The sequence below is a fragment of the Anabrus simplex genome, chromosome 6, assembly GCF_040414725.1.
Source record: "Anabrus simplex isolate iqAnaSimp1 chromosome 6, ASM4041472v1, whole genome shotgun sequence".
NCBI classification, from domain to species: Eukaryota; Metazoa; Arthropoda; class Insecta; order Orthoptera; family Tettigoniidae; genus Anabrus; species Anabrus simplex.
The window spans coordinates 342,661,530-342,918,239 of record NC_090270.1 but is presented as its reverse complement, the minus strand read 5'-3'; the positions used below and the strand labels follow the sequence as shown (position 1 = coordinate 342,918,239).

The following is a 256,710-nucleotide window of genomic DNA, read 5'->3' as shown; positions in this document are numbered from 1 at the left end:
GTCGAACAAATTATCTTACAGTCTGCTAGATTATTAATATATGCGGATGATTTTGTTTTATATTTCTCTCATCACAGTATAGAGGCGTGTAAAAACCATTTATCTATTGTCATGAGTAATGTTTTCACTTGGCTCAACGTACTACACCCTTCCGGGCCTCGAATGGATGACCCACGCATAAGAATGCCTCCACGTAACGGGGTAAACACCTGCGGATGAGATTGGATTGAAGAGCGGGTCGAATTGCTTAACGAGCTTCGATCCGCTCCCCTTTCTACTTTCTGTGCTGGCCCGGCAGCATGAGCACTTGGGGAGTGGTACGTTCGAAAGAAAGAAAAAAAGAGAAACAACTACTTAAGATCGAGCCTTATGTATATAATATGAAAGTAGGATCTCTGGGTTCAAATGCCTACTGGATACTGCTTAGCCCTGCTACAAATGACAAGAATCATAAAATAAGGGTTGCGAATACTAATTTATTCAAATATGACATATTAAAAAATTGATACAACTCTATACAATGAACTCTCCGCATATGGGAGGAAAAGAAAATAATTGTCACTTTAAAATATGAATCACCCATGGGCGTCGTCTGCATAACGGTATAATTGAGGTTTTGCGATTTCTATCGTTCATCTTTCCTCATTAGTTCATACCGTTCATGACATTTTTATATTATTCTGTCGATCACACCGTGAGATGATCTTATGTCCCTACTCACATATTACTTCCTGTTCTTAGCACGAAAATAACCGGGGCCTACGCTACATAATTACCATATTAAAAGAAACATTTGCATAATACACAGACAAACACACATACCATTTAGCTAAACCCCGGACTTCCTCATCTATCACCAAGACCACACAACGTTGTACAAAGGTTCTGTTTGAACTCAAAATATATGCACAGATATATATATATATATATATATATATATATATATATATATATATATATATACACACTTCATGCATAAAGGAGAGCCATTCCTAGAAAGAAACAGCATGGTTATCACTGCCTCCGGCCCAAGGCGCAAGCTTGAGGCAGCTCGCTCAAGGGCGCCATCCTGATCCTGGGTCGAACTGGCCGACTCCCGACCGAGAGGTACTGTGGATTCCAGAAAATCCCTAGACTAGCTACAGTCCCATATTACCGGATATCTGGGGGAGATCCCTACTCGTTTATTAATTACCTTCTAAATCAGCGTGATATTATCATTGCCGGCCGTGTTTTAGTTGAACCAGTTAAGCAACAGTAACTTACGGGGGAGGCCCATAGCCTCAAACCTTAACTATAATAGCACAGCGGGACCAGCTCTGTCGTGAGGGGCGAGGAGCAGACACTCACAAAAAAGGGAAGGTCATTCGCTACTCCAGCCATCACTCATTCATTAGCCACGGATTCTTGACCCCTCTCAATTACCTTTGCCAGCCGGAGCACATATCCCTGGCCCATTTCATTTGTTTATATCATCTTACCGCTGAGTTCCCAAGAAATACACTTTTATTCTCTCCCTTCTCATTATTACCGCTGAACGCCGACTGTGGGCACGATCACTTCTAACTCATCTCATCGTAAATTCCTCGGGCATTCGGCCCTCTCATTACGTCTTATATCGCGTATCTTCTTTCCTTGGGCATAGGGCTCATATGACTACTCAGTCAAACTTTTCCATACTCCTCGCTCCTCGCACAGGAAATATACATATATTTAAATCTTCTGACCAAAGATTAGGGACTCCTGCCTCTGTGTCTCACCCCGGCTATAGATTAAATAAAGAAAAAAACACATCAGACAATTCTGGCCAATTAATCAAAAATCAAGGGAAACTCGCACATGGTCCCTCACAACTACCTAAATAACACAGCATATACCTCTCCCGGTCGGGATTTCTTCTCTCTTGCTGTACATGCACTGATTATATGTGTAAGCTAGGCATGCATTGTCTGACTGACCTATAAGTTTCCCCGGCATATACGATAGGCACGTGGGACAGTAACTAACAACATTTTGACATGGTTTTCCCTGCTCGCCAGCATTATTGTTCCAGCCACCCCTAAGGGGAACTCAAATATTCTCCTAACCTTGTTCCCTTATTTGCTAGGACATTCTACATATTACTAAAAATATAACCCTCACGATAAGCTAATCATTAAGAAAAAAATGGGTCGTCCGGGAATTCAGCTCCCTTGAATTTACTTCAACATTATAAAGATCAATAAAATTTCCATATTAGGACATGCATTATCATACAACATTTTGATATTTACAAAGAAAGCTAATTCTATCCCCGGTTACATTATCATGCTTAAGAAATTAGGTTTGGACATCACTCATCTGTTTGGTGGCCGTTGTTTTTCCTTCCACTGGAGAACCATGGTGGAGTTTAGTGCTGCATGACCCCGGGGCTGGAAGCGGGCGTGCAGTCCTTCATCCCTGGTCCATACAAGTCCGACATCCTGGGGAACTCGTTCACAGCTGAAATCTTACAGTAATCCAAAATGGGTAACACTTCACCACTCGTCACACGGACCCTGTTTCCAGAGTTTACACCACGAATAAGCAGGTCTTTCAAATCACGGCGGTCGCGTTCACAGCAGGGATCGGGTGGCTCACGAGACTCGAGCACCCTGATTCGGAGTAACACTTTGGGTGATACCGGTTAATTAACATCACTGACTCATTTAAGCCGGCACTGTCCCAGCCGACTTCCGCTACTCGTTTGTGAATTATGCTCGCGGATTAACTACTTTGACACGCGGCACAGAGACAATTCACCTAGGCTGGTTTGGCCTCCCGTTTACACTTCACAAAGGCTTTGTACTTCACGGCCGCGTGGACACAATAACACTCTTAGTAAGCGGTCAGTGGGTTCGGACTGTAAAACTGGAGCACCACGGGACACACTGTCCCTTCTCAACGACCCGCAAAGAACTGTGTTCTGCGATGGCCAGCCCGGCCTATATTATTTTCCCCGCCGGAAGCCTGGGGGCGTAAACTTTCACGGTTCATTAAGGACAAGAGCTCCTTTCATGCCAAGAATTGAAGACATTTAAATAGTGCATCTTGTGGCCCTCTATCTCCTCTTTCATTTGAGCAAGGCGTGCTGGACCTACGATCGGCAGTTTTTATGCAATTTGCTTCCCGCTTTTGATTAATTCATTAGCGTCTCTTGGGGGTATAGTCATCTTTTGAGCGCGACTCTTAGCTTGGGTGACGCTGTCGTATTCACATGTGTTGGCAATATGTTAAATCTGGACAGCTGGTGACCTCATTCCTTCCCCTGAATAAATTATTACATATTTTTAGTCTGGGAAACGCAGAAAATTCAGTTCTATTCATTGGTGTGTCTCACATAATTTTCCTATGTCTGCATCAAAATATCATCCCATTTTTACGCGCCAAAATCCGACGTTGGCACCCGTAACACGTGCATAAAAAACCGGAAGTACCTTACGTTAGTTTGGAACTCTGGGAAGCTAAGCCACACCTCGGGGCGTATCTGACTACTCCAACATCGCGTCCTCTTCTAGCTCTCTCTGCAAGTTGAGAGGGTATTTTCGCGGGGGCTTGGCTCCTGCTCTGTCTTCCCTTTGTTTTCCAGGCGCTCTTTCGCGGGTTCCATTCTGGCCGGACGCCCCTCGATCCCCATCGCCCATACTACTACCAATGACGCGACCTTTAGCGGTGATTTTAATGAAGTAGAACGGCACCTATACTTCCAATGAGCTGTACAGGACACTGTACCGTTTCACTCTCCCCCTGCTTCATCAAAGAAAAATCACGAACTCGTGATTTTTCTTTCCTTTTCAACTGTCTCGGAAATTAGTCACTGGTGATGTTCGCGTAACTTGTAGACCTTCTCGGTCAACTCTGTGTTCTCCAGTTGTTTCTGATAGCATAGACTAATTAAAGCGTTGCTAAGACCGGTCCTCTCAGAGCATTCTGGACAATCTTCACAGGCTGATGCCTCGGAATCGCTCCCTTCTTCCAAAATTATGTGATTCACGGCATTCTCTTCTTCATCGGCTTCCATTTCTTCCATTGGATCCGGGTTGTCCTCGTCATCCTCGGCTTCTCCTGGTTTTTCTTCCTCCGGGCCTTCTTCAGGCTGTTGTCCTGGGGCATGGTAAAATTTGGTTATCCACAGCGTTGTAAGTGGTCTCTGTTCTGCCGTCCATTGACTGTACTTCGTAAGTGTTATTCTCCAGGTTCCGATGAAGGTTTCTGTAAACTATGGTAATAATTCCTCGCTATCATACTCTTCTCGGCTTATGCCTGGACATCTTGCACCGTTGTCTTCACACAAGTTCAGTTTTACTCTTTCTGGGCTCCCGCTGATTCCAACTTGGTCTCATCTGATGCATAATTAATAATATATTCGCGACCCCTTGAAATTATGTGGCAAAAAGTATTTGCTTACAATTATGGTGAAATTTATTTACATAATATACAGTTCCTCGTGCGACCACAATTCGCTATCACTCCTGTAGATCCTCTCTTCGCCCTCCGGGATCGTAATCTGAGACGTGGGGGTCTACTTGGATGCCCCTGCCTCTGCATTCCTTAGGATGAGGTTCACAACTCTTCCCTTCTTTCTTCTTTCCTGTGCTAACGTTCCCGTAGCTACACCGGTCCCCCTTCTTCCGAGCACTGTTATTACGTAAGGTGCGCTGCACGGGTCGCGATCTCATGGTTCTTCCGTAGCGTTGCTCCTCTCTTCCCAACTGCAATTTCCTCCGTCTAGTGAACCATCCGTACTTGTAGCGGTATCGTCTTTTACGTCGACCTAATACATTCTTCTTCCTTCTTCTGGGCTGAGATACCCAGTTCGATTCTCTAGCTGGTTGAGACTGTTTGTTCTCCATCACCTGTTCACTTAGCTACGTACGAGAATTAGCGCTCGTACTTACGTCTCCCATTACATTTACATTAGCGGCCTTTCTTTCATTATAAGCTAGGGATACGCCTGTCGCCTCTTGTCCACTCACAATGGCCTGGGTACTTAAAGATAGCTCGCCCCCTTCTTTCAGCTCTGCTCCCAGATGACCCAATGCCTTCCTTTCTTCCTTGGAGTTCACTACATGCTCCCAGCAGTTTGTGTCCCTCTGTTCCACGGCTACTGCTATGTCCATTAACGAGTCACACTCCCTGGCTCCAATCCTTGACCTTTCCATCTCGAACTTCTTTTCGAAATCTGGGTTCGCATCTCTTTCCACTAAGTCTTCTGGTTTGAGTTCGATATCTGCCTGATGTGCACGTGACTCCCTATCTTCTAGTCCTGAGTTCGACTCCCCAGTACCTCCAACTGTCGCTTCTATGTCCTTAGCCGTTCTCGCTGTTCCTGCTCTTACCAATTCAGTTTCTACTTCTTCTCTCGACTCCAGATGGCTTATCACGACGTCATCTATTATCTCAATTATCTCTTCCACTCTTGAGTACACTCCGCCAGACATGTCACTCATCTCCGAGCCTGGTGGTCGCCGTATGTCAATTTCATCTATCTCGACGTCACCCTGGGTTTCGGATGCGTCTATTTCGGTATCCCTTTTAGTGGCCACCTTCTCTACTCCGTTATTCCTATCTCCTTTCACTATATGTTCTGCAGAAACTTTACAGATCCGTCCGACTCCCATTTCTTCGGTCATCTCCTTCCGTAGCTTCTCGAACTCATCGTACATCTGCGTCTGGACCTCCTTGAATTTGGTTGTCGCAGTATCCTGCACTTGGGCTATGCTGTCACTGAGTTCATTCGCCACTTTGTTAAGGGACTCCATCGTCTGCGTCCTTAGTTCTTGGACTTCCGCCTTGGTATCCTGCACGTCTCTTGCAACACCCTCTACGCGGGTTCTCACCTTCTCCATCCCTTCCTCGCACGCGCTTACCCTGGTGTCCGTCAAGTCGATCCTATTTGTCACCCTAATCTCCACTTGCTTTAATTGTTGTATGACGTCCTCTAACTTCCCCTCTAACGCCTCGGTCATATTTGCCTCCAGCCTCGCGGCGTTCTCGTCACTACGTTCACGACCTAATCTCATATCCTCTGCGAGCTCGTCTAACGAAGCCTTATTCGTAGCCGCCTGAGCCTGGCGAAGCTCTGACTGCCTGTCAAACTGCGCCCTAAAGCCTGCTGCCTGCTTGTCTAGATGCGCTTTAACGTCTGTTGCCTGTCGGTCTATTATTTCCTTTAAAAGTTCTCCCTGCTTCTCGAACTCCGCTTTAACATCCGCTGCCTGCTGATTTGCACGTTCCGTCATTCTCTCTAACTGTTCATTTAAACCTTCCTTGTGTTCTGCCAATAATTGGCACATCATTTCCCTCATGACCTGCACGTCCATATTAGAATCTATCTTGGAGAAAGCGGATCTCCCATGGGCAGAAAATTGACCACCGGTGATCGACAGAAAGCATAGATTCATTCATTTCTTTACAATATAAATTTCGGCGTGACCTATCTTTACTCGAAATTCCAACAAATCAATCCAAACTGAGCCTACAAACGGCTTATGTCACGCCCCCTACCATATTAAGGTCACAATTCATTGTATAGGAAATTTCATCATATCACTCGACGATAATAATAACAATAATAATAATTCTACGTTAGCCGTTAACCTGGAATAAGTTTTCCAGTCTCGCGCGCGGCCTATCGTGGGCTCGATTTTACGTATGCCGGAAACATGGCATACCCCAGTCACAAATGGATGTTATCACCTTGAGATTGATAAGATAACGTTAGCAGACAATTACCCGTCTCAAACTGGCAACATCGCATCCGTCACTGCGCAAAAATTAGAGCATGGGTTGAGGTACCTTGCTCTCATCCGCGGCGTCTAAAGCCCTCTCGAAAAAATATTTATATCTGCCAAATGTTGTTACCTCAGCGCACACTCTTTGGCTGATACCCGTAGCTGGCGAAATTTGAAGAATGTTGCCTACCGTTTTAACCTCACACTGAGAGAACCATAACATTGTCTCCCAAAGAAATGACAACTTCATAGTCTGTCCCGGGTACCAATTTTATTTTATGAGCGACACTCATGCGGATTTTAACTTAAACTGGACACATGATTTTCCTGTTCTTGTCATTTTCCTATCCTATTGATTATTCACGTCGCTCCCTTTCATGGCTGATCTTGTGTGAGTTATCATCACGAGTTGTGACTTACGCACACCCGTACGATGACCATGACAGTCCTGCTGAGTATCACACAATCTGAACAACCCTTGCAGTATCCAATCTATAATTATGAATCTTAGCACTTCGGACATGTGCTTAACGTCTCCATCCGTTCGGTTACGTGGCGGGTACTCCATTTCAAATAACTGCCAAACCGTTCGATACCAAATGTAATCAGATTGTGGCACGAACCTGGCAATTTGACTCCATCATAGCACACTATCCTCCCTGTGGGCGGCCTATCTCTTAATAAAAATGCTCCAGCGTAAACTATAAACAATGGCCTGCCACGGAGGGCGCCAAGTATACACCCTTCCGGGCCTCGAATGGATGACCCACGCATAAGAATGCCTCCACGTAACGGGGTAAACACCTGCGGATGAGATTGGATTGAAGAGCGGGTCGAATTGCTTAACGAGCTTCGATCCGCTCCCCTTTCTACTTTCTGTGCTGGCCCGGCAGCATGAGCACTTGGGGAGTGGTACGTTCGAAAGAAAGAAAAAAAGAGAAACAACTACTTAAGATCGAGCCTTATGTATATAATATGAAAGTAGGATCTCTGGGTTCAAATGCCTACTGGATACTGCTTAGCCCTGCTACAAATGACAAGAATCATAAAATAAGGGTTGCGAATACTAATTTATTCAAATATGACATATTAAAAATTTGATACAACTCTATACAATGAACTCTCCGCATATGGGAGGAAAAGAAAATAATTGTCACTTTAAAATATGAATCACCCATGGGCGTCGTCTGCATAACGGTATAATTGAGGTTTTGCGATTTCTATCGTTCATCTTTCCTCATTAGTTCATACCGTTCATGACATTTTTATATTATTCTGTCGATCACACCGTGAGATGATCTTATGTCCCTACTCACATATTACTTCCTGTTCTTAGCACGAAAATAACCGGGGCCTACGCTACATAATTACCATATTAAAAGAAACATTTGCATAATACACAGACAAACACACATACCATTTAGCTAAACTCCGGACTTCCTCATCTATCACCAAGACCACACAACGTTGTACAAAGGTTCTGTTTGAACTCAAAATATATGCACAGATATATATATATATATACACTTCATGCATAAAGGAGAGCCATTCCTAGAAAGAAACAGCATGGTTATCACTGTCTCCGGCCCAAGGCGCAAGCTTGGGGCAGCTCGCTCAAGGGCGCCATCCTGATCCTGGGTCGAACTGGCCGACTCCCGACCGAGAGGTACTGTGGATTCCAGAAAATCCCTAGACTAGCTACAGTCCCATATTACCGGATATCTGGGGGAGATCCCTACTCGTTTAAGTACTATTCGCGTGGATTCCTGGCCATTCTGGAATACAAGGCAACATCACAGCAGATACCGGTACCCTAGCCAACGAGGCAGCACAAGGTACCGGATTAGAATACTACATCGCAGTTCCACACACAGACTTATGGGGAAAAATGTCGTCACTTCATCCGAGATCAGTGGAGTGCAGAATGGCGCCGAACATCGCAGACTAAATGTAAGCACTTATTCACGCTTATGCCTGACATTCCTAATAAACCGTAGTTCGCTTTTGGTAACTACACTCGGCGTCATATTACTAAAATCATACGGCTACGTTTAAATCATATATGTACGCCCGCACATCTCTCTTGCCTTAATCTTATCGAAAGTAACTTATGTCCATGTGGACATGCACACGGTACTGTAAATCACATCTTTTTTCAGTGTCAGACATATGAATATCTACTTCGCGAATTCATAGCTAAGCTTCTTAACGCGGGTTACCAACTGCCATTAAAAGTATAGGAGATATTATAAGTAGAATTTTGTAAACAATATAAATTTATTAAGGATGATCTGTTTGTTTAATAGAAAAAATTGTTAGCATAAATTGTATATGATTGTATTCTAGAAAAAAATTCTTCTCTTGCTAATTTAGAAATTTAGTGTTTGACAATAATGTATTTTAGTGTACGATTTGCCACCGAGGTATACACCTCATTTTCAAATGAAGAGATTTTGATTTGATTTGATTTGATGTTTCGTGTTTATTGTACCACCGACTTTTCGCGTTGTAGACTTAATACTCAATTTTTTAGTTACCTGTCACATCCAGTTGTAACATTTCCTTTTCTCTAGGTACGTACTTTCACATCCCAACCCTTATTTGTGGTCCGGGCTAGTTTGTTTGTAGTAAGACGTTGTGACAGACCACACAGACCTGAAGAATTAGAACCTTGTGTCCCAGTGTTTTTGTGTTATGCCCTCAATCAATCAATCAATCAATCAATCAATCAATCAATCAATCAATCAATCAATCAATCAATCAATCAATCAATACTGATCTGCATTTAGGGCAGTCGCCCAGGTGGCATATTTCCTATCTGTTGCTTTCCTAGCCTTTTCCGAAATGATTTCAAAGAAATTGGAAATTTATTGAACATCTCCCTTGGTAAGTTATTCCAATCCCTAACTCCCCTTCCTATAAATGAATATTTGCCCCAGTTTGTCCTCTTGATAAGTTCGTCTAAATAATATTTGTATTTTCCTAAGTTTCATCATTACCTGCCGTGATTAGCTTCCTTAAATAGCTAACCCTACTCTTTTGTAGTGTATTAAGTTCTTCTATTTGGCGCCTCTCCTAGACAATCATTAAACCCACAAACCAGTGACTGGACGTAGCTTCTTGCGACGATGTCCAACAACTAACCAAGAAGAATAAGAAGAGGAAGAAGAATTTGGTTAGATTTCTATGCAAGGGATGCTATGACAACGCGGGAATGGATGGAAGCGAACTACGAATGAAGACATATTGTAATTAGATTGGCTGTTCATGGTTTTCACTTTAAGCTTTGTAAAACCAAAGCATTTCATGAACCTGAATTCGGATACATGTGTAAATTGTGCGATCGTGAATGTGAAAGATACCACGTCTTAACATGTCCTAATAGAGGGAAATCGTTGATTAAGTTCTCTTCAGAAGAATGAGACCTATGTGGCTTGGAAATGTTAAAATTAATGTACTTACTTACATGACCATTTGGCTGTAATAAAACTGTAATATACTATTATTATTATTATTATCATCGTTGCCTACGCTATAATACAAGGCCTTGAAATGCACTCGTGCCCCCTTCTATTCGCATGGCCGTATATGTCAATAAGTAAAGTATATCCAAAATAAAAAGAACTGAATATTTTTGCGAGTATTGACAGTACTTTTTTTATTGAGCGGTGCTGCATTGGCTTGGATATGTCATTGGAATTTCGAAACTTTCCTTCTGAGGGACTTCTTATCAAGTTTCAAAACTTTCTCTCTTCTACTTGAGTGGCTCAAGCAATGTTGTCTAACAGAGGTCTCAGAAATTTTCATACGAGAAAAAGAGGTGGGGTGTCGCCTTTACACTTTCCACACTTAATTTCACTGTTGAACAAGTCTTTCAAAAGAATAAACGTACACCTTTTAGTAACTCTCTGCGGGACAAGTACTGCGTAGTGGATGTGACAAATTCCCTCGTTCGCTGCAGAAGTGCCACAGATGATGATTTTCGGTATCTGAGGGCTCCTCGATCTTGAAAACGAATAAGACACATTGTTGAACTTCGAGTAGTTGGAGAACAGATATGTTCTAAACAGCGTTTACAGTCTGTTTTTTCTTTTGCCACACGAACCATAATGTCATTGTATTGCGCTTGGCGTCTTAGGTAGCCGAAGAAGAGCTCGATGTCATAGCTCGTTAGGTTCCTCGTCAATGCATAATGCAAATGTATACTTACGAGGTATTTTACGCAGACCACAGTGGACTGGGTAGTCAGGATCTATTCCTGATACATTTCTCTCATGATTCTTTTTTACTTTCTCTGAATGCATTTTAAGTTTCTTAATATATGACAGGAAATCATTAATTAACCAACTGAGGAGTTCATCTTCAGTACAAAATTTTTTTGCTAGTGGCTTTACATTACACAGACACAGATAGGTATTATGGCGACGATGGGATAAGAAAAGCCTAGGAGTTGGAAGGGAGCGGCCGTGGCCTTAATTAAGGTACAGCCCCAGCATTTGCCTGGTGTCAAAATGGGAAACCACGGAAAACCATCTTCAGGGCTGCCGACAGTGGGATTCGAACCCACTATCTCCCGGATGCAAGCTCATAGCCGCGCGCCCCTAACCGTACGAACAACTCTCCCGGTTAAAAGATGCTCGTTTGTTTTCGTTCCTGAATATGTCCCATGTAAGGTGTTGCAGATGTTATGTGCATTGAACAATTTTATAAAATGCTCCATAAAACAAATGGTTTAATTTAAACTGTATTTTATGCTCTCGGGACAAAACCACCTCCATACTTTTCAAACCAGAGATTTTTTCAGGGGAAAATACAATATTTTTAGCTCTTGCTACATTCATTTTCGTGAAATTTGTTGGGCAAATTGTTTTCCTCGTTGGTTTCCTAATTTTATATTTCTGAGTTTGAAGATGCCTCTCAAATGATTGCCGGTCACGGTAGCATAGTTTAAAAAGTCCAGTGACAAATTTTGGGATCGCCCGATTCTTATGACGTAACTCGGATCAAAACTTAGGGACAGAGGCCTACTTCGATCAGCTTGAATTCGTATCTCATGCGTAATACTTCCTCTGTATAATGTTTCGAACATTGAACATTCACTGGAAATTGTGAAACGAAATTCCACCACCTTTAATTTCTCGTGAATAGACCATGACTGGAACTGCGAATGCTTAAACTCAGACGAATACATTCACAACCAACTCAGTTAATGAACACGTTTAAAGGCGCGAGCCTGGTAGACAGGGGGCAAGAAAGCGATCCTAGCGGCCCGGCATTGAACTTCAGTGCAACCACTTCCATAGCGTTTTACGGGCTCTATTTCCAGGCCTTGTATTATAACGTAGGCAACGATTATAATCATGCAATGGGGACGATTTTTTTTATGATACTAGCTGATGTACCCGTGCTTCGCTACGGGATTCTACATTGTATACAGAATTCTAGGTTGGGTAGTGTACATGTTGTGAGCAAGATTATCTTAAATTTTATAGCTCTTAACGCTACCCTAGAAACTCGACGGGAGGTCACCAAACATCTTTTCTTAAATGAAGACTGAGGGAATTTTCACTGTAATGGTAGACCCAATTTCATACCATCAGTCACAATCAGCTTGGGATATTTTCATTATAATGCCTTTTTACATCCTCAGAAAAACTGTCTTAGTGGTTTTCCGAACTGACGTCAATAGGAATGGCGCGATTAAAAGCAATGCTTTCATATTATGAAATACTCGTTCAAACGAAACACCACACATTTTCTCACTTTTAACGAACAGGACTACACTGCCTATCTAACAGTCCAAAGTTCCAGACCTGGAATGACCAAACCGCAGACAGCCGCGATCCGCGAACACTCTTCGGGTTTCATCGGCGGAGAGAGAGTCGAATGGTGGAGACTCTCAGGACAAAAACTATGCCCATTTAATATTCCGTTTCCTAGGAGTACCCGATGAGTCGGAAAATATTAATTTACTACACTGGCGGCGGAAATATCTATCGACTTGAAGGCAAATTTTTCCTCCAAGCCAGAAGAGAAACGCCCTCTTCACTGCTAGTTTGGAATAAAATGAATGTAGAATTTAATTAAAGTGAAGAGAAAGAAGCTTCTTTTAAGAAAAAGGCTCTTTCCAGTGTTGAATTTTGAGTTATTTAGTGAATATTGTGATGCTATAATTTGGAAAAGGCCTAAATTGTTATTCTAGACCAGGCCATACTACTACTACTACCACCACCACTAAGTGGGGCTCTGCCTTAAGTATGCACACTGCTCATTCAAAACAACGCGTCAGAGTAGGGATCGAATATCTGAAATACTATGATGATCCAGCGTGTTACGTATCAGCTGTATCAGAAAATGTATGAACCAGAGGAATGACTTGCTAAAGAAGAAAGTTTTCTAACTCCCCGGCTATTTCCCGCCAATATTCAGTCAGGCTGTTATACTCGGTACGCAGCAGTAATCCCATCTATCGGAGTTAAGAGGCAGCATAAGAGACAAAGAACATCACAATAAACAATTGTCAATGTCAAGGATCATATAAGAGAAATAGATCCGTCACTCCTGTATAATAAAGGTGGCTGAGAAAACAGGTCATGGAAGCTACAGTGGCCACTTTCTCTCTGCCAGCATAAGGAAATAAATCCCACGATAGTACCTCGTACTAAACACGATGATGATAGTTGTTACTTTGTTAAAATTTTAATTGTGATAGAGATAGTGATTGTATTTCGGTAGGAAAGTTGTATCTAAAGCTTCTCTCGTGTCTTTTACTTGAAAAGTAAATTGCAATTACCGTATTTGTATGTTGGCAATACTGTTATAACGCTAGCTTTTATCCTTGTTTCACCGTTCGCATTTTAATGTAAATTTACATCTATTAAGTGATAAATGCAACATTGATTACTGAAAATGTTAATGCAATTCATATAAAACCCCAAAACCCCCATACTTGCCTAAATCACGATCTAACATAACCTAATTATTTCGTTCGTTCGTGAACACTTCCCACGACTTTTATGTATGGGAATGGAAAACACGAGAAGGAAAGGATGAAAGTAAAACACAGCATAATGCACACAGTTTATATTTTGAATTTATTTATTCCAAACAGCAGGTAAGAAGCACAGTCACACAGACGTTTACTCGCAACAGCTATAAAAAAAAGAGCATCCATAGTTAAGAAAAGACTACAGGCCTTATGGGCTTGCTGTCTTCCACTGTTGCCATATTCGCTCACTCACCGCGGCTCGGTCACTGCTTGTGATGTACAGCAATGACATAAAATTATACATCGCTTGATTCAGCTGTTTCAAGACTGTGTAGTAGATATAATAATAATAATAATAATAATAATAATAATAATAATAATAATAATAATAATAATAATAATAATAATAATGCCCTATTATCTCAATCTCCATTATCTCTGTTAATGAAATTACAGTTATGAAATTTCGTTTTGCCATAACGTTTCTAAGGATATCAACCCACTGACTGTATCATTCGAAATAGAGTAAAAGTTTGAACATGTAGGAATGCGAACTAAATAATAAAAGAAGCAAAGTCATCTCCGTACAGGCCGTGAAGGCCCTTGGAGGGCTGGAAGGTAAAGGCTTCCACTATCCGCAACCTCGGCACCTGATGGGGTAGAGTGGTTAGCTCTACGCCCGGCCGCCTTTGCCCCCAGGAATTAACCTGGTACTCAATTTTGGTATAGGCTGAGTGAACCTCAGGGCCATGTGCACCTCCGGAAGAGGAAATCTCGTTTCTTAAATTTTTACGACTTCCTGACGGGGATTCGAACCCACATCCTTCCGGCCGAGCCGAGCACGCCTTTACCGCCTCGGCCAGATTAAATAATATTACCGGTAACATAAATAATAACATGCGTGTCCAGAACCGGAAAATTATTATCTTGCTTCTTATATCTGAGAAAGTTTCATGATCGTTGTTTTGCTTCAAGGGAGCGCAGTGCTGAGTTTATTAGCCCCAGAATCATTTCACTGTTAAAGGCAAATACTGTGTGGTTACAACACAGGAAGCTCCGTTGAGGATTGATGACAGCGAGATATCTCTATCTTGGTGATGTATCCTACAGCTCATTTCAGATAAATTTATCCGTAACTGACAACAGATGCAAAGGCTTCGTCTTTATCACAAAATACGATAACTTAAATATTCTTCTGCAACATACAACACAGAATGCCGAATGACCTATTCATATGAGAACGCGAAAACACACAAGCACAGACAGAAAAATACAGTAAAATAAAAATATAATTTTAAAATAAATCCATCTACTGTTCTTACCTTGTCAGCAATGTACAGGTTTCAGGGCGGAGGTGGAATGTTCATCTCTTCCATTTACGTACTGCTTGAGGAATCTTCGTCTGAAGAGTCACCGAGGTGGACGATAATGGGTTCGATGTCGTCCTGAATTTCATCAGCCTTCCACATATCGTCTTCAGTTTTCTTAACGTGATTCACATAATTCCTCCAGTTATCAGGTGTGACACACGCTAAACCTTCCTCAATTAATCTTTGCATTTCTTTCACTTTGAAGTCCGTATTATGTAAGCTCACATAATGTTTCACCTGAGCCCATACGAGCTCAATGGGGTTTAATTCGCAGTGGTAGGGGGGCAGCCGAAGTACTGTGTGTCCTCTTTCTAAAGCAAATTCATCTATCTTATATTTATCGTATTTTCCCTTTTCCAAAGCAATAATGTCCATTAAGTCTTTTTTCAACATTTCATCTTCGTACTGAATACAATGTTCCCTCATCCATTCTTGCATAGCGCATTTTTTCCAGCTTCTTGTCGGTATAGGCTCCTTCTTTCTGCTGTGATAAGAAGCATTATCAATAACAATAACCGAATTTGGAAGCAAGTTTGGCAAGAGCTTTTCTAAAAAGTATGTTTCGTAACACACTCCGTCCATCTCATCGTGTGCGTTGGCAGTATTTTTTTACACAAAAAGATATATTCAGCGTTAGGCACGAACCCGTTTTCGTTACCTGCGTGAACGATAGCAAATCGCGGCCCACGAGCGGTAGGACTTCTCAACCCAATTGAAAGCCCTGCAAGAAAAGCTTGTCTTGGCGTTGTAATTGTTTTATCTTTCCACTCTTTAGCAACAGTTATTCCAGTGTTAGCCCAACTTTCGTCTGTATAAACAATGTTCCGGCCTTCTTCTCTGTACTTTTTAATTTGTCGGAGGTACTTATGACGCCAAGACACAATATCTTCCCTTTCTATTAACATTGCTCTATTTCCCCTTCTCTCGTACACAAAGTTCATTTCCCTGAGAATAACATGCAACGTAGATTTCTTAAATTTTGGTAGTTCGGGGTTAACGTTTACGGAAGTGAGGATTGTGTTCAGAGTTGGCGGCTCATTTCTAAAATAGAATTCGTGAACAGTGCGCCGTATTCCGCTTCTGACAAAATCGTCGTATTTAATGAGTCTGGAATTACTGCGAATTAACTTTTTCTTTTGCCGCTTCTTGCTGGGACTCTGGAGTGGCCCTTCGCTGGCTTCCTTCCTTATTTTGAAGACGGAAGACCTCGAAATTCCTAAAGCCTTTGCGGCTTCATCTACTACCCAGCTTACACTTTGTCCTGGATGCTTTATTTTCAAATATGAAAATGTATTAAGCACCATTTGCCGCTCCTTTCTCCTGAGAACTTCACCACTTCTCCTTTTCACATGTTCAGCCATAATTTAAAAAAATATTACTGGCTAATTGATTATATAAAATACTAAACAGACACAAACAATACACGACATACACAACCAAAAGCAATGCAATACACCAAAAACGAAACACAATATATTTAGGGCCTATAACGAAACACTATGCACTATGCACCCTGAAAGACGATCACTTCAATCTCAATCTGCCGAATATCTCCCTTACATAAGCAATTACTGTAATGAGTGACACACGCAAAATGAGAAACATGCCGCGTTGACCTCACCAATGATGATTCGCAGTAGTTAAGCTGAGTTATTACACGTGTTGACTACTGTACACAATACACACTACACGCTGAAATGTGGCGCGCGATAAGACAAGCATGGCCGGCTATTCCGAGTAATGAACTGCATATATAATATTTAAAACGATAAACTCAAAGATATCAGATTGATTTTATGGCTTCTTCAGAATTGTATGGCACAACCAATGTTTGTTTCATAAGAAAAATTATACATTTTGATAGGAATTCATTATAATTATTATATATATTTAGAACTAAAGTGGGTAACACCAATAGAAGTAAAAGCCCATAAGACCTGTAGTCTTTTCTTAACCCTGGATGCTCTATAGGTAGTTCAATGTGAAGTACGTTCATGATCATCATCATAATACTATATCTTCACAATAAGAACGCGCATAATTATAATTTCACACCATACTCTCTAAAAACTGGATCAAAAGTCTCGTTCAGTGCGAAAGAATCTTTACAAATTTTCGTCTAACAAGCACTATTACATACCGTACGACCAAGGTCCCTTCGCGCGCAACGATAACGGTGTTGTGTTTTGAATTTGCTGTACCAGGCAACTGAATGTGTAATGCCAACCTCTGCCTTCTAAATTAGCCCTCTAAAAGAGAATTTTAGTTTTCATTAGTTGGCGGAGTTCGATTGGCCCATCTCAGAACTGCTTCGGACGCTCCCTATGAAGTGTCACCCCCCTGTTCAATGTAATGTTATTGTTGATCAATATTATTCGCTTTCGATATTATAGGCCTTCACATTTCGTTTTCTTCTGACTCTGAAATACCACTCTTATCATAGTCGGTACGGCAAAACTGAATAAAAGATAAGTGATCGGAAATTGTATCTATAACTTTTTAATATAGTACTTTTCGATAGGACCAATAATATTGGTATTTAAAAATTACATTTTAGGCACCTTCCCCTAAACTACAATTTCATCCAGGATGAATAAAATTGTTTATAGCTTAGACTGTAGTTTCTTATTCCACGACTCTATATACTGATTTTCATTAAATTCTGTTAACCCATTTTCTCGTGGCTGGACGTTGATATGGACATAACAACAAAAATGCAAATTCATGAATATCTGTGTTATCATAGCCGGTACGGTAAAAATGTATGACATAAATGGTCTGAAATGTAATTCGCTGTAACTTTGGTTATGTAGTATTTTTCGATACGACAACTAATAATATAAATATTTGAGGATTACATTTAGGCCATCCCCTAAACTACCATTTCACTCAGTGTAAATAAAATTACTTATATCTTAAATTGTAGTGGCTCATTCTCCGACGTTGTATACCAATTTTCAATGAAATATGACCACTAATAACGTAAATATTTAAAAATTAAATTTTAGGCCTTCCCCTAAACTACCATTTCACTCAGCGTGAATAACATTATTCTTAAGCTAAATTGTAGCGACGTATTCCTCGACTTTGCATACCAATTTTTACGAATATAGGACTACTAAAAACATAAATACTTGAAAATTAAATTTTAGGCCCTCCCCTGTAAAAAAAATCGTGTCCTCATCCTGAGGTGGTGCAGCTCTTTTCAGGCACACCCCCATTGGAGGTGAGCTGCATGTACCATTTCAGACATATACCAGCCCTCCTGTCATTCTTAAATTCCTGGCAGTACCGGGAATCGAACCCGGGCCCCCGAGGACGGCAGCTAATAGCACTAACCGTTACGCTACGGAGGCGAACAGGCCCTCCCCTAAACTACCATTTCTATTAGCGTGAAAAAAATTATTTATAGCCTAGATTGTAGCGACTTATTCCCCGACCTTGCATACCGATTTTTATTAAATTCTCTCTGGCCGTTTTCTAGTGATTCGTGTACATACATACATACATACATACAGACAGACAGACAGACAGACAGACAGACAGACAGACAGAAGTTATGGAGGAGTAAAAAATGCATTTCCTGGTTACTGTGGACATGACCGAAACAGAAATACCATTATTTTCAAATTCTGAGCAATGTACAGACTAAACCCTTATTATATATATAGATTCCTTGGTACAGCATACGCCACTTATTCTCTCTGGCATACGCCAGGTACCGTCATGGTTCTTAGCCTACAATGAATACAAAGCCTGCCCAATAGCCACTCATAGCTGTCCGCCCTGTGGATGCTATATTTGCCGCTAGAGGCGCTGCAATTCAACCTCACATGAACACCTCGGTCGGCGGTATTTCTACACGTTGTATGCTTACTGGTGACGTTTACTACGAAAGTTGAATGTTAATACCGATAGAAATAATGAAACTCAATAATGATTTTGTTTAGTTCGAATCATTGGCTGAATGGTCAGCGTTGAGGCCTTCGGTTCACGTCTAGTTAATTCTTCTGGCTCGGGGACTGGTGTTTGTGCTTGTTCCAACACTTCTCTTTTCATATTCAGACAACACACTACACTTCCAACCAGCACAGGAACTTGATATAGTGATTACTAGACCTCGGACATTTAGGTGCTAAAATGTTATTTTAGCTGCCTAAAACAGACTTTCAAACAGGCTCTACAATAATTTTACGCAGCTGAAATTTTACGTACCTTAATATGCATTATTTAAAATACCATGCTGATTTTTCTAAATTGATTATAATTCGTTACGGGGAAATATAAAACAAGTTTCCCTCTCCTCTTTGCTGCAAACGTCACAGAATATAATTTTACCATCCAATGTGAAATGGGGAAACTCTTGTAAATTGAGGACGACTTGGAACCTGACACTTTTGGCTTAATTCACACACTGACCAAACGGGAAAAGTGTATTGTTAAAATACGTCAATTACATTACAATGGTGTACTGCTGCGTACCGTTTTTTAAACAAGGCTCTAGAAATAAAGTTTTCCATGAATTCCCTTGCCAAGAGCCAACTAGGGAATTGTGGATTAAAGCAATAAACAGACAGTGTATGGTACAGAAAATACGCAGACCCTGTGACGGCAAAAATTAGGTTACTTATTATTATTGCTCCTGTTCTGATAATAATAATGTCCTTATTCTGTTGTGTAGGTGGTACCAATTACCAAGGATAAGTTATGGAACACTAGTGACCGCTCCGTCGAGTGCTGCAATGGTATATATTGGAGGGTACTTGGTAAGAGTTGTCGAAGACCACATGCCATGTCAAGAGTGTGTTGATAAAATTAGTAGTATCCAGAATCCATCTCCACTAACGTCATTAATAAAAAATCAAAGACAGAGGTGGTCTCACGTCTCAGGAATCCAAAGCCAAGTTTTGTTTCACTGCTGATGAAACTGAGGCAAATAAGGGACGAAATGTTACCGGTAACGCTGGACAGTCCAAAAATAGCACAAACATTAACCGAAATACTGTTGCCACGTGTTGCTAAAAATCCTATTCTACGGTGTGGGAAAAGTGATCATCCTGAAGAACTAAGTAGAATAATACTGCAGAAGTATCTACGCCCCTCTGTCACTAACTACGCTAATGGCATCACAGATGAGTATCGCCGAGAATACTTCTTGAGAAGAAAAACGATTTATGAGGAGAAAATATCAAGGAAAATGGTTAGTCGTTCATTTTCACTGAAAATCTACGGTGCGGTAGTAAAAATATCTAGTGTAGACCTTATGTCCTTTTAAATGCCAGACACAAATTTCGACAGTTATGTGTGTTATCTGAAATGAAAATCCACAACTAGGGGTAAAGGTGAACATTTATTATTTTCTACTTCATTCTGCTCAGTAACGTATATAATATACAGGAAGTGTAGTGTAGAGGTAAATTTGTGCTAGTTTCAACTCCCGTTATCAATGCTAGTGAGTGCTGATGTGAGGTGGTATACTAGCGCTGCAGTGGTCAAGACACGCATTGCCAGGCGGACACTGTTTCTGAAGAGTGCACTGCGAATGAGCAGGCTTTGTATTCCTTGTAGGCTAAGCATGGTTCAACATCGGCGCACGGAGTAAATAGTAGCATAACCTATCACAAAATGGAGTTATTGAAAGGATGAAACTTGACTGACGTTTGGACACCGAATGAGCAAAATGTTGTTCACATAGTTTAGATCCCAATGTTTTGATTCATTAGTCAATCATGGACGTCATTTAATGTGATGTACTTTTTCAGTTTTAGTTGTAATGATCGAGGTGATGAATCTAACGGGTAGAGAAAAGTGGGCGTTGTCTACAAAATCTGAACTGGGAACACCTGTATTTGAATTGTTTCTCTCCAGTGAGTTTGTTTACTGAAAGCTTCGGTAGTAAATATAGACACATGATGGATGACGAAGAACAGGAAGATCTGTTAGTTCGTGCAAGCAGTGACAATGAAGACTTCACAGATAACGAGGACGGATTCGATATTTGCAGGAAAAATATCCTGAACAGTGAAAAGACATCGGATTCCTGCTATGAGAGATTACAGTTTATTTTCACCGGTGTAGTGCTAATAATATCGTCCACAGTTCTGCTGATTTTATTGCCCCTCTATTTGGAAACCGTAAATGCAAAAAGCGATGCTTATACAGCTCTCTTATTTACATGCCTTGGCACTACCACAGTTTTATTTGTCATCGGGTGTGTGACTGGGAGATTTTTGAATGGAATGAAACCTACCTTATCTATGCCATTTTCCCTCTCAAAAGTTTATCGCAGTGGGACTTTGTGTGGCATAAGTGGCTTTCTGATTGTGTACGCACTGGACCGAAAGAGAGTGATGTGTCACATTCAAGATCCCATTAAAGGGATTGTTCTAGTCTTTTCTTTGGTGTATTACTTCTTTTTCTGTCGAAAGAGTAAGTATACCTTTTAGCAATATGTAAATAAATGTCTGGTATTATTTTCTTTCGAATAATGTATTTTACTTTGTTCGAACATTGCTATCTGTTATATTTATAGTGCTTAGGCCCTACTCACTTCAACCAATTGAATTTTACATTTAACCCTTAAATGGTGTGTTGTTCTCCTTCTCCATGCCTGACATCAATATTACTTGGCATTGTCCACAGTGGATCCTAACTGTGTAACTAAGCCTTAACGTATGTCTTATTGGCTATAACATATGAGAGAATTTTAAAGGACTGCTTGGTCTTATTTTAGAGTATTTATTTTCTGTTTAAACAGGGAAAACACAGTCAAATAAAGTTGAAAAAAATATAAAGGGAAAACCTGGGGAAATGACTTGTCACATCAAAATTAAGCTTCCGATCTAAGACTGGACCCGAACAGAATGATCGAACAAGACTGATAATCAGATGCTTCATGAGCCATACGCAGCGCGTAGTACTTTGAGAGAAAAATAGAGACAGATAAAGTGAGCACACGTGGTAGTGAAGGAGAGTGAATGAGGAAGATTGACATACTTGCACTAACCACTGAACGGTGGCTGTACACATTGTGGCAGCATATCTATGATATATATTTCAATTATATTGCATTAGTTTGTGTGTGGTATAGCTTACAGTTCACTGTTAATAACATAATTCCAGGTCTTTACTTTGACAGTAAAATTAAATTTTCATAGATAGTAACTCTCAATCCCCCCCCAATTTGTAATTGCTTAGTTCTCATTAAACCAAAGTTTAAATTATAATAATACACACCTTAAAAAACGTTTTGCACCACCTGGAGTTCCAGGTTTCTAGGTTTCTGATGACTGCAGTGAATGTAGCCTATGGGATGCAAACACACACTTTATGTCAAGCATAACACGATTGATGTAAAGAAAAAGCAATGACAGGCACAACATATACACTATTCTTGAGCAACATACATCTGTGTATTGAACATGGGACTCTGATTCTGCCTCCCAGTATGATGTTGGTCCACCCCGTACAATGAAGCAGGATCGAACCCATCATGGCATGCTGTCCACAAGGCAGTTGAGGCTGTCCTGGTCAATCCTGTCCCACTCCTTGACAGCAGCCCTCTGGGTGGTTGAGAGTTGGATTTTTGCTGCACTGCCTGTTTCAGCATATCCCATGCATGTTCAATGGGATTCATTTCGGAAACACCGTAGAGGCCAGTCCGTCCAATGGAGGTGGACTTCCGTGAGGAAGAGTTTCAAAAGATTGGAGTGGTGCAGGCATGCGTTGTCATCTTTGCAGATCGAATCTGTCAGCGAAATGATGTCAGTATGGTTGAACAATGGGGCCAAGGATTCTGTTCTGGTATTGTATACCAGTCACATTGCCCTCTACGACATTGAGTGGCATCTTACGTCCATGCATAATGCCACCCCAAAACAAGATGGATCTGCCTCCCTGATAGGCATCTTGGATGACGTACAGGACTCAACTGGCATTACCTCGCTTTCTCCAAACCCTCCTCCAACAGTTAGGCCTATCCAGTCTCAGACACATTTGGCACTCATCCGTGAAGAGGACATGTTACAATTCTTTCATAGTCCAGTCCAAGTGCTCTCTCTCTCTCTCTTGCCCATCTGTACCCGGAGCCACAGTGTTGTGGTGTACGTGCAGGTGTTCGCCAAGGAACTCTCGATTATAGGTGGTCGCTATGGAGACTATTTCTCATTATCTCCATAGGCACTGCCGTACCAGTTGCCTGCCATAAGGCATTACCCAGTTCTGTTGCAGCTCTCCTTGCCTCCCTATCCTGTGCTAACCTCTTCACTTGTACATAACTACTACATCCTATATCTGCTCTAATCTACTTGTCATATTCATACCTTGGTCTACCTCTGCCTTTCTTACCACCTACATTTTCCTTAAAACCAACTGAGCAAGTTCTGAGTGTCCTAACGTGTGTAAACCGAGTAAGTGGCCATGTGGTTAGGGTCGCAAAGCTGTGAGCTTGCCATTTGCTAGACAGTGGGTTAAAATCCTACTGCCGGCAGCCGTGAAGATGGCTGTCCATTGTTTCCCATCTTCACACCACAGCCGCTTCCTTCTCACTCCTAGCCCTTTCCTATCCCATGGTTCCCATAAGACCTATCTGTACTGAGCTCGATAGCTGCAGTTGCTTAAGTGCGGCTAGAATCCAGTATTCTGGAGATAGTGGGTTCGAACTCCACTGTCGGCAGCCCTGAAGATGGTTTTTCGTGGTTTCCCATTTTCAAGCCAGGCAAATGCTGGGGCTGTGCCTTAATTAAGGCCACAGCTGCTTCCTTCCCACCCCTAGCCCTTTCCTGTCCCATCGTCACCGTAGGACCTGTCTGTGTCTGTGCAAATTAAAGCAAATTGTAAAATAAATAAATATTAAGATGTGTCCTATCATTCTTTATCATCTTCTCAACAAATTTAGCCAAATCAATCTCCTCTCACTGATTTGCTTCAGTATCTCTTCATTCGTGACTCGATGTATCCATTTCATATTCAGTATTCTTCTGTAACACCGCATTTCAAAAGCTTCTACTCTTTTTTCTAAGCTACTTATCGTCCATATTACACTTCCATACCATGGCATGCTCCATACGAAATTCTTCAAAGACATCTTTCTAATTCCTCTACCAATGTTCGAAGTGAGCAAATTTCCTCTCGTTGCTTGGGTTAGTCTGCATTTTATGTCCTCCTTTCCTTTGCAACCGTTAGCTATTTTACTACCCAAATAACAACATTGCCGGGCTGAGTGGCTCAGATGGTTGAGGTGCTGGCCTTTGACACCAACTTGGAAGGTTCGATCTTGGCTCAGTCCAGTGGTATTTGAAGGTGCTCAGATACGTCAGCCTCGTGTCGGTAGATTTACTGGCATGTAAAAGAACTCCTGCGGGACTAAATTCCTGCACCTCGGCATCTCCAAAAACCGAAGAAGTACTTAGTGGCACATAAAGCCAATAACATTATTATTATTATTATTATTATTATTATTATTATTATTATTATTATTATTAAATAACAATATTCATCTACCTATACTTCGTTTAAGACTTCATTTCCTAATCTAATATTTCCTGCATCACCTGACTTTGTTTGACTGTGCTCCATTATGTTTGTTTTAGACTTATTTATTTTTACCTTGTGCTCCTTACCCAAGACTCTGTCCATACCATTCAGCAGTTTCTCCGTCCGGCTCCATGGTTAAATGGTTAGCGTGCTGGCCTTTGGTCACAGGGGTCCCGGGTTCGAGTCCTGGCAAGGTCGGCAATTTTAACCATAATTGGTTAATTTCGCTGGCACGAGGACTGGGTGTATGTGTCGTCTTCATCATCATTTCATCCTCATCACGACGCGCAGGTCGCCTACGGGAGTCAAATCAAAAGACCCGCACCTGGCAAGCCGAACATGTCCTCGGACACTCCCGGCACTAAAAGCCATACGCCATTTCATTTCAGCAGTTTCTCCAGATCTTTTGCAGTGTCATGTAAAATAATAATGTCATCGGCAAATCTCAGGGTTTTGATATCCTCTCCTTGGATTGTGATTCCCTTTCCAAATTCCTCTTTGATTTCCTTTACCACCTGTTCTACATATATATTGAAAAGGAGACAGGACAAACTGCAGCCTTGCCTCCCTACCTTCTGGATTGCTGCTGCTTTATCAAAGTCATTGATTCTTATCACTGCAGATTGATTTTAAAACAGATTGTAGATAATTCTTCGTTTTCAGTATCTGATCCCAATCGCCTTCAGAATCTGAAATAGTTTGGTCCAATCAACATTATTGAATGCCTTTTCTAGATCTAAGAATGCCCTGTACATGGGCTTGTTCTTATTAATTCGGGTAAATCAAACATAAAGTCAGGCTTGCATCATGTGTTCCTGAAGCCAAATTTATCTTCTCAAATCTCTGTTTTAAATTTTCCTTCCATTCTTCTGTATATAATGTGTTAAAAGTTTGTAAGCAGGATATACTAAACTAATCATAGGTTTTGAATTTCATTGTGGTCCGTATTGACAATTGATCATTATGAAAGGGTAGAGAAGGGTCCACCTATTCAATACCATTAACATGTATAGTGTCTTATATAATTGGGACTAGTTTTGACCCCATATACACTGGGTCATCTTCAGGCACGATCCAATTAGAAAAACATATGTCCACATACAATACATAATAAATTAAACAATCTGGTATGTTTCAATTTACATTCCAAATTCTAAAACATAGATGAAGTCTGTGCAACACATCCAAAATTGAAATCAAATGACACTTCAAAACTGCTGCTGTTGGTGCCGAACTATGTTGTTGCTCCTACAGCAGCTAAACGTTCCTGAGTTGATATGGGAGTTGGCATTCCCCATCTGCAACGTGGAATGTCCGCAGCTTGTTTCAAAGTGGAAAGACTCATAACGCTATCGGAGAGATGGAGAGACTCAAGATCAACGTTCTTGTCATTAGCGAATTGCGTTGGCCTCATTCAGGAAAGAGTGTGGTCAGTGGTTATCACGTATACTATTCTGGTAATGACGATTCTTGCCATCTTAATGGCATGGGTTTCATTGTACATCAAGATATCAGTAACTCTGTGAAAAATTTTATACCAGTATCAGATAGGGTATGTTTATTACAGCTTAATGCACGACCAATTTTAGTGAATATCATCCAAGTATATGCTCCAACATGTGATGTGTCAGACGTTGATGTCGAAGATTTTGACACGAAAATCGAAGCAGCTCTGTCATACACCAAACCATCTGAGAGAAATATTGTAATGGGCGATTTCAATGCTAAAGTCGGCCATGGGCGACGGGCTGATGTAGTCAGTGACTACAGATTAGGAGCAAGCAATATTCAAGGTGATCGACTGGTCCAGATGTGCCAGGAGGAGGGCCTTATTATAGCAAACACGTATTTCCAGCTACCTCCACGTCGCCTCTATACGTGGACATCTAATGCTGACAGCAGTATTAGGAACCAGATTGATTACATCACAATTAACAAGCGGTTCAAAAATTCTATCAAATGTGTGAAAACATACCCTGGTGCTGATATCAACTCAGACCATAGCCTACTATTTGCTTCCATGAATCTCAGGGTGAAGAAATGCCATTTAAAGGAGAGTTTTAGTTGGATTGAGATTCAGAAGCTTCAAGATCAAGCACTGAAGGATGAAGTTCAGTCAGCCCTACATGTAAAACTTGCGGAAGTTCAAAACAGCATTAATATAAATGATGTTGAAGGCACTTGGAATCACATCAAATGTGCAATTAACGACATAAGTCAAGTAAAATTAATGGATGCTGGAAGAAGGAAAAACGAGCCATGGATGACAGAAGAAATCCTGAAGCTGATGGACCAGGGAAGGTCTTTTAAAAACAAAGATCCTGTAAAGTACAAAAGTTTGCAGAATTGACAAAGAATAGGGAATTCAAAAGAACAACAACTGAACAATGCAACGAAATGGAATTAATGAATTGAAAACATGATTTTTTTCAACATGCACAAGAAAGTGAAACGAGTAACTGGTGCATATTACAAGAAGGGTAGTTGAGTCCTCCTTAATAAGAATGGTGACATCTTAGCGAGCACAGAAGAGAAACTGAAGGAATGGATGAAAAACGTTCAAAATCTCTTCTTGGATCGCAGAAATGTGGTGCATGGTGCTTGAGCAGATGATGGTGTGGATATCACACGTTCAGAAGTAGAATATGCCATAAAAACAGCGAAGAATGGGAAGGCTCCAGGCCCTGATGAGATGTATGCTGAGATACTGAAACTGCTTGAGAAAGAAAAATCCCTTTCATTATTAGTTGACCTATTCAATAGTATTCACCGCATGGAACCATTCCTCGAGACTGGCTCAAATCTACTTTCGTAATATTGCCTAAGAGAGCCAATGCAAAATTCTGCAATGAATATAGAACAATTAGTTTGATAAGCCACGTTCTGAAAGTATTCCTAAAAGTCTTGCATGTGAAAATTTATCATAAATGTGAGGAGAAAATCGGAACCTCGCAGTTTGGCTTCAGACATGGTTTTGGTACTAGAGAAGCATTATTCAGTCTGCAGGTATTAGTCCAACGGTGTTGAGATGTCAATGTCGATGTGTTTGCTTATGATTAAGAAAAAGCCTTCGATACAGTTCGCCATGATGAACTTATGAACATTCTTCGAGAATTAGGACTTGATGGATGGGACATTCGTATTATTGGTAATCTCTACTGGAACCAGTGTGCTGGCATACGAGTTGATGGTCTTGTCTCGGAAGAAGTCTCAATTATGAAAGGAGTTCACCAAGGCTGTATTCTTTCCCCCATGCTTTTCAACATCTGTTCAGAAAAGATTTTTCGAGATGCTCCTTACGGAAAGACTCAAGGAATTGTGGTTAATGGTTTCATCATCAATAACATCAGGTATGCCGATGACACTGTGCTAGTTGCAACCAATCTCCAGGATCTACAGGAACTACTTAATGCTGTCACTGAAGCCAGCAGCGCAATGGGCTTGAAGCTTAATGTACAGAAGACCAAGTGGATTGTTATAAGTAGGAAAGAAGATGGCATTCGCGGTAATCTCACAATAGCAAAGGAACAGATCGCAAGAGTGGCAACATTTAAATACCTGGGATGTCACATCAATGATGACTGGGACCTTACTCACGAGATCCAATGCAGAATAGAGCAGGCCAGAACTTCTTTTCAGAGACTTAGAAAACTTTTGACAAGCCGTGACCTTTCCATTTCACTACGGACACGACTACTCCGGTGCTACGTTTTCAGCATTCTGTTATACGGCGTTGAGGCATGGACACTGAGACCATGTGCAAGAAGTTGCAAGCATTTGAAATGTGGACGTACCGAAGGATGCTGAAGATACCTTGGACAACTAAAATGACCAATATAGACGTTTTTCACCGTATGAACAAAGAACCAGAAATTCTCACTACCATCAAGAGAAGGAAGCTAGAATACTTTGGTCATATGTTGTGGAACTATAAATACCACCTTCTGTAAGTAATACTCCAAGGAAAAATTAATGGAAAACGTGGTCCGGGGAGAAATAGGACATCATGGCTCGGCAACTTGAGCCAGTGGTTTGGGGTGACAAAGCTTACTCTGTTCCATCAAGCTACTGATCGCCAACATTCTGCGAGGACATGGCACATGAAGAAGAAGAAGATCTGCATAAACGAGCCACTTGGTTTATAAATTATGTTTTGTACAATAGTAATGTGGGCAATGGTTTGTTGAAGGGGAACATTCATAACTTGAAAGATATGTCTTTTCATCAGATGTAGTGATCTATTGTTTAATTTGGTTTGAAGTGAATGTCTGTATGTTCCTCGTAAATTGTGTGCATTTAGTATGGGCACCAACACCGGATTGACTGTTGAGAGGGAGCAGCGTCGCAGGATAGCTTATGATACCAACTCCTGCATTTCCCCTGTTTGATTTTGTGTTGATCATTCTGAAGTCACTTCACCATAAATCCTGTTCTTCCTGCCATTGTATTTCACTTATACCAACAACATCTAACTTTAGTCTATCCATCACCCTTTTTAGATTCTCTAACCTACCATAACAAGGCAAACTTTTAAAATTCCACCCTCTGACTCATTCTTATGATTGCCTCCTCTTGTGTAGTCCCCACCTGTAGCTATGAATGGGGTACTATTTTACCTCCAGAATATTTTACCCAGGAGTAAGCCATCATCGATACATCATTCATACAGAGAGAGCTGCATGTCCTTGGGAGTTAGTTACGGCTGTAGTTTCCCGTTGCTTTTAGCCATATAGCATAATCAACACAGCTAAGTCATGTTAAGTATTATTACAAGGGCATATCAGTCAATCATCTAGATTGCCGTCCTTGCAACTTTTTGATGAACCAGTCGTTAGTCTTGTCTCTCGACAGATACCCATCCAATATGATTGCACCTGAATCTCAGCTACCTGATTCACTGTTGTACAAGCCTCCCCTCCATGGCTACGTCATGTGGTTTGCTGGGGAGGTTAAGAAACATAAGAGGATTGAATGTCAAGTTGGAAATACAAAGCTGGAACAGGTAGATAATTTCAAGTATTTAGGATGTATATTCTGTCAGGTTGGTATTATAGTGGGATTTAGACATTGAATCAAGGTGCAGCAAAGCTAATAGAGTTAGCTTATAGTTGCCATCAACAATATTCTGTAAGAAAGAAGTCAGCTCGTGGACGAAACTATCTTTACACTTGTCTGTTTTCAGACCAGCTTTCCCTTTTGGGAGTGAAAGATTGGTGGACTCAGGATCTCTTAGTTATAAGTTAGAAGTAACATGCATGAAAGCAGGAAATGATTACAGTTTCAAACATGTGGGAACAATGGCAGGAGGGTACACAGAATGAGGAGATAAAGGCTACATTAGGAATGAACTCATTTGATGAAGCTATACACATAAACCGGCTTCAGTGGTGAGGCAATTTGAGGAGGATAGTGGACTCGGCCATGGAAGGTAAGAGAAGTATAGGGAGACCAGGATGGCAATGGTTAGCCTCAGTTGAGAAGAGGTGTGGAACTAAACAAGACCACAGAGCTGGTTAAAAATAGAAGATTATGGAGGTGTTTAGTAAAGTTACAGAGGCCTGCCAACTAGGCTGCAATTTTACATTATAAGTTGTTTCATTGGTTATTTTTCTGTATCCATGTTTGTAACTTAGCAGGAATAATTTTTAGTGAAATTAATTTCGAATAGATACTCATTTAATGAGTTTCAGGCAATACAATATTCAGAAAATTTGTATTCATTGAACTGGACACAGGAAATATCGATTTACGGAAAAATGTCCATTTGGAAAATTTTATTTGGAAAGTTGACCTGCAACCAGTCAGTGCAACTTTATAAAGATAAAGAATAAATTGTACTACAAATGGCTCTGAACAAGAAATGATATAGATAAGGAATTGTTCTTAGGCAGAAGAAGAAATATAAATTAATAAATAAATCGGCCCTATATTAATTAATTGAATAGGGTCCAAGATGAAATCATGGAAATGGCATGGAAAGACTATGTGAAGCGACTAAAGACCCTAAAGAATTAATGTTAGATGGCAATAATATTTTTGAAAATCGTATAAATGTGAAAAATCTTTTTGCTGAAGTCATTTCATTGTAACGAAAACAATGATGGTTATTAATTTACATTCAAGAAAGTGGGGAGGAGGACAAATATACCACAGTGTCAGAGCAGTAAGAATTGGTGAAATTTGGCATCTAATGGTGAAATATTGTGGAAATGCAGGGGTGAAATGGCTTCTTAAGTAACATGATTAGCATTGAATATGTACCATCTGATTAGACAAAGGCAGCTAATTGTATCTATTTGTTAGTAAGGGAACATGATGAATAGCAACAACTATCAAAGCATTTCTTAGATCAGTATACCAGGTAAGTTGCTCACAGGCATTTTAGAAAAGAGTGTGTGATCTACAGTGGAGATAAGTGCTCACAGACATTTTAGAAAAGAGTGTGTGATCTACAGTGGAGAATGAATTGAGTGAAAGCCAGTGGGGTCTAAGACTAAAGAGGGGCTGTATGCATCAAGTAATTGTTGGCTGTGATGTTAGGAGCACGCAGCTGTGAGCTCGCACCCGGTAGATTGTGGGTTTGAACTCCACTGTTGGCAGCCCAGAAGATGGTTTTCCATGGTTTCCCATTTCCACACCTGTACATTAATTAAGGCCATGGCCGCTTCCTTCCCATTCCTAGGCCTTTCCTGTCTCATTGTCGCCATAAGACCTATCTGTGTCGGTGCGACGTAAAGCAACCAGCAAAAAAAATAGCATCAAGTAATTGAAAAATGGTATAACTGGAAGAGTGACCAAAACTGAATGCATTAACACAGTGATGCCAATTTACAGTAATCACAAGACATAAACTGGAAAAAGTCATCAGAGTTCAATAAATTTTGATTCGTTCATGACATTGAGTTTAGCTACGATGTGCATGGTGACATTCACTGCTCATATCGGTACAGACTTCAACAAAAATTAATCTTTTTAATTGTTAGGCTGTACATGTAAGACAGCCATGGGTTTTACAAGTACATTATGGCCAATATGGTAAATATCCTTTGGTTTGTGGACCTTCTTCTAACTAATTCTAACAACAAATCATAAATTCCCAAATTAAACTATTGAATACATGTTACTTTTAAACCGTAATCTATTTTCTACCTAGCCGTGTGCAATGAAGTATTGCTTATGGACAGCTTGAAGTTCAGCTGTAGTCACAAGCCATCAGTATGACTCATATTGATGAAGTTGTTGTAACCTTCGGGTGCAAATCTAAACGGTATGTGATATCATAATTTACAAATGCTATAAGGAACAACTGAAGTGAGTTTCAGTAATGATGATCATTATTATGATTGTAGTGATTATTATTTGACAGGAAAGTTCCAAAGTACCTGTCAAATAAGAAAAAATAGAAAGAAAGTATAACAGGACTTGCTTAATATCCCTATATTTGCCACAGATGAATATGAAAAATCTCAGAGAGAGATCTCACTCAGAATAGATTGTAAAATATTCCATGACCTGGGATTAAACTTGTTAACTCTGACTCTGCAGTCCTGTCTGTCAGCATCTTGGTACCGGGCGAGTTGGCTGTGCGGTTAGGGGTGCACAACTGTGAGCTCGCATCCAGGAGATAGTGGGTTCGAACCCCACTGTCAGCAGCCCTGAAGATGGTTTTCCATGGTTTCCCAGTTTTACACCAGGCAAATGCTGGGGATGTCCCTTAATTAAGGCCATGGCCGCTTCCTTCCCATTCCTAGGCCTTTCCTATCCCACCGTTGCCATAAGACCTACCTGTGTCGGTGCGACATAAAGCAAAAAAGAAAAAAAGCATCTTGGTATCATGAATACATCATGATATTTTCTTCCACAGAATTTTGCATTGCATTACCTTTATTGGGAGAGAGACAATATGGTTTTAGGCCTGGAAGAACAATTACTGACCTTGTCTTTGCTGTCAGGATGGTAATGGAAAAGCACTGGGAAAAAGGGAAACTACTTTTTCTGCTATTCCTAGACATCGAAAAGGCTTACGATGGAGTACGAAGGGAGTTCATCCGGGAATGCCTAAAAGTGCTGCGAGTTCGTGACAGTCTTATTGCAAAAGTGAAGATGCTCTATGATAAAACCACAAGTTGTGTACAAGTGGGTTGCGGGCTGTCCAAATGGTTTGAAACGAAGAGAGGAGTATGGCAAGGCAGGCCTTTGTCACCCCTCCTATTTATCACTGAGATGGCTGCCATAATGAAGGCACTACAAAGGAAGGAGCAGCAGGACTTGCAAGCTTACATCTTTGTTGACGATGTGGTGATCTGGGGTGAAACCGAAAATGATATGGAGGAAAAGCTGCAGAAATGGAGTCGAGAGTTTAAGAGATATGGTTTAAATATCAACAAGGCTAAGATGGTGGTTACAGAGGGAAGATGACAAACCACACATCAGAATAAATGACACCAAACTGGACATTGTCCCAACACTTAAGTAGAATCAAAAGACAACCTTGCAAAATATGAGGTGGACAGTCAAATTAGCAAGGCAACTTAATTTTACCATCAAGTAAGACAACTTCTGTGGGATAAACAAGTACCAGTGAAAGCTAAGATGGCATTATATAAATAATATTATATAACCATCCTCATGTATAGCTTGGAAACTACCACGTTAACGAGACAAGACAACTCAAAACTCCAAGCTGCAGAATTCCTATGCACCATGATACAGAACACCAGGAAGGAGAAGTTAAGGAATTAAAAACTCTGAGAGGAGGTGGGAATAGGAGACTCCCTACTACAGAGGATGCAGAAAGCAAGATTGAAGTGGTGTGGCCATGTAAGAAGGATGAATGCAAGCAGGACTGCAAGAAGAGAATATGAAAGAGAAGTAAAACGAAAAAGACCAGTGCCAAACCCAGAGGAAAATGGACTGATCTGGTGAAGAAAGATATCGAGGAGAGAGGACAAGATTGGGAGAAGATTTTGAGAGAACAGTGGTTCGTGGACAGACAAAGATGGAGGGAGCCCGTACACCACACCCAGGCAACTGGAGATGGTCGCTATTTTTTTTTGCTAGTGGCTTTACGTTGCACCGACACAGATAGGTCTTATGGCGATGATGGGATAGGAAAGGCCTAAGAGTTGGAAGGAAGCGGCCCTGGCCTTAATTAAGGTACAGCCCCAGCATTTGTCTGGTGTGAAAATGGGAAACCATCTTCAGGGCTGCCGACAGTGGGATTCGAACCCACTATCTCCCGGATGCAAGCTCACAGCCGCGCGCCTCTAACCGCACGGCCAACTCGCCTGGTGGAGATGGTCGACGACGACGATGGTGGTGATGGTGATGATGAATACCTACTTGATTTCTTACATTTATTAATTTATTTTATGCCTTTGTATGTGGCAAAGTTAGGGCTCACGGCCCTCTCTTACACTTAACCACAACATACAGTACATAGTCACATAACTTGGAAAAGTAACATTAACAGTCTTGGAAACTACCTAAATTAATGGATTAATATTATAACATAATTGTTATTTTCAATGATTAATACTATCTAGCCTATCTACATCACCTAACAATAGCTCTAAATCATATTTGCACTCATAAAACTAACATTCGTACAAGCTGATAAAGTATTTAAGAGGAAATCTCGACAAGACTGTTTAAATGAGACTATTGAAGTGCTATTACGTATTCTGAGAGGGAGTGTGTTCCATAGCCTTGCCCCAAACACTAGGAATGAGTGCCTGTATAACAGATGAGTGATTAACCGGTATCATAAGGGTAGAAGTTGATCTGGTATTATGTCCATGGATACATTAGAAAAATTTTAAATGTGAGGATAGGTATGGTTATAACTGATGTGTGTCCAACTCTCATTCTCTTTCTCTATGGGGTTGGATATGAAGTGGGATGAATCATTGTAGCAAGTATTTTACAACCAAATGGTCTTTCAGACGTAAACCTCATCAGAAGGAGATGAAATGAATGGTGTGATATATGATAGTAGAAAGGGAAAAACCGAGCTCGTTAGCTGCAGTCGCTTAAGTGCGGCCAGTATCTGGTAATCGAGAGATAGTGGGTTCGAGCCCCACTGTCGGCAGCCCTGAAGATGGTTTTCCGTGGTTTCCCATTTTCACACCAGGCAAGGACGTCCCCATCTAATGGAAGAATCGCCGTTAAAAGTGTCATATGCCCTCACTCCATATGAAAACTGCAGAGAAGTTTGGAATTGAATCCAGGCATTCTGGAAATTATATACCACCACTTCTCCTACCCTGCCAACCACAGTATCAGACCATATCATCCCTACTCTGGCAAACTAACAAATCTGCGAATTGTCAAAAGGTTAGGAGAGCTGAAAGAAGTTGTGATTACTCATATCAAGTCAATTTTTATATTTAATGATTGGTTTTATGTGTTAGCCATATAGATCGAGCTGCAGATGTGAGACTTTGTCAGAGGGTAGACATTATATAAATAATACAATATAGACCAAAACTTGAGGACTACAGATTCCCGAGTTTGTCACTTTGGCTAGTTTGCCAGAGTGGGGACGATATAGACTTTTTTTTTTTTGCTATTTGTTTTACGTCGCACCGACACAGATATGTCTTATGGCGACGATGGGATGGGAAAGGCCTAGGAAGTGGAAGGAAGCGGCCGTGGCCTTAATTAAGGTACAGCCCCGGCATTTGCCTGGTGTGAAAATGGGAAACCACGGAAAACCATCTTCAACGATATAGACTTAACACTTTAATGCTCATGGTCACCGGGTGGGCTTGGATAGTTATGATTGATAATCTGAATATATTAATGATGTATATTTTGGGTTTATGCCGTGTAATGAACTATATAAACACTCTCAACACGTTTCAAAAAGAACCTTGCTTCTTTTCATCAGGAGAAAACAGAAAAAATAAAGGAACACGATGCATCAAAGGTTGCTAATAAAAGCAACAAAGAACTTAAAATGGTGCCCTAAGATGTAATAGAGATGCCATATTAGCCCCATGCTAGGGACAACTAATGGCAACAGTAAATCATCATTTTCTAATGATTCTGGTAATAGGTAGCCATGATTCACTAAGGTTGTAGCTTGTATTGTGGTTGAAATTATCTAGGTGTTTACGTATTTCAACCCCCTGCCTGTTGATTCTGGGGTGACATTGTTTCATACGGGCAAGAACATCCACTCCTTGGAACATATCATGACCAGGTGTTAAAGCATGATCAGCAACAGCTGATTTATCAGGTTGGTTGAATCTGATACACCTATTATGTTCCTTAATGCGAGTACATACTGTTCTCGAAGTCTGCTCAATATAAACCTTGCCGCAAGTTCAGGGAACTCAGTGATACCAGGTTGTTGCAGTTTAGGCAAACTGTCCATAGTTGGTCTCAGAAGTTGCCTAATCTTAATTGAAGTTCCAAATACAATTTGTACATTGTACGTATGTAACGTAGGTAAGCAGTTCCTATTACATCTTTTTTCTCAACAGACGTCCAATTATGCATCGGTTTCAAAACTGTAGAGATCAAAGCTTTGCTGCAACCGTTGCTCTAAAAGGTGGACACAGAAGGGAATATGAAAGCGTTTATCGTATGCCTACACACACCAGTAGATATCTCCATGCAGATTCTCACCATCAGCCTGACCAGAAACATGGTATCCTTACAACTCTTAACTACCAGGGCTAGGTGGATTTGTGAAGTGTCTGCTCTACAGGAGGAAATTCGTCGTCATCGGCAGTTACTCGTTTCTGAGTTTACAGATTTCCTGGCTAATAGCTCACTTCAATTCACAGCAGTTTGTGTTTAAACTTCTGGTGACTGTACAGGCCAATTCTTGCATAGACAATATGTCCACACATCGCGCAGCTGAGGGACGGGCGAGATCTCGTCTGGGTTTGGCGAAGTTTGCATTCCTGTCGCTTAATTTCTTCATGTCTGCAGCATTCTTGTTCGAAGTGTTGAACTAAGGCACAGACACTTTGCCGCCAAAGTAAATGGTCCTTGGCAAGTGTTTCCCAGGTTTGTACGTTTATTTATGCTATCTTTAGGGTTTGTTTCAGTTGGTCTTTGAAACGTCTCAGGGGGCACCCGGTGGTCTTGAAGTGGAGCTAAGTTCACCATAGAGGATCTGGCGCGGTAGTCTGGTGTCATTCATACGACGCACACATCCTGCCCACCTGCGGCGATGGCCAAGGACCAATGCTTCTACACTCTTAGCACTTCAACATTAGAGACGTAGTTTTCCCACTGGATGTTCATGATGGAGCGTAGTTCTTGCTGGTGAAAGCGCTCCAGTTTTTTGATGTTACTGCGGTATAAGGTCCACGTTTCTCAGCAGTAGAGGAAATTAACACCTTGAGAACCACCTTATAAAACAATATCGCCCCTGGATCATCAGGGAGGCAGTTGAAATACGTAAACACCCAGATAATTGCAACCATAATACAAGCTACAACCCCCGTGAATTATGGCTACCTATTATCAGAATCATCAGAAAATGATGCTTTACTGTTGCCATTCGTTGTCTCTAGCAGGGGGCTAAAATGGCAACTCTATTACATCTTAGGGCTCCATTTTAAGTTCTTTGTTGCTTTCTATTAGCAACCTTTGATGCATCGTGTTCCTTTATTTTTTCTGTTTTCTCCTGATGAAAAGAAGCAAGGTTCTTTTTGAAACGTGTTGAGAGTGTTTATATAGTTCATTACACGGCATAAACCCAAAATATGCATCATGAATAGTTACACGGGCCATGAAAGTCTAAACGATAATCCGAATATATGTTATATTCATCATTGTCATCATCATTATTGATCAACTCCTGTCACCCGGGTGTCATATACGAGCGCCCTCTGTCTTTGTCTACCGAAGGACCGCTCTCTTCTTTTAACCTCCCAATCTTGTCATCTCTCCTCGACATCTTTCTTTACTAGAACTACCCCTTGTGGGTGGGGATGCAGACGAAGAATACACCCATGGTATCCCCTGCCTGTCATAAGAGGTGACTAAAAGGGGCGACCAAGGGATGATTGTATTAGAACCATGAAACTACTTGAGATTAGTACCATCATGCAGGAAACACCATGGGTCGCCTTTACTTGCGAGTAGTACCACTATGTTAAGTACACAATAGGTTTGTGATTAGTACCATTGTGAGAAATACCACGGGTCTGGGTGTTGCCTGTGATTAGTTCCACTATATGAGTGACACCGTAGTTCTGCGTTGCCTGTGATTAGTACCCGCTATATGAGGAACACAGTTAAAATTGATACTTTTCAATACGGAACAATGAAATTTTAATCTTTAAATATATGAGGAACATTGCGGAAATACAGCGCCCGCGATTAGTACATCTAGATGAGGAACACCATGGATTTTGCATTGCCTATGAGTGGAGCCATTATGTGAGAAACACCATAGGTCTGCGTTACCTGTGCGATATACAATACTTGTGAGTAGTACCATAATGTGTGGAACACCGTGAGTCTACGCTCCGAATCCATTTCTGCAGCCTTTCCTCCACATTTTTTCTGCTTTCACCCCAGATCACCACGTCATCTTGCAAGTCCTGCTGCCCCTTCCTTTTTAGTGCCTTGATTATGGCATCCATCATAGTGATAAATAGGAGGGGTGACAAAGCACTGCCTTGCTGTACTCCTCTCTTTGTTTCAAACCATTTCGACAGCCTTGATTAGGAGGATACTTTCATTTTTTCGCCATTGTAAAGTGAAAGCCGTCAATACGGAATGATTCTAATATCTTGTAATAATAAGCCTTCAGGCTACTTACACACAACTTCTGGTTTTTCCACAGAGCATTTTCACTTTTGCAATAAGACTTTTGTGAACCGTCAGCTCTTTTAGACATTCCCAGATATGCTTCCTTGGTATGCTATCACAAGCCTTGTCAATGTCTAGGATAGTTTTCCCAGTGCTTTTCCATTAATAATCTGACAGCAAAGATAAAGTCTGTAGTTGTTCTTCTGGGCCTAAAACTATATTTTTCCTCTCCCAATAAGGGTTCTACTCTCCATTTTTTTTTTTCCAGAAGTTTTAGGGCATGAGGGAGAGCAGCATAATGCCATGGTAGTTGGAGCATTTCAGGCATTTCCCCATCTTGAAAGAGAAATAGTTATGCCCTTCTTCCAGTCTCCTGCGATAACGTTTTCCTGCCATACTGTGTTGAGTCTATATAACCACTGGACTGCTGGAGTTTCTGTTACTCGCAACATATCTACACAACTTGTCCACTCCAACTGTTTTCCCTTTCCTCATACTTTACAGGAACTTTTCTGTCTCCAGCCATGTAATTGATGGTTCTGTGCTTTTACTTGATTCGTTATTACTACATGGCTCGTCACTGCCTGATGTAGTGCTTGTCACTCCTTTTAAGAGCTTATCGATAAAGGTCATAAATTCACTCCTGATTTCATCCTCTTCTTGCACTAACGTTCCGTTGTCCTATTCTTTTGCCTTTATATCCCCTTGCTCACTCCTATATTTCACTATCCTGTATAGTAATTTCTTTTCCTTAACTGTCCACTTCCATTGAACTGATTCCATGTTTTCTCTTTTCTCTTACTACTATGAGTTCCTTTTTTTCTGTGAAGTTCCTGTAGTCTATTCAATTATTATATTATCAGTCAGTCAGTCAGTCAGTCAGTTCTAAAGGCTAATGCCTTGTCGATGCAACCACTCTTTTCTTTCATTGGCTGTTCATTTCAGTTCCATGTGATTGACACAACCTAACCTCCTCTTGATGTCCTCCAAATACTTCATCCTAGGTCTTCCTCTCCCTTTCTTTCCCAGCACTTTCCCTTCAAGTATGTTAGTGAAGAAAGTATTGTGTCTGATGACATGTCCAATAAATTTTAATTTCCTGTTTTCCATTTCGTTTAAAAATCTTCTCTCTTCTTTAACTTCCTTTAAGACTTCCAGGTTGGTTTTTCTTTCCGTCCAGCTCATTCTGGTCATATTCCGCCATATCCACATTTCAGCAGCTTCAAGTCGATTCCTTTCTAATTTACCCAGAGACCAACCCTCACTTCCATACTGAAGTGTACTCCATACAAATGATTTTGCAAAGGATTTTCAGACATCTATATTCATGTGTGTGCTGGTTAAAATGTTTTTCTTGCTCATAAATGCCTGTTTTGCCAATGCTATTCTTCTCTTTACTTCCAGGAAGCATCTATTATCCTCTGTTATCATACTACCAAGATAACAGAATTGCTTCACCTGATCGATTCTGACATCATCAATTGTTATATTGGTTTTAATTTCTTCCATTTTTTTCTGTACTACCATTACTTTTGTTTTCTGCTTGTTTACTTTTAATTTCCATAGTTTAAGAGTGCCTGAAAGGACTTTCAGCATTCTATTCATTTCTTTTTCTGTGTCTGCAATTAATACGATGTCATCTGCAAATCTGATACAATGTATCCTTTCACCATTGACTTTTATTCCCTTTGTCTTCTCCTTCATGATCTGAATAGCTTCCTCAATGAAGATATTAAATAAATACAGTGATAGGGGACAACCTTGTCTAACTCCTTTCCTAATCCTGGCCTTTTCTTCTACCTGATTGATGATATTTTTGTGCTTTTGTTCAGATACAGTTGATTAATCATTCTTTTATCCTTCCAGTCCAGTCCTATTTTCCTCATAGTTCTAAACAGTAGTTCCCAGTTCACATCGTCAAAAGCTTTTTCTAAGTCAATGAAGGTAAGATAAGTCATTCTATTCATGTCCATCCTTCTCTCCAATAACATGCCTAAGGCCAGAATTGCTTCTCTTGTTCCTCTGCCTTCTCTGAATCCAAATTGGTCTTCTCCAACATACTTATCTACTTTTCCTTTTATTCTGATCGTAACTATGTTAAGGAGTATCTTGGAGGCATGTGTTAATATTGATAGTGTTCTATAATTGGTGCAGTCAGCTGCCCTTCCTATTTTAGGTATGGTAATGGTTCTGCATTGTGTGAAGTCTTCTGGCATGATTCCTCTTTCGTAGCATTCATTTATTACTCTGAATGACTGGTCTTTCATGTTGATACCTACATTTTTCAGTAATTCTGCTGGGATGTCATCTACACCGGTTGCTTTTCCTTCTTTCAGACTCTGAAGGGCATGTTCAAATTCATGGCTCATGATTGGAGGACTTTGAATTTCTCTTCCACACTCATTGGTGTCTTCAATTAGCTTATTGTCATTCTTGAAGTCCTTATCATCGTACAGTTCTTCAGTGTATTCTTTCCATCGAGCACATATCTTATTGTTGTCTATCAGTAACATTCCTTCTTTGTTTTTTACTAGTGCATATTTGGTTCTATTTTTGTACTGAAGGGCACTGATTTTCTTATAAACTTGATCCTGTTTTCCCTTTTCTATATCTTCTTCTATCTCTTCAGCAATGTTTTTGGTCCATTTCTCATTTTCTTCTCTGCATTTGGTTGTGATCTGATTTTTAATCCTTTCATAGTCATCTACATTGTTTTCCTTCCTGAGCTTATTCCTTTCTTGAATTAGGTTTGGTATTTCTTCTGTCATCCAAGGTTTTCTGGGCTCCCAATTTCCTTTTTCCTAAAAGGTCATTTGTTGCTTCAATTATTTTAATCTTGATGTTATTCCACTGCATTGGCTCATCACTTCCATTATCTACTTTATTGGTTCGTTCTTCAAAAGCCGCCTTTGTTGCTACTTCTTTCAGTCCTTCTTCACTTCTTTTTGCTAGATCTTTTGGTTCTTTTAAATGTAATGTTGTACTTGGCTAACACAAGTGTATGGTCACTATATCAGGACCTGGGTAGCTGTGGCATGATTTTATCTGATTCCTGTATCTTTGCTTCATTAGTATATAATCTAACTGAAATCGTCTTTTGTCTGGTGCCTCCCACATGTACCTTCTTCTAAGAGGAACTTCAAATAATGTGTTTGTAATAACCATATCATTTTGACTGCAGAAATCTACCAAAGTTTCACCTCTTTCATTTGTTTCCCCCAGACCAAAATTTCCTACTGTCTTATTGCCTGTAGGGGATCCCACTGTTGCATTAAAATCGCCCATTATTGCAACATTATCTTTTTCTTTAGTTAGTTTTAATAGTTCTTCAATATCTTCATACATAGCCTACCGAGCTCGATAGCTGCAGTCGCTTAAGTGCGGTCAGTATCCAGTAATCGGGAGATAGTGGGTTCGAGCCCCACTGTCGGCAGCCCTGAAGATGGTTTTCCGTGGTTTCCCATTTTCACACCAGGCAAATGCCGGGACTGTACCTTAATTAAGGCCACGGCCGCTTCCTTCCACTTCCTAGGTCTTTCCTATTCCGTCGTCGCCATAAGACATATCTGTGTCAGTGCGACGTAAAACAAATAGCAAAAAAAAAAAAATAGCATACATAGTCTCCACTTCTTCCAAGTCATGAGCCGATGTTGGGAAATATGTCTGAATTATTACTAAGTCCACAGGTGCACTATTAATTTTCACCATCATTAACCGGTTGCTGACATGGTAGGTAGTGCAAACATTATTTGACCATTTTCCTCTTATTATAATTGCCACTCCATGCTTTCCTCTTTTCTCTCCACCACTGTAAATTACTCTAAACTCATCATCTTAGAAGTCTCCATTTCCTTACCATCTTGTCTCACACATACCTAATATATCTATCTCATTCTTCCTCATCTGGTCTTTCACTTCATCCAGTTTTCCCGCTTTCAATAGCGTTCGTACATTCCATGTTCCCATCTTCATGGCGGTTTTAGAGGGATTTCGCTTGCTAATGACCTTAGAAGCCCTCTTACCTCTCCTGCCTGACCTTGGGTTCCGAAATCTATGATCAGTAATTAATGTTTCCTCATTAATGTTAGCTTCCATGGTTGCATTCTACTTGGGATATCCTTAGGATCTTTAATGGTGTGGTTTCCCGTTGCCTTCTCCGTTCTGTGCCGTTGACCAGTATGTATAGGTTCATCCGCCTTTAGGGGCAATTTCTCACCCCAAGGACAAGAGAGTGCCCTGACCTCAATTTGTTCATCCACCCTTGGAGGAGGCTGTTGATGACATTGAGGGGGATCACTTATACCGGTGGCCACTCGGTCCCCTGTAAGTTATCTTTTACGACAGGCAACGGTTACCGTGGGTGAATTCTAACCCACAGCCCACACCTTCCAAAAATGAACTGTAGAGTAGACATGATCAATAAAAAATTCTACAATATGCATTTTTGGTTAGTAGTATCACTTTATGTGAGATGACAATTAAAATTCCTTGAATTTATGTTTAATACTGATTACAAGAGATGGAGCTTTATAATGTAGGGATTTATCCGGGACTCAAAGAGCAGTAGACCTCTCCAGCAGTCCTCAGTATTATCTTAAATGAAACGCTCTATTAGGTGACACAAATTTTCGGCGACGAAATACCAAGCACATCTGGGAATATGGCGTAACATATGTATATTATTCTTACACGAAGCCAGTTCTTCATAAAAAGAATTCCTTGATGTCGTTGTTGTACCATCTCCTTTAACCTCTTAACATACCAATTATTTACAGAATTGTGATCTTTTATTTTACCTAATTTTTTAATTGTTAAAATGGGCTATTTATTGAAAACTAATGACAGTGGTAACAATAAAAATACATTTTTCGAACTTAACAATGAAATATAAGCCACCGAAAGTTCCTGCTTTAAAATCCCGAGTATACTCGTGATATTTTTTACGGATTCTAAACTAAATAACACAGCACTAAACAGTTGGCAAGTAATACAACATGACACTCAATACTGTTCAAATGTTTGTGGCTGTGTGAAATGCCCTAAAACAAGGATCAACACACAATGCTACATTGCTGGAAAGCTGCGAAAACGAACTGCCTGAGTCACCGATATCCACTACGGTTGAGTCAGAGACATCTGTTGGCCAAAATAGGACCCTAAATTAATAATTTCATAAACATCTGGCAGAAATATTGAGAAACAACAAGAAACAAGTATATTCGGGCCTTTAAATTAGGTACCGACCAATGAGCGACATTCCTGAGTATACTCGGGATTTTATTTTATATAAATATATAGAACCTCGAGTATACTCGGGCTTTCATGTTAAGAGGTTAACAGGCTTATCGGGATGATTTTGGGACTAGTGAATACGAAGACCTCTCGTACCTTTATAAATTTGTGAATTTATTAGTAATTCGTATGATGGACACAGCCACAAGTCAGCAGTACTAGTAATAACCTGAACTTCCACATCCGAGATACCAGCACAAATTCTGTGAATCCTCGAATGACGTATCTCACAGAGAAGTAATACGTTGAATCTCGTGTCACCTGATTTCCTACATAGACGACAAGCAGTTGTTCGTTATCTTTTATCTGACACACACAATAACAGAGAATAACTAAACGTTGAATATCATACTGGAAATACACGACGCTTGAATACTAACAAGATATGGCTATCGTTCCTTAATTAGTGTAAAGGACACCTAGGTGGTGTTAACTAATATAATATACCTTTCGAAAAGGTCAAGGATAAATTTTACAATCAATGACGAACAAGAAACTATAACAAGATGGCTGTCATCTTATTCACAGATAAACTTAAGAATTTAGTGGAAACATTTTAATTTTAAAAAGAAAAAACCTGAGCCACGGAAGACAACACAATCACATATGTAAAACACACTAACAAACTTCGCCGTCAGTCGGTGAACCCCAAAAACAAGCACAGTTTGGTTGATTTCAATACAGACATTGCTTGACTGAAATCAGTGGTCAAATCCACAGCCTTCCATTATAATAATGAATTTTATTGCCTTCAGAGTAGACATTAAAATTTTAAAAATTATGATTTTCAAGTAAATTAGAAATGTATTTTGATCATTTCAGTGATGGGTCTTCAGCAGATCTTTTGTTCTACAACAATTGTCGTTGGGCTTTTCGTCAGTGTGGATTATGGCTTATGTGATGAATTCCGTTGTCGTGGCAATGAACGAGAACATCGCAGTGAGGATGCTGGTTATTGGAGTTGGAAAATTCATTCTTCATGGACAGTTATTTATATAATTGGTCTTGCTTTGTGGAGTTTACATCACACGCTACTGGAAGGTCTCCTAGTCACTCATGGGGTCAGTATAAATGTTATTGAAGCTTTATTTATATTTACATTGTTAATTAAAAACTTTAATTGGCTGTTCAGCACTGGTGCTACTAAATCTCCCTCTGTTCCTTATAGGGAATACTGTATTTCAGTTATGTGAATTTCTGCTACCAAAGATGCATTGGTAAGTGATAAGCAAGTTGTCCTCCAAGTTAGTTTTTGTTAGTTATGTTTTCATAGTCAAAGAAAGCCATCACGGAAGTAAACAAATGGACAGTAGAAATCTGTTCTCATGATGTACCATAGGTGAACAAATCAGACTCCATTGAAAGTCTTATGAACTTTGGTTGCAGCCGTCAGTTTTCCAAAGCTTTGGAAATGTATAAGGTAAATGTCTTGTGGATTATAATGGAGTTCATAGTCCTAATGCTATCTGCTACAGAAATACTTCAAATTCAAGTAGCATTTGTGTACATCACTATTTTAGAAACCTTTCTTCTATCTGGTGATGAAGAGTTTAATACTTGTTTCTGGAAATGGCCTGGAGAACTATATTTGACAATCCATTTTAAAAAAATTTTTTTTAAGAGAGATCCAATATGGAGAAATTTGAAATCACATTGACAAGTATAAGCAAAGAAAGCCATATAATTATCTGGAAAATAGCTCATCATACAAGAAATGCCTCACTAAAAAATAGAGCACAACTTACAAGGTAAAATATCTCAAATGAGGTCATGTGTAAAAGAATATATTTCTCAACCAGAGGTGTCTGGCAACACTTGTGGTTTGACCACATGGGTGTAATGTATAAATGAAGATTGGCCAATTCACCATCGTGTAGTTATGGAGAAACCAGATAGATAGAATAGAATAGAATAATTTTTATTGTTGTTAGGCTACTGGCAGTTGCAATGGACAGAGTCATATGTGCATAGTTACAGAATATTACAAGTATCGCATTAAGCACAGAAAATAAATACAACTATATACACAAAAGTTAAAATAAACATAACACTCTTCGTCCAAGAGAGTGATAAATAACTACTAATTTACCAACGTGTTAGAATGACATTGGCTTTTATTACCCCCCTTTGAAACAGTGTTATTTTTTCTTCAAATTCAGATACTGAGTAGAAGCTATTGGATGTCAACCAAGTTTTAAGGGTTTTTTTGAAGTTACTTAGGGGCATATCCTTTACTTGGGCAGGTAGTTTGTTGAATAATTTAATGCCATTATACCTATAGTTTTCTTGTATTTTTCTCAACCTAACATGTGGTAAATCTAAATTGTTCCTATATCTGGTGCCATATGAGTGTACATTGCTGCGAGTTGTTAGGTCGATGAGATTTTCTTTAGTATTGAGTATACTATGATAATAAATGTATAATGAGGGAAGTCATAAATGCAAGGTCTTGGAACATAGGTCCACAATACTCCCTTGTGGCCTTACTTTTAATACATCTTATTATCTTCTTTTGCCACTTGAACACATCTTGAGCTCCTGTTGAGCATGGTATCATATGATAAATGTGAATGAAAGAAGGCATAGTATGCACTCATCATCTGACTACTACTAACTGATCCTTTAAGTCTGCGAAGCAAAAATATCACTCTAGCCAGTTTTGTACATAACGTTTGCGTGTGTGTGTTCCAGGTTAATTTATAATCCCAATAATTTGACAGAATTTTGATCATTATTATCCAGACCTGAATTAATTAAATGGAAGTATATCACTTCTGTCTTGTTATTATTTAGGGTAAGTTTATTTGCCTGCAACCAAGAGGATGATTTGTGTAGCATTTCTGTCCTTTCCTCCTTAACATATTTTAAGTCTCTATTGCTTGTTATGATAGTAATATCATCTGCATAGAGCACTGGCCTACAGGGTAAATTACTAACAATATCAATTATATACACAAGAAGAGGAAGGTTCCTATAACTGAACCCTGAACCACCCCTGTTTTTACTTTGAGAGCCCCAGATCATTGATTTTCTACCAGTACAATTTGATACCTGTCATTGAGGTAGGATGTAATTAATAATAACACTAAATCTTTCACGTCATAGTAGCTAAGCTTACTTATTAGTATATTGTGCGGTACTGTATCAAGAGCTTTGCTGAGGTCTAACAGTGTAGCACTTGTAATGTGGTGAGACTCAAAGCCTTGAATTACTTCAGTCACAACAGCTTCTAAGGCTTTAATGGTGGATTTATTTGTACTGAACTCAAACTGTGCGGCATTTAGTAAATTATACTTTTCAAAATATACAGATAGCTGTTCCTTTATACAATGTTCTATTATCTTAGATATGATTGGAACAATTGAAATGGGTCGATAACTGCCTGGATCCATAACATCTCCATTCTTAAACACAGGAATTGTAACTGTAATTTTTAGACAGTCTGGGAAAGTCCCCTCAGCCAGTATCCAATTGATAAGGTGAGTTAGAGAAATTATTATTATGTCAATAATTTGTTTTAGAATAAAACTACTTATGCCATAGTAGTCTTCACAGTTTGAAGAATTTAGTTCTGAAACTATTTTGCAGACTTTCTTAGGGTTTATAACTTGCCATTTTAAAGGGGGTCTGTTATTTTCAGGAGTTACACTATTCTTTAGTAGATTGTTGTATGCAGTTTCATTGTCTCCAGAGGTGTTACTGATATTTGTGGGTTTGGCATTGTTTATAAAGTATTCATTAAGTACATTCGGTTCTATTGGCACAGAATTCTCCCTCTTTGCCCTTCCAATTTCATTGTTTATGATTATTTTTAGAGTTATTAATAAAATAATCATTAGCTTGTTGTTTTGCCAGTTGAATTTTCTTACGGTAGATTTTTTAAATGAGGATATAATTTTCTTTATCTGTTTGTTTTCCTTGCTTTGCTTTATTGTAATTTTTATTTACACAGAAAAGCGCACAATGTGCAGGGGTATAAACTTAATCACTACAAAGTTTTGTCAGAGAACACGGTTTCTTCGGGCACTCCAGTGCGTGGTAACGACCACAGAACTTCTCACACCATTGACATACAGAGTCATGGTTCGGATCATGAAATCTAGGTACAACACATGCCTTGTGATGGAAGCCATGGACAGCTGCATGGGTCACTGTATGTCTGAGGTCGAAGCAACTCTGACACCAATTGATTGTTGTCATTGCATCCGTTATATAGAAATCACTCCAGATTTTTGTCTTCTTTAATTTTAATTCATGTAAGAGCTCTTGATATGCCTTTGTTGATTGTAGAGTCATTGTATGTCGCAAGTCCTCAATGAAGAAAGGTTCTCGGGTCAGTTCGTACACAAGTCTAGAGGGTGTGTATTTAGATACACATAGGGCTCTTTTAAGGAAAATTGCTTTCACCCTTTCTATCTCTTTTAGATCTTTCTTTTTCAGGAAGGTCCAAATTGTTTCAATGCCGTAAGTGACAGTTGGAGTAACTTTGAGGCGGAAGAGTTTCAAGGCCGTTTTGATTGACAGTTGACTAAGGTGATCTATGTCATTTATTGCTATGATTGCAGCCAGAGTCCTTTCTTTTATGTGAGCTGTAAATGTGGTTCCAGTTGTCTTATTGTAATAGATCATCATTAAATTCCTGATAGTTGCGAGGCGAGAAGTGTACCATTTCCCTTTATGCTTCCCCTTGAGTTTACCTGATCTGTTAATTACATGTGTAGTTCTAGGACAGCACTCTTCCACACAGTAACCTAGAAACTGTATAAAATTTTCAGTTGCTTTTGAGGCATTATTAGAGTTTTGTATAATGTTTTCAAAACTGATGTGAATTAATTCATTTCTCAGCTTTAAAACATTATTTTCTCCCAACCTCCTGAAATGTTTAAATTGCCTATTGTCATGTTGCTTTTCCAAATCAGTTTTTAATTTTAGCCAGAGACCACTGTGGTCAGACAATATATGTTCTGTAACACCACATGTGAAGTCACTGTTTTGACCTTTAGTGATTATGTTGTCCAGTCAAGAATTTTTCCTGGTGGGTTGATCAATGGCAAGATAGAAATCATGAGACCTGAGAATATCACAATCTTGTTTTTTGATGGATGATTCAGCTAAAATATTAATATCACCTAAGCAATAGATTTTGTACTAAGTACTCTGAAAAATGATCCCACATGTTCAAAAAAGGCATGACTATCAGAATCTAGTGTTCGGTACAGGGAAATAATTATCAGTTTAGTATTTGTAAATTCACCCCTGCCGCTTCAAATAACTTTTTTATACAGTACTACTCTAAATCTAAAACAGTGTACTGTATTTCATATTAGAGTTTATTTTGCCATATATTGCAACTCCCCCATTTGAAGTCCTTTTCTACAAAAATATGTAACTATCTCATATCCTGCTGGGATGTAAAAACCAATCTCATCCTTCACAAGCCAATGTTCATTAATACATAAAATATCAACTGAAAATGAATTCAAGAATATTTCAGGTTCACCTAGCTTATTTCTAATGGATTGAAGATAGATATGAAAAACAATAAGGTCTGAATTTACATAATGTTCTCTTGAAACCTTGATTGCTGGCATAGGTTGGTCCACTGAAAGATGTTGCCTGGTATTAATATTCATACTATTTCCTAGTGTTACATTTGACTCATGAGTTTAGAGTTTCCCTGGAACCCAGATCCTTGTACACAGATCTTAATTTAAGGATCTGGGTTTTCTGGCAAGTTTCCCTGTATGTGACAGTTTATTGGTATAGGTGCAAATTAGTTTGCAAATCTCTGTTGATAATTGTAGCAATTTGTCTACAGAGAGTTGCTTTTCCATTACCATTCAGATGTTACCCATGCCTCGTGAATATTTGTCTGCCAAGACCTAAAGTATCTACTACATAGATATTTCTAAAACTTTTACATAATCTTTTGATTTTTGTAACCGGTGCTTCAGCGACTACACGAGACACAGTAAAGGGAGGAAAGTAAGTGCAATTACACAGTACCTAAGACACTACACACACAATAAAACATCTGATGAACTACCTGGAACTCTGCCGATAACAACACTGGTAAATATCAGTAGGGGCAATTTTATGATAATAAACCAGGAACGTGGAAAGGTGACTGGGAAACCTTACGAAGGGCATGGATATGGCTTAGGTTGCAGTTTTCAGAAAAATCTACAGTGATCCTTGATTTTCAAAAATATTATTTACAAATGGACTTTTTTTTTTTTTGCTAGGGGCTTTACGTCGCACTGACACAGATAGGTCTTATGGCGACGATGGAATAGGAAAGGCCTAGGAGTTGGAAGGAAGCGGCCGTGGCCTTAATTAAGGTACAGCCCCAGCATTTGCCTGGTGTGAAAATGGGAAACCACGGAAAACCATCTTCAGGGCTGCCGATAGTGGGATTCGAACCTACTATCTCCCGGATGCAAGCTCACAGCCGCGTGCCTCTACGCGCACGGCCAACTCACTCGGTCAAATTGACTTTACAGATGAATTCCGAACAAATTCAGCCATGCGGAAAGTACCGATACACAGTTTGTAAAATACATATTACATGTTCTTTGAGACACACAAATTAGATGTTCCTTGACAATAGCTTCCTATAAGTTCAAAGAGTCAAGCAGACACCATACATCTAATTACAAATATTTCAAAATATCTGAACAACATAATTGAAACAGGGTAAGATCAGAAATATCTAAACTTGGCGCAGAGGCCAGTTCAACTTGGTCCCACACCAAAAACACTTCTGATGCGAAGCATTGGAAAAAATAGCATGCATCAAGTGACACGGAACTACTAGAGGAAAAACCCCAAGGGAAATACGTAAAACTACAAATTACATGTTTAGCAAAACAAGGAAAGGGGAATGCCTCGAAAAGAAACAGGCAAGCCCAACCGAAAAGCTAAGGCCTCTGAAATAATTGAGTGGTGAGTCTGGGTGGGGTTAGGGCAAACTCCTAAATGAAAAAGCAAGCAAACATTAAATGTAATTTAAGGTAGAACAGAAATCAAGAGTGCTTACCCCGAGGTGGCCCATCCTGGTAGCGAGGCGTTGTTGACATCAAAACTTCGGATAGTCAAGAAATGGAAGACAGGCCACGAAATGCTGCCTCGCTCTCTTTAAAAAGGAAACCCTGGCCTTGGAGTAGCCAATCAGAACGCAGAAGCCTGCCTATCGCCACTCAGGTTCACCATTCACAACTCTTACTTCAGTCGCGATGTTTAAATAACTTTCTCAAATACACACAATCGCGAATCTTCCATTTCCAGAACAGTCAGAACATACTTTCTAGAATACATAACTGACAAAGGCCAACACACCCTGTTCAAAAATTCATATCACAACTTTCTGGACAGTTCCCTTAAATATAGAAATGAAATCTACTAGTTACAACCGACATATGTTAGAAAAATATTTTTTACACTGTACAGGTTAGGTAGCTGAATGGAATACAAATAAAATATTTTAGCACAATGCTCCAGATCATACGGTAAGTACTACTTAACAAGGTTTACAAATAAAATCTTCTATAAACACCTTCCACTTCCAATATATTCTACACGTGTCAGTTTTTATATTTACATCATGTACAACTTTGTTCACACACGAGTTCTCTGAAAGGTCATACCTAAGTGGAACATTAACTACAATTACTTTTGAGTCAGGTAGTTTGGAAATCTTACCTCTGAGGGTTGTAATTAATTCCTCACCTTCATTTTCAGCAATGTTATTTGTACCATTCACAATCACCACATAATTGTCCTTCTCTAACACTGGATCACAACTTGAAAGGACGTCTCCTGTTTTGGCACCTGGTTTTACTAGTCCTAAAACCTCAGTTTCTGGATTCTGCAGCTCATCCTTGATGCCTTCTGCCATACCCTGTCCTTGACTGTCTGCGTAGAGATGAATATTTGGCGATCTTGACTTTCCGTTGGTTATCTCCACTGGATTTAAGATTATTCGGAAACCTTGATGTGTCTTCTTCTGGGACTTGTTGCAAAGACTGAAATGTATTTTGGCACTGCAAAGAGTTTTTTCCGGGTTTTAAGTGGTACGTAGTTTCTCCCATATGTTTAACTTTAGGCCTAAAGTGGCTACGCGTCACTTCCGTCCACGGCGATATTTCTTCTCCAATTTCTTCTTTATCTTCCAGTTTCTTTATTCTGTCCTTTAAGCTTTCATTTTCAAATTTCAGAGCACATAAGTCTTCTTGTAGCACGCCTAAAATCTTAAGTATAGTTTCGTAAGTCTCTCTTTCTTGTTGTTCTGCCTCACTATCAGTTTGTTTACACTCGGGACATAGCCACACACTTTCTTCGATATCAGTCCTATTTACAATATTTGCACAACGAAAATGGTACCGTTCATCACACTTTCAATACAGAATCCCATTTTTTACTACTCTTCTGCATTTGCCACATTTTTCACTGCATCTTACACCGTTATCCACTACGGATATCACAGACTCATGCATAGTAGCCGCCATGTTTTCACTGCAGGTAGATCTAGAAGACAAAACAAAAACGTCTCCCCCTGGAAAAGAAAGTTCCGTAATAAGGTACCAAACCTAAATTACTGTAACATAAACCTTACAAGCTGCAAACAAAAAATCAATTAAAAACTGAAGAAAGGCTTAACAAAAATACAGATAGGTCTTATGGCGACGATGGGGATGGGGTAGGAAAGGCCTAGGAATGGGAAGGAAGCGGCCGTGGCCTTAATTAAGGTACAGCCCCGGCATTTACCTGGTGTGAAAATGGGAAACCATGGAAAACCATCTTCAGGGCTGCCGACAGTGGGGCTCGAACCCACTATCTCCCGATTACTGGATACTGGCCGCACTTAAGCGACTGCAGCTATCGAGCTCGGTAAACAAAAATACTAATGAGGAGACAAAATAGATAAAGAATCCTTCAGAATCATAAGTAATAGATGTTGTAGATCCTTGAATGTGAATCCCTGCTTCTAGAGGAAGGAGCTTAATTCCTTTCAGGAGGTTCCTCTGGCTCCAAAATGAAGTCGCTTCACTTCCCACGCGTGTCCAATGGTATGGTACTTCTCACTTAAGAGAGGGACACATAGGTAATAATTAATAAATCGTAAAGAAATTAAGGGAGCACCAGCAGTACATATTATCATGGGTAAAGCATTTTTTGTTGGATAAATTATCTACATAAATGTTGTTGTTTGAGTTGTGCTAAACTTTTCATTTCTATATAACTACTACATCCTACATCTGCTCTAATCTGTTTGTCATATTCGTATCTTGGTCTACCCCTACTGTTCTTACCACCTACACTTCCCTCAAAAACCAACTGTACAAGTCCTGGGTGACTTAAGATGTGCTCTGTCATTCTATCTCTTCTTCTGGTCAACTTTAACCAAATTGATCTTCTCTCATCAATTCGATTCAGTATCTCCTCATTCGTGATTCCATCTACCCATCTTGCCTTCAGCATTCTTCTGTAACATCACATTTCAAAAGCCACCCTATCTATTCTCTTTCTTTCTGAGCTAGTTATCATCCAGTTTCACTTCCATACAGTGCCACACTCCAGACAAAAGTCTTCAAAAACATCTTTTTAATTTCTATATCAATGTTCAAGATGAACAAATTTCTTTTCTTAAGAAAGGCCTTCCTTGATTGTACTAGTCTGCATTTTATGTCCTCATTACATCTACCATCATTAGTTATTTTACTACCAAAGTAACAATATTCATCTACTTCCTTTAAGACTTCATTTCCTAATCTAATATTTCCTACATCACGACTTTGTTCAACGGCACCCCATTACTTTTGTTTTGGACTTATTTATTTTCATCTTGTATTCCTTCTCCAAGTTTCTGGCGTTTGAAACCACAGTGCCTGATATTGAATGTGTCACGCTGATCACCGGGAGCTGGCAAGTTGCTTCATTGGATCTACTCGTCTTAAACTCCTGCACGATTATGGATCTTCGTATATGTTCGATTGTGATGTGACTTTGTGCCTGACAGTGTTTAAAACCTGGCTCATTTAACCATTCTCCGCTATTCGTAAACATTGTGGGACTTTGCCTAGCGCTGCGTGTGCCATGCTGCCGCTCAGAGAATTGCGCACTGTTTTCTTTTGAGTGACTTGCATTTTACTTCTTCTGAGTTTTACAGTGTCTACCCGCATTAATTTATATCGCCTCTTCTACTGATCCGGAGTGTACTTAATCTTTTCCTTTTCCTATGCATTGTTTTTCATGTTTTAATCGGCGGACGATGACCTGGACTAGGGTCGAAACCGGTACCATTTCTACTTATTATTAAATGGAAATGTAATTTACTACATTTCTTATTCTTTTGTATTGAATAGGTTGAATCTGTTTATCAATTATTTCAATTTTAACTAATATTCTTCAATACGGAACAATGAAATTTTTAACTTTAAATAGTACTTCGGTGTCGATCCAACAGTCCAAAGTTCCAGAGCTGGAATGACCAGGCTGGAGACAGCCGTGAACACTTCTCTGCCATTATTCCGTTAAATATGCACACTTCTCATTCCAATCAGTGCCTCAGAGTAGGGATTGAATAGCTTGAATACTATGATGAACCAGTGTGTTACATACCAGTAGTATGGGAAAATTTATGAAACAGAGGAATGGCATGCTAAAGAAGAAAGTTACCTAACTCCCCAGCTACTTCCTGCCAGTATTTAGGCAGACTGTTACACTCGTACGATTGGGCGAGTTGGCCGTGTGGTTAGGGGCACGCAGCTGTGAGCTTGCATCTGGGAGATAGTCGATTCGAGCCCCACTGTCAGCAGCCTTGAAGATGTTATTCCATGGATTCCTATTTTCACACCAAGCAAATGCTGGGGCTATACCTTAATTAAGGCCAAGGCCGCTTCCTTCACACTCATTAGCCCTTTCCTTCACACTCATAGCCCTTTCCTATCCCATCGTTGCCATAAGACCTAACTGTGTCGGTACGACGTATGGCAAATTAAAAAAAAAACTCGGTACATAGCAGTAATCCTATCTATCGGAGATGAGTGGCAACAGAAGACAAAGCACATCACAACAAACAATGGTCAATGTAATGTTATTGTTGATCAATTTTGTAAGCTTTCTATATTGTAGGCTTTCACATTTAGTTTTCTTTCGACTCTGTGATCTAGGGCATCTTATAAAATCATTCATAGTGTAGACTGTAGTTCCTTATTCTCTGACTTTACATAACGATTTTCATTAATTCCTGTCTACCCTTTTTCTCGTGTCTCGGCGCTGATATGGACTTAGTAACAAAAATCCAAATTCATGAATATCTCTGATCATAGCCGGTATGGTAACAGTATTGTAACAATGTATAAGACATAAGTGATCAGAAATAAAATACTATATAACTTTAGTTATGTAGTATTTATCGATACGACCACTAATAACATAATTATTTGGGAATTAAATTTTAGGCCTTCCCCATAACTAACATTTCACTCAGCGTGAGTAAAATTATTTATGACCTAGATTATAGCGACTTATTTCCCAACTTTGTATACCGATTTTCATTAAATTCTCTTCAGCCTTTTTCTTGTGATATGACAGACAGACAGACAGACAGACAGACAGACAGACAGACAGACAGACAGACAGACAGACAGACAGACAGACAGACAGACATTACAGAAATGTAAAAAGCGCATTTCCTTGTTACTGTGGGCACGACTGATACAGAAATACCATCCTTTTTTAAATTCTGAGCAATGTACAGACAAGACTCTGTACAGAATAACATCATCTGCAAAAATCTTTAATCTCTTGATTCCCTTCTTTACACATATCCTTGATAAATATGAGAAAACATAAATGTCCAGTAAAACCGCATTGAGGAATTCCCCTCTTAATTATTACAGGGTCAAATAAAGCTTTGTTTACTCTAATTCTCTGAGATCTATTTTCTAGAAATATAGCCACCCATTCAGTCACTTTTTTGTCAAGTCCAATTGCACTCATTTTTGCCAGTAGTCTCCCATGATCTACCCTATCAAATGCCTTGGATAGATCAATTGTGATACAGTCCATTTGACCTCCTGAATCCAGAATATCTGCTATATCTTGCTGGAATCCTCTAAGTTGAGCTTCAGTGGAATAACCTTTCCTAAACCCATACTGCCTTCTATCAAAATCAAATCAGTCAATACTGATGTGCATTTAGGGCAGTCACCCATGGCAGATTCCCTATCTGTTGCTTTCCTAGCCTTTTCCTAAATGATTTCAAAGAAATTGGAAATTTATTGAACATCTCCCTTGGTAATTTATTCCAATCCCTAACTCCCCTTCCTATAAATTAATATTTGCCCCAGTTTGTCCTCTTGAATTCCAACTTCATCTTCATATTGTGATCTTTCCTACTTTTATAAACGCCATTCAAACTTATTCGTCTACTAATGTCATTCCACGCCATCTCTCCGCTGACGGCTCGGAACATACCACTTATTACAAGTGATGAAAATCATTTTTCGTCCGTATTGAAAGTTTCATAAACTGTATATAGGATAATATCTTTTGTTTATTTCCACCTATTCAATACATTACAAGAAGTTGGCATTTACTTTAAAACATTAGTCAGATGAGACATGTTTCGCCTCTCACTGTGAGGCATCTTCAGTCATTATCAAAAACCTTATTATTTTACCAGGCATCTGGTTAAAGATATTCAAAAATGTGTTAATGATTATAAGAGAGGTAAGATTTACGTTAGTTATAAACATGTTCATGAAGTAACTAAAAATCTAATATATTGATAAAAACATAAGTAGTTCTTTGTTGAATAGGACTTGTTTGATTGTACTATATAGTAAAAGAAGGTGGTTTGAAGCCGTAGTCATTAATAGATGTCTAATACATAGTGGAAGGCATAAAATATCAGTTCTATGAGAATATATATTACATTCAAATGATACTAAAAACTAGTGGATTCAAAGGTAGTACATATAAAATGTTCAATGAAATAACTATAGATCTAATAAAATGATAAACACATATGTAGTTCTTTGTTAATTAGGACGTCGTAAGATTGTACGGCTTAAAGCCGTAGTCATTAATAGATGTCTAATACATAGTGGAAGGCATATGAAATCAGTTCAATGAGAATATATAATACAAACAATTGGTATATAAAAACTGGTAGATTCATAAGAGGTACATTTAAAAATGAAGGCGTCATGTGACTATAAAAGACAGTTGATGGCTTAAAGCCGTAGTCAAAGTTTGAAATGTAGGTCAAATAACTGCTAAATATATGGTAAAAAGATATAATTCAAAATATACAGCTTAGTATAAAAAATATGAAGGAAAAACATTCCAATTGCTTGACAAAAGTTACTTGACGTTGGCATGCGTTTGTCCGTGATATTTATTGGTCAACATTTCGTAGGTTATTTTAGATTTATTCGGCAAGATTGCGTTGACAAGAAGTTCACCAGATGTTTATAGTTGGCCTAATTTGTAAAAAGAAAGTTGCAGAGATGATGATGGGTGGAAATTCTCAACGTTGGTATGGTTTTCTGACGTGAAGGTTGGAGAGCTGTTGTGTTCTTCTTCGATGACAATATATTTATAAAACGTTGATTGTAAATAATTTATACTATTGAAGAGTATTATGGAAGTTTGATGAAGCTGTTGAATTATTGTTGTTATAGAATGGTTCTGAAATGAAGAAAAAACTGTAGTTAATTTTGACGAGAATGAAAGAAAACATGGGAAGGTTTTGTTTAAGTGTTGTTAGTGAGAAAATGTTGGTGCTTACCTATGGCGTTGTAGGCCCATTTAACAAGCTGTGTGAGGCGCTATTAGGATACTAATGGTCACTAACGGTTTTTACTCCTTGTGTTGTACGTATGTCGTCTGGCTAGAGGGGTGTGGGTAGGAGGGGGCGGAGTTGTAGGCTTGTGATTCGTGAACGGGAGGGAGTTGTGAATGGTAGGGGAAGCGGAGGGGCGTGTATCTTTTATTGGTTTCAGAATGGCGCGTGGAGGGGAATTACGTAAGATGGGAGGGGGAGGAGGGTATGATGTATTTGTTGACGTAGGGGTGTTTGTTGATACTGTTTTGAAAATATTAAAAAACTTTTTGTCCTGAAGGTTTACATTATTGAATAATGTTACTATTTGGTCATATAAAGGGCTTCTATTGTCTATTGGATCATTTAAATTCTTATTAGCATTGAATTTTTGGTGTACAGAGCTCTAAAAATTCCCCTTTCAGCGACCAATTTTAAAAAAGAAATAAATACAATAAAAGAAATAGCCACTTTTAATGGATATAATCCCTCTATCGTAGACAAACTAATTAATAAAGTTAAATTAAAACTATCCACAAACCTCTCCCCAATAAAAAATGAAAAATCAAAGTTCGCAACCTTTACATACACCAACCCAATCATACACCAAGTAACCAACATCTTAAAAAAATCAAGAGATCAAAATAGCTTTCAAAACTCAAAATTCAAACCAAAAAATGTTCTTCAACCATAATACAATAAATTCAGAAAATAATAAATACTCAGGCTCCGGTATCTATAGATTAAAATGTAATGTGTGCCTCAGCTCATACATCGGACAAACAGGAATAAGCTTCATAACTAGGTACACAGAACATTCCAATGCTCAGAAACATAATAAACACTCAGCAATGAGCAATCACATGAAAGAAACGGGGCACAACTTTACCACAATTGAACAGGACCTTCAAATTTTAAAAACAATAAAAAAAGGTAGACTTATGACCGAATTCGAAAATTTATACATATTTTTGGACCAAAAATTCAATGCTAATAAGAATTTAAATGATCCAATAGACAATAGAAGCCCTTTATATGACCAAATAGTAACATTATTCAATAATGTAAACCTTCAGGACAAAAAGTTTTTTAATATTTTCAAAACAGTATCAACAAACAACCCTACGTCAACAAATACATCATACCCCCCTCCCCCTCCCATCTTACGTAATTCCCCTCCACGCGCCATTCTGAAACCAATAAAAGATACACGCCCCTCCTCTTCCCCTACCATTCACAACTCCCTCCCGTTCACGAATCACAAGCCTACAACTCCGCCCCCTCCTACCCACACCCCTCTAGCCAGACGACATACGTACAACACAAGGAGTAAAAACCGTTGGTGACCATTAGTATCCTAATAGCGCCTCACACAGCTTGTTAAATGGGCCTACAACGCCATAGGTAAGCACCAACATTTTCTCACTAACAACACTTAAACAAAACCTTCCCATGTTTTCTTTCATTCTCGTCAAAATTAACTACAGTTTTTTCTTCATTTCAGAACCATTCTATAACAACAATAATTCAACAGCTTCATCAAACTTCCATAATACTCTTCAATAGTATAAATTATTTACAATCAACGTTTTATAAATATATTGTCATCGAAGAAGAACACAACAGCTCTCCAACCTTCACGTCAGAAAACCATACCAACGTTGAGAATTTCCACCCATCATCATCTCTGCAACTTTCTTTTTACAAATTAGGCCAACTATAAACATCTGGTGAACTTCTTGTCAACGCAATCTTGCCGAATAAATCTAAAATAACCTACGAAATGTTGACCAATAAATATCACGGACAAACGCATGCCAACGTCAAGTAACTTTTGTCAAGCAATTGGAATGTTTTTCCTTCATATTTTTTATACTAAGCTGTATATTTTGAATTATATCTTTTTACCATATATTTAGCAGTTATTTGACCTACATTTCAAACTTTGACTACGGCTTTAAGCCATCAACTGTCTTTTATAGTCACATAACGCCTTCATTTTTAAATGTACCTCTTATGAATCTACCAGTTTTTATGTACCAATTGTTTGTATTATATATTCTCATTGAACTGATTTCATATGCCTTCCACTATGTATTAGACATCTATTAATGACTACTGCTTTAAGCCGTACAATCTTACGACGTCCTAATTAACAAAGAACTACATATGTGTTTATCATTTTATTAGATCTATAGTTATTTCATTGAACATTTTATATGTACTACCTTTGAATCCACTAGTTTTTAGTATCGTTTGAATGTAATATATATTCTCATAGAACTGATATTTTATGCCTTCCACTATGTATTAGACATCTATTAATGACTACGGCTTCAAACCACCTTCTTTTACTATATAGTACAATCAAACAAGTCCTATTCAACAAAGAACTACTTATGTTTTTATCAATATATTAGATTTTTAGTTACTTCATGAACATGTTTATAACTAACGTAAATCTTACCTCTCTTATAATCATTAACACATTTTTGAATATCTTTAACCAGATGCCTGGTAAAATAATAAGGTTTTTGATAATGACTGAAGATGCCTCACAGTGAGAGGCGAAACACATCTCATCTGAATAATGTTTTAAAGTAAATGCCAACTTCTTGTAATGTATTGAATAGGTGGAAATAAACAAAAGATATTATCCTATATACAGTTTACATACCACTTAGTCGAGCAGCTCTTCTTCTTTCTCTCAATTCTTCCCAACCCAAACATTGCAACATTTTTGTAACGCTACTCTTTTGTCGGAAATCACCCAGAACAAATCGAGCTGCTTTTCTTTGGATTTTTTCCAGTTCTTGAATCAGGTAATCCTGGTGAGGGTCCCATACACTGGAACCATACTCTAGTTGGGGTCTTACCAGAGACTTATATGCCCTCTCCTTTACTTCCTTACTACAACCCCTAACACCCTCATAACCATGTGCAGAGATCTGTACCCTTTATTTACAATCCCATTTATGTGATTACCCCAATGAAGATCTTTCCTTATATTAACACCCAGATACTTACAGTGATCGCCAAAAGGAACTTTCACCCCATCAACACAGTAATTAAAACTGAGAGGACTTTTCCTATTTGTGAAACTCACAACCTGACTTTGAACCTCGTCTATCAACATACCATTGCCTGCTGTCCTTCTCACAACAATTTCGAGGTCACGCTGCAGTTGCTCAGAAGCTTGTAATTTATTTATCACTCTATACAGAATAACATCATCTGCAAAAAGCCTTACCTCTGATTCCACTTCTTTACTCATATCATTTATATTATAGGCTATAAGAAAACATAACGGTCCGATAATACTGCCTTGAGGAATTCCCCTCTTAATTATTACAGGGTCAGATAAAGCTTCACCTACTCTATTTCTCTGAGATCTATTTTCTAGAAATATAGCAACCCATTCAGTCACTCTTTCGTCTAGTCCAATTGCATTCACTTTTGCCAGTAGTCTCCCATGATCCACCCTATCAAATGTTTTAGACAGGTCAATCGCGATACAGTCCATTTGACCTCCAGAATCCAAGATATCTGCTATATCTTGCTGGAATCCTACAAGTTGAGCTTCAGAGGAATAACCTTTCCTAAAACCGAATTGCCTTCTATCGAACCAGTTATTAATTTCACAAACATGTCTAATATAATCAGAAAGAATGCCTTCCCAAAGCTTACATACAATGCATGTCAAACTTACTGGCCTGTTATCAAACCAGTTATTAATTTCACAAACATGTCTAATATAATCAGAAAGAATGCTTTCCCGAAGCTTACATGCAGAGCATGTCAAACTGACTGGCCTGTAATTTTCAGCTTTATGTCTATCACCCTTTCCTTTATACACAGGGGCTACTATAGCAACTCTCCATTCATTTGGTATAACTTCTTCATCCAGACAGTAATCAGATAAGTACTTCAGATATGGTGCTATATCCCAACCCATTGTCTTTAGTATATCCCCCAAAACCTTATCAATTCCAGCTGCTTTTCTAGTTTTCAACTTTTGTATCTTACTGTAAATATCGTTGTTGTCATAGGTAAATTTTAATACTACTTTAATATTATTCACCTCCTCTATCTGGACATAACGTATGTTTTTGAATGTGTATCTGAATAATGTTTCGGAATCTTCTAAGAGCTGAAGATGTCCCAAAGACCAGGACAAAACATGTACTAATTAGAAAATTGTATTTGTTAAAGAAAAACCACCACCATCATCATCATCATCATCATCATCATCATCATCATCATCATCATCATCATCATCATCATCATCATCATCATCATACAGATGTCATTTCATATATTTAGTACATAACTGTTATTTTTTTATGCTTCATTTAAGGTGCTTGGGACAGTCAACAGGTGTGTGTTGTGACTTTCCTACGTTGCTGACTAACTTTTGAAACATATAAATCTGCATTTAATTAGAAAATCTGAATATCTGCATTTAAAATGGAAATTATGAAAATTAATATTCATTATATAAAATACACACTCGTCGAACCTTGTACTCACACTTACTTGTTACCTGCTTACTTACACATACGTTATTTGAAGGGCGCCAGCTGTCACTCAGTACAGCAATAATAGAATGAGACTCTTGACTATCTCTAGGGTGTGGGGTAATAAGCTTACTTTTGACAACATACCATATAAGTTCTGGGAAAAGGAGATTGGCGTTCGGTTTCCCCATTAATTTTGAGGTTAAGATATTTTACTGTCAATCAAATGAAACTATGAATTCGTTTGATAGAACAAAATATATTCTTTAAATAATATATAAAAAATAGTGAGTCTTGTTGCGATAAAACAGATGAGAATGTGAAATTATGACATTGCAACTGAAAGAAACTAGGCATGAATTTGAATTCTTCTTGACCGGACATTTAACAATTTATACGAAATATTTCCCTCACTTATTCACTTGACTGTACCTTCAACACTTTTAGTGTAATTACGACATATTCCTTTGATCTGGTGTTTACTGTAGATGTGTCACGCCTAACTTGGTGATACATCCTTGTGACTGCTTCTTCTCCATCTCATCTGACTTCTTTGTAAGTCAATATGGTATTACTTCTTGGTAGGTCCTGGGTTGCCCTCTCTGACTTCATGGTAAGCCCTTGCGTCCGTGTCTTCCACTAAGTGACGGACCAACCATTTGGTCTCACTCTCTCAGTGACCAATAATGGCTCAATGAGTCTTCACCATCTCTCGTTCACACTGGTTGACTGACCAACTAAGGCCTCTTGATCTAGTAGACTACTTCACTGTACTGCATCCGTATAACTAATGACTGACGCTACAATGTGCATCCACCTTATATAGACGTTGGTTGACACAACTACGTAATCTCCAGAAATAACAATGACATACTCCCACCTACGCGACAGATATTACATCCAGTGGTGAAATAGCCCGGAGGCGGCTAACTCCGTGAGCGCATATCTAAATAAATACAATGCCGTAGCCATGAAGTGGCGATGACTTGGCAGAATCGCCACTAATCTTGCACAATGTCCCAACGTCACACCCAATCTCTGATATATACAACAATTCTCACTGTACAGGTATTGAGTGTTATTCTACACATACGTATATATGCATACATCTAAGTACAATCTTGCAAGCAACAGGCAATTGCAAAATCGAATTGAATAAAACTGATAATTACAATAATAGTAACAATATCACAGATAACATAATAATAATACGGACATAATAATAATAATAATAATAATAATAATAATAATAATAATAATAATACAGATAAAATAATAAAAATACAGATATCATCTTGTAACGGGATTTGAACCGTTACAATTCGCCTCCCTGATAAATAAATCGAAGAACAAAGAATCGATTGATTTATGAACAAAATTATATATATATATATATATATATAACACTGACACATATAAACACTTTAAATGAGTATACAACAATAATTTTCTTTTTCAGCATCCATACATTTTATAATACATCACATATATGAGAATTTTTCTCGCACATTGTCATCGCAGATAACTGTCCAGTGTCCCATTCTCATACAATTCACAAGAGCATAGCCCTTAATTTAACACACACAAATAATTTTAAATGATTACACTACATTCTTCTTTTTTTTTAACATTTTGTGAAAATTCACTTATATGAGAACTTTTCTCGCATATTGTTATCGCAGATAACTGTCCAATGTCCTGTTCTCCGTTTTGTCACACAGAACATGACAATATAGCACTTATTCTTCCAATACACCAATACGACACTTGGTTCACACGCATATCGCAGATGTTAGTTTTATTTTGCCAGTTTCTCACAAAATTTAATCATCTTACTCTTATTTCAACAAATCTCACGTGAAATACTTCTTTAAGTTCTTAATGTTGTAAGTACCAACAATCTTCCCTTCCTGATCTTTTAAGGAATATGCACACTTCCCGATACGGCTCACAATAGTGAAATACCCCTGATACAAAAGAAAGAATTTAGACATATTTCCTGCCTCTGCAGATGATGGGAATGGAACTCTGAGTAGCACCTTGTCACCCAAACTGAATTCGTCCAATTTTGCCCTTTTCTGCTGGCGAATACGTTTATTGCCTGCTTTGATTAAATTTCCCCTAGCCAGCTGGATATAATAATCCTTAGATTTTCCCTCTCCCAAGTCTAAGCCTAGCATACTTGCAATATGATCGGTTGGCTTCCTACCAAAATGAATTTCATACGGCGTACATCCCGTAGACTCGTGTAACATAGTGTTACACCATCGTTCTACATCACCCAGTCGTGAAAACCACGAACTGTGCTTATCATGTACGTATGCTCTGAATATTCTCCCGATCTCTCTCATGACCCGCTCGACCATATTACCTTGTGGGTATCGAATAGACGAATATATGGCCTTAACACCCAGTTCATTCAACTTGGTAGTCCATATCTTTGAACTGAACTGACTGCCGTGATCTGATAATATTCTGAGTGGACATCCAAACTCAGGAATATATCTGTCAATAACCTGCTTTAGGCAACCCCTTCCCGTAGCTTTTCTCAGGGGATACATTTTGACATATTTGCTGAAGGCATCAATCAAAACGAACACATACCGGTATCCATACCGAGATTTTACTAGTTGCCCGAACAGATCTACGCATATAAGTTGGCCTGGCTTGTCTACAATGACTGCTTGCCGTGGACCCTCTAACGTCCTGTTAGGATGCTTACTACGTTGACATAGATCACAGGTCGCAAGTAATTTCCTAATACTCCTTCCCATATTCTTCCACACAAAATTCCCTTGAATAGCATAAAGAACCTTGTTTGCCCCAAAATGACCGAGTTCTTTGTGATAATACCAAATCATGTCTTCCTGTAATGCCTTTGGTACACAAACTTTAAATTCCCCAGAATGACACTTCCTTGACAGGAAACCACTACTTAGTTTATATTCATGTTTACCTTTCTTCACAGGAACATCTGCCTCCTTATCTCTTAACCAGGTCAGGATAACATTCATCTCATCGTCCCTCTCCTGTTCCACCATGAGATGACGTAATCGATCTCGTTCTGTCATGTTGTCCGTCACATTACCCACACATACCAGTATTCCTTCTTGTATATCTACATACCTTGACTCGGTATTGCCTGATAAATTCCTACTGAGGAAATCGGCTAAGACATTATCTTTACCTTTAATATGTCTAATAGTGAAGTCATATTCACTGATAGCTAAAATCCACCTTGTCATTCTATTACTTGTTAACTTACATGTTTTAATAAATACTAATGCCTGATGATCTGTCCATATCTCAAACTTATTCCCTAATACATACATCCTAAATTTGCTTAATGAATAGATAATAGCCAAGAACTCAATTTCCGTGATGGTATACATTTTTTCAGTCAAGCTGAGTCCCCGACTCGCCAAAGAAACAATACCCAAATTTCCTTCGTCATCCCTCTGACACAAACATCCGGAAATGCCCTTTTCTGACGCATCGGTCATGAGTACAAACTCGCGATTAGGTATAGGGTATTTTAACATAACGGTATCATTAAAACCTTCCTTCAGCCTAAGAAATGCCTCATCATGTTCAACTGTCCACTTCCATTTAGCTCCACCTTTCAATAAGCCTCTGAATGGCTCTAACAATGCTGCATATTGGATGACAAAACGTCTAAAATAATTACAAACCCCTAAAAATGATTTTAACTGTTTACTATTACGTGGAGTGCTCGTGTTGTTAATCTTCTCTAATCTTGTTTGTTCTGGTTTTACCCCCTGTGCAGATACAGTGTGCCCCAAAAATGTAATCTGTTGTGTGCAAAATGTTGACTTATCCAGTTTTAATGTGAAGCCTCCCTCTCTGACTTTCTGTAAAACTATGTTCAAATGTTCCATATGTTCTTCAAAAGTGTGAGATGCTATTACTACGTCATCAATGTACATTGTAACAAAATCCCCTGTATCCCGACCTAAAACTCGAGACATAGCACGAATCAACGCTGCGGAAGAGGTTTTCGTACCAAAAGGGACTCTAGCAAATTGATACAAACAATTCTTATATGCGAAAGCTGTGAGAGGTCTGTCCTCTCTTCTGAGGGGAATTTGCCAAAATGAAGAAGACAAATCCATGATGGAAAACCATGTTTTTCCTTCAAAACGCTGAATGAGTTCTTCCACTGTTTCAGGCCTCTGTTGGTCTGCCTCAATCCTCTGATTCATAAGCCTGGCGTCAATACACAGCCTGACTGACCCGTCCTTCTTGGCAAGGATAATTAAAGGATTAATACTATGGCTACAAGATGGTTCAATTATTCCGTAATCCAGCATAATGGTTTATCTGTTCTTCGACAGCACTAGCATATTTGAGTGGAATGGGGTACTTAGGTCCCACAAATGATGAATGGTCATGTACAACAAATTTGTGTTCATATACATGTGTTCTTCCTGGCTTATCACTAAATACATCTCGATGCTCACCTAACATCGAACACAACTGCTCCTCCTGTAATTCACTCAAATTACTTCTCGCCACTGTCTCATACAGACTATCCCTTGGATCCTGCCTTATGCACAAGTGACACACGTCAAAACATCTCCTCTCACTAGGAACACCTTCACTCACCTCCCTAATACCTTTACCAGAACACACGTTATCAACACTTACCTCAGACCCTTCATAATTCACACATACTTGTTTGCTAGTTTTCCCCCAGGACAAACACACACTACCCGAATCAAAGTCTAATCTAGCTCCATGGTTTGTAAGCCAGTCAGCTACTAAAATAACTGAATACACCAGATTTGGCACAACAAGGCATGGTTGAAAGTTACATTCATTTTCAATCGTAATTGGTACCGCTATCATTTTATTTACTTTCTGTGACTTGCTACCCACCGCTGTTATAATGAAGGTTTGCCTCACAGGAATCTCTGTTATATTCTGACTTTCTTTCAGAATTTCCTCGTAAAGCTTGGAGCTAATACATGACCTTTCACTACCAGAGTCTAATAATACCTTCACTTTTCTTCTCCATATAATAATTTCTATCGTCGGAGTCACTACCTCACTACTTATATCCTCAGTATTATAACTACTTACATCGCTTAACAAATCACTCCTTATATCTAAATTAATACTACTATTTCTTACTTTATTACCTATGACTACGTCATCACTTAAAACATTTGACTTATCACTACTTAGGTCACAATCACGTTGTTCTCTTAAATCTACTTTTAATACACAATTATCTACACTACCTACCTGTTTTTGACAACTTTTACCTTCGGACTGTTCACGTGACCTGTTTATGCAGTCCGCTGAGAGTTTAAATTGCGCTGGCTCAATGATGGATCCTGAATAACACTCGTGTTAGGCCTATTTTCATCTCTATGACTCAAATCCCCACGCCTCCCATTGTCGGATTGTCTCGGGTAACTCTGCTGACCTCTATCACTATTAAAATTCCTATTAGCCCTCGTCTGATCATAATTGTTTACTCTCCTCTGATAATTATCTGCCCTGTTTCCCGCTCCCTCTACATTTCTACTTTGTGGTCGATTGCCACCTATGCTACTATTCAGAGCCTCAAAACTATCTAGCAATACCTCCATTTCTTTGATAGTACTGACTTTCTGCATACACGCAGCTTCCCTAATCCTATCAGAATAATGTTTTAACATAATCCTTACGATATCGACTTCTGAACCAATACTATTAAGATTTTTCCAGATAAGCACGTGTGCCAGAAAGTATTCTGTCATAGACACCCCCTCCTGTTGTCTATATTTACCAAACATAATCCGTTCTCTTTCACGACCCTGGACATTCTCATCCCAAAACTTATTAATAAACTACTCTTTAAATTCTTCCAAATTAGACATATTATTACGGTACACTTGAAACCAGGTTTTACTTTCACCAATGAAGGAATTCGACAAGATCTCTAATACGTATTCCCATTCGATAATATTATCCCTCAACTTATTTGCAAATCTTTTCTCAACTAATGTTAGAAATTCCATAGGATTAAATTGTTTTCCAGTAAACTTAGGCAAATCTTGGTCCCTATTGTATAAACCACTCGTTACTACTATTTCTCTTGTAATCTGACCTTCTCTCATTTCTTGCCGTAGTACCCTCTGGCAATTCAAAACTTTTTCTTCCGCCACTTTCTCCGCATTCTCTTTCATTATTCTCAATTCTTCCTGTAATTTTTCCTCTTTTTCTGTAACCTTCTGTGACAAAGTTTCTTGTTTATTCTTTAGTTCTCTGACCTGCCCAAGCTCTTTTTCAAACGTTTCTACCTTACTGACACATTCCTTCATATCTTTCCCCACTGCATTATGAATCTTGTCTAGTCTTTTGTCTAATGTCTCGTGAATTTCTTCCTGATTACTAGAAATCTTATTACTTAACTCTTTGATATTCTCTGTACAAGTTCCTTTGACATGCTCAATTTGAGTATGAAGATCGCTCCGACTCGACTCCATTTCTTCTCTAAGGTCAACACACGCTTTATTTACCTTATCTTCTAACTTAGATATTTGACTAGTTACGTCTACTATCTTAGTATCTATTTTAGAATTAAGTGATTCACTTAGCCCATCTATTTTATCATTAATCGCACTGTTACCATTAATCAATTCTTCGATTTTACTACTTAAAGAGTTAATCTGTTTATTACAATTTTCATTACTATTGTCAATTAATACTTTCATCTCTTTCTTATTATTTTCATTACTAATACTAATCATTTCTTCCATTTTATTACTTATCTCTTTCTTACTATTTTCGTTACTACTAATTATTTGTTCCATTTTACTACTTAGAGAGTTAATCTGTTTATTACAATTTTCATTATTAGTTTCAATCAGTTTTTTACAGTTTTCATTACTAGTTTCAAACAGTTTTTTACAGTTTTCATTATTATTACTAATTAATTCTTTCATCTCTTTATTATTTTCCTCCATACATTTCTGACTATTTTCACTGAGCTTCTTATTTTCATTACTGAACTCGGTAAATCTGGCCATCAGCAAATTAAAAATATCTCGGTTCAGTCCCCCCGCGATTTCTTTTTGAGTTTCAGTATGCTTCTCAATTTCTGCACTTTCCTGTATTATCTCAGAACCTTCCATCGTGCTCACCTGCTCCGTCTTTTCAATCTCATCTTGGATGTCCGCAGAAGCAATGACCTCGTCGTCACATGACTTGTTATTGTCTTCCTTGTCCATCTTTGGTTCACTAGTGATAGTACGCGATCTCAAATTAATTTCCCTCTTCAAATCCCTTGACATATCCCCAAAATACAAATATATATCACAAAGTTACACTCCTAACATTTACCGGTAATAATTCCGTTGGCTTAAATTTGCATACTCCTCCCAAAATGAACCTATGATATGCTGTCATTCAGAACAAATTCTGAATTTCTTCGTGCACCACGTTGCGGGGCCAATTTGTGACTTTCCTACGTTGCTGACTAACTTTTGAAACATATAAATCTGCATTTAACTAGAAAATCTGAATATCTGCATTTAAAATGGAAATAATGAAAATTAATATTCATTATATAAAATACACACTCGTCGAACCTTGTACTCACACTTGTTACCTGCTTACTTACACATACGTTATTTGAAGGGCGCCAGCTGTCACTCAGTACAGCAATAATAGAATGAGACTCTTGACTATCTCTAGGGTGTGGGGTAATAAGCTTACTTTTGACAACATACCATATAAGTTCTGGGAAAAGGAGATTGGCGTTCGGTTTCCCCATTAATTTTGAGGTTAAGATATTTTACTGTCAATCAAATGAAACTATGAATTCGTTTGATAGAACAAAATATATTCTTTAAATAATATATAAAAAATAGTGAGTCTTGTTGCGATAAAACAGATGAGAATGTGAAATTATGACATTGCAACTGAAAGAATAATGGCTCACTGAGTCTTCACCATCTCTCGTTTACACTGGTTGACTGACCAACTAAGGCCTCTTGATCTAGTAGACTACTTCACTGTACTGCATCCGTATAACTAATGACTGACGCTACAATGTGCATCCACCTTATATAGACGTTGGTTGACACCGCTATGTAATCTCCAGAAATAACAATGACATACTCCCACCTACGCGACAGATATTACATCCAGTGGTGAAATAGCCCGGAGGCGGCTAACTCCGTGAGCGCATATCTAAATAAATACAATGCCGTAGCCATGAAGTGGCGATAACTTGGCAGAATCGCCACTAATCTTGCACAATGTCCCAACGTCACACCCAATCTCTGATATATACAACAATTCTCACTGTACAGGTATTGAGTGTTATTCTACACATACGTATATATGCATACATCTAAGTACAATCTTGCAAGCAACAGGCAATTGCAAAATCGAATTGAATAAAACTGATAATTACAATAATAGTAACAATATCACAGATAACATAATAATAATAATACGGACATAATAATAATAATAATAATAATAATAATAATAATAATAATAATAATAATAATAATAATAATAATAATAATAATAATAATTGTTACCGTGTTTTGGTGGTAGTTATGCATGAAAGAAGGTGCGGGGTGGTGAACGGGTCTCAAGCTACTAAAGTGAAATTAATTTTAAAATTTAACAAGGTTATATTTTCTTTTCAAAATTAGGTAACAACAAATAGAACAGGTACTTAGTAGCCGAAACACGATTGACAAATACATTTACATAGGTACCCCATTTGGGGCTTCAAAAGTCAGAAACATAATTCTTGAGCAATGAGCCCAACCTTACAATGAACACCATACAACAAAGGGGCCGAAAACCCCCAAACATGCCAGAAACATCTGCTTCCAATTACATCCAAAAGCCTCCTTGAGGCAGAAACACAATTTTCAAAAAGGGCAACTTCCCCCTAAAATACAAGCCTATCATAGGCCACTCCGAACTCCACCTTTAAGCCGTCCTCAAAGGACATATACACAGGGGCAAAATACCCAACCTACTGAGGTCTGTTAAATAACAAGAAGATTAATACATGACCTCTAAAATAAAATTTGAGAGGAGGCGAACTTGCCCTCCTAATACACTTTGCTTAAGACCTACTTGGCACTAGGCCGTTAATACAAGGGCTAATCCCATACTACAGAGGTGACTTAATAGCAATTTACATTACATTACGGAAGAATTGGTTGAGAAAAATAAGTTCACCTCAGGACGATGTGAGTGGGAGCTCGAGAGGGTTAAGCACTCTCTATCCCGATATGTCGTTTTAAAAGAGAATATCTGAAAGGAGTAGTTACATTTTAGGAAAAGGTTACATGGTTGAACGCTTAGAACCCACCCCGAAAGTTAAACTGCTGAGCTAGCAAAGAAAGAAGATATTAATCGGCCATTACCTTGTGTTGAACGGCTGGAGAAGAAAGAGGCGCTTCCCACCCCCTGCTATGTACTTAACACACTGAAAGATGGAACAGAAGTGGCCCGGAGACCCGAAAATCAGCAGTTTATATCCTCTCGCGGAAGGTTCTAGGCGTTAGGGGAAAGAAAACACCCTCCCACAAACTCTTTATTGGGTAGGACCCCGCAACAGATTCAAGTTGGGGGAAGATACACCAGATTGGTCAGAAATTAATAGAAGAAATTCGGGATTGGATACATTCATAACAAGGGGAAGAAAGGGGTAAATATTGCCAACTTAAACAATGACAGAAAGAAATTTAACAAAGAACAAACTCTTGAAATTAAATTTTCTCCAAAAAAATAGTTCTTTGACTCTGCACTAGGTTGCACTATTGTAGATCTTCAGTAGTGTCCTCTAGAAGAGAAAGTTCACACTTCTTACTTCAAGCGAAACAAAAACACATCAAAAGTGACACAGTTCTAAAACTCCAAAATTTACAGGTAGTGACATCTTCTGAGAAGGTAGAAAATTAATACCGTCAATAAAGTTCAGACTTCCTCCAGCAGAGGAGTTTTAACTGGCGCGCATTTAAATTAGCGGCGTGGAGGTGTACCACCCGGTACAATAATAATAATAATAATAATAATAATAATAATAATAATAATAATAATAATACAGATAAAATAATAAAAATACAGATATCATCTTGTAACGGGATTTGAACCGTTACAGTGTACTTAGCATGTGTTAAAGAGTGTATATTGATCTGTGTTGCTGTGATATCCTTCCTAGTGTAAATTTTTGTATCAGATTAGGCCTTGGAGTTAGCCAAATATACTGTTGCAATAAAAGCTGATTGATTGCGAATATCATACATTCCATTTAATTTGGAACTAGCTAATGTGATCTACAGTCCCATTTGCTTTAATTGGAACTAGGTTTCTTTTATATAATTTTCTCAGTGGTTGGCATCGCTGTGCTAAATTGCTTATTCTTGTAGCCATGCTTTCTGTACATTGTTTGTTCATTAATTGAATAGTAGTAGTTCTTGTGATGATTGCTTTGGGTGAAAAGTGCATTTATTTGCACAGTTTGTGCTTTTGAGGAATTTTGAGGTTATCTTGTGAGATCTGCAGTATCTGTCTTCAATGGATAGGACTCCAAGGAAGCATAGTGGGATTTGCAGCATTATCGCAAAATACTTCTATGACACAAAAACAGATACCGTAGCTAGTGTAAAAGAAATTATTCAGTGGCACAAACAGACTGCATCTAAGAAAAACTGTGGCCAGGAAAAGAAATCTATGCTAACTGATGACTGCATCTTCTTTAAAAGCAGCAAATTAAACTTCAGGCTAACTGCTGTGGGTTTGGCTTGTGAATTGAGTGATTATGGGAGAAAATCTGCACATGACTAACGTTTATTGTAGAATTCTAGCAGGTGTAAGGAAAGCCTGCTTACTACCAAAGAAACACATTCCGTCTGGAGAAATGTGCAGGAAACGGCTCTTGAGGGCATGTTGTCATCAAGATTGGACATCAGGAGAAGCTAAAAGTCACTTTAGAAGCAGGGATTTCAGTACATTTTGGGGTGTTTCTGGCTTGAAGGTCAGGGACCAGTATGTTGAAGTACTGGAAAGGAGAGTTCTTCGTAAACTGCAGATGCTGATGGAACTTTTGAGCAAGACTTAGCTCCTTGCCACACTTCAAAGAAAGAGAAGAATGTCTTCAGTGTACTAGAGCTGCATGGGAACTCCCCTAACATTAATCCCAGAGAAAACATGTGTAAAACTTGCAAAAGGAAACTCTCAAAACTTGGTTGTTCCATAAAAATACTTTTTATATATAATTTCACCAGACAAGGAGTCACCCTAGTCCACATGCACAGATGAATCATTAAGCCTGTACAGATGGCGCAGCAAACCAATCCCGTGCTCAAGTGCATGTGAACTGCATCTATGTGACCATAAGGCAGTAGCGATCAGTGAGACATTAATATTTCAAACTACAGTGTACATCAATTTGGGTAGATATAAGGATGTGACAAAGTGGCAAAAAGAGGCAATCTTGTTTGGTAGTGCCCATGGCCATATGGTGCATGAAGTTGCTGGATTTATTGGTGTTTCGCAGTGGACTGTTTGATGTGTCTACAAGCAGTGGTGTACTACAATGTTCATGACATGCTTCATGATTTGTTTCCTATTGTTGTAGGAATTCTACATGTCAGATCAGATATAAAACAGCCCGTGTGGTGGCTGTGATCATTAAGACATGAAGTCTGTGGTCTGACACCATGGTTAGTTGGTTCGAGTCCCGTTGGTTGAAAAATTTTCACCATCAGAATGTTGGCTGGCAGGGTAGGAGACGTGTAGTATACAATTTCTAATCTAACTTCTCCACAGTGTTCATATAGTGTGAAGGCATATGCCGCTATTGATGGTGATTCGTCTATCGGATGGGACGTTAAGCCTTGATCATACCCCTTGGTACTACTCGACAGGAGTGGGCTATGTGCCAGCACCGGGTTCTATCCTCTCCCTTTCTCCTATCATAAATCATGTCATTCATTTCATCTCATTAACTCCTTTGATGAGGTAGAGGTCAAGAAGGGCATCCAGCCATAAAACTTGCTACAAAGATTCATACTCAACCCCGTAGAGAAACTGGACATGGGTTGGACACAGATCAGATCGTTGTCGGTCGATACTCGTTTCTGAGAATGTTTTTCTCCTGCAGTTCTTCTCAAGTTTGTTGGCTCTGTGGAGATGCCACTGATGACTGATCAAGCTAATCTTCACTTTTCATGGGTTTCAATTTCTCGTCTGTGATGTGCCTGATCAAACAGTGAGACACCTTCTGCAGTAGCTTTGTGCCAAAGAACACGGTTTTGTACAGTTGTTGCCCAGGTGTTAGCATTTATGTTGGTGTTATTCATAGTCTTCTTAAGCTGTACGTTATAACGTTTCAAAGGAGCACCCTGAGGCCTTTCGCCATGACCAGTCTCACTGTAGAGAAGTTGTTTAGGCAGTCTGCTGTCATTCATACTACACCCGCCCCCTACCCGTATGGCCTCCGGTGTAAACCATCAGGGTCGCAAAATGGGTTATAATCAAGTGGGCATCAAATATATAAAATAACTTGGCGGCATAAAGGGTAGGAGAAGACAGGTGTCATAACTACACTAGAATGAGAACAAGATTTTTAAAGTTTAAAAAACAAATCAAAGGGGTTTATTGAATCCTGATGATCATGAAAAATGATACACATATACAAGGTGAGTACAAGAATTGCTTTTTACATCATTGAGGATTGTTAAAAGAAATATGTTTGTGGGATAAGACAGAGTAATACCAAATTATATCGGACTATGTCATGACTTGACTTGTACAGAAACATTTAACATAAATTACTGAAGCTATTCCTAAATTACTGGGCAACAAAACTAAAACACTGTATGTAAACAAAATCTGAGTGACACCTATCCTATCACAAATTGATTTTCCCAGTGGAATAAATTGACATGTTATGATACAAACAATACAAACATCATAGGTCTTGGGTTCGGGTTGAACCTTCACCTATATACACACATTCACTGCACCAATGGGGGCACCATTGTCGATGATGAATAACATCACAAACGAGACACAAAAACAAAAACACACATGAGAAACACAAATTTATATACACACAGCATGCGAGACGTATCTCATTTGTCCCAACAGCGTGAGATTGCTGTTCACAAGCCCAGAACCGAACATGAGTCGACGATATCTCCAGGGATCCTGAAAACCCTAGTCTTTTAATATGCAAGAAAACAATAATAAAGAAAATAATTAAAAAATACCAGGTCGCTTATTTCTGAAGTTTATCTAAGTCAGCTGAGGCAATAAATCAGTTGGCTTGTCCCGCAAGAACAAAGTGTCAACCAGGCTACAAGTTCACGGTGAGGTCAAAGCACACACGAAAAAAAATACTCCACAAATACAGTTTCCCTGCTCAGCCACCCTTGCGGCTGCAGGGTGTGGCAGGACGACATCCTACTGCTTGTCAAAGGGAGAACAAATATCGTCCCTTTTTAAAAAAATCACTTCCACATCAAACTGTAACATTAAATAACTCCCTCATCACAGTGAGGTGATTCCTAATTCGTCTCTTGATCACAAACATCCGCATTTGTGTGAACACAATCTGACATCAATATCTCACACCGTGAGTCCTACCTTCGAATCCTCCAAACTTCGTCGCCTGACGCAAATGTCAGGAAACATAATCCACATCTCTCAATCTTACACTCAGTTGATTCGATGGTAATCAAACACACACATTTGAATATTAAAACACCAGATTTTTATTATTATTATTATTATTATTATTATTATTATTATTATTATTATTATTATTATTATTATTATTATTATCATTATTATTATTATTATTATTATTATTATTATTATTATTATTATTCATTGCCCCAGAGGAGTGCAACAGGCTTCGGTAGCCGGCACAATTCCTATCCTCGCCGTTAGATGGGGCTTCATTAATTCCATTCCTGACCACATCAAATGACTAGAAACAGGCTGTGGATTTTCATTATTATTTTTATTATTATTATTATTATTATTATTATTATTATTATTATTATTATTATTATTATTATTATTATTATTATTCATTGCCCCAGAGGAGTGCAACAGGCTTCGGTAGCCGGCACAATTCCTATCCTCGCCGTTAGATGGGGCTTCATTAATTCCATTCCTGACCACATCAAATGACTAGAAACAGGCTGTGGATTTTCATTATTATTATTATTATTATTATTATTATTATTATTATTATTATTATTATTATTATTATCATGGATCCTTTAAAATGGGCCTACTCTATACCTGATGTGCATAATCATTAATCCGTCACATCATAACACACACACATGTTAAATGAAAACAACAATGATAATTACAATGGTTCAAAGTGCACTGAGCCCTACAGTTACCAAAATACACGTTAAATGAACACAATAAAAATTAAAATAGTCTCTAGCTAAATATCTCATTTCGAGGTCATGGTCCGGTTCTCTGGGTGATTCTCACAGTTGCATTTCTTTTTTCACACCACTTATTCTATGCTAATACTACTCAGCATGCATAATAGCTCTGCTGGTTAAATACCAGCTCCCCCTAGATCATCTTTCCCAGAATCTACCAAAACTACTCATCATATTAAAACAATAAGAGGAACATAAAACCCCAAATAAAATGAAAAGTAGAACACATTTCCCCACAAATAAATTTACCCATATTTACAATTTAAGCCACTCAGACTTGTTACAAAAGAAAAACTCTGTGCTCTGCATAGGCACATTTACATTTAAATAAACTGAATTCCCTGTCATTTAATAGCTGCAGCTTTAAAGAATTATCCATACGCTTATGTCATGCATAAAAGAAATGGTATTACTCAGCCTTATTATGCCTGGATAACACCTCGATCAGCTCGGGTGGCCCATCTTGTAGATTTATCGTCAGCTCATGTCCGTTGTTATGATCGCTGATTCCACATGCTGACTGCAGTGGTTAATCTCTATCGTCTTTGGCAATGGAAAATCTTCAGTAATCTAGGCACAGATATGCACAAAGTTAATACCCGTTCCGCACGTCTGCATCAACACGCACAAACCGATGCGATCTTTGACTGCTAAGACCCCGGATCAAACAATACTGATACAACATATTACAATACAACCCATACAAATTATTCACTACTCAATTCTGAGTTAACCCTGTATCTGAAACCATAATAGTGAATTTATTATTACACATCCCCTATGTTATCCTGGGTAAGCGTTGGAGTAATAATAATAACAAGATTACGAATTTAAATAATATGTTCAAAATCAGACAGGGGAAATGCAGGAGTTGGTTTAATAATGAATAAGAAAATAGGGCAGCGGGTAAGCTACTATGACCAGCATAGTGAAAGAATTATTGTCGTCAAGATAGACACCAAACCAATGCCCACCACAATAGTGCAGGTCTATATGCCTACTAGTTCAGCAGATGATGAAGAAATCGAAAGAATATTCAAGGAGATAGAAGATTTAATACAATATGTAAAAGGTGACGAGAATCTAATTGTGATGGGAGACTGGAATGCAGTTGTAGGCCAAGGAAGAGAAGGTAGTACAGTAGGAGAATTTGGATTGGGACAAAGGAACGAAAGAGGAAGTCGGCTGGTTGAATTCTGCACTGATCATAATTTAGTCCTTGCCAATACTTCGTTCAAACACCACAAACGACGGCTGTATACATGGACAAGACCTGCAGACACTGGAAGGTATCAAATAGAGATTCAGAAACCAGGTGTTGGATTGCAAAACTTTCCCAGGAGCAGACGTGAACTCTGACCACAACTTGTTGGTCATGAAATGCATCTGAAGTTGAAGAAATTGAAGAAAGGAAAGAATGCAAAAAGGTGGGATCTAGACAAGTTGAAAGAAAAGAGTGTGAGGGATTGTTTCAAGGAACATATTGCCCAAGGAGTAAATGGAAAGGCTACAGGAAACACTATAGAGGAAGAGTGGAGAGTCATGAAGAATGAAGTCAGTAGGGCTGCTGAAGAAATGTTAGGAAGGAAGAAAAGATCAACTAAGAATCAGTGGATAACTGAGGAGATACTAGACCTGAATGATGAACGACAAAAATACAAGAATGCTAGAAATGAACAGGGCAGAAAGGAATACAGGCGATTAAAGAATCAAGTGGATAGAAAGTGCAAGGTAGCTAAGGAAGAATGGCTGAAGGAGAAGTGCAAGGATGTCGAAGGCTGTATGGTCCTGGGAAAGGTAGATGCTGCATACAGGAAAATCAAGGAAACCTTTGGAGAAAGGAAATCTAGGTGTATGAATATTAAGAGCTCAGATGGAAAGCCACTTCTAGGGAAAGATGGCAGGAGCATATCCAACAGTTGTATCAAGGTAAAGATGTAGATAATTTGGTTCTGGAACATGAAGAGGCTGTTGATGCTGATGAAATGGGAGACCCAATTTTGAGGTCAGAGTTTGACAGAGCTGTGAGTGACCTCAATAGGAACAAGGCACCTGGAATTGATGACATTCCCTCTGAATTACTGACTGCCTTAGGAGAAACCAGCATGGCAAGGTTATCTCATTTAGTGTGCAAGATGTATGGGACAGGAGAAGGCCCATCCGATTTTTGGAAGAATGTTGTTATACCTATTCCCAAGAAAGCCGGTGCTGACAGGTGTGAAAACTACCGCACCATTAGTTTAGTATCTCATGCCTGCAAAATTTTAACACGTATTATTTACAGAAAAATGGAAAAACAAGTAGAAGATGAGTTGGGAGTAGATCAATTTGGCTTCAGAAGAAATGTAGGAACACGTGAAGCAATCCTGACTTTACGTCTGATCTTAGAGGATCGAATCAAGAAGGACAAGCCCACGTACATGGCATTCGTAGATCTAGAAAAGGCATTCGATAATGTTGATTGGGCCAAGCTATTTATGATTCTGAAGATGATAGGGATCAGATACCGAGAATGAAGAATTATATACAATCTGTATAAAAATCATTCTGCATTGGTAAGAATCGAGGGCTTTGAAAAAGAAGCAGCATCCAGAAAGGAGTGAGGCAAGGCTGCAGTTTGTCCCCTCTCTTTTTCAATGTTTACATAGAACAGGCAGTAAAGGAAATCAAAGAGAAACTTGGAAAGGTAATCACAGTCCAAGGAGAGAAAATCAAAACCTTGAGAGTTGCCGATGATATTGTTATTTTATCTGAGACTGCAGAATATCTCGAAGTTGCTGAATGGTATGGATGAACTCTTGGGTAAGGAGTACAAGATGAAATTAAATAAGTCCAAAACAAAAGTAATGGAGTGCAGTCAAACGAAGGCAGGTGATGTAGGAAATAATAGATTAGGAAATGAAGTCTTAAAGGAAGTAGATGAATATTGTTACTTGGCTAGTAAAATAACTAACGATGGCAGAAGTAAGGAGAACATAAAATGCAGACTAGCACAAGCAAGGAAGAGCTTTCTTAAGAAAAGAAATTTGCTCACTTCAAACATTGATATCGGAATTAGAAAGATGTTTTTGAAGACTTTTGTGTGGAGCGTGGCATTGTATGGAAGTGAAACATGGACGATAACTAGCTCAGAAAGAAAGAGAATAGAAGCTTTTGAAATGTGGTGTTACAGAAGAATGCTGAAGGTGAGATGGATAGATCGAATCACGAATGAAGAGATACTGAATCGAATTGGTGAGAGGAGATCGATTTGGCTAAGTTTGACGAGAAGAAGAGATAGAATGATAGGACACATCTTAAGACACCCAGGACTTGTTCAGTTGGTTTTTGAAGGAAGTGTAGGTGGTAAGAACTGTATGGGTAGACCAAGGTATGAATATGACAAGCAGATTAGAGCAGATGTAGTATGCAATAGTTACGTAGAAATGAAAAGGTTAGCACAGGATAGGGTGGCATCAAACCAGTCTATGGACTGATGACTCAAACACACATGTTCAAAACTTGTCACAGTTTAATCACGCACTTCATTAGATCTCATGTATTAATTTAGCACACATTTCACTTGAATCAAGCAATGTTAATAGTTCTCTGAATTAACAGTTCACAGGACAAAGAAAAACTTGGAGCTCATTTGGACGTAGGCCCATCCCTGACGCTTCTACATCCTTATAACGACTATGAGACTTTCCCCTCTCAAATTTTGTGTACTGCCTGTTCCGGGCGTATCAGAGGCAAAATAGTGCAACCATCAGGTGACTAGTAATCTTCTAATGTAAATGAGACATCTCCATGAGAAATCCGATTGTGGGGGATCTCTAGTAATCAATATCCCCACCGCTCATGAGAATCCCCTTATCAATGGAGTGTGAAGAGATAAACCACATGGCCCCAGTAACCAACTATTCCTTCTTGTAGCAGTAGATTATTACTAAAAACGACATCACACACTCTAAATAAATTCTTCAATTACGACCAGCTCTTTTATATCAAATTGCCAATGCAGTAATATAAATTTCATTAATTCTTTCATCATAGAGGATCAAGTAGGTCATGGTGATTTAAAATTGGCTCCCATATTTCGATGCGAAAAAGTTTACCTCTCCTACTCGGCAACAACATGAGGTGGGGGTATTTTCTCCTAATATTCAGCTTGGTGATTCCCTGGCTTGGCCATACCCGAGGTGTTCCAAGCTTCGAGTTCCCGCGCGCTCCCTGCCACACAAAGAAATGCTTGCCCAACTTCATCATTATAAAGAAAGATTTTGGAATAAAATATATATGACTATTTTATTTCTTGCCAGGATGTTGAGAGTTCTTTATTTTAAGTTTGTGTTCCTAAATAGCAGTACCTCTTTGACTTAGATGATAAAACTTGACTATTAGTCCTCGGTTCATGTCCGTGTTGGGTTCAATACGCTGGATGTGACCAACCTATCTAAGCCGATGAGTAATGATGAAGACTTCTATGATGTTCATTTGCACCTTGTCAAGAACGGCCACATTGCTTATGTAGTCATCCAATTTGATGTTCATGGTGGATCTAAGTTTCTGTTGATGGAAGTGTTCTAGTTTCTTTATGACACGACGGTAAAGTGTCCAGGTTTTACATCCATATAATAATGTTACGACCAGATCGGTACACCATTAGTTTGGTATATAATATGAGATCCTTATTCAAGAAAACTCGGTGGGAAAAGCGGCCATAAGATGCATGGGCAGAGCGTAATCTATTTTCCACATCCATTTCTGAGTTGCAGCGTGTAGTTAGAATACTATCACGGTAGGTGAATTGGTCTACCTGTTCAAGACGTGTTCCTGGTATGATGACATTTGGTTCAGGGACAGTACCACCTGCTGCCGGCTGTGCAAGTACTTTAGTCTTATGCGTGTTGATTGTCAGACCATATCGTTCATAAGCTGCCTTAAAACAGTTGTTGGATGTTTGAAGCTCCTCAGGTGTTGCATTGTCATCAGGATATCGAAGCTCCATTACCTGAGTATTATGAGTGAATCTCTGATATCAAACACCTAATTAAATAATAGAAAATTATGAATATCCTCTGTAGCTGTTGGCCAGAATCTCCTGGATTATTGAATCAATAACACTACAGAAAAGAATGATCAAGACATTTTGAAAATATTCACAAAAACCTTCAGAAGCTTGTTTTCAACGTGCTGGAGAATATAAGCTACAAGTATATAAACATTTCTTGATGAAAAGGGAAAAGTTATTATTGATGATGATATTTTATTTAGCATATGTCTACATCACTAAAAATTAATAGTTACAGTCATCTCATAATAAAATGACAAACTAATATCCAGGCCATGAATGTAGTCTGTTGATTCCTCTGTCATAACCAGGAACTCTGTGGGATCACCAGGGAAAGCTCTCAGAGGACATTCTTGAACTGCTTGGTGAACAGCGCCACAAGCACAACTTGGAGAAGTTATTTTTTTCACTTGTGCAGAAAATAGGCACACCTACCAATGTTGGTTCTTATTCGGTTAAAAACCAACCAGATCTTGCGTGGCAATTCAAAGCCAGGTGGCTTGGTCGATATGCAGCATCTTAAATTGTTCTGTGGTAGTTGATGATGATAATTATAATATTATACAAATTTAAGCAATAAATTTCTTGATGAACATTGTTTTAAATGGTTCTCAGTTATGTAATACAAAAGTTTAAAAAGAGAAAAATAATTCTTCACATTGTAAACCATAAGGTGACCTAGGGAAGTGTAGGTCATATTGTTTATATTTGTCAAGAACTGAGGGAGTTCTTCAAGAAATTACATAATCTAATTAAATAAAATTAGATTGCCCTTGATCAAGTAATTTCAGGGTGTTTGATAATGAAGAATTTGGGATGGTAAAAATGCGATTGTTCTTTTGTAAAGGGCAAAACAAGAGCATTAATAGTCTCCCAAAGATTTGTTACTAAGATAGCTAGGATAGGTTCTGAGACAGTTGTTCCACTCATGACTGAGTATTGTGACCCAAGGACTTCATTGTTTCTTTTATAAGCTGATGCCATTCTGTACGAACTTGCATTTTCCGGACAGTAATTCTCCATGGTAAGTCCATGATCTCTCTTACTTGATCAACCCATCTTTTTGGGACCCATCCTTGTGTCCTTGTGCCAGAAACTTTTCCTTGGATAATTAATTTTTCCAGGTTGTCATCCTCTCTTTTCATAACGTAACCAAAGAATTGCAGGATTCTTTGGTATACAACTTGGCATGGACTTTCTTGTATTCCAATTTCTCGGATGACAGAATCATTTGTTCACCTGGCTGTCCACAGTATTCACAACATCCTTCTCCAACACCACATTTCAAAGGCGTTGATTCGGTTCCTGTCATTAGATTTTATGGTTCAAGTTTTATATCCGTACAGGAAGATCAAGGTTACAAACGAATGGACTAATCTTTTCTTTGTATTCATAGATATTGCTCTATCTTGCCAGATCATCTTTAATTTTGCCATAGCTGTATGTCCTAGAATGATGCAACGTTTGATTTCTTTTTCGCAGCTACTTGTATCCTCAATTATTGAACCAAGATAAGGAAACTGACAGACTCTTTGGAGATTGTTCAGGTGCTGTGGCAGCTGAATCCCTGCACAATCATTAGTTTTGTCTTGCTCCAATTAATTTCCGTGGCAAGATTGTGACTTTCCTGTCACGATCCGTTATCTCGACAAGCTCCTGTACACTGCTGGTTACAAGTGTGGTGTCGTCTGCAAAACGGAGGTTATTAATTCTCTTCCCACCAATCAAAAATCCTCCTTCCTAACTGTCGAGGGCATGCCTCATGATATATTCACCATAGATGTTAAACAATTGAGGTAATAAGATGCATCCTTGTCTCACACCTTTGGAGACTTTGAAACCTGATGATAGGTCACCATCAACTCTGACTTTGGCCAAGTTGTTATCATATAAGCCTTTTATAAGTGAAATTAAATGAGATGGAATTCCCATTTAAAGATAAAGAGGTTGAATTGCGATTAATATTGTTGTAAAGTAGCCTAAAATGAATAAACTCCTAGATTAAATAAGTCGTGATTTGTTAAATGGATATGAATCACAAGAAGCAAATTTTTGGGGAGGAAAAAAAGTTTGATTCTGCAATTGGCTACTATTGTTTTAATAATTATAATGGTATTTATTCTGTAGCACTAGTTTGACTATATGGAATGATAAAATGAATGACTTGATATTGTATTACCTTTCTAACTATTAGGATAAATGAATGAATGAATGAATGAATGAATAAATGAATAAATAAATAAATCAATCAATAAATCAATAAATAAATAAATAATGCAGCCTGATGTGTGTAGGCTGATGTTTTGACAAAGTACATCTGTAAGGTTATGTACAAGTTCTGATAACATAATTTTTTTAGAAACACACTCAATCATTGGTAATTTTTTGAACTGTTACCTTGCAACTAAGTGAACTAAAACAGTTGTATGTAATAATACTCAGAACAGTTGTAGAAGTAGCGAAAATTTCTAGCAGTCTTAATTGTCTTCTCATGTTTTATCATCTGGTGGCCACTGCAGAATGCTGTTGTAGAACTAGGTGTGATTTCTGGGCACATGTACCTCAAGCTTCACAATATATCTACCGGGCGAGTTGGCCGTGCGCGTAGAGGCGTGCGGCTGTGAGCTTGCATCCGGGAGATAGTAGGTTCGAATCCCACTATCGGCAGCCCTGAAGATGGTTTTCCGTGGTTTCCCATTTTCACACCAGGCAAATGCTGGGGCTGTACCTTAATTAAGGCCACGGCCGATTCCTTCCAACTCCTAGGCCTTTCCTATCCCATTGTCGCCATAAGACCTATCTGTGTCGGTGCGACGTAAAGCCCCTAGCAAAAAAAAAAAAAAAAAAACAATATATCTGGGAACTTTATCACTGGGGTATGCTCTCCTTCCTGTCTGGTAATGGAACAGGTCTTTATCACTGGGGTATGCTCTCCTTCCTGTCTGGTAATGGAACAGGTCTTTTTTGAAGGCCTTTGAAAAATGTATATGATCCAAGGACGTTAATATGCATGTAATATGTATCCTCACGTATCACATTAGTTACTATGTTTTTGTTGTTCTTCTCCCACCACTCTTTGAAGTTCAGTGTCTCAGAAGCTTTACTTTCTTGACGTCTAACTTTTCTGGTTCACCACTTTTTTAATACACCGAACAAGTTGTCCCCGTGGTTTGGGTTGTATAGCTGTGAGCTTGCATTCGAGGATAGGTTTGAACCCCACTGTCGGCAGCCCTGGTGGCTTGGCTTTTCTGTAGTTTCTCATCTTCACACCATCCAAATGCTGTGGTTGTATCTTATTTAAAACCACATTCGCTTCCTTCCCAATCCTATCCCATCATCACCATATGACCTGTCTGTAGCTATTAAAAACTATTTAAAATATTATGTGTTAGGTCCACCTTGTCGACACACTTTTTATAATTGAAAATTATTTATTCATACAAGTTTCAGGAACATAGTACATTCCCTTCATCAGTGAAGTTCTTAAATTTATTTTGGTATTCTCATTCAGCATAATAAAATATTAAAATTTTATGTAATGATAATTTTCATAACATTTCACTAATGTTTGTTTATTCATTGATATGGTGAATTATGATATAATACTTCTTTAAATTTTGGTATAAACGAAAGATAGTGTTATATTGTTTTTATTCTCTGATTGACTCACTGATGAAAGGAATGTACTATGTTCCTGAAACATGTACGAATAAATAATTTTCATTTATAAAAAGCCTGTTATGGTTAAGTTGTGTTGTGTTGGTGCAACATAAAACAAATAACAAAAACTTTTTAATACTTGTTCATTGACTTCTTCAATACTGAATGAAATGTCACTGATTGATGGTTGAAAAAAGGCCCAATATTCTCTCCCTTGTCACAGGCCTTTGATTGGAGAGATTGACTTCTTGTGAGTGAAAAATAATGGCTCTACTGACATAACTCTGAAAATTCTCAAAAAGTGAAAATGGCCAAAATAGTGACTGATGAATTTTAACAAATCACAATTCAAATGTGCTCTGCTACTTTCTGCTCTTTCTGCTGAATCATGTTATGGTTATATTTTGAGAAACCTGGTCTGAACCTCATTTTGTGTTGTCTGAAACATTACAGTAGATAGAACATAAATGTACAAAATGTATTAGTCATGATTCTTCATGTATTTTGCTTTACTTGATGCACATTGTTTAGTCTGTGGTATAAAGGTGTTAAGTTTTGTCTATTCATGTGTTTTATTCTTCAGGGACTACTGTGTGATTTTATCTCAAATACACCAGAGTGCGTATCAGAAAATGTGGCTGGGTTCGGTTAATTTCAGTTTTTCAGTAACACTGTGTATTGGATATTCTATCTTTCTCTAGTTGCTATCATTTTGTTCCTCTAACTTCTTCCTGGTAGTATTTCAATTCTGGAAATTTAAACATTGTGTATGTGTGTGTGTAGTAGCAGGAAGTATTTCTATTGTTGAATTTGCATGTTGCGAATGCTGGCACATATTTTATTATTAGATTTAGACTTCTGAAAACTGAACGTTGTGACTTTGAAGCTGTTGATGTATATGTATGATGATAATTGCTATGTGATTCATTATGATATAAACTTACTTTCTTAGGTATAAAATGACAGAGTTATTACATGTTGAGCTTTCACTTGAATAATTAAGAATGCTTTGGGAATTCTTTGGATAAACATGTGATGTCTTAGAAATGCACAGAACAGTTTAGACTGTCTCACTTGTCATATCTGTGGCACAGTCCCTTAGCCTCTATCATTATAAATTTTGTGTCTTGTTACAGTGCTTATCTTTTCTACTTAAATAGTTATCTGTGAAGCTTAATATTGTCTTTCTTGAATGTCCTACTTAGCAACTTCCTTTCTCTTTGCTTATAATATTTATATAGCTTGGTCTTCTAAGATACAGTATGATAGACTGCAACCTCTCAAAAACAATTTGGTGCGGGTAGGGTGTGAATGAGTCCTTATGGTAGCCAAACAGCCCATTTATTCAGCAGTCACACTAGTGTTTAAGAGAATTAGATAACACTAGAGTATTAAAATAGTCGAGCGGAGTGGCTGAGATGGTTGAGGCGCTGGCCTTCTGACCCCAACTTGGCTGGTCTGATCCTGGCTCAGTCTGGTGGTTTTCGAAGGTGCTCAAATAAGTTAGCCTCATGTTGGTAGATTTACTGGAACGTAAAAGAACTCCTGCAGGAAAAAATTCTGGCACCTCAACGTGTCTAAAAACTGTCAAAAGTAGTTAGTGGGACGTAAAACCAATAACATATTATTAAAATATTGAATACCGAGCAAGTTGACCATGCGGTTGGGGACGCACAGCTGTTGAGCTTGCATTCGAAGATAGTAGGTTCGAACCCCACTGTCGGCAGTCCTGAAGATTGTTTTCCATGGTTTCCCATTTTCATACCAGGCAAATGCTGGGGGTCTATGTTAATTAAGGCCATGGACACTTCTTTTCCAACCCTAGCCCTTTTCTATCCCATTTTGCCATAAGATCTGTCTGTGTCAGTGCGACGTAAATCAGATTGTATAATAATAATAATAATAATAATAATAATAATAATAATAATAATAATAATAATAATAATAATAATAATAATAATATTTAGTTTGGTAAACATTATTATTTGCACTGACCTGTAGAAAGATGTTTTCTGTTTAAAGCTCCATTTCTCTATCTTATGTTGAATTAATAGAAAATGAAGCATGTCAAAACAGTTTAGGGATTTTTGGGTCAGAAGAAAGGAAAAGCTGTTATTTGCAACACTATTGAAATTCTAGCATATCTGGGCGTCCTTTTTCATATTTCCCTGTTCAATAGCCCGAGCAGCATTTACCTTCCTTAGTTGGATACATCGCAAAAGCTTCTCACTAATCTCTTCATCCTTATATAGTGCCAGGCCTCCTTACTCATTTCTCTAGGATATTCTGTACAGCATTATGTCAGTGGTTAGATCTTTTCTGATAGTTGTCCTCCATGTTATTCGGGGCATCCACGTCTCATGATTTCTTGTGTGGGTAGGAAAGCTCCTGCCGCATAACATTTCTATACCACTGAAGTCTGTTTTCTTGAAGATTTTCTGGATTTGCCTTACTTTAAAAATCCTGTGCACATGGTGATCTTTCCTATCGACACCTCCAGCCCAGCATGTCATCTTTATAGCTGCAAGATGTAGCCTTCATGCTTGCCATTTATTTAGTGACCAGCATTCCGAGCTGTAGGTTCATGGCGAGTTTAATTGCAGTCCTGTATAATTTTTCTTCAATCTTGATGGGAATTTTGCTATCACACAACACTCTTGTTAGTGTCTTCCAGTTTAGCCACCCAGTCTTTATAGATTTTGTTATATCTGCATCGATTACGCCTGTATGTTTCTGATCATGATGATGATGATGATGATGATGTGTGTTTAATATTCTGCCTAATACCATAACTATCAAGTGAATTGGCCATGCGGTTAGGGGTGTGCAGCTGTGAGCTTGCATTCAGGAGACAGTGGGTTCGAACCCCACTGTTGGCAGCCCTGAAAATGGTTTTCCGTCGTTTCCCATTTTCACACCAGACAAAAGCTAGGGCTGTATCTTAATTAAGCCCATGGCCACTTCCTTCCCACTCCTAGCTCTGCCCTATCCCATCGTTGCCATAATACCTATCTGTGCCAGTGTGATGAAAAGCAAATTAAAAAAAGAATTGAAAATTAATACCATAACTTTTAGGAGAAACTATGGAATTGTGCTCTGAATAGGGGCTCTTTAAAATGCCAGTATATCTATGTTGGGTCTCTTGGATTTAAGTGCTCCTAAATGCTGGCTGACTGTACCAAGGTAATATCCTACAACTGAGCACCCTCTTCTCCTCAGAATAAGTTTCTGGATATCAGAGGTATGCTAGTTAAACCTATCATGAAAATGTTATGAATCAATAAACTTTATTATCTCAAAATAATTGTCCAATATTCATTACTTTTGAATTAAATATAGGTTATCACTGTTAACTTACTGTATTCATAAATTGGTCATACTTGTATTCACTTCCATTCTGAAGGACTTGTTAAACAATATATATTTATGTAATTTGAGAAAGTCTAGGTATAGAGTTCTAAAACTGTGTTGTACATAAAATATCCAATATCCAAAAATATGCCACCATAAATTTGTAGCTAAACTGTGCCAAGAGCGTATAAATATTGAAAATTTCATGAACATTAGTGAAAGATAGTGTGTTAGACAGGTTAATAAAATAAAGTGTGATAATGTTTGATACTTCTTTAAATGAAATGTTGTTAGTTGTCAGACATCTAGCTTGAATATTACACTGCGTACAAATATGGGATAAACATTTCCATGTGTCTGGAGGAAATGTTCACTACAGCACAAAGTTGACCCTGGAAGAGTAACAAAGTGTAGTCTGATCTTTTTATTGGCAAAACAGAAAATTCCAACTGAAATTCAAACTATACATACATAAATTCAATTTACTCAGACTGTTGGTTAAAATAGTAGTTTAATGATCATGTACTACACTAGCCTTGGACAAATCTATCATGTGATGACTTCTCTCAGGGTCAGGAAGAGTACTGCAAATAGACACTACAGATGTATCAAAAACATAAAACTTTTTTTCTACGCTGTTGGTGATAGAAAAATGTTTACAAACGTAGCTTCTTTAGCATGGTTCTGTCTCTTATTATCAGTCTAATCAAGGTAACATGGTTGTTTCACACAAGCATACACTGCAGTCCTGCTTCCACCTTTTGCAGTGTGTTGGAGGGTGACCTGCCTGTTGTAGCGGGCAGGGTTACTAGGAATAGCACATTCTCTTCCTTTTTCAGTGATAACGTGTATGACTCAAGTGCCTTTGCAAGTTAACAAAGGTCAAATTGTTGGTATATGAGAGTCATATTCCTCCAGAACAAATGGCACATGCAGACTGTTTGGAGATGGATACCATGCATTGTTTCATTTTCCTTCACAGTGATTTAAATTGTACTGTTTATTGTTTAAAGTCTTCTACACACTAAATGCATCATTTAAAATTCAATGTTCTGTGGTTGAAAATATGGTATTTAGGTTGTGAAATGTTTGAGATAAAATTCAAATTTATTTTAAAGATGTTATGTGGTTAATTTCTTTTCATTTAAGGTTTTTTTAGGTCCTAAAATATTTTACTTTCATACAACTGGTGGAATATAAAATTCAGCTAAATCTAAAAAACTCTTGTAAATGTGAACCTCTAAATAATCTTATTTAATTTATTTTCCGGGTTGAACCGTGTTGTACTTGTACGCATATCACGTACAGTTTGCCGACGTTTCGAATACATTGCAGTATTCTTTGTCAAGGCAACTGAAATACCCCTACTCGATCCGAGGTAATCAGTCTCCCAGGCAGAATTACACTACTAGAGTGGCCTTGATCTTGCCTTTTATATCCTAGCCTATCTGGCTGACGAAAGTCCTGGCTGTCTCGCGAGGCTTCTGGAAAGTTTATGTCACAGCCAGGTAGTGGGGGCTTGCCCGCGCTGTTATGTAATGGGGTTGCGGCCCGTGTGTTTATGTTGTGGTCTGTATGTCTTAAACTATGAATGATGGGCATCCAAGAATTACTGATTTTGTATCCTTCTTCTAAATTTATGTTATTCGGATGTTTCTTGATTTCGATAGCCTCACGGATTTTTCTTTCCAGATTCCAAGGGATAGCTGCTAGGATCTTGGTCTTGTCAAATGATATTCCGTGCCTAGTTTCGTAGGAATGCTTGGCTACTGCTGAAATATCTGTGTTTTGGTTCTTGGTGTGACGGATATGTTCTTTTAGGCGGGTGGAGATCAGACGTTTTGTCTCACCTACATAGCAAGCTCCGCAGCTACATTCAATTTGATACACTCCAGGGGCCTGTAACTCTATTGTGTCTTTTACTGGTGGTAGATAACGGGCTATTTTACGGTGAGGTTTATAGATAGTTTTTATGTTGTATTTGTCCAGTATCTTCCCGATCCTGTCTGTAGTGTTTTTAATGTATGGCAATATCGCTGTTTTCTGGCGGGTCAGTTCTTCTTTCCCGTTGTTTTCTCCTGCGGCGGTCTTTTCTTTCTTCTCTTCTGATTTTTTAAGGACTCGTCGGATGTTATTGAGCGAGTAGCAATTTTTCCTAAGGGTTTCCGTGAGGTGTTCTTTTTCTTCCTCGAGGAGCTCTGCGTCAGATATCGCTATGGCCCTGTTTACTAGTGATGTTAGGACAGCCTGCTTTTGTGATGGGTGATGATGAGACGAGGCGTGTAGGTACCTGTCTGTGTGAGTGGGTTTCCTGTATACTGCGCGACTCAGCGTCCCATTGGGGTTACGTATTACTAGCACATCCAGGAACGGTAGTTTTCCGTCTACTTCTAATTCCATGGTGAACTGAATATTTACGTGTATGGAGTTGAGATGGTCGAGAAATAACTGTAGGTTATTGCTCCCGTGAGGCCAGATTACAAAAGTGTCGTCTACAAAACGGAGAAAACATTTCGGTTTCAGGGCAGATGTAGCTAAGGCTTTCTGTTCGAAGTGTTCCATATACATGTTTGCTATTATTGGAGAGAGTGGCGACCCCATCGCGGCCCCTTCTGTCTGTTCGTAGAACTCCCCGTTGAAATAGAAATAAGTGGCGCTAAGGCATTCTTTAGCTAGTGTTGACAGGTCTTCTGGAAGTTTCTGATCTAATAGCGGAAATACATCTGTTAGCGGCACCTTGGTGAAAAGTGACGTGACGTCAAAGCTTACTAATAGGTCCGTACTTTCAATTGATTGGTCCTTAAGAAGCTGGATGAAATGTCGGGAGTCCTTCACGTATGTTTCAGTGTTTCCTGTATGTGGCTGAAGTAGTCCAGCTAGGTAACGGGCGATCTCGTGCGTGGGAGAGCCTATAGCGCTCACGATAGGTCGCAGAGGTATGCCTTCTTTGTGGATTTTAGGCAGGCCATACAATTTTGGAGGTATCGGGTCCGAGGATATCAGTTTCTTCTGTATTTCGGCTGGGATACTGGAATTTTTTACTAGTGTGTGGAGATTGTTCTTAATGCGGTTGGTAGGGTTCCTAATTTTCCTGTATGTAGAATCGGTGAGTAATTGTTCTATTTTCCGAGTGTAGTCTGTGCGTGTCATTATCACCGTAGCGTTGCCTTTATCTGCGGGTAGGATAATTGTTTCCGTATCTTGACGTAGTGTTTTTAGGGCATGAATTTCTTCTTTAGTCAAATTGGATCTCAGTAGACATGATACATCCTGTCTGATCTCCTCTGCAGATTCGGTAGGAAGGTGCCGGATTGCAATTTCTACTTTGCTAATTATTTCTTCTACCGGTATACTATTCGGAGCTACTGCGTAGTTGAGTCCTTTTCTCAAGACCGAGGTAGTGGGTTCACTGAGTGGCTTATCTGTGAGGTTTACTATTACATTCTTCTTCAGTGGAGCAGGTGGTTTCGGTTTCTGTTTTTGTAAGAGGCGGTTGAATTTCTTGTTTTGCTTGGCAGTGGCTAGTTCCCGTGTACGCTGGGATTGTGTGTTGCTAATGCTGTCTAACGTGGTCCAATCATTGAGCGACAGAGTGCTGGCAAGTTGCAGGTGGAGATGAAATAATTTATTGTTGAGGTAGTCCAGAGTCTGTCTTGTGTCACTGATCCGTTCTCTGAGGAGTTTTATGCTGGTTTCGTGAAGAATACGGTCAGTCCATCGGTTCTTGGTGTGATATTTCAGTCTCACACATGCTGGTATAATGCTGTTGTCCCTGCAGCGTTTCAGAAAGGCGAGTCGAGCCAGGTAGTTACTCATTTTCTTCCGAAGGTTGTCGAACTGCCTAGTAGCTTTGAGAATATCCTTCCCGTAAAGGTTTCGTATCTTAGAAGTGAAGCTTCCACGGTGTGAAGAAATTATTTAATTTATTTTCCGGGTTGAACCGTGTTGTACTTGTACGCATATCACGTACAGTTTGCCGACGTTTCGAATACATTGCAGTATTCTTTGTCAAGGCGACTGAAATACCCCTACTCGATCCGAGGTAATCAGTCTCCCAGGCAGAATTACACTACTAGAGTGGCCTTGATCTTGCCTTTTATATCCTAGCCTATCTGGCTGACGAAAGTCCTGGCTGGCTCGCGAGGCTTCTGGAAAGTTTATATCACAGCCAGGTAGTGGGGCCTTGCCCGCGCTGTTATGTAATGGGGTTGCGGCCCGTGTGTTTATGTTGTGGTCTGTATGTCTTAAACTACGAATGATGGGCATCCAAGAATTACTGATTTTGTATCCTTCTTCTAAATTTATGTTATTCGGATGTTTCTTGATTTCGATAGCCTCGCGGATTTTTCTTTCCAGATTCCAAGGGATAGCTGCTAGGATCTTGGTCTTGTCAAATGATATTCCGTGCCTAGTTTCGTAGGAATGCTTGGCTACTGCTGAAATATCTGTGTTTTGGTTCTTGGTGTGACGGATATGTTCTTTTAGGCGGGTGGAGATCAGACGTTTTGTCTCACCTACATAGCAAGCTCCGCAGCTACATTCAATGTGATACACTCCAGGGGCCTGTAACTCTATTGTGTCTTTTACTGGTGGTAGATAACGGGCTATTTTACGGTGAGGTTTATAGATAGTTTTTATGTTGTATTTGTCCAGTATCTTGCCGATCCTGTCTGTAGTGTTTTTAATGTATGGCAATATCGCTGTTTTCTGGCGGGTCAGTTCTTCTTTCCCGTTGTTTTCTCCTGCGGCGGTCTTTTCTTTCTTCTCTTCTGATTTTTTAAGGACTCGTCGGATGTTATTGAGCGAGTAGCAATTTTTCCTAAGGGTTTCCGTGAGGTGTTCTTTTTCTTCCTCGAGGTGCTCTGCGTCAGATATCGCTATGGCCCTGTTTACTAGTGATGTTAGGACAGCCTGCTTTTGTGATGGGTGATGATGAGACGAGGCGTGTAGGTACCTGTCTGTGTGAGTGGGTTTCCTGTATACTGCGCGACTCAGCGTCCCATTGGGGTTACGTATTACTAGCACATCCAGGAACGGTAGTTTTCCGTCTACTTCTAATTCCATGGTGAACTGAATATTTACATGTATGGAGTTGAGATGGTCGAGAAATAACTGTAGGTTATTGCTCCCGTGAGGCCAGATTACAAAAGTGTCGTCTACAAAACGGAGAAAACATTTCGGTTTCAGGGCAGATGTAGCTAAGGCTTTCTGTTCGAAGTGTTCCATATACATGTTTGCTATTATTGGAGAGAGTGGCGACCCCATCGCGGCCCCTTCTGTCTGTTCGTAGAACTCCCCGTTGAAATAGAAATAAGTGGCGCTAAGGCATTCTTTAGCTAGTGTTGACAGGTCTTCTGGAAGTTTCTGATCTAATAGCGGAAATACATCTGTTAGCGGCACCTTGGTGAAAAGTGACGTGACGTCAAAGCTTACTAATAGGTCCGTACTTTCATTTGATTGGTCCTTAAGAAGCTGGATGAAATGTCGGGAGTCCTTCACGTATGTTTCAGTGTTTCCTGTATGTGGCTGAAGTAGTCCAGCTAGGTAACGGGCGATCTCGTGCGTGGGAGAGCCTATAGCGCTCACGATAGGTCGCAGAGGTATGCCTTCTTTGTGGATTTTAGGCAGGCCATACAATTTTGGAGGTATCGGGTCGTAGGATATCAGTTTCTTCTGTATTTCGGCTGGGATACTGGAATTTTTTACTAGTGTGTGGAGTTTGTTCTTAATGCGGTTGGTAGAGTTCCTAATTTTCCTGTATGTAGAATCGGTGAGTAATTGTTCTATTTTCCGAGTGTAGTCTGTGCGTGTCATTATCACCGTAGCGTTGCCTTTATCTGCGGGTAGGATAATTGTTTCCGTATCTTGACGTAGTGTTTTTAGGGCATGAATTTCTTCTTTAGTCAAATTGGATCTCAGTAGACATGATACATCCTGTCTGATCTCCTCTGCAGATTCGGTAGGAAGGTGCCGGATTGCAATTTCTACTTTGCTAATTATTTCTTCTACCGGTATACTATTCGGAGCTACTGCGTAGTTGAGTCCTTTTCTCAAGACCGAGGTAGTGGGTTCACTGAGTGGCTTATCTGTGAGGTTTACTATTACATTCTTCTTCAGTGGAGCAGGTGGTTTCGGTTTCTGTTTTTGTAAGAGGCGGTTGAATTTCTTGTTTTGCTTGGCAGTGGCTAGTTCCCGTGTACGCTGGGATTGTGTGTTGCTAATGCTGTCTAACGTGGTCCAATCATTGAGCGACAGAGTGCTGGCAAGTTGCTGGTGGAGATGAAATAATTTATTGTTGAGGTAGTCCAGAGTCTGTCTTGTGTCACTGATCCGTTCTCTGAGGAGTTTTATGCTGGTTTCGTGAAGAATACGGTCAGTCCGTCGGTTCTTGGTGTGATATTTCAGTCTCACACATGCTGGTATAATGCTGTTGTCCCTGCAGCGTTCCAGAAAGGCGAGTCAAGCCAGGTAGTTACTCATTTTCTTCCGAAGGTTGTCGAACTGCCTAGTAGCTTTGAGAATATCCTTCCCGTAAAGGTTTCGTATCTTAGAAGTGAAGCTTCCACGGTGTGAAGAAATTATTTAATTTATTTTCCGGGTTGAACCGTGTTGTACTTGTACGCATATCACGTACAGTTTGCCGACGTTTCGAATACATTGCAGTATTCTTTGTCAAGGCGACTGAAATACCCCTACTCGATCCGAGGTAATCAGTCTCCCAGGCAGAATTACACTACTAGAGTGGCCTTGATCTTGCCTTTTATATCCTAGCCTATCTGGCTGACGAAAGTCCTGGCTGTCTCGCGAGGCTTCTGGAAAGTTTATGTCACAGCCAGGTAGTGGGGGCTTGCCCGCGCTGTTATGTAATGGGGTTGCGGCCCGTGTGTTTATGTTGTGGTCTGTATGTCTTAAACTACGAATGATGGGCATCCAAGAATTACTGATTTTGTATCCTTCTTCTAAATTTATGTTATTCGGATGTTTCTTGATTTCGATAGCCTCGCGGATTTTTCTTTCCAGATTCCAAGGGATAGCTGCTAGGATCTTGGTCTTGTCAAATGATACTCCGTGCCTAGTTTCGTAGGAATGCTTGGCTACTGCTGAAATATCTGTGTTTTGGTTCTTGGTGTGACGGATATGTTCTTTTAGGCGGGTGGAGATCAGACGTTTTGTCTCACCTACATAGCAAGCTCCGCAGCTACATTCAATGTGATACACTCCAGGGGCCTGTAACTCTATTGTGTCTTTTACTGGTGGTAGATAACGGGCTATTTTACGGTGAGGTTTATAGATAGTTTTTATGTTGTATTTGTCCAGTATCTTGCCGATCCTGTCTGTAGTGTTTTTAATGTATGGCAATATCGCTGTTTTCTGGCGGGTCAGTTCTTCTTTCCCGTTGTTTTCTCCTGCGGCGGTCTTTTCTTTCTTCTCTTCTGATTTTTTAAGGACTCGTCGGATGTTATTGAGCGAGTAGCCATTTTTCCTAAGGGTTTCCGTGAGGTGTTCTTTTTCTTCCTCGAGGTGCTCTGCGTCAGATATCGCTATGGCCCTGTTTACTAGTGATGTTAGGACAGCCTGCTTTTGTGATGGGTGATGATGAGACGAGGCGTGTAGGTACCTGTCTGTGTGAGTGGGTTTCCTGTATACTGCGCGACTCAGCGTCCCATTGGGGTTACGTATTACTAGCACATCCAGGAACGGTAGTTTTCCGTCTACTTCTAATTCCATGGTGAACTGAATATTTACCTGTATGGAGTTGAGATGGTCGAGAAATAACTGTAGGTTATTGCTCCCGTGAGGCCAGATTACAAAAGTGTCGTCTACAAAACGGAGAAAACATTTCGGTTTCAGGGCAGATGTAGCTAAGGCTTTCTGTTCGAAGTGTTCCATATACATGTTTGCTATTATTGGAGAGAGTGGCGACCCCATCGCGGCCCCTTCTGTCTGTTCGTAGAACTCCCCGTTGAAATAGAAATAAGTGGCGCTAAGGCATTCTTTAGCTAGTGTTGACAGGTCTTCTGGAAGTTTCTGATCTAATAGCGGAAATACATCTGTTAGCGGCACCTTGGTGAAAAGTGACGTGACGTCAAAGCTTACTAATAGGTCCGTACTTTCATTTGATTGGTCCTTAAGAAGCTGGATGAAATGTCGGGAGTCCTTCACGTATGTTTCAGTGTTTCCTGTATGTGGCTGAAGTAGTCCAGCTAGGTAACGGGCGATCTCGTGCGTGGGAGAGCCTATAGCGCTCACGATAGGTCGCAGAGGTATGCCTTCTTTGTGGATTTTAGGCAGGCCATACAATTTTGGAGGTATCGGGTCGTAGGATATCAGTTTCTTCTGTATTTCGGCTGGGATACTGGAATTTTTTACTAGTGTGTGGAGTTTGTTCTTAATGCGGTTGGTAGGGTTCCTAATTTTCCTGTATGTAGAATCGGTGAGTAATTGTTCTATTTTCCGAGTGTAGTCTGTGCGTGTCATTATCACCGTAGCGTTGCCTTTATCTGCGGGTAGGATAATTGTTTCCGTATCTTGACGTAGTGTTTTTAGGGCATGAATTTCTTCTTTAGTCAAATTGGATCTCAGTAGACATGATACATCCTGTCTGATCTCCTCTGCAGATTCGGTAGGAAGGTGCCGGATTGCAATTTCTACTTTGCTAATTATTTCTTCTACCGGTATACTATTCGGAGCTACTGCGTAGTTGAGTCCTTTTCTCAAGACCGAGGTAGTGGGTTCACTGAGTGGCTTATCTGTGAGGTTTACTATTACATTCTTCTTCAGTGGAGCAGGTGGTTTCGGTTTCTGTTTTTGTAAGAGGCGGTTGAATTTCTTGTTTTGCTTGGCAGTGGCTAGTTCCCGTGTACGCTGGGATTGTGTGTTGCTAATGCTGTCTAACGTGGTCCAATCATTGAGCGACAGAGTGCTGGCAAGTTGCAGGTGGAGATGAAATAATTTATTGTTGAGGTAGTCCAGAGTCTGTCTTGTGTCACTGATCCGTTCTCTGAGGAGTTTTATGCTGGTTTCGTGAAGAATACGGTCAGTCCGTCGGTTCTTGGTGTGATATTTCAGTCTCACACATGCTGGTATAATGCTGTTGTCCCTGCAGCGTTCCAGAAAGGCGAGTCGAGCCAGGTAGTTACTCATTTTCTTCCGAAGGTTGTCGAACTGCCTAGTAGCTTTGAGAATATCCTTCCCGTAAAGGTTTCGTATCTTAGAAGTGAAGCTTCCACGGTGTGAAGAAATTATTTAATTTATTTTCCGGGTTGAACCGTGTTGTACTTGTACGCATATCACGTACAGTTTATCGACGTTTCGAATACATTGCAGTATTCTTTGTCAAGGCGACTGAAATACCCCTACTCGATCCGAGGTAATCAGTCTCCCAGGCAGAATTACACTACTAGAGTGGCCTTGATCTTGCCTTTTATATCCTAGCCTATCTGGCTGACGAAAGTCCTGGCTGTCTCGCGAGGCTTCTGGAAAGTTTATATCACAGCCAGGTAGTGGGGGCTTGCCCGCGCTGTTATGTAATGGGGTTGCGGCCCGTGTGTTTATGTTGTGGTCTGTATGTCTTAAACTACGAATGATGGGCATCCAAGATTTACTGATTTTGTATCCTTCTTCTAAATTTATGTTATTCGGATGTTTCTTGATTTCGATAGCCTCGCGGATTTTTCTTTCCAGATTCCAAGGGATAGCTGCTAGGATCTTGGTCTTGTCAAATGATATTCCGTGCCTAGTTTCGTAGGAATGCTTGGCTACTGCTGAAATATCTGTGTTTTGGTTCTTGGTGTGACGGATATGTTCTTTTAGGCGGGTGGAGATCAGACGTTTTGTCTCACCTACATAGCAAGCTCCGCAGCTACATTCAATGTGATACACTCCAGGGGCCTGTAACTCTATTGTGTCTTTTACTGGTGGTAGATAACGGGCTATTTTACGGTGAGGTTTATAGATAGTTTTTATGTTGTATTTGTCCAGTATCTTGCCGATCCTCTCTGTAGTGTTATTAATGTATGGCAATATCGCTGTTTTCTGGCGGGTCAGTTCTTCTTTCCCGTTGTTTTCTCCTGCGGCGGTCTTTTCTTTCTTCTCTTCTGATTTTTTAAGGACTCGTCGGATGTTATTGAGCGAGTAGCCATTTTTCCTAAGGCTTTCCGTGAGGTGTTCTTTTTCTTCCTCGAGGTGCCCTGCGTCAGATATCGCTATGGCCCTGTTTACTAGTGATGTTAGGACAGCCTGCTTTTGTGATGGGTGATGATGAGACGAGGCGTGTAGGTACCTGTCTGTGTGAGTGGGTTTCCTGTATACTGCGCGACTCAGCGTCCCATTGGGGTTACGTATTACTAGCACATCCAGGAACGGTAGTTTTCCGTCTACTTCTAATTCCATGGTGAACTGAATATTTACGTGTATGGAGTTGAGATGGTCGAGAAATAACTGTAGGTTATTGCTCCCGTGAGGCCAGATTACAAAAGTGTCGTCTACAAAACGGAGAAAACATTTCGGTTTCAGGGCAGATGTAGCTAAGGCTTTCTGTTCGAAGTGTTCCATATACATGTTTGCTATTATTGGAGAGAGTGGCGACCCCATCGCGGCCCCTTCTGTCTCTTCGTAGAACTCCCCGTTGAAATAGAAATAAGTGGCGCTAAGGCATTCTTTAGCTAGTGTTGACAGGTCTTCTGGAAGTTTCTGATCTAATAGCGAAAATACATCTGTTAGCGGCACCTTGGTGAAAAGTGACGTGACGTCAAAGCTTACTAATAGGTCCGTACTTTCAATTGATTGGTCCTTAAGGAGCTGGATGAAATGTCGGGAGTCCTTCACGTATGTTTCAGTGTTTCCTGTATGTGGCTGAAGTAGTCCAGCTAGGTAACGGGCGATCTCGTGCGTGGGAGAGCCTATAGCGCTCACGATAGGTCGCAGAGGTATGGCTTCTTTGTGGATTTTAGGCAGGCCATACAATTTTGGAGGTATCGGGTCCGAGGATATCAGTTTCTTCTGTATTTCGGCTGGGATACTGGAATTTTTTACTAGTGTGTGGAGTTTGTTCTTAATGCGGTTGGTAGGGTTCCTAATTTTCCTGTATGTAGAATCGGTGAGTAATTGTTCTATTTTCCGAGTGTAGTCTGTGCGTGTCATTATCACCGTAGCGCTGCCTTTATCTGCGGGTAGGATAATTGTTTCTGTATCTTGACGTAGTGTTTTTAGGGCATGAATTTCTTCTTTAGTCAAATTGGATCTCAGTAGACATGATACATCCTGTCTGATCTCCTCTGCAGATTCGGTAGGAAGGTGCCGGATTGCAATTTCTACTTTGCTAATTATTTCTTCTACCGGTATACTATTCGGAGCTACTGCGTAGTTGAGTCCTTTTCTCAAGACCGAGGTAGTGGGTTCACTGAGTGGCTTATCTGTGAGGTTTACTATTACATTCTTCTTCAGTGGAGCAGGTGGTTTCGGTTTCTGTTTTTGTAAGAGGCGGTTGAATTTCTTGTTTTGCTTGGCAGTGGCTAGTTCCCGTGTACGCTGGGATTGTGTGTTGCTAATGCTGTCTAACGTGGTCCAATCATTGAGCGACAGAGTGCTGGCAAGTTGCAGGTGGAGATGAAATAATTTATTGTTGAGGTAGTCCAGAGTCTGTCTTGTGTCACTGATCCGTTCTCTGAGGAGTTTTATGCTGGTTTCGTGAAGAATACGGTCAGTCCGTCGGTTCTTGGTGTGATATTTCAGTCTCACACATGCTGGTATAATGCTGTTGTCCCTGCAGCGTTTCAGAAAGGCGAGTCGAGCCAGGTAGTTACTCATTTTCTTCCGAAGGTTGTCGAACTGCCTAGTAGCTTTGAGAATATCCTCCCCGTAAAGGTTTCGTATCTTAGAAGTGAAGCTTCCACGGTGTGAAGAATTATTTAATTTATTTTCCGGGTCGAACCGTGTTGTACTTGTACGCATATCACGTACAGTTTTGCCGACGTTTCGAATACATTGCAGTATTCTTTGTCAAGGCGACTGAAATACCCCTACTCGATCCGAGGTAATCAGTCTCCCAGGCAGAATTACACTACTAGAGTGGCCTTGATCTTGCCTTTTATATCCTAGCCTATCTGGCTGACGAAAGTCCTGGCTGTCTCGCGAGGCTTCTGGAAAGTTTATGTCACAGCCAGGTAGTGGGGGCTTGCCCGCGCTGTTATGTAATGGGGTTGCGGCCCGTGTGTTTATGTTGTGGTCTGTATGTCTTAAACTATGAATGATGGGCATCCAAGAATTACTGATTTTGTATTCTTCTTCTAAATTTATGTTATTCGGATGTTTCTTGATTTCGATAGCCTCGCGGATTTTTCTTTCCAGATTCCAAGGGATAGCTGCTAGGATCTTGGTCTTGTCAAATGATATTCCGTGCCTAGTTTCGTAGGAATGCTTGGCTACTGCTGAAATATCTGTGTTTTGGTTCTTGGTGTGACGGATATGTTCTTTTAGGCGGGTGGAGATCAGACGTTTTGTCTCACCTACATAGCAAGCTCCGCAGCTACATTCAATGTGATACACTCCAGGGGCCTGTAACTCTATTGTGTCTTTTACTGGTGGTAGATAACGGGCTATTTTACGGTGAGGTTTATAGATAGTTTTTATGTTGTATTTGTCCAGTATCTTGCCGATCCTGTCTGTAGTGTTATTAATGTATGGCAATATCGCTGTTTTCTGGCGGGTCAGTTCTTCTTTCCCGTTGTTTTCCCCTGCGGCGGTCTTTTCTTTCTTCTCTTCTGATTTTTTAAGGACTCGTCGGATGTTATTGAGCGAGTAGCCATTTTTCCTAAGGGTTTCCGTGAGGTGTTCTTTTTCTTCCTCGAGGTGCTCTGCGTCAGATATCGCTATGGCCCTGTTTACTAGTGATGTTAGGACAGCCTGCTTTTGTGATGGGTGATGATGGGACGAGGCGTGTAGGTACCTGTCTGTGTGAGTGGGTTTCCTGTATACTGCGCGACTCAGCATCCCATTGGGGTTACGTATTACTAGCACATCCAGGAACGGTAGTTTTCCGTCTACTTCTAATTCCATGGTGAACTGAATATTTACGTGTATGGAGTTGAGATGGTCGAGAAATAACTGTAGGTTATTGCTCCCATGAGGCCAGATTACAAAAGTGTCGTCTACAAAACGGAGAAAACATTTCGGTTTCAGGGCAGATGTAGCTAAGGCTTTCTGTTCGAAGTGTTCCATATACATGTTTGCTATTATTGGAGAGAGTGGCGACCCCATCGCGGCCCCTTCTATCTCTTCGTAGAACTCCCCGTTGAAATAGAAATAAGTGGCGCTAAGGCATTCTTTAGCTAGTGTTGACAGGTCTTCTGGAAGTTTCTGATCTAATAGCGGAAACACATCTGTTAGCGGCACCTTGGTGAAAAGTGACGTGACGTCAAAGCTTACTAATAGGTCCGTACTTTCAATTGATTGGTCCTTAAGGAGCTGGATGAAATGTCGGGAGTCCTTCACGTATGTTTCAGTGTTTCCTGTATGTGGCTGAAGTAGTCCAGCTAGGTAACGGGCGATCTCGTGCGTGGGAGAGCCTATAGCGCTCACGATAGGTCGCAGAGGTATGGCTTCTTTGTGGATTTTAGGCAGGCCATACAATTTTGGAGGTATCGGGTCCGAGGATATCAGTTTCTTCTGTATTTCGGCTGGGATACTGGAATTTTTTACTAGTGTGTGGAGTTTGTTCTTAATGCGGTTGGTAGGGTTCCTAATTTTCCTGTATGTAGAATCGGTGAGTAATTGTTCTATTTTCCGAGTGTACTCTGTGCGTGTCATTATCACCATAGCGTTGCCTTTATCTGCGGGTAGGATAATTGTTTCCGTATCTTGACGTAGTGTTTTTAGGGCATGAATTTCTTCTTTAGTCAAATTGGATCTCAGTAGACATGATACATCCTGTCTGATCTCCTCTGCAGATTCGGTAGGAAGGTGCCGGATTGCAATTTCTACTTTGCTAATTATTTCTTCTACCGGTATACTATTCGGAGCTACTGCGTAGTTGAGTCCTTTTCTCAAGACCGAGGTAGTGGGTTCACTGAGTGGCTTATCTGTGAGGTTTACTATTACATTCTTCTTCAGTGGAGCAGGTGGTTTCGGTTTCTGTTTTTGTAAGAATCGGTTGAATTTCTTGTTTTGCTTGGCAGTGGCTAGTTCCAGTGTACGCTGGGATTGTGTGTTGCTAATGCTGTCTAACGTGGTCCAATCATTGAGCGACAGAGTGCTGGCAAGTTGCAGGTGGAGATGAAATAATTTATTGTTGAGGTAGTCCAGAGTCTGTCTTGTGTCACTGATCCGTTCTCTGAGGAGTTTTATGCTGGTTTCGTGAAGAATACGGTCAGTCCGTCGGTTCTTGGTGTGATATTTCAGTCTCACACATGCTGGTATAATGCTGTTGTCCCTGCAGCATTTCAGAAAGGCGAGTCGAGCCAGGTAGTTACTCATTTTCTTCCGAAGGTTGTCGAACTGCCTAGTAGCTTTGAGAATATCCTTCCCGTAAAGGTTTCGTATCTTAGAAGTGAAGCTTCCACGGTGTGAAGAAATTATTTAATTTATTTTCCGGGTTGAACCGTGTTGTACTTGTACGCATATCACGTACAGTTTGCCGACGTTTCGAATACATTGCAGTATTCTTTGTCAAGGCGACTGAAATACCCCTACTCGATCCGAGGTAATCAGTCTCCCAGGCAGAATGACACTACTAGAGTGGCCTTGATCTTGCCTTTTATATCCTAGCCTATCTGGCTGACGAAAGTCCTGGCTGTCTCGCGAGGCTTCAGGAAAGTTTATGTCACAGCCAGGTAGTGGGGGCTTGCCCGCGCTGTTATGTAATGGGGTTGCGGCCCGTGTGTTTATGTTGTGGTCTGTATGTCTTAAACTATGAATGATGGGCATCCAAGAATTACTGATTTTGTATCCTTCTTCTAAATTTATGTTATTCGGATGTTTCTTGATTTCGATAGCCTCGCGGATTTTTCTTGCCAGATTCCAAGGGATAGCTGCTAGGATCTTGGTCTTGTCAAATGATATTCCGTGCCTAGTTTCGTAGGAATGCTTGGCTACTGCTGAAATATCTGTGTTTTGGTTCTTGGTGTGACGGATATGTTCTTTTAGGCGGGTGGAGATCAGACGTTTTGTCTCACCTACATAGCAAGCTCCGCAGCTACATTCAATGTGATACACTCCAGGGGCCTGTAACTCTATTGTGTCTTTTACTGGTGGTAGATAACGGGCTATTTTACGGTGAGGTTTATAGATAGTTTTTATGTTGTATTTGTCCAGTATCTTGCCGATCCTGTCTGTAGTGTTATTAATGTATGGCAATATCGCTGTTTTCTGGCGGGTCAGTTCTTCTTTCCCGTTGTTTTCTCCTGCGGCGGTCTTTTCTTTCTTCTCTTCTGATTTTTTAAGGACTCGTCGGATGTTATTGAGCGAGTAGCCATTTTTCCTAAGGGTTTCCGTGAGGTGTTCTTTTTCTTCCTCGAGGTGCCCTGCGTCAGATATCGCTATGGCCCTGTTTACTAGTGATGTTAGGACAGCCTGCTTTTGTGATGGGTGATGATGAGACGAGGCGTGTAGGTACCTGTCTGTGTGAGTGGGTTTCCTGTATACTGCGCGACTCAGCGTCCCATTGGGGTTACGTATTACTAGCACATCCAGGAACGGTAGTTTTCCGTCTACTTCTAATTCCATGGTGAACTGAATATTTACGTGTATGGAGTTGAGATGGTCGAGAAATAACTGTAGGTTATTGCTCCCGTGAGGCCAGATTACAAAAGTGTCGTCTACAAAACGGAGAAAACATTTCGGTTTCAGGGCAGATGTAGCTAAGGCTTTCTGTTCGAAGTGTTCCATATACATGTTTGCTATTATTGGAGAGAGTGGCGACCCCATCGCGGCCCCTTCTGTCTCTTCGTAGAACTCCCCGTTGAAATAGAAATAAGTGGCGCTAAGGCATTCTTTAGCTAGTGTTGACAGGTCTTCTGGAAGTTTCTGATCTAATAGCGAAAATACATCTGTTAGCGGCACCTTGGTGAAAAGTGACGTGACGTCAAAGCTTACTAATAGGTCCGTACTTTCAATTGATTGGTCCTTAAGGAGCTGGATGAAATGTCGGGAGTCCTTCACGTATGTTTCAGTGTTTCCTGTATGTGGCTGAAGTAGTCCAGCTAGGTAACGGGCGATCTCGTGCGTGGGAGAGCCTATAGCGCCCACGATAGGTCGCAGAGGTATGGCTTCTTTGTGGATTTTAGGCAGGCCATACAATTTTGGAGGTATCGGGTCCGAGGATATCAGTTTCTTCTGTATTTCGGCTGGGATACTGGAATTTTTTACTAGTGTGTGGAGTTTGTTCTTAATGCGGTTGGTAGGGTTCCTAATTTTCCTGTATGTAGAATCGGTGAGTAATTGTTCTATTTTCCGAGTGTAGTCTGTGCGTGTCATTATCACCGTAGCGCTGCCTTTATCTGCGGGTAGGATAATTGTTTCCGTATCTTGACGTAGTGTTTTTAGGGCATGAATTTCTTCTTTAGTCAAATTGGATCTCAGTAGACATGATACATCCTGTCTGATCTCCTCTGCAGATTCGGTAGGAAGGTGCCGGATTGCAATTTCTACTTTGCTAATTATTTCTTCTACCGGTATACTATTCGGAGCTACTGCGTAGTTGAGTCCTTTTCTCAAGACCGAGGTAGTGGGTTCACTGAGTGGCTTATCTGTGAGGTTTACTATTACATTCTTCTTCAGTGGAGCAGGTGGTTTCGGTTTCTGTTTTTGTAAGAGGCGGTTGAATTTCTTGTTTTGCTTGGCAGTGGCTAGTTCCCGTGTACGCTGGGATTGTGTGTTGCTAATGCTGTCTAACGTGGTCCAATCATTGAGCGACAGAGTGCTGGCAAGTTGCAGGTGGAGATGAAATAATTTATTGTTGAGGTAGTCCAGAGTCTGTCTTGTGTCACTGATCCGTTCTCTGAGGAGTTTTATGCTGGTTTCGTGAAGAATACGGTCAGTCCGTCGGTTCTTGGTGTGATATTTCAGTCTCACACATGCTGGTATAATGCTGTTGTCCCTGCAGCGTTTCAGAAAGGCGAGTCGAGCCAGGTAGTTACTCATTTTCTTCCGAAGGTTGTCGAACTGCCTAGTAGCTTTGAGAATATCCTCCCCGTAAAGGTTTCGTATCTTAGAAGTGAAGCTTCCACGGTGTGAAGAATTATTTAATTTATTTTCCGGGTTGAACCGTGTTGTACTTGTATGCATATCACGTACAGTTTGCCGACGTTTCGAATACATTGCAGTATTCTTTGTCAAGGCGACTGAAATACCCCTACTCGATCCGAGGTAATCAGTCTCCCAGGCAGAATTACACTACTAGAGTGGCCTTGATCTTGCCTTTTATATCCTAGCCTATCTGGCTGACGAAAGTCCTGGCTGTCTCGCGAGGCTTCTGGAAAGATTATGTCACAGCCAAGTAGTGGGGGCTTGCCCGCGCTGTTATGTAATGGGGTTGCGGCCCGTGTGTTTATGTTGTGGTCTGTATGTCTTAAACTATGAATGATGGGCATCCAAGAATTACTGATTTTGTATCCTTCTTCTAAATTTATGTTATTCGGATGTTTCTTGATTTCGATAGCCTCGCGGATTTTTCTTTCCAGATTCCAAGGGATAGCTGCTAGGATCTTGGTCTTGTCAAATGATATTCCGTGCCTAGTTTCGTAGGAATGCTTGGCTACTGCTGAAATATCTGTGTTTTGGTTCTTGGTGTGACGGATATGTTCTTTTAGGCGGGTGGAGATCAGACGTTTTGTCTCACCTACATAGCAAGCTCCGCAGCTACATTCAATGTGATACACTCCAGGGGCCTGTAACTCTGTTGTGTCTTTTACTGGTGGTAGATAACGGGCTATTTTACGGTGAGGTTTATAGATAGTTTTTATGTTGTATTTGTCCAGTATCTTGCCGATCCTGTCTGTAGTGTTATTAATGTATGGCAATATCGCTGTTTTCTGGCGGGTCAGTTCTTCTTTCCCGTTGTTTTCTCCTGCGGCGGTCTTTTCTTTCTTCTCTTCTGATTTTTTAAGGACTCGTCGGATGTTATTGAGCGAGTAGCCATTTTTCCTAAGGGTTTCCGTGAGGTGTTCTTTTTCTTCCTCGAGGTGCCCTGCGTCAGATATCGCTATGGCCCTGTTTACTAGTGATGTTAGGACAGCCTGCTTTTGTGATGGGTGATGATGAGACGAGGCGTGTAGGTACCTGTCTGTGTGAGTGGGTTTCCTGTATACTGCGCGACTCAGCGTCCCATTGGGGTTACGTATTACTAGCACATCCAGGAACGGTAGTTTTCCGTCTACTTCTAATTCCATGGTGAACTGAATATTTACGTGTATGGAGTTGAGATGGTCGAGAAATAACTGTAGGTTATTGCTCCCGTGAGGCCAGATTACAAAAGTGTCGTCTACAAAACGGAGAAAACATTTCGGTTTCAGGGCAGATGTAGCTAAGGCTTTCTGTTCGAAGTGTTCCATATACATGTTTGCTATTATTGGAGAGAGTGGCGACCCCATCGCGGCCCCTTCTGTCTCTTCGTAGAACTCCCCGTTGAAATAGAAATAAGTGGCGCTAAGGCATTCTTTAGCTAGTGTTGACAGGTCTTCTGGAAGTTTCTGATCTAATAGCGAAAATACATCTGTTAGCGGCACCTTGGTGAAAAGTGACGTGACGTCAAAGCTTACTAATAGGTCCGTACTTTCAATTGATTGGTCCTTAAGGAGCTGGATGAAATGTCGGGAGTCCTTCACGTATGTTTCAGTGTTTCCTGTATGTGGCTGAAGTAGTCCAGCTAGGTAACGGGCGATCTCGTGCGTGGGAGCGCCTATAGCGCTCACGATAGGTCGCAGAGGTATGGCTTCTTTGTGGATTTTAGGCAGGCCATACAATTTTGGAGGTATCGGGTCCGAGGATATCAGTTTCTTCTGTATTTCGGCTGGGATACTGGAATTTTTTACTAGTGTGTGGAGTTTGTTCTTAATGCGGTTGGTAGGGTTCCTAATTTTCCTGTATGTAGAATCGGTGAGTAATTGTTCTATTTTCCGAGTGTAGTCTGTGCGTGTCATTATCACCGTAGCGCTGCCTTTATCTGCGGGTAGGATAATTGTTTCCGTATCTTGACGTAGTGTTTTTAGGGCATGAATTTCTTCTTTAGTCAAATTGGATCTCAGTAGACATGATACATCCTGTCTGATCTCCTCTGCAGATTCGGTAGGAAGGTGCCGGATTGCAATTTCTACTTTGCTAATTATTTCTTCTACCGGTATACTATTCGGAGCTACTGCGTAGTTGAGTCCTTTTCTCAAGACCGAGGTAGTGGGTTCACTGAGTGGCTTATCTGTGAGGTTTACTATTACATTCTTCTTCAGTGGAGCAGGTGGTTTCGGTTTCTGTTTTTGTAAGAGGCGGTTGAATTTCTTGTTTTGCTTGGCAGTGGCTAGTTCCCGTGTACGCTGGGATTGTGTGTTGCTAATGCTGTCTAACGTGGTCCAATCATTGAGCGACAGAGTGCTGGCAAGTTGCAGGTGGAGATGAAATAATTTATTGTTGAGGTAGTCCAGAGTCTGTCTTGTGTCACTGATCCGTTCTCTGAGGAGTTTTATGCTGGTTTCGTGAAGAATACGGTCAGTCCGTCGGTTCTTGGTGTGATATTTCAGTCTCACACATGCTGGTATAATGCTGTTGTCCCTGCAGCGTTTCAGAAAGGCGAGTCGAGCCAGGTAGTTACTCATTTTCTTCCGAAGGTTGTCGAACTGCCTAGTAGCTTTGAGAATATCCTCCCCGTAAAGGTTTCGTATCTTAGAAGTGAAGCTTCCACGGTGTGAAGAATTATTTAATTTATTTTCCGGGTTGAACCGTGTTGTACTTGTATGCATATCACGTACAGTTTGCCGACGTTTCGAATACATTGCAGTATTCTTTGTCAAGGCGACTGAAATACCCCTACTCGATCCGAGGTAATCAGTCTCCCAGGCAGAATTACACTACTAGAGTGGCCTTGATCTTGCCTTTTATATCCTAGCCTATCTGGCTGACGAAAGTCCTGGCTGTCTCGCGAGGCTTCTGGAAAGATTATGTCACAGCCAGGTAGTGGGGGCTTGCCCGCGCTGTTATGTAATGGGGTTGCGGCCCGTGTGTTTATGTTGTGGTCTGTATGTCTTAAACTATGAATGATGGGCATCCAAGAATTACTGATTTTGTATCCTTCTTCTAAATTTATGTTATTCGGATGTTTCTTGATTTCGATAGCCTCGCGGATTTTTCTTTCCAGATTCCAAGGGATAGCTGCTAGGATCTTGGTCTTGTCAAATGATATTCCGTGCCTAGTTTCGTAGGAATGCTTGGCTACTGCTGAAATATCTGTGTTTTGGTTCTTGGTGTGACGGATATGTTCTTTTAGGCGGGTGGAGATCAGACGTTTTGTCTCACCTACATAGCAAGCTCCGCAGCTACATTCAATGTGATACACTCCAGGGGCCTGTAACTCTGTTGTGTCTTTTACTGGTGGTAGATAACGGGCTATTTTACGGTGAGGTTTATAGATAGTTTTTATGTTGTATTTGTCCAGTATCTTGCCGATCCTGTCTGTAGTGTTTTTAATGTATGGCAATATCGCTGTTTTCTGGCGGGTCAGTTCTTCTTTCCCGTTGTTTTCTCCTGCGGCGGTCTTTTCTTTCTTCTCTTCTGATTTTTTAAGGACTCGTCGGATGTTATTGAGCGAGTAGCCATTTTTCCTAAGGGTTTCCGTGAGGTGTTCTTTTTCTTCCTCGAGGTGCTCTGCGTCAGATATCGCTATGGCCCTGTTTACTAGTGATGTTAGGACAGCCTGCTTTTGTGATGGGTGATGATGAGACGAGGCGTGTAGGTACCTGTCTGTGTGAGTGGGTTTCCTGTATACTGCGCGACTCAGCGTCCCATTGGGGTTACGTATTACTAGCACATCCAGGAACGGTAGTTTTCCGTCTACTTCTAATTCCATGGTGAACTGAATATTTACGTGTATGGAGTTGAGATGGTCGAGAAATAACTGTAGGTTATTGCTCCCGTGAGGCCAGATTACAAAAGTGTCGTCTACAAAACGGAGAAAACATTTCGGTTTCAGGGCAGATGTAGCTAAGGCTTTCTGTTCGAAGTGTTCCATATACATGTTTGCTATTATTGGAGAGAGTGGCGACCCCATCCCGGCCCCTTCTGTCTCTTCGTAGAACTCCCCGTTGAAATAGAAATAAGTGGCGCTAAGGCATTCTTTAGCTAGTGTTGACAGGTCTTCTGGAAGTTTCTGATCTAATAGCGGAAACACATCTGTTAGCGGCACCTTGGTGAAAAGTGACGTGACGTCAAAGCTTACTAATAGGTCCGTACTTTCAATTGATTGGTCCTTAAGGAGCTGGATGAAATGTCGGGAGCCCTTCACGTATGTTTCAGTGTTTCCTGTATGTGGCTGAAGTAGTCCAGCTAGGTAACGGGCGATCTCGTGCGTGGGAGAGCCTATAGCGCTCACAATAGGTCGCAGAGGTATGGCTTCTTTGTGGATTTTAGGCAGGCCATACAATTTTGGAGGTATCGGGTCCGAGGATATCAGTTTCTTCTGTATTTCAGCTGGGATACTGGAATTTTTTACTAGTGTGTGGAGTTTGTTCTTAATGCGGTTGGTAGGGTTCCTAATTTTCCTGTATGTAGAATCGGTGAGTAATTGTTCTATTTTCCGAGTGTAGTCTGTGCGTGTCATTATCACCGTAGCGTTGCCTTTATCTGCGGGTAGGATAATTGTTTCCGTATCTTGACGTAGTGTTTTTAGGGCATGAATTTCTTCTTTAGTCAAATTGGATGGCGGCGGCTTTGCGGATCTCAGTAGACATGATACATCCTGTCTGATCTCCTCTGCAGATTCGGTAGGAAGGTGCCGGATTGCAATTTCTACTTAGCTAATTATTTCTTCTACCGGTATACTATTCGGAGCTACTGCGTAGTTGAGTCCTTTTCTCAAGACCGAGGTAGTGGGTTCACTGAGTGGCTTATCTGTGAGGTTTACTATTACATTCTTCTTCAGTGGAGCAGGTGGTTTCGGTTTCTGTTTTTGTAAGAGGCGGTTGAATTTCTTGTTTTGCTTGGCAGTGGCTAGTTCCCGTGTACGCTGGGATTGTGTGTTGCTAATGCTGTCTAACGTGGTCCAATCATTGAGCGACAGAGTGCTGGCAAGTTGCAGGTGGAGATGAAATAATTTATTGTTGAGGTAGTCCAGAGTCTGTCTTGTGTCACTGATCCGTTCTCTGAGGAGTTTTATGCTGGTTTCGTGAAGAATACGGTCAGTCCGTCGGTTCTTGGTGTGATATTTCAGTCTCACACATGCTGGTATAATGCTGTTGTCCCTGCAGCGTTTCAGAAAGGCGAGTCGAGCCAGGTAGTTACTCATTTTCTTCCGAAGGTTGTCGAACTGCCTAGTAGCTTTGAGAATATCCTCCCCGCAAAGGTTTCGTATCTTAGAAGTGAAGCTTCCACGGTGTGAAGAAATTATTTAATTTATTTTCCGGGTTGAACCGTGTTGTACTTGTACGCATATCACGTACAGTTTGCCGACGTTTCGAATACATTGCAGTATTCTTTGTCAAGGCGACTGAAATACCCCTACTCGATCCGAGGTAATCAGTCTCCCAGGCAGAATTACACTACTAGAGTGGCCTTGATCTTGCCTTTTATATCCTAGCCTATCTGGCTGACGAAAATCCTGGCTGTCTCGCGAGGCTTCTGGAAAGTTTATGTCACAGCCAGGTAGTGGGGGCTTGCCCGCGCTGTTATGTAATGGGGTTGCGGCCCGTGTGTTTATGTTGTGGTCTGTATGTCTTAAACTAGGAATGATGGGCATCCAAGAATTACTGATTTTGTATACCGTTCCTGGATGTGCTAGTAATACGTAACCCCAATGGGACGCTGAGTCGCGCAGTATACAGGAAACCCACTCACACAGACAGGTACCTACACGCCTCGTCTCATCATCACCCATCACAAAAGCAGGCTGTCCTAACATCACTAGTAAACAGGGCCATAGCGATATCTGACGCAGAGCACCTCGAGGAAGAAAAAGAACACCTCACGGAAACCCTTAGGAAAAATGGCTACTCGCTCAATAACATCCGACGAGTCCTTAAAAAATCAGAAGAGAAGAAAGAAAAGACCGCCGCAGGAGAAAACAACGGGAAAGAAGAACTGACCCGCCAGAAAACAGCGATATTGCCATACATTAATAACACTACAGACAGGATCGGCAAGATACTGGACAAATACAACATAAAAACTATCTATAAACCTCACCGTAAAATAGCCCGTTATCTACCACCAGTAAAAGACACAATAGAGTTACAGGCCCCTGGAGTGTATCACATTGAATGTAGCTGCGGAGCTTGCTATGTAGGTGAGACAAAACGTCTGATCTCCACCCGCCTAAAAGAACATATCCGTCACACCAAGAACCAAAACACAGATATTTCAGCAGTAGCCAAGCATTCCTACGAAACTAGGCACGGAATATCATTTGACAAGACCAAGATCCTAGCAGCTATCCCTTGGAATCTGGAAAGAAAAATCCGCGAGGCTATCGAAATAAAGAAACATCCGAATAACATAAATTTAGAAGAAGGATACAAAATCAGTAATTCTTGGATGCCCATCATTCATAGTTTAAGACATACAGACCACAACATAAACACACGGGCCGCAACCCCATTACATAACAGCGCGGGCAAGCCCCCACTACCTGGCTGTGATATAAACTTTCCAGAAGCCTCGCGAGACAGCCAGGACTTTCGTCAGCCAGATAGGCTAGGATATAAAAGGCAAGATCAAGGCCACTCTAGTAGTGTAATTCTGCCTGGGAGACTGATTACCTCGGATCGAGTAGGGGTATTTCAGTCGCCTTGACAAAGAATACTGCAATGTATTCGAAACGTCGGCAAACTGTACGTGATATGCGTACAGGTACAACACGGTTCAACCCGGAAAATAAATTAAATAATTTCTTCACACCGTGGAAGCTTCACTTCTAAGATACGAAACCTTTACGGGGAGGATATTCTCAAAGCTACTAGGCAGTTCGACAACCTTCGGAAGAAAATGAGTAACTACCTGGCTCGACTCGCCTTTCTGAAACGCTGCAGGGACAACAGCATTATACCAGCATGTGTGAGACTGAAATATCACACCAAGAACCGAGGGACTGACCGTATTCTTCACGAAACCAGCATAAAACTCCTCAGAGAACGGATCAGTGACACAAGACAGACTCTGGACTACCTCAACAATAAATTATTTCATCTCCACCTGCAACTTGCCAGCACTCTGTCGCTCAATGATTGGACCACGTTAGACAGCATTAGCAACACACAATCCCAGCGTACACTGGAACTAGCCACTGCCAAGCAAAACAAGAAATTCAACCGCCTCTTACAAAAACAGAAACCGAAACCACCTGCTCCACTGAAGAAGAATGTAATAGTAAACCTCACAGATAAGCCACTCAGTGAACCCACTACCTCGGTCTTGAGAAAAGGACTCAACTACGCAGTAGCTCCGAATAGTATACCGGTAGAAGAAATAATTAGCAAAGTAGAAATTGCAATCCGGCACCTTCCTACCGAATCTGCAGAGGAGATCAGACAGGATGTATCATGTCTACTGAGATCCGCAAAGCCGCCGCCATCCAATTTGACTAAGGAAGAAATTCATGCCCTAAAAACACTACGTCAAGATACGGAAACAATTATCCTACCCGCAGATAAAGGCAACGCTACGGTGATAATGACACGCACAGACTACACTCGGAAAATAGAACAATTACTCACCGATTCTACATACAGGAAAATTAGGAACCCTACCAACCGCATTAAGAACAAACTCCACACACTAGTAAAAAATTCCAGTATCCCAGCCGAAATACAGAAGAAACTGATATCCTCGGACCCGATACCTCTAAAATTGTATGGCCTGCCTAAAATCCACAAAGAAGCCATACCTCTGCGACCTATCGTGAGCGCTATAGGCTCTCCCACGCACGAGATCGCCCGTTACCTAGCTGGACTACTTCAGCCACATACAGGAAACACTGAAACATACGTGAAGGACTCCCGACATTTCATCCAGCTCCTTAAGGACCAATCAATTGAAAGTACGGACCTATTAGTAAGCTTTGACGTCACGTCACTTTTCACCAAGGTGCCGCTAACAGATGTATTTCCGCTATTAGATCAGAAACTTCCAGAAGACCTATCAACACTAGCTAAAGAATGCCTTAGCGCCACTTATTTCTATTTCAACGGGGAGTTCTACGAACAGACAGAAGGGGCCGCGATGGGGTCGCCACTCTCTCCAATAATAGCAAACATGTATATGGAACACTTCGAACAGAAAGCCTTAGCTACATCTGCCCTGAAACCGAAATGTTTTCTCCGTTTTGTAGACGACACTTTTGTAATCTGGCCTCACGGGAGCAATAACCTACAGTTATTTCTCGACCATCTCAACTCCATACACGTAAATATTCAGTTCACCATGGAAATAGAAGTAGACGGAAAACTACCGTTCCTGGATGTGCTAGTAATACGTAACCCCAATGGGACGCTGAGTCGCGCAGTATACAGGAAACCCACTCACACAGACAGGTACCTACACGCCTCGTCTCATCATCACCCATCACAAAAGCAGGCTGTCCTAACATCACTAGTAAACAGGGCCATAGCGATATCTGATGCAGAGCACCTCGAGGAAGAAAAAGAACACCTCACGGAAACCCTTAGGAAAAATGGCTACTCGCTCAATAACATCCGACGAGTCCTTAAAAAATCAGAAGAGAAGAAAGAAAAGACCGCCGCAGGAGAAAACAACGGGAAAGAAGAACTGACCCGCCAGAAAACAGCGATATTGCCATACATTAAAAACACTACAGACAGGATCGGCAAGATACTGGACAAATACAACATAAAAACTATCTATAAACCTCACCGTAAAATAGCCCGTTATCTACCACCAGTAAAAGACACAATAGAGTTACAGGCCCCTGGAGTGTATCACATTGAATGTAGCTGCGGAGCTTGCTATGTAGGTGAGACAAAACGTCTGATCTCCACCCGCCTAAAAGAACATATCCGTCACACCAAGAACCAAAACACAGATATTTCAGCAGTAGCCAAGCATTCCTACGAAACTAGGCACGGAATATCATTTGACAAGACCAAGATCCTAGCAGCTATCCCTTGGAATCTGGAAAGAAAAATCCGCGAGGCTATCGAAATCAAGAAACATCCGAATAACATAAATTTAGAAGAAGGATACAAAATCAGTAATTCTTGGATGCCCATCATTCATAGTTTAAGACATACAGACCACAACATAAACACACGGGCCGCAACCCCATTACATAACAGCGCGGGCAAGCCCCCACTACCTGGCTGTGACATAAACTTTCCAGAAGCCTCGCGAGACAGCCAGGACTTTCGTCAGCCAGATAGGCTAGGATATAAAAGGCAAGATCAAGGCCACTCTAGTAGTGTAATTCTGCCTGGGAGACTGATTACCTCGGATCGAGTAGGGGTATTTCAGTCGCCTTGACAAAGAATACTGCAATGTATTCGAAACGTCGGCAAACTGTACGTGATATGCGTACAAGTACAACACGGTTCAACCCGGAAAATAAATTAAATAATTCTTCACACCGTGGAAGCTTCACTTCTAAGACTCTAAATAATCTGTCTGTCACAGTGCTTGAAAATTCAACATAAGACACATCAGCGTACATGCATACCTTTGAAACTCATGCATTGGCAAGAACAAACTGAACTCTTATTTTGTTTACATAGACCTACCATCACTGATGATACCTGCACCTCTTACTCACACCTGCCAAAGTTGCTTATAAACACACTAGATGACACAACATAACTCCTCACATTTGTTGTGGCTATCTTGATGTATAGATTTTGCATGGTGTTGAGATCTGTGTGCTCAAGTTAAGTTTTCCACATGCTACAGGTCACCTCAGGAATCGTATATACAGTATTTCATCACCGTTCAGACCAGTAGGATCTTTAACAGGTCACAAACAATTGCCTGTTAGGCATAAAGATGGTCTTGATATTGTGCCTTCTGAGAATATTCATAATCCTCTCTGTGACGGACTGTGTACCACCATCCTTGTCAGAAGCATGCAGTACTTAACACCTTTATCAACCGAGCAAATGAGGTTTCTGACGAAGATATGTTAAACAGTGAAATCAAGTTTCTAACTAGGTAGAACAATATTAACATTATTTGTTTTACATCCCACTAACTACATTCTTATGGTTTTTGGAGATGCCAAAGTGCCAAAATTTTGTTCTGCAGGAGTTCTTTTATGTCCCAGTAAATCTACCAACATGAGGTTGACATATTTGAGCACCTTCAAATATCACCTAACTGAGTCAGGAGCGAACCTGCCAACTTGGGGTCAGAAGGCCAGTGGTGAGCTACTCAGGCTGGCCTAACTAGAACATTCCTGAACAATGACTATTCACTGAAACAGATTCATGAGGTGCTACATCCTGAGTTAATAGATAGGTTGTCACGTGGTTCTCCTCCAGTGAGTTTGGCACCTGTAAGTGCTGGAGTATGTACGATTCCTTGTACGTGTGGATCTATTTATGTTGACCAAACATGTAGGAAGGTAACAACAAAGGTTAAGGAACATGGCAGGCCAGCCTGAGAAGTCTGCTGTGGCTGAGCATGCCATACATAATGAACATCAAATCCTTTTTAATGAAACATGTGTCACAGTAAGGAGAAATATTTTACACCTAGAGTCATTTATGAGGCAATAGAAATAGCACAAAATCTAAACACCTGAATAATTTTAATAAAGGTGACAGCTATATACTAAGCATAGTTCAGTCTTCAGCAGCTTTTCCCTCGACTCTGGAAGCCCTGGCATGAGTTACACTTCTAACAGGGTCTAGTTACTATGGAGTGACAATTGCTATTGATGAGTTTCATTGTTCTAGCTCAGAAGACAATCTTGGTTGCAACTTGAAACGTGTCAGCTTGTATTTATAACACAACCTAATATGGTGGAGCTGTTGTGGATCGAACTAGCCTTCGGGCTGAATACTTTTTATAGTATTGACAAGGTGGACATAGATTTTTACCAGTGTTTTTCAATGGTGTATTATACTACTCTTGCAAGAAATCTCCAAAAACAAATGGTGCTGCTTTCCTTTGGATCTTTCCAGATCACGTATCAAGTAGTCCTGGGGTCGGTCCCATGCATGAAACCATACTCTCATTGAGTTCTTACCAGAGACTTACACGCCCCCTACAACTCTTAAATACCCTAAATTTTCATTATTCAGTAAAGAATGGCTAAGGAGTGCAAGTGTAGGAACAGTGGGTGTGGCCAGGCATTTAGTAGTATGAGGGAGGAGTTGGAGAGTTTGAGGGAGATAATTAGGATTCTCTCAGAGGACAGGAAGGAAAGTAGGCCTCCCTAAAACAATGTACAGGTTACTGTAGGTGTAAAAGAGGGATGGAAAGGAAAAGGGGGAATTATAGAAGACAGGTGGTTTAATGTTTTAAGGGCTCCATTCAGGATCAGAATTCAGGACAGGTGTCCGCGAGAAATTGGTACGAGTCACTGCAGGTAGAACAACCGAGGGAAGATGAGGAACAGGGAACTGTTGCTGAGAAGTGTGGAAGTAGGAGAAAGGGAAAAGGTAGGAAAAGGAAATCTGGAGTAGTGTATAAGAAAAGACAGGTGGAACAGGGTCATGGGATGGAAAAAAGGGAGGAGAAAGTCGCTTCTGCAGCTGTCAGGAAAGATAGGGCTGACCAGGAGGGGAGGGGATTAAATGAGGTGGGTAGGGTTGAGGCTGTGGTCATGGGGGATTCCATTGTTAGACATGTTGGGAAAGGGTGTGGAGGAAAGGGTTCCAGGGTAGAGTGTTATCCAGATATTAGGTTAAGGAGATGCTGAGGAAAGTAGAAGAGAAAGAGGAGGGAAAGGAGAAGGTGGTAGCGTTTTACGTTGGTACTAACAACGTAAGACAAGCAGGTATAAGTACCAACATAGTTGGGATGTGTGGGATCTGGTAAATGCAGCACGGGTGAAGTTTAATGAAGCGGAGATTGTTATCAGTGGAATATTGTGTAGGAGGGATACTGACTGGAAGGTGATTGGGGATTTAAAAGAGACTATAGAGTGGGTATATGGGGGAAAATGGGAGTGAGATTTCTAGATCCTAATTGGTGGGTAGGAGATAGGGATCTGCGCTCAGATGGCCTTCACTTAAACCACACAGGAAGTTAGGAAATTTGTTTAAAAGTGTTATAGGGAGGTACATTCAGGGAAATGGGGTGGCCTAGGGAGCGGTGATAACTGAACAAGGAACTGGAAATCAAGTAGGGATGACATAAAAATGTTAGTGTTGAACTGTACAAGTATTGTAAAGAAAGGAACAGAATTAAGTAATTTAATAGATATATACTTGCGAGATATTGTAATAGGAGTTGAATCATGGCTGACAAATGATGTAATGGATGCAGAAATTTTCTTGTGGAACTGGAGTATGTATCGTAGACATAGGATAGGAACGGTAGGAGGGGAAGTATTCATTCTGGTGAAAGAAGAATTTGTAAGCTACGAAAAAGTTAAAGATGAGAAACATGAAATTCTAGGTGTAAGGCTCATTTCTAAAGATAATAGGCAACTTGATGTCTTTAGAGTGTACAGACCAGGACAGGATAGTGCAGACGTTGATTCAGAATTATTTGATAAGATAATCAACTATGTGGGAAACGATAAGGAAAGGAACGTGGTTGTAGTGGGTGATCTCAATTTACCAAATGTCAATTGGAAAGGTGATATGAATGACAGGATGCATGACCAACAAATGGCAAATAAGTTAATATGGGAAGGGCATCTGATTCACAAAGTAATGGAACCAACTAGAGGGAAGAATATTCTGGATGTGGTGCTGGTAAAACCAGATGAGCTCTATAGAGAAACCAAAGTAATAGATGGTATTAGTGATAATGAAGCTGTTTTTGTGGTAGTTAAAAATAAATGTGAAAGAAAGGAAGGTTTTCAAATGACTGTTAAGGCAGTACCATATGGCTGATAAAACAGGCATGAGGGAGTTTGTAAAAATTAACTATGATCGGTGGAAAATGGTAAATAAAAATGTAAACAGACTCTGGGATGGGTTTAAAGCAATTGTTGACGAATGTGAAAATTGGTTTGTACCTTTAAAGGTGATAAGGAATGGTAAAGGTCGAATATATTATAACAGAGAACTAAAGAGACTAAGAAGGAGGTGCAGGTTGGAAAGAAATAGAGTTAGAAATGGCTGCAGAAGTAAGCAGAAATTGAAGGAACTTACTAGGAAATTGAATCTAGCAAAGAAGTCAGCTAAGGATAACATGATGGCAAGCATAATTGGCAGTCATAAAAATTTTAGTGAGAAATGGAAGAATAAGGTACTTTAAGGCAGAAGCAGGTTCCAAGATGGATATTCCAGGAATCATTAATGAACAAGGGGAGTGTGCATGCAAGGATCTTCAAAAGGTAGAAGTGTTCTGTCAGCAGTATGTAAAGATTGTTGGCTACAAGGATAATGTCCAGATTGAGGAAGTGACTAATACTAAAGGAGTATTTAAATTTACCTGTGACAACAATGACATTTACAGTAAGATACAAAAGTTGAAAATTAGAAAAGCAGCTGGAATTGATAAGGTGTTGGGGTATATACTAAAGACAATGGGTCAGGATATAGTACCATATCTGAAGTACTTGTTCGATTATTGTTTGCATGAAGGACCTATACCAAATGAATGGAAAGTTGCTATAGTAGCCCCTGTGTATAAAGGAAAGGGTGATAGATATGAAGCTGAAAATTACAGGCCACTGAGTTTGACATGCATTGTATGTAAGCTTTGGGAAAGCATTCTTTCTGATTATATTAGGTATGTTTGTGAAACGAATAACTGGTTTGATAGAAGGCAGTTTGGGTTTAGGAAAGGTTATTCCACTGAAGCTCAACTTGAAGGATTCCAGCAAGATATAGCAGATATCCTGGATTCAGGAGGTCAAATGGACTGTATTGCAATTGACCTATCTAAGGCATTTGATAGGGTGGATCATGGGAGACTACTGGCAAAAATGAGTGCAATTATACTTGACAAAAGAGGGACTGAATGGGTGGCTATGTTTCTAGAGAATATAACTTGGAAAATTAGAGTAGGCGAAGCTTTATCTGTCCCTGTAATAATTAAGAGGGGAATTCCTCAAGGCAGTATTATTGGACCTTTATGTTTTCTTATATATATCTTATATATATCTTGTATATATGTATACGTGGACGAGACCTGGAGACACCGGAAGGTATCAAATAGACTTCATTATGATTAGGCAGAGATTCAGAAACCAGGTGTTGGATTGCAAAAATTTCCCAGGAGCAGACGTGGACTCTGGCCATAACTTGTTGGTCATGAAATGCCATCTGAAGTTGAAGAAATGGAAGAAAGAAAAGAATGCAAAAAGATGGGATCTAGACAAGTTGAAAGAAAAGAGTGTGAGGGATTGTTTCAAGGAACATGTTGCACAAGGACTAAATGAAAAGGCTGAAGGAAACACTATAGAGGAAGAGTGGAGAGTCATGAAGAATGAAGTCAGTAGGGCTGCTGAAGAAATGTTAGGAAGGAAGAAAAGATCAACTAAGAATCAGTGGATAACTGAGGAGATTCTAGACCTGATTGATGAACGACGAAACTACAAGAATGCTAGAAATGAACAGGGCAGAAAAGAATACAGGCGTTTAAAGAATCAAGTGGATAGAAAGTGCAAGGTAGCTAAGGAAGAATGGCTGAAGGAGAAGTGCAAGGATATCGAAGGCTGTATAGTCCTGGGTAAGGTAGATGCTGCATACAGGAAAATCAAGGAAACCTTTGGAGAAAGGAAATCTAGGTGTATGAATATTAAGAGCTCAGATGGAAAGCCACTTCTAGGGAAAGAAGACAAAGCAGAAAGATGGCAGGAGCATATCCAACAGTTGTATCAAGGTAAAGATGTAAATCATTTGGTTCTGGAACATGAAGAAGCTGTTGATGCTGATGAAATGGGAGACCCAATTTTGAGGTCAGAGTTTGACAGAGCTGTGAGTGACCTCAATAGGAACAAGGCACCTGGAATTGATGACATTCCCTCTGAATTACTGACTGGTAGTGTGCAAGATGTATGGGGCAGGAGAAGTCCCATCCGATTTTCGGAAGAATGTTGTTATACCTATTCCCAAGAAAGCCGGTGCTGACAGGTGTGAAAACTACCGCACCATTAGTTTAGTATCTCATGCCTGCAAAATTTTAACACGTATTATTTACAGAAGAATGGAAAAACAAGTAGAAGATGAGTTGGGAGTAGATCAATTTGGCTTCAGAAGAAATGTAGGCACACGTGAAGCAATACTGACTTTACGTCTGATCTTAGAGGATCGAATCAAGAAGGACAAGCCCACGTACATGGCATTCGTAGATCTAGAAAAGGCATTCAATAATGTTGATTGGACCAAGCTATTTATGATTCTGAAGATGATAGGGATCAGATACCGAGAACGAAGAATTATCTACAATCTGTATAAAAATCAGTCTGCAGTGATAAGAATCGAGGGCTTTGAAAAAGAAGTAGCAATCCAGAAAGGAGTGAGGCAAGGCTGCAGTTTGTCCCCTCTCCTTTTCAATGTTTACATAGAACAGGCAGTAAAGGAAATCAAAGAGAAATTTGGAAATGGAATCACAGCCCAAGGAGAGGAAATCAAAACCTTGAGATTTGCCGATGATATTGTTATTTTATCTGAGATTGCAGAAGATCTCGAGAAGCTGCTGAATGGTATGGATGAAGTCTTGGGTAAGGAGTACAAGATGAAAATAAATAAGTCCAAAACAAAAGTAATGGAGTGCAGTTGAACGAAGGCAGATGATGTAGGAAATATTAGATTAGGAAATGAAGTCTTAAAGGAAGTATATGAATATTGTTACTTGGGGAGTAAAATAACTAACGATGGCAGAAGTAAGGAGGACATAAAATGCAGACTAGCACAAGCAAGGAAGAGCTTTCTAAAGAAAAGAAATTTGCTCACTTCAAACATCGATATAGGAATTAGAAAGATGTTTTTGAAGACTTTCGTGTGGAGCGTGGCATTGTATGGAAGTGAAACATGGACTATAACTAGCTCAGAAAGAAAGAGAATAGAAGCTTTTGAAATGTGGTGTTACAGAAGAATGCTGAAGGTGAGATGGATAGATCGAATCACGAATGAAGAGATACTGAATCGAATTGGTGAGAGAAGATCGATTTGGCTAAATTTGACGAAAAGAAGAGATGCAATGATATTACACATCTTAAGACACCCAGGACTTGTTCAGTTGGTTTTTGAAGGAAGTGTAGGTGGTAAGAACGGTAGGGGTAGACCAAGGTATGAATATGACAAGCAGATTAGAGCAGATGTAGTATGCAATAGTTACGTAGAAATGAAAAGGTTAGCGCAGGATAGAGTGGCATGGAGAACTGCATCAAACCAGTCTATGTACTGATGACTCAAACAACAACAATATATATCAATGATATGTGCAAAGAATTGGAATCAGAGATACGGCTTTTTGCAGATGATGTTATTCTGTGCAGAATAATAAATAAGTTACAAGATTGTGAGCAACTGCAAATAATTTTTTATTTTTGCTACTTGCTTTACATCGCACCGACACAGATAGGTCTTATGGCGACGATGGGAGAGGAAAGGCCTGGGAATGGGAAGGAAGCGGCCGCGGCCACAATTAAGTTTCAGCCCCAGCATTTGCCTGGTGTGAAAATGGGAAACCACGGAAAACCATCTTCGGAGCTGCCGACAGTGGGGTTCGAATCCACTATCTCCCGGATGCGAGCACACAGCTGCACGCTTCTAACCGCACGGCCAACTCGCCCGGTAACTGCAAAATGACCTCGATAATGTTGTGAGATGGTCAGTAGGCAATGGTATTATGATAAACGGGGTTAAAAGTCAGGTTATGAGTTTTACAAATAGGAAAAGTCCTCTCAGTTTTAATTACTGCGTTGATGGGGTGAAAGTTCCCTTTGGGGATCATTGTAAGTACCTAGGTCTTAATATAAGGAAAGATCTTCATTGGGGTAATCACATAAATATGATTTTTAAAAAAGGGTACATATCTCTGCACATGGTTATGATGGTATTTAGGGGTTGTAGTAAGGATGTAAAGGAGAGGGCTTATAAGTCTCTGGTAAGACCCCAACTTTTTTTGCTATTGGCTTAACGTCGTACCGACACAGATATGTCTTATGGCGACGATGGGACACGAAAGAGCTAGGACTGGGAAGGAAGCGGCCGTGGCCTTAATTAAGGTACAGCCCCAGCATTTGCCTGGTGTGAAAATGGGAAACCACAGAAAACCATTTTCAGGGCTGCCGACAGTGGGGTTCGAAGCTACTATCTGCCGAATACTGGATACTGGCCGCACTTAAGCGACTGCAGCTATCGAGCTCGGTAAGACCCCAACTAGTGTGTGTTTCTAGTTTATGGGACCTTCACCAGGATTACTTGATTCAAGAACTGGAGAAAATCCAAAGAAAAAGCAGCTCGATTTGTTCTGGGTGATTTCCAACAAACGAGTAGTGTTACAAAACTGTTGCAAAGTTTGGGCTGGGAAGACTTGGGAGATAGGAGAAAAGCTGTTCGACTAAGTGGTATGTTAAAGTCAAAGAAATATAAATGTTTATTTAATTCCACCTATTCAATACATAAAGAGTGATTTTAATTAAGAATTAAATCTTTGAATTAAATTACAGGGACATGTTTTGCCCTTTTTTTAAGAGCATCTTCAGCTTTAATCTCAAACCTGAAAGATAATATATCAGGATCCTGATTGCTCTTAATTGTAGTTTTTTTAACATAAAGTACAAATTATAAAAGTGAGGATGATGTAAGAGTAATCAGTAACATTTTTCTTCATCATTATTCTAAATATTGAACTAATTAGGCTCCAAACTTATTTCGTATGCCCTCAACCAATACAGGGCGCCGTTTAACAAGATTCGACGCAGCAATAATTGTGTTTGCAGAACTGCTAATATGCAACTTGTTACCACATTTTTAGACAAGGCTATTCATAAAGATATGTAAATTATGACTGTAGTAAGGCTTTATAAAGGCTTTATTATAAGAATATCTTTACTACTCTCATCCCCATTGATCATTTTTTGATGCATGTACCTACGTAGGTGGTTTGAAAAGTTCTCGGAATGTACTAGAATTAAGTACCTTACCTTGGTGGAACTGCTTTTATTTTTCAACATAGTCTCCCTGTAGACTAATGCATTTGGTCCAGTGATGTTCCAATGCCTTGATCCTATCTCGAAAATGAGATTCCTCCAGGCCTGCAAAATACCTCTCCAATTCGGCTGTCAGTTCTTCCCTTGTAGAAAATCTCTGTCCACCGAGAAAAATTTTCAGCTTGGGGAATAGATGAAAGTCTGATGGTGCCAAATCAGGTGAATAAGGTGGATGTGGCAACAATTTGTACCCCAGTTCATGAAGTTTTGCCATGGCAGTAACACTTATGTGCAGCGGAGCGTTGTCCTGATGAAAGATGACCTTTTTCCTTGCCAAACCAGGCCTTGTTTCGTGTATCATTTCCTGTTGTTGGTCTAGGAGTTTTGCATAGTATTGCCCCATAATTGTTTGGCCAGTAGGAAGATAATCTATCAGCAGAATGCCTTTTGCATCCCAGAAAACTGAGACCATGACCTTTCCATCCGAGCGCACTGCCTTTGCTTTCTTTGGTGGTGGTGAATCAGCATGTTTCCACTGCTTTGAATGCTGTTTTGTCTCTGGGGTATAGTAGTGGGCCCAAGTTTCATCTGTAGTCACAAACCGGCGCAAAAAATCTTGTTGGTTGCACTGAAAACGGGCCAGACTTTCTTCGGACAATTTCCAATCTGGTGCGTTTATTGTCCAATGTCAAGAGCAGCGGCACTCATCTTGCGGATAATTTTTTCATACCCAATTCTTCGGTTAAAATATAATATACCCATTCATAAGACATCCTTACAGCTTCAGCAATCTCCCGCACTTTCAGTCGACGATCCTTCATGACAATTTTATGAACTTTTGCAATAAATTCTGGAGTCGTAACACTTTTTGACCGTCCACTATGCGGATCATCATCAAAGCTCTCCTGACCAAATTTAAACTCGCTGGTCCACTTGGCAACAGTTGAAAATGAAGGAGCAGAGTCCCCCAGTATGTTCTGAAAGTCGGCATGAATTTCCTTTGCTTTCATACCTTTCTTTACAAAGTATTTATTCACTGCTCGAATCTCAGGTTTTCCATTGTCACAAATCACTACGCGGGAACAACAACAAAGAGTCGTCACTACCACACTCCTGCAGCTAGAGCACTGACGCGCCACGTGTTCACTCACAAAGGATGTGTGATTATTGCGCAGGAACCTCGTTGCTCTAGCACTGACATCTAGCGGTGATTCCGAGAACTTTTCAAACCGTCCTCGTACATCGTCCTCACCTTTATAATTTGTAATTTATCTTAAAAAACTACAATTAAGAGTAATCAGGATCCTGATTTATTATCTTTCAGGTTTGAGTTTACGACTGAAGATGCCCTAAAAAAAAAATGGCAAAACATGTCCCTATAATTTACTTCATAAGATTTAATTCTTAATTAAAATCACTCTTTATGTATTGAATAGGTGGAATTAAATAAACATTAATATTTCTTTGACTTTAATGTACAATTCAATACAGACCAAAATATGAGAATTATAACGTGTAATGTAACATGTAAGTGGTATGTTCCTAGCTGTCAGTGGAGAGTTGGCGTGGAATGACATCAGCAGACGAATAAGTTTGAGTGGTGTCTTTAAAAGGAGGAAAGATCACAATATGAAGATAAAGTTGGAATTTAAGGGGACAAATTGGGGCAAATATTTATGGGAAGGGGAGTTTGGGATTGCAATAACCATGGGAGATGTTCAATAAATTTTCACTTTCCTTGCAATCATTTAAGAAAAGGCTAGGAAAACAACAGATAGGGAATCTGCCACCTGGGCGACTGTCCTGAATGCAGATCAGGATTGATTGATTGATTGATTGATTGATTGATTGATTGATTGATTGATTGTGAAGAGATCTGTAACCTTTCTTTACTATATTAATATGATTACCCCATCAATGATCCTTATGATGTACTACCACTACATCAACACAGTAATTATAACTGAGAGGACTTTTTCTCTTGGGGAAACTTACTACCTTACTTTTCATACCCTTGTCTGCTGTCCATCTCACAACGTTGTCTAGGTCTATTAATAGTCGCTCAGAATCCTGTAACTTACTTACGTGTTCGTAAGACGTAATGAATATGTTCCTGAATATTCCGACAGATAAAACTGTTAATATCATTCATGATAATATTTGTAAACACAGTAATCTTAGTAAAATGGAAGTAGAAGATTTCACTAGATTGTTAAATTTTGTGTTAGACAATAAGTACTTCTCATTTAACAATAATATTTATAAACAGAATGGATTAGCAATGGGTGACCCAATATCGGGCATATTTATGGATTCAATCGAACACAATGAAATAATAGCAAAAATTAAAGGAATTGATTTATGGTTGAGATATGTAGATGATACGTTTGTAATCATAAACAAAGGTGTCACTAATAGTCAAGAAATCTTAAATAAGTTAAATGAAATCAAACCTAATTTGAAATTCACGAAAGAGAACGAAGTCAATAACTCATTGAATTTTCTAGATATAACAGTTACGTGTAAGGTTAACACTTTTGATTTCCAAATATTTAGAAAACCGATACAATCATCTACAACTATAAACAATTTTTCTTTGCACCCGAATTCACATAAACAAGACATCTTTTCACAGTCTGATTTATAAAGCACTTAGAATCCCTCTATTTCTCAAAAATTTGAAGAAAGAATTAAATTATATTAGGTACCTCGCTAAACAAAATGGTTTCAAAATAGAAATGATCAACAAATTAATCAATAAAATTAAGAACAAGTTATCCACAAATCTGATACCAGAAAAAAAACAAAAAACTGAGTATGCTACATTCACTTATAATAATCCAGCTATACACCAGATTACTAACGTATTCAAGAAACATAATTTTAATATAGCTTTCAGAACTACTAATACTAACCAGTCCATATTCTTTAATCATAAAAAAGTTAATTATGATAAAAATCGTTATTTGGGATCAGGAGTATATAGACTCAAATGTACTCAGTGTAATTTTTCATATGTTGGGCAGACTGGGAGAAGTTTTATGACAAGATACATGGAACAAGTTAACGCGGAAAAAACATAGGAAATACTCAGCAATGAGTTTGCATATGAGGGAGACTGGTCACAGATTTGAATCCATACAGAAAGACCTAGCGATAATTAGAAACATAGAAAAAGGAAGAATGTTGAACAAATTAGAAAGTTTATATATCTATTTAGATCAGACGTACAATAAGCAACAAAATCTTAATGAAACCACGGACAGTAAAAGTATGTTACATAAATTAATGCCAAAATTATTAAAGTCAGTTAGTTCGAATAAATTTAGGATACCTAATATATTTAATTCTTCATACTCTAATACTCCTCCCATGTGTACAGATATTAAGCCTACTTCCAGCAATACGGTTGACTCCACCCCTTTGTCAGCCTTGTCACAATTGTCTCCACCCATCCTCTCCTCCCTTCCACACTCCCCTATTCCTTCCCCTCCGAGTTCACTGCTGCCTCTGCAGCACAGGTACAACACCAGACTCAGAGCCAACAGAAGGGCAGCAACCAACACAACAGTAGATAACAAATAACAACTTTCAACTAACATGTAAGTCCTCATCTGTTTCAATTTAAGTAATCCGTATTCTCTCCTTACGTTCAACTTCTTATTTCATCTTTTCCTTCTCTTACAGAAAACATTATTTCAGTATCTACTGGCATTTTCTGGCTAGGTTACAGCCAATAGTATTACCTACGGTGCTAAGGGCCACTTATAATTTTCCAACTGAGGCTTCTGTCTCACTTCATGCTGATGAATTTCATCAGCGGCCTTGGAGTTATTATATTTATGACAGTCATGTTTATGCTTATTTTCACGCCCTCATGTTGTTGGCTTTATATTATTATCACTGTGGTTTTCAACTAACATTTTAAATGAACTGTTTTAATTGGAATTTTAATGGAAGAAGTTTTAGTCTCCAACAAGATTTTAGTTTAATCATTGACAGTGTTTACATTAGCATCTTTATATATTGTATCATTTTTCACATTTTTATGTCCCAAATTTTAATAACTGGCTAAACTTTTAGCTTCCACTTTTAATATTAGTTGTACTCTTCATTGCTTTTAGGCTGAAGATGCCGTTAATTGAGGGCGAAACGTGTCCCATTTAACTGTGAGTCTATTTATGTAACCACTATAAGTGGAAATAAAAGTATTGAATAGGTGGATTAAATTAAAACACCTTCATTGTTGTTGAATCTTCTGCAGTCTCGGATAAAATAACATCATCGTCAAATCTTAAGGTTTTGATTTCCTCTCCTTGGATTGTGATTCCCTTTCCAAATTCCTATTTGATTTCCTTTACTGCCTGTTCTATGTAAACATTGACAAGGAGGGGGGACAAACTGCAGCCTTGCCTCACTCCTTTCTGGATTGCTGCTTCCTTTCCAAAGCCCTCGATTCTTATCAATGCAGACTGATTTTTATACAGATTGTAGATAATTCTTCATTCTCGGTATCTGATTCCAATCACCTTCAGAATCTTAAATAGCTTGGTCCAATCAACATTATCGAATGCCTTTTCTAGATCTATGAATGCCATGTACATGGGCTTGTCCTTCTTGATTTGATTCTCTAAGATCAGGCGTAAAGTCAGGATTGCTTCACATGTTTCTACATTTCTTCTGAAGCCAAATTGATCTTCTCCCAACTCAGCTTCAACTTGTTTTTCCATTCTTCTGTAAATAATACGTGTTAAAATTTTGCAGGCATGAGATACTAAACTAATGGTGCAATAGATTTCACACCTGTCAGCACCGGCTTTCTTGGGAATAGGTATAACAACATTCTGCCAAAAATCAGATGGGACTTCTCCTGTCTCATACATCTTACACACTAAATGGAATAGCCTTGCCATGGTGGTTTCCCCTAAGGCAGTCAGTAATTCAGAGGGAATGTCATCAATTCCAGGTGCCTTGTTCCTATTTAGGTCTCTCACAGCTCTGTCAAACTCTGACCTCAAAATTAGGTCTCCCATTTCATCAGCATCAACAGCCTCTTCTTGTTCCAGAACCAAATTATCTACATCTTCACCTTGATACAACTGTTGGATAAGTTCCTGCCATCTTTCTGCTTTGTCTTCTTTACCTAGAAGTGGCTTTCCATCTGAGTTCTTAATATTCGTACATCTAGATGTCCTATCTCCAAATGTTTCCTTGATTTTCTTGTATGCAGCATCTACCTTTCCTAGGACCATACAACCTTCGACATCCTTGCACTTAATGTAGGATGCTAAATGGTTTATTTTGTCACCTATTCAATACATATAAATTATTCATTTAGGAATTTATTATTAATTCCGCTTGAGACATGTTTCGCCCTTCATTGAGGGCATCATCAGTCAAATTACCTCCTCAAGGCAAAAATCAGGTACCTGATTAGTATTTAACATTCATACCTGCCAACTTTCCCGATTTAGGCGGGAGACTCCGGATTTTCGAGAGTTTTTCCCGCCTCTCGATTATTCTATTATTTCTCCCGATTTTAGCTTTTTTTTTTGGTGAACTTAAAACATTTGTTTTCACATCCCGCCATTTCAGTTTTTTACGCCAGTGGCCGGAAGTCCTTCGCTCATTGGCCACTTTCAAATGAAATATCGACATTTATTAATGCGAGAAATGTGCGCAAATGTGCGATCTTTATTGAAACCTGTATATCGATTGTCAATCTCTCGTTCTCGCGTACTCGGTTCGTGTTCGTTCGCACCAGTCTAGTCGATTCCATTCTCTTTGGTCAATTCCAGAGACTAGTCGCTAGATATTGAGTCTTACCGAATACAGTACTGTATTTGGTCTTACTTAGTAACTTAGTGACAGAATTTCAATGACAACGACTACTGACTTTTCTAGAGATTTTAGGAGCCATTTGGAGACAATTTTGACTAATTTTAATTTATCTCAATATAAATAAAATAAGTTTTGTCTGTACATTGCTCAGAATTTAAAAAGAAAGATATTTTCGTACCGGTCGTGACCATAGTAACAAGGGGAAATGCACGTTTTCATTTTCCGTAATTTCTGTCTGTCTGTATGTATGTACGTACGTACGCACGCTCATCACGAGAAAACGGCTGAAGAGAATTTAATGAAACTCGGTATATAATGTCGGGGAATAAGTCGCTACAATCTAGGCCATACATAATTTTATTCACGCTGAGTGAAATGGTAGTTTAGGGGAAGGCCTAAAATGTATTTCTCAAATATGTATGTTGTTATTGGCCATATCGATAAATACTGCATAATTAAAGTTATATATTATTAAATTTCCTATCAGTTACGTCTTATACATTTTTGCTGTACTGGCTATAGAGAGATATTCATTTATTTGGATATTTTTTGCTAAGTCCATATCAGCACTGAGGTACGAGAAAATGTATGAACAGAATTTTATGTAAAGTTGGGGAATATGGAACTACAGTCTACACTACAAATAATTTTATTCATTCTGTTCGAAATGGTAGTTTAGGGAAAGGTGCCAAAATTTAATTTTTAATTACCTGTCTTACTGGTCATATTGAAAAGTACTACATAACAAAAGTTATAGATAATACAATTTCCGATTATTTATGTCTTATTCAGTTTTGCAAGGGACAGTTGTCATGATTGATCTGTATTGAAATTGACTTAAGCAAATTATCACAAAAATAATTTATTCTATTATCACCCACCTATTCCGTACAAGCCACGTGCTTCGTGGATGAAATCTCCATAATACTGTATACACTTCTCAGGGACATGTTTCGCCCCTTGTTAAGGGCATCAGCCTGTAGGTAACCTTAAGGTCAAATGTCTGAAACATTATCTATTCATACATGGATTACAATGAAAAATATGTTACACATTAATGAGAAAAAAGTTATGAAGGAACGATTGCTTGAATAATAACACAAGAGGGAGTCATGAAAGAAAGGACGACTCACTTTACATTAGATCTTCTAATATCACAGATTCGGAAGAAAACTAAATGTGAAGGCCTCCAATATAGAAAGCTCATAAAATTGATCAACAAGAACATTACATTGACCATTGTTTGTTGTGATGTGCTTTGTTTATTCTCCTGCCATTTATCTCCGATAGATGTATGTTGTGTATCGAGTACCGGTATAACAGCCTGCCTGAATATTGGCGGGAAGTAGCTGAGGAGTGGAGAGTTAGATCTCTCTCTTCTTTGGTATGCCATTCCTCTGGTTCATAAATTTTCTGATACTGCTGGTATGTAACACACTGGATAATCATAGTATTCCAGCTATTTGATCCCTACTCTGAAGCAGTGATTAGAATGAGCAGTGTGCACACTTAAATGGAATAATTACACAGGAGTGTTCGCGATTGTCTGCAGCCTGGTCATTCAAGCCTTGAAACTTTGAACTGTTAGATCAACACCGTAGTACTTTTCGCTAAAAGTGAGAAAATGTGCTGTTTTCATTTGATTGAAAATATCATATGACAGCATTTCTCTTAATCATGACATTCATACTGGTGTCATTGTAATGATCTATGTTGACTTCAGTTGGGAAAACTATAAGGGCAGTCTTTCTGAGAATTCCGTGGCAAAGCTCAGGGTACATCAGCTAGTTATTTGATACAAACAGCATTGCGTTTCGCATAATTGTACGGGTGCTTAATGCAATATATTAATCTATGCATTTGCTAAGTGATGGCATGTAAGTGCATGAGTTCATACTATTTTCGGTAGGCTTGTCAGAGACCGATCATCTCACTCACATACTTTCTTTGAGGGAATAGAGATGTGTAATTTTTAGCCTTGTAGCATTGTTTAGTAACAGTCGGGCTTTGAGACAATAAGTATTATAAATATATCGTAGTACTGTATTGCGCAAGATATGTAGAATGAGCAGTTTTGACCAATTGTATCTCCTGATTTTTCCTGATTTTCGTATCAAAATCTCCTGGTTTTTGGTTTTGTAAAGTTGGCAGGTATGAACATTTAACATTCCCATTGTAATGTGTATTAATTTGTGCATGTTAAATACTAATTAGGTACCTGATTTTTGCTTTGAGGAGGTAATTTGACTCATGATGCCCTCAATGAAGGGCGAAACATGTCTCAAGCGGAATTAATAATAAATTCCTAAATGTAAAATTTATATGTATTGAATAGGTGACAAAATAAACCATTTAGCATCCTACATTCAGTATCTTCAATACGGACAACAATGATTTTTATCACTTGCAACAATCCTTGCACTTCTCCTTCAGCCAGTGTTCCTTAGCTATCTTGCACTTTCTATCCACTTCATTTTTTAATCACCTGTATTCTTTTCTGCCCTCTTCATTTCTAGCATTCTTGTATTTTCGTAGTTCATCAATCAGGTCTAGTATCTCCTGAGTTATCCACTGATTCTTAGTTGATCTTTTCTTCCTTCCTAACATTTCTTCAGCAGCCCTGCTGACTTGAAAAAACAATTGTAAAGAGAACTGTTTTCCAAGAACTTAGCAGGAGCACAAATACTCATTCAATTATACTGATTTGCGTTGTATATTTCTATATACACGTACTTAACTTCCCGCAACCGAGACAAATACTGGACCTTCAGGATATTCTCCATTCTACTTTGGCGTTCGAGACCGCAACGCATGACCTTGAATGTGCCGCGCTGATCACCGGGAGCTGGCGGTTTGCTTCTACAAATCTATTCGTCTGCGACTTCAAATTATTTATGATCTTCATATATTATTTGATAGTGTTGTGACTTTGTGCCTGACAGAGTGTGGAAACTGACCTTTTGACTGTTCTCCAATATTCATAAACATTGTGAATCTTCGCCTATCATTGCGTGTGCCATACTACCATTCTTAATATTACGTACTGTTTCATCTTATACCGATCCAGAGTTTAATTAATCTTTTTCTTTTTCTTTTTCATATGCATTGTTTTACATGTTTTTACGGCTGACGATGACCTGGACTAGGGTCGAAACCGGTCCCATTTATTTTTACTATTAAATAAAATGTAATCACTACATTTCTTTCCTATGTATTGAATAGGTTGAACCTCTTTCAATTATTTAATTTTTAACGTTAATACTTTCAATACGGAACAATGAAATTTTTATCTTTAAAAACACGTATAAAGCCGTCGTTTGTGGTGTTTGAACCAAGTACTGGCAAGGACTAAATTATGATCAGTGCAGAATTCAACCAGTCGACTTCCTCTTTTGTTCCTTTGTCCCGGTCTGAATTCTCCTACTGTATTACCTTCTCTTCCTTGGCTTACCACTGCATTCCATGTTTCCCTTCACAATTAGATTCTCGTCACCTTTTACATATTGTATTAAATCTTCTATCTCTTCATATGTTCTTTCAGTTTCCTCATCATCCGCTGAACTAGTAGGCATATAGACCTGCACTATTGTGGTGGGCATTGGTTTGGTGTCTATCTTGATGACAATAATTCTTTCACTATGCCGATTGTAGTAGCTCACCCGCTGCCTTATTTTCTTATTCATTATTAAACCAACTCCTGAATTTCCTCTGTTTGATTTTGTGTTGATAATTCGGTAGTCACCTGACCAAAAATCCTGTTCTTCCTGCCAACATACTTCACTTATTCCAACTACATCTAACTTTAGTCCATCCATCTCCCTTTTCAGATTCTCTAATCTACCACAACGATTCAAACTTCTAACATTCCACGCTCCGACTCTCAGAATGTCAGTATACATCTTCCTGATGATCACCCCCTCTCGTGTAGTCCCCACCCGGAGATCCAAATGGGGGACTAGTTTACCTCCGGAATATTTTACCCGGGAGGAAGCCATCATCAGTTCATCGTTCATACAGAGAAAACTGCATGTCCTTGGGAGTTAGTTATGGCTGTAGTTTCCCGTTGCTTTCAGCCGTGTAGTAGTATCAACACAGCTAAGCCATGTTGAGTATTATTACAAGACCATATCAGTCAATCATCTAGACTGCCGCCCTTGCAACATCTGAAAGGCTGCTACCCCCCTCCATACGGCAGAATTTCAGAAACTATACAGCAGACTGGAAACTGTAGTGAGTAGCAAGCTGGTCGCCACTGCGAAAGTGTTCGTCTACATTACATGCGAAATTCTGTAGTTGGCTCAGCATAGATATCAGTACAGCATTTTCAGTCACTTCCTCAGGTGTGCCGACGTCATCATTTTCTTAAAATCCCGCTTTTGAAAACACCTTACGACTGTTTGAGGTTTGATCTGCTTCATAGCCAAACTGATCCAGTTGACAGCATCCAGTATGGAAACTAGCGTACAAGGGACTAGGTACCATTAGCTGTATCAACATTCTTGATCAGTGACTGCATCAATAAACACCTGTAGTGAGATTTAAATGTGGAAATCACTTCTTGGTCCATAGGTTGAACAACGCCGGTTGTGTTAGGTGGAAACCAGACTAGCTTGACATTGGAAAGCAACACGTGGGTGACAAGTGGCATTGTCGAGAAAAGGAATAACTTTGCGATTTTCCTTCTTCATTTTACAATTAAATTAGTTCAGCCATTCTTCCATTAGAGCACTGGTCATCCAGGCTTTCCCATTGCTCCTCCATGTTACCAGAAGCTTGCGCAAGTCCAAGTTTTTAAAACACCGTGGTTTTGCTGATTTCCCAATTACGAGGGACTTTTTCATATCCCCCTTCATGTTACCGCACAACAGTACTGTAAGATTTTCTTTCAACATTTTAACCCCACCACACTTTTCCCCACGAAGCGCAAGTGACTTTGAAGGAAAGGCTCGAAAAAACAATCCTGTTTTGTCAGTGTTGAAAATGTCTTTAGGTTCATAGCCTGAAATTAAATTTTGCAGCTTCGATTTCCACTCACCTACTACATTTCTATCCACGTCTTTGGGCTCACCACAGACTTCATTCCATACAATATTGTGTCTTGTTTTGAAACTCTCCAGCCACCCAGTTGATGCTTTAAAGGCGGTGTTGCCAAGTGATTTAGCAACGGCAAGAGCCTCATTCTGTAGCATAGGTCCACTAACCGGAAGGTTTCTCGAATGGGCACAGACGAACAATTCCCACAATAAATCATTGATTTCTTCATTGCCTGTTACCTTAGATCAGGGCCTCTCAGGGTGCATGCGCGTGGTGCATGCACTGTGCACAGTGCAAAAGACGACTTGGCTTGGTTGACCAGAGTGAAGACCCCCACTCCTCGATTTGGAGCAATAGCGCTGTCTCTCTCTTTCCCCACGCCTGTCTCGCTCGCTCCGCCTGTCTCCCTCTCCCCCACTTGCGCCGTAGCGCTCCAAATCCTGGCTGAGTTGAGCCGAGTGTAGCCGAGTAGAGCCGAACATAGCCGAGTAGCCCAGAGACGAAGCGTTGATCCGAGCCGTACCGAGCGGCACCGACCGGCACCGATGCACAGTGCACGGAGCTCTTGCGCCTCGCTCTGCACGCGTGAGATTTTGGGCGTTTGAGAGGCCCTGCCTTAGATTTCCTATTAATTTGTCCATTCCCTTCCATTCACTGCTTAGTAATGTTGTCCTTATATTTGAAAGTCTCATAAACTTGAGTTTTTCCACATATGAAACGCAACATAATTTTGCGCACAGACTTTTCCTTTCCACTTGCTTCAGTAACATTCATTTTCTCGTTCAGTGTCAGTGACGTATATTTCTTAGCCATCGTGCTGTCTTCAAAACTGACTCAAATTTACTGACAGGACACAAAGTAAGGGAACTGTTTACCTTAGAATTGGGCTCAAGTTGTACATCAAGATAAAGATCTCTTTGAACCATGGCAAAAGTCAGGCAATTAGTGGAGTTTTAAATCCCATTCTACCAGGTATTTGGGAAACCTGGACCTCATTGGAGCAATGTGTTATGGTCTGTAAACACCTGACTGTTATCCTGGCGAAATATTTATGTTCTTACAGTACCGAGTATGTCTAAATAAATATCATGGCTAAAGCATGATTTCCACATTATACAGTGATTATTTTCATCATTTTTTTCTGTTTCCACGTTGAACAGATTTCGCTTTATACAACATAAATAACACGCTAAGCCATATCCACCGGGCAAGTTGGCCGTGCGCGTAGAGGCGTGTGGCTGTGAGCTTGCATCTGGGAGATCGTGGGTTCGAGCCCCACTGTCGGCAGCCCTGAAGATGGTTTTCCGTGGTTTCCCATTTTCACACTAGGCAAATGCTGGGGCTGTACCTTAATTAAGGCCACGGGTGCTTCCTTCCAACTCCTAGGCCTATCCCATCGTCGCCATAAGACCTATCTGTGTCAGTGCGACGTAAAGCAACTAGCAAAAAAAAAAAAAAAAAAAAATCCATATCCAGTGCACCGGAACCATAACTTTTGTAAACATTGGACAAGTTTCCACTTTATAGACATTCTGCTTTGAGCAAGTTGTACTGTATATAAATATAAAAAACGTAAAGGTCCAACAGTACTGTCCTGTGGACACCCCCTCCCCCATCTCCTCTTAATTGTTACAGGATCAACTATCACATTACCTACTCTAATTCTCAGAGTTCTCTTTTCTAGAAATTTAGCCACCCATTCAGGCACTCTTTTGTCTAGTCCAATAGTTCTCATGTTTTCATTGGTAATCTCCCACTATCTACCCTATCAAAAGCCTTGGATAGGTCAATAGTGATACAGTCCATTTGATCTCCTGAATCTGAAGTATCTGCTATATCTTGTTGAAATGCTACAAGTTGAGCCTCACTGGAATAACCTTTCCTAAACCTGAATTGTCTTCTTTCAAACTAGTTAGTAATTTTGCAGACATGTCTAATAAATTACAAGTTATACATCTCATCGTTGGGTCAATATTGAGCAACATATACCTTTCCAAATAAAGCTTTTTGAGAGTCCACATTTTCAATACAACATGATTTTTATTTACATAAAAACTACATTATTAATGTCTTAACGGGACATATTCTGTCCACATTTTTGAGCATCGTTAACGGTTGTTCCTACAGTCAATGATCAATGTAGCCAGGATCCTGAGTATTTGTTTCCTGTTAAAATTGTCATGCTAACTTGGATACTATTTGATAAAATACTCCTGAATATCACATCACCTACCTATCCTGGCTATTTTGATCATTGAGTATAGGAACAATGGCTGATGACGCCCAAAAATGTGGGCGAAACATGTCCCATTAAGACATTAATAATTCATTCATTCATCATTCATTATCATTATAGACTGTTATGCCTTTCAGCGTTCAGTCTGCAAGCCTCTGAGAATTTACTAAACGTCGCCACAATCCTCGATTTCCAACTAGTGTTGTGGCCTCATTTAGTTCTATACCTCTTATCTTTAAATCGTTAGAAACAGAGTCTAACCATCGTCGTCTTGGTCTCCCTCTACTTCTCTTACCCTCCATAACAGAGTCCATTATTCTCCTAGGTAACCTATCCTCCTCCATTCGCCTCACATGACCCCACCACCGAAGCCGGTTTATGCGTACAGCTTCATCCATCGAGTTCATTCCTAAATTAGCCTTTATCTCCTCATTCCGAGTTCCCTCCTGCCATTGTTCCCACCTGTTTGTACCAGCAATCATTCTTGCTACTTTCATGTCTGTTACTTCTAACTTATGAATAAGATATCCTGAGTCCACCCAGCTTTCGCTCCCATAAAGCAAAGTTGGTCTGAAAACAGACCGATGTAAAGATAGTTTCGTCTGGGAGCTGACTTCCTTCTTACAGAATACTGCTGATCGCAACTGCGAGCTCAGTGCATTAGCTTTACTACACCTTGATTCAATCTCACTTACTATATTACCGTCCTGGGAAAACACACAACCTAAATACTTGAAATTATCGACCTGTTCTAGCTTTGTATCACCAATCTGACATTCAGTTCTATTGGATTTCTTACCTACTGACATCAATTTAGTCTTCGAGAGGCTAATTTTCATACCATACTCATTGCACCTATTTTCAAGTTCCAAGATGTTAGACTGCAGGCTTTCGGCACAGTCTGCCATTAAGACCAAGTCGTCAGCATAGGCCAGGCTGCTTACTACATTTCCACCTAACTGAATCCCTCCCTGCCATTTTATACCTTTCAGCATATGATCCATGTAAACTACAAACAGCAAAGGTGAAAGATTACAGCCCTGTCTAACTCCTGTAAGTACCCTGAACCAAGAACTCATTCTACCATCAATTCTCACTGAAGCCCAATTGTCAACATAAATGCCTTTGATTGATTTTAATAATCTACCTTTAATTCCATAGTCCTCCAGTATGGCGAACATCTTTTCCCTCGGTACCCTGTCATATGCTTTCTCTAGATCTACGAAACATAAACACAACTGCCTATTCCTCTCGTAGCATTTTTCAATTACCTGGCGCATACTGAAAATCTGATCCTGACAGCCTCTCTGTGGTCTGAAACCACACTGGTTTTCATCCAACTTCCTCTCAACGACTGAACGCACCCTCCCTTCCAAGATGCCTGTGAATACTTTGCCTGGTATACTAATCAATGAGATACCTCGATAGTTGTTGCAATCCTTCCTCTTCCCTTGCTTATAGATAGGTGCAATTACTGCTTTTGTCCAATCTGAAGGTACCTTACCAACACTCCACGCTAATTTGACTAGTCTATGAAGCCATTTCATCCCTGCCTTCCCACTATACTTCACCATTTCAGGTCTAATTTCATCTATTCCTGCTGCCTTATGACAATGGAGTTTATTTACTATCCTTTCCACTTCCTCAAGCATAATTTCACCAACATCATTTTCCTCCTCCCCATGAGCTTGACTGTTTGCAACACCACCATGATGATTCCCTTTTACATTGAGAAGATGTTCAAAATATTCCCTCCACCTCTCCAGTGATTCCCTGGGATCTGTTATGAGTTCACCTGAATTACTCAAAACACTGTTCATTTCCTTTTTCGCTCCCTTCCTAAGATTCTTTATTACTGTCCAGAAAGGTTTCCCTGCTGCTTGACCTAGCCTTTCCAGGTTATTACCAAAATCTTCCCATGACTTCTTTTTGGATTCAACAACTATTTGTTTCGCTCTGTTTCTTTCATCCACGTACAAATCCCTGTCTGCCTCGGCCCTTGTTTGGAGCCATTTCTGATAAGCCTTCTTTTTACGTTTACAGGCTGCTCTCACTTCATCATTCCACCAAGATGTTCGCCTTTTCCCATCTTTACACACAGTTGTTCCTAGGCATTCCCTTGCTGTTTCTACTACAGCATTCCTGTATGCCACCCATTCACTTTCTATATCCTGAACCTGCTTACCGTCTACTGTTCGAAACTTCTCACTAATCATATCCATGTACTTCTGTCTAATTTCCTCGTCCTGGAGATTTTCTACCCTTATTCGTTTGCAGACAGGTTTCACTTTCTCTACCCTAGGCCTAGAGATACTTAGTTCACTACAGATCAGATAATGTAAAGTTTTTTTATGTAAATAAATACCATATTTTATTGAAAAGGTGGACTCTCAAAAAGCTTTATTTGGAAAGGTATATGTAATATAATCAGAAAGAATGCTTTCCCAGATCTTATAAACAGAACATTAAGCTGGCTGGCCTGTAATTATCCACTTTACGTTCATCACCCTTTCCCTTGTACACTGGGGCTACTATCACAACCCTCCATTGACTTGGTATCGCTCCTTCATGCAAGTGGTAATCAAATAAGTACTTTTCATATGGTGTTACAGACAATACAGGGTGGGTAGGAAGCAAGTGTTTGATAAAAACTAATTTGTGAGAGAATATATCAAACAAATAACATGTACTAATTAGTACATTCACTCAGTCGATGCACTGAAGTTATCAATGTACAGATTCAAATGCCTAAAACAACACAAAAATATTAAGATTTTTGTCTGAAATTTCACAAAGAGATGCATTGGGCCCTCCTAAATAAAATTGCTTGAAAAACAGAACAGTGACTTTTCTCTGATATTTTCTATTTAATGTCCCCTTAAATGCTTAGATGGTGGGTAATTTCTAGCTCTCGAGTGCCTTTCAAATCCCTATTTCAAATAGTTAAAATAATTAAAAGACATAAAGGTCCAACAATACTGCCCTGTGGACTGTTCCTTCCTCTCTTAATCTTTACAGGATCAACTATCACTTCCTCTACTCTGATTCTCTGAGTTCTCTTTTCTAGAAATGTAGCCACCCATTCAACCACGCTTTCGTCTAGTCCAACAGCTCTCATTTTTCATCGGTTATCTTCCATGATCTACTCTATCAATAGGTTTCACTCGTACAGAAGTTCATGAAATGATGACCACAATGTTTTCAGTTCATATATGAAATAGTAAAGGATATAGCATTAACAACTGAACATCCATTTTGATTATGATGACTTACTTTACAATGAATGCTTACATTCCTCTTTGTTCATGTGACTGCAAGATGAGTAGAATAATTTCTTACCCGGATCTACATTGAAGAATGTTTTGTTTTGCATCCATGCCTGCATCAGAACTGTTTGCAAGAGTTTGTGATCTGTCATATTAATATCAATGAAGTCTGGCTTTAGTTATTTATATTGAGACATGTTAGAATGCTGTAGTCTTAAGGATGGATGGATGGATGAATGGATTGATTGATTGATTGATTGATTGATTGATTGATTGATTGATTGATTGATTGATTGAATTAATTAATGAAGAGGAGGCTGGTCTGTGAGTTGCAATCTGTTTCCACTGGTGATGGCTAAAGTACTTGTATTTGTTACTGTAGTTGCTAGCACGCTGTTTATATGCTACTTCTTGCTTATGGTTCTGGAACTAATGGAACATTTTGAGATACGTTTTAAAAATAACGGCACTGGTAAGCTTTAATCAGTAGATGCACAGTTGATGCTGTCTCACGAGTAAATAGTTTGATGAGAAGAGCGAGGCACAATTCTTTTATATTGACTGTACGTTTTGAGAAGTTCATTAAAAATGAATACAGGATATTTAGAGTCACAATGTATAATAATTTTTGTAAAGCAATGACTACTGGATCTGTTTTACTGTAATCTTCTTTCTTGAGTTCCTCATTTACTTTTGTAAAACCAGGTTTTACAAAAGAAACTGGATCCACTTCACAGCTATGGAACTGAGAGATACTAATCACAATTGAGAAAATATACTTCACATAACTAATAGATATGCTGTATGTCATTGTTTCAGTAAATTGAAAATGTTAAGGTTCCACCTTTTCAATACAATGACAATTTATTGATGTGAGTTAGATCACATGTCGTTTATACAAGATTGGTACTAGTTTCGACACTCATTGCGCATCATCATCAGCCAATGAATCAATTGAGCAAGTCACAACTAATCAAAAAACAATATAAAACACATGACAGCACCTACAATAACAAATGTAAAATTATAACAAGTTAAAATTGTGGTACAAGATGATGAGGGTATGGTGCGTCTGACCATAAAGTAAAATTCTATAAAATTTGAGAAATTAACTCAGTTGTTAAGTCTTAATACACAAGAAAATAGTCCAGCTTGAGGCATATAGATCATAAGGTGTATCTTTAGTCTTGTTAAAAAGAAACTGCAAAACTTGTGTTATCAGTGGGAAGAATAAATCTTGTTCTCTTAATCTGTGGTATTCAACAGGCTTAATTCAGGTGGTTCCGAAGCAAACCTTGAATTATTGCATAACTCCAACTCCTTAAATAAAACAAGTGTCTTTTCTAAATCAGGCATATACCGTTTTAAGTGCAACAACTGTAACTCTTCCTATATAGATCAAACTGGTTGTAACTTCAAAATTAGGTACTTTAAACACATTAATGCAATAAAATACAACAGATTTTTGGCAGTTGGGCAACATATACATGACACAAAACATATTTTCACTACAATAGACCAGGATATTGAAATTATGACTTAATTTCTGCACTGCTTTGCTAGTTGGCTGGTGATGACACTTCAAATGTGTTGAAACCGGTTCCAAATGAACAGGTTGTAACTTCTATTTGGTTCAACTTAACAACGGAGTATTGAAAGGTGGATCCTTCCTTCTATTTAATATTGTATATTTCTCTATTCAATACAGGAAAATCATGAAATTTTTAACTTTAAATGGTTAGTGTATACCATGGAGGCCACTGCATAGGCTATTTGGAGCCACTGGCAGTGCCATTGCACTATGAGAGACTTTGTCTCATTACCAAAAATTGATACCTGTTTGGCCATCAGATGATATAGATGTTGATTCCCATAAGGAACTTGAAATATTGTCCTGAATGAGTAAATTTATATTACCTATATAAATGGTCCGTTATTGGACATTATAGATTTTTCAGCTAACTCAATCCTGGTTGCCAGCATTTCGCCCGAGTGTACTAAGTTGGGCTCATCAGTTGGTAAATAGCACACCTACCAAGATGCATGGCTAGTGCATCCCGTGGAGGCCACTGCGTAGGCTATTTGGAGCCACCGGCATTGCCAATGCGCTATGAGAGACTTTGTCTAATTACAAAAATTGGTGCCTGCCTTGTCAATGACAATGTATATATAATACATTATTGTTATTGGGGAACATGGTAGTATAGCAGCTTAGCTGCTTGCCTGTCATCCTGGCGACTGTAGTTTTATTCCTGGTGTCAAGAAGGGCATTGCATGTTGTAAATCTCATTCTGTATTGATGGTTATCACTTTACAAATAAAAAGTCTTATATAATCCTCCTTGTCAATACAAAACAACCATCTGTGTTAGATGGGACGATATCTATACATGTTTCAGCCTATCTAAAGGCCATCCTTAGTAGAAGCTCATATATTACATTTATGAAGTTTGGGAATTAAAATACCATGCTGGGCTGCGTGGCTCAGACGGTTAAGGCGCTGGCCTTCTGACCCCAATTTGGTGGGTTCGATCCTGGCTCAGTCCGAAGGTATTTGAAGGTGCTCAAATACGACAGCCTCGTGTCAGTAGATTTACTGGCACGTAAAAGAACTCCTGCGGGACTAAATTCTGGCACCTCAGCGTCTCCAAAAACCGTAAAAGAGTAGTTAGTGGGACGTAAAGCAAATAACATTATTATTATTAAAATACAATGATCATGATTGACATTTTAAAAACATGTTGAGGTAGAAAAATCCTCTTGTCTAAAAATTAGTTTGGTTGACATAAAACTTGCTAATCCTTTTGAAAAGTGGAACACTGTGTTGCGCAGTGTAGTGAGGCTGTCAATAAAGGGAATAATAAGTGTGCCTCATCTGTAATAGGGAAAGAAAAAGAAGAGAATAAATGGATGAAACAAAAACCTAAAATATCGCTTGAAAAGAAAAGGCTCAGTCAACCTACTCGATAAAAGGCTGTCGTCTCAAATGGTACGACCTTGTCGATCTCGTGTCACTATTGACACTAAGCTTATGTGTAGCTTACAGCGTGTCAGAGATGACATGGTTGGGTGGGGAAGCGGAAAGGGGAAAGAGGAGGGGTAAGGTATGGGAGGGGGATATTGAGGGAAGGGCGGGTCTAGTTCTGGAATGTTGATGGTGAAACTCGTTTTTATTAACAAATTGTTTACAGATGAGCAGGACAAAGATTTCCAGTAAAACCATTTTCTTCTCGTTGATTTCATTTAGGTTGTCTGAGGAATTGTTGTATTGGTCAATATCAATATAAATATTCTCAAGTATATTGAGTAATGAACCTTTCTATTCATAATGTAAAATCTTCAAATCCTGGTCATAATTTTCAGAGCACTTACTGTTCCTTTATCTTGTAAGAACTTTAAGAAAGAAATCAACACCATTTATACAATAGCTGAATGTAATGGTTTCAATAAAGCCTTCGTTCTCAATAAATTTAGAAGTAAACCCAAGACTACCTTGGAAAAAGAACCTCCTCCGAAAGAGAAGTTTACCACATTTACCTTCAATAACAATAACATATTCTATTGCCTATTTCTTGGATTATGGTATTGTCAGAAGAATCGAAGCTCTCTAAATAATGTCTACTTCTTCATTTTGCACTCACAGGTGGTCTGCTTCAGGATTTCTACTCATTACTAAACCGATGGTTTTGGTTCGGCTGGTGATCTTTCTCATTCTTTCAAATTCTTCTTGCCAAGGATCTAGCTTAGCTTGAACTTCTGCTTCTGTCTCACCCCATAGCATAACATACAAATGCTTTTGTTGTCTGATCCTTCATTTTAATTGCTTTTATAACCTCATCCATTATAGTAATGAAGAGAAGTGGTGATAGACAACTTCCCTGTTGGACTCCGCTCTTGCTTTGAAAACAGTTTGATCTGCCTCCTTGAATCTGCACACAGCTCTTTGTCTCTCGATATAGTTGTTTTACACAAATGCAATGAGAAGACGACTTCCAATACTTATTTATTAAATTAAAAATTAAAACTATCTATAACTATTCTATCAAAATGTACAACTGAGGGTTCAGGAAACAAGGAAGTGCAACCCACAAGACTAACAAATTGTGATCAATACACATGCTCTCTCTGTGTTACCATACATGTTTTAAAAAGCTAGCATCTAATTTAGGAAAAAATCATGCCTATGAACAATCCAGACTTTTATGAATGTGTTTTTATATATGTTATTCATGAAAAGACAGTGAATACCAAGTTCCAATTTGACGATTGCCCCCAATCATGAGAACAATTTTGACATGTTATCATTGTATGACATTCTTTGTTAGATCTAGTGATGTTTTATGATTACATGATATGTTATATGTGATTGTGTGACCAGCTGAAGATGACCTAGAAAGGTCGAAACTGGTCCTGTAGTTTTAATTTTTAATTTAATAAATAAGTATTGATTAGATGGAAGCCTTCTTCTCATTGCATTTGTGTATAACATAAATACGGAAATGAAACTTATAGATTATGATAGTTGTTTTACTCAAGCTATAATCTCATCTGGCACTTCTTTACGTTTCAGACATTCCCATATGTGCTTACTTGATACATGATCATATGCCTTCTCAGTATCCAAGAATTACCGGGCGAGTTGGCCGTGCAGTTAGGGGCGCGCAGCTGTGAGCTTGCATCCGGGAGATAGCAGGTTCTAACCCCACTGTCGGCAGCCTTGAAGATGGTTTTCCATGGTTTCCCATTTTCACACCAGGCAAATACTGGGGCTGTACCTTAATTAAGGCCACGGCCGCTTCCTTCCCATTCCTAGGCCTTTCCTCTCCCATCGTCGCCATGTCGGTGCGACATAAAGCAAATAGAAAAAAAAATCCAAAAATACAACTATAACCATTCTATTCTGATTATTTTTCAAAGAGTATTCTTGTAGGATGCTAAAAGGTTTGTTTTATCACCTATTCAATACATATAAATTTTATAAATTAGGAATTGATTATTGATTCCACTTGAGACATGTTTCGCCCTTCATTGAGGGCATCATCAGTCAAATTATCACCTCAAGGCAAAAAATCAGGTACCTGGTTAGTAGTTGACATGCACAAATTAATACATATTATTAATACACGTACAAAATTTAAGTTTACCTTCATAGTCCACCAATACTCATCAACAATTACCTCTCAGCGACACATCAGATAACTTCCACTTCATACAATACAACTTTCAACAACACGCCGGAACCCAGCGCATATCGGCATGAATATGGCGTGCCACTACGGCTCCTCTCCGCAGTCAGAATAAGAAGATGCCTCACCCCAGCTACAACGCTCTGACTCTGCAGTTGCCATATACATTCTAATCTCTCCACCGCAGTTCACAACACAAGCAACTCTATTCTATCTCACCAGACCAGTAAAAAACAATAACTTCATCCCGAAGTCCGCCATACTTTATTCCACGGAACAATATCAACTTGTCTCACCGGCATCTCACACCGATGTCTTCACATCACACTCGATGCTACAGAAGTCAACTAAAAGAATAAGCGAAAGTTTCAACCCGCAACATTTTCGTAATTAGCAATTGCCCACTAATAACTGTCACCATTGTTGCCATTCAAACGCACGGAATACCCATGAATCTCCATCCACACTGACCAGTCTCCGTACCGATCTCGGTGCTGCAACCAGACAACTTTCAGCTTGATGCCTATAAAACCTCATTTGGCTATGAAATATTTCCCTACGCCCGGTGATTTTAACTAAAATAAACCGCTCTACATATTTCTGAAATGTCAATGCTATTTCTTTCTTCCAACCTCTAAAACATCAGGACGCACTTGGTACTAGAATTTTTTATCCTTGCGCACCAAGCTGCTCTTGTGTAAATATCTATATAATTGTAAATTCTCAACTGTTCAATTAGATAATGTAATTACTGTATAGTTACCAACCATTGACATTATTTTTTATTACAAACATTTACACTGAATGTTACAATGTAAATATTTTAAAACTTTATCTCAACTGTTCAATTGAACAATGTAAATACTGTATAGTACCAACCTTTGACATTAATTTTTGGTTACAAACATTGACGCCGAACACTACACCTTTTCTCCCTTAATTGTTATAATGTAAATATTTTTAAACTTTATATTTTCCTATGATTGCGTCAACTGTTCTCCAGAGCACCACTGCCGAACTCTACTATTTTAATTTTACGCATTGGTGCTGACTTCTCATCTATAAACCTATATGTTCAACCATCACTTTTGTACAACTATTTCCCATACTTAATTTTTGTATGTGTATTAATAATATGTATTAATTTGTGCATGTCAACTACTAACCAGGTACCTGATTTTTTGCCTTGAGGTGATAATTTGACTGATGATGCCCTCAATGAAGGGTGAAACATGTCTCAAGTGGAATCAATAATAAATTCCTAATTTATAAAATTTATATGTATTGAATAGGTGATAAAACAAACCTTTTAGCATCCTACAGGCTTGATTTTTGCCTGTTAAAATTTACACTGATGTATATGAAATTATAAGAAACAGCCAGTGGTAATAGGTTGTCCTTCAGTATTATTTTCCGATGCAGTACAGATGATCTGAAATTCTCAGTTCAATCGGGAGAATTTTTATCAGCCTGAAACGAGAATAAAAATAAAGGAACATATGTGTTAAAATATAACAGGCCTGGGCAAGCTAAAATATGTTGGTATATGTTAAATGTGGCTCACCTTGGACAGCGTGTTGAGACATTAACTTTGTGAGAAGGAGGTACGGACTGTTTTGTGAGGTAGGTATGGTGGGAAGAATGTAGGGGTGGGGGGTGGGAGGAAGGGAAGGATCGGGTTGGGGGAGTAGAGGGTTTAAGGCGGGTCTTGTGAACAGTGTGGTGGGGGTCTGTGACGTGATAGAGTATTGTGTATTGCGCTAAATATTGACCGCCTACTCGGAAGATCAACACACCTAGCTAAATATAATGGTTATGACAATGCATTTATAGAGCGCATTATCAACAAACAAAAATATCGCCTAAATTCAACTCTGACCTGATTATTATTCAACCTTCACTTTCAATGAAGATATTTACAATGTTACAAATATTCTGAAGAAACACAACACCAAAATCGCATATCGAACTAACAATAAAAATATGGATATCATATATAATACCAGCTCAATTAACAAGACTAACATTTATCATAAGTCGGGAATCTACAGATTCCAATGTCAAAACTGTCAATCCTCGTACATTGGACAAACAGGGGGGAACTTCAAAATCAAATACTTGGAGCATGTAAATGCTATAAAATATAATAGATAGTCTGCAGATGGCCAGCACATTCAAGATTCAAAGCATAGCTTCAGTCACATACAACAAGATATAGAGGTGCTCATGAATGTGAACAAAGGCTCAATTCTTGACGTCACAGAAAATTGCCTCATTCATTTAGACCAGTTCTTTTACTCCAATTCAAACCTGAACGAAATCTCAGAAAAAAACTAACATTCTTTTTGATTTTTTAAAATTAAAGTCTTTAGGTGTGTTGATCTTCTGAGTAGGCGATCAATATTTAGCGCGATACACAATACCCTATCACGTCACAGACCCCCACCACACGGTTCACAAGACCCGCCTTAAACCCTCTACTCTCCCAACCCGATCCTTCCCTTCCCCCCACCCCCCGACCCCTCCCCCTGCCTTCTTCCCTCCAGACCTACCTCACATAACAGTCCGTACCACCTCCTCACAAAGTTAACGTCTCAACACGCTGTCCAAGGTGAGCCACGTTTACCATATACCAACATATTTTAGCTTGCCCAGGCCTGTTATATTTTAATACATATGTTCCTTTATTTTTATCCTCGTTTCAGGCTGATAAAAATTCTTCCGATTGAACTGAGAATTTTAGATCATCTGTACTGCATCGGAAAATAATACTGAAGGACAATCTATTACCACTGACTGTTTCTTATAATTTCATATACATCAGTGTAAATTTTAACAGGAAAAAATCAAGCCTTTCAAAGCAATGTGTATTGAAGTCTACAAGTGCATTACACAATCAAAGTGTGTCTACTAATTTACATTCTCACTTTGACAACATTTGAATCAATAATGTCTTAGCAGACTGCCAGATTGTTGTTCAGGGATTCAAATGCACCCGTTAATATGGCTTGTCATGCATTGGCACATGGACGGACCTGCCAGGGCTGTGTACCAAGTGATTCCTATTAAGTTCTTGACGTTTTATTTGACACAGGTGTATACAGGCGTTTTAAGACTTTCGGCTTTGAAAATATGTCAGAACCTTCTATTAATCTTTGATTGGTAAGAAAACCATGTACATATCTCAGTGTGTCACTACGCCAGTTCTAGTTATTGGGGTAAGTTCCTGTTATTTTATTAACACAAGGTGTGAATGGGCGTATAAAGACTTTTGTGCTTTGATAACTTATCATAAACCTTCTTTTAATCTTTGACTGGTAGAAAACCATGTACATATTTCAAATGTGTCACTATGCCAGTTTTAGTTATTATGTCCTTGATCATTTGTTTTGATTAATTTGTGTAGGCTGATGATGACATTTAAATGTTGAAACCGGTCCCATGTTAAATAAATGTTGTAAATAACATCTATACAACACGTAATTAGTATTGAATAGGTTGAACCTTATCTCTGTGATCAAAGGGAAGTCGTGGTTATTATGTTGAAACATAGTCATATCGATCAGTACCGTGAACCAAGGCTTGATGTTCCAGTGGGAGTTCATGCTGTGGGTTAACACGAGACAGTTTGGATACATACCACAATGGCTGTGTGAAAAAGTGTGGTATTGAGATTAATGGTTCAAGTTCCCTAAAATGATTCAACTGTTTTATATCAGTTATCCATACATCCAGATTATCAGCATAGAAATGTCTGATAAAGCTTCCATAATTCTTGAATTCATGGGAGGGCACTGACTTTCTGAGCTCAAGGTAGCAGGTTTGATCCTAAGATCCAGTTGTATTTGAAGGTGCTCAATTACACTAATCCCATGTCAATAAATTGACTGAATGTAAAAGAACTCCTGTGGGATAAAATTTCAGGTATCTCTAAAATCTGAAAGTAGTTAGTATTATTAATTATTAATAAATATTTATCCGGCTGGTTGCCCATCATGATGTAAGGAGCTCTCAACTTGGAGCATGGAGTGGTAATCACAGACCCCATAAGTAAGTGTGACATTGCTTCCTCTTTTGTGGCAGGCTCTTCTCTTTCATCCTTCCTGCCCAACTTACCATGGTCAGCTCTTGTTCTCGTCTGATAATCGATTTACAGTATCTTGGGAATGTTTTGTTAATACACATTAAATGATCATTCTTTTGATTTGCTGATACCTGGATGAATAGACAGTTCTCTTCTTCTTTCTCCCATCATAGTTACACATAGAATCAAGAGAGGATGTTTATATCATTGTATTTCCCATGAATCAATCATCAATACCCTCATTAGCAATCATCATTTTTTCTTCATTATCCTGCGATACATTCTCTAAATCTACAATATATTAAATATCTATTCCACATAGCATTTCATAATATTTCTTGGCACATGCTGGAAACTGTTCCTGACCATCCCTTTCTTGTATATTTTGAACAACTTCTGTTTGTCAGTAAGAGCTTCAGAAGTGACTTCCTGTTGGTAAGTATTCAATATAGGTCCAGTAGATCTTTTAGTGGCCATTGATGTTAGTGACTCAAATGTTATTATTAATAACATTATTAATGTGTTATTAAGTGCAGTATTTTTTGTTGAAAGTTGATCAAATTATCTTACTCATGAGGCATTAGTGTTAATATATAATCTCTCTTTGTCTTTCTCTAGTCTTATGCTTCTTTAAATGCATGTTCCATGGCAGAAACTGGCTCTCTTTTTGTCTGTTTGTCTCTTGCTTTACTTCTCACTTCTCCATTTTTAGGGAGTCCTCTACACTGGTCCTGGGGGCTCTTTGTTAGCCACTGTATCGCGATTGGTCTCCACACGTGATACTCACTCTTCCTCCACCGTCCGACATTCACGTCCATTATTACAGGCTGCTGATGAGGAGCGAGAACGAGACATGAGTTCAGGTGATCAACAGAGGCAGATTGCGTACATGAAACCTCATCATAACTCAGGACCAAGACCTTGTGCTCTTTCCATTGCTCTCTGGAATCATTTCGTCAGTCTTCAGATTCTATTGACTCTCTGCTGGACAGATATGATACCAGTCATTGGTAAGGTTAGTACAACTTGTCAGTACTTATTGAAATTTAGTGTGTGAAGTTTGGTGTATAGTTTTATTTCTATTTTGCAAAAATTGCCTTATTCATTCTTTCTATTTTGTTTGTACAGAATTGTACATTCACAAAAATATTCCATTTCAGTAATTTTTTGAGATTTGTGGAATCCAATATGTCTTAAGTGGGCAGAAAAGTGTTGTGATGTGATATAAATTATGAATGAAATGTTCTTGAAATATATCCTTGATTCCTGTTAAACTTAAACATCCCCAGTGCAGTTAGTTGAAATTAAAGTTGAACTATTGACAACTACAAACCAAATAAAATATTGTGCACTCATGGAGTGGCGTTAAGTAGTATGCTGTAAACAACTACAGTTAGTCTATATCAGTTCTGTAAACAAGTAAGAAAAGAAGATTTTGATGATAGTTTTCAAAAGGATATGTGGATTTCACCACATTACGCTTAGAGCGAACGTGTCCTAGCTCTTGTTCAGCATTGTGATTTCAGCAGTTTCAGCAGTCAGATGCAACATTTAACCATGCAGCAACCAGATGTGGATGAGACGGTGGCAATTGATCGGAAAGATTGGTTGGGAAATAGGGACTTCTATGAGTATATTTAGCTCTATGTTTGCATACCAAAAGATTATTTTGAGTGGGAAATGTGGTATATCAAAATTTTCCAGTTTCAGCAGGACCTCCCCCATTTTATACTGATCACTCATATCATTCAGGTTTGGATATCTCAGGAAGTGTACATCTGACTTTTCTGTTGGCTTAGTCTATTTTAGAATCAAAGAAATATTTAGCCACCTTGTCAATACCTTTATTTGCCTTTGGCAATTTTATAAAAGCATTAATAGTACATCATCAGCTACATTTGCGTATGCCTAGGAGTAAACAAGGTAAAAGTATGCACAATGTATGTTCTCGTATTAGTTCTCATGGGAAGACTTAAATGTTGTGAAAAACACCTGAGGCACTGTAAAATATCACTTGGAGTCAAATTGTCTGCAACTCGCTCACAAACTTCAGACCCTTTCTGGGACCTCATGTCATATAGAGAGGATCTTGTTGGGACAATGTAATAAGGAAATCTCTTGGGGCCTGGTGGTAAATTTGTCTCAATGTGAAGCATTGGACCCCAGCAGATGTTGAAGTTCATATTAACCCATTACATAAAACAGTCCTTTTCAGGGCCACCAATAATTCAGGTATTAACTTCCATCCTCAGAGATGCTGTAGTGGGATAACAGAAATTTGAAAATAAGGAAAGGAAGGAATTGAAGGAGATCTTTATTTGAACACAGTCCATCAAGAGAGCCATAGACTACTAATGTGCCATTAAGATGTGCTGGTTGCTGTTGAAGTAATAGGACTTCATAGCTCCCTCTATGCATCAATGGTAGAGTGTCGGTCTCTGCTGCTATCGCGAGTGGAACTTAGCGGAGGTAGTTGAATTATTGAAGGGCGGAGGAAAGTTTATTCGGCATTCCATGTCGTCCATAGCATATAAAAGATGTCTGGTGACACATTTGGAGTTTATATGAGAAAATTGATTAAACTCAGCGATAGGTCACTCAATAGAGTTCTGATAATGTCTCTTCCATCTGGATTGTCAAAATTGACCCACGTGCAGCCTAAATGACCTAAAATCAAAATGCCTGTTAAGGCTATATGATAATTATTGTAAAAAGACTTCATAATGCATTGCTCATTAATTGTCATATGAACATTTTCACTTGTTGCAGCTGGTGATATGTAGAGATGTTGAATTATTTTTTTCAAGGTTAGGGATTGTAAGGAATTATAGAAGTTTGAACCACAAGTTATGCAATTGCACAATTTAAAATATTTTACTGAGCTATATCAGGACTGCATAAAATGTTAGATGCTATAGTTTTAACCAGCTACATTGCATATTTCATAATCAATTTTTACAGTATCTATTTCAGTTCAAGCCATGTGTTTTAATATTCCTTAATATTGTTATGAGGTAGCAGGTAGGGACCCTCTTCGGAGGCAGCCCTACCCAGGGAGTGGCGCCCCTGCCTATGTGAGTCCCAGAGCACACTGACCCGGTGTGTAACATCTGGTATGGGTCCCAGCTCAGGGTTACGAGTGAAGACCTCAACGGCATCTACGGCGGAGAAGGTGGACTTCGGTACGGCGGAGATGGCGGAAGGGGCATACCCGTAGCGTCTGTACTCCAGAGGAGCGGCTACGAAAGGCGTCTGTCTCCATGTTAGGGGCGGCCTAATTTTGAACCTGGCAGTAGGTATAAAATGCCTTTGGGTGTGGCGAGCCCATCGTAACAATAGCCTATATGGACAAAGCAAATATGGTGCCTCGGAAAAGGTTAGGGCGTCCCCTGCTAAAAGCGACGCGCAGCTCTTCAGGTGCTGGGGGAACTGTGAAAAATGGGCAACCAGCACCAAACTACATCAAAATTGCAACAATTAACGTACTGACACTGACGGGAAAGACAGAAGAACTGGTGGACTTCATGATAGAAAAAGATATAGCCATACTTGGACTGTGCGAGACCAAGAAGAGAGGTACAGGGGAGATCCCTCTGAGAGAAGGATACAGGCTGTATTACAGCGGAGGACCTGAAGCAAAAAATGGAGTGGCCATCATACTTAGAAGAGAAATCCAAGAATATCTGGAATATACAAAGTACGTCAGCGATAGGATGATGATGATGAGACTCCAGTTTGAAAATGGCGTGAAAGATCTATTTCAGTTGTATGCCCCACAAACGGGTTGCATAGATGAACATCTAGAGGACTTCTTAGAGGAAGTGGAGAGACAGATAGAAGATAAGGAAGTACTATTGATGGGAGATCTAAATGCACAAGTTGGAGTGGAAAGACAAGGAAAGGAAGATGTTGTAGGGCCCTTTGGATATGGAAATGTAAATCCAGAAGGCGAGTTGTTGGTGGATTTTTGCATGAGGAATCAAATGATTGTTGGAAACACCTGGTTTAGGAAGAAGAACAGTCAGAAGATTACAAGGTATGGCTGGGGAGACAGACGAACAAAGACCATGATTGATTATATAATCGTAGAGAAAGAACACCGGAAGAACCTTGTAGATGTAACAGCCATGCCTGAAGAAGCCTTTGGTGGAGATCATAGAGTTGTGATAGGAAAATTGAAAGTTGGAAAGATTGAAAAACCCCAATTAAGAAGAGAGAAAAGAATTAAAGTATGGAAGTTGAAGGAGAAAAGCGTACAAGAAGAATTTCAAAGGGAAATAATACCCTTGGTACCCAGGACAGAGGTGGGGAATGTTGAAGAGGAATGGAAAAGATTTAAGGAAGCACTAGTTGGATGTGCAGAAAAGGTGTGTGGTAGAACATCAGGAAATGTGAAAGACAAAGAAACACACTGGTGGAATGATAGGGTAAAGATTAAAGTGAAGGAAAAGAAAATGGCATGGAAGGCATGGAAAACATCTAAGACTGAAGAAAGTAGAAGAAAATATGTGGAGGCAAAGAATTTGGCCAAGAAAGTAGTGGAGGAAGAAAAGAGGAAAAGCTGGGCCTTATTCACACAGAAATTGAGAGATGATACGCAGGGCAGCAAGAAATTACTGTATGGTATCTTAAGAAACAAAAAGAGAGATCAAGTAAACACCAGATTTGTGAAGGATGAAGGTGGCATAATTTTAACAAAGCCGGAAGAAATAAGAAATAGATGGAGAGAGTATTTTCAGAAGCTGCTGAACATAAGAACGGATGACAGTCATTCAATGGACGACCAGGAAAGACAATTAGTTGACGAAGAAATGGATAAAGAAATTACAATGAATGAAATTGAAATGGCAGTAAGAAAGATGAAGAATGGAAAAGCTGCTGGAATAGATGAAATTTCAGTGGAGATGATAAAGGCAGCTGGAGCTGTAGGCCTGCAGTGGACATATCGGGTTCTCAGGAATGTCTGGGAGAATAAGGAGGTCCCTGACGATTGGCAAAAAGGAATAATCATCCCAATTTTCAAGAAAGGTGATAAGAAAGTTTTGAAGAACTACAGGGGAATTACTCTAATATCCCATGTTGCTAAGATAATGGAAAGAATACTGGAAAGTAGAATAAGGTTGAGGGTTGAGAAGCAGATACAGGAAAATCAGTTTGGTTTCAGAAGTGGAAGATCAACAATAGAGCCCATTTTCATTATGAGACAACTAATGGAAAAGCATTGGGAGTACGGGAATGATATGGTGATGACATTCATTGATATTGAAAAGGCATATGACAGTGTCCCTAGGACGAAAGTTTGGGACAGTCTGGTGCAAAAAGGAATTGGACAGGGATTAATAAAAATGATCATGGCATTGTATAAGGAATGTTGTAGTTGCGTGCAAACACAAGTTGGCAGGACAAGTTGGTTCAAAATAACTAGTGGGCTGAGACAGGGAAGTGTTCTATCACCAATCCTGTTTACAATAGTAATGGATGACATCATGAGAACAGCAAAAGCAGCATATAGAGGAAGAGAAATGAACATGATGTTATTTGCAGATGATATTGTGATTTGGGGAGAAGACGACAGGAAGGTTCAAGAACAGTTGAATGTGGTGAATGGGAAGATTGAAGAATGTGGATTGAAAATAAGTGTAGAAAAGAGTAAAACTCTTGTTATGACGAGAGGGGAGAAAGAAGGGAAAGGTCAGATTAGACTTGCAGACAAGCCCCTGGAAGTAGTGGAAACGTTTAAATACCTGGGGAGTGAATTAATGGAGAATGCTCGACTGGATGCTGAGATTAGTAAAAGGATTCAAGCTGGAAGTTGTTTCTATCATAGTGTAAGAAATATGTTATGGGACAAAGATGTGCCAATGGAAGCAAAGGATACTATGTACAAGATGTATTACGTACCCATAACAACTTACGGAGCAGAAACTTGGACAATGACAAAGAAGGATGAGAGTCGAATACAGGCAGCCGAAATGAAATTCTTGAGGAGTATGATACAGAAGAGTAGACGAGACAAAATAAGGAACGAGAAAATCCGGGAAGAAATTGGAGTGGAAAAAATGAATGATAGAATAGAGAAGAGCCGACTAAGATGGTTTGGGCACATAAAGCGAATGAGCGACGAAAGAATGCCAAAAAAGGTGATGGAAATGCAAATCCAAGGAAGGAGAGGCCGTGGACGACCACGATTGAGATGGAAGGATACCATCCAACGCAGCATTATAGAAAGAAACCTGGACTGGGACACAGTGTTGGAGGAGGAGTGGTGGAAAGACCGAAGAAAGTGGAGAGGAACCATATTTGCCCCTACCCGGCTACAGCTGGATAAAGGGAAATGATGATGATGATGATTGTTATGAATTGTGCAGTCTCCAATGTTTGTTCGCAGAAAACAGTATTCATAAAAGGCTGTTGCATGTTTCCATTGGTTAGTATGAATTTTATCTGACTCTGTGGCTGGAAAGCCAGCATTGTGGCGTTTAGGTCAGAAGATCCCAGGTTCAATTCCCAGCTGGATCAGAGATTAATTTCTGCAGCTTAAAGACTGAGTATTTGCATTTTTGTTCATACACACCTCTTTATTGGCACACAAAATACCTCAGTGCCAACCACTACAGAAACATGTACAGTTAGAGGTTGATGCCAGGAAGACCACATATGGGTTACAGAATGCACCTGAATGCAACTATACCCTATCAAAAAAGTTCCTTTTTCCGTCATGGTGGCCCCTGGGTGAGTGTTGATGTCTGCCCTCCCCATGAAGCTAGGAAGCAGAAACAAGCTTGTCAGGGGCTGAGAAGAATTGGGATTGACGAGGAGAGAGCCTGTGTGGACATTATCCTTGACCTTTGTATTCTCATGTTCGTCCTTGTCTCCTTTTCTATTCCTTCCTATTCCGATGCTGACCTGTCATTCTGTCTATCCTATTCATGTTCCTACCATTTATATACAACTTGATTTGTCACTTGCTTGTTCCTTTCCAGTAATATAAATTTAAATGTTATCCATGCAAATTTTTTGTCAAATCAATGATTTGTGAGGGTAAATACAGTAAATAGTTAGCTACTAAGTTATCTGTATTTAGCTGTCATGGAAAGATAGCAAAGGAATGTTGTTTGATGAGCAAGGGAATCTAATTTCATGATCTTGGTGAAGAGGAGTTGTAAAACTCTCGATTTATTATTACTTATCTTGACATTTCCATTCTTTTGCAGGGTTCATCGGCCCACGAGTTCTGGACAAACCTAAGTACAGGCATTCTGTGCCATTTTGGATATGAGTCTTATCACCAGAACAGTACAGTTACTCTCCTCTATACAGGCGCACAGGGATGTAATCATGTTACTGAGTACGCTTGGCCATTCCTTGCCGCCTATGTGGTATTTGCTGTTTCGTCCATGCATTTCTTGATTTTAAGTGAATCATCAGTCTTTACAGTTGCGATGACAACAGCTGCACTGCCACTGGGAAGCATTTGGTGGTCACTATTTCGAATGAATATGCATGAAGGAGGACATGCTCAAAGTAAGTATGAATACTGGAGAAGATTAAATTAACACGTTTGCGGCTGCTCAACCATTACCGTAGTACTGTAAAAACATTTTTTGCTTAAAGGAGTTCATTTCTGTGGCCTTGTACATTTTAGATTATAATTTGAATTATTTCAATAATATTTATGTGCAAATGAACCATGACGCACACGTTGCATCAGCGGCACTATCGATGAGCTTTTCGCTTCCAGAGCCGTTTGACGCAGCGAATGCGTCATGGCCGGTAATGAAATGGAATGAGGGAAATAATGTTTTGTTCGACTGTAGAACTTTCATGCAACAGAAAAATAAGTTTTTGAAAATGTAACTTAAAAATGCTGTGTAGTAGAATGTTGTTGTTGCTGTTTGAACAATGGATGTACAGTGTACACTTACAATACTCACATTACTCCATAAGCTGTACAATGTACCTAGTCAATACAGAATTTATTATTTTAACCATCATGGTCTATTTTGGTCCATATTGACTGTTATCTGATAATCGTAACACTGAAAACACACTGGTGTTGGTGTCCGTGCCAAGTGCACACAATTTATGAGGAACATAGGGACATTCACTTCAAACCAAATTAAACAATAGATCACTACATCTGATGAAAAGGAATACTTATTCAAGTTGTGAATGTTCCCCTTCAAGCTACATGAAAATCATTACTCATGTTACTATTCAACAAGACATAATTTATAAATCAGTTGGCTCAACTGTACAGATAAGGAATACCAACTCCCAGATCGACTCAAGAACATTTGGTTATGATAAGAATGATGACATGGTTCAACACCAACTGCAGAAGTTTTGATGTGTCATTTTGGTTTCAATTTCAAATGTGTAGTCAGACTTCATCAGTGTTTTAAACTTAGATTTTTAATTAAGACATACCAAATTATTTTCTTTATTATTGGTTGTATGTAAACATATGTTTCCAATTAGATCATGGCTGAAGATGACCAAATGTATGTAGGGTCGAAACTAGTACCAATTTTATAGGACACTAATGGTATTGAATAGGTGATCTCTCTCTACCCTTTGATAGTGGTTGGTACTAATAAAAAACTATTTAATACATATCAATTAATCTATTATACATGTTTCAAGAACACCATTATATTTTCTTCATCAGCGACAAAAAGTTCACAAAATATTCTGCGGACTTGATCAGATTACATACTACCATTAAGTTACAAATAAAAATACAAGAATTGTCAATCTATAGTATATTTAAACATAGGAATTTCATTTTGTCCGTATTGAACTGAGAAAGGATGTTAGGAAAAACTTAAAACGGTCCACCTTTTCAATACAAAAATGTTATATTTATTTATAACATGTATTTGCACTTGGAACCAGTTTCGACGCTGTGTTTGCGTCATCATCAGCCAAAATGTGGGAAATAGTCAAGATGTAGGCATTTATATTACACAAGGCGTTACATTAAACAATACACATCTTATAAGGAGATAAAAACAGGGACGAATATAGAAACAAATGAATCGTTGAGAAAACAAAAGTTATACATATTAAAAATAACCTTAACCACATATCTTGCAGTGCGAAAGTGTTCTTCTTGAATGATTCCTGAATATAAAAAAAAAAAACACTCGCGCACACATTTCTCGAGAGCCAGCAGGCAGGACAAAGTAAAGTGAAACCTTAAGAGTTCTTCTGAGAAGAGTTCCTCATTTTTTCTATGTTCCGACTAACTAATGAAGTCTCCCTTGAGTTTCTGATAAACATACACAACAGGAAATTCTCCTTCACTCTCAACAATAGCTCTAAAGACCAACGGTAAAATTTTTATTTTAAATATTGTGCAGAGACGTGAAAGCATGATTTTGAACATGATATAACTCCTTCATATAACCCAGTTTTTTAATACAAGGTGTTGCATTAAATAATACACATCTTACGAGGAGACGAATGTAGAAACACATGCGTCGTTGAGAAGGCAAGTTATACATATTAAAAATAAGCTTAACCACATAACTTTCAGTGCGAAAATATTTGCCTTGAATGATTCTTGAATACAAAACGCGCGCGCACACACTTCTAAAGAGCCAGCAGGAGGGAAAAAAGTAAGGTGAAACCTTAAGAGTTCTTCTGAGAAGAGTTCATCATTTTTTATGTTCCGACTAACTAATGAAGTCTCCCTTGAGTTCTCGATAAACATTCACAACAGGAAATCCTCCTTCACTTTCAACAATAGCTATAAAGACCACGGTAAATTTCATTTTTAAATATTGTGCAGAGACGTGAAAGCATGATCTTGAATATAAAATAACTCCTTCATTTAACCCAATTTTTTACACAAGGTGTTACATTAAACAATACACATCTTACGAGGAGATAAAAGCAGGGACGAATGTAGAAACAAATGCATCGTTGAGAAAGCCAAAATTATACATATTAAAAATAAGTTTAACCACACAACTTGCAGTGCGAAAATATTTGCCTTGAATGATTCCTGAATACAAGACGCACGCGCACATATTTCTAAAGAGCCACCAGGTAGGAAAAAATAAGGTGAAACCTTAAGAGTTCTTCTGAGAAGAGTTCATCATTCTTTCTATGTTCCGACTAATTAATGAAGTCTCCCTTGAGTTCCTGATAAACATACACAACAGGAAATTCTCCTTAACTCTCAACAATAGCTATAAAAGACCAACGGTAAATTGTATTTTAAATACTGTGCAGAGATATGGAAGCATGATCTTGAACATGATATAACTTCTTCATTTAACCACCTTTGAAAGTTTCTCTCTATATTACATAGCTTCATTAACACACCATTCTGTAGATGCACAAAATAATCTTGTAATCTTCACAGGTCCGGTATTCAGCTCGACATGGAATATAAAATAGGTATTAAGGAATCTTTGTTGAGAGTGTGGAGGTTGACTGTGCCAGTATTTGTGGTCTATTGTTGCAGCGTTACGTGTAGGGTGGGGGCAGGTTTCTATGATGTTTATTGCGGGACATGAGGCGGTAAAGCTATGGCGTGAGATGAAGAGGAACAGAGCGTGTTGGATAGTTTAGGTCTGGGCAGCGGCCGTTGTTGGATTAGGAGGGGAGAGGGGAGGAGCGGTAGGGGAGGAGCGGTAGGGGAGGAGGAGTGGAAGGGGGGGAAGTATGGAGTGTGGTGTGGTGAAAGTGTGTGGCGTGACAAAGTATTATGCATAATCTGAAAGACAGATCTGTTTTTCGGGATATTCATGTTTTTGAAAAATTGAATGAGAAAGTCGAATAGGATCTTTGGTTTCTCTGAGATATCATTTAAGTTTAGGTTGGGATTGAAATATTGGTCTAAATGAATATAGGGTTTTCAGTGACGTCTAGGAAAGAACCTTTGTTTAGAATATCTAATACCTCAAAATCTTGATTTATTTCAGTAAAGTTGTGCTTAAATTCTTTTATATGTAGGCCGACCGCGGAAAAACGGTTGTGTTTTATGGCATTGACATGTTCTGCATATCTGATTTTAAAGCTGCGTCCTGTTTGCCCTAGAGCACAGAGATCCTACACAACTCTTCATCAATAAATAAAAGTAGTCCTTTTTCTAAATCAGGTGTATATAGGTTTTCTTGCCAAGACTGCAAAAGTTCTTACCTAGGGCAAACAGGACGCAGCTTTAAAATCAGATATGCAGAATATGTCAATGCCATAAAACACAACCGTTTTTCCGCGGTCGGCCTACATATAAAAGAATTTAAGCACAACTTTACTGAAATAAATCAAGATCTTGAGGTATTAGATATTCTAAACAAAGGTTCTTTCCTAGACGTCACTGAAAACCTCTATATTCATTTAGACCAATATTTCAATCCCAACCTAAACTTAAATGATATCTCAGAGAAACCAAACATCCTATTCGACTTTCTCATTGAATTTTTCAAAAACATGAATATCCCGAAAAACAGATCTGTCTTTCAGATTATGCATAATACTTTGTCACGCCACACACTTTCACCACACCACACTCCATACTTCCCCCCCCTTCCACTCCTCCTCCCCTACCGCTCCTCCCCTCTCCCCTCCTAATCCAATAACGGCCGCTGCGCAGATCTAAACTATCCAACACGCTCTGTTCCTCTTCATCTCACGTCATAGCTTTACCGCCTCATGTCCCGCAATAAACATCATAGAAACCTGCCCCCACCCTACACGTAACGCTGCAACAATAGACCACAAATACTGGCACAGTCAACCTCCACACTCTCAACAAAGATTCCTTAATACCTATTTTATATTCCTGTCGAGCTGAATACCGGACCTGTGAAGATTACAGGATTATTTTGTGCATCTACAGAATGGTGTGTTAATGAAGCTATGTAATATAGAGAGAAACTTTCAAAGGTGGTTAAATGAAGAAGTTATATCATGTTCAAGATCATGCTTCCACATCTCTGCACAGTATTTAAAATACAATTTACCGTTGGTCTTTTATAGCTATTGTTGAGAGTTAAGGAGAATTTCCTGTTGTGTATGTTTATCAGGAACTCAAGGGAGACTTCATTAATTAGTCGGAACATAGAAAGAATGATGAACTCTTCTCAGAAGAACTCTTAAGGTTTCACCTTACTTTTTCCTACCTGGTGGCTCTTTAGAAATATGTGCGCGTGCGTCTTGTATTCAGGAATCATTCAACGCAAATATTTTCGCACTGCAAGTTGTGTGGTTAAACTTATTTTTAATATGTATAATTTTGGCTTTCTCAACGATGCATTTGTTTCTACATTCGTCCCTGCTTTTATCTCCTCGTAAGATGTGTATTGTTTAATGTAACACCTTGTGTAAAAAATTGGGTTAAATGAAGGAGTTATTTTATATTCAAGATCATGCTTTCACGTCTCTGCACAATATTTAAAAATGAAATTTACCGTGGTCTTTATAGCTATTGTTGAAAGTGAAGGAGGATTTCCTGTTGTGCATGTTTATCAAGAACTCAAGGGAGACTTCATTAGTTAGTCGGAACATAAAAAATGATGAACTCTTCTCAGAAGAACTCTTAAGGTTTCACATTACTTTTCCCTGCCTGCTGGCTCTTCAGAAATGTATGCGCGTGTGTTTTGTATTCATGAATCATTCAAGACGAATATTTTCGCACTACAAGATGTGTGGTTAAGGTTATTTTTAATATGTATAACTTTCCCTGTTTTCATCTGCTTGTAAGATGTGTATTATTTAATTTCCTTTTGTGTATGTTTATCAGGAACTCAAGGGAGACTTCATTAGTTAATCAGATCATAGAAAGAATGATGATCTCTTCTCAGAAGAACTCTTAAGGTTTCACCTTACTTTTTTCCCTCCTGCTGGCTCTTTAGAAGTGTGTGTGCGCGCGTTTTGTATTCAGGAATCATTCAAGGCAAATATTTTCGCACTGCAAGTTATGTGGTTAAGCTTATTTTCAATATGTATGACTTGCCTTCTCAACGATGCATGTGTTTCTACATTCGTCTCCTCGTAAGATGTGTATTATTTAATGCAACACCTTGTATTAAAAAACTGGGTTATATGAAGGAGTTATATCATGTTCAGAATCATTCTTTCACGTCTCTGCACAATATTTAAAATAAAAATTTTACCGTTGGTCTTTAGAGCTATTGTTGAGAGTGAAGGAGAATTTCCTGTTGTGTATGTTTATCAGGAACTCAAGGGAGACTTCATTAGTTAGTCGGAACATAGAAAAAATGAGGAACTCTTCTCAGAAGAACTCTTAAGGTTTCACTTTACTTTGTCCTGCCTGCTGGCTCTCGAGAAATGTGTGCGCGTGTGTTTTTTTTTTTTAATATTCAGGAATCATTCAAGAAGAACACTTTCGCACTGCAAGATATGTGGTTAAGGTTATTTTTAATATGTATAACTTTTGTTTTCTCAACGATTCATTTGTTTCTATATTCGTCCCTATTTTTATCTCCTTATAAGATGTGTATTGTTTAATGTAACGCCTTGTGTAATATAAATGCCTACATCTTGACTATTTCCCACATTTTGGCTGATGATGACGCAAACACAGCGTCGAAACTAGTTCCAAGTGCAAATACATGTTATAAATAAATATAACATTTTTGTATTGAAAAGGTGGACCGTTTTAAGTTTTTCCTAACATCCAATCTATAGTATATGTATAAAATCCCTAATTTTGTCGTCATTCACAGCAATGTTGAAAAAAACGAGAAGGTTTCAACAGCTACCAGTTATATATTGTTATGTCTTCTTTACAAGAAAAATATAATGAACCTCTCACGACCATGATTTTTGTACTTTAAAAAAAAGAAAAATGCAGTATTTATTATTTATTTATCGTATGGCTCGTATACAAAAGAAAAATTTACAATATATACAAGGACAAGAAAGTTGGTAGCGTTCACATTTACAAATCAGTGTCCAGTTGCTGTAGCCATTCTAAGAAGGAAGGTGTAGCACTGATGGCATCTTGGGCTGGTCCATCATACTTCCTCAGAGGGCACTCCTCAATAACATGCTGCACTGTCTGGAAAAGGGCTCCGCAGTCACAGGCAGGGGATTCTCAATGTTCCCACTTATGTAGCATGGCATTACATCTAGCATGGCCTGTTCTTAAACGATTGATTTTAGACCATTGGTTTCTCTTCAGGTGAAATCCTGGGAGTTCAGTTGTGGGGTCATGGATGCCTTGGTGTTTCACACATGCAGAGCTCCAGGTTTGATGCCATTTTTCCTGGATATTGAAGTCAGTTATGTCGTGCCATATTGGGTTCCTTGATTTAAGACAAGAACGGGGTAGGCAAACCAGGACCTCATGGATTGTAAGATTCTGTGGATGATCAGGATGGTAACTTTTTCCACTCGCATATAGTTACTTCCTGTTGTCTCAGTTCCGGAGGTGGTATGTTACTGATAGTATGTAGCCATGGGATTGGGGTGGATTTTAGTGTACCTCTTGTGGTCCTCGTACATTCGTTCAAATGGCTGCCGATCTTCCTAGTATGAGTGCTATGTTGCCACACCTGGGCACAATATTCAGCCACTGGATAAACCATGGTGAAGGCAGTAGTGTGTAGTGAGGATGCACCAGCTCCCTGTATAGTCCCAGCTAGTTTCTTCATGATGTTGTTTCATGACTTAAGTTTCTTTACTTGTGTTTTCCAGGTGTATTTTGTATGTTAAAGAACGGTCTAAGGTGATGCCAAGGTACTTGGGATTGAAATTATGTTTAATTCTTTGTTGACAGAACACAAGGGTGCGACGTGTAGATAACCTCCTCGTGGTGTACCCTGGGCCAACGGACTGCGTATGCAGGACGGCTGATAGTCTACACAAATAGGCGACCGAACTAGATCCTGGATCTGTCACGGTCAATCAAAGTTACATGAGAAGATGAAAAAATATGGTTCTATCATTGAAGTCGTTGCATATTCGCAATGTTGATGTAGGTACACAGCTATATCTTTCAGCATGATGTCGGACTGCGCGCATCCTGGCTTCTGTTCGCATCCACGGACATATTTGACAGATTGAAACTGGTACCAGTCATGGGTTACAAGAACAATGCAATGATGACCATCATGCTTGACCTATTCAGTGAAAAATACTCTTTCAGTGAAGTGATGAATCGTTCTTTTCCATTTTGGAGTTTATCGGTAAGCACGAGATATAGCAGCTGACCTGGTGGCCATCAAGTCTGTATGGTCTGACACTGCGGTTAGCCGGTTCGAGTCTCGTTCGTTAATATTATTTTTACCATCAGAATGTTCATAGGTAGTAAATTTCATATTATTCCATATAATGTAAAACAAAAGCTAAAGGTTTCCACCTATTCAGTTATTCTGTTCACACTTGTTTCAGCTGAAATGAATTCTGGAAGATTCTTTAAGTGCTAGTATTTTAAGTGTTTCACCTAGTCTTCTGTGAAGTGCATTCTTTAGATTGGGAAAAACTGAGAACTTACACAAGATGTGTGATTGTGATGAGTGCTTTAACATCCAAATCTGTACTTGACTGGAACTGAATTTCAACACCGGGCGAGTTGGCCGTGCGATTAGAATAGAATAGGTGGAAATCTTTAGCTTTTGTTTTACATTACATCAGAATGTTGTCGGGCAGGGGATGGGAGGTGGTGGTGTACATTTCCAATCACTAGAATGCATGCCATACGATTAGATTATATTCCAAACCTCTCCGCAGTGCTCGTATGGAGTGAGGGCATATAGCGGTGTTGCTGGTGATTGGTTTGGACAGTTGTATATAGCTTTCTCAAGAGTACACAGATCCATAGACGTCAAACTACAACTGCACTCACTATGGTTTGTAAGGAAATACAACAATACCTGACTTGATTCCATTCGATTGCCGTATAAAACCTGGGAAGTGTAACTTTTGTTCATAAGATATATTGCTAGTCAATTTAGCATTTCCAATTAGTTTACAGATGATAATTTTGACTGTCGAGGACAAGCTTATATACTAGTTGTAAATAAAATCTTCATAATTATATAAAAATATCTCTCTTTCATAAAATATTCTGAATATTCTATGTAATGTCTTTAAGAAATCATATGTGTGTTAAAAACTTAAGACTTAAATTTCTATTACAACTCCATCTGTATTTGTTGTGCGTTGAAATACATCTTATGAAGGGAGTTCAATATATATTGCAACAAATTTTTCTAAAAGCAGGTTTGTTTTATTGGGGATTCAAATACACCGTGTTATTCCCCAATACTTTTGCTGCAATACCGTATTTTTCAGCATAATCTCCGTTCAATGCTACGGCCGTATGCCACCGTAGTACGAGAGTCTGTATGTCTGCATGGTAGCGCTCGACTGGTTGATGTCGGAGCTAACGTCGTGCTGCATCAGTAACTTCCCCATCATCTGCGTAGTGCTTCTCGTGGAGTGCATCCTTCATTGGGGCAAACAGATGGAAGTTAGAAGATGGATGAGGAAGAACGGTCCACTGAAGTTTTGTGACCTCCTGTCGAGTGCGCAGACTTGTGCGAGGTATTGCGTTGTCGTGGAGAAAGAGAAGTTTGTTAGCATTTTTGTGGCTACAAACATGCTGAAGTCGTTTCTTCAGTTTCCGTATAATAGCACAATACAATTCAGAGTTGATCGTTTCATCTTTCATGGTCCCAGAAGACCGTAGCTATGACTACTAGCTGAGGGTACGGTTTTGAACTTCTTCTTCGTGGGAGAGTTGGTGTTGCACCACCCCATGGATTGATGTTTTGTTTCCAGTTCAAAGTGATGAATCAATGTTTCATCGCCCGTGACAATGTGTGACAAGAAATTGTCACCTTCCGCCTCATAACGAGCAAGCAATTCTGCACACGTTTCCTCTTTGCACTTTATGTTCTTCCGTTAGGTGTTGAGGAACCCTGCAGGAACAAAGCTTTGAGTACTCTAACTGGTGGATAAGTGTGTCAGCACTACCAGCATAAATGTCAAGTTCAGCAGCGAGGTGTTTGACCGTGATCCGTCGATTACCTCGAATAAGGGTGTCCGCACGTTCCAACTTCGCAGGCGTCACAGCTATGTGCGGCCGGCAGGCACGCAGGAGGTCAGACGGATTTGCTCGACCTTATTGTGATGATGAAACATGCCTCGCCCAGCGACTCACTGTACTTTTATCCACTGCCAGGTCTCCGTAGACATTCTGCAAGTGCCTATGAATATCTGTGATGCCCTGGTTTTCCGCCAAAAGAAGCTCAATATCTGCTCTCTGTTTGGTACGCACCTCCATTACAGATGCCATTTTCAAGGCTAATTATAGAGCTACTACCTAACGGAAATTAACGAAACTTCATGAGACGAAGTGGGAATATTCAAAGATGTCCAAACAAAAGTCCATTTTTTTAAAACCAAAATTGGCCGAGAAATACAATGTGTTGCATTATATAAAATATAAAATATTCAGACTTAATAGTGAGTTATATGAGTTACATCTAATGATAGCCAAAGCAGCATCAAAAATAGAGTGGGACTGGTTACAGAAGAACATACAAACTTCAATGTATAATATTTTGAGCAAGAAATAAGTGATATTGTATAAGAAGTTCCAAAATTTACTTGATAATAAAGTAAAACACTTTAAGGATAATAAGAAAGTGATAATGAACACAAGTTCTTTGAACCTGTTAGAAATCTAACTCAAGTTAAATTTGATGTTAATGAAATGAACATTTTAAGTAAAGGACCTAAATTCAATTGGGAAAAGGAGAATTATAGTAATGGAAAAGATTTGGTAAAGTTAATAGCTGAAACTGAAGTGGCCATAGCTAACCTACCAGCTGATGAACAAGTTCCTCTTAGATACGAAGTTAGTAGAACATTATCCAGTATGATAGAACATACGATAGAGAACCGTAAGAAGTTGAATAAGAATATTAAATTATTGAAGATGAAGATAGATAATATTGTTGTGACAAAAGCTGATAAAGGTAATACTATTGTGCTGATAGAAATACAAGGTTATATTGAAAAAGCTAAGAATTTTTTAACTAGCAATAATTTTGAATTGATAAAAAAAAGATCCCACATCATCTATGCAGAAAAAACTTAAACAAATTCTCAATAACATAACTTTTTTTATTAGACTCCAAAGATACTAACTGTCTAGTTAACATGAGCCCAGAAATACTTACTTTAAGGGCAATACCAAAAATTCATAAACAAGAAATTCCTATTAGACCAATAGTTAATTTTAGAAATAGTCCGGTATATAAGACGGCCAAATTCATACAAAGATTTTTAAAAGAACACTATAAGTTTAATAGCCAGGCACACCTAATTAATACTATTGAGTTTTGTAACAGAATTTAAAACATTGAGCTAACAGACTACTTCACAATACATAGTTTGAATATCAAAGATATGTACTCCAACATTCGTATCGTAGATACTATAAAAATAGTAAGAAAGAACTTAATGCAACACAGCAAATTAAGTAAGGTGGAAATTGAAGAATTTTTAACATTACTAGAATTTACTTTGGAAAATAACTATTTTGTTTTTGACAACAGAATTTACAAACAGTCTAAAGGCCTAGCAATGGGTTCGCCAGCTTCAGGTATTTTAGCAAACATATTCATGGATTACATGGAATATAATAAAATAATGGATAAAATAGATGGATTGATTACATGGTTGAGATAAGTCGATGATATATTTGTTATTATCGATGAACAAAAGGTTAAACCTGATGGTATATTAGAATATTTAAATACTTTGGATAAACGAGTGCATTTTACAATGGAATCTGAAAATTATAGGACTTTAAATTATTTAGATTTAATAATTACTAGAAATTCTGGTCATTTCAATTTTCAAATTTTCAGAAAAGCTACTCAAACAGATACTATTATCAGAAACGACTCCAATCATCCAGGTCAACATAAAAAGGCAACATTTTACGTTTAATTAATAGAGCCATGAACATACCTATGTCTAGGAAGTATTATAATAGAGAGATAAATACAATCCACCAAATTTCTTGTAGCTACGGATATTCCAGAAAATTTATTAATACAATATTTTATTTATTTCAGTCAATCAATCAATCAATACTGATCTGCATTTAGGGCAGTCGCCCAGGTGGCAGATTCCCTATCTGTTGTTTTCCTAGCCTTTTCCTAAATGATTTCAAAGAAATTGGAAATTTATTGAACGTCTCCCTTAGTAAGTTATTCCAATCCCTAACTCCCCTTCCTATAAATGAATATTTGCCCCAGTTTGTCCTCTTGAATTCCAACTTTATCTTCATATTGTGATCTTTCCTACTTTTATAAACGCCATTCAAACTTATTCATCTGCTAATGTCATTCCACGCCATCTCTCCGCTGACAGCTCGGAACATACCACTTACATGTAACTAATCTCATTATTAGACCCGTATTGAACTATGCTATGATATACTAACAATTTGTTGGTTGTTTTGATCCACCTTTTCAACAAGGAGTAGAACCACAACAGACAATAGTCGCAGTAACACAATAAGGTCCACAATATTCTGTAGCAGCAGACAAAGGGATGCTTCTTCCATTCTATAAATCGAAAGAAACATAATCAGATACTCAAAATTTGGATTGGAGCCCCTTTTAACCATAACTTACATCAAAACAATCAACTTCCAACGGAGAGTCTGGTCGCTACAAACAAGAATTAAATATGTCAATACTTCCTCTGATCAAATTGCTAAACTGCAGCAGCAAGCCTCATCAAATCTAGAAGCCATTTTCCAATGAACCCAAGACTTCACTTCTAGATTATCATCATGACTCTAATCAAGCATGATGCAAAATTACAGTCTTTTTAAATAACATTATTTAGAGAGCACAATTCTTAACTAAAATTCTCAATACTGAAATGTTACTGTATTCTAGAAACCAACGCACTTCAGAAACTATGGCTCCTGTATATTAACATCCAATATTTATATTTATGACTCAAATTTTAATGCCAAATTATAGTTGAATCAATTTTATTTTAACATTGCAAACAATTTTTAGCCAAATTTTCAAATTTTAAAAACTGTGTTTTGGATGTCAATGTGTTCTAGAATTAAGAGTTACTCCATTTTAACATTGCAAATCATATTGTCATAATTTTTAATGTGTATATTATTCCTATGTTTTAAATATTGTTATCACTGAAATTAGATTTACATTCAATGTAATGAAATTTGTAACAACAATCCAAATATGACAAACCTTGAGACAATTGTATAGGCTGATCATGCTTGTGAATAAAGCGAAACATGTCCCGGTAAATTAGTGTTGTAACATTACAACTTAGCAACACAAACTGTAATTTGTATTGAAAAGGTGGATCAAAACAACCAACAAATTGTTAGTATATCACATACCACTTAGTCGAGCAGCTCTTCTTCTTTCTCTCAGTTCTTCTCAACCCAAACTTTGCAACATTTTTGTAACGCTATTCTTTTGTCGGAAAACACCCAGAACAAATCGAGCTGCTTTTCTTTGGATTTTTTCCAGTTCTTGAATAAGGTAATCCTGGTGAGGGTCCCATACACTGGAACCATACTCTAGTTGGGGTCTTACCAGAGACTTATATGCCCTCTCCTTTACTTCCTTACTACAACCCCTAAACACCCTCATAACCATGTGCAGAGATCTGTACCCTTTATTTACAATCATATTTATGTGATTACCCCAATGAAGATCTTTCCTTATATTAACACTTAGATACTTACAATGATCCCCAAAAGGAACTTTCACCCCATCAACGCAGTAATTAAAACTGAGAGGACTTTTCCTATTTGTGAAACTCACAACCTGACTTTTAACCCCGTTTATCAACATACCATTGCCTGCTGTCCATCTCACAACATTTTCGAGGACACGTTGCAGTTGCTCACAATCTTGTAACTTATTTATCACTCTATGGAGAATAACATCATCCGCAAAAAGCCTTACCTCTGATTCCACTCCTTTACTCATATCATTTATATATATAAGAAAACATGAAGGTCCGATAATACTGCCTTGAGGAATTCCCTTCTTAATTATTACAGGGTCAGATAAAGCTTCACCTACTCTAATTCTCTGAGATCTGTTTCCTAGAAATATAGCAACCCATTCAGTCACTCTTTTGTCTAGTCCAATTGCACTCATTTTTGCCAGTAGTCTCCCGTTATCCACCCTATGAAATGCTTTAGACAGGTCAATTGTTTGTTTGATTGATTGATTGATTGATTGATTGATTGATTGATTGATTGACAGACAAGAAAGTTGGTAGCGTTCACATTTACAAATCAGTGTCCAGTTGCTGTAGCCATTCTAAGAAGGAATCATATGGTGATTATAACTACAAATTTATAAGTCCAGGTCCAAGTGTTTCAGTCACTCTACAGCACTTTCTGAAAGATGAAACAGGTTGCTGGGCCTTCTGGAGTAGGCATGAAGAGGGGAGCGCAGGATGACATGGTCCATGGTCTGCTCCTCCTCATCACATTCACACATTGGAGAATCCATCCAACCCCACTTATGGCGTAAGAAATTGCAGCGTCCATGTGATGTGTCGATGAGCTCTCTCAGTTTTTCCTTCAGCAATATCGTTTCCAATGTTCTTAGTTATTTCAGCCATCCATAGAATGATTAATAAAGTGAAAAATAAACCAAAAGCAACTTTAATTAAAGAGCAAAAGGAGAAAAAGAAATCTGCAGTTCTAACTTTTTGAAATAAGCACTGTTATCAACTGGCTAAAATTTTCAGGAAATGTCGCATACAGAATGGATAATAGTACTAATAAGATAATTTTCAATTCAGATACGATAGAGAATAAATGTAGACCTATATTTAATAAATCAGGAATTTACAAATTAACATGCCAAGCATGTAAACAATGATACATAGGACAGTCTGGAAGTAGTTTGGCTATAAGGTACAAAGAACATATTAATGCAGTCAAACATAAAAGATATTCGGCAATGGGAGAACATATGGTTGAAAAGAATCATAAATTTACAGACATTTCTAATGACATGGAATTAATACATTTGGCCAAAAAGGGAAAATTAATTACTGTTTTGGAAAGTTTAGAAATTTATCATGCACAAAAAAAAAAAATTTTGAATCAAGTTTAAGTGAGAGAAGTGCAGAAGATAACCCACTGTATAGACTAGCATTTGATCGTTTAATGAACAAAAAGAAGAAAAAAAGAAGAAAAACTTGAAGATCTTAAATTTATATAAGTATTCTCATTCAGATCAACAAAATTTTATGTAGTGATCATTTTTATGATATTTCATAAGTTTTCTTTATTCATTGATATTGTGAATTAGGACACAATACTTATTTAAATTGTAAAAACAAAAGATTGTGTTATATTGTTTTATTCTTTGAACTGACCACTGATGAAGGAATTGGATGACTTCCCGAAATATGTATGGTAAAATAAATAGTTTTCTTTCATTATAAGGTGTATTGACAAGGCGGATTCAAGTAAAACTATTTTAAATAGTTCTGTAATAGATGCAATGGATTTGTTGTCCATTTATTCTAATTCCTTTTGTGTTCATCTTGAACTTCTTTATAGCTTTTTCGATGAATATATTAAAGAGGTATGGTGATAGTGGGCAATGCTGTCTTACTCCCTTCCTGATTTTTACTTCCTGGCTGCCTCCTTTGATGTCTACTATTGTGGTATGATCTTCATAAAGTTGTAGTATCAGCCTCCTATCTATCCAGTCTAATCCCAAAGATTTAATAATTTTGAAGAGTTGGTCCCAATTTACAGTATCAAAAGTCTTTTCAATATCTACAAATGCTATATATGTGTTTCTATTCATCTCCATTCTTCTTTCTAATATTGTTCTTAGAGCCAAGATTGCTTTTCTTGTTCCCATCCCTTTTCTGAAACCAAACTGGTCTGGATCAATTTGGAAATCAAGTTTATTGTTTATCCTGGCTTTTGTTATTGACAATAATATTTTGGATGCATGAGAGAGCAGTGGTATGATCCTGTGTTCAGAGCATTCTACAGTACTTCCTTTCTTTGGTATCATAACTATTCTGCTTTTGGTGAAGTCTTCAGGAATTTTGCCACTATCGTAGCATCTGGAAATTACATCATAAAGTAGGTCTTTCATTCTCACCCATATTCTTTAGTAGTTCTCCTGGTATGTTATCTGGACCGCAAGCTTTTTTGTCACTTATTCTTTCAAGCGCTGATTCAAATTTTCTTCTTGTGATAACAGGGCCCTTATCTTCTTCCATATCATTTTCCAGTTCAGTATACCATGTTTTATTAGATACATTCCTATCATACAGTTCTTCAAGGTATTCTTTCCACTTCAGGCTGACTTCATCTGCATCTATTAAGATTTTCCCATTTTTATCTTTTATTATAGAACTTCACTTTCAGTTTCTGGTTTAAGGCTCTGATGTGTCGATGAGCTCTGTCAGTTTTTCCTTCAGCAATATTGTTTCCAATGTTCTTAGTTATTTCAGCCATCCATTCCTCCTTTGCTTTTCTACAAAGGGTTGTAATTTGATTTTTAACACGTCTATATTGTTCCTGACTTCTTATGGTATTCTCCCTCCTGTACTGGTTTGTCTTTACTATCAGATCCAATATTTATCTTGTAATCCACGGTTTACTTGGTTCCAAAATTCTTGTTCCCAGTGTTAATGAGCTATATTTATCAAACCTTCTTTAATATTTTCCTGTTTCGATTCTTCAAGTCTTTCAGCCAATTCATTCGTTTTGTGGATGAAAATCTCTTTATTGTTGTTGTCTTTTAGTTTGGTCACATTTAGAGGTTTTGTTTTTTGATCCCAGTTCTTTTTTAGTTGAATTTTGCATTTGGCCATGACTAGGCAATGGTCACTATCAATCTCTGCTCCAGGGTAGCTATGGCTTGTTTTAACTTGAACTGGGCGAGTTGGCCGTGCGGTTAGAGGCGCGCAGCTGTGAGCTTGCATCCGGGAGATAGTGGGCAGCCCTGAAGATGGTTTTCCGTGGTTTCCCATTTTCACACCAGGCAAATGCTGAGGCTGTACCTTAAGGCCACGGCCGCTTCCTTCCAAATCCCAGGCCTTTCGTATTCAATCGTCACCATAAGACCTATCTGTGTCGGTGCGACGTAAAGCCACTAGTTTTAACTTGAGTGCGATATCTTCTCTTGACAAGGATATTATCATTCTGATAACGAGCAGTGTCTCCTGGGGCTTTCCAGGTATAGCTCCATCGTAATGGTACATCAAATAATATGTTTGTCACGATCATACTGATCACAGAAATCAAGTAGTTTCTCTCCTTGTTTGTTCCTGATATCCAGTCCGAACTTCCCAATTCCTTTTCAATCTGGATGACTTCCAACAATAGATTTAAAATCTCCCGTAATTATTACATTATCTGATTCCTTTGTCAGATTCCATATTTAGTCAACATTTTCATACATTTCTTCAGTTTCTTCGTCTGAGCTGTTCAATGTGGGAAAGTGCTCTTGAACAGCTACTATATTCCTGGGATTTGTTTGGATTTTTACAAGTAGAATCCTTTCATTTACGTGATAGGTGTTCATCACATTTCTTGCCTATTTGCTTCTAAGCAGAAGTCGTACTCCATTACTTCCTCCACTTGTGCTGCCACTGTAGATCCTTCTGAAATCATCACTGTAGAAATCGCCACTCCCTGGCCATCTGACTTCACACAACCCCAGAACATCCATGTCTTTCTCATTCATTACATTTTTGGCTTCTTCCAGTTTTCGTGCCTCTAGTAAGGTTCTTACATTCCACGTTTCAATGTTCATCGATTCATTCATTTGAGGATTTCGCTGGGTGACGACCTGAGAAGCCTCATTCCTTCCCCTGCCGGATCTTGGGTCCTGCGCCTCATGATCAGTAGACTGTACATCTTGCTGTGACAATATCATGGTTATTTATGTACCAAGGAAAAATAATTGAGGTGGTTTCCCATTGCTTTCCTCACTGCGCAGTAACCACATCATATCCCAACATCCAATGATGCCACGATACAATGCAGCTGCTTGCCGATACAAAGTCGACAGATCGGCCTTTGTGTCAACAATAACGATATAGCTGCTGCCACTATATCATGTCCTCAGTTGATCCGCGGGTGCAAGCACCACTCTCATCGAGAGCCCCCATCAGCCATTGGAACGCGCCGTGTTGGGGTTGAGGACTTCCCCGTCCAGATGTGTCTTCCACAGTGTACAGAAAAGCCCATACTCAGTTCAGAGCTCCTCCCCCATGCAAGCTGCACCTGGGGATAGCGATGTTAAAATTGCCAAAATAGATTCCTGATGACAGTTCTCAATCTGGTCAACATACGTTATAACAACACTGTAGCATACATGCCTATATCCTTGTTAGAATATGTAGTTTTGCGGCAGTTTTCCAGCTCCCTGATAAGGCTCAAACCATGATACACATCCATTGCTTGGTCCCCCACTCTAGGTGAGTTGAACCTGGCTTATATTTGCAAGCAAGTTGAGATTAGTTACTTGTAAGCAAGTTGCTTTACGTCACACCGACACAGATAGGTCTGATGTAGATGTTGATTCCCATAGGGAATCAGAAATAATTGTTCCGAATGAGTAAATTTATAATACCAATATAAATGGTCCGTTATTGGACATTATAAATTTTCCAGCTAACTCATTCCTGGTTGCCAGCGTTTCGCCCCCGTGTGCTAGGTTGGGCTCATCAGTTGGTACCTAGCACACCTACCAAGACGCTGGATAGTGCATACCATGGAGGCCACTGCGTAGGCTAATTGTAGCCACCGGCAGTGCCAATGCACTATGAGAGACATTGTCCCATTATCAAAAATTGTTGCCTGCTTGGCCATCAGATGATGTAGATGTTGATTCCCATAGGCAACAATTTTTGATAATGGGACAATGTCTCTCATAGTGCATTGGCACTGCCGGTGGCTACAATTAGCCTACGCAGTGGCCTCCATGGTATGCACTATCCAGCGACTTGGTAGGTGTGCTAGGTACCAACTGATGAGCCCAACCTAGCACACGGGGGCGAAACGCTGGCAACCAGGAATGAGTTAGCTGGAAAATTTATAATGTCCAATAACGGACCATTTATATTGGTATTACAGATAGGTCTTACGGCGACGATGAGATGGGAAAGGGCTAGGAGTGGGAAGGAAGTGGCCATGGCCTTAATTAAGGTACAGCCCCAGCATTTGCTTGGTGTGAAAATGGAAAACCATGGAAAACTCTCTTCAGGGCTGCTGACAGTGGGGTTTGAACCCATTATATCCCAAATACTGGATACTGGCTGCACTTAAGCGACTGCAGCTATCAAGCTTGGTGGCTTATGTTTGAATAGACATGATGCTGTATAGGCTTTTGGGCTTATGCCGTGTCAAGAAAATAAGGTGAAATTCTTTACGTTTTGCAGGGAACTGTGCTCTGCGTCATCAGAAGAAAATCTCGACTGTCCACGAGAAAGGCTTCTTAAACAATGACTTTTTGAAATTTAGATGTTATAATAGAAGTGGAAATGGTACGTTCATTCGTCACCAGATGGCTCCCCGGACATGGCAAGCGCTAGCGTTCGGAGCAGAAGTTGACAGAACCATCAGAATCAGTCAAAGAGGGTCGCATAACATGTGTATGTAAGATATGACATTGACAGGTGTATGACATTGACACAAGCCTGGAATGAAACATCTGGCGATGAGGAACGTATGAATTTGGAAAACGCCAAGACTAAATAACAATAGTGAAGGGACAGGGAAGGGAACTACCTACGTAAATCCTTAATGGTTGGCAACCAGTATTACTTAATTGATAGCCAGTGTCCCTGTTGAAACTGTTAGGATTTCTACGTATTTCCACAGTTTCCCGTATAATCCTGGACCTGTAGTGTCTAGTGTGGGTAAGAGCTCGAACATCGTGGAACATGACATCATAACCCAATGATAGAGCATGCTCAACTATTGCCAATTTGTCTGGCTGGTTGTGACGAATATTACGTTCATGTTCCTTGATACAGGTACCAATGGACCAGCATGTTTGGCCGATGTATACCTTACTGCAAGGACAGGAAATTTTGTATAGCCCAGGATGTAAAAGTGGGGACAATTTGTCCTTTTACTCAGACTGTGAGCAATTTTAGTAGCCTGTATAGCAGTAATGCGATCGAAAGTCAACCAAAAGTTCCTCCGAGTAGCTCAGAAACAGGCGGTCTTTCGCACGAACCCGGATGCTGGTAAAACTGTCATCAATCTTTCCAAGAAATCCTTGGACGAGAACCAAACGGCAATTCTGGCTAGGGGTCTTAATTTTACTGTCGCTCCCTCTAAAATTCCCACTGAGGAGTTTATTACTTCCGTTGAGGCAGCCATCCATAAAGTACCTACGGATGAGGCTGAGGAGTTAAGACAGGAATGTGTGAGACTCATAAGGTCCGCTGTTGTACCCGAGCCCAGTTTAACAAGAGGCGAAAGGAGAGCTCTGAAGGAACTTAGAGATGATTCTGAACTGACCATTCTCTCAGCTGATAAGGGTAATATGACAATGGTTATGGACACTGACGACTATAAGAATAAGATCTCGGCTATATTGTCAGAGTCTGTTTACAGACTGATCTCACGTGACCCCACCACTCATGTATCTAACTCCACCATGAAGCTCTTAAGGCAGTCTTCAATTCCAAAAGAGGAGGCTATACGTCTGTCCCCAGGGGATGTAGTGCCACCTAGATTATATGGACTGCCCATGATCCATAAAAAAGATGTTCCCCTCAAACCTATTGTTAGTGCGATAGGTTCTCCTATGTATGTTATGGCTAAATACCTAAGCAAATTGCTTCAGCCACACATAGGGCGTACTGAATCACATGTCAGGGACTCTCAGTAAATTAAGTATAGGCCTCATAGGTGCATCCTTTTTATATAATTTAGGCATAGCTCTTGCTTTAGGAAGTCCTGGATTCATATTAATGAGTTTTTGAATTTCTTGGTCGTTAAAAAGGAATGAGCTTTGCTTCAGTATCCCTTTCAAACTCTTTTGAATTTTTAGGGTGGGGTCTTTCTCAATTACCTTAAGTTCGTTGTTAGTGAAAAAAGTTTCTGTTTTATTGATGTATTCGGTTTCATTTCATATTACCACTGTTAATTTTCGGAGAAGCCCCACATACAAACTATCCCAGTTTATTCACGAGTTCTTGACCCAAAACTACGTATTTTATACCAACTCTTCGATAAAAAAACACCAAAGAGTTCAGCATGGCTATTAAAGATTTCAAGTTAACTTCATCTCGTGCAACAAGTTCCTTCGACATCAAGGACATGTACACGAACATCCCTATTAAAAACACCATTGAGATTATAAAAACAAATCTATTAGTTTACAAACGTATCAGTATACCTGAAATAGAAAACTTTATAACTATCTTGGAATTCATTTTGAACCACAATTTCTTTTGTTTTTGTTACCGTATTTTTGTGGTAGTTATGCGTGAAAGAAGGTGCGGGGTGGTGAACAGGTCTCAAGCTACGAAAGTAAAATTAATTTAAAATTTAACAAGGTTATATTTTCTTTTCAAAATAAAGAAATAACAAGCAAGGCAGGTACAGAGTAGCAAGTCAAAAGGGTAGTTACAATATTTACAGGATTTGGGCTTCGAGCCCTGACTTCACAATGCTTGGGCAATCAGCCCAACCTTACTTCAAAATAAGTCTTAACAGAGGGGCAGAAAACCCCATTCATACTCAGGAGCACTTGCTCCAAATTACACCGAAAAGCCTCCACGAGGCATACAACACTCAATTTTCGAAAAAGAGCCACTCGCTCTCAACTTTAAGCCTCTCAAAGGCCACACCAAACTCCACCTTCAAGTTGTCCTCACTGGACATAGACACAGGGGTAAAATACCCAACCTACTGAGGTCTATTAAATGAAAAGGGGTAATTACATGACCTCTAAAATAACAATTTGAGAGGAGGCGATCTGCACTCCTAATACACTTGTTTTTAAAACCTAATCTGGCTCTAGGCCACTAATGCAAGGGCTAATCCCATACTACAGAGGTGACTTTAGAAAAGAACAATTTGTTTTACGTTAACTAAGAATAGGTTAAGAAAAATAAGTTCACCTCAAAACAATATGATTGGGAGCTCGAGAGGGTTAAGCACTCTCTGTCCCGATATGCAGTTTAAAAGATGGAATAGATACAAGTTCCTTTACATTTTAAGGAAGGTTACATAATGGGAAAACTTCGGACCCGCCCCGAGAGTTAAAACTGCTGAGCAAGCAAGAAAAGAAGTAATTAATCGGCCATTACCTGGTTGTTGACCGCTGCCGGAGAAAGAGGCGCTTCCCGCCCCCTGCTATGTACTTTACACACTGAAAGATGGAACAGAAGTGGCCCGGAGACCCTAAAATCAGCAGCTTATATACTCTCGCGGAAGGTTCGAGGCGTTAGGGGAATGAGAACACCCTCCCACAAGCTCTTTATTGGGTAGGATACAGCAACATATTCAAGTTGGGGGAAGATACATCCGATTGGTCAGAAATTAATAAAAGAAATTCGGGATTGGCTAAATACAAAACAAGGGGAAAGAGAGGGGTATACAGCCAACTTAAACAATAACAGAAAGAAATTTAACAAGAAACAAACTTTTGAAATAAAAATTTCTCCAAAAAACAGTTCTTTCACTCCGCACTAGGGTGCACTATTGTTGATCTTCAGTAGTGTCCTCTAGAAGAGAAAGTTCACACTTCTTACTACAAGCAAAACAAAAATACGTCGAAAATGACACAGTTCAAAAACTCTAAAATTTCCAGGTAGAGACATCTTCTGAGAAACTTGAAAATTAATACCGTCAATAAGGTTCAGACTTCCTCCAGCAGAGGAGTTTCAACTGGCGCACATTTTAAATTAGCGGCGTGGAGGTGTACCGCCCGGTACAGTTTTAATAACAAAATATATCAGCAAGATGGACTACCAATGGGAGCGCCAACTTCTGGAATTTTAGCTAACATATACCTCGACTATTTGGAACACACTCAGATAGTAGGCCACATTAAAGGACTTGATCTCTGGCTTCGATATGTTTATGATACCTATGCCATAATTAATAAGGAAATCAATGACAGTCACAGTATTCTAAATACTTTGAATAATTTAGACCCAAACATAAAATTTACAGCTCAAGAAGAAGAGAAAGGGCTGTGTGGGATCTGGTAAATGCAACATGGGTGAAGTTTTTTTTTTTTTTTTTTTTTTGCTAGGGGCTTTACGTCGCACCGACACAGATAGGTCTTATGGCGACGATGGGATGGGAAAGGCCTAGGAGTTGGAAGGAAGCGGCCGTGGCCTTAATTAAGGTACAGCCCCAGCATTTGCCTGGTGTGAAAATGGGAAACCACGGAAAACCATTTTCAGGGCTGCCGATAGTGGGATTCGAACCTACTATCTCCCGGATGCAAGCTCACAGCCACACGCCTCTACGCGCACGGCCAACTCGCCCGGTGAGTGAAGTTTAAGGAAGCGGAGATTGTTATCAGTGGAATACTGTGTAGGAGGGATACTGACTGGAAGGTGATATGGGATTTAATTGAGACTATGGAGTGGGTATGTGGGAAACTGGGAGTGCAATTTCTAGATCCTAATGGGTGGGTAGGAGATAGGGATCTGCGCTCAGATGGCCTTCACTTAAACCGCAGTGGTACATATAAGTTAGGAAATTTGTTTAGAAGGGTTATAGGGAGGTACATTCAGGGAAACAGGGTGGCCTAGGGAGCGGTGTTAAAGGAACAGGGAACTGAAACCGGAAATCGAGTAGGGATGACATAAAACTGTTAGTGCTCAACTGTAGAAGTATTGTAAAGAAAAGAATAGAATTAAGTAATTTAATAGATATATACTTACCAGATATTGTAATAGGAGTTGAATCATGGCTGAGAAATGATATAATGGATGCAGAAATTTTCTCACGGAAGTGGAGGGTGTATCGTAGAGATAGGATAGGAATGGTCGGAGGGGGAGTATTCATTCTCGTGAAAGAAGAATTTGTAAACTACGAAAAAGTTAAAGATGACAAGCACGAAATTCTAGGTGTAAGGCTCATTTCTAAAGATAATAGGCAACTTGATGTCTTTGGAGTGTACAGACCAGGAAAGGGTAGCACAGATGCTGATTCAGAATTATTTGATAAGATAATCTACTATGTGGGAAACGATAAGGAAAGGAATGTGATCGTAGCGGGTGATCTCAATTTACCAAATGTCAATTGGGAAAGTAATGCGAACGACAGGAAGCATGACCAACAAATGGCAAATAAGTTGATATGGGAAGGGCACCTGATTCAGAAAGTGATGGAACCAACTAGAGGGAAGAATATTCTGGATGTGGTACTAGTAAAACCAGATGAGCTCTATAGAGAAACCGAAGTAATAGATGGTATTAGTGATCACGAAGCTGTTTTTGTGGTAATTAAAAATAAATATGAAAGAAAGGAAGAGATTAAAATTAGGACTGTTAGGCAGTACCATATGGCTGATAAAACAGGCATGAGGGAGTTTTTAATAAGTAACTATGATCGGTGGAAAACGGTAAATAAAAATGTAAACAGACTCTGGGATGGGTTTAAAGTAATTGTAGAGGAATGAAAAATAGGTTTGTACCTTTATAGGTGGTAAGGAATGGCAAAGATATACTATATTATAACAGGGAAGTAAAGAGACTAAGAAGGAGGTGCAGGTGGGAAAGAAATAGAGTTAGAAATGGCTGTGGAAGTAAGGAGAAATTGAAGGAACTTACTAGGAAATTGAATCTAGCAAAGAAGTCAGCTAAGAATAACATGATGGCAAGCATAATTGGTGGCCATACAAATTTTAGTGAAAAATGGAAGAGTATGTATAGGTACTTTAAGGCAGGAACAGGTTCCATGAAGGACATTCCAGGAATCATTAATGAACAAGGGGAGTGTGTTTGTGAGGATCTTCAAAAGGCAGAAGTATTCAGTCAGCAGTATGTAAAGATTGTTAGTTACAAGGATAATGTCCAGATAGAGGAGGTGACTGATACTAAAGGAGTATTAAAATTTACCTATGACAGCAATGACATTTACAGTAAGATACAAAAGTTGAAAACTAGAAAAACGGTTGGAATTGATAAGGTTTCGGGGTATATACTAAAGACAATGGGTTGGGATATAGTACCATATCTGAAGTACTTGTTTGATTATTGTTTGCATGAAGGAACTTTACCAAATGAATGAAGAGTTGCTATAGTAGCCTCTGTATATAAAGGAAAGGGTGATAGACATAAAGCTGAAAATTACAGGCAAGTCAGTTTGACATTCATTGTATGTAAGATTTGGGAAGGCATTCTTTCTGATTATATTAGACATGTTTGCAAAATTAATAACTGGTTTGATAGAAGGCAGTTTGGGTTTAGGAAAGGTTATTCCACTGAAGCCCAACTTGTAGGATTCCAGCAAGATATAGCAGATATCCTGGATTCAGGAGGTCAATTGGACTGTATCGCGATTGACCTGTCTAAGGCATTTGATAGGGTAGATCATGGGAGACTACTGGCAAAAATGAGTGCAATTGGACTTGACAAAAGAGTGACTGAATGGGTGGCTCTGTTTCTAAAAAATAGAACTCAGAGAATTAGAGTAGGTGAAGTTTTATCTGTCCCTGTAAAAATTAAGAGGGGAATTCCTCAGGGCAGTATCATTGGACCTTTGTTTTCATATATATATCAATGAGATGTGTAAAGAAATAGAATCAGAGATAAGGCTTTTTGCAGATGATGTTATTTTGTACAGAGTAATAAATAAGATAGAAGATTTTGAGCAACTGCAAAATGACCTTGTTAATGTTGTGAGATGGACAGTAGGCAATGGTATGTTGATAAACGGGGATAAAAGTCAGGTTGTGAGTTTCACAAATAGGAAAAGTCCTCTCAGTTTTAATTACTGCGTTGATGGGGTGAAAGTTTCCTTTGGGGATCATTGTAAATACCTAGGTATTAATATAAGAAAAGATCTTCATTGGGGTAATCACATAAATGGGATTGTAAATAAAGGGTACAGATCTCTGCACATGGTTATGAGAGTATTTAGGGATTGTAGTAAGGATGTAAAAGAGAGAGCTTATTTTTCTCTGGTGAGACCCCAACTAGAGTATGGTTCCAGTGTATGGGACCCTTACCAGGATTATTTGATTCAGGAACTGGAAAAAATCCAAAGAAAAGCAGCTCGATTTGCTCTGGGCGATTTCCGACAAAAGAGTAGCGTTACGAAAATGTTGCAAAATTTGGGCTGGGAAGGCTTGGGAGTAAGGAGATGAGGTGCTTGACTAAGTGGTATGTGGAAATTCTAAATTCCCATCTAGTTTTTTATCTGATTAAGTGGTATGTTCCGTGCTGTCAGTGGAGAGATGGCGTGGGAGGACATCAGTAGACGAATAAATTTGGATGGTGTCTTTAAAAGTAGGAAAGATCACAATATGAAGATAAAGTTGGAATTCAAGAGGACATATTGGGGCAAATATTCTTTTATAGGGAGGGGAGTTAGGGATTGGAATAACTTACCAAGGGAGATGTTCAATAAATTTCCATTTTCTTTGCTATCATTTAAAAAAAGGCTAGGAAAACAACAGTAGGGAATCTGGGACCTGGCCGACTGCCCTAAATGCAGATCAGTAGTGATTGATTGAAGGCATACTCAATTTTCTAGATATCCAAACAATTCGGAAAGACAACCATTTCCATTTTAAAATATACAGGAAACCCACTTTTACACCAACCACAATCAAAAGTGATTCTTTACATCCCATCTCTCAAAAGAAATCTGCTTATTATAGTTTCGTCAACGGAGCCTTTGAAATTCCGCTAACAGAAACGGACAGAAAGAAGGAACTATCTTTCATTCGTCAGCAAGCTCTACATAACGGTTTCAGTTTGAAATTCATCAATAAAATCATTACTAAATGCAAATACCAACAACAAATTAAACTTGACAGCATTCAGAAAAAGAAAAAGGATATGTCAAATTCACCTTTAATAACCCGAAGATTTACGAAATCACCAACTTATTCAAGAAACATAATACCAAAGTAGCCTTCTCAACCAACAACAGGAAACATAGGTTCTTTAGTCACAATAAAGCTAATAAACTTAAAGATGACGAATTCCAGGAATCTGGTATTTATAAGCCAACTTGTACTCAATGTAAAAAAACTTACGTGGGACAATCTGGAAGGAACTTCTTAATTAGATATCAAGAACACATCAATGCTGAAAAATACAAAAGATTCTCTGCCATGGGATGCCATATGAAGTAAGGATGTAAAGGAGAGTGCATATATGCCTCTGGTAAGACCCCAACTAGAGTATGGTTCCAGTGTATGGGACCCTCACCAGGATTACGGCCCCGAGCTGACTTTAAATTCTGAAGCATTCAATATATTATACTATCTAAGGAATGCATATTTAAGTTTTAAAAATTATTTCGTCAAGAGATACAAACCAAGTGTGCTATTTACAACAATTGATCACTTAGGATTTTATAAAGCAAAACTGCTATTTTCCAAGAATATCAACAAGAGTAAAATGGACAATTTAACTCTTTTATCTATTATATGACTTACAATTTTAACAAAATTTCGAATATCTTATTTTAAATGTCGGAACCATAATCAATATTTTAATGTGTCTTTCCAATTTTAATAACATCTATTTTGTATTTCTGATATATTAATGTTAATTTATTATTAGCTGATGATGTCCCTTAGGGGACAAAACATGTACTAAATGTAATAAATTATATATTGTATTGAATAGGCAGACCACTTAGTTATATTTAAGTTTATCTTGAATATTCACTAATTGATTATAGTCAATACGGGATTAGTATTACTTGAAGTGAAGCTGTTAAAGCTTATCACTTGTAACGTTCCAAGATGCTCGAGCTCTTACCCACACTAGACACTACAGGTCCAGGATTATACGGGAAGCTACGTAGAAATCCTAACAATTTCAACAGGGACACTGGCTATCAGTTAAGTAATACCTAGTTGCCAGCCGTTAAGGATTTACGTAGGTAGTTCCCTTCCCTGTCCCTTTACTATTGTTGTTTCGTCTCGGTGTTTTCCAAATTCATACATTCCTCATCGCCAGATTTTTCATTCCAGGCTTGTGTCAATGTCACATGTCAATGTTACATACACATGTTATGTGACCCTCTTTGATTCTGATGGTTCTGTCAGCTTTCGCTTCGAACGCTAGTGCTGTGCCACTTCCAGGAAGCTATCTGCTGATGAATGAACGTGCCATTTCCACTTCTATTATAACGTCTAAATTTCAAAGTCATTGTTTAAGAAGCCTTTCTCGTGGGCAGTTGAGATTTTCTTCCTAAGACGCAGAGCACAGGTCTCTGCGAAGCGTAAAGAATTTCATCTTCCTTTCTTAACACGGCATAAGCCCAAAAGCCTATACAACATCGTGCCTATTATTACAGGCCATGAAAGCATCAATGGCATGATTATATTTGAATAATTGCTCTGTAGATGATAGGTCTATATTTTGCTAACATAAGGAATAGAAGAAAAGTATGCTCACAGAAGCTTTGCAATCTAAGTGCTGTGGTTAACAGCTAACATCCTTGTGGAAGGATGCTTACAAAAAACAAGGAACCTCCTGAGATGCCGTAACATTGATCATTTCCACAAACAATGCAAACATTAGGCAAATCCACTAACCCATTTATGGCCAAGGTGTTCCAAGTCGTCCATTGTTAATAACCCAGCCCTTTTAAGTTACTTCTGAAGAAGCTGAGTCAACAATGAAGAATATTTTACAGCTATTCTGTTAGAATGTGTTGTATAGGCAAGGTAAACAGGTGTGAATTCAGTCAATACTTCAGAAAAGCGTACAATACGTGAATATTGCACGCATCATTCTAGAAGGTCATCAGCCTCATCTGGGTTAAACAACTTGTGAGACTTGTGTACATTTAAGAAAACAACTTATCACACTGTTTACCCAGTTGAATTTTGAAAAATGCATGAACACATGTTTGTGTATTTTTAGTGGTGATTTTATATGCCAAATTTTACCTCTCCAACATAAACAGATCTTGATGTATGAATATTCTATAAAAGGGGGATTAACCCCCTTTTTGTTCCGTTAAGTTCCAAACATTCAAAGTCATTTCTTTATCTCTTACATAGAGCATAAGATAAGTAAACTATCCAAATTTCACATATCCTGGTACAGTGATTTTTGCTGGGTGTTGATGAGTGTGAGAATGAGTGAATGAGTCAGTGAAGAGCCTTTTATGTATACAGATTGTTTGTGGATTAACCTTACCTTTTTGAAATGTAATAATTTTATTTAGGTTTTGTTTCTCCTGTAAACTTTACTAATTTTGAGCTGTCTGCTGGTTCTTGCACCAGGCGGTTGATCTGAATGTCTGATTTGAAGTAAAAGAATTCATCCTTTTTTATATCGAGGAGCCCAAATAGTGAAAATGTCAACCTAAATACTAGATGGCATCTGTCGTGCCGCAAACACATCAACATAGTTAGAATAATGCATATACTGAAATAAAAATTACTGGTCGATTTAACTGTTTAACTTTGGTAAGTTCAATCAGAACATTGAATGATGCTGCATAGTTTGGTGCATAATTGTGTTTCCCTCCCTTTAAAAGTATTTAGAGAGGTTGATTATTTCATTTTCTCCCAAAAACAACCACTGCTGTCTTAAAATGTGGAATGACATGTGATTTTTAGTCAAGTGCATTGTTTACTTTGAGTCCTTAATGGTTATGAATTTCATGTTTTTGGTCCGTATTGAACTGAGAATAATATATAAGTAATAATAATAACAATGTAAACGTTTCCACCTTTTCAATACTGAAATATATTCACAAAATTATAAATTACACGGTACTAGTTTCGACCCATCTAGGGGTCATCATCAGCCGTATTGGAGCAAAGATCACTTTTGGCGAAATCCTAAGAAAATGTTATTTTAAAGAATAACAAGTGAAATGAGATGTTGTTATGGTAATAGTTAATAATACAAGGAATATACATACTAAGAGGTTTTTAACAAAGAATAAAGTATAAATGGGGTGTTGTAAAAATTATAATCATGAAAATCAGTAAGTTCTTGTATTGAAATGACATATATAAAATTATATATGGCTTAGGAAGAGGGCTTAAGGTGGGGCTGAAGGGTGCGGGAGAAAGTGTAATTGTCTTGGAAAAGTACCTTTGATTAAATTTAAGATTGAGTTTAGGTTGGCTGCATTATTGTTTCTGAGGAAAGTGATAAATAGATCGAAGAGTATGTTGGGTTTCTCTGAGATTTCATTGAGATTGTGACTGGCATTAAAGTATTGGTCTAGGTGTATGTAGTAATTTTCCATTATGTTGAGTAAAGGGCCCTTGTTTGCTAATACGAGGATGTCCATGTCTTGTTCAATATTGGTGAAATTATGGTTATAATCTTGCATGTGTTGGCCGATGGCTGAAAACCTGTTGTATTTTATTGCGTTAGTGTGCTCGTGGTATCTGATAATGAAGTTTCTCCCGGTTTGCCCGATGTAGGTTTTTTTACAGTTGGTACATTTAAGTTTATGACTGCAGAACTAAAGAGGAGAGCTGCATATAAATAATTTTAGCCAGGCTGAGTGGCTCAGACGTTTGAGGCACTGGCCTTCTGGCCCCATCTTGGCAGGTTCGATCCTGGCTCAGTCCAGTGATATTTCAAGGTGCTCAAATACGACAGCCTCATGTCGGTAGATTTACTAGCACGTAAAAGAACTCCTGCGGGACAAAATTCCGGCACCTCGGCATCTCCTAAAACTGTAAAAGAGTAGTTGGTGGGACATAAAACCAATAACATTATTATTATTATTATTATTATTATTATTATTATTATTATTATTATTATTATGAAATAATTTTAAGACCTCAGAGAAATATGAAAATGTTCAACAAGACTGTAACCCTGTCCATTTTGATGTAGAATGTCCGGCTCCGTGGCTAAATGGCTAGCGTGCTGGCCTTTGGTCACAGGGGTCCCGGATTCGATTCTCGGCAGGGTCAGGAATTTTAACCATCATTGGTTAATTTCCCTGTGAGCAAAGGCCAGCACGCTAACCATTTAGCCATGGAGCCGGACACCCCGGAGGGAGACGTAGAACAAGGTGAATTGATTCAATAAAGAGGAGTGCAATAGAAGCCTGGATTGGAATAAAATCATGGAAGAGGAATGGTGGAAGGAGAGAGGAAGGAGAAGTGACATAAATGCCCCGACCCAGCAGAAGTTGGATAAGGACAAAGGAGGAGGATTATGAAGTAAAATCTTTGGAAGTATCTGTTTGTGTTTGTATGAGCTAATGTTGTGAACCACCAAATACGTTTATTTATGTATTTACACTGTCGTATAGAACATTTCTCTAGGAATATATATTCATTAGGAGTAAACAATTAATGATATCTATAAGGAAATCCTACTAGGCGTATCACCAAAAATTAAAAATTTCTCCTGTGTGAAGTTGGCACAGGTCACTAGGTTTTTCATATATCTTTACATTTAGTAGCTTCATCTGTCATCAGATTGACAAACCGTTAGTGTATTTTTGTCAACAGGCTTGCCCTTAGGTTTGGTACAAATTGATGCTGGTAGAGGCAGTGGATGGATTCTTTTTCAGCAATGTTGAGATTGTCTAGCTTTCTACTTATATATGCCATTAGCCAAGTTTTGTTATTGTGATTTACAGTAAATTATCATTTAATGATATATTAGGCTATGTATAACTTTCTGCATCAAATATCTTAATTACTGTCGTTACAGACTTGGTACAGTGGTCTCCTTCAATTACTGGAGAGCTTATTTGTTCTATATTGGGGTTACCTGTGGTCCTTGTTGGACTCGCTATCCTTTATAAATCTCATTTCCATGAAAAGGATCTTGGGAAGACTGCCCCTATATGCACCAGACGCCTGTCAACTGGTCTTGCTTAAAGGTATGTTATTTATGAACTCACTATTGATATGTCATTATGTTTCTTAGTACAAGTTTTATTTTACAACCGTTAGGTTCTTTAGTCTGCTGAAACTAATTTATAAACTACATGAAAAAGAAAACATGGTATGGTAACAGAATTATACCTGCATAAGAAACAACTTAATTAAAATAGAATGACATGTTTAGTTCTTGAAAAAACATCATCAGATTCTGTGAAATCACACTCGAAATATTTAGAAATGTATAAACATTTATCTTAAAATACTTAAAAAAAAACTTGAAATTTGGAACTTGGCTCAATGAAGTTCTCTCTTCTCTCCAATTTGGAATAGAATGCTAGTTGTTGCAAAAATGTTGCTCTGTTGTAGGCGTGAGTCCAGCTGACTAGTCAGTCCGTTGACCTTCCACCATGCCACGCCCCTCCGCTCTCCTGGCTCGGTCAATGGCATGCTGTATTTTATTTTTAGCACTCCCTTTATTATTATTATTATTATTATTATTATTATTATTATTAGTCTATTATTATTATCATCATCATCATCATCCTCACATTAAAATTGTTTTGTAAACTGTGCAGGGGTTCTTAAAAAAATTCTAACGGGTTGCCTATTATACCGATAATTTTCGGTTATGTCAATTTCACGTACGTCAACTCTTTTGGAATTGTACTTGCAATATTATTATTATCTTTTTTAATAATCTGCTGTGGAAATTTAGTTTTGCTTGGCCTATATATGTGGTATTGAAGTTTGGTATTTGATATTCGAGTTCATTCAAAAAGCTTCTTCTTCTTTTCTTCATGGGGCCGCTAAATATTAGTTCCTAATTAGTGTTAACCTCTAAGATATTTTGCTACCATGTTTTTTTCCTTCATTCCCACCTAGATATACCCGCTCCATTCATAAAGTTGCAGGTTGTTCTTATTGGGTGTTCTTGGATTTTTGCTCTCTCTTCACCTGGTAGTCCTAGAGTGGAGATCTGATTCTACCCAGAGCCACACATTTGAAAAGTATGTGTTCAGCTGATTCCTCTGCTTCATTGCATTTCCTGCATATATTGTCTCTTATTATTCCAATTCTATGTAGGTGCTTTTTCAGATGGCAGTGTCGTGTCAACAGTCCTAATACCCATCTTATATTTTCTCTGCTGAGTTTCAACAGTTCTTGAGTATGCTTCTTGTTTGGTCCTTTTATCAGTTCCTTTGCAAGCCTGCATCCTGGAGTTTTTTCCAGTTCTCCATTTGTTTCTTTTGTACCCATTTTCCTATGTAGTGTTGGGCTTGTCCATAGGAAATCCCGCATACAGGTTCTGGGCCTACAGAATGTGTTTCTGCCCCTTTCCTGGCCAGTTTATCTGCCTTTTCATTTCCTTCTTTTCCTGCATGCCCTGGTACCCATATTATTTTGACAATGTTGTACTTTGAGAGCTTCAGGAGAAGTGAATGGCAATACCAGACAATTCTGGATATTATCTGGTCTGCTTCTAGTACCTTAATGGCCGCTTGGCTGACCGTAAAAATAAAAATGTTCTTATTCTTAAAATTCATTTTCATATTTTTTCAAGACATGTTGTGATAGCTATCACTTCTGCTTCGAAGACTGTAGTGTTTTTGCCCATGCTCATCTGGATTGATCTTTCAGGTCTTCCCCCATTGATCCCTCCTTCTGTGCCATCCCCACTCTTTGAGCCATCAGTCCACTACACTATATCTTCTTTTTCAGTATTCCATTTGTTGATATCCCAGTCTTCTTTTTTTATTACCTGGGTCTCAAACGGTTTTTCAAAGTTGTACTTCGGTATCATATGATTAGAAGGCATGTGTAGTACTTCCTCTGTTATTACTCTGTTAATTTTACAGTGTCCTAGATTGGGTCTTTGTGCATTCCAGCACTCTGACTGTGCAAATGTATATGAACTCATTCTAGCCTGTCCTTTTATGAAATTGCATAGTGATGGAAGGTCTAGAAAAGTATTCAAGGCTTCTGTCAGCGTAGTTCTCATAGCCCCAGTTATGGCTATGCATGCCATTCTCTGTAGGCTATCCAATCTACTACTGACTTTACCTTGGCTTACTTTCTGCCACCAGATGATTGCAGCATAGGCCATCAACGGTCTAATGATCATTGTATATAGGCCTATCCATATTACCATTGATGGTCTTAGGCCCCATGTCTTCCCGACGGCTCTTTTACATGCATACAGCAAGTTCTTGGCCCGGGATGTTCCTTTTTGTGTGGATTCCAGTGACTGTTCTTCCATATATATATATATCTTGCCCAAAGAGCTTCAGTGATCTCTTTCCCTCTAATTTCCTCCTTCTTGTAAAAGGGACCAGAGTTATCTTGTTCGGGTTGACTGATAGTTGTTCTTCCCAATACCAGTTCTCCACAAGGTTAAGTGATCTTTGCATGAGGTCCTGGATAACACTCATCACGTTACCTCGTACCACAATCACTAGGTCATCTGCGTATCCTTGTGTATTAAAACCCTGCGTATCCTTGTGTATTAAAACCTTGTTCCTTTAGCATAGCTATGATTTTGTTCACCACGAGGTTCCACACCAGAGGAGAACTCCTCCCTGAGCACAGCCTCGGTTGGCCCTAACCATCAGCATTTCTTCAAATAGGGTTGCTTTTATCTTCCTTCTGTCTAACATGCATTTAAACCATTTGACAACGGATTTACTCACCTTGCTCTTTTCCAAGGCTTTGATCATAGAGTCATAGGTTGTATTGCTGAAGGCACCTTCTATATCTAGAAATGCCGCCAGTGCAATTTCTTTATATTCTAGGCTTTCCTCTAGTTTAACTGGTGGAGTGCTACTTCAGTGGATCTGCCAGGTCTATATGCAAACTGATTTTCATGTAACATTGAGTTCAGTTGCATCGTTCTTCTGATATATTTATCCAGAATTTTCTCCATTGCTTTCAGCATGAAGGAGGTTAAACCGAATGGTCTGTATACTTTGGCTTGGGCATAATTTGCCTTCCAGGCTTAGGTATGAATACTGCTTTAGCTTTGGACCATGATTTTGGCACGTACCTTAAAGCTAGACTAGCTCTGGAAAGGTCCGTCAGGGCATTGATGAGTATCTCCCGTCCTTCGTGTAGGAGTATCAGAAGTATCTCATCTGACCCTGGAGCCTTTATAGGATGAAATGTGTCGATTGCCCATTTCACATCGTTATGTTTTATTATTCTGTTAGCACAGTTCCAGTCTGCTCTTCGAGCTCCGGTCTCTGTTCCAACAGTTTCTTCTTCTGTCATCTCCTTAGCCTCAGTAAAGTGACACGCCATTAGTATCTCCAGCATGTCCCTCCCCGCCTGAGTAAATGACCCATCTGATTTCTCCAGTGTCCCCACTTGATTTATATGGGTTGCTTTCAGAACCTTCTGGAGCCTTGCTGTCTCAGTGTGTGATTCCACTTTCTCACAGAACAGTCTCCCAGATTTTTTTTTTTTGCTTTGCTTTCCATATCTCTAGGTTATACTCAGTGAGTTTCCTATGATATATGTCCCACATACCATTTGTAGATGCTATTCTGTACAACATCCTAACCTCTTTTTTCATTTTGGCTAGTTTGTTGTTCCACCACCTTACTTTTTTTGGTGTTTTTCTTTTCTTTGAGAGGACAGTTTTCATGGAATGAGTCTATAATGGCCTCTTCTAATCCACTGCCTCATCCAGTTCTTTCTGTCCTCTCACGTTAGTTGGAATTTTTTGTACAGCCTTCCCTAGAACTTCTCTGTATCTGTCCCAGTTAGTTCATTTAGGGTCTCTGTACATCTCAATCCCACATAGTCTCGCATCTATTGCAGATTGGATGTGCTGGTGGTCCGCCAATGATGAATCCTCCAGCACCTTCCAGTCTTTAATAAAGTTTGCAATATGCGTAGTGCTTAGTGTAATGTCTATTACCTCTGTACGATTTTTATTTATGAATGTAGACTTGATTCCTAGGTTTAGTATCGTTAATTCAGTTCCAATAATAAACTCTAGTAAAGACTCGCCTCTTGCATTGCAGTTTGTGTTGCCCCATGCCGTGTGGTGTGAATTTGCATCTGCTCCATGGACTAGGTGTACACATTTCCTCTTTGCGTTGCAAATTAGGTCCTCAACTTCTTCTGAGGGGAGCAGATTAGTTGATTCATATGAGAGGTATGCAGAGCCTATGGTTAATTCTCTGGGTCCCTCCCAATTTCCAAGTTTAATCTTGGCCACGGTTAAGTCCCGTGAACAGTGTTCCTGCAACATAAGACATTTTAATTTCCTGTTCACAAGAAGACATGTTTTGGGTATTTCCGATGTTGTATCATACATCACCTTACCTTCAGATTCCATCAGTCCTGCTACTCTGCCCTTGACTACCCATGGCTCTTGAATAAGGACCACGTCAATAGCCCCATACTTGAACTTTGCAAAATTGGCCACAGCTGCTTTTTTTTATGCTGAAGATTGGCCCGAAGGACCTTCAGCTCCATCTTTATCAACATTGGGTTTCGTTTTTCCCCTGATGACTTGAAACTTGGTCTGCCCAAGTCCGACCTTAGCCTTAAGGCTTCTCTTTTTGAGCTCTTCGAAGTCTCTTTCACCAAGGGCTAAAACGACTGTCCTTCCTGTCTTATGGATTGAAGTGGCATTCAGCACTCTCCACTCTTGTGTTAGAAGTTTGGCATCATGCTGATTGATTCTGACAGCAGTCTGCTCTACTGGAGCTTCTGTTGCCATTTCTTGTTTTGAGTTGGCAACAGCCTGTCCAGTTGGGACTTCTGTCTCAGTTTTTTCATCTTGGGCTTGCTCCCGGATCTGCTCTACTAGAGCTTCCTTGGCTTCCCTTGATGTCAAAATTTTTGAAATTGGTTCTTTATAAAGCATCCATATTTCAATCAATCATAGGGTTTTTGCCCCTCTTAGGGTCCTGAGCATTGTTCTTACCATCCGTTGTGAGGCATACAGCAAGACATTGTCCTCCCGCAACTCAGGCTCTCCGTAGCAGAGTCCACGCCCCTCAGTCGTCCATCCAGCGGTCCTCCCCTGGCCCGAACCTAGTCAGGTTTGTTCCCCCTTCAATAGGCCTACTCACGTGGTCTCACTTGGCATTATCATGACTGAGTTCACAGCCATCAGCCATGACCTCTCCCCCCTCCCCCCCCTCTTCAGTAGGCCTACTCACGTGGTCTCCACTTGGCATTATCGTGACTGAGTTTACAGCCATGACTTTCCCCCTAGGTTGGGATCATCCCTTTCCCAACCCGTACCTCGTCCAGGCTACATAGAGCAAAGTGATATGTTGGTTCCAGCACCCCGCAGTGAGTCTTCAACTCAATCACCATCCCCACTTCACCTGAACCACCGTATCACCCATGTGGAGGAACCATGGATGCCTCTCTAGCATGTGTGGGCGAGGCCTCCACTTCCAAGCCTTGACTTGGGCTAGTAACAATGTTCAAAAAGCTACCATTTTCATCATCATCATCATCATTATTATTATTATTATTATTATTATTATTATTATTATTATTATTATTATTATTATTATTATTATTATATTGAATTATTTAAATGATGACCAATTAAATTAAATTACATTGGTATGTTATTAATAATAATATGTATGTATGTATGTATGTATGTATGTATGTATGTATGTATGTATGTTGGATATTCAACCTGAAGACTGGTTTGATTCTTCACAGCTCTGCCAACAGCTGTCATAGATAACCTAGACATCACTGAAGAGCCATACTAGAGAAATGAGGAGTGAGGTAGTTTCCCATTGCTTTCTTCACCGGGCCAAAAGTTGCTATTACTTATCAGTCTGCCAAGTCCTCTGAATTGTATGCACCAACTGACACTATGAGTGATATTTTCACACCATTTATAACAGGGACTGCCTGCGTAAGGAATGGTAATACTAGCATCGCTCATACCTCGGTCACTTTCATTTCATCAAAGACAAGGATGAGACTGAGACAGGCCAATGAAAGTAAAAAAATTATTCTAGCCCACACCAGGAGACATAGTACACTGTAAACACTACATCTTGCCAGCAAAATAATAATAATAATAATAATAATAATAATAATAGTAATAATAATAATAATAATAATTGTTACGGGGGTACCCGTGGAGCAGAAAGAGGTGAAAGAAGGTGCTGGGGTGAATGGGTCTAACTACATTATCAAAGTTAATTTAAAACTTTAATAAAGGTTATATATATATATATATATTTTTTTTTAGAATTTCAAAAATCAATAAATAACAATATAACAGGTACAATTAGCAATTTGGAACGAGTCAAGGAAAATACAATATAGTGAATTCCACAAGTCTTGGGCTTCAAGCCCCTCGTTTTACATTTCCTGAGCTCTCAGCTCAAATTTACAAAGAACACAAATTCATTCAAGGGCAGAAATCCCCCTAATTCATGGAGCACTTGCTCCCAAAATACGACATCTAGCATTCAGGAGGCATTCATTAATCTTTGAAAAAGAGCTAACAGGTTCTTTGGTTTACAAGCCTACTCAAGGCAACATCAACTTACAAATTCTGGCCTCTGAAGGCACAACTTACAATAAGAAAATGATTGTATGTTTGTTGGGTATTCAGCCCGAAGGCTGGTTGGATCCTCAACAGGTTCACCATTAGCTGTCATAGATGGCCTAGGCGTCACTGAAGAGACGTACTAGGGAAATGAGGAGTGAGGTAGTTTCCCGGTGCTTTCCTCACCGAGCCATTAGTTGCTATTGCACATCAGTCTGCCAAGCCCACTGAAATGCCTGTACCAACCGACCCTATGAGCGACATTTTCACACCATTCATAGCAGGGACTGGCTGCATAAGGAATGGCATTACTAGCATCACTCATACCTCAGCCACTTTCATATTGTCAAAGCCAAGGAAGAGACTGAGACAGGTCAATGAAAGTAACAGTTTTATTCTAGCCCATACCAGAAGACACAGTGCACTGTAAACACTACCGGTACATCTTGCCAGCAAAATACGGGGGTATTTAATACCCAACCTACTGGGTCTTCATGTAAAAGGAAAAAACGGTAAGTAAATGGCCCGAACACAAAATGAATGGAGGCGAATGCTTATACTCCTAGATATGAGCACTTAAAAACTAAAGGGCACTAGGCCGGTGTAACAGGGGCTATTCCCAAACTACTGAGGTTGCACGCATGGAAATAACTTTAACACATTGCAGAGACAAAAGCTTGGCACCTCAAACCAAGATGAAGGGGAGCTCGAGAGGGTCTATCACTCTCTATCCCCGATTTACAGTTAAAGATTTTATGAATTAATTACATAAGCCGGCAGAAAGTTACATTTTTAGAAAAGGTTACATAGTTAATGATTCAGACCTTTCCCTCGGGTTAAACTGCAGAGCTAGCAAGAAATAAAGATGTTATGTAGCCATTACCTTGTAGAAGTTCTAGCTGCAGACGAAGAGGCCTTCGCCTCCTGTTTGACACACACACTCAGTTAGATGACGATCAGTTGGCCAAGAGACGAGAAAATCCGCAGTTTATAAACCTTTGGGGAAAAGTTCGAGATCATTCATGAATAATCAAGACACACCCACAGATTTTTATTGGTAGATTTCAAAAGTAACACTCAGAAACGAAGAAGAAGACTGTGATTGGTAGAAAATTAATTACAGAAATTAGGGTTTGGCTGAATTCAAAACTGGAGGAAAGCAAAGATAAATATTGCCAACCCGAAAATAAATGAACATCAATTAGTAAAAAAAAAAAACCTTACGAATAAAAAAACTTTAAATCAAAATGTTCTCTCACTTCGCACCAGGGTGCATGATCATAGTTTTTAACAGTGACATCTATGGAAGAATGTCCAAACGTCTTGATGAATGGCAAACAAAAACAAGTAGAAATACAGTAAGTTCAGGAAACTTCACAATAACAAAATTATACCATTTTTTTGGTGGTGACATCTTCTGACTAAATTTATAAGTTGGTCTAGTTTCAAGTTTACTGTTTCACCAGTAGAGGAGTTCTTTAAGGTGCTAGATTTAAATGCGCGACTTTGGGGTGTACCTCCCGGTACAATAATAATAATAATAATAATAATAATAATAATAATAATAATAATAATAATAATAATAATAATAATAATAATGGTAGTGTAATTTGAATGAACTCAAGTATCAAGTAGCAAACTGCAACACTACAAAGATAGGCCAAGTAAAACTGAATTTGCACACCATCAAAGCCAATAATAAAATAATAATAATAATAGTACCGGGCGGTACACCCCTACAACGCACTTTTAAATCTTGCGCCAATAAAACCTCCTCTACAGGAGAAACTCTGAACTTAAAACTGGACCAACTTATAAATTTTCTCATATGATGTCACTACCGTATTTTTTTTTTTTTTTTTTTTGTAAAGTTTCCTGAACTATGTACATTTCTACTCATTTTGTTTTTTGTTCTGCAAGAAGTGTGGACATTCTCTCATAGATGTCTCTGCTAATAAAAACTATGATCATGCACCCTGGTGCGAAGTTAAGGAACTTTTTTGAAGAAATTTGGTATACCTAAGTTTGTTCCTTACTAAATTATGTTTGTTCATTTGTGGGTTGGCAATATTGATCTTTTCTTTCCGCCAGTTTTGAATTTAGCCAATCCCGAATTTCTGTAATTAATTTCCGACCAATCATGTATTTCTTCTTCGACTTTGAGTGTACCTTCAAGATTGACCAATAAAGTTAGAGGGTGTGGCTTGATTATTCATGAAAAGTCTCGAACTTTCCCCGAGGGTTTATAAATTGCTGATTTTCACGTCTCGTGGCCACTTGATCAACATCTAACTAAGTGTGTGAAAGTAAAGCAGGCAGCGGGAGGCGCCTCTTTCATCAGGCAGCGGGTCTTCAATAAGGTAATGGCCGTTTAAACATCTTTATTTCTTGCTAGCTCAGCAGTTTAACCCGCGGGAAAGGTCCGAAACCTTTACCATGTAACCTATCTTTATAAACATGTAATTTTCTGCCGGCTTATGTAAAAACTTAAGTAAATCTGTAACTGTAATTCGGGGATAGAGAGTGATTTACCCTCTTGAGCTCCCCTTCATTTTGGTTTGAGGTGACTACATTTTGGTAATTGACTTTCTACTCTTCCTTAATGTTTTAAATTTCTTTCTTATACGGGTCACCTCCATAGTTTAGGAATAGCCCCTGTGTCATCGGCCTAGAGCCTTTTAGGTTAAGAATGCATGTGTAGGAGTGCAGATACATGCCTCCATTCCTTTTGTATTTCGGGCCATTTACTTAACCTGTTCTTTTTCTGCTAAGGCCCAGTAGGTTGGGTACAAGATACCCCCTTGTCATGTTTGTAAGTTGTGCCTTGATGGCAGTTAATTGTAAAGTCTGGTGTGGCCTTTAATGGGCTTGAAAATCTGAGAGTGGGTCAGCTCTTTTATGTGTTGTAAAAGTGCCTCTAGGAGGCTTGACATTGTAAATTACGGAGCTGGTGCTCCATGTTTTAGAGGATTTCTGCCCTTCGAACAAATTTGTGTTTGGTAATGCTGAGCTAGGAGCTCAAACTTGTAAAACTAGGAGCTTGTAGCCCAAGGGTGTTAAAATTCTGAAATCTTGGATCCTTCCTAGTCTTGTTTCTTCACCTAGTCAAAAATTGTTAGATTTTGTTGTTATTAATTGTTGGAACTCAGAAAATATAACCTTGTTTAAGTTTTATATTAACTTTGATTTGGTAGTTAGACCCATTCAACCCGGTACCTTCTTTCACCTCTGCTGATCCACCAAACCACGGTAATAATAATAATAATAATAATAATAATAATAATAATAATAATAATAATAATAATAATAATAATAATAATAATAATTATTGCGTGATGGAAAGATGGGTGATTATGTGTGTGCGCTTCTTATGATGTATTCGTAATTAATGATATGCGTCACTAGTAGTTGAGCTAGAATATCCTCCTAGTACCCGTAGTATTGATTTACAACTTTATCAAATCATTTCGTCGACTTGTAGACATATTAATTGTAGATCAGTGTTGGATCATTCAGGATTATAGGTTATAAGTTGCTTTCAAGGAACATACGACATCAAAGACAAGATCCTTCGCCGTCGCGGCTCAGTCACGGCCCGTTAGATTCCTTTCTTGCATGATGGCGGAGGCAGAAGTTCAGAGAGATCCGGTAGAGTTCTCTCTTTCATGTCAGAATAGGAGTGCAAACGTACTTGAATGAGCCAGTTTTGGAACACAGGATATGACGCAAGTACCTAATGGGAGGAGTGAGGAAATGATAATGGATGAACAGCGTAAAGAGTTCTCAATCAATCAATCAATCAATCAATACTGACTGCATTTAGGGCAGTTGCCCAGGTGGCAGATTCCCTATCTGTTGTTTTCCAAGCCTTTTCCTAAATGAGGAACATCTTGAGATTGCTAGAGCATTGGTGAAAAGCATTCTAGCTATTCTGCTTAAGAATCTTAAGATGGAAATCCAGAATGGATTACGAAAATTGGAGGAAGCTCTCGATGCTGGAGCAGCATGCAGGACATCCTGAAAGAGAGCTGTGGAAAATCTAAACCCTAGAGATAAATGAATTGCCTACGACACCGTTAGTGGCGAACGGGGAGGAGAATGATAAGGAGAAATGGGTAAAGTTTTCCAACAAGAAAAAGTAAGAAGGAAATGAAGGAGAATAATAATAATAATAATAATAATAATAATAATAATAATAATAATAATAATAATAATAATAATAATAATAATAATGTGTGTTTTTTTTGTTTTGTTTTTTGCGAGGGAGTGTGGAAAATCTTTCATAAGATGCTTGTGAGGGTCCGCACTCAACAAGTGTGTGGAGATTCTTACCCACTAAAAACCACACTCCCTATTCCCACGACGTTTATCTCTGCCTCGGAAACAGCTCTCACATTACTTCAAGACGGATGTCGTGCTTAATGCATCTTGTGCTTCATCTTCCTTCTTCTGCTTTACTGTCTGTCGTAATTATCCAGGTCCTTCTTCTGATGCAGAATATTTTCTACGTAGACTGCCACCTTGTTCCAAGATTCTTGACTTCGTAGCATTACTGACACGATCCCTTTCGGCGTCAGTTCTCCCTGCATAACTCCTAAGCATCTTCTTTGTGGCAGCTATTAAACACACACAAAGAAAGTATGTAATACGTCATCGATATCGCCGCATTATATGCACATCGGACTAGTTGCAAGCCCTAGTCTATGAAGAAATTTTCTGAAGTATTCATGACCTGTCAGGAACTGTGTGAGATAGTAGTTCACTTCACCATGATTTCGGCCAACCCATAGGCCAAGAGAAGGTATCAGTCTTTTCGCCCGTTTCCCTCTAGAATCATCTTCTCATCTTGTTTGCCATTGTTGCATTCTGCGACTAAGAGCCAAAGCCTTTGCCCTTTTCCTTCCTAGCTCTTCCTGTGTGAGCCAAATTTCTTGTGTTTTGAAAGCCAACAAGTCAATAGAAGCTACTGCTCCTACTACTAGAATCGCAGGTTCTGATACTGTACGATATGCGCAGGTAATTCGTAAAGCTGCTCTCCGTTGTACAGCCAATATGTAAGCTTAGTATCAAGCGTTACACCAAGATATTTTGTGCTCCTAGTTGTTTCGATAGCTATCTGCCCGATCTGCATCGGTACAACAGTATTAATCCTTTTCCTTGTCAGGAGGACAATTTCCATTTTATGATCTGCAAGTTCTAACCTATGATTTATCATCCATTCTTTAACACGTCGCATCACCTGATTTAGTTTAAATTGAGCCAGCTCTAGGTTACGGGATACTATCAGAGCAGCCACATCATCAGCATAACCCACAAGTTTCACATCTTCTGACATCTCCAGCCGTAACAAACCATCATACATGATATTCCAAAGGTTTGGTCCAAGAATAGAGCCATGTGCTGCACCAGCTGTGAACTGTTTTCTTCTCCTTCCATCTTCCGTGTCATATAACAACGTACTGTCTTTCAAATAGTCTTGCAGTATGTACATGAGATATTCTGGTACCTTGAAAGTTTCTTGTTGAGCTTCCAAAATATCACTCCATCTTGCCGAGTTGAAAGCATTTTTTTTAACATCTAGAGTCACAAGAAGCGTCAGCTTTCTAGAGGAATGATTACCCATTTGAGTTCGTTCTGCTGTCTTCACCACTTCCTTCACAGCATCTAGCGTTGAGTGACCTCTGCGAAATCCATGTTGTTGGTCAGATAAGTCGCCAGCTAATTGAACTGCTGATAGTATTCTCGGCTGTAGCAGCTTCTCTAAACCTTTCCCGGCAGTGTCCAGCATACATAGAGGTCTGTAACCCCCACTTTTCTCTTTACTGATCAAAACCAGTCTAGCTATCTTCCAATGAAAGCTAAAAATTCCCGCTTTCAAACAATGATTATACATTCTCAACAGCAGTTGAGGACATAATTCAACTGCCACCTTTAGTACTTCCGCTGGAATACCATCTGGTCCAAGGGATTTCTTATTTCTAAGGGAATTAATTGCTGTTATCAATTCTTCAGTTGTAAAAGATGGTACATTATCTAGTTCTTTCTCGGCCTCATCATCAATCCTCTCTGCATGATCAGGGAATAGTGTGTGTACAATTTCTTCCATTGTGCATGGATCCATGATCAGGCTTGGGAGCATCCCGAATTTCTTCATAACGATTTTATACCCTAATCCCCGTGGATTTTCATCCACTTCCTTAGACATTTCCCACCACTTGTCAGCTTTACTCTTTTTGATTATATTTCGCAGTCTTTTCTTCATAGTCTTAGACTCTACTGAGAGAGCTTCATCATTGTGTTGTGCTCTTTGTGTCCTTCGTCTGAGTTGCAGGTATTGTTTCCTCAGCACAGCAATTTCTTCATTCCACCAATATGCTGGACGCTTGCCTCTCTGTTGTTTGATTCTGGTCATTGATGTGTCACATGCTTGCTGAAGGGGTCTCATGGTGTGTTTCCAGGCATTTATTAGTAATTATGCTTCTTTTGCCTCTGTGACATGTGTCTGTCATACAGTCCATTCCATTTTGTACTACTTCATGGAATTTTTCTGTATCCATAGTGGCTATGTTCCATCTTTCTGGCTTGCGCTTGGTAATCCTTAGATGTGGAGTCTCTTGAAGTACACGAAAAGTGATATACTGATGATCGCTTCCAGTATATTCTTCAATCACTCGCCATTCAGTTATCCTAGACGCAATGTCTTCAGAAGCAAAGGTTACATCTGGTATAGTTCCCTGACATCCTGGTTGCCGAAAGGTTGTCACATTATCAACGTTGATAACCATTAATCCCAATCTGGCGGCCATCTCCATTGTACACCGCCCTCTAGAATCTGTTTGATGCATGTTCCATTCCACTGCTTGAGCATTAAAGTCACCAGCAATATCTAGGTTAGTGTTCATCCCTTGCAGAGTATCATCAAGCCCATCTAGTTTCATCTGGAAGTCAGAAATAGCCTCATTCGGGGTAAAATAACAGCTGACAAAATTTACCTTCTCAACTTGGACCCAGACGAACCCATCCCCGCATCCTTGATTTATAACTGAATATTTTCCAAGGTCTGGTACCCAGTGGTGGCACTGTCCATATCTCGAATTTCCAATGTAGTTCTAGGCATCAAAACCTTTACTTCGCCGTCATGTCGAAGAGCACCTTTAAGTGATTTATTAAATCTTTCTCTGTTCTCCTTTTCCGTGATCTTATTAACATCAAGAAGAACCACTCCAGATATAGTTTTCCTAATCGAACTAATACCAGCGCCACTGTCTTCCAGCTTCACCTTGCTGCGGATATCCTTCACAACATCTGCAAAAATCTTGCCATTCATAGGTTTGATAAGTACGGCTTCTGGGCGGCTTCTTACAGTTGAACGTTTCTGTTGCTCGTTCTTTTCAACAGTTTCAGATACTCGTTCAGGCTGAGTACCTTCATCTTCATCTGTCTTCTTCTGCCTCTGTTCCCTCTTCTTCTTCTTGGATAATGCTATTTCCCATTGATCCTGTCCTACATTTCTGTTTGTGGTGCTCTGTTCTACCTTCTCTTGAACGGGCAAATCCTTTTGCATCAATGCTCTAGTTGCTTTCCAAGCTTTACTGTGTATAGATCCCGCATCTAGGGCTTCCTCCAATTTCTTTAAACCTTGCTGAATTTCCATCTTCATATTTTTCTGTTGAATTTCAAGAACAGGTCCCTGGCGATTTTCAGTTGTTCTTCCTCTTTTAACATATCCTCCATAATTTGTTGAGTGATATCAAGCCTCAAATTCGTTTTCGCATTTCGCTCAATACTGCTATTGCATTTATCATGCGTGCGCTCCAAGTCCGTGATATTGTGGCCATGTTCCATAGATGATGGATTCAAATCCACAGAGTCACACTGGATTCCAGCTTCCGACATCATGCCGTATAGGGAGTCCAGCTGGCCGTGACTCAAGTCACAGAGAATTATCTATTCTCTGTTATTTTCTATGATGAAACTAGGTAACCTAAAAATGCAATTTCACTAACACACAATATCAATGTCTTGAACTTTACACCCACTACCACAGTTTATACTATTAAATATTGAAAGCTCGTATATTAAATATTACTTATACTCATTTTCCATGTCAATATACGGGTGATTACCAACAAAAGCTTCGATCATTGCATGCACAACAGACTTACTGATCTTGTCACTACCAAGACGTACAATAATAATAATAGTAATAATAATAATAATTGGAGCGCTAAAAATAAAATACATTTGTTTTCAAGGATTTCGTTGTCAAGTATGCGAGTAGAGTGCGTACAAAGCAAACTCTCCCAACCTTTAATAAAACCTGTTTTTACACTGCACCTGTCTTCAAGGCCACTTTCACGTCTCATCTTTTGTAGCAGGTGTACGGTAGAAAACTGTTCAGCGCAGGTGGTAACCCTCCTGCATACACTTTCTCTTTTGTTTCTTCCCTTATGATAGTTTAGCCAAGGACCACTCACTTGAGTCTTACTAAAGCTTTCACACTGTAATATTCTTGGCGTTGTAGTGCAGTGATGGTTAGTGTGAAAAGCAAACGTAAATATTTAACCATTAAAGAGAAACTTTCCATTATAGAACGTTATGACAAATTGCCTACAATGAGTCAACGCAGTGCTGCTGTGGAGTTATGAATTTTGCAACTTTTTCTGTGCAAGCTATTGAAAAATCTAGCCAATGTTCTTAAGGCAGCAAAAGAAAACAAAAACTTACACTGTAAGCAAAATCGTGGTGGAAAAGACGGTCAAGTTGAATTGGCTCTAAAACTTTGGTTCTCAAATGTTCTTGAGAAAGATGCTCGCGTTGACAGTCCTTTGATGCGGCAAAAGGCCGAAGAACTAGCAAAAAATTGGGAAAACATAATTTCGTGGCAACGGAAGGATGGTTTCACTATTGGAAGAAACGAGAAGATACAGTGTACATACAAACGCATGGTGGGAGGTGGATAGAAGAGGAGTGACCTAAAATTGCTTCTGAATTCCCTCCCGATGATGAGACTGGACTGCATTATTGTGCCTTGCCTGAACACACTTACTTGTGTTAAGGCTGTAAAACCTCCAAGGAACGAGTAACAGTTTTATGTTGTGCGAGTATGTCTGGTGATTGGGAAAAGTAAGAACCCATGTTGCTTTAAAGGATCAAAAATTTTCCATTGGACTATCATTCCAACTCCAATGCATGGATGACTGCCCTGATTATCAAAGAATGCGTACTGAAACGGGATAATATGCTGGACCATAAAATAGTTTTGCTGGTTGACAACTATGCAGCACACATTGTGAATTGTGTACTCAAGAATATCAGTGTGGTTTCCTGACCAGCAAACACGACTTCATTAATTCAACCATGTGATCATGGAATCATTCACACCATGAAAGCGTATTATCGCCATGAAATGTGCACAAGAATCCTAGAAAACATAGAGGACTCGCATAAAACTAGTGCCAATGCCCTTGCCAAAACAACCAGCCTTCTCAGTGCCCTGCATCTTCTAGTCATATCATGGGATAATGTCTCAGCACATACAGTAAGGAACTGTTTCCAGCATGGGTGATTTTTAAGAGAGTTACCAGAAGTAGAACTTTGTCCAACAGGCTTAACGGAAGATGAATTTCAAGAATGGATGAACATTGATGAGGGCATCATTACTGATGTGAAACACGCAGAAGACGACATGTGAGACAGTTACTTTCGCAGAATTAATTATAAGGGGTGAAGAACACGGAGCAGAAGATAGCAGTGCTGATGATGACGATGTAGCCGAAACTTCCCGAACACCAACAAATGCTGAAATGTGACAGGCGCTAGATATCTTGCGACAAGGTGTTCAGCTTAGGTCAGTGGACTTCCAAAAACATTATGAATATGAAGAATTCATTAACGGACTTTTGAGAGACAAACAGAAGCAAGCAACAATTAGAGACTAATTTACATAGCTGAAAACAGTTAGCTGTATTGCAGTGCTGCTTACTGGTATCCGTTCCATTGTACTGCCTGCAGGTTATGAATAAATACAGTAGGCTACTTATCAATTTTTATTTTTCGGCTACTGTTATAAATCAGTTAATGTTATCAAATTATCTGTGTCCCAGAGTGATCATAATAAGCAGCGTCCACTGTACCTAAAAGTAAAATACAGTGTGACGTTGACCTAGCCAGGGTGGGGGCATGCAATGACAGAAGGTTAACAGACTGACTAGTAAGCTGGACTCGTGCCAACAACAGAACAACAGTTTTGCAACATCTCACATTCTGTTCTCAAGTGGAGTGAAGAGAGGACTTCATTTAGATAAGTCCCAAATTTTAAGAATTTAAACAGAAATAAACATAATGTTCATCAATCAATATTCTAAAGGCTAATGCCTTGTCGATGTAACCACTCTTTTCTTTCATTGGCTGTTCGTTTCAGTTCCATGTAATTGACACAACCTTACCTCTTCTTGATGTCGTCCAAATACTTCATCCTAGGTCTTCCTCTGCCTTTCTTTCCCAGCACTTTCCCTTCAAGTATGTTAGTGATGGAAGTATTGTGTCTGATGACATGTCCAATAAATTTTATTTTTCTGTTTTCCATTTCGTTTAAAAATCTTCTCTCTTCTTTAACTTCCCTTAAGACTTCCAGGTTGGTTTTTCTTTCCGTCCAGCTCGTTCTGGTCATTTTCCGCCATATCCACATTTCAGCAGCTTCAAGTAGATTCCTTCCTAATTTACCCAGAGTCCAACCCTCACTTCCATACTGAAGTGTACTCCATACAAATGATTTTGCAAAGGATTTTCTGACATCTATATTCATGTGTGTGCTGGTTAAAATGTTTTTCTTGCTCATGAATGCCTGTTTTGCCAATGCTATTCTTCTCTTTACTTCCAGGAAGCATCTATTATCCTCTGTTATCATACTACCAAGATAACAGAATTGTTTGACCTGATCAATTCTGTTGTCATCAATTTTGATATTGGTTTTAATTTCTTCCATATTTTTCCATACTACCATACTACCATTACTTTCATTTTCTGTTTGTTTACTTTTAATTTCCATAGTTCAAGAGTGCCTGAGAGGACTTTCAGCATTTCAATTAATACAATGTCATCTGCAAATCTGATACAATGTATCCTTTCACCATTGATTTTTATCCCCTTTGTTTTCTCCTTCATGATCTGAATAGCTTCCTCAATGAACATATTAAATAAATACGGTGATAGGGGACAACCTTGTCTAACTCCTTTCCTAATCCTGGCCTTTTCTTCTACCTGATTGATTATTATTTTTGTGCTTTTGTTCAGATACAGTTGATTAATCATTCTTCTATCCTTGCAATCCAGTCCTATTTTCCTCATAGTTCTAAACAGTAGTTCCCAGTTCACATCGTCAAAAGCTTTTTGTAAGTTAATGAAGGTAAGATAAGTCGTTCTATTCATTTCCTTCCTTCTCTCCAATAACATGCGTAAGGCCAGAATTGCTTCTCTTGTTCCTCTGCCTTCTCTAAATCCAAATTGGTCTCATCCAACATACTTATCTACTTATCCTTTTATTCTGTTTGTAACCCCCCTTTTATCAGAAGAGAGCACATAATACAAGATACATATAAAACACGTTATTATTTGATAATGTTAAAGAACAAACCTTAAAGAACATCAGCCGATGATAAACCAGGAAAACATATTACTTTTTACAAACACGTGGCTTCGCAGGATAACCAACATGACAACTAGAGAAAGGAAGTATGGAAAGCAGGCCGGGAAACCCTACAGAGGACGAGATCTTACGCGAAGTTGTAGGGAAAGAAATGTGAGAACATTAACCCTTTGTCTAATTTATTTAACATGTAGAATTGAATCAAGGTATGAAGTGCACAACGTTAGATAACATCATTAATTTTAAAAAATCACATCGAACCACGAGGTTCCTATCAGTGTTTCTTCAGGAAAGTGAATATTTACACAAAATTACAATAACATTTAAATATTAATGGTTATGAATTTCATGTTTTTGGTCCGTATTGAACTGAGAATAATATATAAGTAATAATAATAACAACGTAAACGTTTCCACCTTTTCAATACTAAAATATATTCACAAAATTATAAATTACACGGTACTAGTTTCGACCCATCTAGGGGTCATCATCAGCCGTATTGGAGCAAAGATCACTTTTGGCGAAATCCTAAGAAAATGTTATTTTAAAGAATAACAAGTGAAATGAGATGTTATTATGGTAATAGTTAATAATACAAGGAATATACATACTAAGAGGTTTTTAACAAAGAATAAAGTATAAATGGGGTGTTGTAAAATCAGTAAGTTCTTGTATTGAAATGAAATATGGCTTAGGAAGAGGGCTTAAGGTGGGGCTGAAGGGTGCGGGAGAAAGTGTAATTGTCTTGGAAAAGTACCTTTGATTGGATCAAAGGTACTTGTCTTGTAATTGTCTTGGAAAAGTACCTTTGATTGGATCAAAGGTACTTTTCCAAGACAATTACACTTTCTCCCGCACCCTTCAGCCCCACCTTAAGCCCTCTTCCTAAGCCATATTTCATTTCAATACAAGAACTTACTGATTTTACAACACCCCATTTATACTTTATTCTTTGTTAAAAACCTCTTAGTATGTATATTCCTTGTATTATTAACTATTACCATAATAACATCTCATTTCACTTGTTATTCTTTAAAATAACATTTTCTTAGGATTTCGCCAAAAGTGATCTTTGCTCCAATACGGCTGATGATGACCCCTAGATGGGTCGAAACTAGTACCGTGTAATTTATAATTTTGTGAATATATTTTAGTACTGAAAAGGTGGAAACGTTTACGTTGTTATTATTATTACTTATATATTAACATTTAAATAAGTGAGCATAATTTCGATGTTGAAATTTACAATGAAAATTTAAAGGGGACAATGACCTAATTACAAACATCATATAAGGCAAGTTGAAAAATGTTACAAGGGAAGAAAACAATAGAAATTAAATTTAGCGCAGAGGCCTGTAGAGAAGCAGTCCTCTCCTAATACACATCACTGAGGGACGCAAAGCTCAAAAGGTGTGCACTAAATTGATACGGAATTACTGGAGGCAACTCGGAAGAAAAAAATATTAAAGTTTACATATTCACAAAAGGTTAATAAAAGGAATTGCCTCCAAAATAAAGGATATGCCTAGCTGATGAACTACGGCATTACAAAATTAAAAGCGGTGAAAACAGGGTCTAAGGCAAACTCCGAACGAATGAATTTACATTTTAAGTTAACACTTGAGAACAGAAAACATGCTTACCCCAGCATGGCTGGAGCCGGTGAGCGGACCACCTTACAAGGTGCGTCCGATCGTTATGACGTACGGAAACCAAAGACGCTGAACAGAGCCTTGCTCTTGCTAAGGAGCCAAAAGGCCGGAAATAGGGAAATACTCAAACAGCCAATCAGGGAAACTACCTATGTTTCGATCCGAAGTTTCACCAATACAAATTAGTGTTATTTTCACCAATAGAATTAAAGCACCATATATGGGAATGTGGGAAATTCATTCTAGAGGTTTCGATTGCGAAACTCAGCGATTTCGTGATCGAAGCCTCCACGTGGCACTACAGGGTGATACAAAAAATGGGTTACAAACAAACATATTACTGGAGATCTCCAATATCAATGTCAATGATTAAGTAAATAATTGTCTCTTCAGTGAGTCCTAAAAATACTTAAAAATACAACTTCATCAGAAATAAAACACACAATTTTACATAATTTTTACAACAACAAAAATTTTAGTCGAATTCTTCAAAAAATGTTAGTTCCTTAGTTTCTCTTTTCAAGTCAAAAATGATTCCGCCGACTATCAACTCACCACCGGTGACACTGTTCTTAACTATGTTAAGGAGTATCTTGGAGGCATGTGTTAATATTGATAGTGTTCTGTAATTGGTGCAGTCAACTGCCCTTCCTATTTTAGGTATGGTAATGGTTCTGCATTGTGTGAAGTCTTCTGGCACGATTCCTCTTTCGTAGCATTCGTTTATTACTCTGAATAACTGGTCTTTCATGTTGATACCTAAATTTTTCAGTAATTCTGCTGGGATGTCATCTACACCGGTTGTTTTTCCTTCTTTCAGACTCTGAAGGGCATGTTCATATTCATGTCTCATGATTGGAGGACTTTGAATTTCTCTTCCACACTCATTGGTGTCTTCAATTAGCTTATTGTCATTCTTGAAGTCCTTATCATCGTACAGTTCTTCAATGTATTCTTTCCATCGAGCACATATCTTATCATTGTCTATCAGTAACATTCCTTCTTTGTTTTTTTACTACTGCAGATTTGGTTCTATTTTTGTACTGAAGGGCACTGATTTTCTAATAAACTTGATCCTGTTTTCCCTTTTTTATATCTTCTTCTATCTCTTCAGCAATGTTTTTGATCCATTTCTCATTTTCTTCTCTGCATTTGGTTGTGATCTGATTTTTAATCCTTTCATAGTCATCTACATTGTTTTCCTTCCTGAGCTTATTCCTTTCTTGAATTAGGTTTGGTATTTCTTCTGTCATCCAAGGTTTTCTGGGCTCCAATTTCCTTTTTCCTAAAAGGTCATTTGTTGCTTCAATTATTTTAATCTTGATGTTATTCCACTGCATTGGCTCATCACTTCCATTATCTACTTTATTGGTTCGTTCTTCAAAAGCCGCCTTTGTTGCTACTTCTTTCAGTCCTTCTTCACTTCTTTTTGCTAGATCTTTTGGTTCTTTTAAATGTAATGTTGTACTTGGCTAACACAAGTGTATGGTCACTATATCAGGACCTGGGTAGCTGTGGCATGATTTTATCTGATTCCTGTATCTTTGCTTCATTAGTATATAATCTAACTGAAATCGTCTTTTGTCTGGTGCCTCCCACATGTACCTTCTTCTAAGAGGAACTTCAAATAATGTGTTTGTAATAACCATATCATTTTGACTGCAGAAATCTACCAAAGTTTCACTTCTTTCATTTGTTTCCCCCAGACCGAAATTTCCTACTGTCTTATTGCCTGCATTAAAATCGCCCATTATTGCAACATTATCTTTTTCTTTAGTTAGTTTTAATAGTTTTTCAGTATCTTCATACATAGTCTCCACTTCTTCCAAGTCATGAGCTGATGTTGGGAAATATGTCTGAATTATTTCTAAGTCCTCAGGTGCACTATTAATTTTCACCATCATTAACCGGTCGCTGACATGGTAGGTACTGCAAACATTATTTGACCATTTTCCTCTTATTATAACTGCCACTCCATGCTTTCCTCTTTTCTCTCCACCACTATAAATTACTCTAAACTCATCATCTTAGAAGTCTCCATTTCCTTCCCATCTTGTCTCACACATACCTAATATATCTATCTCATTCTTACTCATCTGGTTTTTCACTTCATCCAGTTTTCCCGCTTTCAATAGTGTTCGTACATTCCATGTTCCCATCTTCATGGCGGCTTTAGAGGGATTTCGCTTGCTAATGACCTGAGAAGCCCTCTTACCTCTCCTGCCAGATCTTGGGTTCCGAAATCCATGATCAGTAATTAACGTTTCCTCATTAATATCAGCTTCCATGTTCATACATATCTAAATATTTTGAGTGTGATTTGATAGAATCTGATGATGTTCTTTCGAGAATGAAACATGTCGTTCTATTTTCATTAAGGTATAATTCTGTTACCATATGTTTTCTTTTTTTGAGGTATTTTACAAATTTCTTTGTTAAAAATTATTTTCAGCATACTGTAAAACCTAACAGTTATAAATTAACTGAGTTGAAAAGAGATGGCTTCAGATATCACGAAATCTTATTATGGGTGTCAGAAATGACATTGTGTACAATTTATGTTGTTCTATCTTTTATGGTACAAATATTAAAAATCATATTAGTCAATCTTTTTCTCAATTGCCTATCACTCAATCACCGGTCAGCAGTCGCCCAGGTGGCAGATTCCCTATCTCTTTTTTACCTAGTCTTTTCATAAATAATTGCAAAGAATTTGGAAATTATTAAACATCTCCCATGATAAGTTATTCCAGTCCCTAACCTCTCTTCCTATCAACAAATATTTGCCCCAATTTGTCCTCTTGAATTCTTGAATCTTCATATTGTTATCTTTCCTACTTTTAAAAACACCACTCACACTTATTCGTCTACAAATGTCATTCCATGCCAACTCAGTACTGACAGCTCAAAACATACCACTTATGATATAGATGATGATTCCCGAATGAGTAAATTTATAATACCAATATAACAGACCATTTATATTGGTATTACATACCAATTAGTCGAGCAGCTCGTCTCCTTTCTCCCAACTCCTCCCAGCCCAAATTTTGCAACATTTTTGTAATGCTACAATATGACCCTGTTGTCAATTTATTTCTTATAATTGCACTTCAGTACGGAACAAAAATGAAATTTATAGCTTATAATGCTACTCTTCTGTCGGAAATCACCCAGAACAAATTGAGCTTCTTTTCTTTGGATTTTTTCCAGTTCTCAAATCCAGTAATCCTGGTAAGGGTCCCAACGCTGGAACCATACTCTAGTCTTACTAGATACTTATATGCCATCTCCTTTACATCCTTAGTACAACCCCTAAATACCCTCATAACCATGTGCAGAGATCTGTACACTTTATTTACAATGCTGTTTATGTGATTGTGGAGATCTTTTTTTATATTAACATCTAGGTACTTACAGTGATCCCCATAAGAAACGTTCTCCCCATCAACACAGTAATTAAACCTGAGAGGACTTTTCCTACTAGTGAAACTCACAACCTGACTTTTAACCCAGTTTATCATCATACCATTGCATGCTGTCCATCTAACAACATTGCTGAGATCTTTTTGCATTTGCTCACTGTCTTGTAACTTATTTATTACTTCATACAACATAGCATCATCTGCAAAAAACCTTACCTCCAATTCCAGTTCTTTACCCATATAATTTATATAATATATAAGAAAAAGTTAAATAATACTGTCTTGAGGAATTCCCCTCTTAATGGTTACAGGATCAGATAATGCTTGCTTCACCTACTCCAATTATCTGAATTCTGTTCAGAAATATATATATATATAAATTCAGTCACTCGTTTGTCTAGTCCAATTACACTTATTTTTACCAGTCGTTTCCCATGATCTACCCTGTCAAATGCCTTAGATAGGTCAATCGCGATACAGTCCTATTGACCTCCTGAATCCAGGATATCTGCTATACCTCGCTGGAATCCTACAAGTTGAGCTTCAGTGGAATAACCGTTCCCAAACCCAAACTGCCTTCTATTGAACCAATTATTCATTTCACAAATATGTCTAGTATAATCAGAAATAATGCTTTCCCAAAGCTTATATGCAATGCATGTCAAACTGACTGACCTGTAATTTTTAGCTTTATATATATCACTTTATATCTATCAGCTGTCACTTCTTGATGGATACAGAACTTTTGCATCCATCTCTTGGTACAGGCCAGAATAAAGTGTAGCTTCCACCAAAGTCCCAGTCAACATCCATGGCTGTGACAATATGGAAGTTGCTGAGGTATGAGTAGTGCTGAGTAATGACATTCAAAGCATAACTAGTGCATCTGAGTTTTATGAAAGGTGCTGCTCATAGGCTCAGTCATGCTGCAATAGTACTTTCTGACCAAGTGAGGAAAGCAATGGCAAACTACCTCACTCCTCATCTTGCCTAGTATGCCTCATTTTGGTGCTGCCATTGGTTTTTGGGGTCTCCTTATGACCGCATAACCTTTGGTGGTGCTATTTGAGGATCCAACCTGCCCCTGGGCTGATGACCTAACAGACAGACATCTATCACCCTTTCCTTTATACACAGGGGCTACTATATCAACTCTCCATTCATTAGGTATAGCTCCTTCATGCAAACAGTAATCAAATAAGTACTTCAGATATGGTACTATATCCCAACCCATTGTCTTTAATATATCCCCAGAAATCTTATCAATTCCAGCTGCTTTTCTAGTTTTCAACCTATATATCTTATTGTAAATGTTTTTGTTATCATAGGTAAATTCCAATACTTTGTTAGTATTAGTCAAATCTTTTATCTGTACATTTTCCTTGTAACCAACAATCTTTACATACTGCTGACTGAATACTTCAGCCTTCTGAAGATCCTCGCACACACACTCCTCTTGTCCATTAATGATTCTGGGACTGTCCTTCTTAGAATCTGTTTCTGCCTTAAAGTACCTATATATACCCCTCCATTTTTCACTAAAATTTGTATGTATGCCAATTATGCTGCCATCATGTTATCTTTAGCTGACTTCTTTGCTAGATTCAATTTCTTAGTGAGTTCCTTCAATTTCAGTCTACTTCACAACCATTTCTAACTCTATTTCTACCAGGCGAGTTGGCCGTGCGGTTAGGGGCGCGCAGCTGTGAGCTTGCATCCGGGAGATAGTGGGTTCGAATCCTACTGTCGGCAGCTCTGAAGATGGTTTTCAGTGGTTTCCTATTTTCACACCAGGCATATGCTGGGGCTGTACCTTAATTAAGGCCATGGCTGCTTCCTTCCAACTCCTAGGCCTTTCCTATCCCACTCTCACCTTAAGACCTATCTGTGTCGGTGCAACGTAAACCCACTAGCAAAAAAGAAAAAGAGTCTATTTCTTTCCAACCTGCACCTCCTTCTTAGTCTCTTTACTTCTCTGTTATAATATAGCGGGCCTTTACCATTCCTTACTACCTTCAAAGGTACAAACCTGTTTTCTCATTCTTTAGCAGTTGCCTACTTCTTCCATTCTGATTTCCAATCACATGCCAAAGCCCACTTTGTTCCGCCTTTCCTACAATATTGTTCAATCACTGTGCTGCTTTCTACGGCTCTTCATATGATGCTCTCCACTACAGAATTCTCTCTTTCCAGTGATCTTTTTTTTAAGGGCTTTTTTTTGGAATCCTTGCATTTCAAATTCAAGCATTAACACTATTCTATTTTATATTCTTGCTTTCATGATGTACAAGATTCCCAGGATTTACAAAGCTTACAACATTTTATAAAAAAGAGACAATATTAATTAAAATTGAAAAACATTAAAAATGAAACCTACAAATTTAGACAGCTACAAAGATAAATGCATTTTGCTGTGAAAAATGGGACAATATACATCTGAAAGACAAGAGTGATCTGAACTAGAGAAGAAATTAGAAAATTATTAACTGATTAAAGAGAATACAAAGCAGAAGAATCATAAAAATCTTCCAAAAATATTCAAAATAAATCATATAAATGATGACACAGGAAAGACCGATCCTTTTTAGGACAGTTCTGGAACTTGCTGAATGATTAAATGGTGCCCCAAACTCCCACCATAAGACCAATCATTTTGATATGTTGAAGCCTGTACCTAGTCAAATAATATGGCACTGTTGGTTAATATTTGGCTTGTTTTTCTTCATGTACTTCTTATGGTTGAGCTAGGTGGGATTCCATCCTCACAGTTGGATCGGGGATGTAAGCAGTGGTCAGTTTCTTTTTGTAGGCAGTGATGTTGATGCGTTGTATACTTCCTTGTTTTGCTATTCCCTGTACCCCTTTATGAACCGAGGCTTTCACGGCGGCATTACAAATCATGTCAGTGTTTTACCGGCTTGTAGGCCGTCTTCCAGGAGCATGTGATTGTCCCAGCGTTTCACCAAAGACTGCGTTCGGCATTATCAAGGGTTCCGACCTGTTCTTCAGCCAATGATTGAAGCATTAAGGAGCCCGATGTATGTCGACTTCCCTTGGTGGAGACAGGCAACTGATCACTCATTGGTTTTTTTTTTTTCTGCCGCGGCTATCGTGTCCTCCAAGATTTAACGTTTTTAAGACTGGAAACAAGGCTTTGTTTACCGGTTCATATTCCTCCTTACAGTTGAAGCTGTTGGTATGCTTCGAGATTTCAATGGCTTCCCTTTGTAGCCGGGCATGATACAATACAGTAGTTGACAGTACTTTGGTGAAGAAGATCGTCGTGGATATTGAAGCTGCTATTCGCAATTTACCATCTGACGAGGCAGAAGAAATCTGCCACGAAGCCTCACGGATACTGAGAAAGGCACCAGCACTGAAGAGCAACCTCACGGTTCAAGAGAGGAAGGCCATTAAAACTCTGAACATGGACAAGAGTGTACTCATTCTTCCTGCGGATAAAGGGAATGCCACTGTCATCATGGCTACTAATGATTACATTGTGAAGATGTCAGAGATTTTGGACCCACAGACCTACCACAGACTACTGAAGGATCCAACCAATCGGATTCTTTGAAATACCAATAGCCTTATTAAGGTTTCATCTTTGCCAGACAATGTGAAGAGGGAAACCTTCAAAAGTGAAGCTCTACCTCCGAGACTATATGGCTTACCCAAGATTCACAAGAACACAGTGTACTGCCCTGGACCTGCTCAGATTTTTTTCGTGCACATTACCAACTTGTTCAACCATAGCCTCACCACAAGCTATTTCCTGTAGAATGATAATTCCTATGAACAAATCAATGGTGTCATCGTGGACAGTCTCTGAGTCCGGTGATCCCTAATTTCTTTATGGAAAAGTTCGAACAAACAGCACTCAAGACTGCACCACTGACACTGACACCTAAGCTCGATAGCTGCAGTCGCTTAAGTGCGGCCAGTATCCAGTAATTGGGAGATAGTGAGTTCAAATCCCACTGTCGGCAGCCCTGCAGATGGTTTTCCGTGGTTTCCCATTTTCACACCAGTGAAATGCTGGGGCTGTATCTCAGTTAAGGCCACGGCGGTTTCCTTCCCACTCATAAGCCTTTCCTGTCCATCGTCGCCATAAAACTCATCTGTGTCGCTGCGACGTAAAACAAATCGAAAAAAAGATAAATATTATTAGATATAAAAATTAAAAATAATAATATTGCTAATGGATTTCACTTCCTCCATTAGCTTCATTATCTTTTCATGTTGTCGTAGTTTGTATGCTCAACAATTTAACTCATTTCTACCTCATCACACTTCCGCAACAAATCAGAAAAAACAGCTATTCTTGCTTGTAAGGTCACATCCATGATTTCATCAAAACATAGTGCATGCATCTGGGAGTTATCCAAATTAGATTTCAATTGCTCCAAAACTTCTTCATTCTTATTATTCTATCCTTGACAGTAGTTCAGCTGGCTGGCATTCCTTTCATTCTGTTAATTATTTGTTGTTTGTTGGGGAAGTTTTCAAATAATGTGTTGGGCATCAATAAGGAAGTTTATTTCAAGAACTCTCTGCCAGAAAGTGGTTTCCCATGAATGCTGTACTATACAGTGAGACAGATAGAAACAGCCGCACTGATATTATTCCTCGAGCGGAAAGATGTTAAAAAAGAACTAGTTTGTTTTGTGTAATGTTCGATATTTTGTGACATGAACTCTCTTCTTTCTTCTTTTGGCATGGAAATAAACTTGCAAGTGTTTTACTTATGGAAATAAACGTTTGAATGATTAGTCTTGAAATGGCGCTTTACATTAAATGTGATACCGAGATGCCAACTTTCAAGACAGGCAATTTGTAATGCTGCAGTAGGGCACAGATTGGGGCGGGGGGAGGGGGCATATAATTTTTTTTACGAGATCTTACTGTGACCGTTCACAACGTCACTTATGGTATGTCATGATATCCAGGAGATGAAATATGCCGTTTTCCGCGTCATTCTACGATAAAAACTGCCCAAGTCAGAATTTTTCTGCCCGCTCCAGGACTCGAGTTGCAATATCCAGAGTCGCGCGACCCAGCTCTAGTTGCTGGTAATTAGCAGCAAGGCGGTGCAAGAGCGCTTGTACTCGAAACTCTCTCGCTCCCACCGCGAGCGAGATGAAACCATACGCGTTATCACGTGACAAAGAATCTAGGTCACTAACTGAGCCCAGAGAGTAGGTCCAACGTGAAAACTAACATTATACCATGTTTTCCTCGCTCATCCACCACTACCAACTTATCGCGTTCAGCTGTTTTATTTCTGTTAATTTTTATAAATCACAAAATACCCACTGGATAATTAAGCGCAAACATTCATTTGTATCAGGGAATTTTACGCATAATTATGAGACCGAGAAGTGCTCTACTTAACTGACAGAGAGATAACTGCGCTGTAAACAAGGGCGCGTCTTAATGACTAACAGATGTTGGACTCTAGCCGTGCCAGGGAACACAAGGAATCCCCTGTGCTCGTCATCATTCACCGCCAAAAGCTAAAGGATGCTTTTAAGATTGCTTCAGAACCTACGAAGTTATTTTAATAACAGTCACTCAGTGGAGATGGGAATACAAGAGCTACATTTTGATATCCTGTTCGTTACTGTACGTTGCGTATTAACGGACCAATGTGTGAGAAAGGATTGCATTTTTTCCCCCACCCTCAGCATTCGGGTCTCTAGCGTAGCGCGCCTATATATTCATGAGCTGAGAAGGAGACACCAACCAGTGCGTTCTTATTGTAATGCCAGTACGGTAGTATTCCGTCGTGGCTTGTGAGTGAGTGGTTTGTGAAGAAATAATCTTGTAATTTGAGTAGTGTAATACAGTGATTCATTAAATTCTGTGAGTATGTGGAAATAATCACCCTCTGAGTGGGATGTTAGCGTGTACAGTGTGCCGCAAATTAATAAATAGGAACGGTACGAAACCGTAATAACTGATACCCGTGTGTAAAAAAGGTCGTACATCAAGCCTCCTATGTGTCTAAGTTAATACGGCTCAGTTAACATATATAGTGACGTACTTAGCGAAGTGGGTGGAGCGTACGTGCTTGATATCAATATGAATTACCAAGAAAGTCAGTGAACAGCTCAGTTAGACCTGATTGAGGACAGCGCCACGTTAAAATAACCCGCAGTACAGTGAGAGCTCGACTTACGGCTAAGTGCATTAGAACAGGCCTGAACAAGTGTCATGAATACGAGAATGCTAATACATTAGTGGCCTAACCACTGTCGTTTCTAGGGAAACTAGTGAAATTTCTGGGCCTATAATCGCGGCCTACAAGAGTAATAGATAAATGAGAAGGGATTAATGTCGGGCTTCTGGGACATTACCGACATTAGGTTGGAATGCTCGTGCTATTGAGCAAATCCAACCATATGTTCAAATTGTGGTGTGTGATAAACTAACGTATTCACTTGAGATAATTTCCCCTCATTTACATGTCTACGTGAACGCCGGAGTGAACGCCAACGCCCATCTGAATGCCAGAATTTTGCCTGCATATTAGAGAGAACCAGACGCCTAGCTGTCTCTGCCTGGTGTAGCAGAGAACGTCGAGAACGTCATACCAGATCAAGCCGTCATGTTCGTGACCTGCCAGGAAGTCATCATGGGTCTTCACATCACCGATGACGTGATGCAAGCAGTCTAAAATCCATGGAGTGCCTCCCTGTAAGGCTGTGAACGTGGTATCCAGAAGGCTGAGTACATTTCCAATTATTTATATCTTTGAAGGTCGTGTCCCATTGTAAATATGTAAATTTTTCACTTAGATGTAACGTAGATTGCAAGCACGCCATTTCAGAGGGATAATAATTATAATTTCATTTTTATTTGGGTTCTTATAGAATACTTTCTTCATGGTTTGGGAACGACCATATTTCACTACCATTTTTTTTTACAAGGGTTTGATAATGCATGACGTAAGTTTAAGGACCTCAGATTAATTATGTGTGAAGTACTGTCAAGTAAAGGGGCTTAAATAATTCTACGTAAACGACTCCAGTTATCATCTTTCTACAGCCAATAGGAGTCCTCAAAGATATCTCAGTAACTGATTTTTTTTTTGTACTTCACAAGCTCTTAGGAAATCCTCCTTACTAGAAATTAAAACTGCTGGAACAACGAATGGAGCATGAGATTGGGGTATATATCTTACATCGCTAATTAGTTCGCGAATACGCAAGTTAACTTGAATTCTGATGGCAGGAGATCATCAATAAATCTGCATCGTAGTCAATGTACCGAGAGGAGAAATGAAATGGGTGAACAGGCGGTAGCCATAAGATATAGTGTGAAATGAGAATGTTAAGTTCCCCCGGAACTCTTTAGTAATGTACACGAAGTGGATCTCGTGATGTGAACATGTTGATTAGGCCTGATATAGGGCCGTGATTTATGTGATGCCATTTGTGGCTAGTATTGAAAGAAGTGAATAGATTATTTGCCGTGGAGCCATTGCCCGAGAAGGCTAGTAGACCGCTCGTTGGAAGGGTGTCACGGATAGCTCCCAGCTGGAGTTTTATGAGCCCCTTTAAACGGGGGAGTGAAGGCGTTTTTCTTCAGTGAAATAGAACAGAGACAAGTAGTGAGTTTCTTTCCTTTTCGGTACAAAGATTACGCGTGTTAATTTAAAAAGAGCCAACGTCGCAGAGATTCCAAATGAGCATTAAATGAAGGACCCCTCCAATTTATTTCTTTAATTATCCACAGCGTATAGGGAATTCCAGGTCAGATATACCCCGTCTCAGAAGGTCCTGAGTTCATCGCAGGAGACAGTAAGGCCTCCTGTCACAAGCGGCAGGTGAAATAAGACCACCTGCGGTCCGTCGTGTGTATGTGAAATGTATATACTCTTGTCCATTGGTTGCAGGTAGTGCTATAATACTTTGTTTATGATGTCTGGTATTGAAGTCGCTAAATGCTTGTCCATAGGTAACATCGTTGTGTAAATAATGTCCTGATATGTGTGTTGATAAAAATCCTAATGAAATGGGCGTGTTTGTCATACTGCATATTTGGCAACGTATAATTTAAAGTACTGTTATAACGCGACTTTCAAGGGATTGGGAGTGTAAATTGCCTATTTCAATTCATACGATACTAGCAAACTTATATCATAATTTGATGCAAGTTGAATATATTAATTTTCGACAAACAAACAGAATTACAGCTGGGTATGCCTATGTTGAATAGATGTGTGTGTAAAGTGAGTAGTGTAAGTGTAAAGTGAAATAATTAGAGAGAAAACGCCTCTCTAAGTCTGAGGTACCGGTAGTGTAATAGTTCGAGAGGGAGCGCCTTCTTAATTTTGAATATTTAAACGTATAATGAAGTGTAGAAAAGACTACCGAACATTTAAACGTTAAGATCACCCAAGTTAATATATGTAAAGTGTTTCTACGGCATACCCATGTAAATAATGTGTTTCACTAGTATAAGTAAAAATTTATTATACAAGATATTGTCTTTCTTCTCATTAGTAATGAAATGGTATTCCTCTCATAATTAACTTTTCCCCCTACTATAGAGACTATTACTAAAGGACTTACCGCCCCATCGGACAGTCCACAGACCCGAAAATGCGATACCGACTCGGCTAGCGAATTATTCTAGTAGGGGAGGGTGAGGCTTCGACAAACCGGGCTGAGTTCGAAGCTCACCGATGGTGCTCTATTCTAACGTCATATTTATGAACAATGGTAACTGGTTCATGTACTGATGCCTTGGAAAGGTTACATAATTGGCGCCCCGTAACGTGTGGCCTTATTGTTGTTTGGGGCGAGTTACATATTGTTCTCGCGACGCATAATTTAGCGTCCCGTTGTTGGGGCAAGTTTGTAAAGCCCTACGGCACCATAAATATTGATATAGCCAATATTAAGGCACAAGTTCGAATACCACTACTATAAAAGGAGTACCTAAGGTAGTAGGATTATCAAATTGATTCGGTTAGAACTGAACGAATGGAAATACCAAATTTTACCCGTATATCAAATTTGCTAGAAGAGAGGAATACAAAATAGAATCAGAGCGTGTGAACGTGATAGTTAATATGAATAATGTGTCGGATGGAGTGCGTAAGCCGCTACCATAGACAGTTACGTCACGCGCAACGATATTTGAATGAGTGACTGGAATAAATTAAATCCGACGGATGTAGGGAGAAGAATGAAGAGATCGTGTACCAGGTTAAGTGGAAATATACACGATGGTCACTCAGAAATATGGCGGACCTGAAAAAAAAAAGTTATGGAGTTGTGTAACTTCAGGGGAGCAATAAAATGACCTTCCCATTGTTGAGGATAAAATGACTGGACTGAGTTCTTCAAATTCTTCTGGTCACAGGTTCATGCCGAAGGCGATGCGTTTGTAGCAGGCCTTGGTAGTTCAGGGGATTCATCCAATGTAAACAGGGTAGATATCGCGGACAAGAGTGGAAGCCTCATCACTCTTAATTTTTTTTTCTCAAAATGAACAGTGCAATGTTGTCAGTTCGAGACGGGGAATTGTCTGCTAAAGCATCTTCCAAATCTCGAGGCTGAAAACATCCAATGTTTATTAAGTGCATCACATTTCTGGCACACGTAAAGTACCGAGCCCATTTAGGTCGCGGATTTAGGTAAAATTTATTTTTAAAAAAGGGCTACATAAATTTAATTATAAAAAAAACAATATGTCGGGATAATGTTTATGAATTACGTAGGAAAATACTAGGGAAACACAAGTAATTATTAGGAGGTGTGACGCAGCTGTTTTGAAGCTAATTTTGGCGTAAAACGACTTGGTCATTTTTCAAAAATTGCACACCTTCCTAAGTTTAGGAAACTGAATCGTATGAACTGAAATACCACGAGCAGCTTAATTCAGGGGGGCACACATTTCTCAAGAAGTGAAGTATTATGGATGTGGAAGGTATTAAACAGTTAATGGCCGCCTTACTGGCCGAACAAAGTGAGAAGCAGGCAGAGCTTTTCAGGGAACAGAGTGCGAAGTTTGATGAGCGTCTTGCGAAATTGGAACAGGCTAATGCGGACAATAGTGAAAGACAGGCAGGACTTTTAAAGGAGCAGCTAAAGGCCGATAGTGAAGGACAGGCAGGACTCTTAAAGGAGCAGTTAAAGGCTGATAGTGATAGGCAGGCAGAACTATTAAATAAACTAGGACAGGCAACCACTCAAATTGAAGAACGTTTAGACCAGCACAATAGTCGAGTAGGTCAGCTCACTGCACGGTTAGACGGATACGAGGCGTCGTGTAAAGCCCAAGCTGCGGAGCTCAAAGAACATGTTAACTCTCGCATTGATGACGTGACGACACGCATAGATTCCCTCGCGTTGAAGCTAGAGCAAACCAGTCGCCGTCTGGATGAGCGTACAGCTGAAATAGAAATAAAAATGACAGCTCAGGAAAGCAAAATGGAAGAAATGGAATCGAAGGTTAACGCCAGCACGGAAGCCATGATAGACCTACAAACAAGATTTGAGGATCTGTCTTTAAGGACTGAAGAAATGGAAGGACAAATAACGCAGGTTCGGGACGGCACAGAGACTAAATGCAAGGAATATATTGATCAGCACATGGATCGGGCGAAGAATGAATTGAACGTTACCGCCGAGGGAAAACATCGGGAAACGCAGGGAAAGGTCCAGGAGTTGAAGGACAAAATTGATAAATTTGAACTGAAGGCTCATAAAGCTACCATTAAGTTAGACGTCCACGAGAGGCTAATCTTGGAACTCCAGGAAGAAGTAGAGAACCTCAAGACGCAAGAATCTCGAGGAGACGACCTGTTGAAGTCCATCTTGAACAAGTCCGATAAGAAGGACCAGGAACCGCCAGGAACGCACAACGAATCTGACTTGACGGGAAAATCAGTTCCAACCCATGAGAACAATCAAACTCGCTTTATGTCAGGACGTAGCTCAACACCACAGGATCTTGGTTCGATCCCTTTTTACAACCTTTTGCGTTTCAGTCATGATGAACCTAAGAAATTCGGGTCCAATGCCCATATGACACCGAAAGGGTTCTTAAATGAGATGGACCAATATTTTTCCGACCACAATGTCCCCGCAGAGAGGCGCCTACGGATAGTTGAAAGATATCTCGCGGACCAGCCGTTGATATGGTTCAAGGCATTTAAATACTGCTTTGACGGATACGAAGAATTCCGGCGTAGGTTTTTAGAGAAATACTGGGGGATCGAGACACAGCAAGGGTTACGTCTCGAGTTGTACTCACGGCGATACTCGGCAACTGGACAAACGAGGTTTTGTGAGTACTTCGTCCATCAGCTTCTTCGCATGAAAGAGTTAGACAGCCCACCTTCCGAGTTAGAGCTGATATCAGCGATCGGGAAGCAACTTCCGCCGGAAGTCCAAAAGATTCTCATTTCTGCCAATGTTAAGACCGCAGTAGAAGCCGAGCACATTTTGCGCCAGTTGGACCAGACAACAAGTGGAGGTCATGTGAGACAGAGACACCACGAGACGGTGCACACGATAGACGTGAAATCAGAAGGAGGATCACCGAAACGTCGAAATCAGGGCACGAGTACCGAAGAGAGAAGGGAAACCTACTCAACGTCGAGGGATGGTGATAGAAATCCTCCGAGATGGAGTGAGCCGAGAGATAGACGCCGTGAAGAGTGGAATTCCAGGAGTTATGACTACCAAAGGCGACCTGAACGGAGAAATAGGTTTAGGTATAGTCAGGTCGACCATTGTAGAAGGCCATACGGTAGATGGAGAGGAGAGAGTAGACGGTCATGGGATAGACCGAGGAATATGGACAACCAGATACGGGATCGACAGGCGGAATCGAAGAGGTACGTCGAACAACTCCGAAACCAGCCCGCAAGAACGGACAAATGGCAAAGGCCTATCCAAGAGATGGCATCATCTGAGGAAGTCACAGGAGCTGAGAGTATCGAATTTCAAGCTCAACGGGAACAAGACCGAGGAAACCGGCTGAACCCTCATGCGTCAGAATACTTCGCAGGGGGCGGAGCTGTTAAAAAAAAGCAGAACTATGTAGCGAGGAGATAGTTTCTCCCCACATTAGCAACCATCGAGACGATTCAGACTTAGTCATTGTCACGATTGACTCATGGGAAATTCAACCCGAAGATTTGTTAGAGGATCCAAGTCCATATTGTAAAAAGATTATCCGAGAACTTCCAGTAATTTATATTCGTGTCCAAGAGTTACGCGTACGCTGTCTAATAGACACAGGAGCTAGTATCAGTGTAGTTTCAAGAACGTTTGTACGTGAAATACAGTCAAAATTCAAAATTCCGACTTTACCCGTTTCCAAGGTGAAGGTGCGAGGTATCATTCCGGATCGCACGGCAGTATGTGACACGCAAGTGTATTTGGATTTACAAATAGGCAACGCCACACTCGCACATCCATTTCTGGTCATGGACCGAATGGAATACAACGTTATCCTGGGATCTGACTTTTTACGTGAATATAAGGCAGTCATCGACATGGATCAAAACCATGTTAAGTGGTACATAAATATGATTCAAGAGAACGTGAAACTGAATGATAAACCCGAGACCATGGACGGAGAACGGATATGGACGACCCAGTTGTCACAAAATACAGCGGAAGACTACCACGAATTCTTGAATTGGGACGAACAGAAAGTTGAAGAAATTAGAAAACAATTCGACGAGATGGTTGCTAATCTGGATAAGGTGGAAGAAGCAGAACCGAAGTTTGAGGATATTGTACAGGTCAAATTGAGCGAGGCGAAGATTGATGACGAGAGCAAGTGTAAATTGAAGGAAATTTTGGAAACTTATCGGGATGTTTTTGGATCTCAACCAGGGAAGATCCTAAATTTCAAATATAACATGGTTGTAACTAGTTGGGAACCATTTAAGAAAAACCCCTACCCTGTACCAGAGAAGCACTATCCTAAGGTGCGTGAGATCATCAAGGAGATGGAAGACAATGACATCATTTCAAAGGCTCCAACACCGTTTCTAAATCCATTGGTCATTGTTGCCAAACCAAACGGATCTCTGAGGGTTTGCTTAGACGCCCGAGCAATTAACGAGAGACTCGTGCCGGAATACGACCGTGCGCCGAATATCAAAGAGCTCCTAAAGAAATTTCAGCATATGCAGTTCTTTTCCAGTGTAGATTTGCGAGCCTCCTACCATCATGTAGAGCTGTCAGCCGAGTCAAAGGTCTTGACTGGTTTTCTGTTTGACCAGCAGACATACGTTTACAACCGTCTCCCGTTCGGACTCAAGAACGCTGGGTCAGCCCTCATCCGAGCACTTGATCGCAACTTAAGTGATAAGGTGAAGAAAATCACAGTCCAATATGTAGACGACATCTTGATAGCTACGCAAACTTTGGAAGAACACATGGAACATTTGCGTCTCGTTTTGGAAGATTTAGGCCGAAACAATTTCAAAATTAACCTTGAAAAATCCCATTTTTGTCAGCGCAGTATCCTCTTTCTAGGGCATGTCATTGATGCCGAGGGTATCTCTCCAAATCCTGTGAAAATCAAGGCGATTCAGAACTTCCCGAAGCCAACCAGAGTGAAGCACGTTCGGCAGTTCTTAGGCTTATGCGGATTCTTTGCGGATCACTGTCCGTCATATACCACCACGGTTGCTCCCTTGCAAGAGCTGTTAAAGAAAAACAACCGATGGAAGTGGGATACAGCTTGTGAGGAAGCTTTCCGTAAGACTAAGGATCTGATGAGTAACAGCGTTAAATTAGGATATCCTGATTATAGCCATAAGTTTATAATACAGACGGATGCGTCCATGATTGGTGTAGGCGCAGTGTTATATCAGGAGAAGGACACTGCGCCACGAATAAATTACTTGGCCTTCATGAGCCGCAAGCTACGCGGACATGAGCAAAATTACACCGTTACCGAATTGGAGATGCTTGCGATCGTAACTGCATTGAATCACTGGCGCAAATACATCTATGGTTTTCCCATTTTATTACGAACGGACCATCGAGCTTTAACATTTGTACTCAAATCCACCATGGCCTCTGAAAGGGTAAATCGTTGGACCTTATTCGTTCAACAATTTGATCTGGAGATAGAACATTGCGCGGGCAAAGAAAATATCATTGCAGACGCCCTTAGCAGAAATCCTGATCCCGAGGGCGAAGCCATACATCATCTACAGCTAGTTGAGGAAGATCGAGAGACCTTGGATCGACTCAGACAAATTCCTGAAGAACAAGGAAGTTGGCCGGAGACCCGTCGAATGATTCAGTTTCTGCGAAAACAGTTGCAACCAGGAACGCCAGAATATCAAGACGCTGAGAGACATGCGCAAAACTATAACTACATTAATGGGATCTTGTACAAATATGTGGATGATGCGCATACTCGTCTTAGAGTTGTCGTTCCACCCGCTCTCCAGGTTGACTTAATATGGCTGACGCATCACTCCATAGGACACGCTGGTGTAGACAAAGTCATGGCGACGCTTAGAGAAACCTTTACATGGCCGCGAATGAGGAGGATGACTCGTACAGTTTTAATGACTTGTGACATCTGTCAACGTATTAAGCCCAACGCGTACTTACTCAAACAACCACCGAAGCCGTTGATTCCTGAGAAGCCCCGTGAACTGTTTTCCATGGACTTCTATGGTCCGCTTCCAAAGGCGACCAGGGGGCTCCAATTCATTTTGGTGTGCATGGACGTCTTCAGCAAATATGTTATGCTGTGTCCAGTACAGAAAGCGAATACGCGTACCGTTGTCAACCAGATAAGGAATAAGATCATTCCCAAGATGGGCAAACCCGATAAACTCTTAACCGATCACGGATCGCAGTTCACTTCAGCCGCGTTCCGTAGAGACATGGAACAGATGGGAATTCAACACCTCATGAGTTCGATTCGACATCCAGAATCGAATCCGTCTGAAAGGATTATGAGGGAGATCGGAAAATTTTGCAGAATTTATTGCCCGAGACAGCATTGGCGGTGGGTAGATGTTGTTCCAACCATCATGGAATGCATAAACTCAACCGTACACGAATCGACAGGGCAGATTCCTAGCGTCGTGCACTTCAACGAACATCCCGAGAGACCATGGAAAGATGTCGTGCCATGCCCAGAAGATCCAAGACCATCAGTAGAGTTGAGGGTGAGAGATACGTTGGAATCTCTGAAGAAACAGGCAGAGAAGCGGTTACGACGATTGCGACGCAAACGATTCCACAGACCTCTACGTGTGGGAGAACTTGTATTGGTTAAACGTCCCGCAACTTCGGATCCACCACGGAAATTTTACCACAAATTTGCAGAGCTGTATATTGGGCCTTATCGAATAATTCAAAATTTAGAAAATAACGCGTACAAGGTACAATCCATGGATGGAACAACTGAAGCTATCTATAACGCCTCAAATCTAAAACTATACCATGTGCCAGGACAATTACCGGAGGAGAATCCAAACGATCCAGATGACCTAGAAGATGAAGGACAGCCTCCAGAAGAAGACGAGGACGACGACGGAGTGGACGTCGCGGATGAGGAGGATCCTGAAGAAGAGATGGATGGAGTAAACTACATGGAACTGGAAGATCAACATGGGATGGATGATAACACTGGCGAGTCGGGAGATGAAGATTGTCTAGCATGCACGGAAAGACGAGATATCATGACCCAAGAATACTTGCATATCCTTATGTCCAGATACGTTCTAAGACAAGAAAATGCCATCCTACAATACACTCACTTTTAATGATACGAGAACCATGTGATTGGTAAGAAAAATCCCTACCCGTGATTTTTCTTATTTTAAGCAGGGGAGGGATGTGACCGTTCACAACGTCACTTATGGTATGTCATGATATCCAGGAGATGAAATATGCCGTTTTCCGCGTCATTCTACGATAAAAACTGCCCAAGTCAGAATTTTTCTGCCCGCTCCAGGACTCGAGTTGCAATATCCAGAGTCGCGCGACCCAGCTCTAGTTGCTGGTAATTAGCAGCAAGGCGGTGCAAGAGCGCTTGTACTCGAAACTCTCTCGCTCCCACCGCGAGCGAGATGAAACCATACGCGTTATCACGTGACAAAGAATCTAGGTCACTAACTGAGCCCAGAGAGTAGGTCCAACGTGAAAACTAACATTATACCATGTTTTCCTCGCTCATCCACCACTACCAACTTATCGCGTTCAGCTGTTTTATTTCTGTTAATTTTTATAAATCACAAAATACCCACTGGATAATTAAGCGCAAACATTCATTTGAATCAGGGAATTTTACGCATAATTATGAGACCGAGAAGTGCTCTACTTAACTGACAGAGAGATAACTGCGCTGTAAACAAGGGCGCGTCTTAATGACTAACAGATGTTGGACTCTAGCCGTGCCAGGGAACACAAGGAATCCCCTGTGCTCGTCATCATTCACCGCCAAAAGCTAAAGGATGCTTTTAAGATTGCTTCAGAACCTACGAAGTTATTTTAATAACAGTCACTCAGTGGAGATGGGAATACAAGAGCTACATTTTGATATCCTGTTCGTTACTGTACGTTGCGTATTAACGGACCAATGTGTGAGAAAGGATTGCATTTTTTCCCCCACCCTCAGCATTCGGGTCTCTAGCGTAGCGCGCCTATATATTCATGAGCTGAGAAGGAGACACCAACCAGTGCGTTCTTATTGTAATGCCAGTACGGTAGTATTCCGTCGTGGCTTGTGAGTGAGTGGTTTGTGAAGAAATAATCTTGTAATTTGAGTAGTGTAATACAGTGATTCATTAAATTCTGTGAGTATGTGGAAATAATCACCCTCTGAGTGGGATGTTAGCGTGTACAGTGTGCCGCAAATTAATAAATAGGAACGGTACGAAACCGTAATAACTGATACCCGTGTGTAAAAAAGGTCGTACATCAAGCCTCCTATGTGTCTAAGTTAATACGGCTCAGTTAACATATATAGTGACGTACTTAGCGAAGTGGGTGGAGCGTACGTGCTTGATATCAATATGAATTACCAAGAAAGTCAGTGAACAGCTCAGTTAGACCTGATTGAGGACAGCGCCACGTTAAAATAACCCGCAGTACAGTGAGAGCTCGACTTACGGCTAAGTGCATTAGAACAGGCCTGAACAAGTGTCACGAATACGAGAATGCTAATACATTAGTGGCCTAACCACTGTCGTTTCTAGGGAAACTAGTGAAATTTCTGGGCCTATAATCGCGGCCTACAAGAGTAATAGATAAATGAGAAGGGATTAATGTCGGGCTTCTGGGACATTACCGACATTAGGTTGGAATGCTCGTGCTATTGAGCAAATCCAACCATATGTTCAAATTGTGGTGTGTGATAAACTAACGTATTCACTTGAGATAATTTCCCCTCATTTACATGTCTACGTGAACGCCGGAGTGAACGCCAACGCCCATCTGAATGCCAGAATTTTGCCTGCATATTAGAGAGAACCAGACGCCTAGCTGTCTCTGCCTGGTGTAGCAGAGAACGTCGAGAACGTCATACCAGATCAAGCCGTCATGTTCGTGACCTGCCAGGAAGTCATCATGGGTCTTCACATCACCGATGACGTGATGCAAGCAGTCTAAAATCCATGGAGTGCCTCCCTGTAAGGCTGTGAACGTGGTATCCAGAAGGCTGAGTACATTTCCAATTATTTATATCTTTGAAGGTCGTGTCCCATTGTAAATATGTAAATTTTTCACTTAGATGTAACGTAGATTGCAAGCACGCCATTTCAGAGGGATAATAATTATAATTTCATTTTTATTTGGGTTCTTATAGAATACTTTCTTCATGGTTTGGGAACGACCATATTTCACTACCATTTTTTTTTACAAGGGTTTGATAATGCATGACGTAAGTTTAAGGACCTCAGATTAATTATGTGTGAAGTACTGTCAAGTAAAGGGGCTTAAATAATTCTACGTAAACGACTCCAGTTATCATCTTTCTACAGCCAATAGGAGTCCTCAAAGATATCTCAGTAACTGATGTTTTTTTTTGTACTTCACAAGCTCTTAGGAAATCCTCCTTACTAGAAATTAAAACTGCTGGAACAACGAATGGAGCATGAGATTGGGGTATATATCTTACATCGCTAATTAGTTCGCGAATACGCAAGTTAACTTGAATTCTGATGGCAGGAGATCATCAATAAATCTGCATCGTAGTCAATGTACCGAGAGGAGAAATGAAATGGGTGAACAGGCGGTAGCCATAAGATATAGTGTGAAATGAGAATGTTAAGTTCCCCCGGAACTCTTTAGTAATGTACACGAAGTGGATCTCGTGATGTGAACATGTTGATTAGGCCTGATATAGGGCCGTGATTTATGTGATGCCATTTGTGGCTAGTATTGAAAGAAGTGAATAGATTATTTGCCGTGGAGCCATTGCCCGAGAAGGCTAGTAGACCGCTCGTTGGAAGGGTGTCACGGATAGCTCCCAGCTGGAGTTTTATGAGCCCCTTTAAACGGGGGAGTGAAGGCGTTTTTCTTCAGTGAAATAGAACAGAGACAAGTAGTGAGTTTCTTTCCTTTTCGGTACAAAGATTACGCGTGTTAATTTAAAAAGAGCCAACGTCGCAGAGATTCCAAATGAGCATTAAATGAAGGACCCCTCCAATTTATTTCTTTAATTATCCACAGCGTATAGGGAATTCCAGGTCAGATATACCCCGTCTCAGAAGGTCCTGAGTTCATCGCAGGAGACAGTAAGGCCTCCTGTCACAAGCGGCAGGTGAAATAAGACCACCTGCGGTCCGTCGTGTGTATGTGAAATGTATATACTCTTGTCCATTGGTTGCAGGTAGTGCTATAATACTTTGTTTATGATGTCTGGTATTGAAGTCGCTAAATGCTTGTCCATAGGTAACATCGTTGTGTAAATAATGTCCTGATATGTGTGTTGATAAAAATCCTAATGAAATGGGCGTGTTTGTCATACTGCATATTTGGCAACGTATAATTTAAAGTACTGTTATAACGCGACTTTCAAGGGATTGGGAGTGTAAATTGCCTATTTCAATTCATACGATACTAGCAAACTTATATCATAATTTGATGCAAGTTGAATATATTAATTTTCGACAAACAAACAGAATTACAGCTGGGTATGCCTATGTTGAATAGATGTGTGTGTAAAGTGAGTAGTGAGTAGTGTAAGTGTAAAGTGAAATAATTAGAGAGAAAACGCCTCTCTAAGTCTGAGGTACCGGTAGTGTAATAGTTCGAGAGGGAGCGCCTTCTTAATTTTGAATATTTAAACGTATAATGAAGTGTAGAAAAGACTACCGAACATTTAAACGTTAAGATCACCCAAGTTAATATATGTAAAGTGTTTCTACGGCATACCCATGTAAATAATGTGTTTCACTAGTATAAGTAAAAATTTATTATACAAGATATTGTCTTTCTTCTCATTAGTAATGAAATGGTATTCCTCTCATAATTAACTTTTCCCCCTACTATAGAGACTATTACTAAAGGACTTACCGCCCCATCGGACAGTCCACAGACCCGAAAATGCGATACCGACTTGGCTAGCGAATTATTCTAGTAGGGGAGGGTGAGGCTTCGACAAACCGGGCTGAGTTCGAAGCTCACCGATGGTGCTCTATTCTAACGTCATATTTATGAACAATGGTAACTGGTTCATGTACTGATGCCTTGGAAAGGTTACATTACTAACTTACATATTATTGAAAAATCAGTGAACAACATACAATTCAACCAGATGTAACATATTCAAAGGCTGGCATATAACAAGTGTATGATTCTTTTATGCTAAAGTAACAGGTGATCTGCAGTACATATCTGAGTGGAGGTTGAAGGATCTTTTGTTTGTTGAGTACTGTTGTTGCTCCCTTAGCAGCTTGTAGTTCCTGTTTCGTAAACGTACACTGGTGACATGCTTTTTCTTTTGATATCATGTGCATCTTCTGCACTAACAAAGCACTTAACAGTTTGGAACTCATATTAGCACGGAATTCAGTCTTGTTCTTCCTCATTGTTACGGAGTTTCCGTGGATTACAGAGAGCTGAAAGAAGGTGCTGGTTAGAATGGGTCTATCTACGATAGTCAAAGATTCATTTGAAACTTAACAAAGAATAAAGGTTATATTTCTTTTCAGATACTAAATTTCAACAAAACTATTCACTTGGTGAAAGAAGAAGATTTTGGGTGCAGAGCAAGTTTTGTACAATATAGAAAAACAGAAAAACCCAGTAAGGTTAGTCACAACATTCGAGCTTCCAGCTCCCTATTTAGAAGGTCCCTACATCACTACTGTTGTATTTAGTTAGATAGACAAGGAGATGAATATCCCAATTTCCTTTACAGGATATTTAAAACACAATTTTCAAGAGCACTTTGCTCCATCGGTTACAGGATATGGCCTTCTAAAGGCACCACTTCAATGTTTACACAAATATATTTTACATAGAAAAGAGCCTCAATGCTCTACAATTCTACCCAGGAGACTACGCTTCTAAACCCTTACAGCCTACTGAAGGCAACCTTTAACTTTTACAATGAGGATTAGAGAATCTTTGCTCAATAAAAGTACACTTTCAGGCCTCTCTAGGCACAACCTACAATTTACAAGATCATATCAATTGCTTTTTAAGTTTACACAGGGGTATCGAGTACCCATTCTACCGGGCCTTCGTGGAAAAGTACAGGTTAAAGTTACTGGCCCAAAAATCAAAATGTATGGAGGCGGAAACTTGCACTCCTAGAAATGAAAGATTAAAACCCTACTTGGGCTTGTGGCCCGACGATGCAGAGGCTAATCCCACACTACTGAGGTGACTAGATGGACAAGTTAAGTTACAATTTATAATAGTGAAAACAGTTACAAAATCATAGTCACCTCAAGATTAATTGAAGGGGCACTCAAGAGGGTAACGCACTCTCTATCTCCGGTTTTCAGTTTAAGTACTTTTGACCTACTTGAACTTTTACATCAGAAGGAAGAAAGTTTACATTTTAGGAAATTGACTGTTACATAGTTGAAGATTGGAACCTTTCCCTCGAGTCAGCTTGCGGAGATAACAACTGGGATAGAAAAATGGTGGCCATTAGATTAGCTGATGTTCTGCCTGCCGATGGATGAGGCTCCTGCCTCCTCTCTTAACACACACACTCAGTAACATGATGATCAATAAGACAAGTTAACTCGAAAAAGCATCTGCTTATTTACCCGAGAGGAAGGTTCGAGAAGGCTCTGGACTAAAACCAGACACACCCTCTCATTTTTATGGGACAGTCGAAAAGTTACAAGAAGCCCATGATTGGCAGAAAAATAAATATGCAAAATTTTTGACTGGCCAGACTCCAAAGCTGCCAGGAAGAGGTCAAAGTGTTGCAAAACTTAAAGTATCAAAAACAAAGAAAGTCAATTCTGTTCAGAAAACCTATAAATACAAAATTTCTTTAAATTTCTAGTTGTTCCACTTTGCACCAGAGTGCATGACATCAGTTCTTTAATAGAGCCATCTATGGAGAAAAGTCCAAACTTTTTGAAATAGCTGTTGCAAACTGTGATTTAAAAAAAAAAAAAGAGAAAGAGAGAAGAAATCCAGTCAGCTTAAGAAACCTTAAAATAACACATTACTCTATCACTTTAGTAGTGACATCTGTTGAACAACGTCCCCACTTGTTGCACTAGTAGTTTCAATTTTTATGTGATAGATAGCGTTCTTCAAGGCGCTTCATTTAAATGCACGGGGTTGAGCTGTACCTCCCGGTACACTCATCATGCGTATCTGAAAAATCATGGCTACACACTTTACAAAGCACGTGTGAATGAGAACTTGAGGAATGCAGTAAACAGGTCCATTCTTTCGAGTATTCCTCCCTGAATTTTTTAACTATTTTCGGTTTATTACTAGCGTCACTAGTCATGGTAACATCATCACACGTATTTTCCTGCACAAGAAATCGCTTCATTATTTCAAACCTTTCGCATTTCACACACGATTAGCATATATCCTAGATATATTGTCAACCAAAATCGCAATAAATACTTCTTCAACAGTCACGCACACAGTATTCACAATAATGAAATGAGTTTGTCACCACTTTGCCGCCTAAACAAAGACAAAAAACTTGCATACTTGCATGGAAGTCTGATCATGTGATGACCAAAGACAACAACTCTGCAAGATATACCACTTCACAGGTGCCTATTTTCCCGGTACTGGAAGCACACACTGCGTTCGGCGTGTGAAAACTCCGAAAAGGGGTATAAATTATTACTGAGAAATTCAAAAATAATATTCTGAGAATTCAAACTTTTGAACACTTCATACACTAAGATTTAAAAAATAAACAAAAAGTCATAATTTGTGGTGTGTGATTCGTAAAGGTGTAATTATGATGGGTAATTTGTAATTATTAATATTGAATCATAATAGTTGGCATCTCTGTGGATACAATTGCTTTGTTACGCAGGCAGCACATCTTTCTATCAGTCTGAATTCCCTTGTTCACAGTTGAAAAATCTGGTCACTACCTTTGTTAAGTTTCTGTTCGGCACCGAAAACACGTTTGCGAGGTCTGTATACAGAACCACCAGAAAACGACACTGATATCTCACTTAACTTTCAGACGTATCAGTGTAGCAGTGTTGCCATATTGAACAACCAAATGGAACTAGTATATACATTTTTTATATTTATTTCTTACAGGTACACTACAAGATATGTATTGTCTGTAGTACAAGACGTATATAAAAATTATTATGTTAATGTGGCGTGCCACCGAAATTGTGTTCACGTGTCACCTAGTGACGCGTGGCATAGGTTCGCCATCCCTGCCCTAGGGTCTACAATGAGTTCACCTGATTTATCCAATACACTATTCATTTCCCATTCCCTTCCTAGTCCAGAAAGGTTTTCTTGTTGCTTGACCAAGTCTTTCCAGGTCATTACCAAAATCTTCCCACACTTTCTTCTTTGACTCTCTATGAATTTGTTTTGCTCCGATTCTTTCCTTTATGTACAACTCCCTATCTACATCATTTTATGTTTGAGGCCATTTTGATACACCTTTTTTTTACGTGTACAAGCTTAGTCATTCCACCAAGATGTTTGCTTCTCCACCTTTACATACAGTTGTTCCTAGCATTCCCTTGCTGTTTGTGATGTCTGAATACCACTCATTCTCTTGCTATATCCATATACACTGACTATTATTTGGAACATTTTACTAATCATAACAACGTACTTCTAATTTCTTTGTCCTGGAGATTTTTCTCCCCTTTACCATCAGCAGACAGACTTACCTTTCTCTATCCTAGGCTTAGTGATCGTGCAGTTATATTTCAGATCTGGTGCCTCTACCCTGCCATGTCTAATGGTGAATAGCCTTGTGCTTGAAGAATGAATTCACAACTGCTAATCCAATACTAACACAGAAGTCCAGTAAACACTTCCCATTCCTATTAGCTTCCACACCTTCACCACATTTACCTATCACTTTCTCTTAGCCTTCTGTTTTATTTCCAATTCTTGTATCAAAATCACCCATTAGCACTATCTTTTACTTGCTGTTGGCCCTAACTGCTGTGTCACTCAGAGCTTCATAAAGCTTGTCTGGTTCATCCTCATCTGCTCCCTCACATGGTGAATACAGAGAGAAATTCCAATCCTAATGCTTCCTGTCACTATAAATCTATCCACGTTATACATTCATGTGCCTAACTGAAGCTATGTTGCTTGCTGTGATGTTCCTAATGAACAGCGCTGCACTGTACTCTCCGTCCCCTCTCCGGAACTCCTAAGACATCCAGACACATCCTCTTTGCTGACTCAGTCAGTTCTCCTTTCTTTCTTCCATAAGCCCCATTAACACACAAGAGGTCGCGCAAAGGCAAATTGCTCATGCTTAATATTTTAATGAGCTGCTATTTTCCTTTTACAGTGAATGCTCTGATAAAAATATAAACATGTACCCTGTTTAACTGCTTTTCAACTAGTGCTAACATAATTACCCAGTAACAATATTTTCTCAATGTTAAAAAATGAATGAAATTTTTGCAAAATCTGGTAAAATGACTCGAGTTTTTAAAGAGCGAGAGAGGTCGCGCGTGAGCAAATTGCCTCAACGTTTGCATTTGTACGTTTCAGTGAATGATTTGGTCACAATTCAAGATAAAATTACAGCACCACCCTTCACTGAAAGCCACCATAAACCTCATGAACTTTACTTAAGAAACTTTATTGGAAATGCGGTCATGTAAGAATGCACTATGTGAGGGGTCGCACAAAGTCAATTTACCGTGGCAGATACGAGAGTGAAAGAAAACTTAAACTACTCTGGAACGCAGCAGGCAATACACTGGCGATAATCAACGTCAGGCGGGAGAGAGGGAGGGGAGGGATGTATTGAGCGCTCTAAGCTCTACAGCGGCTAGCAACGAAATTATTAACAAATATTTAAAAAGTGCGGCATACTGCCGCGGGCGCGACCCATTAAATTAAATTTCATTTGCAAAGTTGTTTTTTTTTTTTTTTTTTTTTTTTGCTAGGGGCTTTACGTTGCACCGACACAGATAGGTCTTATGGCGACGATGGGATAGGAAAGGCCTAGGAGTTGGAAGGAAGCGGCCGTGGCCTTAATTAAGGTACAGCCCCAGCATTTGCCTGGTGTGAAAATGGGAAACCACGGAAAACCATTTTCAGGGCTGCCGATAGTGGGATTCAAACCTACTATCTCCCGGATGCAAGCTCACAGCCGCGTGCCTCAAAGTTGTTTTGAAGGAGTCCCTGGCCTGTCAAATGGAAGTGGGACTGTGGTGTTCACATAGTTGTGAGGCTTGCTTAAAATAATCTGAGCTTGGTAATATCTGTGAAGTAGGATGTTACCCTACTTATATATAGTCACAGTGAGAGTTTTTCGTCTAATGGTTTAGTGACCTCCAGTAGATTGTAGAGTCCTTGCCGCCTGAACACAAGGAAGGTCATGACTTAGAATACAGTATGTCTGAGATACTCACTCCTGTTCCGTAGCATCTGGTATTCTAACTCTCAGGACCACCTACTAGACCAAACAGCCATTGTCCTTGTTCGCACTACAGTAACTTACACCATGAACCATAAAAATTGTTTACATGTATATTTATTTCAATGTAGTCATTCTCTGTTTCAGGTGCAAAAGAAGAATAATTTGATATAAAGTGTTCCTACAAAGCTGACACATTCAGAATCATTGAAGAAATGTATCCAATGCATATTTAAAACTAGAGAATGATTTTTATTTTTAGGAAAGAAACAACAGTCATCTATGAGTTGTTCTTTTTGTAGAATAAAATACAAGAGCACAATTGTTCCTTTCATGATCATTTTTATTATTTTATTACACCTGTTGTGAATTGCTGCCAGTGTCAAGTACTTCAGTAGTAATGGATGAAATGGAATCTCCCAAGAGAGATACAAGTAATTTGTAACAATGCTGTTTGTGTGCTTTTCAATTTATTTATTTTTTAATTTATTTTTTAATGAATGACTGAAGCAGCTTACTGTTGTTAGAACTTACATTCCAAATATATTTAAATAGTTTATTTAATGCAAAAATCTTTGGCTATGTGTCATTGTTGTGCTCCTATTTCTTGTAAACAGAAGTCTGAAGAATATTATTCATATTATTTCTTATTAAGTAAGCATTCAAACTGCTTAAAGATGCTTCTAGAGATAAGAAATAAGGTTGATATTGTTACTATATTTGAAACTGTAATATTTGGATTTTAGGTAGCTTTTTGAGAACATGTTGCATTGCATCAAGTGCAAATGAAATGGACACTTCTGATGTAGCATGTTTGTGTTATTTTGTTGTATATTCATAGTATAATACAGGATAAATAACTATTTTATAATACATTATATAAAATCTATTGCCATTTTTCTGTCAGTCTCGTTGTTGGTCTCTACTGCCACAATTCTTCCATTTGAGACTAAAATACCATACAGTGCAAAAAAATTGGCAAAGGTAGAAACTTAAACTGTATTGTAACAGTATTGTAATTGTAGAACGCAAATCAAATCAAATTTAAAGGTAAGAGGGATCAGAGCGATCACATTTTGGAACTTCAGATAAACTTCAGGATACTATTAATGTTTTTAAGGTTGTAAGGAGAGAATATTGTGTTTGTTATTTTTTATTATTTTAGTTAATTTTAATAATGAAATCTTATTCTTGGATGTAAACATCAGATTGAAGTATTGATACATAAAGGCTATTGTATTTGTAGGACCTTATGGACCTCATATTATCAGACTAGTTTGGTCACAGTTGAAATTATTTCATCGTCCGATCTTTATTGCTGTACATATTGTGTCGTGTTTGAGTACGTACCTGAACTGAAGAGGCTTGGTGGTAATCTTTATTTCATTATTTTACATGCCTAGTCTGATGATTGTTAAAATTATGGTGGTGATGGCAGTAGGAAAATTAAAACAGCAGTTCAAGAAATGTTAGCTTCAAATTTCCTTTCTTATCATACAGTAATGTACCAGACTTGACAGGAGAATAACTTGCCAGTTTCAGTAATACACTGAAACCTAAGTTGTTTCTGTAATGTAATGTTTATGAGGCTGCTGTGTGTTCCATAATCCTCATAACAGAGCTTGGTTGAAAACTTTGTTTTAACCTGTACATATCACCATTAGTATTGTGTAGAGTGAGAGTGACCAACAGTTGTTCTGCAAGTCTTGTGTATTAATTTATGTATCTTATGTGCTTTACAGGATGATGAGTGAATTGTTACTTTATATGCTGTATACTTCACAATGCCTCTCTTGTAAGTCCTTATTAGGAAGTGCTAAATTATTACACAGCTGAGCTAAAGAACTTATAACATATAAATTAAAAACTCATCAAATATAGGATATTTTTACTGACGCTAATGGTTGCACAAGGAGCTGCTCAGCCTACACCAAAATGAGCACCAGGTCAATTTCTGGGGGGTAGAGGCAGTCAGATATAGTGCTAATCGCTCTGCCCCACTAGTGCCAAGGTTACAAATAGTGGAATCTTTACATCTTTACATTCCACTCCTTCATGCGCCTCCAAGGCCTGTAAGGAGATGGCTTTTGCTTGTTCGATGGTTACACTGTCAGTTTTCTTATCACAAATTAAGTTCACTGTAATATACTTCACTTTAAGCTTTGTTACATTCTGGCTAATATACTGTTGGTAGGATGTTGATCATTGTATGAAAGCAACAAAGTCCACTTGAATGTCAGGTTCAGTCTCTGAATTTGAAGTTGATGGATTTGATCCCAGCTCTGAGTGGTGGTATTTTAAGGTGCTCAGATATGCCAGTCTCAGTATCACTAGATTTACTGGTATATAAAATAACCTCTGCGGAACAAAATTCTGGCACCTTGGTGACTCTGGAAACCATAAAAGAGGAAAAGGTGGTTAGTAGGATATAAAACTAATAAAATTATCACTAGGGCTCAGATGTTTAACCCTTTGGCACTCAGCTTATATGCAGGGGTTTGCTCGAAGACACTCAGACTAATTTTTATTTTCCAAACAAAACTACAAAAAATCAACACGTAAACAGTTTAACACACATTAAAATAAAATAAATCACACTAATACAGAAAACTATGAGCATTTCAGAAATGAATATACCTAGGACGTATTGTTATTGGCAAAGCCAAAAAAAAATAATTAAATTTTGAAAATAAATTTTAAAAAATATTTTTTTTTGTTTTCAATGACTGAAAAATCAGACATTATTGCATCTTCCTTCTTTACACTTAGACGTGAAAGAAAGAACATTTAATTCCGAATAATTTGATATCAATATGATGTGTGTGCTGCAATTCATTCATGCAGCATGGCATAAAGTTATTCACTGCACATGTAACGGTCATCGATGTCAGGACCTCGCGGTCTGATGCACGGTGAGCAGCTATGACCGTGTCATTTCCCACAAAATGCGAATCACTTTCGGCAAAAGAAGGTCATTATTACTGTCTAAATCATCTGAAAATTCAAGGATATTGGCACGTGCAACAACGGAGTTATGAAAAGGAGTAAAATTATAGTTTGCGAAGTACAGCAAACATATGATATACCAAAGAAACGAAATATACTCTAAACTAAACTCATAGCAAGATCAAATTGTAGTATTCATAAGCCAACCAAAACAGATCCACGCAATAACAACTTCGAACAACCACAACATAAAACATTCACGTTCAACAGATTTCATTTGTCGAAAATAAAAATATTTTGTAGGGCTGGTGGTTATATCTGTAGAGTAAAATGCAAATTCAGTGCTTTAAGGTACCGTCACGATCAACTGTTACGATTTAACAGCCACGCAAATGACCAAAATCCCTAAATAGGACAGAGCCGATGTATCGGCGCTGTGAGCTTTCTCGCCATAACCTCTTGCGCCGATAGATCGGCGCGCTGAGTGCAAAAGGGTTAAGACCTAAAATAGCCCAAATAAGCAAGCAAATATGACCTCAAAAGTGGCGAAATATGACCTCAAAAGTGACAAAATATGACGTAAAAGTTACAAAATATGACCTGAAAATGATTAATCTAAATATCACCATTTTAAAATAAATGATTAACTGCAGATCTGATACTGAGAAGCAGTTTTGTGAACACAGCTACAGCTGTCATCAAACCACCAAAATATGACCGGAGTATGACATTTCTACAAAAATAGCTCAAAATGACCTTATGAAAAAAAAATAGCCAAAATATGCATTTATATGACAAACAAAAATCACTTAATTGTGATGATAATCACCTGATTTGCACCAAAATCCAATCAGGCAGGAATATAGAGACAAAGAAAAAATATGACTTTTCCTGAACATCTGAGCCCTAATTATCACCATTAGATTTGAAATCATCTCAATCAATCATCCAGCCTGCAAGTTAGCATGTAATCAGTCAATTAGTCTGATAATTAATACCTTGCATTTTCATAGATTTATACATGTCAGTTTATTTATGAAATGGCTCAGTTCTCCAAACTGTTGGTTATTCTCTTACATTTCATAATGGTTAGATTATTTACGGGTAGGGGTGGCTACATAAGCCCCATCGCTGTGCCAATGTAAGATTACCTGTTATGTTATCTACTGCCTCCACCATCAGCAAATCCATGAATGTGATCTGAAGAGCCAAAAGCTATTCTGGTGCCAAATTGTGATATTTTGGTGCATTATAAATGTATTTATTGTAAATTATTTATTCTATTTATTCTAAATTATTATTACTATATAAAAAATTACAGCTGATGAAGAAATTCTTTGTTGTTGCCTTCATTTTTGTTACATTTTTGTGTAATTCATAGCCTATCAGCATAACTACTGATGTCTTATGTAGACAGCCGAAACTCAAATTGTGGATACTGGCTGTAAGATCATCCAAACTTAAAACAGTTAGGAAAATTACAGGTGAGGCAGGATGAGTTCTGTCTCCATAGAAATACATGAGACAAGTTAAAATAATATAAATTGACCTTGTGACTTTTAGTGATAATTGAGCTACTTTGGTTCTCAGTGCATCACACTGAAGATCTTTCCTTTTACTCATCAGCTATTGCAGTTCATACCAAATTCATGAGGATATAGGTTTATCTTTATGGACTGTATCCCAGATGTTTAAGACTGCATTAGGAAAACCTTTTGGAAGCTATTAAATTAGCTTGCTCTCGTCTTCACTTAAAGTTATCTTAACTAAATCTGTATCTTTTCAGACTGGGAAAACTTTGTTTGAATGAAAGTAAAGGACATGAGTGTGGAAATAGGAACCTCTTTTTTTTTTTTTAATCACAAGAAGTGATATATTAGAAATAGATCATCACTAATGAGTAATATTTTTGAAATGTACTGGGCTTCTAATTTAAATTCAAATAAGGGTAAATTGTGTAAGATTTTACCTCATCTCCCTTCAAACTGTAGTATTCAGCATGCTTAAAATTTATCTTTATTTTTATTAGGAGTGATTTCTTTTCCCTGCCATGGTTATTTATTGCTATCAAATATTAAAATTTTGGCTGTTTAATGAATTTTTATTGTTTTTGTTAGTGATGAAAATTGATCTCTGAATACCGGTACTAATATTTATTATTTTATAAAAGGTATATATATATATATATATATATATATATATATATATATATATATATAAGGTTATTTTCTCATATGTTTGCAATGCTGTTAGTAGGCTTAAGGACTGGTAATATCTTCAAAGATTGTTCAGTCCCTTGACGAGATAGTATTAATAATTGATTGTAGAGAACAAGTTATTTTATTTTGATGGTTTTTGTAATGTAAAAACACCTCCAGTGTAAAATATTGTACTGCATATTCTTAAAATGTTTATTTTTTGTTTCTCATTCTGATTGGCTTCCTTTAATTTATTGGGAGCTCTTGATAACTATGGTAACACGAGCTGATTCCATGGCATGCAGGGTATTACGAACACACACTTTCTGTTGCGAGTTTCAAAGAAGTGTACATAGGCTTAAGGTAAATTCCTGGGGACAATCGCAGTCGGGCTTAGAGCTACCCACTCTATCCAAGGCCACACTAGATAGACAGGCCACAAGGCTCGGACCGTGACGTCACGAGAGTGGCTGGCGTTCAGCATGGCAGTGTAGGGCCCGCTCTCACTTTCACCATGATATTGTTCATTTATTCAACCTTAACGATATAATTGAACACTCCTTCAATTGTGGCTTTACTTATGCTTGTATACTACACGAGTTTTATGTGGGGAGAAAACTGGCTGGGCAGTATATGTAGATTTCTTTACTTAAAATTATGCTGACATCTGTAACTTGTAACTGAACATGGTATCATGTAAAAGATTAGAACGCATAATACATATACAAATAGTTGTAATGTTACTAGGAAAATACATGATGGCAATTCACAACAATAGTCAGAAACCTTTCTTAGAAATTAAGCTGCAACTTAAAACTTACCTAACAATTCCTAAGGTTTCAGTTTATACATTTTTATTTTCCTGAGCATTTCTTCTTCTTAACCATGAAGTTGTCTACGGTAACTTTTCTATTGTTATTCAATAATATATTACAAAAGTTGTATATACATTTGTCAACAAAATGTTTAAAACTGTCTATTTAATCACTGCATTTTTTAAACATGACGTTTTCGTTTTCCAGAACATTGTTGACAAGCAAAATCAGATTTTTTCTCTGAGAATCCTCATGTAAAAACATTAGTATGCAGGTTTACATTTTGTAGCTCTAAAAGAGTCTGGTACAACACCTTTTGGTCCAGGGCAGGAGCAAGCCAAGGCCGCACTAGATAGACTCAGATAGACATTTTTTTTTTGTCTGACTCAGGGTTGTCAAAGTCAGGATAAGTTGTCAGCTTGATTAAGCCAGTTATTTATTAAGATTTAATTAAATGACCAGTATCAAACAATTTTTTTTTTTTTTTTTTGAGTTTCGTCAAATAGGTTTTGAAAAGTGGTTTGTAAATTGTTCTTGCACAGCTTTTCAAACATTTTCCCACTAACACTGTTATTATTAAAAATTATGCCCAGTATTCAGGAGATAGTGGGTTCGAACCCCACTGTCGGCAGCCCTGAAGATGATTTTCCGTGGTTTCCCATTTTCACACCAGGCAAATGCTGGGGCTGTACCTTAATTAAGGCCACGGATGCTTCCTTCCCACTCCTAGCCCTTTCTTGTCCCATCGTTGCCATAAGACCTACCTGTGTCGGTGTGACGTAAAGCAACTTGCAAAAAAAAAAAAATATGCATGCTACCTTATAACCTATAGGCCTATCTGTTAATACTTTGAAGACTTGCAAAGTTAGTTCTTCTGAGAAATGTCACGTTAGGTTCTTACATGGAAACAAATCAACAAAGTCTTTATTTTTTTAAAGACTGGATGACAACATAAAAGTTTGTGCAGTTGTAGCTAATGTAGTGTTATTTTCTCTGCTTTTACTACTAAAAGCAACCCCCTCTACCTTTCCTCCTACCGGGTGATTTGGGCGTGCGGCCGTGAACTTGTGTTGGGAGATCGTGGGTTCGAATCCCACTGTCGGCAGCCCTGAAGATGGTTTTCCGTAGTTTCCCATTTTCACACCAGGCAAATGCTGGGGCTGTACCTTAATTAAGGCCACAGCCGCTTCCTTCTAGCTGTTAGTCTTTCCTATCCCATTGTCGCCATAAGACCTATCTGTGTCGGTGCGACGTAAAGCCACTAGCAAAGACAAAAACAAAAAATAAAACCTTTCCTCCTTTATAGTTCAGCTCACGTTTTACGTAGACTCCATCCAACAAGTTACAAAATACTTCATGCTCCTTTAACAATTTTAGTTTCTTTTTGAAGTAATTCCGATGTTAATCATCAATACCTGAATTTCCCGTGTCTAGTTTTGCAGTAAAAGACTGTGAATAACCAGGTGAGGCATTTTAAGAAACCTTGACTGTCTTATCTTCATTTACGCCCCAGGAAATGCGAAAAATATTGAAGTGAACCATGTTATTAGTATACAGGATTAAGATACTTTCTTTGCAAAGGCTATATTTAACTGTTCCTTACAAAATTATAGTTTATCAGTAATGATATACTCATCAACTTCACTTTCAATTTCATCAATGATTTTGTGCACAGATTCTATTTTGTCGTGGACAGTCACTTTTGAGTTACAAGCAGGTCTAAACAGGAAGTTACAAATACTTTTCTAATTTGACCATTTTAATATCTTGCCCCCGTCACCTAATGCACGTATATCAGTGTTATCACTCATGAAAATATCATGTTTAATGGCTTTAAAATCAAGAGCCTCGTTTAATGTTAAGGAAGTACCAATTTTCGGAATATTTTCCTCAGTCATATACATTTTGAAAATACAGAGAGTTTGGCTGTTAAAATTGATGAAAACTTTGTCCAAATCTAATTTGCATTTAATACTGAAATTACCCTGAACGTCATCGAAGTCCTTGGTCCTGTCATATTCTTCCTCAGCTTTCTTTCTTTCTTTTCTTCCTCTTCCGGTTTTTCAATTTCTTCTTGTCTTTGAATAGGATTTTTGCTCAGTGTTAGAAGATTTTTAGACAGATAGGCAGGCACATTTTCAAACTTAGCACTAGCGTCGTTTGAGAGTTTTAAATGGTTAGGTTTTACATTTAAAATAGACTCATCAGGTCTTTTAACAGAATCATCCCTAATTACGAAACTTCGTCGAAGTGTTTTATGCATACAACATGAGCTTGCTGAAGGCACGAATTTGGTTCGATGGATGGCTATGATCCACTTTTGTTTCTGAAACAAGTCAGTAGAAAATTTAAACACTGAAATATTAGGCTGTTTTGAACTGTAGTTCATTGGTATACAACACGATGTGGCTGTAATTCACAATGTCGACACACGTTTAAATCATTCACCACCATCGATAGCCTCACTGCTGCGAGGTTCAGATCAGCCTACAAGTCACTGGCGAGAAGTGAAGCGGCTGGCGACTTGTGTGACGTAGCGCCCGATGTGGAGGGGAAGTCTTATGGCCTGTATATCTAGTTGGCCTTGCTCTATCCCACCAAGTGCTGCGGTTATGTACAGTGGAAGCATTTGCCGGTACTGCCACCCTTCCAAGGGCCTACGTGGCCTGTTCGGACATGACTTTGCTTTGCTTTTACTATGCACCAATACTCTATAATACTGTACTGTGAAGTGATTGCTATTTTAACTCTAAAACATCAGTACAAATTTTCTTAACACAAACTCCCTTGGATTTCGTGTTGATGAGGTTGTATTGTAATTCTTAATTAACCTTTTGTTGTTATAGAGTACTTCCCTTCCCTTCCCTTCCCTTCCCTTCCCTTCCCTTCCCTTCCCTTCCCTTCCCTTCCCTTCCCTTCCCTTCCCTTCCCTTCCCTTCCCTTCCCTTCCCTTCCCTTCCCTTCCCTTCCCTTCCCTTCCCTTCCCTTCCCTTCCCTTCCCTTCCGTCAAATACTTTTATATTAAGAGCACATGTTGACAGTTGTAGTCAGATTTAGTATTCAGTAAACAGTGCAAATATTATACATTGGGGTTGCACAGTTTTCATTCCTGACTAATTATTAACTTCCTACCAACTAGCTATATTTTGTTTTGTGTATTTATGGTTTACACTTACGATTATAAATTTATTTTGAAGTGAGAATGGTTATTGAGATTTTTAAAAATATTTCTTGTTTTCAGTGCTCTGTAGTTTATATGATTTATTGAGAAATGTAAATAGAGTATTTTTAAATTAAAAAAACAAATAGTTGTATTAAGGTTGATATTATAATAAACGTTTTATTACATCGTAAGAAAAATTCACTAAATGCACAAATTTAGAAAATGTAGCTGAAATGTATAAATAAATCACAGTAAATTTGTCATTTCCCAGGCATGCAAAATAGATGTTTAAGAAGTTAGTCTAAAAGTGCTATATTATTGCCAGTTAGAACTTCTATAAGGATAGATATTCAATATGTATTTTTAATGCAGGTAACTCTGAATGAGTTGTTTTTTGGAGTTGGAAGGTATCGTATGATAAAAGTTAATTTTATATTTTGACTGAAATTTGTTATTGTAAATATTATTTCCCCATAAATGATTAGAAGGTTAGACTGATAATGCATGAAATTGCCATACGGTTGAGTATTCTTTCATGTTGAGAATGTATAGAAATTGTCCACTTGATTATGATCAAATGCTAATTAATGGTGAGATTTTGAAGAGAATTTTATATGCTGCTGTGCAGAGAAAATTAACAGTAAGATGTTTGAACTTTTTGTAACATTAGTTATTGGAATTCAGAATACATAATGGAGAGTTCATCATATGAATGACCTAATTAGAATGATGAGTGTTTTATATATATATATATATATATATATATTAGAGATGGGTCAGTATCAGTTTTTATTGGTACTTGATAACATTATTTGTCTTCATCTCATTACTCTGATACTTTCATTCTTGAAATAAAATAGTAAAATACAACTTTCTAAATACACTATTCTTTATTAAATAGGCATTTTTATGTTAACACTTCAATATCTGTATAATTATAAAGTAAGTTAAAATATATTTTGGTATGCAGTTCTAGTTAGTAGTTAGTTGCAAATCTTTCCACAAATGAAATGTTAAAGACTTCAAAACTATTAAATAGATCAAATGAATGATAAAATGGTAACTTCATTGTGCTATGAGTTTTTGTTATAAAATACAAGCATTCTCACTCTGGTGGGGTCGAGCCTGCCTTTTATTCTGTCACTATAAGTCTTGCTGTGCTAAAATGTCTCTCAGAAAATACTGTTGCTTCTGGTATAAATAAATAATTCACACCTAGCTTACACAACTAGAAAATTTGTATTTGTTTTCTGATAATTGTAATCTCTTGAAAGGGGAAATAACAGATCTCTCAGGTATATGGTGATTTCATCTTCAGAAGTGTTAACTGACAATGAATTTATTATGTCATTTTCTTGCATAATGCTGCTGTACAAGCACCTCATACCAGGCAATTTTGCTGGCTCTGAAGAATGGGCCATCTAAAATTCTTTTAAAAATGTTAAATCACTATACTATTTTTATCGAGTGCTTAGTCAACCTATAATTTTGCTGCCAAAGCATATTAAAATAGAGGAGGATTCTCTCAGACACTGTGACTGTAGAACAACTTACGGCGAGTGTTGCTTGATCAAAAATGTTTAATGTATTGGTCAATAAATCATTATATTCCCTTGCACTACTGTAACATTTACTGGACGGGTGAGATCGGCAGATGTGAATGCAATGGCTCCCTTCTGTCCTTGAAGTCTTTTTAGTATATGAATAGTTGAATTCCATCATGTAGTTTCATCTTGAATCCTTGTGATTTTGTGGTAGAGAAAAATGTGTCTGTGCAGCTTTGAGAATTTTTGTCGATTTTGAGGAATGTTTGAAACTTCCTACTAATTTTGTACATAATACAATGAGATTCTCAATATTGTTTGAACTGAGAAGTCCCTCTTTCAGAACAAGTTGTAGTGTACATGCAGGGAATGTTTCCAAACTCATGGCACTTAATATATTATGACTGTTGTCATGAATCACAGTCTCTATTTTATCCATTAAACCCCAAGTTTCTAATGTCTTCAGTAAGTTTGCATTATGTGTGTCTCACCTGTGTGTCTCAATTCTTTAAATGGTATCACTTCAATACATATATACTGAAGTTAGTAGTCGGTTGCTGTTGATGTCCACATATCCATCATAAAAGCTGTTCTATCTGCATTTTTGAGCTCATCTTTTACTCTTGTTTCTACTTCTTAATACAGTTTTTAGAGGATGTAAATTGATATGTACTTACGAGCTGGCATAGTATTGCACCCGCCCCCTACCCATTCGGTCTCCGGTGATAAATCTACAGGTTCGCTAACTGGGTTATAAATTAACTGGGCATGATAAATAAATATATAACTTAGCGACTTAAAGGGTATGAGAATATGGGTGTCATATAACTAAAAACGAATGAGAACAGTGTTTAAATCATCACCATAAGACCTATCTGTGTCGGTGCGACGTAAAGTAACTAGCAAAAAAAAAAAAACACCAGTGTTTAAAATTTAAAAATCAAAGGGTTTATTGTACTCCTGATGATTGTGGGAACTGATGCAAAATAACCATATTGAATATACATGAATGATTACAAATTTTGCAGCTAACATGTTGAGGGTTGTTTAAATATGTTTTGAGGACGAGACTAAGTACAACCGTGATATAATGTCTTTATCATGATCTCGCATATACGTAATAATAAACAAATAAAATCACTCAAACTATCCCCATTAACACTGGGGTATATTTACATACGTTACACACAAGTCTGAGTGAATCCTAACCTAGATTTAACTTGATAATCTACGGAATTATATACACTGTCATTTGGAAATAAACATTACCATCAAAAATGCCACGAGTCAACAATAAATCCATGACTCTGGACACACAATATAAATGGACTGTTGGGTCAGAACCAACGTCATTCCAGAATACAATCAACAAAACACATATCACAACTCATACACAAAGAAAAAAAATAATACATTGAAGATATCTGGAGATAGTGGGTTCGAACCCCACTGTCGGCAGCCCCGAAGATGGTTTTCCGTGGTTTCCCATTTTTACACCAGACAAATGCTGGGGCTGTACCTTAATTAAGAACACGGCTGCTTCCTTCCCATTCCTAGGCCTTTCCTATCTCATCGTCGCCATAAGGCATATCTGTGTCGGTGCTACGTAAAGCAAAAAAAAAAAAAAAACCAGAAGATATCTGGTTGCCATGGGAAACCCCACATACTCCTAATCTATAAGTTTCACTTCCATATTGATATTATACACAAATATAATGAGAAGAAGACTTCCAACCAGTCAATCCTTATTTTATTAAATTAAAACTACAGGACCGATTTCGACCTTTCTAGGTAATCTTCAGCTATCACACAATCACATATAACATGCAATCATAAAACATTACTAGATCTAACAAAGAATGTCATACGACGATAACATGTCAAATTATTCTCATGATTGGAACCAATCGTCGAATTGGAAACTTGGTATACACTGTCTTTTCATGAATAACATACATAAAAGCACATTTATAAAAGTTGGGATTGTTCATAGGCATGAGTTTTTCAGAAATTAGGTGCTAGCTTTGTAAAACATGTATGGTAACACAGAAAGAGCATGTGCATTGATCACAATTTGTTAGTCTTGTGGAATGTTGGACTTGTGGGTTGCACTTCCTTGTTTCCTAAACCTTCAGTTGTACACTGTGATAGAATCTTGTGCCCAATATTGATTTGCCTTAATTTTTAAAAATGAATTAGCTCCGTCCTTGAAGTCTTGATAAATAGACATTATTATGAACACTTAATGTTAACTGTACAGATAAAACATGTGTTAAAATTCAATGACCTGCATTGTAGGTATAAATTACACTTTAAAATGTCAAGTTCTCAAGTTTGAGTTTTGTGTCACCATATATATCCCCCCATGGCGCAACAGCCCCAAAGGGCCATGGCCTACCAAGCGATCGCTGCTCAGCCCGAAGGCCTGCAGATTATGAGGTGTTGTGTGGTCAGCACGACGGTTCCTTTCGGCCGTTATTCTTAGCTTTCTAGACTGGGGCCACCATCTCATCGTCAGATAGCTCCTCAATTGTAATCACGTAGGCTGAGTGCACTTCGAACCAGCCCTCAGATGCAGGTAAAAATCCCTGACCTGGCCAGGAATCAAACCCGGTGCCTCTAGGTAAGCGGCAGGCACGCTACCCCTACACCGCGAGGTTGGCTGCACCATATATATACGAAACATAAAAACATATGTCAATTCTGAAAAGCAATATATGGGATTGTGTAAACTCAGTTGAGACTTGGCAGATGCCAACGAGATCCAAACTCACTTCCTGCGACAATCGAAGATGGGACTGAAATCCCTAACTACACCTAATAATAATGAAAATGAATTTCTAAAAAGGTTTACTGGCCTCTATCAGTAATTAACTTCAGCTGAAATAGATGGGTGGTTTATATTCATAATGAAACAATTCTAAAAGGTCGTCGTGTTCCTCAGTAAATGACCCAATGTTCTTGCCATATGAACAGACTCAAACCAGCCTCCATCCTTCTAGGAAGCAAACCAAAAAATGCACGGGTCACAAGCGGCATTCTTGGCCACATAATTCACAGCTTCGTAGGGTAGTCTGACGGCCCCCTTCTGAAAGCACGTCGTCTCTTTAAATCTCAAATGACACTTTCAAGACTTCTTTCACACAACTCAATTTGGTCACTTATTTCAATGTGGCAACACATAATTCATTAATCACTTCGCTCACTCATTTCTTTGTGGCATCACATAATTCTTCAATCATCTCATCTCATTAATAAGACCCTCAATATCTTGACCCATCCCATGGGTTTATGCTTCTTCCAGGAGTCCCGGCTTCAGTGCCTACTGCCGTCATGAACTGATTCATTTTCAACTGATGAGATGGTACTTTCTCTTCCACTCTCTCATAACACAGCAACTAAGTATTCCCACAAAGGAACAAAATAAACTGTAGCACATCCCATCATGATATTCGTTCTTTAAAACAGACCTAACATTTACATTATCGGTCATATACGGAATCAAATATTATTTTAGAAACACACATGAATGTGTGGCCACCTCTAAAATCCAAATAAATAAAGCCTAGCTATTATTCAATGGAGGACGACGGTTCGGATTTCTGGCGAGTCACTCCGGCATTGCTTCCATCCGTGATGACTAAACTACATCAAAATAATACTCGCATGCATGATAACATAACTGGTTGAGTACTAATGAACTTAAAAGAAAATTCCACTGGACACTACTGGCACTAACCATTCTACACAAAGTCAAACTATGTAAAACAAATCCGAGAAAAATTCTCAAAATAAAAATGGAGAATAAAATAAAATTTAAAAAAATCAACTCTACCCATATTTACAAAAATCTAATTCACTCAGACTTGATACTAACTGAACACTGTGCCCTTAATTAGCACATTTACATTTTAAAGAAAAGAAACCCTATCAGTTATTATTTACAAATTAATGAACTTTAAATTGATATTCCGTTTGATACAAGTCATGCTAGTAAAATGGATAAACTTAGCCTTATCCTCCAGTACACCTTGGATAACTACAAAACGTCCAATGGTCGATTTATTCCTTCATGGCCTCCAGGTAGACTGCTATGACGACCAGGTCCGAACTGGAACTCCTAGGACGAAACTCCGTAATCCTTGGCACTGGAATCTCCTTGGTAACTACAGCACACAACACACACAGTTAAGCCCGTTACATATGTCTGCTTCAAACATGCACTTTACAGCCAGATTTTTGATCCAGTGTCCTGGGATCAGAAATACTAATACAAGGTTATTAATTAAACACCCACATTTAGTTTAGTAGTGACGTCTTAGTGTCAAGCCCTGTGTTTCTGCTCACTATAACTATTATTATGAGGGTACCAATAGTCCCTTCCTTGTTTTAGCTTATGACGGTAATAATAATAATATCAGTTCTAGTTCGTGCTCTAAATTACGACCAAATAACCCGAACGTGCACTCTAATATATCATCAATATCACTTCTTCTCATACACCAATTGTTTTAAGACATTTCCACTTATTCTTTAAAATAAAAGTTCACATACAAAGGAAACTGATGTTCTTGACTGTCACACATCTGTCCCTCACGAGATAAAAGCACAGACTACCCCAGGGTGATGCTTCCCACACCTTATATCAGCTGGGAAGTTTCCCATTCTCAAAGTTCCTATACACCCTATTCTCGGTGTATTACAGGCGCAAGAGTATGATAATCAGGTGACCAGTGATCTTAGACTATAGCTAAGACTCACCCGGATGAAATGTGATCGTAAAATCCAAAGTAATGAATAAATAACTGTCCTCATTTTTCAGCTCATTCAAGGGACTTCCCTTGTCAAGTGGATGTCGAGACATTTAACACATGGCCTTTGTAACTTTCCACTGTTATATAATCATATATTCCTTAGAAACAGGAGATTATCACCATAAAGGATATCACACATCCTAAATAAATTCACAGATCATGAATATCTCTTTTGGATCCTTGTACAGCGCAGTGTTATTAAAAATGTTAATTCGTTTGATGTAAAAAATGAAGTTAGCCAAGCTGTTTTAAAGATGGTTCTGAGATTACGATGCTAAAAAGTTTACCTCTCCTACTCACAAACAACTTGTGGGCAGCATAACTCCTCCCTTCTTTTCATCCAGGGGTTCCCTAGCTCTACTTGAGGGAAATACTCCCTAGCCTCGCTCTTGACGTTCCACGCTTCGAGTTCCCGCAAACTCGCTTCCAGACAAATAATTGTGCATTCACTTGATCCCTAGTCCATGTTCATGTCCCTGTCAGGTACAGTGTACGTAGATTTAAGGTGTTGAATCAACTGCTTAAATCCTTTATCTTCTACAGTGCTAAATGGCTGGATGCCTTCTTCACTTTTTTTTTTTTTTTTTTTTTTTTTTTGAGTAAAAATAATTTTATGAACTGAAGTGACATGTTTTTTCAGGTTGCTAGTGTCGCAAGATTTTCCTTCTTAAGAGAAACTCTTTTTACAAATGCAGAAAATGACACTGTTATTACAGACAGGATTCAACTGGAAATAGTTCAATACTTAACTCATATTTTCTGAACGTGGTAGATTTCAAACCGACTTCCATCACTTCAGGATAACAACTGACTTGAATTTTAAAAAATAATACCAGTAATCTAAAATCAAAATAAGGTTTCATGCCAAATCTGCAATAAGTTGCTTCCTTGCTTGTGATTTGATAGTTCTAATAGACCACAGGGTTTGTTTACTAGAAGTCTCAGTTATTGGTTACACTCAGAACAAGGTGATTTTGTAGGCAGAGCATGGTTTTTCTGTAATCATCCAAATTGAAAATGAATAATATTACAAAATATTGCAATATAATGTTTAAAAATATCTTCCTCAAGCTACAATTTGCATGCTTTCTTGTCCTAGTACTTCACTTTTAAACAAATTTGTATTTAACCTCCTGAGACCCGGGACTTGGATTTTTGCAAGATTTGACTTAAACTAGGTTCTGGGGTTAAGGAAAGATTTAAAGCATATTCTGATTTTTTCTGCACTGATAGTTCTCACTAGTTCCCACAGATGTCACCATGTGCTAGAAATGCAGCAAGTGACAATACAAGAGGCCACATCATGCCTCAAACCTAAGGTATAGTATACTATACCGGAGGTCTCAGGAGGTTAAATGTACTGGCACCAGAACATTTATGACTTGAGACATGTGTTCCTTGCAACCACTTTAAAATCTGGTACTTCTGGCAAGTTGAAAATATTAATTTAAACTTTTAGTATTCTATTAACATAGTATTGAAAAATGATTGAGCTTTTCTATAGTAGTAATATTTACTATGGATACCTCTTGAACATTGGGGTATCAAAACTGTCGATCTCTAATGATCATCATCAATCATCATCATCAATGTCCCACTCCAGTCGCCCCATCTCTAATGTATATATAAAATGTATATAAGAAAGTAAGAAAGAGACAGGTGAACAAGTTAAACATCATTTTGTCATCCTGGTATTATGTGAAGGGGAACCTTCTCTCCAAAACTGATGTATGCAGCCAACATTTAACAGCCTTCTTTATTTTAAGATTAAAGTTTCTTTGTGAACAGATGATAATTTTTTGAAGTTGAGGTCAATAAAAGATCAAATAGAATACAAACTCAAATGTAGTCATGTTTAAAATCATAATAATAAATATAAAAATTATTAACAATTTTCATGCCCACATATGTAATAGATATGTTTGGAAATAAAACTATGGAAGGCTGTAATAATTATTTTGGTGGTTTTGTTTGTAACAGAGGATCAGTACAAAGAAAGTATTAAGACAGCAATGATGCTCACAAAGTGGTGAATTTTTGATCAGGTGTGAGTGCAAATATTTATAGCATATTGTTTTATATTTAATATACAAATTGAGAAGAATGTTTGTGAAATACTCCAAAATGATTTTTCGCAGTCTTCTTCTCCGTCTTTGTGAACTCTATTTCAATTCACAATTGGCGTTTAGGAAATGATTCAGTCCGTATATTGATAGCTATATGTATACATCCTTGTAAGTAAAAACATATTTAGAAATGAAGCTTTGAAACAAATTTTAGTAGTCTGTGCCAAAGCATTGTTTTCACACTGTTTGCTTTGTAATGTTACATGTGCCAATGAGAAGTAGGAAATACTGCTAGTCACATCTTACTATAGAATATAGTATTGTTCAGCTGAACTGGAAACATGTACATTGTACCTTATAATTTTATTTGCTTGTGTTGATGGTAATAGTAGCTGTATAGTAAATCCATCTTTTAAGATGCTTATTAAAATATATAGATAATTTTTAGATTCATTTGTGATTTTTAGGTAATAGAACAATATTTCTAATATGAAGTGCAGTGTTTATGACTATATCATATAACAAATAAAATGCATTTGTAGAATTCAGTTTCATTAAACTGTTGAAGTATGTTGTCTGCCTGTATGTGCCAAAGAGTATTTTAAATGTCCCACTAAATGTTTTCTTGATGTAGTTCCAACTTTAGAATATGTATCAATATTGGTAAGAAGTATGTGAAAGGAAAAGAGTAACTTTTGTTTGTGTGACTATCCTGGACCAAGAAGAAAAGTAAACCTTTATATGGAGAACATTTCCTTGTTTCATTAGCATTTGTTGTAAGTTATTGCATCATATTTCATTTATGTTTTGAATAATTCTCCAGAAACTGTACAACGTACTTTACTAATATCCTCAATACTACATTTATATCTTTTCAAATCAGAATAGAAATGATGTCAGAAAATGCCTATTTGATAAGAATTATCTGCAGTATTGTATACAGTAGTGACCCATCATGTGCCAAAGATTAGCGTTTAATTCTAAATCTCTTTGCATTTCATGTGGGTGCAGTATGTTAGCCACAAAGCTCCTACAAACAGGTGTAAAATGATTGCAGGCCTTGGTCCTTCTGAGCCCAAGCTGGCAGGTGTTCAGCCTTGTGTCCATAGATTTACCACCGCATAAAGAGAATTCCTGCTGGACAAAATTCTGACACCTCGGCATATCTGAAAACTGTAAAAGTAGTTAGTGGGACGTAAAACCAACAACAAAAATAAAAATTTCTCAGTTCCGTGTTGTCATGTATCACTTTTAATAATAATCCTTTTCATTTCTTTTTCCCTTTTTTTTAATTATTTCTGAAAGTGAAATAATTTGCTGGGCTGAGCGGCTCAAACGGTTGAGGCGCTGGCCTTCTGACCCCAACTTGACAGGTTCGATCCTGGCTCAGTCCGGTGGTATTTGAAGATGCTCAAATATGTCAGCCTCGTGTCGGTAGATTTACTGGGATGTAAAAGAATCTCTGCGAGACTTAATTCCGGCATCTCAGCGTAAAAAGTAGTTAGTGGGACGTAAAGCCAATAACATTATTAAGTGAAATAATTCTTTTAGTTGCGAGATTTAACTGAGGCCAAATACTGCTTATTCACTGTTTGATTTATAACTATGCATTAGTATTACTAGGATGTTTAAATAGGCTTTGAAATATGTCATTTAACTTATGACACCTTATGGAAGGAGTGATAAGAGACACCTAGATTACATCAAGATATTTTAACTGTTATTGAGCAAACATTTGAAAGGTTTCTCCTTCTTTACATAGATTCTTTTATTTCATGTAGTGTACTTAACGTTAATTATAGTACTTGTGTGGGAAAAAAAAAAAAAAAAAACAGGCTTGATCATGAACTGAATGTTATTTAAAGCCCTTTTATCCAAATATGATTTCAAAAATACATCAGCATAGTTGCACAATCAAAAGTGGATATTACTCATCCTGTACATCTTGTAAATGTGTGTTATGTGATTGTTCCTATGTGTAAATATGTGTATGTGATTGCCTAATATAAAGACTCCTTATCCCTTTGTTGCTCAATTGAAAAAATACTATATTTACACATGTATTGCTGCTACTACAGATTAAGAATATTGCTCAGATTATTCCTTAATGTTTTGTATAATGTTGGTGCAAAAAAAAAAAGTATTTAAGATGTCATACTTTCCAT

General features: G+C 39.0%; 1 protein-coding gene across 2 annotated transcripts; it reads left to right on the top strand.

The window, feature by feature from the left end:
• Positions 1–20,694: 20,694 nt before the first annotated feature.
• On the top strand, positions 20,695–237,326 carry LOC136875356 (uncharacterized). 2 transcript variants are annotated; one of them, XM_067148897.2, is made up of 6 exons: positions 20,695–21,539; positions 44,538–44,776; positions 150,364–150,666; positions 156,866–157,175; positions 188,517–188,688; positions 237,147–237,326. In XM_067148897.2, exons 1-5 carry the CDS (start codon positions 21,020–21,022, stop codon positions 188,684–188,686), a joined length of 1,542 nt encoding a protein of 513 aa, XP_067004998.2. In that variant the 5' UTR covers positions 20,695–21,019; the 3' UTR covers positions 188,687–188,688; positions 237,147–237,326. The 2 variants fall into 2 exon arrangements, with proteins under 2 accessions (XP_067004998.2, XP_067004999.2); XM_067148898.2 differs by lacking the exons at positions 188,517–188,688; positions 237,147–237,326 and adding an exon at positions 164,410–165,734.
• The last annotated feature ends 19,384 nt before the right edge of the window (positions 237,327–256,710 follow it).

Coding starts and splice junctions, on each gene's coding strand:
- LOC136875356 (XM_067148897.2), top strand. CDS start 21,020: ATGATGGATGACGAAGAACAGGAAGATCTGTTAGTTCGTGCAAGCAGT. Junction 21,540..44,537: donor CTTCTTTTTCTGTCGAAAGA/GTAAGTATACCT, acceptor TGATCATTTCAG/TGATGGGTCTTCAGCAGATC. Junction 157,176..188,516: donor TGAAGGAGGACATGCTCAAA/GTAAGTATGAAT, acceptor CTGTCGTTACAG/ACTTGGTACAGTGGTCTCCT.